Source organism: Pelophylax lessonae (genome assembly GCF_965119305.1).
Source record: "Pelophylax lessonae genome assembly, chromosome: 4".
Classification (NCBI taxonomy): Eukaryota; Metazoa; Chordata; class Amphibia; order Anura; family Ranidae; genus Pelophylax; species Pelophylax lessonae.
The window spans coordinates 522,975,956-523,264,313 of record NC_138771.1 but is presented as its reverse complement, the minus strand read 5'-3'; the positions used below and the strand labels follow the sequence as shown (position 1 = coordinate 523,264,313).

Genomic DNA, 288,358 nt, shown 5'->3' with positions numbered 1-288,358 from the left:
GGGTTAAGGTGGGGAGGCTATGCTAAAACAAAAACTACCATGTTTGCGAACCTGTTCCACAGGTGCACACCTTTACAATTTTTGGGCCTCCTTCAACACCAGCTCTTTGGGGTTAAGGTGGGGAGGCTATGCTAAAACAAAAACGACAATGTTTGCGCACCTGTTCCACAGGTGCACACCTTTACAATTTTTGGGCCTCCTTCAACACCAGCTCTTTGGGGTTAAGGTGGGGAGGCTATGCTAAACAAAAACTACCATGTTTGCGAACCTGTTCCACAGGTGCACACCTTTACAATTTTTGGGCCTCCTTCAACACCAGCTCTTTGGGGTTAAGGTGGGGAGGCTATGCTAAACAAAAACTACCATGTTTGCGAACCTGTTCCACAGGTGCACACCTTTACAATTTTTGGGCCTCCTTCAACACCAGCTCTTTGGGGTTAAGGTGGGGAGGCTATGCTAAACAAAAACTACCATGTTTGCGAACCTGTTCCACAGGTGCACACCTTTACAATTTTTGGGCCTCCTTCAACACCAGCTCTTTGGGGTTAAGGTGGGGAGGCTATGCTAAACAAAAACTACCATGTTTGCGAACCTGTTCCACAGGTGCACACCTTTACAATTTTTGGGCCTCCTTCAACACCAGCTCTTTGGGGTTAAGGTGGGGAGGCTATGCTAAACAAAAACTACCATGTTTGCGAACCTGTTCCACAGGTGCACACCTTTACAATTTTTGGGCCTCCTTCAACACCAGCTCTTTGGGGTTAAGGTGGGGAGGCTATGCTAAACAAAAACTACCATGTTTGCGAACCTGTTCCACAGGTGCACACCTTTACAATTTTTGGGCCTCCTTCAACACCAGCTCTTTGGGGTTAAGGTGGGGAGGCTATGCTAAACAAAAACTACCATGTTTGCGAACCTGTTCCACAGGTGCACACCTTTACAATTTTTGGGCCTCCTTCAAAGCCAGCTCTTTGGGGTTATGGTGGGGAGGCTCCGCCAACACCAAAACTACCATGTTTGCGCACCTGTTCCACAGGTGCACACCTTCATAATTTTTACGCCTTCTTCAACACCAGCTCTTTGGGCTTACAGTGGTATGGCTCCGCCAACACCCAAACAACAATTTTTGCGCACCTGTCACACAGATGCATATCATTGTAATTTTTTTCCTTACAAAGGCAATTATTGCTTTCATTACCAGCACTTTCATAGGGATATGGTGTCAAGGCATCGTCCGCACCACCAAATGCCCAATTTTTAAGCATCCTTTACTTCTATTCAAAGTCAAGAGACAACAGTATTCATCGAAAACATCTCTAATCTTGTTCACTCTGCACTACATTGTGGCCCCTACCCCTAACCCTCAATGTATCCGTGCATATATGTCTGTTTCTTGTGAGATTTCAAGTTAAAGTGCACCAAACACCATTTTACATGAAATAAAGTGCAATTACATACATCTTTGGACTTCTTGAAACATTTGGTAATAAAAGCCCCATTGTGGAAATACACCCGTTAATTATATGCACATTTAAAGAGACAGCACCTTTTTCCAAAAAAACCTCTAATCTTGTTCCCAGTGCACTGCATTATGTCCCCATCATACACATTGGCTGAGCCGTTGATTAGGAGCAAAAGAAAGGTGCGGTTAAGCAAAAAAGTCATTTTTGAAGGTTTGGTATGCTGTAATTCTGGTTCTGGACATGCTACAGAGCTGAAACTTCACAGGTACAACTTTTAGACCCCCCAGACACTAAATCCAAAGAAATCTCTTTTTTTTTTTTTTTTTTTATTTTTTCAATAATTGGCTATCTATCAAAAACGACAATTTTTAAGAACTTTTTTTTGTGTGATTAATAGTCCCTGGGGCATGACCCAGAACCCTAGGCACTTTTTAGGGGCATTTATTGGGTTTTAGGGCTTAAAAATGGTGTTTTTTGATTACAGAAGTTCGGGTCCCATTGATTTCAATGGGGTTCTGAAATCCGAACCGAACTTTCGTGAAGTTCGGGTGTTCTGGTCGAACCGAACTTTTCAAAAGTTCGATCATCCCTAGCAATGAGGAGGGAGATGCAGTAGTCGAGGTGGAGATGACCAGGGAGTGGATTAGAGGCTTTGTGGTGTCATTGGTTAGGAAGGGGCGTTTCTTGGAGATGTTGCGGAGGTTGAGGCGGCAAGCTTTGGACAATGATTGGATGTAGGACCCAAAGTCCAATCAGAGTTTCCAATCCAGTTCAGAGTCCAGGATTTCACCTAAGACCTTGGCAAGGGGGGGAACGGATTGATAGTTGAGCTGTTGATTTTGACAGAGAAATCAGGGGAAGAGGCACATTTGGGAGGAAATATTATGAGCTTGGTTTTGGATAAATTGAATTTGAGGAAGTGTTGTGACATCCAGGATGTCTGTTACTGAATGAAGGGTGCATTCCCTTATGCACCATGAACTGGACACCATGGACTGTCCAGACAACTTTTTATAGGAATGAATAAAAGTTCTATTATTAATACCTATGGTTCATGGTGCGTAAGGGAAGACACCCTTCGTTCAGTGTAGCTACAGTATATTGCCAGTCTGGTATTTTTGCTAAATTTCAGGTATTAGTTTGTGTAGTTGATATATCTGTTAGTAAATTAGTGATGCGTGAGGAGAGTGATGGAGTGAGCTGAGTGGTAGAGAGATAAATATGAGTGTCATCAGCGTAGAAATTATATTGAAAGAGAAAAAGGTGACGGTATACAAAAACACGGTAGTGCCTCATTTATTGAATGCAGCTAAAAGCTTGATTCTGGCATGCTGGTGATTGCTGGTGATTGCGAGAAGCCCCCGAGTATGAGGGATTGGGTCATAAGGGTGGATTGGGGGAGATCCATGGAAGAAACGACATCTGCAGCAGAGGACACAGGTGGGAAATATCGGGATATATGGAGAGACTGGATGAAGTTTAATAAAACGGAGGAGTATATGAAGATGCTGGGTTTTTGAGGCGGATGGGCGATACGGCTTAGGAGTAAAACTACCTGGACCTCAGAGGTCTGGCTCAGTGGTAGGAGATATAAAGCACAACAGAGAGGGACTCTGAGATGGAAGGAGGATAATAGAGAATAGAATAGGAGGGGATTTGGTTTGCAATTAATAATTTTTCATTTTTTTTTCTCCTCTCCTCATTTTAGGGATGGGGGTGGGGGAGGAGGGTGTGGAGGGGAGGGGTCACTAAGATTGTAAAGTTTATAAGCACTGTTTATATATGATCGGTGATTTTTATATGCTTACTGAAAAATCAGTAAAACAAGAATATACAAAAAAAGAAAATTATATTGAAAGCCATGGGAGGCTATCAACTGACCCAGGGAGGAGGTGGTGTAAATTGAGAATAGGAGAGGTCCAAGAACAGAACCTTGGGGGACCCCAAAAGAGAAAGGAAGAGGAGAGGAGGAAGTAGAGTTGTAAGTGACATTGAAGGTGCAGTGGGATAGGTAGGATGAGAACCAGCGGAGAGTACCGTCAAAAAGACCAAAGGAGTTGTAGGTATGGACCATAAGGTGAGTACCTGGATAGAGAACTGGCTCCAGGGGAGGTTGCAAAGGGTGGTGATTAATGGGGAGTACTCAGATTGGGCAAGTGTAAAGTGGGGTCCCCCAGGGTTCTGTCCTGGGGCCAATCCTGTTTAATTTATTCAGAAATGATCTAGAGTAGGGGATATCGAGTAAAATCTCTGTATTTGCGGATGATACTAAACTAAGCAGGCCAATATCTTCTGGGCAGGATGTGGAAACCTTACAAGCGGACCTGAACAAAATTATGGGGTGGGCAACTACATGGCAGATGAGGTTTAATGTTGAAAAATGTAAAGTAATGCACCTGGGTGCCAGAAACCAGAAAGCAAGCTACTCACTAGGGGGGGAACCTCTGGGTGAGTCTAGGATGCAAAAGGACCTGGGGGTACTGGTAGACAACAGGCTTGGCAGTGGCATGCAATGCCAAGCCGCTGCAAGCAAAGCCAACAGAATACTGGGATGTATAAAAAAGGGGATTCACTCCAGAAATAGAGATTATTCTCCCACTCTACAAGACTCTGGTCTGGCCACATCTGGAGTATGCAGAGTATGCAGTCCAGTTCTGGGCACCGGTCCTCAGGAAGGATGTGCTGGAACTGGAGAAAGTCCAGAGAAGGGCAACAAAAATAATTAGGGGAATGGAGTACATTAGCTATGAGGAAAGACTACAAGCACTGAACTTATTCTTTCTGGAGAAAAGACAATTGAGGGGGGATATGATATCAATGTACAAATACTGTACTGGCAACCCTAGCATATGGAAAAACCTATTCAGAGTAAGTGAATACAATAAGACACGTGGCCACTCACTAAAACTAGAGGAAAGGCGGTTTAACGTTAAAATACGCAGGGGGTTCTTCACTGTCAGAGCAGTAAGGATGTGGAATTCTGTTCCACAAGCAGTCGTATCAGCAGGGAGCATCGATAGTTTCAAAAAACTACTAGATGGGCACCTTAAAGACCACAACATACAGGGGTATACAATGTACGGTTAAAAGCAAACACACACGCACATCATAGGTTTAACTGGATGGACTGATGTCTTTTTTCAACCTCACTAACTATGTAACTATGTAACTATGTAACTATATGAGTGGAGTTTTCTGAGGAGGATGGGGTGATCCACTGTGTCAAAGGAAGCAGAGAGGTCCAGGAGGAGTAGTACAGACTAGTGTCCATTGGCTTTAGCCGTTAGTAGGTCATTTGTGAGTTTAAGGAGAACAGTTTTCGTGGAGTGTTGAGGGCAAAATACAGACTAAAGGGGATCAAGAAATGTTTTCTCAGTCAGATTGTTGCTAAGTCGATTGTGGACCAGATGTTCAAGGAGTTTGGAGGAAAAGGGCAGTAAGGAGATGGGGTGAGGTTGTTAAGGTTGGTGAGGTCCAGTGAGGACTTTTTAAGGATCTGTTTGTTTTTCTTTCAAACAGCCCTCTGGTTGATTGGAAAAAACAAAGCATCTATGGCCAGCCTAACAATTGCTGTCCTGTCTACTGCCTGACTTCATGCTGATAACACAATGGTCTTCTAAGGACTCCAGTTAAAATTACACTAAACAAATTTTTTTTTTTCATCAATTGTTTTAAAATTTGCCATTCAAAGTATACCATGGCTCTGATTTTTTCTTGTTTAAAAAGTCTCCTTTAACTTTCAGGCTTTTTTGTTTTCCTGTGCACACACTCCCTGCCCTCCACTGATGCACCTCACATCTACTCTAGTGTAGAGCGAGCAGGGACTTTATTTTTGGTCACATGCACTGCTCTATGTGTACCACAATTCCTATGGAACTGAATGTGTCTGCACAGTGCCATCCATTTTGGGGCAAGTGGAAGAGGGTGGCTACATTCACATACACAAGGGGGGGGGGGGGGGGTCATGGAGAACAAACGTATCCACGCTAAGACAGGAGGTCTGAGAATACCAGAAATATATATTGCATTTGTTTTATTTGTTGTAAAATGTGAGTTTAGTATTCAGTATTATTGTATACCATAAAAGTATGCCTTTAAGTGACCTTTGCCACTTCTCTTGCTTTTCCTTCTCCTAGTACCTGTGCATAGAAGCTCTTTATTGCATGTCTCAGCTTTGTAGCAATTTCTAGATAGCAGCTGTAAAGCCTCTGTGTAAGAATTCTCCTTCCTTTTAAAGTCTGCTTTTGCTGTCTCTGGCTGTGTTTAGTCTGACTAGATACCGTGATATTATGCCTCAACTCCTCATTGGTTGAAATTATTTTTTTAACCTGCAAAATATCTAAAAAAAGATGGCTCTGTCCTTCTGGAGAGAAAGGCAGATGAAGGCATTGTCATGGGGAAGTAATAAATGCCTGGAGGTGTTACGCTGACTACTCTGATGACAGAATGTTAAAAATAAAGAAATTTTTTTAAAAAAATTGATTTAGAAAATATTTCATTTCTTTTTTTTTTTTTTATACTGTCACCAGTCAGTATTCTTGATCACCACCACGCCAGTCATATGATGACACTAAACTGCACTGGTGACAGTATGTAAAAAAAAAAAAAAAACACTTCTCTCTGATTCATATCAGTAGGTTATACTGCCCCATACAGGAGTAGGACACTAGGCAGAAAAAGTTCTGGCTACGGCTATGGCCAGTCCCGGAGGGTACACCCTCTCTCTTCCTGCATAGGATGTCAGTTTTAGTCTGCCTAGTAAGCTTTTTAAGTCGTTTATCCAGTGGTCACCCCAGTCTGGCCAGCGAGTGCGTGCAGCCCTTAGCTCCGCACTGGGTTGGCCGCAACATAGTCCCACTGGATGGGGACTGGCCCCGTGAGTTAAATGTCTCGCCAGGATGCATACAATAGGGTTTAGGCTTATGTCGAAGTGTTCCTATTGGCTGACAGCCCTCCTACTCCGGTGGCGTGGGGTCCTGTCATGAGATGGCGCCCACCTGTGTTCCCGGTATGGTGAGTAAACGTTTCCCCCCCTTCCCTGGCAGATGTTGGGGTGGACGCGTGCCCTCTCCCTGGGCTGCTCGGACCCTCACACTCCAGGGTTTCCCTCTGTCCTGTTGTGATGCATTTTTCGGCGGTTCTGGAAGCATTAAGGCTTGGGTGGAGGTGGGGGGTGCGCTGAAGCTTTTCTCCAATTACCCCTGCCCCATCTGATGTCTCGGATTCTGAGTCTGAATCAGCCGCCGCAGATGTGGGCCTCCCTACCGGGTCTGGTACCCCTCGACCTGTCTCCTCGGATGATGAGGATGACATTTTGCTTCCCCTGCCGTGCATGATTCAGGCGCTGGTGGATGCATGGGTTGTTTTGATGCGTTACACAGCGGCGACTGCACCTGGGGCACAGGTAGCATCTGGCATTCACATGCCATCCGGAGCAGCTTATTTTGCCAGCAGACTCATGTAGGATGTTCCCCTGGGGGTGTCTAAGTGGCTGCTAGACATTACTCTTTTTTTGGAGTCACTGGTACTGTGGACTGCTCCGCCTATGGTGGACGTGCGGTCTCTAGGCTGAATAGGACTACCATTGTTCCGGTGGAGGAATCCCATCTGGCTGAGCCGGCTAACCAGGGAGTCTTGATCTGGAATCCTTCCTCCCCTTTTTTAATTGTCACCACGGATGCAAGCCTGTCCAGGTGGGGAGGAGTCCTTGGCAGGTTCTCTGCTTTGGAAGTATGGTCCCTGGAGGATCCAGGTTAACGATCAATGTTCTGGGGCTGGGAGCCTTCTGGCTTGACTAGTTCACTGGATTGGGCACCTGCAGCTGTCCGGTGCATGTTCAATTGACTACGCCACGCCCGTGGCTTCTGTCATTCACCAAGGGGGCGCCAAGGGTATCTTTGCAGCCTTGGAAGTGACAATTTGTTGGGCAGAGCACCTTGTTCCAGCTCTTTCCACTGTTCCCTTTCCAGGTGTGGAATCTTTGGCAGGCGGATTGCCTCAGTTGACAGGCCTTGGATGCAGGGGCATGGTTCCTTCATCCGGAGGTGTTTCAGCAGTTGTACCTTTGTTGGGGGCACTCCAGATGTGGACCTGTTGGGGTCGCATCTACAGGATAATGCTGAGGTTTGTGGCCCGCTCCCGGGACCCTCTGGTGGGTGCGATGGTGGCACCATGGGTTTGGTCATGGGCAAGAACTTTCGCTGAGTTGAACTTGAACGATGCAGAGGAGTTTAGCATGGTCACCTGCACACGGCTGACGCCGGCATGGTCGTGTGAGAGTGCTCACAGATGGGCCAAGGTCAGTATCGGCTGCAGTCTGCCTTTCCTACTCTCAAGTTTCTGCCAAGCATTCTTCGCAGGATCGAGACGGAAGGGATTCAGGTCTTTCTCGTGGCTCCGGACTGGCCTTGCCGAGTTTGGTACGCTGACCTGGTCAGGCTAGCCGCGGAAATGCCATGGAGAATTCCAGGGCCAATCTCCCCTCTGACTTACGGTCGCTGGCTTTGCCAGCTTGGCTGTTGAAAGCCAGGTGCTGAAGGACAGGGGATTGTCTGCTTCAGTGATTCCCACCCTGCTTAAACTGTGGGAAGTGACTTCTAGGGTGCTTTTTCATCACACAAGGTGGCCTGGATCTTGGCTCCCTTCAATGGGGAGTTGATCAAAGGTTGGCCTTTAGTACGGTCGAGGGTCAGGTTTTGGCTATTTTCTTCGAAAGGCCGTTGGCCACCCATTCCCTGGTGCATAACTTCTTCCAGGGGGTGCGACACTTGGTTCTTCCGGCGCGACCTCTGTCACCAACTGGGGACCTTGATTTGGTGCAGTCGGTTCTTCAAGACCCTCCTTTTGCGATTATTAAGGGTATCCCCTGCCTACCTTATTACAGAAGGTGGCCTTCTTGGTTGCTGTCACTCTGCATGCAGGGTGTAGGCACTGGCGATATTGTTCTGTCGTTCTCCCTATATATTGGTTCTTGGGTCCAGGTGGTACTTCATCAGGATCCGTCCTTCCCTCTGAAGGTGGTTTCTAGTGTTCACTTGCACGAGGACATTGTATTACCATCTTGTGTCCTAAACCCCCTCATCCTACGGAATGTGCGCTGCATACTCTGGATAGAGTTCGGGCACTTGAGGTGTACTTGGCAACTACTGAGTCTTCCCGTAAGTCAGGTTCGCTCTCTGTGCTCACAGATGGCATAAGAACAGGGCTGCCTGCGTCTGCTGCGACTATTTCCAGGTGGATCGGACAGTCAGTGGTGCAGGCTTCTTCAATTAAGGGTCAGGTCATACCTTTCCCTGTTTCGGCGCTTTTTACTTGGGCCCCTAGTGCTTCCTGGGCTTTTCGCCATACAGGCATCTGTGCTTTAGGTTGCAAGTCGACTACCTGGTCGTTTGTTCACACCTTTACCATGTTTTATAAGGTGGATGTGCTAGCATCTGCAGATACCTAATTTTGGCCGCAAGGATTTTTGCTGGCTGCTGTTTGGAGGGCTTTTGGCCTTCCTTGAGGATGTTTACTGTTTGTTTCAGGTGGGCCTCATATTTTTTTTCTGATGAGTCCTATGTTGCCTTGTCGGCTATGTTAAGCTTTGGGGACTTGTTCTTTTCTGCTGTTCCCACCTCTCATTTTATGTCACTGATTTGGGACGTCCCTACTTATATGAATCAGAGAGAACTGCGTCCATCAATGAACGATAGAGAAACTGGAGTTTTGACTTACCATAAAATCCTTTTCTCTTAAGTTCATTGACGGACGCAGTACCCGCCCCTCTATTTTGAGTTGGGTTGGTGTTACTTTCTGACTCTGCTTTGATACAAAACTGACATCCTATGCAGGAAGAGAGAGGGTGTACCCTCCGGGATTGCCCATAGGCGTAGCCAGTACTTTTTTCTGCCTAGTGTCCTACTCCTGTAGGGGGCAGTATAACCTACTGATATGAATCAGAGAGAACTGCGCCCGTCAATGAACTTAAGAGGATTTTATGGTAAGTCAAAAAGCAAGGTTTTTTAGACTCAGTGTCACACTCTAATCAGCTAATTAACTCAAAACACCTGTAAAGATTTCCTGAGCCTTTAAATGGTCTCTCAGTCTGGTTCAGTACGTTACACAATCATGGGAATGACTGCTGACTTGACAGTTTTCCAAAAGACATTAATTGACACCATCCACAAGAAGGGTAAGTCACAAAATGTCATTGCTAAAGAAACTGGCTGTTCACAAAATGCTGTATCCAAACATAATAAGGAAAAGTTGAGTGGAAGGAAAAAATGTGGTAGAAAAAGGTGCACAACAGGGATAACCGCATCTTTGAGAAGATTGTGAAGCAAAGGCCCTTCAAGAATTTGGGAGAGATTCACAAGGAGTGGACTACTGCTGGTGTCAGTGCTTCAAGAGCCACCACAGCCGTATCCAGGACATCGGCTACAACTGTCGCATTCCTTGTCTCAAGCCACTCCTGAACCAAAGACATCAAAAGCATCTTACCTGGGCTGAGAAGAAAAAGGACTGGACTGTTGCTCAGTAGTCCAAAGTCCTTGTTTTGGATGAAAGTAAAGTTTGCATTTCATTTGGAAATCAAGGTCCCAGAATTTGAAGGAAGAGTGGAGAGGCAAAAAATTCAAGTTTCATGAGGTCCAGTGTGAAGTTTCCACAGTCATTGATGATTTGGGGAGCCATGTTATATGCTGGTGTTGGTCCACTGTGTTTTATCAAGTCCAAAGTCAGTGCAGCCCTCTACCAGGAAATTCTAGAGCACTTCATGCTTCCCTCTGCTGACCAGCTTTATGTAGATGCTCATTTCATTTTTCAGCAGTACTTGGTACCTGCCCACACTGCCAAAAGTACTAATATCTGGTTTAATTATCACGGTATCACTGTGATTGATTGGACAGAAAACTAGCCTGACCTAAGCCCCATGGAGAATCTGTGGGGTATTGTCAAAAGGAAGATGAGAGACACCAGACCCAACAATGCAGATGAGCTGAAGACCACTATCAATGCAACCATTCTGGTATTCCATAACAGCTCAGCAGTGCCACAGGCTGACTGCCTTCATGCCGCACTGCATTGATGCAGTAATTCATGCAACGGGAGCCCCGATCAAATTTGAGTGCATACTATACTGTACATGGACATACTTTTCAGTCAGTCAACATTTCTGTTTTAAAAATCCTTTTTTTATTGGTCTTATGTAACGTTCTATTTTTTTTGAGATACTGAATTTTGGGTTTTCACAAGCTGTAAGCCATAATTATCAAAATTAAAAGAAAGAAATGCTTGAAATGTATCACTCTGTGTGTAATGAATCTATATAATATATGAGTTTCACTTTTTAAATTGAATTACTGAAACAAATGAACCTTTTAATGATATTCTAATTTTTTGAGATGCACCTAATTTTTTGGGATGCCATAGTTTTTAGACTCTAACTTTCACACAGGCTAAATAATATACACTGATCTGGGTTATTTTAACCAAAAAAATGTAGCAGACTTCATTGTAGGTGGAATTTATTAAGAACGACTAGTTTTTAACAGAAACTAAGAAAGAAAAGTTTTGGTATTTTTTTCGTTTACATGGCAAAAATCAAAAACCCAGTGATGATTAAATACCACCAAAAGAAAACTCTATTTGTGGAAAAAAAATGATAAAAATGTAATTTGCCTACAGTATTGCAAGACCAAGCAACTGTCAGTTAAAGCAGCACAGTGCTGAATAGCAATAAACTCTCTGGTAATGAAGGGGGTAAAATCTTCCAGTGGTAAAGTGGTTAACAAAGACACCAATGTAGACTGATCTTGGCCTTTTGAGGTCATACAATCCTGCTGCTTTGTGATTCTCCTTTACCACACCGATAGCAGTCAGAGCCCACCTGCATGAGATCTGTCAGCACTTCTACCTGGGAAGAAATCTTACAGAGCCTACATTTCCATCATATGAGTGTGTTTCACTCAGCCTAGAGCAAATCTCCTGATATGATGGGAAAGAGGAACCACAGATCGAACAAAACAGCTTCTTTAATCAGGAATTTGTGGCTGGGGGCTCTGAAAACATAACAATGTGTGCCATGAGTTTCCTTTCTTGGCTCATAGACCGATGAAGATGAACAGATTTATGTAGGTTGCGATAAAGTTGAAGTGTAAGATTCTTTTAAGAGAATTTTCCTAAATTATACATTTTACCAATCTGAATCCCTTGGTAGGAACCCCGTGTCAAGTTAAGCCCCGTACACACGTACCGATCGTCGGCCGAACGATCGGCCGTCTTTTGTCCGAGGGTCTGTTGAAAAGTGCAAAAGACTGCACACGAATTTTGTCGGCCAACAATAGCCGACTGCAGAAGTGATGTCATGTGATGGTTAACTTTCCTTGTCTTTTTTTTTTCTGAGCATGCTCAGTCTTGCAAATCTGCTGTCTGTTGGCCGAAATCTGTACTGACTGGCGAACAATCGGCCGTTCTGGTGTTGGCCAACAAAAATTTTAATGCTTGCACGACAGATTCTGTTCGGCCGAAAATGCGCTGTCGGCTGTCGGAAGCATAATACTAACAAGCCTACAATTGGCCGATCGGTTGTCGGCCGAATCTTTACGGCCGACAATCGGTACGTGTGTACGGGGCTTTACTATTGCTATATATTTTTCCTCTGTACTTGTTCTGATGACATTATTGATGGATGAATTGGGTCATTTGGGTTCCCAACTTTTAAGCACAGAAGCTTTGAAATGTGACATCTTGGCGCTGTATTTTAGGATATTATTTACTTACTGTATTATTTGTTTGTAGACATGTGCAGTTCGTTTCATTCTGAATTTAAATTCTGACACATTTTCTGTTTTCAGATGTATTCGAATTACAATAGTACCTAGTACCAAATTTAAATGAATCCGAAAAATAACAGAAAGAAATTCAGATGAAATTTGAATTTGAAAAGTTTTCGAATTCTAATAAGTTTCAATTGGTTTTCCAATGTTCAAAGAGCATAAAAAATAGAATAGAATAGAATAAAATGGAAAGAATAAAATTCGAATTACGAAATAGAATAAATTCGAATTTAAATACATAAAAAAAGAATAGGATAAAAAAAAGAATAGAATAGACTATAATAGAATACAAAAGTATAGAATTCAAAAACAATAGAATAGAATAGAAAATTGAATAGACAGGATATAACAATTTCCCAAAACTCAAATAGAATCAATTTCGAATTGGAATAGAATAGAATAGATTAGATTGAATTTACCAGAATAGTATAGAAAAAAACAACAGACTAGAATGGAATAGAATAGAACGAATATAACCCATTTTCCAAAATTCTAATTTTAAATAGAATAAATTCCATTTTGAATAGAAAAGCATAAAATAGAATATAAAATAATAGAATAGAATAAACAAACAGAAAAAAGAATACAATTCAAGAATCAATAGAATAGAAAGAATATAACCATTTTCCAAAATTCAAATAGAATCAATTCAAAAATTGAATAGAATAGAAAAGAATACATTATAATATGAAGATGGTTCTTTCTATTCTATTCTGTTGTTTTTTTCTATACTATTCTGTTATGTTATATTCTATTCTAATCTATTATTTTCCATTCTATTCAAATTCATATTGATTCTATTTAAATTTTGGGAAATGGTTATATTCTTCCTGTTCTATTCTATTGTTTTTTGAATTCTATTCTTTTGTATTTTTATCTTTTCTATTGGAATTTTAGAAGATGGTTATATTCTTTTTATTTTATTTTATTCTATTCTTTTTTTCCATTCAATTCTGTTCTTTTATTTTCTATTCTATTTTGTTTTACTCTATTATTTTCTACTCTTTTATTTTCTGTTATACTCTTTTCTATTCTATTATATTTTTTCTATTCTATTCCTTTATCTTCTTTTCTATTTTATTGTTTTTATTGTCTTTGGAAATTGGAAAACAAATCAAAAACTTTTAGAATTCGAAAACTTCTCGAATTCAAAAAATATTCAAATTTAAATTGAAAACTATTTGAATTTGGAAAATTCAAATTGATTTGAATACGAATAAACGAAACAAATTCCAAAAGTTAATTAAATTGATTAAACGAATTTAACTAAATGAATTTATGCATATAACAAATTGAAACAACACAAAACTAAACAATTTTTTTCGTTCTGCACGTCTACAGTATTTTTTTGTGTTAATCATTTTTTTTTAGATCATTATAAGGTTCGGATTTAGGTTTTTGGAGTTAGACTGAATTGAGAGTGAATCTATGACCAGACTATGAGCGATCACATATTTGCTGTACATATTCCTATCGCTGAGAGCTTTAAAAAGTGTATCTAGGGTCAAAATGTAAAAATAATATATTCATTTCCACATTATATTACGTTTATTCCTGGCCTACTCCTGTTATTCTAAAAAAAACCTTTGTATGGGGGCACTCGGAGAAGAGGAGGGGCCAGGAGCGATGGCAGGGGACCCGAGAAGAGGAGGATTGGGGCTGCTCTGTGTAAACTCATTCATTGCACAGAGTAGGTAAGTATAACGTCTTTCTTATTTTTAACTAATAAAAATAATACAATTAAAGTGCTTGTTACCCCAACATTTCATATTCCTGATATGTGCCTGCTGTACCATGTACTTGTATGAAGACGTATCCTGTTCTCTTTGTATTTCTTCCTTTGTGTGAAATCCCTGATGTTCCTGCCAGTCCTTCTGCTTTCTTATTAGAAACAGACACACTAAGCAGAACACACAGTTTTCTGGCTGTGCTGGGAACTCAGTGTGCTCTCCTCCAATGATCAGACTTGTCTTGAACCCCCCCCCCCACCCATACAGCCTTTCACTGAAAAGTTCAGTGTGCTGTTGCTTCTCCTCCCCCAGCTCTTATGCAACTGAGGACAGAGGGAATGTGATCACTTGTAAAAGAATGGAAAAAAGGTATTTATAATGTGTTTTTATATCTATATAATGTCTAAACTGAATGGGTTGTTTTACAATGTGATTGTTTAAAATCACTTTAAAGTGATCGAAAAGTCTCTTTTTTTTTTTTTGAAAATAACTAACATGTTATATCTGCTCTGCCAAGTGGTTTTGCACATCCAGTTGCCTGGATTCTCCTCTACTCGGGTCCCTCTTCGTTGCTCCTGGCCCCTCCCTCCTGTTGAGTGCCCCCACAGCAAGCAGCTTGCTATGGGGGCACCCGAGCTTAGCTGCAGCTCAGTGTATCCATTCAGGCACGGAGCCCCCCTCTCCTGATTGGCTCACTGAATATGATTGACAGCAGTAGGAGCCAATGGCGCCGCACTGCCGCCTCAGCCAATCAGGAGGGAGAGTCTTGCGCAGCTCAGTCTCTTGTGCAACATTGCTGGATCTAAATGGACCTCAAGTAAGTATTAGGGGGGCTGCTGCACACAGAAGGCTTTTTATCTTAATGCATAGAATGCATTAGTATAAAAAAACCTTCTGTGACAGTAGCTCTATAGCTCCAAAAAATTGAAGAAATAAACAAAATGGAGGACCTTATTGTGACAGCCCAGCACAAAAGTGATAAACATGCAGAGAGATGGAGACTTTGGGATTTGTTCATAGTCTCTAGGGAGGGGATTGTCCTGCTTAGTACATAATTTACCCAGAAAATTGATGATTATGTGTCCATCGATATTACCTGGTGTGGAGGCTGTAGACAAGAGACAACAGATCCTTAGTTCCTCACCTTTTCCCCCTCCCCCTTTTTTCCCCCGCCTCTTCCCCTCCCCCTCACATACCTTCTCCTCTCTTCTCATTCTCTCTGACACTTACCCTTCTCTTTATTTCCCCCTTCTACCTATTGCCCTCCTATTCACCCTATATGAAAAAATGGTCCATTATGGCTTTCTCATATTGGTTCTATTTGTTACATTTTTTTTTCAACTAGTTGTATGATGTGTATCGATTTGTGGTAACGCTGAAATGTGGAAAATTTATTTTCTTGTTTTTTCTTTTTCTCTGTAATGATGTGCTTATTCTCTGGACTCTAATAAAGTTTATATTTGCAAAAAAAAAAAAAAAAAAACTTCTGGCTTTACAACCACTTTAATATTACTTCTGGCTTTACAACCACTTTAATATTGGGTTTAAGGCTGAGAATAAAGTTACATTTAATGGCTCATTAATACCATGGCTTTTTTTATGCATCAAGCAGTTAGGACCCATGATAAGGACACTTCTAAAAGTTTAGTACCCATATGGTGACCAGAAGGAAGATGAAGTAAAGAAGCATGGTAGTCACCAATTGTTTTCTGTTGCTTTCCTCTTAGAGAGCCATCCAGCCATGGGCAGAACGTTGGCAATACATTTCATTGGCTGCTCAATTTTCTCTTTTTGGTATTCATTTTAAAATTTAGGGCCAGGGGTGAGGTTGAGACCAAAAGCAGCTTATTTTTTTTCCTATGGCACTTTTCCAATAAAAAATGTGCTTATATAAAAGAGGGCGATAATTTGAATTTACAGATGAAGATTATATTGAAGTTGGAAGTTGGAAACGCATTACTTCAGTGCCCAAAAAATACCATACCATAACACAACATCCAATCCCAGGTCTAGGTGGCATTTACCAACCATTACCTACCTTCGCCTGCCACTTCTCCCTATAATAATACAAGTTTAAGATTTGCTAGTAATGTCTGCAGACAGTATAAGACCAAATTCCTCCCTGATCCCTCCTTTGTAGCAGATGATCACCAATACCAACGTCTTCCTTAAGTGCCCGGCATTAAAAGGTTTAATTTGAAAGTGGTCAAGATTCCAAAGGTATCTAGAAACCGCGTGCCCGAATTAGCACATACTTGCTGTGTTGCCTCTTGCCAATTTGGACTTGGTACAACCAGGAACAGATGCTGTAAATTCTAGGTTTCCGATTACAAAGCTGTCTTATCTGTGCTTTGTGTTTCAACACCATTTGTTCAATTACCTGCAGTTAATATTTTACATCGAATAGCTGTGTGTGTGTTCACGTGAAGCCTTACAAGCGCTGATAATGCACCGACAATTACACTAAGTGCTTGTGAGTGGATGTGTTTCGAATGCCATTCCTTTAGACACACCCAACAGCTGCTATGTGGGCACTGCAATGAAAATAGGATTTGTTTTGGAATAAAAAATATATATACTTAAAGGGGGTGCCCCCAAATACACTTTTTCTTGTTTTATTCTGAAGCATAATGCAAATATTATTGTCCAATACAACATGACAAATACAAATAATCCAATATCGTCCAATACAAACATTGTGTAGGCAGGGCCCACAAGAAAATGCCAATGTTATATTGCCAGGGTTAGTGCACTGATGTTTATCATGATTATAGTTTTATCTTTTTATTGTCACTGTTAAAGTGTATCTCAAGCTAAAACTTGGTTTTGGATATAATGTGGAAGGGTTAGAAACTTTTTTAGGTTTAGGTTTATATTGGTGATTCCCCCTCTCCGGTGACCAGTGTGACCGGGACAGAAAGTAACAGGAGATCCTGAACTAGTAATGCAAGACTTAAAGTGGCTGTAAACCCTTATACTCAGTGAAGTGACTGGCCTCAAGTGATACACAGAAATGAAACACATCCCCCTACATAAGTTGTACCTGTTTATCTGCAGTATTTTCTTCTCTACATCAATTCAAAATCTAGAATTTATACAGCCTGAGCTGTCAGAAAAGGGGGCAGAGAGCTGAAGATACACTTTGCAGGGCTCAGTGAGCTGATTGGAGGGAAGAGACACCCCCCACCCCACACACACACACATAGCCCACAGGAACAGAACTGAGGCTGTCAATAAGCTGGAGCTCTCCCCCCCCCCCCCCATCACCATGTTTTTCTTGCTGTCAGGAAAACTTGTCAGAAGTGATTTATGCTGATTGCAGAAGAGCAAAGCAGGAGACAAATGTGACACTTAGGGGTTGATTTGCTAATACTGGAGAGTGCAAAATCTGCTCTGCATATGTAGCAGATTTTCCAGGCATTGGTCCTGATGTGGGTCTGCTATTGTTACCGGTGATACCTTCAGCCCATTTAAACTTAATACCCAAGTGTGAGATTGGAGACAATGACCATTCTGGCCTCTTTGGTTTGTTTTGTTTACTTGATAATGGGGATGGGAGAAGGGAATGAGTGGGATACTCCTCTAGCTCAACTAGGTACAAATGGGACACTATGCAGAAAAAATGCCTTTCAGCGCTGTCTTGACACCGGCTGGATGCCGACCAACACTTGTTGGCGCTTGAAAAATGCTGACTTGCTTGAACTGTACTTGAACTTGACTTTTGACACACTGGTTAGCTCAACAAGTCCTGGACTATACTGAGAACTGACTCTTGACACTCTGGTTAGCTCAAAAGTTCTGTATACAGCTCCCTCCAGTCCTTTCTGACTGAGGTAGCTTTCTGTAACTGCTTGTGCTGTTGCAACTCTCAACACTGTACACTGCACACTGCAAGCTGTACACTTTAGCTATTCAGGGCCCAACCGCTGGTGCCCCCTCTACACTTTAGGGTCCTCTCACTAGGCACCCCCTCTGAACTTCAGGGTCAACACTGGCACCCCCTTTACCGCTAGCTAGCTAGCTCCTGGATCCCTTGGACCTTCACCGGAGTGGTCCCCTCTCAGCTAGGCAGACCCCCAATGGTAGTTTGCAGTACTCACAAACTGGGAATGCTTTCCTGAAACTGCACCCCCTCTACTCCGCTGATCCTCGGCACACCGGATCCTCTCTGCAGCTCAGCTCAGCTCTCTGTCCCCTCAGGCAAGCCGCCTGGGACACCCAATCCTTCTGACAGGAGGAGAGTGAGCCGTACTCTCTCTCATGGGACTCTGCTTCCCGCCAAAGACGCTGCGTCATGCGCTCCCCTCAAACTTATACCCACTCCCAAAATGCTGTTCTTGCAGAATCTGCCTTTCTGGGGTAGATACAAAAAAAACAAGCAAAAAGTTTGGGGAGCAAACCCTGAACATGTATTTCTAAAGCTGGTGCAGCTATGAACCAAGCGACATGCATATTAAAAAAGAATAGCGCACACATGCAAAAGAAATGACTATCAAATATGAAGACAATCCATAAATAAAAATGGGGATTTGGTCCCACCATATGGCCATATCGTGCTCAAGCCCACCACTACGTCAAAGTACCCCATTGTCAGTGGGTCCTACACTATCCATAAGAAAGGATGAATCCAGCCTCTCTAACCTTGGAGACAACACTCCTTGCTGGGAGAGATGTGCTAATGCACTACAAGGGACTACTCCTATATCTACTTGATAGTGGACACTGATAGAGTACAGGTGTGTGTGTGTGTGTTGGGGGGGGGGTGCTCAACCTCAGAAGTCTGGTCAGACCGAATACATAATAAACAAGCAAAAAGTTGGGGGAGCAAACCCTGAACATGTATTTCTAAAGCTGGTGCAGCTATGAACCAAGCGACATGCATATTAAAAAAGAATAGTGCACACATGCAAAAGAAATGACTATCAAATATGAAGACAATCCATAACTAAAAATGGGGATTTGGTCCCACCATATGGCCATATCGTGCTCAAGCCCACCACTACGTCAAAGTACCCCATTGTCAGTGGGTCCTACACTATCCATAAAAAAGGATGAATCCAGCCTCTCTAACCCTTGGAGACAACACTCTTTGCTGGGAGAGATGTGCTAATGCACTACAAGGGACTCCTCCTATATCCACTTGATAGTAGACACTGATAGAGTACAGGTGTGTGTGTGGGGGGGGGGGGTGGGGTGCTCAACCTCAGAAGTCTGGTCAGACCGAATACATTATAAACAAGCAACATGCATATTAAAAAAGAATAGCGCACACATGCAAAAGAAATGACTATCAAATATGAAGACAATCCATAAATAAAAATGTGGTGTGTAGTAGTGGGCTTGAGCACGATATGGCCATATGGTGGGACCAAATCCCCATTTTTATTTATGGATTGTCTTCATATTTGATAGTCATTTCTTTTGCCTGTGTGCGCTATTCTTTTTTAATATGGGGTAGATACAAGCCTGAGTGTGCCACTGGCCAGGTTTCCTCCACTTCCCAATGAGAGCCCTCTCATAGAGCTAAGTGGGGAGACTCCCCAGTCTCAACAGCCACACCTGGGAACCATGACTACCTGACTGAAAACATGGCCCTGCTGTTAAGCAGACAAGGCCCACTATACTTTTACCTAGCACCTACTTTGTAGGGTGCTACACATAGAAACCAATCAGCTTCCAGGTTTTATTGACAAAGCTTAATAGAACAAGCTGAGGTTAGAAGCTGATTGGCTGCCATGCACAGCAGCACCAGATTTTGCACTCTCCAGTTTTAGTAAATCAACCCCTTAGTGTCTTAGCATTGAGGACACCATTGATGCTGACCAAATCTCCAACTCCATTTATAGCAATGCAGCACCAAACTTGCAAGAAACCTCCACCATGCTTCATTCACTGTTGCCTGCAGACACTCATTATTATACCAATCTCCAGCCCTCCGCGAACAAACTGCCTTCTGCTACAGCCGAATACTTCAATATATTTTGACTCAGTCCTGAGCACCTGCTGCTAATTTTCTGAACCCTAGTTCCTATGTTTTCCTGCATAGTTGATTCGCTGAGCTTTGTTTGCAACTCAAAGGTATGGCTTTTTGGCAACAATTCTACCAATAAGACCACTTCTGCCCCAACTTCTCCAGACAGTGGATAGGTGTACCTGGGTCCCACTGGTTTCAGCCAGCTCTGTGCTGAGGGAACTGCTGGACATCTTCTGATATCGAGAAAAAGCAAGGATAATGTGTCTTTCATCCACTGCATTAAGCTTCCTTGGCTGACCACTGCCTCTACGGTCCTCAGTGTTGTCTGATCAATGGTGTCCCCAATGCTGAACGGGCAGATACTTATCCATCATGCCATATCATCAGGGAGGTATGTGGATGACCCCAAATGTATTCTGTAGCAGAGCAATGACCCCAAACATATGGTCAATGTCATAAGGAACTATCTGCAGCGTAAAGAAGAGCAAAGAGTTCTGGAAGTGAGGGTTTGGCCCCACAAAACCCTGATCTTCACATTATAGAGTCTGTCTGGGATTATATGAAGAGACAGAAGGATTTGAGACAAAAGATCTGCGGTTAGTTTTCCTAGATGTTTAGAACAACCTACCTGCTAAGGTACTTCAAAAACTATGTGCAAGTGTACCTAGCAAAATTGTAAATTGATAAAAATAAACAAATAAAATATATAAATAATATATAAATTTGAAAGCATTATTTTACAGCAGCCTTTCTCAACCTTTTTAACACAGAAGAACCCATGAAATAACTTTCCGGGCTCGGGGAACCCCTGCTAAAAAATTACTACATCTACAACTCATGGTACATCAGTGTGATGGTCACTGGGAAGAATGCTCCTTACACTTGTGGTCATTGGGAAGAATTGCCGACTTACAGATAGCTAAAAAGATCATTGGTGTCAGAGAACACATATCTGAGAGGCAAACATTGCTCAGTGCTCAAGAAACCCCTAGCAACTTCCGGAAGAACCCTAATTGAGAAATCCTGCTTTACAGCATTTCATCACACTTGCCTAAAACATTTGCACAGTAATATATATATATATATATATATATATATATATATATATATATATATATATACAGTGGGTACGGAAAGTATTCAGACCCCCTTAAATTTGTAACTCTTTGTTATATTGCAGCCATTTGCTAAAATCATTTAAGTTCATTCTTCTTCCTCATGAATGTACACATAGCACCCCATACTGACAGAAAAACACAGAATTGTTGACATTGTTGCAGATTTAAAAAAGAAAAACTGAAATATCACATGGTCCTAAGTATTCAGACCCTTTGCTGTGACACTCATATATTTAACTCAGGTGCTTTCCATTTCTTCTGATCATCCTTGAGATGGTTCTACACCTTCATTTGAGTCCAGCTGTGTTTGATTATACTGATTGGACTTGATTAGGAAAGCCACACACCTGTCTATTTAAGACCTTCCAGATCACAATGCATTTCAGAGCAAATGAGAATCATGAGGTCAAAGGAACTGCCTGAAGAGCTCAGAGACAGAATTGTGGCAAGGCACAGATCTGGCCAAGGTTACAAAAAGATTTCTGCTGCTCTTAAGGTTCCTAAGAGCACAGTGGCCTCCATAATCCTCAAATGGAAGATGTTCGGGATGACCAGAACCCTTCCTAGAGCTGGCCGTCTGGCCAAACTGAGCTATCGGGGGAGAAGAGCCTTGGTGAGAGAGGTAAAGAAGAACCCAAAGATCACTGTGGCTGAGCTCCAGAGATGCAGTCAGGAGATGGGAGAAAGTTGTAGAAAGTCAACCATCACTGCAGCCCTCCACCAGTCGGGGCTTTATGGCAGAGTGGCCCGACGGAAGCCTCTCCTCAGTGTAAGACACATGAAAGCCCGCATGGAGTTTGCTAAAAAACATCTGAAGGACTCCAAGATGGTGAGAAATAAGATTCTCTGGTCTGATGAGACCAAAATAGAACTTTTTGGCCTTAATTCTAAGCGGTATGTGTGGAGAAAAGCAGGCACTGCTCATCACCTGTCCAATACAGTCCCAACAGTGAAGCATGGTGGTGGCAGCATCATGCTGTGGGGGTGTTTTTCAGCTGCAGGGACAGGACGACTGGTTGCAATCGAGGGAAAGATGAATGCGGCCAAGTACAGGGATATCCTGGACAAAAACCTTCTCCAGAGTGCTCTGGACCTCAGACTGGGCCGAAGGTTTGCCTTCCAACAAGACAATGACCCTAAGCACACAGCTAAAATAACGAAGGAGTGGCTTCACAACAACTCCGTGACTGTTCTTGAATGGCCCAGCCAGAGCCCTGACTTAAACCCAATTGAGCATCTCTGGAGAGACCTAAAAATGGCTGTCCACCAACGTTTACCATCCAACCTGACAGAACTGGAGAGGATCTGCAAGGAGGAATGGCAGAGGATCCCCAAATCCAGGTGTGAAAGACTAGTTGCATCTTTCCCAAAAAGACTCCTGGCTGTATTAGATAAAAAGGGGGCTTCTACTAAATACTGAGCAAAGGGTCTGAATACTTAGGACCATGTGATATTTCAGTTTTTCTTTTTTAATAAATCTGCAACAATGTCAACAATTCTGTGTTTTTCTGTCAGTATGGGGTGCTATGTGTACATTCATGAGGAAGAAGAATGATTTTAGCAAATGGCTGCAATAAAACAAAGAGTGAAAAATTTAAGGGGGTCTGAATACTTTCCGTAGCCACTGTATAAATATATATATATGCTGTTCTCTAATTCTGCCTACTTTTAGAGGCTTAAAATGAACAGCTCCTAATAATCCTCTAATTATTGACAATAAACATAGATTTTTGCTTAGCTTTAGAGCCGGTTTTGTGGCTCAGATCTGGCTCTCTCAAAGGCAAAACCTCCTGCAGCTTTGTTTGTTGCAGTATCTACACGGGACAAAGAACCAACATGTTTCCTGATCTCAAATTAATATTCTCGCTCCTAATCCGATAATAATATTCTAATGCCTTTCACGGTTCAGTCGCCAGCAGTTCAACCAAACATTTGGCAGACAGCGCTTAAGACAGGAGAAGACGAATATGTGTTACATAACTGACACAATGAATAGACAAATTCATGGCCTCATATTTAAATGTGATACAACACAGGGAAGTGGCAGGGCTTTTCCAAAATAAAATAAAAAGTGAGATAATTCCAACTATTAGGTACTTTTCATAAACATACATTTCATGATTTTTAATGAACACATAGCTGCATCAAATGGTGTTTCCTAACGTTAACATGGTAGCATACATATGATACAGCTTCGCCCCTTTCTCCACCCATAGGACCATTTCAAATCTTTAAAAGAAAGTGAAGAAAGATCTGCCCCATTCTCATTTGTGTCAAGATCTATAGCTGCAAGACCATGATGTTGCGATAAGTCCCTACCTGCCAACTAAGTTTGAGTCTGCCTGGGTTCTGCCTCTTCCAGGCGCAATCCCATATTTTAGGTTGCTAAATGCACTAGCAAGATGGAGAGCCCCTTCTGGTGGTCTTTTGGGGCCAAGGAGATCTCTAACTAGAGATGTCAGAACCTCATGTGGTGAACCTGAGCTTGGGTTTACTCTAGCAACAGAACTCAGTTCAGACCCAGCATTTCAGTTTCCAGTGTTTGCACAACACCTATCCCAGGATAGACTGGAAATTGAGAAGGAAGGGAGGAATTGGGTCATCCTCCAGCAGTAGGTATATCCTGGCAAAGTTCCAGGAAAGACATCAACAAACTCTGTATACTTTGAAGTCTGGAACTGTTTCACAGTCTTCGCAACTGACCAAAATTTTGATCCTCACAACCCGAAGAGTGCCCAGTTGCTATCTTTTCTTTACACAGGTCTGGATTTGGGGCTCAGTCTCAGTTCTGTAAGGGCTTAAATTTGAGCCATTTTACCTTTCACCATGGAAATAAGGGCATGTGAGCTGCCAGTGGAACAATTCAGGAGGTCGAACCCTATGGAGTAACGTTCCCCAGTGGGATCTCATTCTGGTCCTGGATTTCCTTGTGCAGACTTTGTTCGCTTTAACAGAAATCAGTCCTCAGTGAGGCAGTGTCTCTCGATAACTTCAGGGGGCAGGGTATCGGATCTGCAAGTATTTGGGACTACAGAGTCCTAGATCTTATTCCTTACAGACAAGTTGTAATCCATGCCCCTTGAGCACGTTTGTTCCCAAAGTGGCCTCTGTTTTCATCTTACAAAGAAGCGGCGCTTCCATACTTTCCAGCAGAGATAGTACCTAGCCTACACAATCTGGGTGTGTCAGGTGTCCAAAATAGCTACTGTTAAGCTGCCTAATAGTTCAGTTCCTCTGGGAGGTTGGTCGTGTGTCTATTAGACAAATTTAAAGGGGGGAAATTGACAGCAAGAACCTTGTCATTTTGGAGTGTCAAGATTGTCCAGAAGGCATACAGTATGGCTGGGCAAGAGCCTCCAGAAGTGGTAGAGGCTTATTTAGTTAGTTCCATCTCTACGTCTCTATGTTCAGGGCAGTGCATGCAAAATGGTTGCACAGTGCACCTACCTCAGGTGCTACAGGGAAGATCCATATCGTAAGTCAGTGGACTTCAGCAGAATGACAATTCAGGCTTCCATGACCATTATAATAATGTTCGATTATACATTATCGCCCTTCCTGTTTGGCTTGCTATTTTTCACATGTATGCTGCCACATTGGTGTCAGGAAAATGCAAAATTGTATCAAATGCTTACTGCATTTTCCCGTTCCTGATGCCAATCTATGGCAGCAAATGAACCCTCCCATTTGATTTTGTTATTTTTACGGAGAATGGGGTGGTTCTCTCTTTACTTCCCTTTATAGATTTAAATTGGTCCTTTGGGTTGAAATTGGTGGGCAGCTATATCATATGTATGCTGCCATGGATTGGCATCAGGAAAGGAAAATTACAGTAAACTATTGATACAATTTTCCTTTTTTTTTTTTTATCTGCTTGGGGTTCAACATTCTGGGATAGATCAACAAAGAACCGCAGTACCTCCTGTTGCCAGAGAAAATTCTGCTCTATGCTCTCACCAGTGGTGGCCAAAAAATTAAAAGCTTAGATATTTGTTCTGCTGGAGAAGAACATAAACTTTTCTTCAGGAAGGATCACATGGGCAAGTGCCTTCTGGTCATGTAACCGGGGCTGTGTAAAACTTGAAGCAGTGATCTAGGACAGGTAATAATTTTAGCATTTCTTTTAGTTTTTATGTCTCCATCTCAGCAAATATAACTTTAAAGTAGACTTTGCAGAAAAATACAAAGTCTGGAATTTTTTAGATCCCTTGACCCCTATCCAATGTAAGATGTCAATTTTTTTTTAAATGTGTGTGTGTGTGTATATATATATATATATATATATATATATATATATATATATATATAAAATATATATACTGTCTATTTTATATATATATATATATATATATATATATATATATATATATATATATATATATATATATATGTATATATATATATATATATATACTGTGTATTTATATATATATATATATATATATATATATATATATATATATATATATATATATATATTGTCAAAAGTAGTGGGACGTCTGCCTTTACACTCACAAACTTTAATGGCATCCCAGTTTTAGTCTGTAGGGTTCAATATTGAGTTGGCCCACCCTTTGCAGCTATAACAGCTTTAACTCTTCTGGGAAAGCTGTCCACAAGGTTTAGGAGTGTGTCTATGGGAATGGTTGACCATTCTTCCAGAAGCGCATTTGTGAGGTCAGGCACTGATTTTGGATGAGAAGGCCTGGCTCGCAGTCCCTACTCTAACTCATAAAAAGGTGTTTTATAGGGTCGAAGCAAGGACTCTGCAGGCTAGTCAAGTTCTTCCACCCCAAGCTCGCTCATCCATGTCTTTATTGACCCTGCTTAGTGCACTGGTCCAAATAATTTGGTGGAGGTGGGATTATGGTGTGTGGTTACTTTTCAGGGGTTGGACTTGGCCTCTTAGTATCAGTGAAGGGAACTCTTAAGGCGTCTGTATACCAAGACATTTTGTACAATTTCATGCTTCCAACTTTGTAGGAAGAGTGGGGGATGCCTTTTTCCTGTTCCAACATGACTGCACACCAGTGCACAAAGCAAGGTCCAAGAAGACATGGATGAGCAAGTTTAGGGTGGAGGAACTTGACTGGCCTGCACAGAGTCCTAACCTCAACTCAATAGAACACCTTATGGATGAAGTGTGGAGACTGCGAGCCAGAGTAGAGACTGTGGGCCAAGCCTTCTTGTCCAAGATCAGTGCCTTCAGGAAGAATGGTAAAACATTCCCATAGACACACTTCTAAACCTTTTGGACAGCCTTCCCAGAAGAATTGATGCTGTTATAGCTGCAAAGGATGGGCCAACTTAATATTGAACCCATGCGGACTAAGACTGGGATGCCATTAAAGTTCACGTGTGTGCAAAGGCAGGCGTACCAATGCTTTTGACAATATAGTGTATATACAGTATATATATATATATATACATATAATAAAACACATTTTGTTTTGAGTCTATGAAACCTTTGTAAATTCATCAATCTCATATTAGCAAATTATTACCATATGATAATGACTTTTTTTGGATTCACACAGAGGGTGGAGCTTTCTGCCTGGCTGATTTCTTAAACCCCATGCAGCATGTTGTGTGCAGTTTGAATGTGGACAGCCAGCATCACACATACCAAGCCAGTACACAGCAGGGCTTTAATAGGATCAAAGCATCTTTTGGCTGTGAGGTCCTGCTTTGATCATTTACTAGCTATGCTGTTTGACTTCTTTCCCTAAATAACCCAAAGAGAGATTGAAGACCATATGAAAACATTTTAGAAGACTTAAAGTATTAATAGCTAATAATGTCAATCTGGACAAGAAGGTAAAAGGACAACTTCTTCTTACTGAGAAAGTCTGATTTATTAGAAAAGTATTTCTGTGTTTTTCTTTTTTCAGTGTAGTGTTTCCCATGTTTCCGAGAATTCCCTGCTATTAAAAACATGGTGCCTAAACATCAGGCAGCATAAAATTGCTTAAAGTGTATGTTTAACTATGTTTTGGAATAAATAGGAAGGGTTATAACCCCTGCCAGTATTTTTCCGTGTGTGTCACATAGGATAGATTTCCCTTTACTTACTGTCCCAGAAACACATATGGAAGTCAGAGAAAATCTCTCTAAAGTGAAGGAAAGTGAAGCATTCTCTTATTAGAAAGTTGTCATGGGAACTGCTGCCCTCATTGGAAAATGCCCCCCTATTCTAGTCTGGCAACAATCATGGGCAGACATACCATTGTGCAGGCTGTGCAGATAAACAAGGACTTATAGACCCGTTATGATATGTGTGGGCCAGGTAGGTGCTGGAACCCCCTCCTATTGTCACATAGACATTGACACTGCTTGGAGAAATTCTTCACATTTTGCCCTAATCATGCCCCTGGCTGTCCAAGTGGTACAAAACATCAAGCTCCTGTTGGCTCCTGTCTATATTACATCCAGACAAAATATTTCTCACATTTCCTTTTATCACCATTTAAATTTGTGAATTATCTAATTATCTATCTATGTATCTATTTATCTACTCAGGCCCTTTTGTCACTTTGTCCGCCGCTGGTGACATTTTCATTGTAAAGCAAGCACTTGGCCCAAGACAAATCCCATCAATGGCTCTCTCTCTAATATAAAACCATTTAGCAAAGAAAAAAGTACTATCCAGTTTATCTGGTTGGTTTTTTTCTGCAGGACCAGCCCATGTAAGTTACAGACCGCCACCATGGAATAATGTCACATCTCAGAACCTCAGTAAATGACTTGCATGTCATTCCAAAAGCTCTTTCCCCCATATTGCAGTCTGGCTTCTATCTGAAATGCAGACAGGCTGTCCCGCGGAGAATTAGACAGGAGCATTAGCTTGCAGAATATATGCCGCTGAGCTAATGATTTTGACACATCCACAATGGCGGCTTTTGCAAACGGCCGGGTCTGTTTTTCTATCTCCCATTTTTAGTGGACAAATGTTTGCAGGAAACAAAATGGATTTATTATGCTCCATCCTGGGTATAATATCGAGGCTTACCAAGTTCCGGGCCCGGGGACTTCAGACAAATAACAAAACACATTTTACTTCCGCTCCGCTAGTCATCTGCTATGCTTTTCACATGCAGGGATAAAGAGAGCCAGAAAAAGAATAGAGCTGGGAATGGAGCAGTGGACTTCCCCCTCCCCTTCTGATGATAGGGACCAATTTGTTAAAACTACCTTGTGATCACTTTCAAGCAATTAACTGTACATCGCCTTCAATTATCACAGGCCACACAATACAGAGAGGCTTATAAGCTCATAGCTAACTCTTTGCAGTCAAAAAGCAAGTAAGACACTTGGAGAATTAGAGTAGGAATATCGATAACTGTTGTGTAAGATTTTATATAGACACAACAAGAGCTCATTGAACAGCTACTGTTGTTTGCTTAAGAAAAGGCGCCATTGTTTCCACAATTGCCTGCAACAGTCATTCATTTTTATGTCAAAATCATTTTAAAGAACAGCCCTTCTGGCCATCATCTTATGTCTTTGGCTAACTCATAGTGCACTGCAGAAATCCATAGTGACCAATTGGATTGTATGCACAGTGGCTAAGTGGTTAGCACTTTCACCTAGCAGCACTAGGGTTGTTGCTTCGAATCCCCAACTGCACTACCTGCACAGAGTTTGCATAAAGGCAGGGACTGATGTGAACACTATATATGGAAAGTGCTGAGTAAATTTATGGTGCTATGTAAGCACCTGTATTAAATAAATACATTTTCCTGATCTGCCTTAAACTGTAACTCCACTTTTGTTGAGAAAAAAACATTCCCCTCTGGGTGATCTCTGTACATTACAAGGATTGTAACAAACTTTGTTGCAGATTCCTACCTTTTGTTATTCTGAAGAAATCCCTGTGTGTTTGTCTGTGTCCATATGGGAAAGTGAGTCTAAGGCCCCTTTAACACAGGCGGACCGTTCAGATCCGCCTGTCAGTTTTTTTGGCGGATCTGAACGGTCCCCACATATATTCCTATGGGGCATCGGATGTCAGCGGAGACATGTCCGCTGACATCCGATCCGTCAAATCTGGACGGATGGAAACCCCATTTTCCATCCGTCCAGCGGACCGGATTGGATGAGAACGGACCGTTGGTCCTTTCCATCCCATTTCCCCCATAGAGGTGCATGAGGAACTGACAGCGGTGTCTCCACACACAGTGCGGAGACACAGCTGTCATCCTCCTGCTCAGCTGGGGATCGGCAGATTGATCCCCCGCTCAGAAAAACGGACTCCGTCTGACGGACGGAGTGTGTGAAAGGAGCCTTATAGAAGTGGTTTCATAATTATCAATGAGCTGTGCACCTGCAGGGCATTACTGAGGAAAGCTGCTGGGTCTGCATCCTTTTAGACGTGATTTCCTATTAGGAGTATCTCACCAAAAATTTAATTTTTGTTGCAGGGATGCCTGAAATCTGACTTTTATCTTAGTGCAGACTTCTGGGAAATCAGTCAGCCAATTACACAAGTGGGAAATTATGTTTCTGGGGTGTGGTCAGTACACATTCTGTGTACAGAACTACTCCAGGTACCCATATTGCATTGCATTTCAATACGCTATATTATTTTTTCTTTATTTGCTCATTTTTTTCCCCACGAAAAAGGAGTTACACTTTATGTACGCTGCAATATGATTGGTTGATATGGGTTGTTGAAGTGCTAAACTGTTAAAGTACATTGCTAAAACTCTAAACCAGGAATGTCCAACCTGCGGCCCGGGGGCCACATGTGGCCCAGAACCCCAGGCAATGCGGCCCACTGCCCCCTGACATTTTTTTTTTTTTGCTGGGGAGGAAGGGAGTCGGGTCGGGGGCATGGCCACAGCGGCTTCCAACTAACGGTAGGCAGAGGCTGCCTCGGAGGGGTGGGGAGGGGGGGGGGTCGAGGCGAGCATGTGCAGTTCCGCCTGTCAGTTTTTTTGGCGGATCTAAACTCCTACCACCATGACCACTTCAAATCACTAAAGTGATGATGGTGATTAAAGCGCTCCTTTATTATCTCTCAGAAGAAGTAAACCTCTGTATACTGATTCCATTTCATTTGATCATCCTCTAGTTGTGTTAAATTAGTGTGGGGGGTGCGGCGGTGCGGAGGGTGGGAAGGGTGCAGCGGCATTTTATTACTTATATACCTTAACTATAGTATATATTTTATATGCGGCCCAAGAAAATTTCTCTATACTCAATGTGGCCCAGAAAAGCCAAAAGGTTGGACACCCAAGCTCTAAACCAAGCCTGTCAATTATTTTAATCTATTAAAAGTGAAATCTGTACTTGAGAGAAGGTAGCACAAGTTGTCTACCCTATGCAGAAGTCCTTGTGTACCCCTGTGGTCCTGGTTTCATGTACTTAATAATGGATCAACTTTCTCAACTGCAAGGGTAAATGTAACCCCTGAAGCTGAAGCACACCCAACTGATGACTCCACTCCTTTCATTGACCAGGGTGGTGCTCTCACTCCACCAAGAGGAGGATCTTAAACCAGATGTTAGGCAAGCCGAGCCCTTAGTAACAACGTGAACTCATGTTTAGAAGGGTAACAGAAAATACTTTTCTAGCCAACAAATATCTGCAATAGCAGATACCTTGTTCTGTCTAATGTTAGACAGCATCTTTAAAAATGTAAAGTGTTTGTCAGGTTCACTTTTGGAACAACTGATTGCCTTCCCAGCTTAAAAGGTCATTTTTACAAAGCTGGCCTTTATGTCCTGTTATTCTTGGTCACATGGAAACCCAATACTTACTGAAATGACTTAGTACACACCATTACGTGGCAAAGTGATTGGTTTTCTGCATATACCTATAATTGAAGATGTTGGCCAAAGCAACCAGTCGGACTCCAGGTATTATTTAATTAGTGTAGTTTATAGAATTAAAGCAAGCCTTTGATTGCCCCGGGGCAACATCTCTACATTCTGCCATTCTCCACTTTTTATATGTTAGCCCATCGTTACAAGTACTCTGTATAGACTCCTCACATTGGTTTTTCGTGATGTAAAATGCTACTCAGCCAGATTATTGAGAGCTCAGAGAGCCCGGGCTTGCTGTGTTGTGTTTTTACCCCAGTGCTCATTGGTAGAAAAACACAGCTGGAAGACATGCAAGAAAGAAAATTTCCCACGTTTGTGAAAATGCACAGCTGTCAATTAATGTCACCACTGGGGGCAGCGCAAAAATTCCTCAGAGTTGGGTAGCAAAATATAGAAAGATACAAATTTCCTAAGTTATCAACTTTCACACTTTAAATTTATGAGAGCTATAAACTTTCATATCTAAAATGTGTAGCTATCAAGTTTAGTTCCTAAAATATCTAACTACTACATTTCATACCTAAAATATATTACAGATATCAGCCTTCACACCTAAAAAATATGCAAGCTAGCAACTTCAATACTTAAAATATTTGACAGCTATCAGCTTTCACACCTAAAATATGCTGTATGACAGCTAAAAAAATAGATAGATATTTCAGCTTTTGGTAGATTGAGAAGAGTTTACCCCTCCCCCTCACAAACTAATGCCTCATACACACGCAACAATTGTTGGCCGTGAATTTTCGGCCAACGTCCGATCGGCCGATTTTCGGCTTGTTAGTATGATGCTTCCGACAACCGACTCCGACTTTTCGGCCGAACAAAATCTGGTGTGCATGCTATAAAATTTTTGTTGGCCGTCAACAGAACGGCTGATTTTCCGACAGATTTCGGCAGACAAAATTAAGATGAGCAAGACTGGGCATGCTCAGAGAAGAAAAAACACACGGAAAGTTAACCAGAACATGACATCACTTCTGAAGTTGGTTTTTGTTGGCCGAGAAAATTTGTGTGCAGTCTAGAGCACATTTCAACCAACACAACAACACTGGACAAAAGACGGCCGATCGGTCGGCCGATAGGCGTTGCGTGTGTATGAGGCTTAAGTTTCTTTTACTGTACCTATATATTCAATAGAATGGAGCTGGAAAAAATAGGAACAACCCAAATTTTGTGTGTGTGGGTGACGTGTACCCCAAAAAAACCCAGAAACTATAGTTGGGAAATATCTATCTGGATTCTGATGGCTGACAAGCCATCACAATTCTATCTGTAATCGAGGTATCATTACACAAGTTGGATAACCCAAAGTACTCTGTATAAAAATATTGACTTTTCATCTTGAAAGTTAGATCTGTATCACGTCATCTTACTCTATTGGTTGAGAAAGAAAGCATGGCATAGCTACAACCTCTGAGCTAACATCACATAGGGGTTTAGGTTTGAGCACTCTTTTCTGGAAGGTGAAAAGATGTTGCTATGTTTTCTATCACTGGATAATTTTACCCTGGTGAAAGGATTTGCACTAATGAGTAAGAAGGTCACAATGAAGGGTCTTCAAAATACTGGCCTTGCTCTACCGCTATCCAATACTAACATAGGTCAACAACTCCATATGTATGCATTAGGGTTTTTTTTTATGAAAGTACAAGATGAGGTGAAGAGCATCACTATGTAAAAAGAAGAAGCGCCATCTTTTTCGAGTCCCACTGTACATGTTTGAACTGGTCACAGGTACGCTTCACCCTGACTCTCTTATTTTTCTCCTTTGTGACTGCCTGTCATTTTTTGCATTTACCCTTTAAATATCATGGACATTAGAAGCCATAAAAAAGAAAAGATAAGCCCACAGAAAAGATAACCTCTGATTGCACAGCCATAGTTAATCATCCAAGATGATAGATCATGATGTCGATACTTAGCTTCCATTGCATTTTTCATCCTCTTTCTGTTAACCAACCTGTCTGCGCTAAAGCGTGACTTGTGACCTTCCAATGGTGTATGTTGTCAGCACAGTGAGTTGCCACAGAAATGATTTTGATGCCATGAATAAAGTCTTTGTGTGGCTCCCAGTTCCTGGGTCTGGGTGAGTCATCATTGTAACAGCATGAAAAACGATTTCATCAGTTAAACATTATTAGACATTACATTAAACTGCTCAAAATTGGAGAACAAGGTAAGGGAAAGCCGTCTGAGTTGAGAAGTAATCCTTAAAGCCAAACTCTAGAAAGATAAAAAAATACCAATGACTGCAGTTATGTATTCATTAAAAACAAAGAAACAGTAAATGTAATTTAAATGCATCTAATAAGTGCCTGAATATGACTAGGTATCAGCCTCTAGTAAGCCCATGTACCAGTACCTAAATAGGTAGAGAGGGGCAATACTAGGGGCTAGCCACATGTGCTGGCAAGTAAAAGGCTGACAGAAGGAGAGTGATAACCTTATCAATCAAATGCTGCTTCTTCATCAACCAATACAGGCTGAGAAACAGGAGGTGTCCAAGCTGCATTGCCTAACTGAAGAAGAGGAAAGTGAGGTCACCAATCTGGATGTGATACCTACTATGTAAATCTGATGGCTTGCTGAAGAGAATTACCTTTGGGAGGTAAAGTGGCTCCCACATATGTAAATGATCTGTGTAACTGTGTGCTTGATGTTCAGCTTTAAAATGGGCCAGCCAGATCAGTGCTTCGTGAACAAATTTCTGCTTTGAATTCTTACTCCTTTCCATTTTATGGGTGTCAGACTGAACAGTTAGTGTCCCGTAGTGTTGAAACCTCTGCTACCTATGTCCAACCAAGGAGATTTACCCTCACTACCTGTCCAAATCACAGCTGTCAAACAGGACAGGAAATAGGGTGAAATCATTGATAAAGAACAGATAAAGGATTGCATGGCTCAACTGTGTTCATGGCCAATCATTCCAATTACTAATATTTCCAGCGTGTGTCGTATTCCAGATATTTGGCATAGACATACACATACTATTGTCTTCTTAGAAACCAGTTAGCCCACAAGTATATTTTTGAATGTGTAAAGAAACTGAAGATGTCCTGGTGGGTGTTTCTGTGATCACCATTGGCCATAGTTGTTGTCCACATGCATTTAAAAAAAAAAAAAAAATAGAACCCTTTTTTTGTGAATATTCCTCTTGATGATTACATAACAGAGCGGATCTGAAGTTCTAAAGAAAAGCTGTGCAAGAATGAACAAGCAAGAGTTTTTTTTGCTTTGCAGTCTGTGTCCTGAAGTCATAATGTGGGGGCAGGCCTGGAGTGATTCCTTAAAGGAGTTGTACAGTCAGAGGTTTTTTGTTTTTGTAATGCATTCTATGCATTAAGATAAAAAGCCCTCTGTGTGTAGCAGCCTCCCCAGCACCCCCAGTGATGTCCACGAGTCCCTCGGCCATCTGGGACTCTCCCTCCTGATTGGCTGAGACACAGCAGTGGCTCCCGTGGCTGTCAATCAAAGAAAGTCAGCCAATCAGAAAAGAAAGGGGGCGGGCCAAAATGGCTTCCGTGTCTGAATGGACAGACAGAGTTGCAGCTCGGCTCGGGTGCCCCCATAGCAAGCTGCTTGCTGTGGGAGCACTTGATAGGAGGGAGGTCCCAGGAGCTGCAAAGAGGGACCCGAGAGGAGGAGGATCTGGGCTGCTCTGTGCAAAACCAACTGCAACAGCCAGGTGATAGCCAGACCATTATTCTTGATCTTTAAGGATAGTCTACAGACGGGTATGGTGCCAGATGATTGGAAAAAAGCCAACGTGGTACCAATATTTAAAAAAGGGCCCGAGATATATCCTAGGTATCTAAAGACCTGTCAGCCTAACATCTGTAGTATGCAAGATTTTGGAGGGGATGTTAAGAGACTACATACAAGATTTTAGCAATGAAAATGGTATTATTAGTAGTAATCAGCATGGATTCATGAAAAATCGTTCTTGCCAGACCAATCTATTAACCTTCTACAATGAAGTGAGTTGCCATCTAGACAAAGGAAAGCCTGTGGATGTGGTGTATCTGGACTTTGCAAAGGCATTTGACACAGTTCCCCACAAACGCTTACTGTACAAACTAAGGTGCATACAGTAGGTATGGACTAGTGATCAACCGATTATCGGCAACAGCGATATATCGGTGGCCGATATGCACTTTCCCCGATATATCGGAATCCGCCTTTGGATTTACCGATATTGCCGATATTTCGGGAAAGTGCTGTACCGGAGTGATGCCTGCAACTAGAGGCATCACCCCGGTACCGGCGTCCATAGTGTCATAGTGTCTTGTAATGACGACCGATGCGGCTGAGAAGCCGTTTGGCTGTCATTCCATGGCTCGCCCGGGTCTCCTGTCCCACCGGGAGACCCGGGCATCCTACCTGCAGGGCCGACGAAGAGAAGACCTGATCAAAGCCGCATTCTGCTCTGACTGGGTCTCCATTTTTTTAAATTCGGCGCAGAGTACCCGGAAGTGATGTCATGACATGACATAATTTCTGGGTACTGGCGGCGCCGAATTAAAACAACTTACAGCATTCAAAACAGCCAAACTTGGTGTTTTGAATGCTTTAAGTGCAGAGGAGGGGTTTGGGGTCTTTTAGACCCCCAGATCCCTCCACCACAGTACCTGTAGACATTAAAAAAAAAAAATTTAATGTCCAAAAATATCGGCCAATACTGATCACCAAAATATCGGTATCGGCGTTAAAAAACTATATCGGTCGAACAATAGTTTGGACCATAGGGTGAGTACCTGGATAGAGAACTAGCTCCAGGGGAGAGTCTAGAGGGTGGTGATTAATGGGGAGTACTCGGATTGGGCGGGTGTGGAACGTGGGGTCCCCAAGGTTCTGTCCTGGGACCAATCCTGTTTAATTTATTCATAAACGACCTAGGGGATGGGATATTCAGCACAATCTTGGTATTTGCGTATGATACTAAACTAAGCATGCCATTATCTTCTATGCAGGATGTGGAAACCTTACAAGCAGACCTGAACAAAATAATGGGGTGGGCAATTACATGGCAGATGAGGTTTAATGTTGAAAAATGTAAAGTAATGCACTTGGGCGTCAGAAACACGAAAGCAAGCTACTCACTAGGGGGGGAACCTCTGGGAGAATCTAACATGGAAAAGACCTGGGGGTACTAGTGGACAACAAGCTTGGCAGTGGTATGCAATGCCAAGCTGCTGCAAGCAAGGCCAACAGAATACTGGCATATATAAAAAAGGGGATTCACTCCAGAAATAAAAAGATTATTCTCCAACTCTACAAGACTCTGGTCCGGTCACATCTGGAGTATCCTGTCCAATTCTGGGCACCGGTCCTCAGAAGGGATGTGCTGGAGTTGGAGAGAGTCCAGACAAGGGCAACAAAAATAATTAGGGGAATGGAGGACATCAGCTTTGAGGAAAGACTACAAGCATTGAACGTATTCTCTCTGGAGAAGAGACGATTGAGGGGGGATATGATATCAATGTACAAATACTGTACTGGCGACCCTAGCATAGGGAACAAACTATTCAGAGAAAGGGAATACAATAAGACACGTGGCCACTCACTAAAACTAGAGGAAAAACGGTTTAACCTTTAAAATACGTAAAGGGTTCTTTACTGTCAGAGCAGGAAGGATGTGGAATTCTCTTCCACAAGCAGTAGTATCAGCAGGGAGCATCGATAGTTTCAAAAAACTATTAGATGGGCATCTTAAAGCCCATAACATACAGGGGTATACAATGTACGGTTAACAGCAAACACACACACACACACATCATGGGTTGAACTGGATGGACTGATGTCTTTTTTCAACCTCACAAACTATGCAACCATGTAACTATGTAACAGAGCAGGAAAGTATAACATGTTTGTTGTTTTAATAAAAAAAAGAGAGACTTTACAATCACTTTAAAATGTCAGTGCTATTTTAGTTGTAGCCAGCCCTTGGCTTCCCATGGGTCTTGCATATTTACCAACATATTAGTAATCAGTTCCCAGGACCACCCCTAGCTCACACTTGACACATTTATTTTTTTGGTGGTCATGCCAAGACCACGCCCATTTTATGGCATGGGCCTGCCCCTTAATTGATGTGAACTGCCCACTCAGGTCCATAATCCCCCCAGCTAATAACCTTTTTTGAGTTACTGTACATGCTCAGTATGTTCAGTAACTCAAATAAAGGTGATGCTGTACAGACACATTGGGGTAGAGGTCCTTGCTGTCTCAGAAACTTCAGGACAGATGATATCCTTGATCTTGGATATTCCTGCAAAGAGATCTCCCTGCTATAATTCCTGGCTTTGTTTCAGTCCACCTGACAGTGTTCATTATAGAGCTTCCTGTCAGCCAAAAAAAATATTATACATACGTAGTACAATAATTGTATATATACATATAGTGAGTGAGAATTTCTCAAAATAGTCTTGGCAGTTATACGGACCCAGGTACTCAGCCCAGGCATGGTGGGAACCCCTCTTGATGGGCATTGCATTTGGGCACAGCAGCATGGGCGTCCGCAGAACTTTTTTCAGGGGGGGCATAATTTTAAGGTCACCCATGCTCCGCCCCTTTTCAACAATGTCATGAAGGGGAGGGGCTTAGTTATTATACTTATTTTGAGTATATTCCCTTAAAGCATGTTATACGGCACAGTGCTTTGCTGTGTAATTTGGCCCCTTCTATCACCTAAAATACCTGGCTGATCCTGTCTGGCTATGTCCTTCCCTCTGTAAACTGACCACGGTATACCATGGCTGCTGAGCCCTGACACCGTGGTCAGTTTACGTGCCTCCCATCATCCGCAGCCCTCCTGTCCTCCTCTGTCCTCTCTCCCCCCCTCCCTCCCTGTCTGTCTGCTCCTGTGTCAGTGCCCACCCCCCCCTGCTGCTGTAGTTTCATTAAAAGTTTCCTATCCTGTCTACAGTCTGTTTAATAATCCTGTGTGCCCCTGTGTCTGTTTTTTATAAAAATAAGCCATTCTTTACAAGTATAGAGTGCCACTCGCTGCTCACGTGACCCGCCACCTCTCTCCTCCTCTCCTCTTTCCATCCTCCTCCCCTCCCAACTGACATCAGTGAGGAATCCTTGGACCCCACCCGCTGCAGGCAGCTGTCAGCCAGAGAGAGGAGAGAGCCAACGGGTCACGTGAACGGCGCTCGGCCCTCTGAAAACTGGTAAAGAACAGCTTATTTTTTTTAAAACACAGACACACAGGCACACATGATTATTAAACAGAACAGACAGGATGGTATAAAGTGGCTTAACAACCACTTAAAAGGGGAAGTTGAGATTCCAAGGGGGGCATTTTCCCCCCCTTGCCCCTACCTGTGGATGCCCATGCACAGCAGTTTTATAGACCTGAAAAATCAGCACAGAGACTGGGGGGAACCCATCATAATGACCACGGCAGGTGTGCAGACCTGGGAACTCAGTGGAAGAATGGTGGGGACCCCTCATAATGGGCACAGCAGGTGTGCAGACCTGCAAACTCATAGGAAGGGTAGAGGGAACCCCTCATAATGGGCATAGCAGGTGTGCTGACCTAGGAATTCAGAGGATGGATGGAGAGGACCCCTCATAATGGGCATAGAAGGTTTGCAAGCTTGGAAACTCGGTGCAAAGATAAAGGGAACCTTTCATAATGGGCACACCAGTTGGGCAGACATAGGAATTGGTCACAGAGAAATCACCAACATAGTCCCTAGGGGAAATTGTCAGGTGGTTTGATTCTGCAGCATCTATTAAACACTGATATATTTATTTTAGGAGGACTAACTCTTTAATTCAAACCATATTTATCTGTTAGGCAGCAATCAGTCGTTCTGGAGTCTAAACTATGTTAGCACATAAAAGTCATGAACAAGTCATGCCTTCTGCTTTGTTGACAAACTGCTAAGGAAAGTGATGCTTCAGAGGATTTTAAGATGGCAATGATCAACCTGAAACCTGACGCCAATGCTTTACTGCCGATCAGGATGAAAAATGGATAAACTTCCTCATTCTTTCCTGTCAGGAGCAGTCAAGGCCATAGCCTGTCCCATCAGCTCACAGCACGGTACCTCATTCCTGGGCTGGCTCGTCTCAGAAGATATCTTTGGAATAGGCTGGCCGTCTGCTGTAGCAAGGGGGATTATGCTGAGGAAAGCTTTAGGCCACCTGAGATAACTCGCTTGATGTTTTTTCAAAACCTGCTGTTTCCATATGGGATCAGAAAACAAAGCTACATTCCATAAAGGGTTAACAGGTACAAATAAGAGAGCCTGTTGAAGGTTTGGTATTTTTGTAAGCAGCCTGTGATCCGGAGAGATGGAGCCAAGGAGATTGACAGGCAGCAGATAAGGATCGTTTGGCCCACCTAAGTTTGTGGCTAATTTGGCGTATACGTCAAGCATGCGTCCTATACATGTTATTTGGGCTTAGGTACACAAAAGCTTAGTCATTAACCAGTTAACGATTATATTTTTGATAATAGGAAGAGACTGGAATACCCAAAGGAAGAAAACACAACTAGTGTTGAGCGGACACCTGGATGTCCGTGTTCGGCGGGTTCGGCCGAACTTGAAAAAAAGTCCTGGTCCGTGTCCCGGACTTTTTTCGAACTTTACCCGGACACCGAACCCCATTGAAGTCAATGGGGACCCGAACTTTCAGGCACTAAAATGGCTCTAAAAAAACAATGGAAAGGGCTAGAGTGCTGCAAATGGCAGCAAAATGTAGTTAAGAGCATGGCAAGTGCTCAAAAAAAAAAAAAAAAAAATTCCCCTTTAAATTTGTAATTTTTAAATAGCAGATTAGAACAGCATTCTGTAGTAAAATATAGCTGAACGCTGCACACAACAGACTGATAAAAATATTTTTTTTCTCCCTCCTCCTCAGTGGGCTCAAGTGAGGGCAAAAAGATTGTTCACTGCACCACCCCCCACACAGCAAAATCGATGTAGATCGCTAACGGACGATTGTTCTGTCCTGTGTCTCCTAATCTCTCCCTGCCTAATCTCTCCAGCCTGTCCCTAAAATGCTCAAATATCTTTCCCTGCCTACACTCCGACCTGTCCCTGCATTCTTTTCAGGCGCAATGTTGTTTTTCCCTGTCTGTCCCTAATCAGCAGCAGCCAGCACCGTTCTGTGTGCTCTCTCCCTACACTACAGCAGACTGATGCACCGCGCTGTGTCTCTCGAGCTTATAAAGACCTGGGTCACATGCTTCAGCTGGCCAATCACAGCTACTAATACATTAGTAGGCATGGCTGTGATGGCGCACACCAGTTAAACGCTTGTTGATTGGCATTTGAAAGCCCACCATTAAAAGCGCGCCATTACATTGTAGTGTATTAACACAGACAGGCTTGTACAGGTTGCTTCTTTATTCACTGCACATCAGCATGCAACTAACTTCAGCCACACCCAGCTCCCAGACATATACATAATTGTAACATTTTGCAGACAGCAACTTAACCCGTTGCTTACCATACTACATTCCCTCCTCTCTTTGAATAAAACATAACATGCACAACGTATTAATAAGATTAACAAAATGCATGGATGAACAACTAAAAATTTAACCTATAAACTCCTGACTATACACATAGTCCTTAAGGTAGGCCGGTGGATTTGTTGCTCGTTTTTCTCTTGGCCATTCCGATGTGGATGGTTGTGGATTGAAGTCTGGATCACTGGCAGTATCATCACTACTCTTTGCCTGTTCGCCATCTTCCGATACTTGACCTTCTGACTCAATACATTTCTTCACAAATGAGGAATTACGCACTTTTGTGTGTCCATCTAAATCCTCTAAAACCACTTGAGTACCTCTTTTCTCCTTTACAACATAAGGCTCAGGTTCAAAGGATGGAGCCAGTTTGTTAAACCGATCATTTTGAAGCAACACCTTATCACCCTGTTGAAGGCCACTAGGTTGACAATGGCGGCGGTGGTTTGCATACTGTTCAGCCCGGATCTTCCTTCCCTCATCAATATGCCGAAAAGGTTTCTGACTTGTAGGAGGACCCCCAATGTCTGGCAATTTTGTCCTGAATTTGCGACCACAAAGAAGTTCCGCAGGACTAACGCCAGTGACAGTATGCGGAGTTGTGCGATAAGCCAAAAGAAAATGCCACAGTTCCTTTTTCCAGTCTCTTCTCTCTAAATGAGCAATCCGCAAAGCTTTCAGCAAGGTTCGATTCTGGCGTTCCACTTCCCCGTTAGCCTGTGGCCAGTATGGAGTTGTACGATGATGTTCAATAGCATTTGATTTCAGATAATCCTGAAATTCCTGAGAAGTAAATTGGGCACCATTATCACTCACAATCCGTTTAGGCAACCCATGAGATGCAAAAATGCTCTCCAACCCCTCAATTACAGTTGATGATGTAGCTTTAGTGAGAACTACCACCTCTTGCCACCTTGAATAATAGTCCACAACAACTAAAAGATGGTGTCCAGATGGAATGTCGCACAGATCAATGGCTAAATCTTCCCATGGTCCCTCAGGTAGAACAGTGTGAGTTACTGGTTCTGGTTTAGGTTTGCTGCCCACCAACTGACATGCTCGACATGAAGAAACCAAACGTTCCACATCCTTGTCAATTCCTGGCCACCAGACTTTCTCACGTAATCTTTGTTTGGTGCGTACAATGCCTTGATGGCCCTCATGGGCTAAATGTAATGTACGTTTCCGTAAATCTTTAGGCATCACAATACGATTGCCACGTAGAACTAGTTGTCTTGCAATACTCAGCTCTTGTTTGATTCTGTGATAGCTTGGGTCACAATCCACCCAAACCCCTTGTCTTACACATTTTCTCAACCGAGCAATTTCCGGATCCACAGATGACAATTCTTCAACCTCCCGCGGTGTCAATGCCTGAGGCATGGCGTTAGTAGCCACAAAACGAATGTACTCTTCTGCCAGGTTATGAACAGGTGCAGAAGACTGAGGCAATCTGGAAAGTGCATCTGCCGCATTAGTCGGTCCAGGTCTGTACCACACTGTAAAGCGATATGGTAACAATCTGAGAACCCGTCTCTCAATTCTGGCGGATGGTTTTGAGCGTGGCGAATATATCACTTCCAGAGGCTTGTGGTCTGTGATGATTTCAAAATCAAGGCCATAGAGATAGGTGTGAAACCTTTCACATCCCCAAACAACAGCCAAAGCTTCTTTCTCGGTCTGAGAATAACGTCTCTCTACATCAGTGAGGGATCTGCTTGCATACTGAATAGGCCTGTAATCGCCTGTGCATTGTCTCTGAACCAAGATGGCGCCTAACCCCACAGGGCTAGCATCGACAATAACTTGGGTGTGTGCAGTAGGATTGAAATAAGCCAAAGTTGTGGCGCAAGTCAGCCGTCTCTTAAGTTCATCAAATGCACCTTGTTCCAAAAAGCCCCACTTCCACGGGACTGCTTTGCGAGTCAACACTCTCAAAGGTTCACTGACAGTCGCCATATCTGGAATAAACTTGGCACAGTAATTCACTAGCCCAAGAAAACTGCGTACTTCTGCAGGGTTTTCAGGATTTCTGGCATCAGACACAGCTTTAATTTTACAGTCCTCCGGACCAATGCCCCTGTCAGACAGCACATGGCCCATAAAAGTCATTTCATTCATTTGAAATGTGCATTTCTTCTCATTTAATGTTAACCCTTTCTCCTTCAAGTGATTTAGCACTGCACGGAGACGTTCGTCGTGCTCCTGTGTGTTTGTTCCCCACACAATTATATCATCAGAAATGTTATGCGTGCCTTCACAACCATGTAGCCCTTGCTGAATCACATGTTGATAGGCCTCCGGTGCGGACGATACGCCAAACATCAACCTCTTGTATCTAAAAAGACCTTTATGGCTTGCAAATGTAGTCATGACTCTAGATGCTGGGGTCAATTCAATCTGATGATAACCCCATTTCAAATCCAGTTTACTGAAGACACTTGCCCCATTCATTGCATGCAGAACATCTTCAATAGTGGGAATTGGATGTCTCTCTCTCTGCACAGCTTGGTTAGCACATCTCATGTCCACACAAATCCGAATATCTGTGCCCTTTGGTACAACAACTAACGGCGATACCCACGGAGTGGGCCCTTCCACAGGTTCAATAATGTCAAGGTCTAGCAGCTCTGCCAGTTTGTGCTCAACAGGTGATCTCAGGCTATAAGGAAGTCTGCGTACTGGCTGTGCAATAGGCTTTACATGTGGATCAATGTGAAGCTCCAACTGAAAATCCTTTAATTTTCCAAACCCAGAGAAGCAATCTTTAAATTCCTCTTTCAATGCAGAAATAGCAGGAGACACCATATTCACTCTTGCCCTGCCTACATCACGGCCAATCTTTAACACCCCTAGTGCCATTGCGGTTTGACGACCAAGCAGAGGCGACCCTGTGCCATCTACAACATAGAATTCGGTCTGCAATGGAGGACCAGTCTCATGTGTTTGAACAGAGGTATAAAATTTGCCTTTAAGTTGCAGTGGTGTACTGGAGCCATAAGTATAAATCTGTTTAGTGGTGTTACACAATTCAAGGTGATTTTCTCTGCCATTAAGACTGTGCCAAGAAGCCAAGTCCATAACATTGCATGTAGCTCCAGAGTCAATCAGCACTGACACATCTGTATTTCCAATCTTAATGGTTAATGTCCCAGCTTGCAGAGAACACAGGGAGAATATAAATTCACAGTCAGGAGCACTCTCTTTATCCTCAGCTATAACATTTACTTGTGCAGATTGTCCTTTGGTTTTGTTATCTCTGGTTGTACTTCTACACACAGCTGCAAAATGACCTGTCTTTCCACAAGCATAGCACATTTTATTCTGTACCACAGTGCAGTCCTGACTTGTGTGTCCCGCCCTGCCACATTTATTGCAGGTGATATGTAAAGTCCTCTTTGGAAAACTCTCATTCCTACTCCAGATATTCCTATTATTATAGGTAGGTTTGGAGACTGTATTGACAGATGCAGTGTTCTTGGTTTCAATATGCAGAGCCTGGAGCTCAGACAGTTCAATGGCTCTTGCAATCTCCTGCAGACTAGTAAGTGTGAGACTAGGTTCTCTCAATAATCTCCTCCTGAGGTGCACAGATGTGCATTTCTCTATGACCTGATCTCTGATTATCTCCTCAGTTACAGTCCCAAAATCACAAGACTTTGCCAGATATTTCAGCCTAGTCACATAACTGTCTGTGGTTTCTCCCAGTTCTTGCACAGCCTGTCTAAACTTATATCTTTCATAGGGAATATTTTTCTTTGGCTCAAAGTACTCACTCAGTCTATTCATGGCTGTCTCATAGTCTGAATCTTCCCCTGTTGCTCCCAGGGTTTCAAAAATGTCCTGAACTTGAGGTCCAGCTAGATGCAGCAGCATGGCTCTCTTCTGAGCAGGTGCAGTCACTCCTGTGGCTATAACATAGAGCTGAAATCCCTTCTTCCACTTGTCCCAGCGCTGTGAGAGACTAGTGTGGTCTCCAGACACATCAAACGGTCCGATAGCCGGTAAATCCAGAAAGCTAGCCATCCTCGTCGCCAAAATGTAGTGTATTAACACAGACAGGCTTGTACAGGTTGCTTCTTTATTCACTGCACATCAGCATGCAACTAACTTCAGCCACACCCAGCTCCCAGACATATACATAATTGTAACATTTTGCAGACAGCAACTTAACCCGTTGCTTACCATACTACATACATACAAAACAGGAAATAAAATTACCGAACACGGATTTTAAACCCGAACATACAGTAAAGTTTTCGGGTCCGTGTAACAAAAATCCAATTATCCGGTACGGACCCAAATAATACAGTCCGTGTTCGCTCAACACTAAACACAACCACAAGGAGAACATACAAACCCCTTATAGGTAAAGTCTCTGATAAGAAGTGAAGTCAAAGCCCTAGCATTGCAAAGACATGGTGCTAGTCACAAAGCTACCAAAAGTCCAAAGGCTTAAAGCCCAACAGAATTCACCAGAACAAATTTGCAGTTAGGTAGACATGTACTAGCAGACACTGTTTTCATAATCCTATCCACTTTCCTGTTACAGCAGTTGTGAATGTTCAAATATCCCTGTGCAACAATCTAAAAGGGACCAGAAAAGACCTGCTGCTTTCTCTCATTCACACTTACCTGGCCAGGCACACCCCTCTTCTTCTCTGCAGTACAAGTCTGGACACTTGAGTTAATGGGGAGTGGCTAATACTCAGCTTGGCCAACACAGAGCACTGCAGTGTGAGAGCACCTGGACATCTAAGCTTTATGGACATCTCATTCCAAACACCATAGGCAACAATATAGAACTGCCACCCGACCTTTTGACTATTATAGTCTTCCTCTTCTAGGAAGGCTTTTCACGAGACTTTGGAGTGTGTCTGTGGGAGGTTGTACCAAAGAAGTATATGTGAGGTCAGGTATTAATGATGGATTAGGAGACATAACTTGCAGTCAGAATTCCAATTCATCTCAAAGGTGTTCAGTAGGGATGAGATCACTCGAGTTCCTCTACACCAGTGGTCCTCAACTCTGGTCCTCAGGGTACACTAACAGGCCAGGTTTGCAAGAAAACAGAAATACATCACAGGTGAAATCATTTGCCGCTCAGTGATTGCAGTATTCTAGTCTGCATCTCCCCAAGGTAATACTTAAAATCTGGCCAGTTAGTGTGCCCTGAGGTCTGGAGTTGAGAAACACTGTGGTAGAGACCAGAGCACTGAGAACTGACAAGGCATTCTATGGTTTGTAGTTCTTCATTGGTCAGAGGGTGTCAGGTGTCCTTAGGCTGACCGTATGCAGAGATTTATCAGGGCTGACTGCTGTCCAGTGCTCAGCGCACGTCACCAGCGCCTTAAATCTACAGCTCTCAGCACCTTTCACTAAAGATGTCAGTTGTCACCCGCCAAGTTACACAGAGTATGAAATATGTAGCCCCTTCCCCCAGCTTATACAAATACTTCAGCTCTGAGTCCCGTCTCTGCTCACATAACCTGCCCAAAAATGTCAATATTTCAGGTGAGTACGCGTGCTACAACAAGAGCTATGGAGATTATGGAGTAAGAAAAGGCAGTTTTCTTTTTTACTATAAAATAACTCAATACAAATAAAGTGTATATAAAGTAAAACTTTTTTCTTCTGGTTTTAGATAGTGTGGAAAGATTAGACCCATTGTCAACTTTTTATTTCTGTTGGTATCCCCACTGAAGAGTTTAGCACTCTCTATTGACCATTGTCACTGAAATAGAAGGAGGAGGGAATAAAACATTTTGAGTTGTCCCCAATGCATGAGTAGAGGAAAAATCATCCAATCAGGACAACTGTTCCTATGACAACTATCTAAAAGGTGATTTCCCTCGCTATGGAAAGATTTTATCTTATTTACTGTAGTGCCTACAGGACAGTAAATCTTCTCAGCGGGACAGAGACAGCTTACAAAATAAACAAGGGTTTTAATTCTTCCTTATGCTATCCAAAATGTACAAAATTGAGCTTTACTTCACTCTCTCAATCAACATTGACTAGTTTTCATCCTTATGCTGCAAGCATTTGTAAATTACTAGGAAAGTATGATATATTTAGTTGTTTTAAACTTTTAACATTTCTTCAGTTACTTCCTGGTTTCCATCCCTAAAAAGCCTGTGATTTGTTGTAGCTAGGGGGCGGTCCTAGCAACCAATCTGCCTGTTAAATGGAAAGATGGACACTTCCTGCCTTATGCTCGGACATGCTGCATCCTCTATCTGCTGTGTAAGGTAAGGGGGGGGGGGCTGTAAAGGGGACTGTGAGTAATGTGCAAGTAAGGGGGACAACTGTAGAAGAGACTGGGATACAAGGAGGGTGACTGTGGAGGGGATTGGGATACAAGGAGGGGTACTGTGGAGGGGACTGGGATGCAAGGAGGGGGGTTGTGGAGCATGGCAGCTCCCATGGATTTATTGTTTTATACTTCCTTTCAGCTTTAGAGTGAATTTGGAAAAGTTTAATCCACTTACACTGTTTTATGCATATTCTATAGTTTAACTGGAAAAGTTGGGGGGTCGTCTTATACGCCCAGTCGTCTTATACGCCGGAAAATACGGTACACTATATTGTCAAAATATTGGGATGCCTGCCTTTACATGCACATGAACTTTAATGGAATCCCAGTCTTAGTCAGTAGGGTCAATATTGAGTTGGCCCACCCTTTGCAGCTATAACAGCTTCAGCTCTTCTGGAAAGGCCGTCCACAAGGTTTTGGAGTGTGTCCATTGGAATGTTTGCCAACTCTTCCAGAAGTGCATTTGTGAGTGTAGGCACTGATGTTGGACAAAAGGTCTGGCTCGCAGTCTCCGCTTTAGTTCATTCCAAAGGTGTTCTATCGGGTTGAGGACAGGACTCTGTGCAGACCAGTCAAGTTCCTGCACCCAAAACTCGCTCATCCATGTCTTTATGGACCTTGCTTTGTGAACTGGTGCGCAGTCTTGTTAGAACAGAATGGGGCCATCCCCAAACTGTTCCCACCAAGTTGGGAGCATGAAATTGTCCAAAATGTCTTGGTATGCTGACACCTTAATAATTCCCTTCACTTGAACCAAGTCCAACCCCTGAAAAACAACCCCACATCATAATCTCCCCTCCACTGCACAAAGACATGGATGAGCAAGTTTTGGTCTTGTTGTCTAACATCAGTGCCTGACCTCACAAATGAACTTCTGGAAGAATGGTCAAACATTCCCATAGACACACTCCTAAACCTTAGCCTTCCTAGAAGAGTTGAAGCTGTTATAGCTGCAAAGGGTGGGCCAACTCAATATTGAACCCTATGGGCCAAGACTGGGATGCCATTAAAGAACATGTGTGTGTAAAGGCAGGTGTCCCAATACTTTTAACAATATAGAGTATGTCATTCAGTACCATAGGAGCCTTGAAACATGGATTCTTTTGATAAAATAATTCTTTGCAAGCCCCTGTTGGTAGGAGCAGATGTTATCCCACTAATGTCTTCCATCTTTCCCAAATTGCCTGTGAGGTCACCTATCATAATTTTGGGGTTATAGGAAGATGAAGAAAGCAGGAAAAGGTGGATCCAAGCTCTCAACCACAGAAAATTATAAAATGTGCACAACAAGAGTGACTCAGGTTTCATGGCCACAATTATTCCAGGATAAAAGGTTTTCACATTATCTCTCATCCTGACTCAGCCTCCTCCCCTAATCATAATTTGTTTACATTGGTAGTGGGTGGCCATCTTAAAGTCTGCTCATTGTAGACCATTTTCTTTTTCAAAGACTGGCCTTTCACTTAGGATGCATGCACATGGTCATGTGAAATAATGGCAATTATCATGCAGAATCTTGCTGTTAGAAGTTGGCATTTTACGTATGTAATGCGTGAACAAGGTTTAAATACATACAGCATTACAGCATACATGGCCCTGTTGCTAGGATGCAGGCAGCTTTTCAGTGAATGTTACTATACATACAACATTACAACATACATAGCCCTGTTGCTAGGACGCAGGCAGCTTCTCAGTACAGTTGCCCAGCATCCTTCGGTTGCTAGGATGCAGGAGAATTTTTAAGGAAGCTGCCTGGTTTACTTTGATTGGTAGGATGCAGAAGGATTCTCAGAGAAGCTGCCTAGTGTCCTTCGGTTGCTAGGGTGCAGGTGGCTCCTCAATGAAGCTACCCACGTCTGTTGCTAGGACATAGGCAGCTCCAATGGAGTGCACTTGCACTGCATGATATACAGTGCACTTGTATTTATCACAAATGTTTACGTAGGTACACATGTGAATTTTTCTATGTTTTTCTTTGCAGATCTTTTTGCAGTGCAAGTTTATTGATCTTTACACAGCTGTGTGCATGGGTCCTTAGAAAACTATATATCTGTATTCAGATCCATGTAAAAAAAAGGTTAATGGTAAAAACACAATTTTTTGACTGCTGCGTGCATAAGTCCTTGTTTCCCAGAATTTTATCAGCAGTTAAGCAGATGAACAAAAAAACTCCCAAAGACCTCCAGCAACTGAATTTTCCCCTGAACAGCAATATGAAGGTGAAAACAAAACTATTTTAAACATCTTATCACTTTGTTGTCACAGGACCGATAGTCTAAATCTGCTCCTTTAAGAAAAAAAAAAGAATCGAATGCAAAGTTTAAGACCCCTTTTATCGAGAGCTCAGTAGCATGGAAAATAGTTAGAAAAACAACATATACAAGATTTATGGTAAGTCGGACATCTCTAAGCTTAACATTTAGTAGAGAATTAAGACACAAACTACCCGTTAGTGCTCTGAATTTGTTCATACTATTAAAACATAAATTAATAATAATAATTTTCTTTTTTTTTAATGTCCAGTTATTCCAGTGTGACTGGCAGGTGAAACAAATTGTAGTTCTATCCAATAGCTGAGACTATTGAAAATAGTTTTGTTCGATTGGTCCCTCCTTTGTTGTCCTACAACCCTCCTCGTGTACGGATATTTTTTATTCTCCTCTGCTTGACGTACAATTTATAAATAACTACACGAAAACCCTCCAGCATGTAAAGGTGCCATTCTTCCGATGGAACAGCCAACGCTTAACGAAAGAAATGTATCCCCCCTCCCTGCCTGTAAGGGTGTAATTTTCTTAAGAAAAAGAAAATCAAGTGTGCAAAATGGAGCCACAGTGGTCCTGCTATAGGTTTCCTGGTTGTTGCATTACTTGCAGGTGAAAACCTCTGTCCTTTCACTGCATGTGTTGCACTTGACAAAACAGCACCAGTGAAATTTACAGTTGCACTGCCAAACTTTGGTGTACTGGTGGGTGTTATACCCTCTGCCGCAACACATAAGATCACAGCCGTCCACATTTGGAGAGGTGCGGTTACACAGCCGCCCTTGAGTCCCTACGCTACCGGTGGCGCTGTCTTCTTCGCAGTAGTTTGGAGATCGCTCAATATAGACCAGGTCTGTCTCCATGGGCTTTTGGTAGTTTTTGATCTTTTTGATCTTGAGGAAGGTGGGCTGGCGGAGACGGTTGGCCCGAACCACTTCTACGTGCACTGCATCGTTGTACTTTTCTTTTAAAATGAAGCCAATGTCCCGAAATTTGGGCAAAGTGTTCCAGCAGGTCTTTGTGGTGCAGGAGCCCGAAACACCATGGCACTTGCATTCCAGTTTCATCTGTTCTTCGAGTATCTGTTTTTTAAACAAAAAGACATATGTTATAATAAGCAAATGCCAAAAATTACTTGAAGCAAAATCCAACCCTTTTAGTTAGGGAATAGTGATGTCAATCAATTTCAAAAATAACTTAAGGTAGAAAACTCCAAAAAGTGAATGCCCTACAACAAAAGGATAATCTCTGGATGGCCAATATTAATAAAAAAGAAATCAGAAAACAAAACCCAAAATTACATAGCAAAAAAAGAACACCAATACCAAAGTCTCCAAAAATAAAACAAAAGGCAAAAAAACATACTCCATTGGCCAGACACAAAACTCAATAAAACTATTAAAATTAAATTGTTGTTAATGAGTTTTGTGTCTGGCCTTGTTTTTTTTTTTTAAGTTTTTCTTTTCTTTTTGGAGAATTGGTGTCGGTGGCAATTTTTTTCATTTTTGTATTGTATAAGCCTCTGGTCCAATAAACATTTTGTATATAAACGAAATGAAATCTAAACCCATTCACGTATAATAATGCAATACATTCCAAAAGGAATTTTAAATCTGCATTGCCCCCATCTTCCAACTGCTCTCCTGTGTTGTCACCCTGTCATATGGGTCTCCCAGTGGCGACAGCAAATGACCAATATTCTTTGGGCAGACATGTTCAGCCACTGTCTCCATCAGGAAGCTGGTCCTGAGCAGTGACATGCAGGCGCTTATGAAGTACATGTAGACAGAAAGTGGTTGAAAGAGGCTGAAAGAGATCGGCAGCACTGAGATACAAAAAAGGTTAAGTAAAAATAGTATTCTTTTAAAACGGAAAAAAACTGCACTTGTTTATAATACACAGTACTAAATGACCCCCAGTTATGGTTTATAGCTAGTTTATATTGACACTTTTATCCAAATTTAAAAAAATTTACAAAATGTAACATCTACTGTACATAGCCCAAAAATTCCACCTGTTACATTTGCATTTTTATTTCACTGATAATAAAACTAATAATAATAATATTAAAAATAATAATACCACATAGTTATATTTCATTGGGTATATAGAGCTAAACATGTAATAGCCTTTTAGATTTGAGTTTAGCCCTTTTGAAAAAAAAAAAAAAAATATATCCTCACTTCACAGCTGCTAAAAAACAAAAAAAAAAAAAGACTTACTGTTTCCTTACAAAATAGGTGAAGACAAACAGCTAAATATCCAACTAAAATAAAAGTAAACCAAAAAACTGTAATTTGACTTGGACTCTTTGCGAATACAGACACCCCTGTCAGACATAATAGCCAGGTTCTAATCCTTACCTTTTCTCTACTGCTGTCAAACCATTGCAATATGGTAAAGACTGTGATTGGAAAGTAGGAGGGGGCACAGGAAAGGTGAGGGTGCACTGCTGGGGATGGGGGGGGGGGGGGGGTAACCGCAGGGCTTTACTTTAAAGTGGAACTTCACTCTCAGTCTGATTTCACACGGGCGGTCCGATCAGTTACGTCTGTCAGTTTTTTACGTGAACCTGATCGGAACAGCCAGTGTTCACTATTGAGCGGCGGATGTCAGTGGACATGTGTCCGGCAGGTCAGATCGGATGACAGTCGGATGGAAACGGACAGGCGGTCTGTGTAAATCCGACCGTCCCATAGAGAACAACGGGGCTGTGTCCGTGTCCCCTCTGCATAGAGGAGCAGACACGGACCTGTCACCCGCCTGCTCAGTGGGGATTAGCGAAGAGATTCCCTGCTTAGCAGGTGGATGTGCATTACACAGTCCGCCCGTGTGAGAGGGGCCTCAATCAACTTATAATCCTTATGCTGCTAGCATTAGTAAATATATAGGAAAGTATATCATATTTACTTGTTTTAAACTTTTTTTTTTTTTACCTTTCTTTTGTTACTCCCTGGTTTCTTGCCTAGGCAAATTATGTCATACAGTAGGGGAGGAGGGGCTTACTCAGCTAAGCACACCCTATACTGCTTGCATGCTTAAACTAAGAGCAGGTGGATTCCAGAAAGTAAATGCTACATGAATCATCTGGTCTTGCTCAACATGGCCATGGGCAGAATTGCTAGGGGGTGTTTTTCTAAGTGATCTCCCAACAAAACAAAGTATGGAAATATGAATGGATTAGTGGGTTTGCTTTGAATATGAAAAATACATTTAATAGCATTTTTGGTTTGTGGTGCCCAGGTGAAGTATAGTTCCACTTTAAATTATTTTCTTTATAGCATTTGTTTTCTGAGCAAGCTACATGTACAGTTGATGGGTTTAAATGATAGTACAGAGGTTCTGGATACCATTATGTACATGATGCACATGCACCTTCAGGCCAGGAAGATCCCTGAGGCCGGCAGAGAATATTTTTTCTAAATTGTAAGCTAATATTCGCAAAGGTTTGGCAGTGTCTCCATCTGCATTCCTTACAAAATGATGCTCTTTGAGGTACATCAGTACCACACTTGGCTCAGTCTCCACCAGCGTCTGAGGACAGAATCCTTTGTGGAATCCCCAGCTCTGGTCTGGAGCCAAGGGATATATATCTAACCAGCTTTGCAGCGGATGCCAGGGAGCCCCTGATTAAAGATTGAAAAACCATTAGCTCCCGTAACCCCCCCCCCCCTTAAGGCAGAAGAGTCATTAATCACACATCAAGCCCTCACATCTGAGTGCTCCCATACACAAGACAAAAGTCCCATGATGCTTTAGGCTTCTGGAGGGTGCTATGCATGGCCAAAGTAAGCACAGCATAGCTCATGAAAAGCACCAGGTATGATTGAACTTAATCTGCCACAGTTTATAGTGAAAGTCCACCTATTCTCTCCAGAAACTAAAAAAAAAAAAACTACTGACTTTCAAAGTGGTTCTTAAGGCAGCATGTTTTTTACCTAAAAGCATTCTATGCAGCAAAAAACCTTCTGCATGCAGCTTCCCCCGCAGCCCACCCTAAATACATAAATATATAAAGCCCAATCTAGATCCAGTGATGTACACAAAAGCTAAGGCTCTCTTGACTTTCTCCATCTTCATTGGCTCAGATACAGCAGTGGGAACCATTGGCTCCTGCTGCTGTCAATCACTGCCAGTGATGAGGGGGCAGGCCCGAGCCCCGCTTTGTGTGTCTTATGAGCACACAGATACATACATATTCATCAGCACACCAAGGATCTTGTACAACAGTCCAAAGAATATTTTCATTGCAAAAGGATCACATCAGGATAGGTGCAACTTTTCGGAGTCACGCAGGACCCCTTCGTCAGGCATGTGACGAAGGGGTCCTGGCTGACTCCAAAATGTTGCACCTATCCTGATGTGATCCTTTTGCAATAAAAAGTTTCTTTGGACTGCTGTGCAAGATCCTTGGTGTGCTGGTGAATATGTATGTATCTGTGATAAATCCAGTGTCCAACTGATGATCGCTGCAGAACCTACAACTGATGTGCCTATATACAGGAAGGTGTGCGATGTGAATATGAACTATTATGGGCACACAGAGCAGAGATTGGGAGTGAGCATGCACGAGTACGCCCATAGCAAATGGCTTTCTGTGGGGTCACTTGAAAGAGGAGAGCAGCCAGGAGTGCAGGCGGGGGACCTGAGAAGAGGAGGGTCAGGGCTGCTCTGTGCAAAACACCAACTGCACAGAGGAGGTAAGTATAACATGTTTGTTATTTTAATTTTTTTTAAAAATCAAAGCTTTACTATCACTTTAACAGATTGTAAAAATGTATTTTATAAAGCAACAAGCTCATTTTAAACCATATCTACCATATTGTGGCTGCATCCCTTTTCTTTTTTCAAGCTCCCTTTCCCGTTATTTTTCCCCGTGATTCTGCCAGTAACACACTTCCTGTCCTCACTTATACTTCTCTATCAGAGCAACAGAAATAAAAATGATTGAACCCTGTAATGATATACCGTACTAGACACGAAAAGCTGCAGCAAGCGGCCATGTTGACTAGTCATTATAGGACAGCCATGACAGCCTGGCAGAATATTTACACATTGCACAGTAATTACCCCCTCCCTCCTCCTTTAATTCATGGAATAAATAGGTTTTACACTTCAAAAGAGCCATTATCTCAACTCAGAGACATCAGAAACCAGCACTTAGGCCTGTGCAGAGCTGTAAACTGCTAATTGAGTCTTCGCAGGATGTTTGTTTCTGCTGTCCAGGCCAATCGTAAAACTATGACCAAATCCATTAAGGATACCCAGAACTAATGGGGATCGTAAAAGGCAATCAGAGAGCTCTATCAAATTCAAAACTTAACAAATACACACACGGTTCATAAACTCAGACAGAAACATGACCATTAATAATACGTATATATTTGGATGATAAATGTCATACTGAACGAAATAAGGTCATACATGACCACACTAGCACATATAGAAGGGAAGATAGTTGTCAGATATTCCCTGGGTGCCAAGTTTATCTGAGACACTCCGTGTTTAGTATCCCAGGATGCGAGATTCAATGCTGAACAATACTCTATCAGTTTAAAGAATGTAACCGGTACATATTGAAAGATATGAATAGTGGTATAAAACTGTCTATAAGGGAGGGACCTGATATTGTCGTACACTCAGGACAGTCCATGGACACTCCGGTTTATTGGTCAGGGGCATCTGTCAACAACCCTTTGATCCCAGAGAAAAAAGGGAGATACTTAACCAGTGGAGAGTTCTCCTTTACCATCAAAGCAGGGACTTCTGTCAAGTTTGAGAACTGATAACACCTGGCTCATTGACTGAACTCTTCTAACACCCAGGACATTGATTGCAAGTATTCTTCCTCCTCAACTCTACCTTATTTTTCTATTGCTGAATTATGTCTCCATTTCTTTGAAACACCTTTTTTCTGTAAATATTTTATTTGCACCAAGTCTGACCTTTTCATTAATAAAACCTTACTTTGAAAATTGTTAACCTTGTCCCTAACCTCCTAATGCAAGCTAGCAAAGAACCAGTCTCTTGAAGAGTGCTACTGTATAGAATAAATCCTATGAACATACTTGTCTGTGGTGACAGTGTGTGTTATAGACGATTACTCTAAAACCATAATGGGTATTTTTAAGATTACGAGCTTCCTCCTGCTCGGACAAAAACAGGGGGTGGTGGCATTTAAAGGGTTAATTGCCTAAATAGCCCAGTGAGAATCACTCTCAGGCTGCTGGCACCTAGATTGTGGTCCCGCGAGCTGAAAAAATCTTTGTGTAGGGTGCAGCTGAGAGTGGCTTTGTTAGGTAAGTGACAGCGGGGTGTGAGACTGGCCGGTCCTTTGTCACGAGTTAGTGAGAAGGACAGGGTTCTGATACCCGCATCCCTTACAAACCCCACCCCTCTCCTACTTTCTATAACCTAGAGGGAATGGTTCTGTAACAATGTAACTGATATCAGCTAGCAGAAGCAGAAAGCACTCTCACAAGATTTCTGGGCAGGATCAATAATTATTATTATTAAGTATTATTTTGATCTTATCAAACAGATAACACTTCATGTTGACTGAAATTAATTGGTAAAGTGGTTCTAAAGCCTTAATGTTTTTTACCTTAATGCATTCTACTCATTAGGTTGAAAAACCTTATGTGCTGCAGTTCCTCCTCTGACCCCCCTCCTTTTCTTACCTGAGCCAATCAAGTGATGTGCACCAGAGCAGCGACTCCCGCTGCCAACAAATTAAATCCAGTGACACAGGAGCAGGGGGCGTGGCCGAGTCCTGCTGTCTCTGTCAATGGGTGCAATGGGAGCAAGCCTGGGAGGGTGCCCCCAGGGAAATCAGCTTTCCATGGGGGAACCTGATGAGGAGGAGGGCTTGGAGCGCCGGCAGGGGACCCCCGAAGATAAACTATTGCACAGAGCAGGTAAGTATAACATGTTTGGTATTTTTATTAAAAAAAAAAAAAACCCAAAGGTTTACAACCACTTTAAGGTTTAAAATACACTTTAAATGCCTGATTCCTGAGAACCTGCATACAGTATATTTTAATACAAGGAAGTATGCGGCTTGAGATTGCATGCTGCTAATAAATCTATGATCTACAGATCACCCAAATCCTTCTCTATCATTGACTCCCATACTTATACTCCTCCTAGAATGTATGATGGGTACATGTTTTTAGACCCCAAGTGCATAACTTCACATTTGACAAGATTAAACCTAATTTGCCACTTGGTTGCCCAATCAAACAGGCGTTCAGGTCTGCCTGGAAGACAGGCAGGAGACATCCTGTAAATACTTGTTTGAACTACAAAGCATGGTGTCATCTGCAAACACAGAAATAGTATTTTTAATCCCACACTCACACACAGAGGTTATACTGCCAATACAATTGTCGAATGTTGTTCAAAATGTTTTGCTTTATGTGCCTTTGTTTGATTTTCTAATTGTTAGCTGGGTCAAATTGACTTAGTTTTTGACCATAGTGATGAAAAAGTTCAAAGGAGCAGGAAGGGAAATTATTCCCAAATGCAATCAAATGTTTAAAGTGAATGAGTGCCGGTTAACACGTCAGACATCGCATGTGATTTGCATTGCACTGCTGTGCGAATCACATGCAAAGTCTGTGCAATGCAAATTCGGACCAAAGTTGCACAGGACCCTTTTTTTGGTCTGCACCAGAATCAGATCGCATGGGTGTTCAACACCTATGCGATCCGATTCCTGTCCAAACTGACAGTACGCACTGCGATACAGTATGTGAACTGATCTGGGGGTGTTGTTAACTTTGTATTGACACCCCCAGCAGTTCGCATGAACAGCCTGCGAGTCGGGTGCGATGCAGGAACCTGCAGTGGACGCGCATCCCACCAATGTGAACCGGCACTTAAATTATGAAGTACTTTCAAACAACATTCGTCCAGTCTTTGATCGTACAAACAATTTTTGTATAAGTATTTGTTTGAAAATTTAATATATTGTAGCTTACCAATTCTTAGATGCGGTGGCTGGAACCTGCTGTAAAGAAAGGATAGGAAAAGCTGACAAACAAGGGGCCTAGACAGATGTTAGGGGTCAGTTAGTAAACTGTACTTTAAAGCAGTATTAAACACAAAAATAAAAGTTTAATATATTGCAGCTTACCAATTCTTAAATTTGGTGACCGCATTTGTTTTCTTGTTTGGGATTTTTCTTGTATTTTCAGCTGGGGATCCTGCCAGTAAGTCTTTTATTTTTCAACCTCAGTTAACAGACTAAGCTGACCAGCAAAATGCTTTAAAGTACAGTTTCCTAACCGACTCTCAACTCTCCTTATGGAATTTGTCAGCCTTTTCTATTCTTTCTTTTCAGCAGCTTCCAATTCACTGATATTTTGACTGTTCTGTAACCCCCCCCCCCCTCCCCCCAACGGTATAAAAGTGGTTAATCCAAAATCCCCAATGTTGGTCCTTCTAAGCCTGTTAGCCATAGTTTAAAGGCCATGCAGTGCATTGTTTGTATACAATACGGCATCCAGGGGTCATTAATTGGACCTTAATGCATATCAATCAAATTAATAAAATGTGAAGTGCAAAAATACTGTATATAAATCCATTCCTTGTGAACAAATAAATAAATTAAAAAATCTTCATGAATAATCTTATATAAAGCGCAAATAATCAATAAACAAGTAAAATCATGTGAAAGTCCAACAAATGAATCCATAAAAAAATCATAAATTTATAGTAAAAAGCGCCAATGCTCAAAAAATAAATCAAAAAATTAATGTGAAAGTCCAAAACAATTCATGAAGAAGTTCATTAAAGTGCAAACTTAAAGTGTTACTAAACCCACAACAGTAAAATCAGTGTGTATATGCAGTAAATGCTTGTTATACTCACTGTGGAACCTAAGGGGTCAATTTGCCTCATTGTGTATAAAGGCTTCTCTGATCATCTCCTTCTTCCACTGACTCCAATATAAAGCCTGATATTTACAGAGCCAGGGGACAGGCAGCACATGCTCAGTTTGTGTGTATTGCTAGAGAGGTTTTTCTTTCTTGGGAGAGTGCATGTGATCAGCACAGGGCCAATCAGCACTGTCCAGACAGAGGGTCAGGGGGTCCTGCATCCTGATAGGACAATCATGGCAAAATGAAAATTCCTCCTACAAGCTTTAACCTGACACTCATAGAAGTCAAGACTTAACTGCTAATGAAAAAAGGTAATTAGCAGTTTATATTTACTAAAATTATTGCATCCATGTTGTGTGTACTGTGGGAGACCAGATATAGTGAATGCCGGGTCCTGAGTTTGGTAACACTTTAAGGAGTCAATCTTCTCTCATCTAACCCTTAATTACCAAGGAAGTAAGTGCATTTGTGCTTACATTCTGTAGGGCAAAACAAACTTGTGCAAAAATTAGCTTGTGCAAAAAGTAGGGAAATTTGGCACCCAGTGTCCTCCGCCTTCACTGGAAACCAGGGTACTCACCCCAAAAATTGGTATTGAAAAAACTTGACTGCATACATAATCCAAAAAGAGATGAAGGTGTTACATAAAACCATAGATTAGATAGTTTATTGGGAAAACAGTGAAAACACACTTACAATGTTTTTTGTCATACCTGACACTGGGATCAAACACGTACTTGTGTGGGATGATGTCACTCACTGGCTCCATCCTACGTGTTTTGACATCTGTCATTCTTAGTTTACATGTTGTGCATTATGGTTTAAACACATTCTTCCAGCATCTGCAAAAAAATTCACCAGGACCAGTGCTGTATCTTGGCCTAGGCCAACAAGGCCCAGGCCTAGGGCAGCACTTTTTAGGGGGGCAACAAAAAAGAGAAAAAAAACAGCCTTCTCCCGGCTTCCGTGCGAAAAGGGTCCCCGCCAGCTTGCGCTACACTTTTAGTATTGTGCCAGTTTTATGGGGACTGTACTGAAGGCCACTGATAAGGCCGCACTGATATGCTGCACTGATGAGTCGGCACTGATGGGCAGTAATGAGGCTGCACTGATGAGCACTGATAAGGCTGCACTGATGGGCAGTAATGAGGCTGCACTGATGAGCACTGATAAGGCTGCACTGATGGGCACTGAAAGACTGTGGTTGTGGTCTGTGGTTTACAGATGACAGGACGGGCCATAAACAAGAAAGGGTGTGGCCTTTACAGGAAGGGGTGGGTCATATTTAAATTAGGGGGGCCCAAGCTTAGTCAGGCCTAGGGCAGCACAAAACCTAAATACACCACTGACCAGGACCATGGATTCGAAACCCACTGAATTTGCCTTGAACCCATGGTATCGGTGAATCTGAATCTCATCTCATTTCTGGGGAATGCAGAAACCTTGAGGGAAGAACCTCTTCTCATGAGATTATTCCCCAGGAGCTAGCGATGAGGAGTGTAATGTCATCCTGGCCTAGGCAGCATAGACAGAAAAGGGGTCTACTGCAAGGTTTGCTTTAAAGAGACAGGCAGCAGATGTGAGACAAAGCAAAGGAACATGGGACCGCGGGGGTTAGGTGAAACTGGAGGACAGTGCCACACAATGTGAGTTGTGCAGGAAGTGAGGGAGAATCTGCAAAAGGGACATATCTTGATATTAAAGTGATATTAAAGGTTAATTTTTCTTTTTTAAATAGCAAATATGTCATACTTACCTGCTCTGTGTTATGGTTTTCCACACAGCAGCCCCAATCCCCCAATTCTCAGATCCTCGCTGATGCTCCAAGCCCCCCCTTCCTGTCTAGTGCCCCCATAGCAAGCAGCTTGCTATGGGGGCACCTGAGTAGGCTCGCTCCTGAGTTGCTGCTTCATGTGTCCATTTACACACTGTGTGGCTCAGCTTCTCCCTTATTGGTTCACTGGCTGTGATTGACAGTAGCAGGAACAAATGGCTACCGCTGCTGTTTAAGCCAATGAGGAGGGAGAGACCTGGGAGAGCCTAGGCTCTCGTGCACATCACTGAATCGAAATAGGGCCCAGGTATTTTGTATAGGGGGGATGGGGGCACTGCTGCACACAGAAGGTCTTTTACCTTTATGCATAGAATCCATGAAAGTAAAAAACCTTGAGCCTTTACATACACTTTACGCCTTCCTCTACTACAAACACATTTTTATTTCCATTGTATTGCTGTTTGAGAGTTTCCCTCACTTCCTTTCTGGTAAAAAACTATCAGCAGGACAGGAAGTGGGAGCAAGTTCTAGCTAAAGTTCTGAACTTCTAACCCTTTATCATTCTATCCAAAATTAAGAAAAAAAAAATTTTTGGTTGGACATATGCTTTAAAAGTTATGGTATATTATATCTGTAAAGAATAAACTGTTTATACAAACATACTTTGCAGGAAGTTCCATAGAGGCTTAGTAGAGGAGGGATGCATTATATAGAAAGCGTGCCGTTCCTCAGTATGTTACGTTGGCTTACAGTGCTGTCTGTTTGTTTTGGACCGATCATTGTGGGGAAATGCACATTCTTGTAGCAGATGTTGAAAGGAGCAGAATGTACGCTGCCCTTTGTATCTGCATGGTAGACATAAAATAACAGCCTTCTGCTAGCCGTCAATCAACGTTCTTATAAGCTCAGCCCTCGACTAATAAAAAATGACATGTATGCCAGGAATCCTATCTGGAATTTAGCTGGGTGAGCTGCTCATAATAATTATACACTTTGCAAACAAGCAGACACCTTTCACTATAACCGAGCAGACATTATTAAGGCCCCGCGGTGAATTCACGTATCTACTTGTTGGCCCTGGCTGCTTGGGTGAAACTTGGGTCTATAAATCAGGCAACAATTGATAGGAGCCAAGAATGGTGCACTGGCCTTGGGCGCTAACCATAGATAGGCCACCTATAAGCCAAGAACAAAGAAACTAACACTGAATAATGCAGAGGACATCTGCATCAAGGAGTATTCAATGAATTCAGAAACCAACATCTAAAAATGAAAGGCTTACTTCAACAAACTGTGAAACCTGAATTCTGCTTATCCAAAGTAAGGTAAATTACCCAATCAACTCTGTTCAAAAAATAAAAAAAATTGGCCAATTTAAAGAAAAAACAGCTTCTGAGGCAGTATTCACCTTCAGTTCCAAGCTGCCCCCACATTACTTCCTTTCTACCACTAGATGTTCTGATGGTCAGCATCAATCATTCCACTTCCTCTAAGCCAAGGCTGTGATGGATCTGTCCCAGCCTGTGACTGGACAGTGAAGGAGAAGCACAACACAGTAAAAGGTTTGCCTCCCTGTCACTCTGCTTTCTCCTCCTATCAGAAAATTCCTTTTTCAGCACATGAACTGAATGGCTCCTTGTGCTGTTTATTCTTCTCCCAGTCTCTATTCTGCTGCACAGGCGACTGCAAAACTATGCTACGGATTCATATTCAGGCACTTACCCTGCTTGCATTTAAAGAGGAAAGAAATGTAACTATGTATTGTATTTGTATCTTAATTGCTGCCTAGAATTTTACTTTAACAAATATACCTTCAGAGGGAGCAAGAGATGGACATGGGCACTAACCATAGAAGGGCCACCTAAGAGTCAACAATAAACTAACTTTAAACACTTCCAAGGACCTTTGTTTCAATACGATTATTCCATGAATTCAATAACTAACTTCTTATCTTTACTCTTTGCTATAAAAAAATATTTAGCATATGACAATGGATTCCCAGAGCACAATGGGTTAGCTAAAGAAAAAACAGTAGAAAGGTCTGCTTTGTGGCTTTCTCTGGACTTAGCATATTAAAGAGGTTGTAAACTCAATTATTTTTCTTTTTTTTTCTTTTTCACCCTGAAAGAGAAACACATAATGAGCTAGTGTGCATCGCATACTAGCTCATTATGCAATACTTACCTTAGAACGAGCCCCCGCCGTGCCGCCCGCTCACCTCTATGACGGGCGACATGTTCAGTCGCCTGTCTTCCGGGATCACGGCATCCGGCCATCTGATTGGCGCGTGGGAGCCGACGGTCACGGCACGGGACTCTGAAGGAACGGCACCAGCGGCCGTTCCTTTAGAGCGCATGCGCCAGTGACGTCCCTGGCTGCATGTAAGGTAAATATCTCCTAAACGGTACATGTTTAGGAGATATTTACAGTACCTATAGGTAAGCCTTATCATAGGCTTACCTATAGGTACAACTTGCAGAGGAGTGTTTACTTCCTCTTTAAGAGAGAGATTGTTTTAATGAACGTCATTCGTTTGTGTGTAAATTTCAGTTTGAGCTGTTGAGTTCTGTAAACAATTTTTTTTTTAATATCAAAGGGACAGCCTGAGAAACAAAACCTCCTGCTGGCTCTAAAAAAAAATGCAAAATACTATATATATATAAACATACTGTATGTATATATATATATTTTTTTTTTTATCCTGACTATAACAAATAATATAAACAAATTAAGTGCAAAAGCACTATGAATACATTTCCTTTAAACTAAACAAAGAAAATATAAATATGAAATACTTTTATTTATACTATAAGTAAAATAATCTACTTACACTACCCCAGGGGCCAGAACAAGCTATGTCTTCCTGACACGTGGGAGCAGAAGCAGGACCAGTTATCCAATCCCATCATGTGTCCGAGGGCTATGTTGTGTTAGGAAGTACCATTGTATTGGCAGCTGTTTGGTCACCACAGTAATCATTCAACTTGTTGCAGATACACAAGATGATGCTCTAGCAGAAGCGTAGCGTGGGTTGTCAGCACCCGGGGCAAGGCAAGTAATTTGCGCCCCCTAACCCGCGTGATTTTAGCACTCGAGTCTCTTCCACTAGATTAGTTAAAGAAACCCTTACCCCTAAGCACATGTATTGTTTGTTATGAAAATACTGATGTAATTAAAGTAAAATTCATCTAAATGCAAGTTTATTTTCAAACACTTTATTGAGTGAGAACATGCCCCCTTTCAATGCAGAGTGACCAGCGTGCCCCCTTTCAATGCAGAATGACCAGCGTGCCCCCATTCAATGCAGAATGAACAGTGTGCCCCCATTCAATGCAGAATTAACAGCGTGCCCCCATTCAATGCAGAGAGACCAGCGTGCCCCCATTCAATGCAGAGAGACCAGCGTGCCCCCATTCAATGCAGAGAGACCAGCGTGCCCCCATTCAATGCAGAATGAACAGTGAGCCCCCATTCAATGCAGAATGAACAGCGTGCCCCCTTTCAATGCAGAATGAACAGCGTGCCCCCTTTCAATGCAGAATGACCAGCGTGCCCCCTTTCAATGCAGAATGACCAGCGTGCCCCCTTTCAATGCAGAATGACCAGCGTGCCCCCTTTCAATGCAGAATGACCAGCGTGCCCCCTTTCAATGCAGAGAGACCAGCGTGCCCCCTTTCAATGCAGAATGAACAGTGTGCCCCCATTCAATGCAGAATGAACAGCGTGCCCCCTTTCAATGCAGAATGAACAGCGTGCCCCCTTTCAATGCAGAGAGACCAGTGTGCCCCCTTTCAATGCAGAGAGACCAGCTTGCCCCCTTCAATGCAGAGAGACTAGCGTGCCTCCATTCAATGCAGAGTGACCAGCGTGCCGTGCCCCCCTTCAATGCAGAGAGATCATCGTGCCTCCTTTCAATGTAGAGAGACTTACCTGCAGCGGCGGCTTCTCCTCAGTTCCCCGCGTCTCCTCGAGTCCTCCCGCCTCCTCCTGGGCCAATGGCATGCATTCGCCTTTCGGCCAGAAGGAGGATCCGTGTGACAATAGCAAATTTTCATTCGCTAGTGTCACATAATGGGTGGGCTCAGAGCAGTGCACCCCCTGGGTCCACCCTTTTCTGAAGCCTATTAGAGCCTCTGGCTCTAATCAGGTGATAAAAAAAAAAAAACCCCATTGAACTCCATGCGTCCGGCGCCCCGCATGTAGATTAGGGGGCCGGGGGCATGGATGGGGGGGTGCAGCGCCCCTGCGCCCCCAACGCACCAGCCGCCACTGACCAATGGGCAGGTGAGACACAGTCTAGCCCCGCCCCGACCCGCCATTTTCAGCCATAGGGCAGCCGCGCTGGACATATCCCAGCCTAAAGATGGAGGCAGCCGCAGACAGTGTGTGAACTGTGTATGTCAGAGTCAGACAGAGTGATACTGCGGATGCGCCCCCCGAGACGTTGCGCCCGGTGCGGCCGGCCCCCCCTGCACCCCCCACGCTACGCCACTGTGCTCTAGGCAAATGATTGGGATTCTCTGTGGTGTATTTATGACTCTCTTTCACCTTTCACACCCACAGAGCATCGCTGAACATTTTTAGAGGGCTAATTTAGTAATTAACCACTTTCCTGACCGTGTAGCCAGCTCTTGTACTTGTGAGGTGAGAGGTCAATTGGTCAAGCCTCTGTGTGGTCCCTAGTCATGTGCTTCTGTAGAACAGTTGCTTCTCATGCACCTATTACCTCACCTAAAGGGTATAATTATGGATTTAGCATTCCGATAGACTGCTGTGGGCCCCCACAGCATAGGGAGCCAAGAAGGCCTAAAAAAAAAAAAAGATTCAGCCTTCTAACCCAAATCTGGTAACACAATACTTGAGTAGCCATAGTATATAAAAAATGATGATTCAGTTGTTCCTTTAAAGGCTTTCGATGTCGTTGGTCTTTTTTCTACAAAATTAGTCCTCTTTTCAAAGAAAGCTATCACAACCTATGAAATGTCCTAATGCTATAAGTAGCTTAATTATTATTAAAGAAAACTGCACACAGGACCACTACTAAATTTTTAAATAAAAAAAAAAAAATCACTGCAGGACCCAGTGCAGCATGCTGGACAATGGCGCTGCCAGTGGTCCCTGAGTTACTTTAAAAGTATCTAAGACCTACACGGGGTACGTGGTTGAGTACCACTTCTGTAAGATATTAATGTATTTAATTTTGGAGTTAAAGCTATGTTTTTTGCTAACTTGATTGATTAACACTATGTTGTCATAAGTATTGGGACACCTGCCTTTACATGCACATGAACTTTATTGGTATCCCAGTCTTAGTCTGTAGGGTTCAATATTGAGTTGGCCCACCCAAATTACCCCTTTTCGGAAAGTAGACACCCAAGCTATTTGCTGAGAGGCATGTTGAGTCCATGGAATATTTTATACCTCACATGCATGCTGAAATTGCTGTTTACATATGACACCAGACCGATGCTTGCGTTCGCCTTTTCATGCAAACACGGGGGAACAAGAGCCCCATGGACTGAACAAAACAATTTTTTTTATTATTATTTATTTTGCTTTTTTATTTTATTTTGACACCTTCCCTTTCATTTTTTTTTAATTTTTTTTATCATTAATATTGTTATCACAGGGAATTTAAATATCCCCTATGATAGCAATACGTAGTGACAGGTACTCTTTTTTAAAAAAACTCTCTAAAAAAAAGACTCTAGATCTCTCCTTTGCCCTTAAAGCATCTGACCACAACAAGATTGGTGTGATAAGATGCTTTCCCAGTTTCCCAATGGCGCTGTTTATTCCTGGCGAAACCGAAGACATGAAATGCTCATTGCTTCCCGTATCTTAGGCCATAGAAATGATTGGAGCCATTCTGGTCTCCATTCAGCTCTATGGTCAGCTGACGGATCCACCGGCTGCAGTCTCGGCTTACCAGGTGGGACAGGAGAGCCCGAGAAAACTGTGGAAAGCGTCAGGAAGGGGGGTCCTCTCCCACTGCTTGTACAAGCAGTCTAGAGGGTAATTATCCACTAGGATTGCTTTGAAAGGTGACCGCTGGCTGTAAAAAATTATACCAAGATGATGTCTAAATCTGCAGACATCATCCTGGTATGACCACTCAAAAACCAGCGACGTACCTGTACGTTGCTGGTCCTTGTTGAGCATATATTGTAAGGTTCTTTTTTTTCATGCAGCCTGTGTGCTGAACAAAAAAAGACAGATTCCTCTATTCACATTGATCGATGTGGATGAAGAAATCTGCCAGAAAGTGTGTGGTATGCCCAACATTAGACCTCCCACCACTTCTAATGATGAACATACACACAATGTTCTTTTGTTTTGTTCAGCCCATGGGGCTCTTTTTTTACACTTTTTTTGTAACTGTAAAAAAACTTTAAAAGTTCCAGGCTAGGGTCTCTCAAAATGCGATAGCCATCTAACATCTTTCGAGACCCTGTGTGAAAGTGTGCCCTAGACTGTGCCATGCTGTACCCTATACTAATACTCTATTAGTGTGTGGTAGCGATGGAAACAGTCCCCAATGTACAGACCAGGTTGGCCAGGACAGGAGGGGCAAAAAAAAAAAATGGGTGTCACGCCTATATCCGCGTTTTCAACAGACGCGCCATCTTCTTTGGGGTGCTCTTTGGGTAGGGGTACTAGAGAGGACATCCGGAAAATGCCTCTCATGCAGCCGGCTCACTTCATCAGGATTTTGAATTTAGGCCACAGCACCTTCTGGTTACAGAAGGGCTGTGATGGTCTCTTCCTGGAATTTTAGGAAGGATCCACTTCTTCCTGATGCTTTGTATAGCACATAAGCATTTAGCAGAGGCAATTGGAATAAGTATACAGACACTTTTTTGTTCCAGTGTCTGGCCTTACGGGCAATTAAGTACGGCACCATCATCTGGTCGTTGAAGTCCACCCCTCTCATGTTAAGGTTGTATTCGTGGACACAGAGGAGCTTCTCAACTCCAGCCACTGTTGCAATTTGGACTGTCGTGTGAATGGAGGACAGAACAAAAACTTTCAGTGTGTCCCTCCACTTCACTGCAAGCAATTTATTACACTTCAAGCAGGCTCCCTCCCCCCGTCTAGGTTGGGAATCTACAAGCTGTTGTGGGAAGCCCCGGTGATTAGGTCACATGGTGCCACATCTGCCAATTCCAAAACCAAAAAGGTGACTAAAAAGTGGAACGATTGTGTAATAATTGTCCATGTATAAATGGTACCCCTTTCCGAATAAGGGGGACACCAACCCAAACAATCTTGCCGTTGCTCCCCATATAGTCTGGGCAGTTGGGGGGCTCCATATTGCTATCTTTCACCTCCTAAATCCGGAAACTACATGTATAGCATGTGGCCCTATCACAGAGCTTATACATCTAGACCCCATATCTGGCACGCTTGCTGAGGAGAAATTAAAAGAAAGGCGGCCAGAAAATTAAATCAGGGACTCATCAGCGCAGACAGCTTGTTGGGTTGTATACAAGACTGCAAACTTCTGAAGTGATTTACGAGGGGCCGAAATTTGTGGAGCCAGTCATATCCAGGGTCACCCCAAGGTTGACAGAGTTCATTGTCACTGAAGTACATGAACCGCAAGATTTGCTTGTATCTAGTCCTGGCCATGGCAGCAAAAAACATATAATGGATTGGGTCAGTGGACCAATATGACCACAACTCACTGTTAGTAATGTCAATGAGGAGGGATAGGCCCAGAAAGGTTTTAAATTTGGAAACAGTGATACGTTTCCATGCAAATTCTCTGGCAAGGGTCAAATTCGGATTTGCGGCGATGAATTGACCAGCATAAAAATTGCTTTGGTCCACAATAAATCTGTACAGATCTTCCGTGAAAAACAGCTCATAAAAACCAAGGAGAGTAAAATCGGCTGTTTCCACCTGAATTCGGGGTTGGCCAGTGAATGGGAGAATTACGGGCGCTGCAGAAGTGGTGGGCTCCCAATCAGGATTTGCAAGTGCATCAGGAAGGACACTATGGGCTTTACGGGCCTGTCTTCGAATTATTGGTGGCTTTGGGACACTACTTGTGCTAGCCACCGCACCAGCTTGAACTGCACTTATGGGACTCGCCACATCACCAAGTGTTACTGCAGTGCTAGTTTGACTATAACCAGGATGTACTAGGCGGCTGGTGCTTGCCAGTTCACCAGAAGGTTGAGCGGCACTAGTACTGACACTCTGCTGCGTACGAGAATCTTGTGATTGTTGCACCTCAGCAACAGAAGAACGGGGTCGGGTACGCCTGACCTTAAGAGGGACCACTACTCCGTCATCAGAGCTATCTGTCAGGGTGCTATTGCTCTCTACAGGTTCAAATATGAGGCTTCCCCATTGCTCTCATCTGTCATGCTCAGCATCGTGTAGGCCTCTTCACTGGTGTACCTCTGTTTGGACATTTTGGCCAATAATTTTGGCCAATATTTATAGGTACCTAGTGTGACTCACAGATAAAAAAGCACCTGGTTGCCAAGGACTGTTTGAACCGCTACAAAAAAAGTTAACTGCTAGTGCTAGCAGAGGTCAGGCCTGACTCAGCTAACGCTGCGGTTTAGCATGCTGTGTATCGGAAGTGACAGTAATCTGCTGATACTGCACTTCTTGGGGGATGGGCAGAGGGGCTAAATGCAGGCGCTGGCAGGTGTCAGAGCTGATCCTGCTAACACTGCGTTTGCACTTTTCTAAACTATTGGGGACGCTAGTTTAGTTCTGATCAGATCAAAGATATTGATCTGTTCAGACACTATACCAGTAATAGAGGTATTTAGTTTGTGTGTCACTGGCAATCAAAGGGTTAAAATGTATTACTAAATATGCGGTGGACAATCTGATGCTATCCTGTATTGATGCTAACTAACGTTAACGCTAACTGATGTCACCTGTGACACTAATACAGTGATCAGAAAAAAGATCTGTACATTATCATAGTGACACTTGAACAGGGCAAGGAAGGGGTTAACTGGGGGTGATCAGGGGGTTAAATCTTTATTAGGGGATGTATGGCGGGTACCATAAACCTATCTAGGACTGCCTCTAACTACCACTAACTGTCTCTCACACTAACTGAAGTCATAAGTGACACTAATACAGTGATCAGTAAATGACCTGTATAATGTATATAGTGACACTGTTACAGGCAGTGAAAGGGTTAACTGGGGGGTCATCAGGGGGTTAAATGTGTGCATATGTGTACTGGTGTTAGTGTAGTGCTTGTGTACTCACAGTTGATGTTCTCTTCTCTCACGCTGGAACCGAAAAGGGCTCTAGGAGAGAAGACTGCATAATTTCCTGTGCCTGTGTTTACATTACACAGGCACAAGACATTCTGCAATTGGTCAGAACCGATCACCAGGTCCAGGCCAAAAATAATTTGCCTAGACCTGATGATTGATCAGTTCTGAACCGAAACAGAACATCGTAGGGACAGCATGCGTGCGTCCCCTAGCCCCGCACGTGACCGGCGTACAGTTACATCGGTTCACGCAGCTGAGCCACCTTGCCGCAGTAAAAGCGGGTGGTCGGCAACTGGTTAAAGCTGGCCAAAAGAAGGTACCACTTAAATGTAAAGCTTTCTGCTTTTGCACTACTGTTCCAGAGTGTTTGGGCATTTGCTGAACTGCATGTTCTGGAAAGCATTTTTTCCTCTCACGAGACACGAGGCCGTATGGTGCGGTAGAGTTTGGTTATCTGGAAAGATACTTTGCATTATCATACAATCTTTTGGGAGGTGAAACAATTTCTATATGTATGTTTAAACTATATCATATGTCGATATGAGAAGTGTGACCAAATCTACCGGTAAAGAGAGATCCTACCACCAACGTAAAAAAAAAGTACAGGTAAATTTACAGACAAATCAGGTATTTTAAATGCTTACCTTCTGTGTTTTTACTTTCCATTAATTATTTTTTATTCACTTGCAATGTGCCTTTGAATTTTCTAGAATATTTCCCTAGCAGAGCCATCTCCCTCTTTACATATCATAGCCCTCTCCTCTGTGGTGGCCCAGCTTCTTTATTCCTCCCCTCCCTACATAACCTTTAATTTAGCAGCCAGAGTAGGAAAAAGGGGTATACAATGGAGTGACACTTGAGTGATAGCTCTGAGTTTGCTGGGGCATCACATCCAAGATGTCTCAGGGCTTCTGGATGTTTTACGTAAGAGTGGCTTTAACATGTAAATAACATGCTTAAATTAGGGTAAATCCACATGTAATCTTCTGAGAAGTTTTTTAGTTGTAATGAAAGATCTGGCGACAGGGCCTCTTTATGGTTTTATGAGTGGGAGCCAAGCGGAGTCAGCGAAAGCTAACTTTCATCAGACCACAGCCTAATGGCCCCCTACGACCTGGCAGAGATGTCCATGTATTACTGTTTGTAATGATGGAAATATTAAGCAGAAACAAGCTGCTTAAACCATATACAGGATTCTGAGCCAATCGCCACAGCCAACTCATATAAAACATATCAAATATATTTTGTTTTCTTTATTTTATCTTCATGAGGAAACCTTGCTACCATAATTTCACTAATAAAGAGAAATGATTGGGCTGCATTTCCTGCTTGTCTAGGATCATAAATAGACAGAGGGAAAAAGCAGTCACTTAAAGCGGAGTTCCACCCTGGATTTTTTTTTTTTTTTTTTAATACCCCCCGGACAGTCAGGGCTAGTGCATTCCACAATGGCTAGCCTCTGATCTGTCCCGGGTTGCACTTACCTGCAAGACGAAATACTTACCTTGCAAACGTCTTGTCCAGCGCTGCCATCTCAGATGTGGGCAGCTTGAAGCCAGCGCGTCCTCTTCGGCGTCTTCTTCCGCCTTCTGTGGTCCCACGATGCTCTGCGCCGGCCCCGACGTCACTTCCGGGTCGCGCGCGTCACCCCTCCACAGCTTCTGGGCATGCCCAGAAGCTGTTTAGAAGGGGATGACGCGCGCGACCCGGAACTGACGTCGGGGCCGGTGCAGGCGCAATGATTCCTGGGAGCTATGACGTCCAGCTCCCAGGAATCATTGCAGAGCCAGGAAGTGACGACGGGCCGCGGCCGAGGAAGGAGGAAGAAGGAAGTAAGGTAAGTATTTTTTCTTCGCTACGAGGTAAGTAAAAAAAAAAAAAATATGCGATTATCCATTTCTTTTTCAGGTGACCCGGAGCGAGAAGATGGAGGTAAGTATAAAAATAGGGTGGAACTCCACTTTAATAACAAAACTGTTGCAGCCAAAACTGGCAATCAGGAATTTAGGTACACGCATAAGATTAATTACTTACAGGGAGACAGAGAAAGCATTTGCCATTGTGCTAGACAATTGTGCATTCACTGGTTCAGATTAGGGATGAGCTCTCAGTTTGGTCTGAACTTTTCTTGTTCAGGCGATCGTCCAAATGCTGGATTTTAAGCCCGTTCCACAGGAGCCAGCATCATATATTGTAGTGGTTTTTCTTTCGCTACTATATATGACAGTTTCCTTTTTCTACTGTCACTGCTGTTAAGAAAGCGGTGGAGGCTGGCACCCTCTGCGTCCATAGCAACCAGTGGTGTTATTCAGCCCCATTCATTTACTGGGCAGGAATACCTGACCATGTAAACAGAGCAGCCGGTATAGTCATATCCATATTTGGTCAATGTCGTCAACTGGGATACCTTGTCCCTTTATTTATACTTAATTGTCATCTGCCAAGGTACCCCCCCCCATGTGAAGGGCATTTGGTGAGGTAAGGTTTAGTGGGGGAAGATGCCCACGCTCATTCCCCCTTCCTGGCCTGCCAGGCTGCATGCTTGGTAAGAGCCTGGAGTGGAGTGATCTCCACCTCATCCAATCAGAGAACACTTTGCATTCATCCAAAAACAGCAAACATTCTCTAAATGGCACCTATGCCAAGCGTTTGACCTCCTGTTTTTAGAATTCAGCAGAAGCTCGGCTCAACACCCGGAAGCAAGTGGCGATCATTGAAGTAGCCTTGTCTACTTCAGTGATTTCAAGATTCTAGGGGCATCTGCCAGGTATGGTATATGCTTAGTTACATTGGTTCAACTAGGACCAGTGTAACTATATAAAAAATATAAAATTTTTTTTTTTTTTTTACATTTAAAGCATTATTTAGACAAGAAGATCGAGGGTCAGTACTGTAAAACAATGAGTTACTTTAACACCATAGGTGGGCTTACAGGCTAAGGGAAATTTCTGGAGTTGGACCTTAAGAATGAATAGCTGTATTCCACGGTAAATTTGCTGATCTCCACACCACTAGAAACATCACATCATGTCTAGATTCCTGAATTACCTTTCTTCCGGCCTCATTGTTGTGTAAGTTCATGAGCCGCCGGGCATTCTTCCTTATTTCCCGAGCATCCACAAACTTCCTGGAGAACTCAATGCCATATTTGATGTCAGCCGAGCATCCTCCCCACTTCCAGCCTTCTTCCTGGTTGTAGTAGCCCTGCTTTTCCCGGTCACAGCCGCAGTTACTGAAGTTTCCCTGGCTGCAGGCAGAAGTCACTGCATGTGCCACTCCGGCGGCAGTGATTGCGTAGGTGAAAGCAGCTTCCCTGCTACCTGTAGAGAAAGACAGAATAACTATAATGTGCTCTGACCAAGATAGTCTTCATCAAAAATAAAACGTTTTTATTTTTTAAAGGGTCAGCCTACACTGATATTTAGGGTGTTAGTTCACGTTTTCATTTTTTCTTAAAATACATTTAATGATGTATTATGGAATATAGAGCTGCATTAATCTCTTTTTTTCTGCCTGGATTTCAGCTTCAATGATTTTCTGAAATTACATTGGGGTTATGTTTTATAGTCAGTTTAAGTGCAAAATGTGAACTGTTAAAATTGTAATTAACTTAGTTCCACAAGATATTTAAACTGGCTCTGCCGGCCCTGTCGGCACACCATTTATTTCTAAAATAATTTTCCCAAAAGGTTATCGGTGCACTTACTGTATGTTATACATGTTATTTAACTATAAGACAATTATATAGAGTTATATAAGGACAACATCTATGCACTTCTATCCACTGAAGGAGTCACGTGTTTGTGACGAAATGCGTTGGGCGTGAGCCGAGGCATACCCGAAGTGTTGTCAGCAGACATATGAGTTTTTGGATATATGGATATATGGATATTATGCATTGTTCACTATTCTAAATGTGAGTAATACTGCTTTTAGCTTTAAATAAACCCTTTACCAAACGTCACTATGCTATGGGAACAGTGGCGTACCAATAGGGGGGGCGGGGGGGTGGTCCGCCCCGGGTGCCACACATTAGGGGGGTGTCAGTGTGTCAGGGAAGATCAGGGTGACACCCGGGGCCGGCCGCCAGACTGCTTCCGCCGCGGAGGAGGAGGAACTGTTTAAAGCAGAGAGGATGTGAGAGACTCACTGTCACTCCCGTGCCCTGAATACACAGCGATCGGCGCTGCCGCAGTTTACTATGCTGGTTAATGAGAAGGCGATTGGTTGCTAGGACCGCCTATCAACCAATCACCTCACCTGCTCATTAACCAGCATAGTAACTTCTGCAGTTCCCGCCGAGGCGCCGATCGCTGTGTATTCAGGGCTCGGGAGTGACAGTGAGTCTCTCACATCCTCTCTGCTTTAAACAGTTCCTCCTCCTCCGCTCTCCTCCTAAAAAGGTAGGGGGGGCGGGGGGGCTTTGTATTGTAAAGGGGTTATTTTGAGGGGGGGGAGCTTTGTATTGTAAAGGGGTTATTTTGAGGGGGGCGGGGGGGCTTTGTATTGTAAAGGGGTTATTTTGAGGGGGGGGGGCGGGGGGGCTTTGTATTGTAAAGGGGTTATTTTGAGGGGGGGGGCGGGGGGGCTTTGTATTGTGAAGGGGTTATTTTGAGGGGGGGGTGACTTTGTATTGTAAAGGGGTTCTTTTTTTGAGGGGTGGCTTTGTATTGTATAGGGGTTGTATGGGGGGGGCTTTGTATTGTATAGGGGTTGTATGGGGGGGGGCTTTGTATTGTATAGGGGTTCTATGGGGGGGCTTTGTATTGTATAGGGGTTCTATGGGGGGGCTTTGTATTGTATAGGGGTTCTATGGGGGGATTTATTGTAGAGGGGTTCTATTGGTGGGGGCTTTGTATTGTAAAGGGGTTATATTGGGGGGCTGTGTAATGTAAAGGGTTGTATGGGGGATGGGGCTGTGTAATGTAAAGGGTTCCAATGGGGGGCTGTGTAATGTAAAGGGGTCCAGGGGTAAGGGGGCAGTGTAATGTAAAGGGGTCCAGGGGTACGGGGGCTGTGTAATGTAAAGGGGTCCAGGGGTAAGGGGGCTGTGTAATGTAAAGGGGTCCAGGGGTAAGGGGGCTGTGTAATGTAAAGGGGTCCAGGGGTAAGGGGGCAGTGTAATGTAAAGGGGTCCAGGGGTAAGGGGGCTGTGTAATGTAAAGGGGTCCAGGGGTAAGGGGGCTGTGTAATGTAAAGGGGTCCAGGGGTAAGGGGGCAGTGTAATGTAAAGGGGTCCAGGGGTAAGGGGGCTGTGTAATGTAAAGGGGTCCAGGGGTAAGGGGGCAGTGTAATGTAAAGGGGTCCAGGGGTACAGGGGCTGTGTAATGTAAAGGGGTCCAGGGGTAAGGGGGCTGTGTAATGTAAAGGGGTCCAGGGGTAAGGGGGCTGTGTAATGTACAGGGGCTGTGTAATGTAAAGGGGTCCAGAGGTAAGGGGGCTGTGTAATGTAAAGGGGTCCAGGGGTAAGGGGGCTGTGTAATGTAAAGGGGCCCAGGGGTAAGGGGGCTGTGTAATGTAAAGGGGTCCAGGGGTACGGGGGCTCTGTAATGTAAAGGGGTCCAGGGGTAAGGGGGCTGTGTAATGTAAAGGGGTCCAGGGGTACAGGGGCTGTGTAATGTAAAGGGGTCCAGGGGTAAGGGGGCTGTGTAATGTAAAGGGGTCCAGGGGTACAGGGGCTGTGTAATGTAAAGGGGTCCAGGGGTACGGGGGCTGTGTAATGTAAAGGGGTCCAGGGGTAAGGGTTCTGTGTAATGTAAAAGGGGGTCTCCATACATTTTACACATGACACGTCAATGTTCGTTGCCTGGGGGGGGTGCCAGATATAGGATCCGCCCCGGGTGCCAAATGCTCTAGGTACGCCCCTGTATGGGAAGTCTCTTTTACACATATACATAACCTGGGACGTAACCGGAAGCAGAAACCAAGGAATACCATAGAGGCCCCATTCACCCTAGAGACCCACTAGGTGGGAAGGATCACCAGAGGACCCTGGAGGTGGACGCGCATAGCAGGACCACCAAACAGATATGACTATCTATATGCTTTAACTAAATCATCATAAAGGTGAGAGGCTAAAGAACACAGAGGTGTCACAGCGGAGTAAAAAAAAGACACACAAGCCTTCCACCTTCTCAAATATGGTGAAAGCATACATTATACTTCAGAGACTACTATATTCGATTAATACATCTTATCACAATATACTGGACTATTGGTCATCTACTATATTTACTTTTGCACTTTATTCATTTATAGCAATTACCTATTTTTTTATATTCACTAGTGAAAATGATCTGTTAAAAATTCTAATATTGTTTGCATGAAATTGATAATATTGCTTGCATGAAATTAATATATTTTTAAATATTTATTGCAGTGTTGAACAATACTTGTCTGTTCATTATCTACACGGTACACTTTATATTTTCTTTATCTTGATTTATATAATAATTTTAGTGACTTTATACACACTTTAGCGCAGCACTACTTACTATATAATATATCTGTATTAGAGTAGCTACGGGTTAAGCCATTAGGTGCTTCCAGCAGATTATTCAGTTTTTTTTATTTCTTCACTTTATTGATATTTTCACCTATCTCAGTAGCAGTGATAGCACGGGAGTACCCAATACGCATTATTTACCTGTAAAAGCCTCCCTTGTGTAGACATCAAGAAGCCCTGAGACTGCTGCTGGGTGCCGCCATTTTGGATGTAATGTTATCAACCCGAGCAGACACCTAAGTGTAACTGTATAATATTCTCCTTCATTTCTACCCCAGCAGCTACATAAAAGGTTATGTAGGGAAGGGAAGTGAGGGGCATAGGAGATGGGCCAACAAAGAGAGCAGTCAAGCACTCCCAGAAGAGGAGAAGGCTATGAGTTACAAGTAGGAAGGAGGCTGCACTGGAGAATTGGCTCTTCTAAAGTAGTCAAATTCAGAGGCACATTGCAATTTGGAAACTGAGCCTCTATATATAAAAGTATAAATGTTTTCTTTAAAGCCTCGGATGTTACATGGATAATCTAGCATACTGATATCTATTGTTAGCACGAATAAGTCATTGTATAGGCAGGATAGAGAGCACAATGCAAACTAATAAAATATTGTTTTTGGAAAGTAAAAAAAACACTACAAATAAGCATTTAAAAAAACTTGATTTTTCTGTGCTTTTACCTGCAAAACGTAAAATTGGTGACAGGGACTTTTGAAAACATAGCTTTGTATCCTGCCTATACAATGACTCCTTCATGCCAACAATAGATCTCAGTATGCGAGATTATCCATGTAACATCCAAAGCTTCAAAGAAAACATTTATAAATTTATACACAGAGGCTCAGTTTTCTAATCATTTCACAGTGCCAGCCAAAGTCTGACAGCAAGCCTCCTGGTGCCAGGAATCCTGGGTAAAGTCCACGGCTGATGGCATGCATTTTTTTAGCATTTCTAATGCATTAATTTCCACGATTCCTCCTCACCACTCTTCATCAGATGTTAAATATAAAAAGATGACTTTGGTATTACAGAAATGTTAAACACGCCCTGGCAGACTACTAGCATTCTCTCCAAACCCCATTCAGGATTCAATACCGAATGGATTCTGGCTGTAGTAGACTCTAGGAATAAAAGTCAGTAAGGGCTGCTACAAAAACATAAGAAATTTGCGAAGTATTGCCACCTACCTGTATATTTAAAGCATAATTCCACCCAAAAATATTAAATATAACAATAAGAGCCCATTAATAGATAAAATTGAAAAAAAAAAAGGTTTTTCTGCAATACTAACCTTACCTAAAACAGACATCCACAGTGTTTGTTTTTTGCCTGGTAGATGTACCTAGCCTGCCATACTGAATGGCAGCCAACATCAGTCAACCCACTTTTTCTGAGCCCAGGCTGTCATAGACCTGCCATGAGCCTGTGATTGGACACTGAAGGATAAGCAGCAGGCTGATCTTCTCTCCTTCAAAGAAAAAGTTTTATAATGCATATTTTGCTATTTGCCTCTCCCCCCAACTGTTAGCTGCCCACATATCTTGTGCTTGTCTCAGGCGCTTTCCTAAGACAAGCGTTGTCAATAGGTATGCAAGGAATATGGCAGTTCCCCTGTTCAACCCCTTCTGTCTTTTTATTGGACATTAGAGGGCAGGTACCCCTGCTGCATAGAAGCCTTGGCTGCTAGAAAACAGGTGGTCTGTGCATCACACTATTGTTGATTGCTAGGACACAGAGAGCCACCTGCACCAAAGAAACCAAAGATGCTGTACGGTCTGGCCACCTGGGTCCTAGCAACCAAGGACACCGAGTGGCAGTGGCTACCTGCATCCTAGCAACTAAGGATGCTGAGCCTGCATCTTAACAAGAAATAAAAAGACAGAAAGAGTGGAGCAAGGGAACTCCAGCTGACACGCTCCCTCCCTCAGACACGCTCACTGAAGCGACTAGGTTCTGCCTAAGTTTATTCTTACTAATGTTCACAAATTGGGCTGAAAGGGGGCAGAAATGCTGGAAAACAGGGAATAAAAATTGATTTTCTTCACAATTCAGTGTTGTTTTATTGGGGAAGCTAATACAGGTATTTGAACATGAATGTATGAACCTGCATTTTTTATTTTTTTATTCTAATGAGAGTTCTCTTGCTCCTTACAAGCACAAGGACTGAACGCACTGATTGTGCTGCTCCTTCAACTTAAAAAGGCTGAAATCAAATCACAATTCACACTGCTTTTGCATTAAAAAAATATCAATAAATACATATGAGTTGCATTCATATGGAGTCTTTTTTTATTTCTCATTCTCAACTTTAAGGATTTCCTAGACAGACCTAAGATTTTGGAAATAAATTTCAATTCATAATTTAATCTCCAGCAACAAATACTGTCAGAAGGGTGGGCTGTCCAGGACAGCATGGTGACTAGCAACGTGGCAGCATTATAAGATGCTGTTTTTCTAACAAGTTGTGCAGTGGGCAAAAATGAAGCACTGTAAGTTATAGATTTGAGTTGATTGTTTTATTGGTTAAATAATAAACAGGAACATAGCCAGCCCATTTCAGGGGTTTGAGGCAACTCCTTTTATAGGGCTTTGAGAAAGGTATTATTCAGCCAGAGATGTATAGTAACTAAGTAGAACTACTTCACTACTGTACTTAAGTACCGAAAGGCGGTATCTGTACTTTCCTAGAGTAGAATTTTTTTCTCCTACTTCCACTTTTACTTCACTACATTTTTTAAATGATTTCAATACTTCTACTCCGATATTTTTTTTTTTGTGCTGCATAGTTACTCGTTACAATTATAAAAATGACCACTGCCAGAACAGTAGATGGCAGGTTTCATGAAGCTCAAAACATGTGTATTATCAGCGCATACGAAAATAAATGCTACTGTATGTATAAATAAAAGCTGCATTTGAAATAATAAAAAACAATTTGATGTTCAAACTTTTGACTTCTTTCTTTAATAACTACATAACACAGTACTTGTACTTTTACTTTCAGTACTTGAGTAGCAATTTTTTTCTTTCAAAACTACTGGTACTTTTACTTTCAGTACTTGAGTAGAAATTTTTTTAAAAAAAAACTACTTGCAATACTTAAGTACAAAAAATGTTGAATACTTTAGTACTTCTACTCAAGTCACTTTTTGATCGAGCACTTGTACTTTTACTCAAGTATGGATTTCAAGTACTTTATACAACTCTGTATTCAGCAAACTGGTAGAGTTGGACTAAAAACTAGCACCTTGGCTACACGGGGTCTGGTTTAGGAGGGCCTTCAGTGCTCTGGTCCCTGGTTGCATGACACACATTTTTAAATTTTTCCTATGTAACAGTTCTCAAGATGTGTATTTTGGCAGTTTGCTGGGATAAGGGTAAAATAACCAAACTAGTTCAGACGCAGCCCATTAGCTCACCACCTCAGCTGAACATGCTTTTGCATTGGCACCTAAGCTGTGGCTGTATTTTGTGCTTGTAACTGCACTTCTTAAAATGAATACCTGTGGGATTTAAGGGCACAGGGAATATAAGCCAGGTCGGATTGCCCATCTGTGCCTACCTAAAGTCCTTTGTTCTGATTTTTAGTGGAAGGGCTTCCCAGAAGAGTAGAGGGCCAACATCATGGTTGCTGGGCAGGTGTTTGGATATGTTTAGGTATATGGTCCATATCATAGGGGTTACTTTCCCAAATCTGCACATTGATTTGAATTAAAATAGAACTACAGTGCCTTGAAAAAGTATTCATACCCCTTGACATTTTCCACATTTTGTCATGTTACAACCAAAAACGTAAATTTATTTTATTTGAATTGTATGTGATAGCCCAACACGAAGGGGCATATAATTATGAAGTGGAAGGAAAATATAAATGGTTTTCACATTTTTTTACAAATAAATATCTAAAAAGTGTGGCGTGCATTTGTATTCAGCCCCCTTTTCTGATACCCCTAACTAATTTCTAGTTGAACCATTTGCCTTCAGAAGTCACCCAATTAATAAATAGAGTCCACCAGTGTGAAATTGAATCTCAGTATAAATACAGCTGTTCTGTAAAGATCTCAGAGGTTTGTTAGAGAACCTTAATGAACAAACAGCATCATGAAGGCCAAGGAACACACCAGACAGGTCAGGGATAATGTTGTGGAGAAGTTTAAAGCAGGGTTAGGTTATAAAAAAATATCCCAAGCTTTGAACATCTCACAGAGCACTGTTCAATCCATAATCCGAAAATGGAAAGAGTATGGCACAACTGCAAACCTACCAAGACATGGCCGTCCACCTAAACTGACAGAGCAGGCAAGGAGAGCATTAATCAGAGAAGCAGCCAAGAGGCCCATGGTAACTCTGGAGGAGCTGCAGAGATCAAAAGGCTCAGGTGGGAGAATCTGTCCACAGGATAACTATTAGTCGTGCACTCCACAAATCTGGATTTTATGCAAGAGTGGCAAAAAGAAAGCCATTGTTGAAAGAAAGCCATAAGAAGTCCCGTTTGCAGTTTACAAGAAGCCATGTGGGGGACACAGCAAACATGTGGAAGAAGGGGCTCTGGTCAGAGGAGACCAAAATTTAACTTTTTGGCCTAAAAGCAAAATGCTATAGCTGGCGAAAAATTAACACTGCACATCATCCCCACCGTGAAACATGGTAGTGGCAGCATCATGTTGTGGAGATGCTTTTCTTCAGCAGGGACAGGGAACTGGTCAGAGTAGATGGGAAGATGGATGGAATCAAATACAGGGCAATCTTAGAAGAAAACCTGTTAGAGTCTGCAAAAGACTTGAGACTGGGGCAGAGGTTCACCTTCCAGCAGGACAACGACCTTAAACATACAGCCAGAGCTACAATGGAATGGTTTAGATCAAAGCATATGCATGTGTTAGAATGGCCCAGTCAAAGTCCAGACCTAAATTCAATTGGGAATCTGTGGCAAGACTTGAAAATTGCTGTTCACAGACGCTCTCTATTCAGTCTGACAGAGCTTGAGCTATTTTGCAAGGAACAGGCAAAAATTTCACTCTCTTGATGTGCAAAGCTGGTAGAGACATCCCCAAAAAGACTTGCAACTGCAATTGCAAATGCATGCCACACTTTTCAGATATTTATTTTTAAAAAATATTTTGAGAACCATTTATCATTTTCCTTCCACTTCACAATTATGAGCCACTTTGTGTTGGTCTATCACATAAAATCCCAATAAAATACATTTACGTTTTTGGTTGTAACATGACAAAATGTGGAAAATTTCAAGGGGTATAAATACTTTTTCAAGGCGCTGTATGTCTTTCAAATAAAAAGGTGCTTCAGCACTTGATTATAAATATATCTGCACTTACAGTTTTCTCTTAAGGTCTCACAAAGTCCTTATGCATTTAGGGTGCTACCTGTAATGGTGTGACAGCAATGCTGCATTACTCTTGCATTCAGAGCAGAGTTGTGACTCCCATGTATGCTGTATCTGTTTGCAGTACTGTGGGATGAGAATATATAGTAGGGGATGTGGCTATCAGCATTGTCACTACTGATTTAAAAGCCTGTAGCGTGTGGCCACACCAAGTTCTGCCCACTGCTGTTTGGGTTAGGAGCTAACTGGATTTCCAGCAGATCAACAAGTATATCAACAATGTGCATTTATTATTATTTTTCACTGCAGGAGCCTTGAAAGCATTGCACCTGCAATCAGTAGATCAGGGGTGCAATGGGGGCTCCTGCAGACATGTCCTCTGGCTTTCAGCCCTACTTTGGTAAGGCTTTCTGTTTGAAAGCAGGACGTTTGAAGATATGACTTGTTAGTCTGCAGCCCATTGAAACTACAGGTCCATCTGCTGCAGTGAAATGGTACTTGTAGTATATTTATTCACAGGAATCTGTGAATGAATGATGTACCTGTGTGGGTCGAGCCCGTTTTTTTAAAACTGAGAGTGGGTGCAGGGATAAGAACTCCAGCCCGCTTTCATAGGGAGGGGTGGATTGGGGGGAAAAGGGGGCAGGAGTTGAAACATGTTACTTGTTCCACCCTAAATATGGGTTGAATGTGTAACATGTTCCCAAAGTGAACTTAGCCTTTAATACATAGTTTGAATAAATTGCAAAGAAATGTACATTTACGGGCCATTTAGGATGCAAACATTTAAACACATTTTCTAGACTTTCCTCTGAATGCAGTATAAACCTGTGGTTATTGAAATGATAGAAATGACTGTCTAACAGAATTTCAATGAGAAAGAATTGAAGAGAGTATTAGGTGTGAAGAGATCAGGTGGGGATTCAGCTAATCTCTGGATCACACAAGTTGGCCTCGTTATGCAGAGAAGACTATAATCGCCATTAGACTCGGAAAGGTCTTTTCAATCACACGTGACATTTCAACAGCTTGTAAAAGCTACGAAGTCCGTCCATATATCATATGCCAAGCTCTTAGCTCCAAACCATTAAGGCCCATCAACCACTAAGTCCTTTTCTTGCACGCTCTAGACAGCGTATCAGTGGAGAGGGCCTTCAGGGTGTAGCAGGCCCACAATCATGATGTCATGCCAATGAAGGCAATGAGATAATTAAGATAGCAAGCACCAGTGCTTCTGAGAAGAGTTCTTTGAAAGCCACAAATGAGGTGTTGATGGGAGACAACATCCATCACGTCAGGGCTGAATCTGGAGCCCTGAAATATCCAAGTGCCATAAAATCTGTCATGCAGAAACAGCGATTAACTGTTCAGTTTCCAGGGGAAAGCACACTTTCTTCAAAGAGAAAGTATTAACATTCCATCACTTCCATTACAGACCCAAAAAAACAATGGATGTGATCTTTACTTAAGGGTAGTTGGTGAAGCTGTTCACATCGTTCTTGTAGGCCCAACCAACCAGTTCTTCTCCTGGGCTGCCAATTTATACCTTTAAAGCGACCCTGTCACACACTTAAAATTAAATAGATTTTTAGTTTAAAAGAAGAAGTGTTATATTTATACCTCTGGTGGTCCATGTCTCCTACTTTCCATCTGTTCCAGCATTGCAGCCACTGGCAAAGTCTTTAGCATTTGATACTTTTGGCCCACTGTGCACTGTTGTTTCATCCTCCCTCTGACCCTTGCATCACTACAGGACTCAGCAATGTAGGGGGTCAGAGGATGCAACTACATGCTGCCACAGGGAACACATGCACCCGACACTCCCAGCAACTACATGCTGCAACAGGGAACACATGCACCCGACACTCCCAGCAACTACATGCTGCCACAGTGAACACATGCACCCGACACTGCCAGCAACTCCATGCTGCCACAGGGAACAGATGCACCCGACACTCCCAGCAACTACATGCTGCCACAGGGAACACATGCACCCGACACTTCCAGCAACTACATGCTGCCACAGGGAACACATGCACCCGACACTTCCAGCAACTACATGCTGCCACAGGGAACACATGCACCCGACACTCCCAGCAACTACATGATGCCACAGGGAACACATGCACCTGACACTCCCAGCAACTACATGCTGCCACAGGGAACACATGCACCCGACACTCCCAGCAACTACATGCTGCCACAGAGAACACATGCACCCGACACTTCCAGCAACTACATGCTGCCACAGGGAACACATGTACCCGACACTTCCAGCAACTACATGCTGCCACAGGGAACACATGCACCCGACACTCCCAGCAACTACATGCTGCCACAGGGAACACATGCACCCGACACTCCCAGCAACTACATGCTGCCACAGGGAACACATGCACCCGACACTTCCAGCAACTACATGCTGCCACAGGGAACACATGCACCCGACACTTCCAGCAACTACATGCTGCCACAGGGAACACATGCACCTGACACTTCCAGCAACTACATGCTGCCACAGGGAACACATGCACCTGACACTCCCAGCAACTACATGCTGCCACAGGGAACACATGCACCCGACACTCCCAGCAACTACATGATGCCACAGGGAACACATGCACTTGACACTCCCAGCAACTACATGCTGCCACAGGGAACACATGCACCCGACACTCCCAGCAACTACATGCTGCCACAGAGAACACATGCACCCGACACTTCCAGCAACTACATGCTGCCACAGGGAACACATGCACCCGACACTCCCAGAAGTGTAGAATGTTAAAGACTTTGCTGGAAGCTAGAGATACCTGGACAAAACACAGGGCCAACCAATTTTGTTTAGATTGATACCTGGATTAAAAAAAAACTACAAGATTAGATAAATTAGAACCTCTTTTAGGTTTTTTGTGTCGCAAATAGGGGTGATTTCCTTTAACTTCCTTATATGTCAAAAGGACAGGAAATGAGGGAAATATTCACACAGACAGAATTAAAATAACCTAAACTGTTCTACAGTCTCCAATAAAATGGGCTTCAATTCTACAGCCGTGGCCAAAAGTTTTGAGAATGACACAAATATTGATTTTCCCAAAGTCTGCCTGCTTCAGTTTTTATGATGGCAATTTGCATATACTCCAGAATGTTATGAAGAGTGATCGGATGAATTGCAATTAATTACAAAGTCCCTCTTTGCCATGAAAATTAACTTAATCTCATAAAAAACATTTCCACTACATTTGTGAAGAAGGCTTCAGGGCGACCATGAAAAATCCAGCAAGCATCAAGACTGTCTTCTCCTTAAGCTGATTCAGTTGCTACCACCAGTGCAGAGCTTGCTCAGGAATGGCAGCAGGCAGGTATCTGCATGCATAGTGAGGCGAAGACTTTTGGGGGATGGTCTGGTGTCAAGAAGGGCCGCAAAGAAGCCACTTCTTTCCAGGAAAAACATCTGGGACAGGCTGATATTCTGCAAAAGGTACAGGAATTGGACTGCAGAGGACTGAGGTAAAGTAATTTTCCCTGATGAATCGCCTTTTTGATTGTTTAGGGCATTCGGAAAAAACCTTGTCTGGAGAAGAAAAGGTGAGCGCTACCATCAGTCCTGTGTCATGCCAACAGTGACTGAGACCATTCATGTGTAGGGTTGCTTCTCAGCCAAAAGAGCGACTCACTCACAATTTTGCCTAAGAACACAGCCATGAATAAATAATGGTACAAAAACGTCCTCTGAGAGCAACTTCTCCCAACCATCCAGTTTGGTGACGAACAATGGCTTTTCCAGCATGATGGAGCACCTTGTCATAAGGCTAAAGTGATAACCAAGTGGCTTGGGGAACAAAACAATGACATTTTGGGTCCATAGCCAGGAAACCCCCCAGACCTTAGTCCTATTGAGAACTTGTGGTCAATCCTCAAGAGGCGGGTGAACAAAAAAAACCCCACAAATTCTGACAAACTCCAAGCATTGATTATGCCAGAATGGGCTGCCATCAGTCAGGATGTGGCCCAGAAGTTGATTGACAGCATGGCAGGGCAAATTGCAGAGGCCTTGAAAAAGAAGGGTCGACACTGCAAATATTGACTCTTTGCATAAATTTAATGTAATAGTCAATAAACGTCTTTGACACTTTTGAAATGCTTGTACTTATACTTCAGTATACCATAGTAACATCTGACAAAAAGATCTAAAAACACTGAAGCAGCAGACTTTGTAAAAATTTATATTGGTGTTATTCTCAAAATTTGGCCTGCTGTCTGTGCCCCCGTTAGGGATATTGACCCTCTCTATTTGTTCTGTTTACCATTATCATTGAAAGTGAAGGTAAAAATAAAACCCAAATGTTGGGTTGTCCCCAGAAAAGTAATGGAGGGGAAATCCTCCAATAGGGACACAGGTTCTGGTGTCCTGGGGGTCCCCAATGCATTCCCTTAATTTGCAGGGATTTCCTCTCACTTCCGGTCTTAGCTATGAGACAGGAAGCAAAGGGAAATATCCAAAATGGCACACAGAGGGCAAAAAAAAAAAAAAAAATGGCAGGGGTTATGACCCTTCCCTATTCTATCCAAAATGAAAAAAAAAAAGTGTTGCCTATAGTTCTATTTTAAAGCTTAAGACCAGGATTAGCAAATATTGTCTAAATGCAAAGGGCATGTGTATTTACATTTGAATCTTGGTGATTTTTTCCAGATCTGTGCAATAATCCAGTGTGAAACTTTGCCTCTGGCTTCCTGTAATAAGGACCGGTCACTGCTGCTCTATTTCCTTGTGCAGGGTGACTGGTCTTGTCTCCACCCCCTCCCTTAGTTTCTGCAGTCAGCCTGTAGTGGGTGGAGCCTGCTGGGTCCTTCCCATAAATCTGCTCACTGCACAGGCTATGTATAGCGCAGTGATGATGTCACTGCTAATTTTATATGGTAATATCCACACAAAGTGGATTTCTTTCATTTGTGGCTATTAAGAAATGCATTTACATTAATGTTTCTGCACCCAAAACTAAGCTTTAATCAGGACACTGTCAGACACCACAAAAAGCCCATTTATCTAGATAGTGTACTGCTGTATAGCCATATGAATTCTTATAGCTTTGGTTGATTTCAGAGTCTATGATCGTAGTGAAAGCATACTAATGTCTGGAAAGCCTAAACACCATAATATGTCTTGCGGTTATCAACTGAAAAGCCAACCAAGGGAGAGACCCAGAGCAAATACACAGTGATTTCCTATAATCATTGATGTGTAATATAGAAAGGGACGTAGTACAATGACTGCCAACACCAGCAATAGTGATGGAATTCCAGAACTGAAAAAATGCCTCACTATGCATTTTTCAGATAAAATCCCCTTTAACGCTTTCATTGTTGGTCATGCTATTAAATATTCATAGTTTCTCTTTATACCATAGAAGATAAAGTGACAGATTTATTAGTTGCATATACTGTGACAAAATTATGTGAGCATTTTTGCTGACTGCATCTCCGTTGTGACTCATGCAGCTGAAAATATTTGCAGTTTTGACTCTGGCTGATATCCTGCAGAGGCTACTGCATGTGGCCCCTTGGCAATTATTGTGCTGCCCTTGGTCATCAGTAGCCAACAGAGTGCACAATGATTGGAAACGGGGGAATTAATTACATTGATCTCTAGCATTCTTGTATAACATGTCCCCAGTCTCTATATGCTTAAAGTAGTTGTAAACCTCAGATGTGAAATATGAATAAAGCATATCCTTCTATAGTGTGTACTTGTCTTAATTAAGAGCACTAAGTGTAATTTCTGTCTGCTACTTTGTTCCTCTTTTATCAGCATGAATCACTTCTGACAAGTTTTCCTGACACCAAGAGAAAAAAGGGTAACAGAGGAGGGAGCTCCAGCTGAATAACTGCCTCAGACAAGCTTTATAAATTCTGGACTTTGAATGGATGTAGAGTAGAGAAGACTGCAGATAAAAAGGTACAACTTATGCAGAAGGGTTTGTTTCATCTCTGTGTATGACCTGAGGCCAGTCACTTCACTGGGTGTATAGAAGGGTTTACAACCATTTTAAGTTGATAACACACAAACAATTCTAAAGTCTTGTGTCTTTATTGACCATACCCATTAAACATACATGACCCATGCAATTGCATTGAAAGTCAGGCCATAGATTATACGATTTTTTTCCTGCAACCATAGGTTGGCACAGGGAGCCAACACAATGAATATTGTTAGTGGCTATAGCTGCTGCCAATAATCACATGCTAGAAACCCAACATGCTGGTTGTACCCAAGTCAATCGATGGATCGACTTGTGTATACAATCAGCCAGTCCAAAGATGGATCAAATCTGAATTTGAACCATTTAAGTCTGGCTTAAGTCTTTAGACTGGGACAAACATGCAACCAATAAAATTTAGACTTACTTGCAAGTTCCAGAGCACTGACTAAGCTTTATATTTGGCACATATGTCAAAGAAGAAGCAACTTGTAAAAAGGTGGCAACAATGGCCTGCACATATTTCTATCATTGCACATATATTGAACGTAGCATTAGTTGGTCCTAAGAAAAAGTTGTATGACAAAAATCTGAACCCAGCTTCTCAAACTTCCCAGAATGAGCACAAAATAGCGTTTTTTTTTTTTTAAATGTATTCAAAAAAATCTGCCAGATTTCCTTGGATGCTAAGATTCTGAGGAGTGAAAATCATTGTTTAGTTTGGGCATGGAAAGTTTTGGAGATTTGTCTAGACTTTATGATTGCAGAAAGGTTAAAGAGTTTTCTGTGTTCCACAATTAACTGATTTTCAGGACGCCAGGGATTCCTGATCGCTGAGTTACCGATGGCGCGATCCCTGCCAGAGGTAATAGGAAGACAAATAGGGGGGCTTTCCATTTAAGTTTGGAGTTGCGGGAAACCCCCTTTTTTTATTAATTTTACTGGAAGAGAAATTTTAGGCAAGGAGTAAAATCTATGCGTGAATTGCTAAATCAGTACAGGAAACACTAAAACAATGCTAATAAAATCTTATTTTGAAACACCTCCTCAGTGCTAGATATATCAGACTTTTAGAAAGACTGTGGCCCAATGTCACATGGATCTGTCCTGTACAACCTCCCTCTATGTGCTAGTGTGGGTGAACTGCAAGTAAATAGTCAATAAAGCACTAGGTATTTGATTTTTTTTTTTTTGTAATCTAGACTAGTATAAGCACATCAAATATTTATTTTTTTTACAATAGCTTAACATATTCCTTTTAACTACTTCCGGTCCGCGCTATAGCCGAAAGACGGCTGCAGCGCGGACTCTAATTTTCGGGAGGCCGTCTTTAAACGGCCTCCCAGAAACAGGCTCCCCGCGCGCTCCCGCGAGCGCGCATCGGGGAAAATCTGTGTCAGCCGTGTCCCTTGGACACAGCCAATCACAGATCGTGGTAAATGGCCAATCACAGCGGCCATTTACCACGTGATCGGCCCATGCAATGAGAGATGATCTCATATGTAAACATATGAGATCATCTCTCATCGCCAGCGCTCCTTCCTCACACAGAGGCTGCAGTGTGAGGAAGGAGGAGAGCCGATCAGCCGCCGGGGACACAGAAGAATGTAATCAGGGCACTGATCACCAGTGCCCTGATTACACAAGGTAAAAAACATACACAAAGTGCCCACCATTAGTGCCCACAGTGCCCGCCATCAGTGCCCCCCATCAGTGCCCACAATCAGTGCCCATAGTGCTGCCAGTCAGTGCCCATCAGTGCCTGCTCGTCTAGGCACTGATGAGCACTGACTGGCAGCACTATGGGCACTGAGTGTGGGCACTGATGGTGCTGCCCATCAGTGCTCATCAGTGCTGCCCATCAGTGCTCATCAGTGCTGCCCATCAGTGCTCATCAGTGCCACCCGTCAGTGTCCATCAGTGCCATCCGCCAGTGCCCATCAGTGCCGCCCGTCAGTGCCGCCTCTCAGTGCCCAGCAGTGCCACCTCTCAGTGCCCAGCAGTGCCACCTCTCAGTGCCCAGCACTGCCGCCTATCAGTGCTCATCAGTGCCGCCTATCAGTGCTCATCAGTGCGGCATATTAGTACCTCCTCATCAGTGCCCATAAGTGCCACCTCATCAGTGCCCATAAGTGCCACCTCATCCGTGCCCATCAGTGCAGCCTATCAGTGCCCATCAGTGCCGCCTCATCAGCGCACATCAGTGAAGGAGAAAAATTTATTTATTTTCAAAATTTACTCACAGAAAATAAGAAAAACTTTTTTTTTTTCAAAATTTTCTGTCTTTTTTCTTTTTTTTTTGTAAAAAATAAAAAACACAGAGGTGATTAAATACCACCAAAAGAAAGCTCTATTTGTGTGAAAAAAATGATAAAAATTTCATATGGGTGCAGTGTAGCATGATCGCGCAATTGTCATTCAAAGTGTGAGAGCGCTGAAAGCTAAAAATTGGTCTGGATGGGAAGGGGGTTTAAGTGCACAGTAGGCAAGTGGTTAAGATTGTCAGCTGAAAGTAGTACAGTATAAGTACAAATAATTCATACCCCTTAAAGTTTTCCACATTTGGTCTGGTTACAACCAAAAACATAAATGTATTTTATTAGGATTTTATGTGATAGACCAACACAAAGTGGCACATAATTGTGAAGTGAAAGGAAAATGATAAATTATTTTCAAAATGTTTTACAAATAATTATCTGAAAAGTGTGGCGTGCATTTGTTTTCAGCCCCTTTTACTCTGATACCCCTAACTAAAAGCCTTCAGAAGTTTGTTAGAAAACCTTAGTGAACAAACAGCATCATGCAGGCCAAGGAACACACCAAACAGGTCATGGATAAAGTTGTGGAGAAGTTTAAATCAGGGTTAGGTTAAAAAAAAAAATATCCCAAGCTTTGAACATCTCACGGAGCACTGTTCAATCCATCATCCAATAATAGAAAGCGTATGGCACAACTGCAAACCTACCCAGACATGGCCATCCACCTAACACTGACAGGCTGGGCAAGGAGAGCATTAATCAGAGAAGCAGCCAAGAGTCCCATGGTAACTCTGGAGGAGAGGCGAAGATACACAGCTCGGGTGGGAAAATCTGTCCACAAGACAACTATTAGTTGTGCACTCCACAAATCTGGCCATTATGGAAGAGTGGCAAGAAGAAAGCCATTGTTGAAAGAAAGTCATAAGAAATCCCATTTTCAGTTTGCGAGAAGCCATGTGGGGGAAATAGCAAACATGTGGAAGAAGGAGCTCTGGTCAGATGAAACCAAAATTGAACTTTTTGGCCTAAAAGCAAAACGCTATGTGTGGCGGAAAACTAACAAGGCACATCACCCTGAAAACATCACCCCCACTGTGAAACATGGTGGTGGGAACAATATATTGTGGGGATGCTTTTCCTCAGCAGGGACAGGGAAGCTGGTCAGAGTTGATGGAAAGATGGATGGAGCCAAATACAGGGCAATCTTAGAAGAAAAGCTGTTAGAGTTTGCAAAAGACTTATGCCCTGTACACACTATCAGATTATCTGAAGACTTTTGTCTTCAGATTTACCTTTTCTATGTAGTGCAAGGGCCTGCCGGATTGCATACAAATTGAAAGTGTTTAGGTTTGACCTCATATTATATGGTTTTGGTAAGTCTGCAGACAAAAGTCTTCAGATAATCTGATAGTGTGTACAGGGCATTACAGGGGCGTAGGTTCACTTTCCAGCAGGACAAGGACCCTAAACATATAACCAGAGCTACAATGGAACGGTTTACATCAAAGCATAATTATGTGTTAGAATGGCCCAGTCAAAGTCCAGACCTAAATCCAACTGAGAATCTATGGCAAGACTTGAAAATTGCTGTTCACAGATGCTCTCCATCCAATCTGACAGAGCTCAAACTTTTTGAAAAGAAGAATGGGCAAAAATGTCACTCTCTAGATGTGCAAAGCTGGTAGAGACATCCCCAAAAAGACTTGCAGCTGTAATTGCAGTGAAAGGTGGTTCTACAAAGTATTGAATCAGGGGGGCTGAATACAAATGCACGCCACATTTTTCACATATTTATTTGTAAACAGAATAAATATAGTAAATTGAGAACAATTTATCATTTTCTTTCCACTTCACAATTTTGTGTGGAGAGCACACAGGGGAGCTGAGGCAGCAGGGGGAAATGTATAGTGCACAGAGAGGGTGTGGTGGAGGGGGGTTACTTGAACCAATCCTTTGCGCTCTTCTCTCTGCAGCAGCTGAAAGCCAACGGGAGGGAGAGGAGTAGAAGCTGGATTTCAGCTGCTGCAGAGAGAGCCATACAGGATTTCCAGTATTTGCCCCTTTGCCCCACTGATCACCCTCCTTGCCCACATCCAACTCACTCTGCTGCCTGGGCCCCCTGCTGGCCTGGGCCCCATACAGGAGGACTGAGGGTACCCCCTTATCTACGGCTCTGGCTCTTTAATAGATTTATTAGGGGGGCCTGATCCTTCAGGCAGAGCTGAAGCTTGAAGTTTGTGGGCCCTGCCAAATTAGGACATGTGGCTGTGCTTAACCACTTAAGCCCCGGAGGATTTGGCTGCTAAAGGACCAGGGTTTTTTTTGCGATTTTTTACTGCGTGACTTTAACGGACAATTGCGCGGTCGTGCGACGCTGTACCTAAACGAATTTGACGTCCTTTTTTTCCCACAAACAGAGCTTTCTTTTGGTGGTATTTGATCACCTGTGCGATTTTTTGATCACGCGCTATAAACAAAAAAATAGCGTAAATTTTGCAAAAATAACAATATTTTTCACATTTTTTTATATGAAATTCCCCAAAAAAAAAAGTAAAAATCAAAATTTTTTAACATTTTTCGGCCAATTTGTTTTATGCTACCTATGTTTGGTAAAAAAAAATCGCAAAAAGCATATTTTGATTGGTTTGCGCAAAAGTTATCGCGTTTACTAACAAAGGGAAAGATTTTTGTCATTTTTGGTGTTTTTTTTTTTAACGCGTAATGGCGGCGATCTGCGATTTTTTTTCGGTACTGCGACATTGCGGCGGACAGATCGGACCCTTGACTGACATTTTTGACACTTTTGGGGGTACCAGTGACATTACTGCAGTAATCAGTGCTATACGTATGCACTGTTACTGCAAAAATGACACTGGCAGGGAAGGGGTTAACTTTATTGGACAGGGAGGGGTTAAGTGTGTCCTAGGGGCGTGATTCTAACTGTGCAGGGACATTCCTATTGGTGTAAAAGCAAAGATCAACCGTTCTACATAGTAGAACGGACAGATCTTCACTTTTACACAGGGAGAACTGACAGGCAGCTTGTTTACACAAGCCGCTCTGTCTTTCTCCCTTCACAGGAGCGATCGCAGTGTGACTGGCGGACATCGAGTCCGCCGGTCACACGCACTGACTTGTCTGTGAACGAGCCGCGGCGGGCGCGCGCCTCGGCGGGCGCGCGCCCGCCCGCGATAGGCTCGCAAGTCAGTGACAGGCGAGTGACGTACCGATACGTCACTCTGCCTGGCCGGGGCTGACCGCCTCAGTATATATTCGTGCGGCGGTCGGCAACCGGTTAAACAGTCACCGCTGCGTGCCCAAAATGTAACAGGCGGCTACAGCCACACAAATAAACCTCCTATTAACACTGTATGGGCCAGAGAACCTGTGAAAATGAGCCCTTCGTTCATTTTATTATTTGTTGCAATTTTTTAGAATTTTTACTTTTTTTTTTCACAATGCTTTTGGTGGGTGGGGAGGGGGGCGATCTTTGGTGAAATATCAGGGGTCTAAATAGAAAGGGACTGAGATAATAAATTCCCCAGGTTCTTTCTGCAGCATCAGCTGCACAGAATGAAGGAACAGAAGAGCTCTACACTGCCTTCCTGTTCATTCATAAACTGAAGCATTGTAAACACAGTTTACTATGCGTCAAAAAACCGAATGAACACAGTGAGTGATCGGTAAAGATTACTTGCTGTGTTCATTCAGAAAAAGAAAGGAGCCTGAAAATATGACATAGTTACTGGCCCCCTTCCCCCACTCCCTGTCCTAAAAGGATCCACTGCAGCAGCCACCATGAGAGGAGAGGAGGGCAGCCGGCAGTGCTGCCAGTGAAGGGGAGGGGGGGGGGGATTTGGTCAGGCAGCAGACGAAAAAGGATGAAGCACAGGGAGAGTGATCGGTTTGGCTGGGGGATGGGGGGCAATTACAGGAACTGATCTGTGTGGCTCTCTGTGAAGCAGCTGAAAGCAGCGGGAGTGAGAGGAGGAAAAGCTGGCTTGGATCGGATCCTATAATTACTCCCTAGCAAAACCTAATGGGACAGGGAGGCCCCATGGGCACCTGGAGCATGGGCGAGATCGATATTGCGACCCCTGAAGCTCCGCCGGTAGGGTTGCCACCTCATCCCTTTAAACCAGTACACACATTAATTACACAGATTCTGTGGCTGATTAGGGTGGTAATTATACTCACTTGGTGCATTATATCAGCCTCAGAACCTGTTTAATTAATATGTGTCCTGGATTAAAGGGATGAGGTGGCAACCCTATCTGCCGGCGAGATCGCTATTGCGATCCCTTAATCTCCGCCAGTGCCTTCAGGCACTGCTGCATCTTAGGCCTCATGCACACACATTTTTTTCCTCCCTGGGAAGCCTTTATGTGTACATATATACATTATATTGTCAAAAGTATTGGGACACCTGCCTTTACACGCACACAAACTTTAATGATGTCCCAGTTTTAGTCCGTAGGGTTCAATATTGAGTTGGCCCACCCTTTGCAGCTATAACTAGTGAGCAGTTATGTTGGCACAGGAAGGGGCCATCCCCAAACTGTTTCCACAAAGTTGGGAGCATTAAATTGTCCAAAGTGTCTTGGTATGCTGATGCCTATGGGGCCAAGCCCAAACCCTGAAAAACAACCCCACACCATAATCCCCCCCCCCCCCTATCAAATGGTTTGGACCAGTGCACAAAGCAAGGCCCATAAAGGCATAAATGAGTGAGTTTGGGGTGGAGGAACTTAACTGGCCTGCACAGTGTCCTGTCCTCAACCCGATAGAACACCTTTGGGATCAATTAGAGTGGAGACTGAGAGCCAGGCCTTCTCACCAACATCATTTCCTGACCTCAAAAATGCGCTTCTGGAAGAATGGTCAAACTTTCCCATAGACACACTCCTAAACCTTGTGGACAGCCTTCCCAGAAGAGTTGAAGCTGTTATAGCTGCAAAGGGTGGGCCAACTCAATATTGAACCCTATGTACTAAGACTGGGATGCCATTAAATGTCATCTGCGTGTAAAGGCAGGCATCCCAATACTTTAAACAATATATGTATGGGGAGGGGTGATTAGATGTGCTAACCTGTCCGATCAGCTACTGGGTTTTTTCTGAACACACATACACGGGATCAGCTCATAGTCCAGCAGAAATCAGTTTCAATGCCCGAGGCCAGATGAGTGTTGAGCAATTATGCCCGTGTGCCAGCCATTCACAGCCACAGGCAATAAAAAAATGAGCATGTCTGGTAAAATAATTAGCGATAACATATGATCTGATAATGAGTCACTTGTCTGCAGTGCAGTGGAGAGGAGATAATGAAGTGCCTGCTCTCATCCCATCATCAAGAATCCGTCTGTCTCTTTGATGACAGTGCCCGTGTTGAATGGTGATCACACCTGCGGCAGACAATTTAATAGTGCCGCTTGCAGGTATACGAGTCTCCTGCTGATGGCTTCCATCGCGGGAGCCGCTAACAGCCTGTCCGAAGATCTGCCGCTGCATTGTGAAAGTCATCGGCAGGTAATTATAAAGCCACATGGAAAATATGGAGGATGGATGGCCTGTTCACACAAGTTAATGTCCAATCTCAGGCAAGGAGTCAATTCAGTTGGTGAATTGTTAGTGCTATTAGGGAAACATTCCGATTCTGCTTCCAAATGAAATTGTGGATTTAAATATTCCGTCAGATATACTAAGTTCTAGCCCCATTTTCATATTTTCACATCTACAATCCTGTTGCACTGGGCTTTAGTCATTTCTCAGCTATATCAGCACAGGGCAATGGAGTATTTTAAAGATGAAGATTTTACTGTTTATATTTTGGTTCCTCCTTTACCCCTCAATAACATTCTGAATATTTTTTTAAATAAAATATTTATGTTTCCTTGTTATACCTTATTTTGGATCTAGTGACATCATTACTGGATCTCTGTGCTTTTCTATGTATGCAGGCAGATCATGACTGGTGGGAGGGGCCAGCAGAGTGCTGTCCATAACTTCCTAAAACGTCCCAGCACCCTGCCCTTCTCAAGTTCCCCCAGGCTAATGAAAGCAATAGGTTGACTTTAGCAAGGAGTTATTTAAATTAGTGAATGACCGATATTGTTTTTTTATTGCTGATACCGATACCGATATTTTGATCATCGCATATCGGTATCGGCCGATATTGGCCGATATTTTCGTACATTAAAAAAATTTTTTTATTTATTTATTTTTTTACAGGTACTCTTGTGGAGGAATCTGGGGGTCTAAGGCTCCGTTCACATCTAGGCGTTTTGGGGCGTTTTTGGGGAGTTTTTCTGCTCTAGGATCAGCTCTCAAAACGCCCAACAAGACAAATCCTATTCATTTCAATGGCCCCTGTTCACATCTGAGCGTTTTGACGCTGTATACAAAACGCCCAACGCTCAAAAAAGTACATTAGCTTCTTTTTGGGCAAAACGCTACGCGAAAACGCTACGCTCAGGTGTGAATGTAGCCTAAAAGACCCCAAACCCCTCCTCTGCACTTAAAAGCATTCAAACCCCCAAGTTTGGCTGTTTTGAATGCTGCAATTTTTTTGAATTTGAGTCATGACATCACTTCCGGGTTTTTACATGGAGACCCGATCAGAGCCGAATGCGGCTTTGATCGGGTCTTCCCTTTGGCGGCCGTGCAGGCTGGTTGCCCGGGTCTTCCTGTGGGACGGGAGACCCGGCTGAGCCGCGGATGGTAGCGGGAGGGGGGGGGGACGTCCCCTCCCCCGCAGATGGCAGCGGGAGGGGGGGACGTCCCCTCCTGCTCCTTGTAATGACAGTAGAGCGGCTTCTCAGCCGCATAGGTTGTCATTACAAGAAAGCCGACCGTCGGCTATGGATGCCGGTACCGGGGTGATGCCTCTAGCTGTAGGCATCACTCCAGTATAGCATTTTCCCCAAAATACCGGCAATATCGGTCAATCCCTAATTTAAATATTAAAATGCCTTGATTTGGGATGTCAATTTGGATGAGTGGGCATACCTAGGCAGACTGCATTTGCATGGGTAATAACCTTACCTGCAAAAAATACCTGCTGATCCTGCCAGAAACCTTTTGAACTGATAACTTTCTGTTATTTTTGTCTTTCAGGCATTCTTATCAATAAGTTATTTTCTACTATCTTTCAGGACTACAGAGCCTCTCCACTTCATGTTATGGAGAACAGGAAAGGTGGAAGTGTTTGTAGCCCTGCCCCATCATCCATAGATACAGTACAGTGAGTAAGCATAGCCATCCTAGCACAGGAAGGGTGTCACTGGCAGGATCACCAAATGAAAATAAAAGAAAAAAGCCTGAAAAACAATGCAGCCTCCACATCAAATGACTGGTACACCTCAATATGTAACATTTTTATCTTAGGTTTAGATGGACTGTATAATTAATACAGTAAAACCGCGGATTGAGAGCATAATTCCTTCTGGAAACATGCTTGTAATCCAAAGCACTCTTATATCAAAGCTAATTTCCCCATAAGAAATAATGGAAACGCAGATAAATCGTTCCACAATCATTTATTTCCTTCAGTTTATAGTCCATATAAAAAGATTATAGCAATGAGATAGCTTGTGTAACCATAAAATATCCATCCAAAAATGGCGCCTCCACAAGGGGATTGGAAGCAAAATCCAGCAGGAGCGACAGAGTATAAAAGAGAAGAGAGGCGCCTCTAAGTGTAGCAATATGGTTACATTTAATGAAGGTTCAACATTTAGCAACTCACATGGTTGACAATCAAAGCAGGAACGTCTAAGAATGCAGGCATCCGGGGTAAAGCTGTCCACATCCTCCTCACCGCCAGCTCTTAACCGCTGTCAGCCTGCATTTAAGTCTGCATTTGGTTACATTTAATAAAAGTAAAACATTAAGACTCGATTCACACCAGCGCGACTTGTCAGCCTGACAAGTGGTGGTCCCTTGCAGGACCCGTTCTGCTGCAGGACCCGTTCTAATAGGAGTGACACAAGTCGCTCCGACTTAGAAAAAGGGTCCTGTACTACTTCGGGGTGACCTCGGAGCGACTTGCATAGACATTCATTATATAAACGCCAAAGTCACGGTGCACTGGACTTCACAAGTCGCCCCCGAAGTAGTACAGAGTCGTGTCGCCATAGTGTGAACCGACTCTTAGAAACTCACAGGGTTGATGATTAACCACTTCTCGCAAACAGACGTACCTGTAAGTCAGCCTATAGAAGTTGTTGTGCCGGGATCATCCCGACATCTAAGTATGCAGGCATCTGGGGTAAAGCTGTCCACATAGACCACCCCAGCGCCGGCTCTCACCTCAGTCAGTCTGCAGTTGTGACCGGGAAGACTATCCCGCAGTAGAGTGATCTGAAAGCGAGGCTTGAAGCGCTCGTGGAGCGCAGTGTGGAAGGGATGACGTCAATGGCGGGGAGGAGGATGGTCTATGTGGGCAGCTTTGCCCTGGATCCTGCATACTTAGATGTGCCTGTCCTAATCATCAACCATGTGAGTTGCTAAATGTTGAACCTTCATTAACTATAACCATATGGCTACACTTTAGAGGCGCCTCTCTTCTCTTTTATACTCAGTTGTGACATGACGCTACTTGTATATCAAGACATCGCTTGTTTATTAAGTCAACATTTATAAAATAATTTTGCTTGTCTTGCAAAACGCTCTCAAACCAAGTTACTCTCAGTCCAAGGTTTTCCTGTATACAGTTGACATACAGACAATGGTCACTTACCTACTCTTTGAATAAAGCTGATTATGCCTATTCATGTTCAATGAGAAGCCTAAAGCTGGGTATACATTATTAGAATTTCATTTGACATATTTTGTTGGAAGAATATTCTGAGAACATTTGTTCTTTTTTCTAATCATTGGTGTGGTGCTTGTTTTTGACTGCATTGATGAGAAGACGGTGTACGTGTTTTTTCCACAATGAAGTCTTTTAATTTCAAAATCAAATATTTAAAAGCAAGCAAAATTATTCAAAATTCTTCAAATGACAATTTAATGTTCTGAGCATTTTTGTACAAATTTTCCTAAGAATTTTCATACAGATTTTTGTACAAAATTCTACAATTGTACACCCAGCTTTGGAGGTGACAGCTGGTTTAGTTATAACTCATTTAGTTCTATCATGGTCTGTACAGCTACAAATACTTCTATGTGTATATTTCTTAAAGCGGTATTACCCCTAAAAGCAAACATTTATTATAGTGCAGATTACCAATTCTTAGATGTGATGGCTACATTAGTTTTCTTTTTTAAGCTTTTTTCCCTGAGTTTCACCTGGTGATTCTGCCAGTAAGTCTGTTGTTTTTTAAAAGAAGCTGTCCGTCATATGTAACAGTTACAAGGTTGAGACCAACCATTTACTACTGACTGGGGTGCTTAAAATGATCAGCTTCTATTTTTTGTAAAACCTTTATTTCAAGAGGAAAAAAACAGTTTTCTGTAACTGTTTTTTAAAGTGTTAGCTGGAGTTTAGCTTCAATTTGTTAGTTTATCTAAATCTGCTAGTACATTTAACAATCCTATCCCCCCCCCCCCCCCCCAAAATGGCAATTCTGCTATCCAAAGGTGTCCCCTGTGCTCCTTTATTCATAGTAGGGGCAATCTAATACAAGGGGGGGGGGGTTTACTGGCCAGATTACCAGGTGAAAACAGAGGGGGGAAAAGCCAACAAAAAGAGAACCTGATGCAGCCACCGTGTCTAATGATTGGTAAGCTGCAATATATTACATTTTTGGTTTTGGGCTTAACACTGTTTTAATGTTATTATCAGTTTTTCTACAATAAAGTGTTAATAAACCCACAACAGTAAAATCAGTCTGTATATGCAGTAAAGCATGCTTGTTATACTCACTGTGGAACCTAGGAGGTTAATCGAATGTAATCCTCTCCATTGTGTAGAAAGGCTGTTTGATCCTGTCCCCTCTGATCTTCCCCTTCTTCCAGAGTCCCCAATATATCTCCTGATAGTACAGAGGCTAGGAGACAAGCTGCACATTTTGGTGTGTATTGCTAGATAGTTTTTTTGTCTTCTTTGGAGAGTGCATGTGATCAGCACTGGGCCAATCAGCACTGTCCAGACAGAGGGTCAGGGGTCCTGCATCCTCATAGGACAATCAGGAGAGAATGAAAACTCCTACTACAAGCTTTAACCAGACACTGATAGAAGTCACTCAGACTACTTAGACTGCTCTAACTGCTGATAAGAAAAGGTATTTAGCAGTTTATATTTACTAAAATAATTGCCTTTCCATGTTCTGTGTACTGTGGGAGAGCAGATATAATGAATGCAGGGTCCTGGGTTTAGTAAGACTATACATTTTTTTTTATAGTAAAGGTACTGGCCCTTTAATTGTGCATTGAAACCAGCAGGATAAAGGTCCACAGAGCTGCTAGCCAGTACAGTGAAAGGATCTGCTACAACAAGCACTGTGATATTCAGCGATACAAGTGGAATAAAAGGCGACAAACACGGTTCAAGTGTTAGCAAGCTTGTGAAGTCAGAAGAATAAGGCGGCTCATTCACAGTTTGGTGATCTCCATTGTGAAGGAGGAGAGTGCAGACAAAACGCTTCTTGATTTTTTTTTTTTGTTAACAGCTTTCGGTAGGAATGACATAATACCAACTGGCCGAGTTTTGCCTGCCTTGCATTTTTCCAGTGACTCTTTCAGCCAACTAGAGCTTCTCCGACCCACCGAGAGCAGATAAAGGAATAAAATGGACCTTTCAGCTAAAAAAACATCATGCCTCTTTCAATCCTCCCCCCTCCACAACCTTTAAACACCATTATTTTTTTCTTTGCTTCTATATACCTTTTTTTTTCCCTTTTTGCTTATGCCCGTCCCCTTCCTCAATTCCTAGCTAGGTGAATGTGATGTATCAGCCTCCTCCTGCAGCCTCCTGTGTTTCCCATGTCACATGTCCCAGGAGGCAACCAATAAACAAATTTGTACGATATCTCACTCCTGAAACATGTAGAGAGGAGGCTGCGCATTCGCAGGATCCTATGTTGCACCCCCAGCAGAGACAGCTTGCTCCCAATGACAAAAAAAACGGAGGCGCTAAGTAAGAAGTGTACCACAGGAAACACAGCTGAGAAGAAGATAACGCTGGATTAGATGGCCATGTAAGCATGTTTATTTTTCATAACACAGGGGGTAATTTATTATTCAGGATTTTTTGCATGAGAGGTGGAAGGTTCAATTCAAAGGAGAACTGTGGGAATAAAATAAAAAAAATAAACATACATACTCACATCACACATTACTGTGCTACCGCCACTGTCCCCTGCCAGCTTTAAGCTCAAGAACTGAGCAATCACATGACCACTGATTGCTCAGTTCTCATACCACTCTGAGCAGAGAACGATGACTGTCAGTTACTGCTCTTTGCTCTGCCCCTCCAGTGCTCACTGGAGCTCTGGGCTGTGAAAGGGGCGGGAGCAGCTGGCTCAGGCTCTCAGAGGTACACTGAGAGCCTGAGCCAACTGCCAATCAAGCATATGGGTGGATCTCAACTTGAAGCATTTCTGTGACGTCATCTGACAGCAGGCTTTAGTCCACTGTCAACTGATTCCCGGTCCCATTAGAGCAAAAGTAAATGCGCTGCTGTGACCCAGAAGAGAAGTATGGCCAAAAAAGCTTTGGCCACACTTCTCTTTTAATGAACTGCTTCTCAAAATGCTTAAAGTATAATTAAACCCAAAAGGAAAAATGTAATATTTTGCAGCTTACCAGTCCTTAGATGTGATGGTTGCATTAGTTTTCTTTTTCTCAAGATTGTAGGTGAGTGCAGTCTACTTTCTCCACTGTAGGTGGCGCTTGTCCACAGTGGCATTGCAATTGGAGAGGAAGTCAAGAGGAACATGGTTCCTCTATGGTTTCCTCCTGGGTCACTGGGGAAGCTATCTGATTGGATGCTTCAGCCCCATGTGACTCTAGCAGCCATCTTTGGTCCACAAGAGCCTATTTAAGGCCCTGGCTCCCAGGCTTGGTGCGCATTTGTGAGTGGGTAGAGTAGAGAGAGGTTCCCCTGTTTGTTAGGGACAGAACTAGCGGCAGGGAAAGGTTCTTGACAAGGATGGAAAGTGTAGGGTTTGCAACTGCTCTGGACATCTTCCAGCTGGGGAGCGAGACAGCCAGGCTGCATTCTTCCTCTCCTAACAGGCGCTGTCAGTTCGGCTGAATCCTGCTCCATGCTGTTGGGACCCGTAAGTGTTCCAGGTTGGGTTGTCTTCCCACTGGGTTTATTGTGAACTGTCTTTGCATTACTTCAATACAAGGTTTTTACATCGCATTTGGACTGCGTGTGCTATTGCCACGGCATCACGCTGCATCCCACCTACAAGCTTTTCCCTTATATTTTCATTTTTTAATCGTAAAGAGAGTAACTATGAAAGTCTGCACTGGGAGGACAGTCTTCCATGGAGAGTGAGCAGAGAAAGGTGTCCCCGGGACTGCAGAGGTGCAGAGCTTCCTACCAGTGTGTGCTATAAAGAGATGGAGAAAGGATGACACAGACTGCTGCTGGGAGCATAGGCGCATGCACTGGGTGTGCAAGGTGTGCCTAGGCACACCCTAATCACTGCACGCGGCGACAATTCCCCCTACTGCCTGGCCTCCCCTGTGACCACCCTCCGCAGCACTGCCGGCTTCCATCCTCTCCCCCTGACTGCTGTGTTTACTATGCTTCAGTTTGTGAAGAACAGAAAGCTGCTCAGCACAGAGCATTTCCCATGCATTCACGGTCCAGTTCTGCTGAGGCTGCAGAGAAAGGGACTGAGCAATCTCTGTCCTCAGTCCCCCTTTCTCTGTCTCTAAAGTGAGACATCAGGGGTCTGTTTAGAGTGACCCCTGATATTTTGCCAAAGCCCACCCCAACAAGGCTCCTAAAAATAATAATTAAGAAAATACAATTTAAAAAATAATAAATACAATTGTAAAAAATAAAATATAATAAAAATAAAAAACTACTGAGGCTGTCCTCTGTCCTCTGTCCTACTGACAAACTCTATTGCTCTACTGACTGACAGTGTCCACTGCCCTACTGACACTATACAGCGCACAGATGTGTGTGTTTGAGCTCGGGGGGTGCACACCCCAATGCTGTACACCCCTATGGCTGGGAGAGTCAAGCGGGGTGAGAGGTCTGCATTGCTGGAAGAGACACTTTGTGCAGCACTGTATGTATAGCAAGCTAGGCTGACTAGAGCTGCACCTGCTTTTGGAATTTGGGAGTCAGGGCCTAGTAGGTCTGAACTTTGCTTTTGAACCAGGATGTTGGGTACCTTTTATAAGCGATTCTGATTTTATCTCATTTGTAAGTTGTGTTATTGTATGCACAGTTTAATTCCTCTGTTTTTCCACTGTTTATTGGAACTGTGGTGGTGGTCTTATTCTGCTGGGTATGTTGCCTGAATGAACAACTTCCTTCAGCCTTGTGCAGTATTGTCTAGTGGGTTGCTAACACCAGGAACAGGGGAACCCAAATATCAGCGGCTCCATACATACACTTCAAAGTTAATATTTTACGAGAGGAACATAGCAGCTGCCAAGACTGACCTCCTCTTTAAATCAGAACTGCACCTGAGCACTACAAACCAGAAACGCAATTTATTTAATTTTTAATATTCAAAGCAAATTCACCCATCCATCCATATTGTGTAGGTAAGTAATCTAAAAGGCTACCTATAGCGCTTGCTTTAAAATATTGAATTTAAAGTGAATATATAGAACTTCATAAAATAAATATAATATATAACATATTAAATTGATAACTCATATTCCATAAAACATTATTACAAAAAAAGTCCAAAATTTAAAATGTCCGATATAAATATAAGGTCCTTAGTGCAAAAAAATTCCAAATAAAAATTCCAATAAGTGTGCAATATAGTGAGTCCTTTGTGCAAACTTTTTTACAAAAGTGCAAGTGCTCAGCGCGGTGGTAAATCCTGTGACAAAGGTAAGATTCAATCACTTACCAGACGTTGTGGGTCATGTGTGCCTTATAGCACCATGACCTATCAAGCTTGTATAGCCTTCCAGGCTAAACAATCTCTTTAGCTTGCTTCAGAACGGGTAAGGTGATAAGGTCCCCCTCTGTCTCCTCTCCCCTCTCGCCAGACAAAGATATATAAAAAAAATGGAGCTCCAAATAGTGTATTATCCTTTAGGACTTTTATTCCCAATTGGGCAAAAAAGATTTTTACATGCAGATAAAGTCAAACATAAAAAATATAGAAAGTAAGAAGCAGATAAACAAAGTCGGGGTAAAATCCTTCTGAATGCAGCCCTGTTTTGGCCGCCTGTGAGCGTGTGTTATGGCGCAAGCCGATCAGCGTGGACGCTAGTGGGAGAACTTCCGGATTGCGTTCCACCTTTAGCACATGTCACCACGCTGTGCGTTCCAATCTGACGCGTTTCGTCACTTCTGGTGACGTCTTCGGAGATCTTCGGAGATTTTGTAATAATGTTTTATGGAATATGAGTTATCAATTTAATATTTTTTATATTATATTTATTTTATGAAGTTCTATATATTCACTTTAAATTCAATATTTTTAAGCAAGCGCTATAGGTAGCCTTTTAGACTACTTACCTACACACGATTTTTTACTATAGCAGTTGCTAATAATATACACAATTTGAATATATTCACTAAAGTATAATCACTATATTTATTATTTAATTCACTTATTTATAAATACGTGGTGCGGGGTATATACACCAGTATATTCCTTACACATCCATCCATATTGCCATGCTTTTTTTTTTTTTTTTAAGAAATCCCTTTGAAAAAACCCCTAGCATTTCTGCCTATTTTAAGTAAGGGCAGATGATTATTGTAGTAATTACTTCCTGGAGTCCATCTGCCCTTAGCCCAGTCATGCAGGCTGGGGGGTGGTGCCTAGCTGAGAAAGCCCTTCCTCCCCCCTTGCAGACTCCTGGGATGTATGACATAATTTGCCTGGGCCAGAAACCAGGAAGTAAGTGAAGAAATGTAAACTAAAAAAGTTTAAAACAATTATATACTTTCCTATTTATTTACTAGTGATAGCATAAGGATTGAAAATAGTTCATGCTAATTGTGAGAGTGAAGTTCAATTTTAAAATGATAGCTGCCTGGCCAATATGCTGACCATCTTTCTTTAATTCTTAGGATTACTGATCCAGAGAAAGCACACTGGTCAGGGCAAAGTCAATTGTCCTCATCTCAATATTTATTGCAGATTAGTGACTCACAGAACTGAAGCCAGATGTTTAGCATTACCAACTCGGAAACCAGCATTTCCAGAAGGAGAGTACAGCAATGGCAACTTCCTGCTTCTCTCCATGTAAGACTTTTTTAAACCTGGACTCCAAACAAACAGCTAAATACTCACCTGAAATACATACTGTACATAGGAGCTGTTTTACCTATCAAAGGATTTGTACAGTATATCCATTCATCCAGTTTTGAGATTTCCACAGCTCTGCATCGCATCACAGCCCTGCCTGGCAGGAGACCTGATTTTTCTCTGCTGCAGCTAAAGTGGAACTAAACTTAAGTAGTAAAAAACTGCATGCAGGCAGCTCTTTATTTCAGAAGTTACATGTTATGTCTCTTTTGCAATAACAAACGCTTATCTACCTTCTTACAGTCTTCCTTTGAATGAACACTAAGCTGCGCATGCTGAGCCAGAATGACTGTCTCCAGTCATGGCGGAATCATGCCATTCCCCCACCAGCCAATCAAGAAGCCGAAAACTGGCTCTCAGAAGGGGCCAGGGAGAAGATGACAGCAGCTGGCGAGGGATCTAAACATTACATCGAAGTTGGAGGTAAGTATTTCTGGGGGTTGAGTGCTGCTTGATGTAAAGGTCTTGCCCCTCCTCCAGCCTGTGATTGCACAGTGAAAGGAGAAACAGCATATTTATGAGCTCATCGCTCTGTCACTCTGCTCTCTCCTCCTATCTGCATGGCCTCCGATGACGTCTATTGATGACGAAACGCGCAAGGGGGTTACGAGATGACGCAAGCACGCTATGCCATGGCCATTACTGTTTACAGATAGATATGCCTTTATCCTTCTATACATATGTGAGTGTACATTGTTGTTTTATCTAAATACTTTGTTTAGAACTACTACACCATATCACTATTTTCACATTTCTGAGGTGTGTCTGTTTACCTACTGGCTGTGAGTCTAACAGGGATTTGGAGAGGAGGTGAACTGTTGCTTCAACCCAGATGACACGGTGGAGATCTGGTTTTCTACATACTTGTGTTGACTTCTCTATAATTTGAGGGTCAACACAATCTGGTAAGCAGGACCCTGTCCCCCCTCACAGTAGTGACCTGTGCTTCTAGGATTCACGGCATTTGGTGTGGGGACTCTTCCAGATACAACAGTTTTTTACATATGGACATTACTTTATTGGACTGATTATTGTTATTAGTGGTGCTGCCCCCTGCTATTGATTCAAGGTCTACAACTGCAGCAATAATTCGCTCCTTGTGCTACTTCTCCCTCCCCCATTCTGAGCTCTGCTGTACATGAACTGCAATAGGCTGATACCAGGTCAACTTAGGTACTTTACACTGCTTATATTGAAAAAAATCAAAATGATGTATTAATGTACACAGAGCTGCATCAATGTGTGTCTTTTATAGCTGCCTGGAGTTAAGCTTTAAGTGCTGATTCACACTATAGCGATTTCAGACATCGCATGTGAAATCACATGCGATGTCTGTGCGATGCAAATTCAGCCATACAGATTGTATGGCTGAATTTGCATCACATTCGGACCAAACTCGTGCAGGACCCAACTCGTGCAGGATCCTTGTCTTGGTCCGCAGCAGAATTGGATTGCATGGGTGTTCACACCTATGCGATCCAAATCCTGTCTGAATTGACAGTTCGCACGGCGATATGCAAACTAATCTGAGGGTGACATTAACTTCGCATTGACACTCCCAGCAGTTTGAATTTGTCAGTGTGAACTGCCTGCAAGTCGGGTGCGATGCAGGAACCCACAGTGGATTGGCAGGATTCCCGCATCACACCAATGTGAATCATCACTCAGTCTTTATTGAAATATATACTAATTTCCCATGACAGGTCCACTTTTAACGTTCCCCGAGGATCAGTTTGAGAATGTCGGCTCTATGGTGACAAAGAATTCATGGATAAATATTAGTGTTTACACAGTTCCTGGCATAGCTGGCAAACACATCACTTACAAAACAATATCCCGGGCAGCACAATGGTGCACTGCAAGCTGGGAAAAGAAATGAGTTTGTCTTCTCAACTGCTCACAGGCCGTTTGGTAGCCACGGATTGTTGTGTAATTCCATGGATGAGCTGCTGCTGTATATGACCCTATTCAAGTGGGCAGCACATACTGATTAATGTACCGTGTACCTAAAGAGACCCTGTCACCAGTCCATTCATTCCAACAGCAATCTTCCTATAAGATTTTTGGTGCGCTTAATGAATTTTATACCCATACTTTACCTGTAAAGGCCGCCCTTGTGTAGATATCCTTAACCACTTGCCGACTGCATGCAGAACATATACTGCGGCAGGTCGGCTCTGTCCCACAAAACTAAGTAACTGGGACCACTATTGGGGCTCGAGCATGCCCATTCGCCACAGGGGGAGCCAATCAGCGGGTCCGGTGGCCGCGATTGCTGCCGGGCACCTTCGATCGCTCCCCATGGAGACAGAACGGTGGTCTGCCATTGTAACAACTGCAGACTGCTGTTCAGTAATGAACACAGGGATCCCGTGTTCCTCTTATTTAGGAACAAAAGTCTCTGTGTTTATTCCGTAAATACAACCCCCCCCCCCACAGTAAGTAAGTAAGCACCCCCTAGGGACACATTTAACCCTTTAATTGCCCCTGGTGTAAGCCCCTTCCCTGCCAGTGTCATTAGTACAGTAACAGTGCATATTTTTTGCACTGATTACTGTAGTAATGTCACTGGTCCCCTCAAAAGTGTCAAAAATGTCAGTTAGGGGTCTGTCTGCCACAATGTCACAGTCCCGCTAAAAATCGCTGATCGCCACCATTACTAGTAAAAAATAAAAAAAATGACATAAACCTTTCCCCTAGTTTGTAGACGCGATAACTTTTGCGCAAGCCAATCAATATACTCTTATTGGGATTTTTTTTTTACCAAAAATATGTAGCAGAATACAAATTGGTCAAAAATGATGAAAAAAATTTGATTTTTACTTTTTTTTGGGAATGTTATACTGTATACTGCAGAAAGTAAAAAATATATATATATATTTTTTTTTAGAATTGTCGCAGAGGTGATCAAATACCATCAAAGGAAAGCTCTATTTGTGGGGGGGGGGGGGGGGGGAAGGACATCAATTTTATTAGGATACAGCATTGCACGACCGCGCATTTGTCAGTTAAAGTAACGCAGTACCGTATCACAAAAAATGGCCTGGTCATTAGGGGGGAAAACCTTCCGCTTCAGAAGTGGTTAAATGATACCTTGTTTTTTTCAATAGAGATAAATGGTAATGGCTATCTTCTGATTTTTTTCCTATCATCAAAATAAAACTACCCCAACATAGGTAAAAAATCTATTTTCCTACTCCTGACATGCATGAGGATACCGCACACACATGCGTTATATTATGTTGTCTGTACCCGTATAAGGGTCCAGAAACAATAGTGTGCATTTTGCTTTTTTACCCAAAGACACCGACACTAATACTAAATATTAAACCTTTTTTTTCTACCTACTGTACAACACACTGACAATAAGGCTGACACTTAAAGCTGAACACCAGCGATGATATATATTGGATCCTTACATTGACCCATTGTAAGTATGCTTATGTGATACCTGATCAGCCTCTGTGGAAGTTGTAAATCATTGTAGTAGTCTAAGCTACTACAGGGATTGCAGCAATCTTCCAGATGTCGCGATGAGCAGCTGACCTTCTGCGTAGTAGCTACGAGGTTTGCATGCTTGCCATTCAGAAGCTGGCCCAATGTAAGTATGCAAAATACATAATTGCTGGAGTTCAGCTTTTAGGTGATACTAAAGTCTCCTTTTTTTTATAGGTTAAAATTAACAAATGTGATACTTACCTCCTATGTGCAGTGGTTTTTCTCACAGCAGCCCTGATCCTCCTCTTCTCAGGTCCCTCTTCGGCTCTACTGGCCCCTCCCTCCTGTTGAGTGCCCCCACAGCAAGCAGCTTGCTATGGGGGCACCTGAGCCAAGCCACAGCTTCCTGTGTCCATTCAGACACAGAGCCATGGCCCGGCTCCACCCTCTTTCTCTCCTCATTAGCTGACTTTGAATGACAGCAGCAGGAGCCAATGGCGCCAGGCTGCTGTCTCAGCCAATGAGGATGATATTACCAGACAGCTGAGGCATTCCTGCAACATTGCTGGATCTAGATGGTTCAGGGGTGAAGAGGGCTGTGCACAGGAGATGCCCTCACAATCTGACAGATTTGGAGTGTCTTTGCATAGAAAATTGGGCAAATATAGCCAAGTGTCATGCTGATAGATTCATACCCAAAAGGACCGAGTGCTGTAATAAAGTCTATAGGTGCTTCCGCAAAGTATTCGTTTAAGGGTGTGCACACTTATGCAACCATATTATTTTAGTTTTTTATACTTACTTCCCTCCACCTACAAGATTTCAATTTGTTGTTCAACTGAGCTGTACAGTTTATTGGTCACATTAAGGCCCAGTTCACACCTGAGCGTATTTCAGCTCGTAAAACGCTCATCTCTGAAGTCTCAAAATGCCCAAAAAGAAAAATCCTATTCATTTCAATGGCCCCTGTTCACATCTGAGCATTCTGTCGCCTGAACCTCAAAAAGGAACATGAGCTTCTTGATTGGCAGATTACAAGCGTTTTTTGTTAGATGTCAATTCCTTCATCCAAACACCTGCAAAAAACGCCTAAAAAAATGCCGAAAAAAAGCACAAAAAACCCACCTGAAAACGATACGCTCAGGTGTGAATGGAGCCTTAAGGTGGAAAAAGTTCAGAAATGATATACCTTTGTCTCAGAAAAATCTACATCACAGAAATATGACATTTTAACACGGGTGTATAGACTTTTTATATCCACTGTATCTATATACAGTATATATATTTATATATTAAATGTTATACATGTTCATTGTGTTTCTGTGCAGCCTGTCAGACAGCCAATCAGCACAGTGACCTCACTTTTTCTCTATGGAAATTAGACAAAACAGTTTGGTCAGCGACCCGACTCCATATTGCTGATTACACAATGCTGCAGCACAGCAATCAATCAGATGTCTCTCATTCTCTGCCCTCCTGTAAGTATGGTACAGTATTAGACTGACAACACTGTGAAATATAAGGGAGCCATGATTGGCTTAAAGTTCTGACACTGCCTGCTGCTGTGCCTAAGCTAATGAAAATACATGTTTAGGTACTCATATCAGTGTTATTTATGCACAGGGATATCAAGAATTTGTGAAGTGTAAGCAAACAGCTAAATACATAGATGACACGTGTGTACATATTTGTGAGCCTTCTTCCCTGCCAAAATAGTTGTACTTCTATTCAGCTAGTTATGCAACCCACACACCCCTGCCAGATGTCATGGTCAAGTGATGTCGAATGATCTTTCTTCACTGGGGTCAAAGCGATACAGCTTCCTGAAGAATGTGATTGGATAGAGAGGGAGCAGAATACTGATGAGGTCAGTTCTGCATTCTCTCCTCCAATCAGCAGGCTGTATTTTGTTTTAGAACAACATCACTGTGCAAGTGCAACGCAGTAAATAATGATTGGCTCACAACACTGCCCCTCCCTTTCCGAGTCTGACCGCCAATATGCATTAGACTAGTACAGGGACAGACTGAGATAATGTTATACAGTATAACTAAAGGTAAAACCTTTTTTTTTTAGTTTTGGGTAGAGGAAAGGGATTAACAAGCTTGTCAGTTTTTATTGCTGTCTGTGCTCCCGTTAAGGATATTCACTCTCTGTTTGTCCTGTTTACCATTATCATTGAAAGTGAAAGGAAAAGGAAATCCACATTTTTTGGGTTGCCCCCAGAAAAGTAATTGAAGGGAAATCTTCCACTGGGGACACTAGTTCTGGTGACCTCGGGGTCCCCAAGGAATTTCCTTTAAAGTGTAGTTCCACCCAAAAGTGGAACTTCCGCTTATAAGCTTCCTCCCCCTCTCTGGTGCCACATTTGGCACCTTTCAGGGGGGAGGGGGTAACAGGTACCTGTTTTTGACAGGTACCCTTCCCCACTTCCGGGAGATAGTGCAGCGGAGCTGTCCCTCAGAAGTTCGGCCCTCCTCCTTCTTCCTCCGCCGCCGGGCCAATTAGAAAGCGCAGCGCGCTTCACGCATACGCAGTAGGGAACCAGCTGTGAAGCCAAAAGGCTTCACTGCCAGGTTCCCTTACCCTGAATGGCGGCAGCAGCACCCGAAAGCTGATACGGAAATCGGCTTCGGGTGCTGACATCGCAAGAATCCAGGACAGGTAAGTTCTGATATTTAAAAGTCAGCAGCTACAGTATTTGTAGGGGGGTGTGAGATTACCAGCGCTATGGAGTTTCAAAACATGGAAATCAAAAGTCAAAAATAAAAATTCAAAGAGTGGTGCAAGCTGCTGCCAACCTACCTCTGAGGTAGTATGTGAATAATAAAGTGCAAGTGTTGTTGGTGTGTCGGCGCTACCACAGTATACAGAAAATTGACATGATTGTCATAAAGATGAAAGAAAGTACACTGTGCGTTCAAGTGAATGGCATAAATTAGCATAAAAATGGCAAAAAAATGCAAATACAAGATTCCATGGAAAGTGCACTGTGTGTTTATTATCGTGTGGACCTATAGGGGCTGAGGTGCCACAACATAAAAGACATAAAGTGCTATGTGCTGAGAATTACAGTACAATAGGATTGTGCCAGTGCACTGAGTGCTCACACCATATATCGTGCAAATGTATAAGGTGCTGTTACCCATGGCCCCCCACTAGGCAAAAGCACTTACCACACACTTGGTGTAAGGATAAAGCTGCACGTGTGATCTGGTTCCCACTCAGAATCAACATAGGCACACACAAATGTTATGGAGGTGAAAGCTGCGCGTGTAGCCTGGCTCCCACTCAGAATCACCTTAGGCACTGCAATTAAAAGATAGCTTCCATTGCGTAGTATAGCTGTAGATACAAGGAATAAGCTATATCCACTCACAGTTAGGAAGTTCACCATCAGAGTGCAGGGTCCGCCAACCCCGAGCGCTTCCACGTTCCACAGCACCGAAAACCACCGCCACTGGAAGTGACGTATGACGCAATAAGCCACGCCCTACGTGTTTCGTCACTACGACGTCATCTGGAGAGTGCCATCTAGCGCTACTCCCAGTGTTTAAATAGGCTGTAATGTCGCCATGTTTGTTCACCTACAGAGGCCGGGCGAGCGGCCATGTTTGTGCACCTTACAATGTGCTTTGCCAATTAGAGCATAGTGGGTGCAGCCTGAGAAAAAAGTCATCATGTGAACTTCCTTAATGTGTGTTCCGTATAGCTCAATAGATACAATATTTTATTACAATCAGAGTTATACGAATTTAAAACCAAAGATAAACCAAAAACAATTAAAAAGGAACTTGTGAGTGTTTATAAAAGTTTAATTAGAATGAATATACATACATAGTGAGGGATTTCACAGTGCAGTATAGTGCTGTGTGTCCGTGTGGGGGGGGGGGGGGCGAAATTTAAAAAGGTGCCAGTGCTAGTGTGATATTACACATAGACCATAGTGAATAAATAAATATATTGAAAATCGCATGTAAAAATTTTTTTTAAATTGCATATAAAATCGCTTGTGGGTTACATATACCCCATATATGGATCGATTAAAAAAACATGCGATGTTTAGTGAAAAAATAGAATAAAAATGAATAAAATTAATAAAAATAGACAAAAATAGACCGATAGAAGTGGGTGATGTTGATACATTGTGATTGATAAAATCCAATAAGAACTACGGTGGGGTAGGGATAAACCACTTGAAGCCACCTAAAAACGCATAGACTACGTGGAGGTTTTTTGGACAATATAAATAAGGTTTATATAATGCTCAGTATTTTTTCAGTATTTTTTTTTTTCAGTATTTTTTTCCCACCCTCTTTTTTGAGGGCAATGCTCCAATGTCTTGGGAGGAGGAGGGGGGAGAAAAAAAGGGGAACCCTTAAAATCCTTAAAAAAGGGGGGGTTAACTGAGAAAAAATTCCACGGAATGTATGCCATAAGGATAATAAAAATATTTGGGTTAAGACTTTGCCTGAATGGATAAAAAAGTTTTAAAATTAAAAATGGAAAAGGTAAAAAAGGGCTATTAGTAGTCTGTGATGAAGCAGTTCAAATCTATATCAATGTTCAAGCCTTTTGGTTGGAGGGTCTGCATCATATATATCCATTTGGTTTCATTCCGGGACATACTTATCTTTTTATTGCTGCCTCTCCAGTCACTAGAAAACCATACATGAGGGGTCTTGAGAGTGGTAATGTTTGAAATGACATTAGAGGCTGTGTTTATCGAAGCCCTTTCGGATGTTCTTGATGTGCTCCCTAATGCGAACGAATAGAGGCCTAGTGGTTCAACCTACGTATTGTAATTTGCATGGGCACTCTACCACATAGGTCACTTGCGTGCTTGTGCAGGTTATAGTATCCTTAAGTTTAAAATCTTTAATATCCTTAGTATTTGTAGCTGCTGACTTTTAATTTTTTCCTGGGGGGGGGGGGGGGGCGGAACTCCTCTCCTTCCTGATTTCCTAAAATATTACCTACCCTCGTCACTTCCTGTGCACATACGTCATGGAACAGCTGAGCAGCTTACTACTGCGCATGCTCATAGCTGCGGAGGGTGGGGAATTTTAACGGGGTAGTGTTTTGTAACCTTACACCGCATCAGCTGTTGCCGCAGGTACATTAAATCATCTCCGCTGCAACATTAAATCATCTCCGCTCCTACCCCTCACACTTGCCTGATCTCGGCTACTAAATGTAAAAGCAGCGGGTGTATGAAAATATAAATGACGGAGATCTCGGCTCCATGAGTTAGATTTTCATAGACCCGCCGCCGCTTTTACATTTAGTAGCCGAGATCAGGGAAGTGACAGGGGTAGGAGCGGAGATGATTTAATGTTGCAGCGGAGATGATTTCATGTACCCCCGGCAACAGCTGATGCAGTGTAACGTTAAAAAACCCTACCCCGTGAAAATTCCCTACCCTCCGGAGCTGTGAGCCTGCGCACTGGTAAGCTGCTCAGCTGTTCCATGACGTATGTGCACCGGAAGTGACGAGGGTAGGGAATTTTCACGGAACACCGGCACTGTATTATTTTAACTGACAATTGCGCGGTCATACAGCACTGTACCCAAATACAATTAATGTCTTTTTGCCACCAAAAAATAGAGCTTTCTTTTGGTGATATTTGATCACTTCTGCATTTTTTTTTTTTTGTGCTATAAATAAAAATGTTGACAGTTTTCTTTTTTGCTATAAAACATCCAATAAAATAATTAAAAATATCTCCTCATAAATTGAGTTCAATATCTATTTTGCTACATATATATTTTTGGTAATAAATAAATCTCAATAAGCGTATATTGTTTGGTTTGCCCAAAAGGTATAGCGTCTACAAACTATGGGATATATACTGGAATTTCTAGCGGGACTGCGATATTGTGATGGACAATCAGGCACTAATTGACAATTTGTGTGAAATAGTGACACTAATATAGTGAGCAATGCTAAAAATATGCACTGTCACTGTACAGTACTAATGACACTGACTGGAAGGGGGTTAAACATCTAGGGCGGTCAAAGGATTAACTGTGTGTCCAGGCAGTGTTTATTTATATATATACTGTGTTTGGTGCTTTTACCACGGGAAGTGATGTTTTTTTTTCCCTACTTTGCAGGGACAAGAAATCCATCACCCCCCCCCCCCCGATCAAAAAGGAGATCTGCCTTGTTTCTTCGTTCTGTGTCTCTGCCCGACAGTCAGCAGGTGCCGACAGACATCCAGTGCCCGAAAAACACGCAGATCGGCTTCTGCTGTGAGTAATCACATGCACTCCCCCTAAGCTGCATAGCAGAATCCCGTATATATACAAGATTCTGTGCAGGAGGGCCTCCCTGTAGCAGTATATATATAATTTACTGTTTTATTGTGTGAACATTTTTAACTTCTATAGTGAATTAGTCAAAAAGTGTTAAAGGCTTTAATATATATATATATATATATATATATATATATATATATATATATATATATATTTATACTATAATATAATACAAATACTGCATATTGTAATAGTATTGTTTCGATTACACGTTAGATAGATACATAAAAATGAATACCCCTAATATTGTCCATGGGCAGCTTGGAAGTGGTACGAACCCCCCCCACTCCCGAATGTGGCACCATAAGGAGACAATACTTGACTAGTCTGTCCGTCAAATCTCTGTAACAACAACCTTCTGTTCTGGAGAGCGCTAAAAAGAGAAATATCATTTCTGATGCAGAGAATATTATCTCTCGTTCTCTCTTATCAGCAGAGTCTGATTCCCCATTAAAGGTTCGAATTCTCTCTCCTCCCTGTCCACCCCTTGTGTATAATCTACAGCCAGATAATTGGTTTATTGAAAAGATAATAGCGTAATAAATAAATCATGGTTTATCTGTATCGGTTACCCGATATCATTATCTCTACAGGCCGGAGAAGGTCTCCCCACTTCTGGCACCAGCAAATGGACCTTGAATTATCATTTTTGGCACCTGTAACAAAAGAGGCTACTATGGGAAGCTTCGCTAAGCTCAGCATACCTGACGTGCTTTATTTTATTACTTATTTTTAGAGGTTTTTTTTTTTTTTACAGTAATGTCTTCAGAGCCACAAAAAATTATCCTTAGCAAGAAAGATGAAAGGAATAAGGGATAGTTCCAAGCTGGGGCTTTAAGCAGAACTATGAGATCTAAGAACTGTGTAATTTCAGCTCGGGCCCTGGAAAGGCTCCTGGTACAGAATAGGGCAAATGTTCAGAGGATTAGGGGTTAGAGGGATCCCACAGCACCACTTTATACATTAGTGGTTGTCAACTTATAAGCTAAAGGGGGCTTCAAATGCAGCCCCTGACAAGGGCCGCACATAATTGGTAATAGTTGGGAGGACTGTCAGAGACTGCAGACCTAATGAAGTAAATGAGGGTCAGAGAGGGTGGACATGCTGCAGAAGAAAATACAAAACTGGGAACATGAGGCTAGTAGAGACCAATGCTATTACCCTAATCAATGTTCCCACTACAGACTGCTGAGGTTAGGCACCAGGGTTATACACTGTCAGTTGTATATCTTCCATTAGCTTTGTGACTTTGCAGGAACAGTATGAGCAGTTAAGTATAGGGGGCGAGTGTCTCTTTTTAACATTTAAGCTTTGCCCAATCAGGGCGCAGTGTAAGCTCGTTGTTAAGGATCGTGGCTGCGGCGTCCCTAGCATCCGATGAGTCATCCGCTGTTGATGAATAAATAAAAAATGCAAATAAAGAAACAAATGACGTGGAGGGGGTTTTGAATTTGGAAGGGAACCCCTCGCAAAATAAAAAAATAGCATGGGGTCCCCCCAAAAATCAATACGAGACCCTTATCCAGGCATGAAGCCTGGTAGGTCAGGCGAGCGCCCCCCCCCCCCGGGTGCTTTGGGACAAGGGCCTCTTCCCGACAACCCTGGGCTGTGATTGTAGGGGTCTGCAGGCGAGGGGCTTATCGGAATCTGGAAACCCCCTTTAACAAGGGGGCCCCCAGAACCCGCCCCCCCATGTGAATGGGTATCTGTACATAGTACCCCTACCCATTCACCAAAAACTTGTACAAAAGTAATAACCACACGAGACAAATCCTTTATTAACAAAATAAAAATATAGTGTCCCTCGATGTAAATCCATCATCAATCACGCCGCCCTTCGACCCGAAAAATAGTAAAAAATAAAAATGTTCTCGCCTCCTGGGAGGCCTTCCCCCTTCTGATGTCACAGTAGCACCGCCCGCTTCTGACGCCATTTTTTTCTCTATTTTTTCAATAGCTGGATGTCAGCAATTGTAACCGTGAATCATTTTAATTGAGATTTGACTTGTTTTTTTTTTTTATTTTTGCTGTAGCATGTTTTATGTTTTACTTTTTTTTTTTGCACTTTAACCCCCCTGGCGGTAATCCCGAGCGTGACTGGGGGTGGATTTTTTAGTGCAGGATCGGTATCCCCGAGTCACGCTCGGGGTGAATGTGCAGAGAGCGCAGCGGTGTCTCTTACCTTCTCCTGGCGATCCAGCGATGATCTCTCATTGCTGTGACCGCCAGCCGAGAGTCCTGTCGCTCGTCCGTCCTCCGTCGGTGTGATGACTTCCTAGTTCCGTTCCCTGCAGCAGCAATGCTGCATGGGAGCGGAAATAGGGAGGGAAATTCAAAAAACGTTGCACAAAACACAAACACATAACACATTTTATATTATATATATATATATATATATATATATATATATATGCACACACATATATATATATATATACATATACCTATATACACACGTATATATATATATATATATATATATATAAAATTATATTATTGATTCGATTTTAATTATATATTTTATATATATATATATACATATGTGTGTGTGTGTGTGTGTGTATATATATATATATATACACACACACACACACACATATATATATATAATATATAACGCATGAATTATAATCTAATCAATAATATAATTTTATTATATATATTATATATTATATAATAAAATTATATTATTGATTCGATTATAATTTATGCGTTTGTGTTTCAAATTTATCACATCTGGGATGTCTACTAGACTCTTGTTTTGGTCAGGTTTAAGTCAGTAATTACTAAGAATTGTAGGCCTATAATACATAACGCCAAATTTCCATGAAAAAAATTGTACCGCTTTTGGTACAGAATTCCTGACATAATCATACCGCCAGGGAGGTTAAGCATCATGAAAATCCCTGTTCCTGACAAAAACAATTGTTTTTTTTTTTTTTTTATTAATACATGTCCCTCAGGGCAGTGCCTAGACCCAATACCCCATTTATTGCCAATTACTTGCATATAAGCTTTCAAAAATGGCACATTAGCTATTCGGCTCCCTTAGAGTTGGAACTGATTCATACTGGCTTACATATATCTGTTGCAAGTTCAGCCATTTGTCGCAGAATTGGAGACAAATTTCAGAGTAATATCCATAGGTGTGCACAGCCTATTGCATTAGGGTGTTCACTCCAAAGGGTGATAACCCCCCACAAGTACAAATCCTTTCCCCCCTCCAAGAACAAATCCTCCTTCCTCCTAGTACCCCTCTCAGAACAAATCCTCCCCCCCCCCCCCAAATCCTCTGTCCCAGCACAATCCCCCATTTTAGTACAAATCCTCTCCCACCCAATTCCCCCTCTTTAAATGCTCCAGCACAAATCTTATTTCCCCCCACCAATCCCCCTTCCCAGCAGAACAAATCCCCTCAAATGTATTTGCCCAGCAAACACCCCCCCCCACCCCTATTTTAGCGCAGATCCTTCTCCTCCCAGCTTAAATCCTTTCTCCTTTTCTAGCAAAAATATTTCCCCCAAATCCCCTTTCCCAGCACAGATCTTCTTCCACCCCCCAAATCCCTCTGCCAAGCACAACTCCTCATCGTTGCACAAATATCCCACCCCCAAATCCCCTCCCAGCCCAAATCCTCTACTCGCTTCCAGCAAAAAGCCACCCTACCCCTTCATCCCAGCACAACAATACCTTCTTCCCCTTCTTCAAAACCCTCCAGGACAAATCCTGTCCAAAAGTTATAGCATCTACAAACTATGGGATAGATTTATGGAATCCTTATTTATTTTTATTGTTTTTACTAGTAATGGCGGCGATCAGCGATTTTTAGAAGGGCTTCAACTAAGTGACATTTTTTGGGCACCAGTGACACCAATACAGTGGTCAGTGTTAAAAAAAACGCACTGTCCCTGTACTAATGACACTGGCAGGGAAGGGGTTATCATCAGGGGGCGATCAAATGGTTATCCTAGGGGGTGCTTTCTAACTGTGTGGGGGATGCTTTGACTGGGGGAACACAGAGATCTGTGTTTCTGCTAGCGGAAACACTAGATCTCCATCTTCCCCTCTCACAGAACTGTGGTCTGCCTTGTTTACATGCGGTTCTGCCTCTCCTAAGATTGATTGTCGGACACTAGTGAACACCGGCTCCGCCAGGCCTGCTGATTGGCTCCTGCTGTGTCCAATCACAGCAGGAGGGGGTCACCGGTGGCGCGCGAGCGCGTCCCAGACCCAGTGCACTAAATCACGTACAGGTACGTGATTTTGCGCAGGAAGGCTGATCTGCCGCAGTATATCTACGTGGGGAAGTTCCGGATGGGGTAAGAGAATCTCTAGGGGACCCCCAGGTCACCAGAAGTAGTATCCTTATTGGAAAAATTACCCTCTATTACTTTTCTGGGGACAACCCAAAATTTGTGATTTTCTTTTACTTTCAATGATAATGGTAACCAGGACAGATAGAGAGGGTAAATCTCCCTAATCAATGGGGACATAGACAGCAATAAAAATTGACAAGTGTTCTAATCCATCTCAACTCCATCCAAAACTAGAAAATAAAGTTTTGTGTTTAGTTATACTTAAAGGATAGTCTGCAAGGCTGTGTCAGGACACTTGGAAGATAAAAGTGTTTTGATGTTTGGCTCGCAGGATTCCGAGCTCCACAACTACTTCTACCATATCAGACTTAACACTGAGGGAGGGCGACAGATGCATTGTCACCTGATGGGCTAGTGACAGATAATTGTGGGAAACACATCAAAGAGGCCTCGTACTCTGAAATGATATATAAGCTCTGACCAAGAGAGAAGACATTTGTGTCTATCTGGACTGTTAGTGGTTGTCAGTCTGGCCACTTACAAATTATTTTGTCCTTCACCACTCTACAACGTAGGTGCAAAATGACAAGTACTTTCCATTTTAAAAGGGATTTATCATATCTCCAAGTACTCAAACCAAATCATTTTAAAGTCAAACAGAAAAAAAAGGTTTAACCCGTTAAAGAGAAAGTCAATAAACTCAACAAACATTTTGAATTACTATAGAGTTTTCCTTAAAGTCATTTTTCACTTCTATTTTTTAATTCATTTTCTTATTTTATTAGATATAGAAATTAGTTGATTAACTACTAGAGGGACCTTCTAATTCTCAGGTTCAGCCAACAACGCAGTGCATCTGCAGCACTGAATTCACAATCATTGTTGTCAGCCCTGCCCAGTTCCCCCATGCCGGACTATTGAACACCTCCGCTTACAGTATGTTTTGGAGATGAGGAGGTTCCGAAGTCCAGCAGAAGAGAACTGGACAGGACTGACAACACTGCCTGGGATATCAGTACATCAGAGGCGCTATGTTGTCAGCTCAAACAGGAAGTTAGGAGAGCACTGAGGGGTTGATTTACTAAAAACAAATTGACTGTGCAAAGTGCACTTGCAAGCTGCAAGAGCAGTTGCTCTAGAGCTTAGTAAATGAGCAGAAGCGCTGTTGACTTTCATCATCCAACCATGTATAAGCAAAAAATGCTGTTTTTTTTTTTTTTTTTTTTTTATATTTTCCTTGCATATTATTGGGTATTCTTTGTAAAGTGAAGCATTACCTTATTTACTAAGCTCTGGAGCAATTGCACTTGCAGAGTGTACAGTCTAGTTAGTAAATCAACCCTTGAGTCTCTAAGAAATCAGTAAACGTTCTTGTACACTTGGAGCATGTTTAAAAGCACAGAGCATGAGGAAATGTGCGTGTATTACAGCGATGTACTGCATACTTTTTTTTTTTTTTATTTGCTAAGACATCAACTCAAAGTGGTTGTAAAGGAAGAGGTTTTTTTTTACCTTAATGCATTCGTAAGGTAAAAAAATCTTCTAATAGATGTATAGATCTAATAGGTGATGGTTGAAATAATCATTTGTTAAATGTTTTACAACGTGGATTGGACTTGAAATGATGTAATGGAATATCTTCAGTGTTTCTTTTGAATAAATAAATAAAAAAAAAAAAAATCTTCTGGGTGCAGCTTCCAACCCCCCAGAGCCCCCTTATACTTACCTGAGCCCTATCTTGATCCAGCAATGTGCATGTCTCCTGGGTCTCTCTTTCCTCATTGACTCACACAGCAGTCAATTACAGCCAGAGAGCCAATGTGAAGAGAGTGGGGGGTGGAGCCCTGCCGCACTCTGTGTGTGAGTGTCTATTCACAGGAATGCAGCTTGGGAGCAAGCCTGCTCGAGTGCCCCCATACCAAGAGGCTTGCTATCGGGGGCACTGAGCAGGGGGACAGAGCCCGGACCACCAGCGGGGGACCCAAAAAGAAGAGGATCAGAGCTGCTCTGTGCAAATCTATTGCACAGAGCAGGTAAGTAGAACATGCTTGTTTTTTCTGTTTTTTATTACAACCTTTACAGCCCATTCAGACTGGCACTTCGAGGGGCGACCTGTGAAGTCGCGGAGCACAGCGTGCACCGCGACTTCGGCGCGACTTGCAGGGACTTCACATAATGGAAGTCTATGCAAGTCGCTCCCAGGTCGCCCCAAAGTAGTACAGGACCCTTTTTCTATGTCGGAGCAACTTGTGTCGCTCCTATTAGAACAGGCCCTGTGCTAATCAATGGCGAGCGACCGAGCGCGACTTGTCAGGCTGACAAGTCGCGCTAGTCTGAATGGGGTCTTAGAATCACTTTAACTCAGCATCAAGAATGAAATGCTGGAGAATACCTATATGTACATTCTCCAGCACCCCAGGGTGCTCTGTTATGAAATATTTAAGAACTATGCTATTCATCACTGAAGCTGCCAATCATATCCATGAATCAGTAGTGAGTTGCAGGAGGGATAGCTGTGAGAACCAGCTTTTGACTTTCCTTCTTGAAGTTTTAGTGCTGTTGGGGAACACAGGAGGACGTGTGAAGAACCCTGCAGGCACCTAAGGGAGCTTCTGTGCAATTCTTTATGACGGTGTTCTACTATATTGTGAGTAATTGTGCACTTTTAGGTCCATCAGTCAAAGCCTCTACCTAGCCCTGTACCTTGTACAATGTATTTCTATTCAACATATACCTATTTATGGGGCTGCCACAAAGTTGACCGTTTAAACCCGAAGGTTCATGAACTTCACTTCTTTCCAACTGCACTTCTTGACATCTGTGTTGGAAAATGTTACATAAACTTCCAAATGGATACATTCTTTTGCCGATGGCATCATTTCTGCTTGTACAGATAAGTGACTACTCTTCATATATCCTAAGGCCAACATTGTCAAGAGGACACATTCCCCTGCTCCATAAAAGGAGAAAAGTTCCTAGAGCATTCATCTAAAGCCTTTGATGGGGCTTTTGAACCCAGGGAAGGTCCACAGGCTATTTTTTTAAAGTTCCATCTTAGGTACATAGATTCTGACATTGTTTTTCTATGCCTCTTCCTGAGGCTTATTTAAGGCCTGACACACGGTTAGGAAAGTTTTTATTACTGTAATAATAATTCAGCCCCTTAGGTCAACACGCTCCCTAAATACAGGGTCTACATTTTTTATCCCGGATGACCTGTCAAAAACATTCATCCAAACAATTAAAATACTGCGGTTATATCGTAAGGCATAATATCACTATTAAACAAATGTTGGTTATAGAGCATTTTATTTGATTACTTACAATTTCTCCCAAAAGTGAGTGCACCCCTCACATTTTTGTAAATATTTTATTATACCTCTTCATGTGACAACCATGAAGAAATTACACTGCTACAATGTATTTTGGAAAAAAAAAGAAATTATTCTGCTACAATGTAAAGTAGTGAGTGTACAGCTTGTATAACAGTGTAAATTTGCTGTCCCCTAAAAATAACTCAACACACAGTCATTAATGTCTAAACCGCTGGCAACAAAACTGAGTACACCCCTAAGTGAAAATGTCAAAATTGGGCCCATTTAGAAATTTTTCCTCCCCGGTGTCATGTGACTCATTAGTGTTACAAGGTCCCAGGTATGAATAGGGAGCAGGTGTGTTAAATGTGGTGTTATCTCTCTCACTCTCTCATATTGATAACTTGAAGTTCAACATGGTACCTCATGGCAAAGAACTCTCTGAGGATCTAAAAAAAAGCTATAAGAAGATTGCCAAGACCCTGAAACTAAGCTGCAGCACGGTGGCCAAGACCATATAGTGGTTTAACAGGACAGGTTCCACTCAGAACAGGCCTTGCCATGGCCGACCAAAGAAGTTGAGTGCACATGCTCAGCATCATATCCAGAGGGTGTCTTTGGGAAATAGACGTATGAGTGCTGCCAGCATTGCTGCAGAGGTTGAATTGGTGGAAGGAAGCCTCTTCTAAAGATGATTCACAAGAAAGCCCATATACAGTTTGCTGAAGACAAGCAGACTAAGGACATGGATTACTGGAACCATGTCCTGTGATCTGATGAGACCAAGATAAACGTATTTGTTTCAAATGGTGTCAAGCGTGTGTAGCGGCAACAAGGTGAAGAGTACAAAGACAAGTGTGTCTTACCTACAGTCAAGCTTGGTGGTGGGAGTGTCATGGTCTGGGGCTGCATGAGTGCTGCCGGCACTGGGGAGCTACAGTTCATTGAGGGAACCATGAATGCCAACATGTACTGTGACATACTGAAGCAGAGCATGATCCCCTCCCTTCAGAGACTGGGCCGCAGGGCAGTATTCCAACATTATAATGATCCCAAACACACCTCCAAGACAACCACTGCCTTGCTAAAGAAGCGGAGGGTAAAGGTGATGGACTGGCCAAGCATGTCTCCAGACCTAAACCCTATTAAGCATCTGTGGAGCATCCTCAAACGGAAGGTGGGGGAGCGCAAGATCTCAATATCCACCAGCTCCGCGATGTCGTCATGGAGGAGTGGAAGAGGACTCCAGTGGCAACCTGTGAAGCTGTGTTGAACTCCATGCCCAAGAGGGTTAAAGCAGTGCTGGAAAATAATGGTGGCCACACAAAATATTGACACTTTGGGCCCAATTTGGACATTTTTACTTAGAGGTGTACTCATTTTTGTTGCCAGTGGTTTAGACATTAATGGCTGTGTGCTGAGTTATTTTGAGGGGGACAGCAAATTTACACTGTTATACAAGCTGTACACTCACTACTTTACATTGTAGCAAAGTGTCATTACTTCAGTGTTGTCACTTGAAAAGATATAATAAAATATTTACAAAAATGTGAAAAGTGAGATACTGTATATCAAGTCACTTCAATCAACAAACGAGCTTCTGTAGCGTTTGGCTTCATATTTTGTTTGGCACAGAAGTTTTGGTACCAATCTTTTTGGCACAAACAACTTTTATTACATTGTTATACAGTATCACCGCAGTATAGTTAATCCAGGGATAGTTCAATTTTACATATTGAGGGAATGATAATGTAAATATAAAACCAAACTTACTCACTTTCTTTTCACAAGTTGTGCCTCCCAGTGGCGGCCTGTGCATATGGGGCGCAGGGGCGCCGCCCCCCCCCCCCCCCTATCCATGCGTCCAGCCCCCTAATCTACATGTGGGGCACCGGACGCATGGCGTTCAATGGGGCCTTTTTTTTAATCATGTGACTAGAGCCAGAGGCTCTCACAGGCTAAAAAAAAGGGTGGGCTCGGGGCGCAGAGCACTGCGCCCCGAGCCCACCCAGTTGTGTGACAATAGCGAATGAAAATTCGCTATTGTCACATGGATCCTCCTCCTGACCAATCAGGAAGTGGGTCTTGAGACCCGTTTCCCGATTGGCCGAAATGAGAAGCAATGCCATTGGGCATGGAGGAGGAGGGAGGAGATGCAGAAGACAGGGGGAAGGAGCCGAAGCCCCCGCCGCCTGCTGCTGAAGATATCGAGGCAGGATGAGTGAGCGGGGGGGGTGGTCCTATGTCAACACTACCCTCTGATGCTGCTGGCGTAGCCTCACATGATCCTGAATGACAGTGTAGAGGTTGTATATAGTACGCTTATTGGCCCTGTGCTGATCACATGCCCCCCCCCCCCTTCTAGCAATTCACACCAAACTGAGCATGTGCAGAGTGCCTGCATGGCTCTGTTCTATCAGCAGATGGATTGGGGACAGTAAAAAAAAAAAAAGGAGGGTCAGAGAAGACAGGATCAAACAGCCTTTTTACACAATGCAGAGGATTAACCCCTTAGGTTCCACAGTGAGTATAACAAGCATGCTTTATTGCATTTACAGACTGATTTTACTGTTGTGGGTTTAGTAACACTTTAATGGAATATAATCTCCACCTCCCATCCAAGGCACGATCGTGCGCTGATTGGACACAGGAGATGCCATTCAGCGGGTCCGGCGGACCATTCTCCAGAGAGGCAGAACGGCGATCTGCCTATGTAAGCAAGGGAAGAAGAGGAACTAAGCAGGAACACGGATCTCTGTCTTCATCCAGTCAGAGCAACCCCCACACAGTTAGCAAGCACCCCCTAAGGACACACTTAATCCTTTGATTGCCCCTGATGTTAACCCCTTCCCTTCATTAGCACAGTAACAGTGCATATTTTTAGCACTGATCACTGTATTGGTGTCACTGGTCCCCAAAAAAGTGTCAGTTAGGTGTCACTGATTGCCGCCATTACTAGTAAAGCAGAGGTGATCAAATACCATCAAAAGAAAGCTCTATGTGGGAAAAAATAGACATTCATTTTATTTGGGTATAGTGTCGCACGACCGCGGAATTGTCAGTTAAAGTAACGCAGTGCCGTATCACAAAAAATGGTCTGGTCATTAAGGGGGTAAAACCTTTCGGGACTGAAGTGGTTAAAGTTTAGCTAAAGCCTAACTTTTTTTTTTTCAATTTGGATAGAGTAAGAAACTTTCCAAACCCCGGCCATTTGTTTTGTGCTCCCTTGGGAAGATTTTCTCTCACTTTTTATCATGAGACACAACAGGAAGTGAGAATAGATCTCTCCAAAGTAGAGGAACTTCTCCCTTAGACAGTTGTCACTGACACAGTTGTCCTTGAATAATAATGTCCCCACTATTCCCCACTATTCTTGACTCATCTGTAACTCACAATTTCAGATTTTACTTCATTTTCAATAGAAAAAGACACAAAGAGAGACATAGACAGCAATAAACAAAAACAAAAAAAAGTTTGGGCTATAGATACACTTTAAACAGATGTACTGTGGCAGGCAGCCTCTCCCAGGCAAATGGCCGTACATGTACAGCGCTCGCTCTCGGGAGGCTAGGGGGCGAGCGCTCTGCCGGCGGTGTGCTCCCACCAGAGGCGTACCTAGGGTCTCCAGCACCCCTGGCGAGGAACTGTATCGGCGCCCCCCCTCGAAAGAGAGAGGGGGGTTTACATAGAGTGGAGGGGGGTGACAGAGAGAGAGAGGGGGTGAGTGACAGAGAGAGAGAGAGAGGGGGGGTGAGTGACAGTGAGAGAGAGGGGGGGTGAGTGACAGTGAGAGAGAGGGGGGGTGAGTGACAGAGAGAGAGGGGGAGGGGGAGTGACAGAGAGAGAGGGGGTGTGATTGACAGAGAGAGAGAGGGGGGTGAGTGACAGAGAGAGAGGGGGGTGAGTAACAGAGTGAGAGAGAGAGAGGGAGGGTGGGTGACAGGGAGAGAGAGGGGGTGTGACAGGGAGAGAGTGAGAGAGAGAGAGTGGGGGGGGGTGAGTGACAGAGAGAGAGGGTGGGGGGCGGATAGAGAGAGAGAGGGTGGTGGGCGGAGAGAGAGAGAGAGAGGGTGGTGGACGGAGAGAGAAAGAGAGAGAGGGTGGGGGATGGAGAGAGAGAGAGGGTGGGGGACGGAGAGAGAGAGAGAGGGGGTGACAAAGAGAGAGAGTGGGGGTGGCGGAGAGAGAGACGGGGGTGACGGGGGGGGACAGAGAGAGAGGGGGGTCCCCCAGTCAGCTTTGCCTGGGAGTGGAGGTTGAAGGAGTATGAGCTCCTCTAACAGCCCCAGCGCAGTCCCCATCCCCAGCCTGCCACCGAGCTGGAGCCAATTGATGTCACAGTCATGTGACTGCTGACTGGCCACATGTGTGGGTGGACAGAGCTCCGGAGAGCCCGTACTGCCGCCTGGAGTGGACACAGGGCTCCATGATTGGAGTCGCATGCTGCCTGGCGGCGCCAGGGGTGCAGGCTGAGCGGAGAGTGCAAAAATCACTGCTAACACTGCCAATTTTTTTGCGCCCCCCCCCCCCGCTCAGCCTGCGCCCCCCGCGGGCGCCAATCTAGCCAACCCCCTGGTACGCCCCTAGCTCCCACTCCCGCTCGTAAGCAGGGAAGCCGATGCTTCGATTGCCGCCTGATACCCGCGATCATTCCCCGCTGAGAGAGGACGGTCAGCTGTTGTAAACACAGCTGACCGTTCTTCTCCCTGAAATGATCACAGAGCCCCTGTGATCCTTCTATATAGGATCACAGGTTTCTGTAGTAATTTCATAAGCCATGCCCCTAGGCTCACATTTAACCCCTTGAGCACCCATAATGTTAATCCCTTCCCTGCCAATGTCATTATTACAGTAACAGTGCATATTTTTAGCATCGCAAAAAAGGGCCTGGTCAGGAAGGGGGCAAATCCTTCCGATTCTGATTCTGTGATAATAAACATAGGAAATAAAGCACAGTTTGAAAACAATGGTTTGTTCTACTCCGAGACCCCAAACCTCCATCTGACATTTTGTGCAAATACCATATGTAGTAGCATAAACAGTCACACAATGTCTGGCAAATTCTTGTGGTCATACATTTTGCATCATTTGAGTCATCCGAACAGCAAAAAGCACAAATTCTCACCATTCTATGCTTTGTTTTTATTTATAGAGCAAAGGGTAAAACAATTGTATGCCTATTTCTAAAAGTCATATTGGGAATAGGTGTAAACTCTGAGAACACCGCAGTATCACCCAAAAACTATAGAGTCTGTACCTCTCAAAGGCACATTGTTATCCAAACTGGAACAAAATGTAAAATAGATGATGTGCATAAGGCCCCTTTCACACTTTTGCGACCGAAAAGTTGCGCGATTTTGCTGCAATTTTATCTCAATTTTTTTTAGGCGATTTTGACTAAACTTGAAGCAATGCCTATGTCTATGGACCTCAAAACGCATTAAAATCAGCCCAAAGTAGTGCAGGGACTACTTTAAAGTCGTTACGACTTGAAGTCGTACAGATATGAACGGTACTCATTGGAAATCATGGAGTACGAATTGTCATGCGACTTTGCAGTCCCAAATCGCAGGACAAGTCACACAAGTGTGAAAGGGGCATAACAAAAAAGTCCTCTATCCTAGCTACATTATTATTTTAATGCCATAAAATATACTTACTGGAACATTTATCTTTCACATCCCAGCTGGTTACACCATGCTTTTACCTTAAAACATAATCTTACTTCATGGCTGACATAAAACAATTGTACACAAAATAATATCATGTTTGCTTCTTTGTGGATAGTCAAAACTGCTTCAAAATGGATTTGGGTACACTTACTGCACATGTGTATGTTTACAAACCAGAAGTCTACACTTACCGCAAGCCAACGGCTTGAAGAAGTGGTTGTACCGGGGTGATGCCTGCAGCTGCAGGCATCAAACCGGCACCATTTGTTAGTCACCGGTCAGCTTTCAGAAGATAACAGCTAATGCAGCTCAGTAGCTGTTCGGTCATTATCCCAGCGAGCGGAAAGGGGGACCCCCCTCCCACTGCCTTCTGCGGCTCTGCCCGGGTCTCCCGTCCCACCGGGAGACCTGAGCAACCTGCCGGCACATCCGCTTGCTGGTTGGAGTCCCGATCAAAGCCGGATTCGGCTTCAATCGGGTCTCCGATCATGTAACCCGGAAGCGACGTTACAACTTCCGGTTTACTCGTGTGCAATGGCACCGATTTAAAAATACTGTCAGTATTCAAAAATGCCAATTTCGGTGTTTTGAATACTTTGCAGTGCATACTTTGCAAGTGCAGTGGAGGGGTCTGGGGTCTTTTAGGCCCCTGATCCCTCCATAAAGAGTACCTTTCACTGCCTATTACTGTCACAAGGGATGTTTACATTACTTGTGACAGCAATAAAAGTGATCAGATTTATTTTATTTTTTTTTTAAAAAAACACTGTTAAAAATAAAAAATTAAATAAAATAAAATAACTAGTATAAAAAAAATGTTAAAGGACCTCCCATTGCCGTGAGTTCGCACACGATAGAAAACGCATATGTAATTCGCACCCGCAAATGAAAACGGAGTTCAAATAACACATGTGCAGTATTGCCGCGATCGTCAGAGCGAGAGCAAAAATTCTAGAAAAAAAAACTAAAATTCTAAACTGGTAACCATTAAAAATTATTTAAAGTGTCGCTTATGGAGATTTTTAGGTACTATATTTTGTTGCAATTCCACGAGTGTGCAAAATTCTAAACCGTAACATGTTAGGTATCTATTTACTTGGCGTGACATCATCTTTCACAATATACAAAAAAATTGGGCTAACATTTCTGTTTATTTTTTTTTTAATTCAGTGAAATGTATTGTTTCCCAAAAAATCGCATTTGAAAGACTGCTACACAAATACCGTGTGACAAAAAAATATTGGCTGGCTCTGCGTGCCCATTTACACACAGGACTAGGCTCAACAGCAAATAAAAAAAAAACCTTCAGCCTTTAGACCCCCAATTAATATTGGGCCAATTTGACATGCGATTTGACATGTCAAATTGCATGCCAAATCGGAGCCTATTGCCGGCAACGGCACCGGCTGAATTGACTTTGTGGCGCCGCACCGATTCCCAAAAGTAGTTCCTGCACTACTTTTGGCGATTTCAATAGCCTGCACAGATGTCTGTCAAATCACCCCTGAACTTGCACTGAAATGCGGGTTTGAAATTGTACGAGTTTAACTGAACTTGCACAATTTCAAACCCGCCCTCAGTGTGAACTAGGGCTTAGAACCGCTTTACATTACTTTAGCATGAGAGGTTGAAGTTAAAGTGCATGTAAACTGTAACAATGAACTTCTCCTATTTACTCATCTTTGATCTGTTAATTATATTATTGAAACTGTTTTGTTATATCTGTTCCATAAGTGCACAAAATACCTTTTGATCCTATCAGAAATCCAGGGAGCTTCTAACTTACTGTAATGAGCTAACAACACAGTGCCTGTGCTGCACTAAAATCCCAAGAAGTGCTATTAGTTTTGCCCAGTTTACCTATGTGAACTACAGAACACCTCCAACCCCCTATGTAAGATGAGGTGAGGGGGTGTTTTGTATTTTTTAGTACACTTACTGTCCTAGGGTGACAACACTGCTCCTTCATAGATACAGTACAAGCATGGTCGACCTTGGACAAGGAGTTTGGCACATCTAGGGACTGGCAAGCTGCAATATTTGACACTTTAATTGCAGCAGAGGAAAATCAGATATCCCGCCATGCCAGGCAGGACAGTGCTGTATTGCAGGGATGTGTAAATCTCAGTACTGGATGGGAAGAAATGTTAACCCCCTTGTCAGGTAAAAAAAAGCTCCTTTAAATGCAGGGATTTTTTCTCATAGAATATGTGCAGGTACTCCCTACTTCCCAGAGTCACCCCTTGTCTCTGCCCCTACCCACCTCCGAGCACCATCACTTATCTCTGCCCTCTACCCACCTCCAAGTACTGCCCACTTTATAGAATACAGAACCAAGTATCATTTTGTGGTGCTAAGTATTCTGTATTTCATTTTTTTATTGAGACCAAGAAAAGTAATTCAATGGATACCCTGCAGGCAGCAACAATAGTCCCCCCTCAGTAACATCAGACCCCACCAGCAACTGTAGACCCCATACCCCCACAGCAACAATAGATCCTCCCCAGCAGCACTAGACCCCCCCCCCACCAAGGAACAGAATGCCAACCCATCCAACAAAAATAGATCTCCCAGCAGCAACAATAGATCTGTTAGCAACCAACATCACTAGATTCTCTGGCAGTCAACAACAATAGATGGAATGGAAAATTGCAATGGTGTTTATTTAAAGCTTATGTGTAAAAGTAAACATCTCATATTCAATAAAACTAACAGGCTAGTTCATAAAACCAGGCATCACAAGGCACCTACTAGACAGCCCTCAGCTCGTGCCATCCTAGCATCCTGCTATTCAATGGGGGCACTAAAGCAACCAACAGTGTCATGCCCACACAAATGAGGCATGAGGATTTGTTTCCCTACGAAAGCTGGATTCACACCACTTTCATTGTATAGTGTGTGTTGAGGTGTGATTTAATGCAGTGTTACGCTGCTGTGCACACATTTTTTTTCACAGCAGGAGCTAAAATACTTTATTGTAATGCTTACCATGCGTTGCAGCACATTGTGACTTGTAGTAACACCTTGTACTATGTTTAAATGCAGCATGCTCCACTCTTACCCAGTGCACACCACATTGACGTGAATTGGGCATATTGGAAACAATGGATTTGACTTGTCATTGCATTGGGCCTGCACTGAGTAATGCAGACCGAGGCATGTAGTGTGAATGGGCCTGTAAGGTACCAGCAGACATCTTCTGAAACCTTTCCCTCTGGAAAATGATCAGTTCTAGCCCAAATGACAGGTTCACATCAGCAATCAGCCCGTTTAGTGAACTCCATTTAGTCAACGTTTGTTTTACAGCTTACACTTGTTCTGCAATCATTTAGTAAGCAGTGTAACTATACACCAAGGCAAAAAATGGAACAAGCTTGACTGATGCCAGTTTTGATTTAAAAAAAAAAATATGAATAAATGTATTGCTATTCCTTCCACATAGGTAATAAACTGCTTACCTACTCGTAGCTCTTGTCCGAATACTGTCCTCTCTCCGAGTGCTGAGCAGTTCCACCGGGAGTAGCGGAACTGATACTGGCATTCATTGATCCCCATCTGTGCCCCTTCTCCAATAACTATAATAGCATCCGGGCGGCTCTCGCAGATGGCTCTTTGCCGAGGTGCCAACCCTGGAATCTTGTTGCAGATGATGTTTGCTCCCAAAGCCACCACGGATGACAAAGCTCTAGAAAGAAATAAAAATATATAACAGAAACAAAGGCAAATTCTGTCCAAAGGGCAAAAAACATGTAAATATGAAAAATAAAAAAAATTGTACACAATTATTAAAGTTACAAAAAATCTTTTAATTAGTATTTTCAAGTTACCTCTACTTATGTATCTTTTTATCCTATGCTATGTTTGAGTTGACCAAGTTCATGGCTAGTTTGTTTAAGTTATAAATATTAGAGGAAATCAATGCTATAAACACAATTATGTAATATTTATTACATAAACTAAAACAATTGTAAAATGTGGCTATGTTGTAAAATCTCTTTACATGGTATTTGGATACATTTTCCTAAAGATATGTTTTTGTATTATTAAATCTATCTATCTATCTATCTATCTATCTATCTATCTATCTATCTATCTATCTATCTATCTATCTATCTATCTATCTATCTATCTATCTATCTATCTATCTATCTATCTATCTATCTATCTATCTATCTATCTATCTATCTACAGTCAGGTCCATAAACATTGGGACATCAACACAATTCTAATCTTTTTAGCTCTATACACCACCACAATGGATTTGAAATGAAACAAACAAGATGTGCTTTAACTGTAGACTTTCAGCTTTAATTTGAGGGTATTTACATCCAAATCAGGAGAAAGGTGTAGGAATTACAACAGTTTGTATATGTGCCTCCCACTTTTTAAGGGACCAAAAGTAATGGGACAATTGGCTGCTCAGCTGTTCCATGGCCAGGTGTGTGTTATTCCCTCATTATCCCATTTACAAGGAGCAGATAAAAGGTCCAGAGTTCATTTCAAGTGTGCTATTTGCATTTGGAACCTGTTGCTGTCAACTCTCAATATGAGATCCAAAGAGCTGTCACTATCAGTGAAGCAAGCCATCATTAGGCTGAAAAAACAAAACAAACCCATCAGAGAGATAGCAAAAACAATAGGTGTGGCCATATCAACTGTTTGGAACATCCTTAAAAAGCATACTGCAAAAGCAACCAAAGAGTTTTTTAAGGGAAAGAAGTGGAATGTTATGCAATGGCCAAGTCAATCACCTGACCTTAATCCGATTGAGCATACATTTCACTTTCTGAAGACAAAACTGAAGGGAAAATGTCCCAAGAACAAGCAGGAACTGAAGACAGTTGCAGTAGAGGCCTGGTAGAGCATCACCAAGGATGAAACCCAGCATCTGGTGATGTCTATGTGTTCCAGACTTCAGGATGTAATTGACTGCAAAGGATTTGCAACCAAGTATTAAAAAGTGAAAGTTTGATTTATGATTGTTAATCTGTACCATTACTTTTGGTCCCTTAAAAAGTGGGAGGCACATATACAAACTGTTGTAATTCCTACACCGTGCACCTGATTTGGATGTAAATACCCTCAAATTAAATTAAACGGAAGTCTGCAGTTAAAGCACACCTTGTTTGTGTCATTTCAAATCCATTGTGGTGGTGTATCTATCTATCTATCTATCTATCTATCTATCTATCTATCTATCTATCTATCTATCTATCTATCTATCTATCTATCTATCTATCTATCTATCTATCTATCTATCTATCTATCTATCTATCTATCTATCTATCTATCTATCTATCTATCTATTGTAGATTTTCAATCTCCTGCAACACCTGTAGCATGTATTAGGTGTCTGGCCATCCCCTCTAGTATACAGTATATGCAGTCTTTAACAGTCTTTTATGCTTTTAGGGCCATAACTGGTTAAGAAGAACCTCTGTTCCAAGCCATAATAAATAAAATATTAACATTAAAAAAAAAACATGAAGTGGTCCCTGTCTCAATAATCTCTATCTGAAATGCAGTTCTTCTAATAATACAAAATCCTGATTGTTTTGAGAGCTATTCTGTAGAGAGTCTCAAACAGTATATACATTAATATTATCCAAATTTATTGGACATATTTTTCTAACTGCACAAAATGACAGGGCCTGAATCCAGCAGGCTGGTTGTAAGCAAGTTGATTGATCGATCAACTTGGTACATTCAGCCTGCCCATTAATAGTTTGAATCTCAAACCAAGTATGGCTGGCCTTATAACTACTGGTGGTGGGTAACTCCGCGGGGTATCCTTTACACACCAAACAGTAGCTGTCACCATGTGTTTTGATGTACTATAGGGCTGTTTGGTATCTAACTGAACGATTTCTCTTATACCTTCAGAGATACACTCGTTATGAATGTAACTTTATCATAACTAGGATTATGGATTATGTGTAGGATTTGACAGCTGCAGATATATGAAAAGGGCAGTTTCGGGGCAATTAGAGCCAGACTTAACATACATATTGCTTCTACATGGTTTTGCAATGACAAATTATGACCAGGATACATTATAGTGTTTTGAGGGCCTTCTAAATGTTTTATGACATGATAATTGTACGTCGGGCATAATCATACATTTGTTTGAGGATTTGAAGACCCTGCAAAGTACTTTATATGCATTCCAACCTGATCTGTCTTGAGCTGGTTATTTTAGTGGTGGGTGATAAGAAATGTGTTACCCCCTACCTCCCAAAGTTCTGTTACCATCTTTATTGGCAGTAGACAAGATTAATGTTTGTTAAAATGTCAACACCTGTTGTTTGTACTGGCTGTGTCTCAATAAAATTTATTAAAAAAAAAAAAAGAAGAAATGTGTTAACTCCTGCTCGTGTTATTGCTGGTTTGCGTATTTTGGAGAAGTGAGGGTAACATCAAGTACAATGCAACTTCCCCATAATCCCCACTCAGTTTGGGGTGGTCAGACCTAATTTTCATCACAAAAAGGATCTAAATTGTGAACACTGTATGTACGATTGAGTAAACCCTTTTGTCAACAATGTCCCCCTTGGACAGGACTACAGAACACTTCCCTTCTTGTCTTCTCCATAGTATAGGGAGATGTGTTCTGTTGTTCACAGAGAAGACTGTGAATAATGATTACTGATAAGAGTGCAGCACAGGCAGGGAGAACAGAAAGCACATGATGTTTTGAGATGTTAAATCTACATAAAAACAGAATGCAGATATTAGCAAATCTCATAAACCCATACTTTATTCACAATAGAAAATAGAAAACATGTCAAATGTTTAAATGTTAGACCTCTTATTTAGGGAAGGCCTTGCATATTGGGAGTGGGACAATGCTAAACCGCATACTGCATCTATGACACCAGGATGACTTCATAACAGAAGAGTTCAGGTGCTTAACTGACCTGTCTGCAATCCAGACCTTTCACCAACTGAAAATATTTGGCACATGAAACAACCAATTTGATAAAGAAGACCCAGGACTGTTGAGCAGTAAGAATACTATATCAGGCAAAAACGGGACAACTTTCCTTTCCCAAAACTCCAGCAACGGTCTCCTCAGATCCCAGGTGTTTAGAGAGTGTTATTTAAAGAAGAGAGGATGCTACTACACTGTAGTAAACATGGCTCTGTCCCAAATAGAAATTATGTATGCTTTCCTACAGAACAGACAGCGCACAGTCCACATTTGCAGCTTAACTGCAGACAGGAAACAGAAATGTTATTTAGGGAAAAAACATAGAGCATACCATAGATGCAGCTACAAACCTATAAATGCTGCCACCTACTGGTTGAAGAATATATCTCTACTAAATACTTATAGAGATGTAGTTGTTGCATAAAATACATGGACAATGTATTCCAACACAAATTTATTGAGACATGTTGCTGCTTGCATTTTCAAAATGACCTTATTTTTTTTTTCTTCAAATGGTCAATTTTCTCAGTTTAAACATTTAATATGTTTTCTATTTTTTTTTTTTATTTTTTTTTATTGGTAATAAAAGAGGGGTTTATGAGATTTCCAAATAATTGCATTCTGTTTTTATATAGATTTTACACAGTGTCCCATCTTTTTTGTAATTGAGGTTATATATTTATTGAGAGATAAAACAAAACTCTACCAATGGTATATTTAAAAGACCAAAATAGAGCAAATAAGAGAAGTTCATTGTTAGGGTTTGCAAATACTTTAGGGGATGTATTGTAGGGATGTATTGTAGATTTTTATATATTTTCTTACTCTCTTTGTTATAGTCCTAGTAGGGGTAAAAATTATTACTTTTTGTTTTCTCTTTAAATTTTTATTGAAAAGATTGACAGTACAAAGAAGAAATCATATGACAAAGAAATACAACAAAAAGGAGAAAACCTCTAGTGATAAAGAACAGTGTCTAATTAAAATTTACAAATGATACCAGCACAGTGCAGATTAGGGTATTCTAGGCAACAACAATTCCATCCTATACCATTCTACCCGTATTTGCCATGAAGTAGTGAATTTAACAATGGTAGTGGAGCGTAATAAGAGCAACCGTTCAAGAATGTAGTCCTGCGGTAACAAAGCCACCACCTCCAATGGGTTTGGGGCCAAGCTGGCTTTCCAATGCCTTGATATGATGACACGTCCTGCCAATAGGATATGTGAGACTACAGATCTATGACTGGGGGGGAATCTATCAATTCCTAAACTCAAGATTGCCAAGGCTGGATTAAGGGTGACAATTCCCATCACCTTGGCTATCACACAGAAGTTTTTACGCCAGAAGCTTGTGAGATTGGGGCATGACCACAATATGTCCAATAGGTTCCCTAATTGCCTGCAATCCCACCAACATAATAGAGAATTGGAGGGAGAGAATTTAGCAGTCTTATGAGGGGTAAGATACCATCTGCTAATAAATTTAAATGCTAATTCCCAATGATTGACGCAATGAGTAGATTTTTGAACAGAACAAAAAGCTACAAAAGATTACATTTTGGTCAGATAAATATTTAAAGTTAAACCCAAAAGAAAACATTTAATATATTGCAGCTTGCCAATTCTTAGATGTGGTGGCTGCATTTCTTTTCTTTTTTAGGCTTTCTTTCTTTTTTTTTCATCTGGTGATCCTGCCAGTAAATCTGTTGTTTTTCAAAAGAACAAGCTGTCCTGCAGATATAGTTAGAGGGTTGAGACCAACCATTTTCCACTGACAAGGGCACTTAAAATAAATTACTTTTATTTATGCAAAACATGTATTCCGAAAGGAAAAAAAAACTGTTTGCTGTAACTGCTTAGAAAGTGTTAGCTGGAGTTTGGGTACAATTTGTTAGTGTATCTAAAACAATTACATTTTTGTCTTGGAGTTTAAATTGTCAGGGCTGTAAAAATGCCTGTAATAAATAAGTAAAATATACTGAAGGTCATTAAAGTGGTTGTAAACACTTACATATACCCAGTAAAGTGACTGGCCTCAGGTGATACTCAGAGAAAAAACAAATCCTCCCACATAAGTTGTATCTGTCTATCTGCAGTCATCTCAACATCCGATCAAAGTGCTGAATTTTAAAGCTTGTCTGAGAGTTTAAAAAAAAGGGACAGAGAGCCGAGGTTACACTCTGCCAAGCTCAGTGAGGAAAGCTCTGAGAGCTGATTGGAGGGAAGGGACACACCCCCTTCACACTGCACAATCAATCAGCTAGAAGTCCCTCTCCTGTCACCTTTTTTCTCTTGGTGTCAGGAAAATTGTCAGAAATTATGCATGGCAATAGCAGAGGAATGAAGAAGACAGAAATTACACTTAGTGCTCTGGATTAAGACAAGTATACATTATAGAGGGATATGCTTTGTTCATATTTCATGTCTGAGGTTTAAAACCACTTTAAACATTACCTTTAGCAAGCCATCTATATGTGCCCTTTACTATGGGCTTTACTGTAGCTGCTGACTAATATTAGGACACTTACCTGTCCAGGAATCCAGTGATGTCGGCACCGCAGCCAATGTTTCCATCCTGTGTCGGGTGTCGGGTGTCGGTGGCAGCTGTCGGGTGCTGCCACCGTCATTGCTGGTGAGAGAACCCGGCCTTGAAGCCTTGCGGCTTCATGGCCGGGTCCCTACTGCACTCAGTAATTGGCCTGAAAGCAGAGGGAGGAGTAGGGGGCCGAACCTCTGACGTACCTCGCCGTGGCAAGGTTTGAAGGAAGTAGGGACAGGGTAGCTGTCAAAAACAGGTACCTGCTCCCCCAAATGTGGCACCGGAGGGGGGTGGAGACAGATAAGTGGAAGTTCAACTTTAGAGTGGAACTCCGCTTTAAGCACGCCATAGATGGGTCTGTTTTTTTTTTTTTTCAAACAGCGAGTCGAATTTCAGCTGGTCCATGCCGAATAAGCCAGATTTCAATCCATGTATTTCCGGCTTTATTCTTTTATTGGCCCATAAGCTCATTTAACCAATCCTGCACCTATTCTGTTGCCAAAAATGCCCCCTCTTTATTTTACACTTCTTTCAGCAAGAATCAAAAAAAGACAGTGAAAAAAGTGAAATAATAAAAGTAAAGCAACAGTTTTTTATCCATCGGACGGATTCTGTTTTTCTTAGCTGAGCTGAGGATGACAGCTGTGTCTCCGCGCTGTGTGCGGAGACACAGCTGTCAGTACCCCATGCATCTCTATGGGGAAAATCGGATGGGAACGGACCGTTGGTCCATTCTCATCCGATCCCATCCGATCCACTGGATGGATGGAAATAGGGTTTCCATCCGTCCAGATTTGACGGAACGGATGCCAGCGGACATGTCTCCGCTGACATCTGATCCCCCATAGAGATGCATGGGGGGACTGTTCAGATCCGCCAAAAAAAACGGACAGGTGGATATGAACGGTCCTCCTGTGTGAAAGGGGCGTAATTTTTCTAACAAATTTCACCTAAGCAGCTCAGTGAGCAAAATGATTCTGTTCATCCCTACTCTTAATAGGCTGCCAATGATTAGGCACCTGCAGGGGGGGGGGGGGGGAATCAACAGCTCTTTCTAAACAAAGGGCCAGTTTACTGTCCTTTTTACAATAGGGGGTCAAACTGTGGATATTGGGAGAAGTAAATGCCCCTGAGTCATTGTAAGCAATGCCTCAAGCTTGGTGGTCAGTGGGAGTAAAACATGTACATAGCGCCTGTGGTCAGTAGGAGGAGAAAAAGTGCCCTATAATTGGTACTGAATGAGAATAATGGTGCCCCATCATTGATATCGGTGGAAGGAATAGTACCCTATTATTGGTATTAGTGGGAGGAATCACGCCCCACTGTCGGTGTCAGAGGAAGGAAAGGTGCCTCATTGTTGGTGTCCATGGGATGAATAGTACCTTGTATCAGTGAGAGGCATACTGCCCTAAGGGTTGGATAAAGGCTAGCAAAGGGCCGCAGTGTGCAGACCACTGATAAATAGGATAACGTCAAATGAACTGCACAGGTGACAATTCAAAAGGGAGATGCATATCAGGCTGCTACACGATAACAGGATACGTGTGCTGGTGTAAAACAAAATTGAATTAACGATAATTAAAAAAAAAAAAACAGTTGAAGGGTAAACCACAAGTACATCAAATGTCAATAAACAAAACGTAGTTACCTAGGTGGATCAGCTCCTACACTAAATATCCAACAGATGCCAACAAGAAATAATTTCATTTTGTTTTGTTTCGGATTATTTATTAAGTTCATTCTCAGGGGCCTGGTATGCATTTGGGGGGGACCCTACATTGTTTTTTGTAAAAAAAGAAATCGAATGCCGGTTCTTCTTTTGTTTACATTCTGCTGTCATCGGGGAACCCTGCTGACAGCAGATGAGTCATAGCTGTAAGGCTCCGTTCACATCTAGGCGTTTTGGGGCATTTTTGGGGAGTTTTTCTGCTCTAGGATCAGCTCTCAAAACGCCCAACAAGACAAATCCTATTCATTTCAATGGCCCCTGTTCACATCTGAGCGTTTTGACGCTGTAAGCAAAACGCCCAACGCTCAAAAAAGTACATGAGCTTCTTTTTGGGCAGATTACAGGCGTTTTCCATTGGTTTCTATTCAATCTAAAAACGCCTGCACAAAAAACGCCTGTAAAAACGCCCGTAAATCGCGGTAAAAATCGCAGTAAAAATCGCGGTAAAAAACACGCGAAAACGCTACGCTCAGGTGTGAATGTAGCCTTAAGGACACTGCGGCCGACTGCTCCCTGACAACAAGCTGTTCAAATCAGATAGTTCTTCGCTTCGGATGCTTCAAACATCCAAATAAAACACGTTGTTTTCATTATATTAATATTTTGGGTTTGGTTGGAATTCTTTACTATTGGTATTCGAAGATTCGGATACATCCAAATCTCCAAATAACTTAAATTTAGTACGGATTTTGTTTCGTAAGGAAACGAACCGCACATGTCTATCCAAGTGTAGAAAGGATTTCCTAACTTGTAATACGAATTAAAAATACTAAGTGTCATTTTACTAGCATAATGGCCTATTATCTTAAAGTATACCTGAAAACTTTTATCATTTTGAGTATAGCAGGTAGTAAAAACTCCCTTAAAATCAGGTATGTCCGCCATGTCTTCCTAGCTAAAATAAAGAACACCCGTCTAATGTTACAACACTGTTTGCACAGACATATACTTTAGACGAGCCTTTTTCAGCCAGGTTGCCTAGGCACCCTGGGGTGCCTCGAGGTTTCTTTAGGGGTGCCTTGGCAAAATGTCTAAAAATTGATCAAAAAATGTGTACAAGCCAGCAGGTGGATGAAGCCTGCCTTTTAGTTACAAAAAGTCACAGATTTTCATTACACACCATTACGACTTTCTAGACACTGACCTCCTAACAACCAATGACATCATCAGTTAGTAAAGGGGATGTTTTTGGTAAAAAAAAATCGCAATAAGAGTATTTTGATTGGTTTACGCAAAAGTTATTGCGTTTACTAACTAAGGGAAAGATTTATGTAATTTTTATTGTTTTTTTTTTTTAACTAGTAATGGCGGCGATCTGCGATTTTTTTTGCGGCGGACAGATTGGACCCCTTACTGACATTTTTGACACTTTTGGGGGTACCAGTGACATTACTACAGTAATCAGTGCTATACATATGCACTGTTACTGTAAAAATGGCACTGGCAGGGAAGGGGTTAATTTTATTAGAGATCCAGGGGTTAAGTGTGTGCTAGGGGCGTGCTTCTAACTGTCAAGGGGCGTGGCTTTTGATGTAACCACAGAGACATACGATCCTACATAGCAGGATCGTATGATCTCTGCAGTTACACCAGGGAGAATGACAGACGGCTTTGTTTACATCAGTGGTCCTCAACTCCGGTCCTCAGGGCCCACTAACAGGCCAGATTTTAAGTATTACCTTGGGGAGATGCAGACTAGAGTACTGCAATCACTGAGCAGCAAATGATATCACCTGGCATGTATTTCAGTTATCTTGCAAATTTGGCCTGTTAGTGGGCCCTGTAGGCCAGGGTTGAGGACCACTGGTTTACATCAGCCGCCTGCCTTTCTCCCTCTCCAACGGGAGATCGCGAGTGGCCAGCGGACATCAGAGCCGCCGGTCACTTGCGCGGGGAGGTGGCCGTGAACGAGCGGGGGCGGGAGCGCTTTGCCCAGGAGGGGCTGACTGCCACAGTAAATGTACTTGCGGCGGTCGGCAAGCGGTTAAAGAGTAACTTGATTAAAAAAAAAGAAGGAAAGGTTGAGAAATACTGCTTTAGAGTGTACAGTATATAAACCCAATTATTGTAAAAGGTAACTGATGCTAAAAAACGTCAACCACCCGCCCGGCGCTAAAATATATATATAAATCAGTGTAAGGTATAAAGAAATAAATATATCTACTCAAATCATGAATAAATAGTAAATAAAATCATGTAGATAAAATCATGTAAAACATGTCACTCTGTGCATCCTTTTAATGCACTAGCTGCCACTGTAAACGTAAAACTTGCAAAATCAAATGTATAATAATAGCCCAATCTGTGCGTCTCAGTTCGTTATATCATACATTCAGCGGCGCTTCAGCACACACAATGTATGTGTGCAAGTATATTAGTCAGTTCCTGCAGTGCTTCAGAGCCTGCAATTGCAAACTAGTCCCAACTCCACAGGATGTGCAGTCACAGCCAGCAAAAAGATTTCTCCTCTGATGTTCAGCACCAGTGATTGTACACACAGTATCACTAATCCTTCACCACACCGACTGTGCACCCCTATGAAGTGGCCACTCACCGAATTGCCCTTGAAATATCGCCTTTATGCATAAGCTGCATGAGCCCTTGCTTCTAGTCGGTCTGTCGTCGCTTAGGCACGTCCAGATCCTATCCGTCCACCAGGGGTCACTATCAGGCTGTATATCTCCTCAGTGCAATTTGTAAGCAAACGACATGAAGCAAGAGAGTAGTGTAATACTGTTTCGACTTTATTAATTAAATAAAACGTCCCTCCCCTTCAGCGTATATGCTTACATTTCAATCACCCTTTGCACGCATATCATAAACACAGAGGCTTTGAAAGGTACCGCCGCTCGCCGACCGCGAGCTAGTCCCTGCTGTGGATTACAGCGCTCCTGCGGCTAACAGGCGAGATCCAGAACAACAGCGGTATCCTCCCTTCGTCTCCTCAGCAGCAGCGTACGTGCATCCTGACCGGTTTCGTCTGGTAGACTTCAACAGAGGACTAACGTGCGCTGCTGCAATCAAGATTAATGTATGCAGCCGGAGGACCTCCCTCCCATCATGATTGGTTTACACCACTGATGGGTTCAAACACCTCTTCATTGCCATTACCTGGCCTGAAGGAAATTCAATATGGACATACCATAGAATCATTTTCTAAATACCGGAAAAACAAGATTAATCGATACAAAACAAAGTTTAATACCGCTATCAACTCTCTTATTACTGCAACCAGTATCTGAATGGGTATTCCCCGGGTTTGAATCACACAGAACCCCAGTTTTTTTCAGATTGGCCATCTTTGCCCGATCTGAGCATGTATGTTCAAAATTTCCAAACCTATCGATTTGTAAAAATTGGTCATGGAGTTCTTTCTACCCCTAATTCTACATGCCATCTTGCCCTATCCGGATGCATACATCTTAAGTACTACTAATATTTAAAACGGTTATGCTAAAATCGATATAACCAAAATTTGACACAAAAATAAACCTACAGCACCTGGTATTCCCAGGTGGTCTCCCATACAGGTACTAACCAGGCCCGACCCTGCTTAGCTTCTGAGATCAGATGAGATCGGGCATGTTCAGGGTGATGTGGCCATAGGTAAAATGTAAAGTGCATTCTAATGGTGAAACCATCATGTATGACCACTATCCTCAAGATGTCATACTTATTACATAATTAGCACATGTCATGTAATTTCTGATATGTTTTAAAACCAGTAAATGTCAAATCTTAAATAAATCATTTCATAAATAGTAGATACATAATAAATAAATACATTAACTTCATAAATAATAGGTACAATTCATATGTTGAGATTACAAGAAAATGTTGTTCATAGAGGCCAAATCGCAAATATAATATATAAAATTCGCTCTAAAATATCTTAGTCCATAACCAATGGTACTAAAGGTTAAAATATATAAAAAATAAAGGCGTGTTGCCATAAGGAATCAATGGTCGAGGCATAATCGTAAATTCGAGTAAAATTGGAGAAGGATAAAAGTATATATAAAATGGAATCCATAAAACGTCCTGTCTAAAAAATATACTTAATAGTTGCTTAAAAAACAGTTCAGGTCAAGTTCTATATTTAACCCGTTGGGCGCCAAGGAGTTTGTCTTGTAAATCCATTCAGTTTCCTTTTTGGACAGTTCTCTTACTCTATTGCACCCTCTCCAGTTGCTTGGCATCTTTTCTATACCCCAAAATTTCAGTGCTGAGGGGTCTTTATCATGCTTTTCCCTGAAATGTAGTGGGACACTGTGTTCCTTGAAGCCTGTTGTTATTTTATAAATGTGCTCAGAAATCCTGATGCCCAATTTTCTCTTTGTTCTTCCTATATACAACATACCGCAAGGGCACTCCATTCCGTATACCACGTGGGTCGTGATACACGTGATACACTCCTTTATTTCAAAGGTCTTCCCATTTGCTCCTGAAGTGAACTCCGTTAGACCCCGAAAGTGTGTATTCACTTGTCTGCAAGCCTTACACCTTCTGCATGCGTGAAATCCAGACAAGTCCCAGAACATCTTTGGTGGTCTGGGAGGGTCCAAAACTTTCCTCACCACTCTGTCTCCAATAGTGGGAGCCTTTTTGTATATAAATATTGGGTTATCCGGAATCACGGGGCCCAGAACCTTATCAAGCTTCAATATTCCCCAGTGCTTTTTCATGATAGATTCAAATTCCCTGAACTGGACATTATAATTTGTTATGAAGCCCCATTGGTGCGATTCATTTGGAATCTTATTAGTTGGAGCCAGGCAGGACTCATGTGAAACCGCCAGTACTTCTTTCACTGTCTCCTCCAGTACCTCCGGTCTGTATCCCTTATCGGTAAATTTGTCTGTTATCACGCGTGATTGTTCCAAAAAATCCTCCTCCAAGGTGCAATTCCTCCTTATCCTCAGCAATTGCCCCTTGGGGATGTTCCTTAGCCAGCACGGGTGATGGCCACTGTATACTGGAAGATAGCCGTTTCTATCTGTAGGCTTAAAATATGCCTTAGTGATGATCCGTCTGTTTTCGATCCGCACAGATACATCTAGATAGTTAACTAGAAGCAAGGGCTCATGCAGCTTATGCATAAAGGCGATATTTCAAGGGCAATTCGGTGAGTGGCCACTTCATAGGGGTGCACAGTCGGTGTGGTGAAGGATTAGTGATACTGTGTGTACAATCACTGGTGCTGAACATCAGAGGAGAAATCTTTTTGCTGGCTGTGACTGCACATCCTGTGGAGTTGGGACTAGTTTGCAATTGCAGGCTCTGAAGCACTGCAGGAACTGACTAATATACTTGCACACATACATTGTGTGTGCTGAAGCGCCGCTGAATGTATGATATAACGAACTGAGACGCACAGATTGGGCTATTATTATACATTTGATTTTGCAAGTTTTACGTTTACAGTGGCAGCTAGTGCATTAAAAGGATGCACAGAGTGACATGTTTTACATGATTTTATCTACATGATTTTATTTACTATTTATTCATGATTTGAGTAGATATATTTATTTCTTTATACCTTACACTGATTTATATATATATTTTAGCGCCGGGCGGGTGGTTGACGTTTTTTAGCATCAGTTACCTTTTACAATATTTTTCTAGTTTTCACCTGGCAGCTATGGATGCAGTGCAATATCTGAAAAACAGGCAATTGGACCTGAAAATAGTGTTTGGTGGACAAGAAACCACTCAGATTGACAATGATATTTCAAGTACCCTTAATGCCCTATCCAATGTCCTTGAAAAACAAATTAGGACCTGGTGGGACATTAGCACTTTTGAGCAATATAGTAAGGACAAAATCATCATGAGGAGCCTCAGGTGGGAGGTGGCCCCTCAAGACGGGCTTGATGATATTGATTCTATGACTGAATGGTTGGATTTTTTCAACCAATCGGGTCTTAAATTACAAGAGTTAGTACTGAAGAGAAAACATAAGAAAATGTTGTATCTAGAGGCAAAAATTGCAGATTTACAGAAGAAATTAGAGGCACATAAAGACACACCATTAGTGACAAAATTCAATACAGATATTAAAAAACGATTGGAGAAATTGGACAATGATACCCAGAAGAAGAAAGTTAAGAAATATCAGAGGGATATTAACGATTTCAGGAACAAGCAGATATATTTATGGCAAATTCCAATGCAGGAAGGGGTGAATGATACTGAAGTCAGATGGACTATGGATGATGAGGGACCATCAACTAGTGCAGGTCAGATGAAAGAAATGGCCAAAGTAAGTACCCCCAGGAAAAATAATTGGCAGCAGGCCAAAAACGCATGGAAGAAGCCCAAACCAGCGAACACTGTGAACACCATCAGGCCAGGTGGCCCTACATCACTGCAGATAAACAAGGAGGGCACCAGAAATGGAAAAGAGGGATTCCAGCATCATACCCCGCAGAGGGTACCAACTATGAATAGATTTGAACCCCTCTGGAGGCAAAACGAACAACAAGGCAATGGTTTCCGTCCTTTTTTATGGAGAGGTGGGAGGGGGAGGGGTCGGGGACGAGGAGGGAGACCATGGAGGGGTCGACCCTGGAACAGGGAAGCGCCCAGAGACATGAGGGACTATGGCCCACAACCAACAAACCAGTATATGCCAACAAACAATCAACAAGTAGGGGCTGCCGAGCTGGACGAAAAATCCAAAAAAAGAAGGCTGGGACAGGATTAAAAGGGATTTATAATTTGGCTGAAATAGAGCTGAACCAAAAAGAAATCAACGTATTAAATGCGGGACTCAAATGCGGTATTAAAAAGTCGCTAAACAAATTTGATGTCTACATGGATATTCAAAAATACACACGAAAATTGAATATGAAGAAGTATTTCTTGAATATAAACCCAGGTAAAAATCGGGAGAATATTGTCCCATCGGCAACAACAAGTGTTAATAGTGGACTCAAAAACAATTCGCTTTTTAATCCTCCACAGACGTCCAACCACAACATCGAGGTTTTTAAACAATTAATAACGACAGACTTGGAGAAAATAAAACCAATAAGGAATGCCAATCCTAAATACATACAAGAGGGCATTGAGGCCCTAGAAAACAGAAAAGAGGTCGTGATCAGACCAGCAGATAAAGGAGGGGGAGTGGTTATTTTAAAGAAAGAATTCTATCACGAGCAACTGATAGGCATGCTTAATGATGTCACCACGTACAGGATTTTACCTAAGGACCCCACATTGATGTATAGAAGGGATTTGTGCAATTTGGTTGAATTTGGTTTTAATGAACGCATTTTAACTATGAAGGAGAAAAAATATTTATTCCCTAGTTTTAATCGCGTACCTACCATATATACGCTCCCGAAGATCCACAAAAATCAGTCTTGCCCTCCAGCAAGACCGATAGTAAACAGTATCGGATCAGTGACCTCAAGAATTGGGGAATACTTGGATGTATTCCTTCAAAAAAGTGTGGTTGAATTAAAAGCGTATTTGAAAGATACGAAGGAATTTTTAACCTTGTTGGACAATCTAACTCTGCCTGATGCCCCTGAGATATATCTTGTAACAGCTGATGTAGCATCTCTCTACACGATTATCCAGCACGAGGATGCATTACTAGCCCTCAATTGGGCAATGAGTAAGAGAGAGGACATACCACATACCCAGAAAAAATTCTTGGGGATAGTTATGGACTTTTGCTTAACCCACAACTATTTCTGGTATGGGGGACAATTCTTCACGCAGCAGAAAGGTGTGGCGATGGGTGCAAAATATGCACCCAGCCTCGCCAACCTATTTATGGGCGAGTGGGAAGATAGGAGTATATATGCCCACAGAAAAGAGCAGCTGGTCTTCTACAAAAGATACATCGACGACCTATTTTTTATTTGGGCTGGTACAGAGACATCGCTAGCAGAGTTCACTGAGCATTTAAATATAAATAAACACAACATCAAATTAGAATGTACATGGGACAAAAAAGAAATTAACTATCTAGATGTATCTGTGCGGATCGAAAACAGACGGATCATCACTAAGGCATATTTTAAGCCTACAGATAGAAACGGCTATCTTCCAGTATACAGTGGCCATCACCCGTGCTGGCTAAGGAACATCCCCAAGGGGCAATTGCTGAGGATAAGGAGGAATTGCACCTTGGAGGAGGATTTTTTGGAACAATCACGCGTGATAACAGACAAATTTACCGATAAGGGATACAGACCGGAGGTACTGGAGGAGACAGTGAAAGAAGTACTGGCGGTTTCACATGAGTCCTGCCTGGCTCCAACTAATAAGATTCCAAATGAATCGCACCAATGGGGCTTCATAACAAATTATAATGTCCAGTTCAGGGAATTTGAATCTATCATGAAAAAGCACTGGGGAATATTGAAGCTTGATAAGGTTCTGGGCCCCGTGATTCCGGATAACCCAATATTTATATACAAAAAGGCTCCCACTATTGGAGACAGAGTGGTGAGGAAAGTTTTGGACCCTCCCAGACCACCAAAGATGTTCTGGGACTTGTCTGGATTTCACGCATGCAGAAGGTGTAAGGCTTGCAGACAAGTGAATACACACTTTCGGGGTCTAACGGAGTTCACTTCAGGAGCAAATGGGAAGACCTTTGAAATAAAGGAGTGTATCACGTGTATCACGACCCACGTGGTATACGGAATGGAGTGCCCTTGCGGTATGTTGTATATAGGAAGAACAAAGAGAAAATTGGGCATCAGGATTTCTGAGCACATTTATAAAATAACAACAGGCTTCAAGGAACACAGTGTCCCACTACATTTCAGGGAAAAGCATGATAAAGACCCCTCAGCACTGAAATTTTGGGGTATAGAAAAGATGCCAAGCAACTGGAGAGGGTGCAATAGAGTAAGAGAACTGTCCAAAAAGGAAACTGAATGGATTTACAAGACAAACTCCTTGGCGCCCAACGGGTTAAATATAGAACTTGACCTGAACTGTTTTTTAAGCAACTATTAAGTATATTTTTTAGACAGGACGTTTTATGGATTCCATTTTATATATACTTTTATCCTTCTCCAATTTTACTCGAATTTACGATTATGCCTCGACCATTGATTCCTTATGGCAACACGCCTTTATTTTTTATATATTTTAACCTTTAGTACCATTGGTTATGGACTAAGATATTTTAGAGCGAATTTTATATATTATATTTGCGATTTGGCCTCTATGAACAACATTTTCTTGTAATCTCAACATATGAATTGTACCTATTATTTATGAAGTTAATGTATTTATTTATTATGTATCTACTATTTATGAAATGATTTATTTAAGATTTGACATTTACTGGTTTTAAAACATATCAGAAATTACATGACATGTGCTAATTATGTAATAAGTATGACATCTTGAGGATAGTGGTCATACATGATGGTTTCACCATTAGAATGCACTTTACATTTTACCTATGGCCACATCACCCTGAACATGCCCGATCTCATCTGGTCTCAGAAGCTAAGCAGGGTCGGGCCTGGTTAGTACCTGTATGGGAGACCACCTGGGAATACCAGGTGCTGTAGGTTTATTTTTGTGTCAAATTTTGGTTATATCGATTTTAGCATAACCGTTTTAAATATTAGTAGTACTTAAGATGTATGCATCCGGATAGGGCAAGATGGCATGTAGAATTAGGGGTAGAAAGAACTCCATGACCAATTTTTACAAATCGATAGGTTTGGAAATTTTGAACATACATGCTCAGATCGGGCAAAGATGGCCAATCTGAAAAAAACTGGGGTTCTGTGTGATTCAAACCCGGGGAATACCCATTCAGATACTGGTTGCAGTAATAAGAGAGTTGATAGCGGTATTAAACTTTGTTTTGTATCGATTAATCTTGTTTTTCCGGTATTTAGAAAATGATTCTATGGTATGTCCATATTGAATTTCCTTCAGGCCAGGTAATGGCAATGAAGAGGTGTTTGAACCCATCAGTGGTGTAAACCAATCATGATGGGAGGGAGGTCCTCCGGCTGCATACATTAATCTTGATTGCAGCAGCGCACGTTAGTCCTCTGTTGAAGTCTACCAGACGAAACCGGTCAGGATGCACGTACGCTGCTGCTGAGGAGACGAAGGGAGGATACCGCTGTTGTTCTGGATCTCGCCTGTTAGCCGCAGGAGCGCTGTAATCCACAGCAGGGACTAGCTCGCGGTCGGCGAGCGGCGGTACCTTTCAAAGCCTCTGTGTTTATGATATGCGTGCAAAGGGTGATTGAAATGTAAGCATATACGCTGAAGGGGAGGGACGTTTTATTTAATTAATAAAGTCGAAACAGTATTACACTACTCTCTTGCTTCATGTCGTTTGCTTACAAATTGCACTGAGGAGATATACAGCCTGATAGTGACCCCTGGTGGACGGATAGGATCTGGACGTGCCTAAGCGACGACAGACCGACTAGAAGCAAGGGCTCATGCAGCTTATGCATAAAGGCGATATTTCAAGGGCAATTCGGTGAGTGGCCACTTCATAGGGGTGCACAGTCGGTGTGGTGAAGGATTAGTGATACTGTGTGTACAATCACTGGTGCTGAACATCAGAGGAGAAATCTTTTTGCTGGCTGTGACTGCACATCCTGTGGAGTTGGGACTAGTTTGCAATTGCAGGCTCTGAAGCACTGCAGGAACTGACTAATATACTTGCACACATACATTGTGTGTGCTGAAGCGCCGCTGAGTATATAAACCCAAATGAGAAATGTAACATATACTGTATCAGCATATTAGTCCTCGGTCTGGTGACTGCATTTGTTTTTTTTTCTGGTGATCTTGTGAATATCACTCTTCCTATTCTTGGCTGGTTACGTCACTCCTTTCCACTGTATCTATGGAGGGAGTCATGATTGTTATCCTAGGCTGCTGTCCCGATATGGACTACAAACATGCCAATGTCTCTTCATCTCCATTTCATGGTAGGAAGGGCAATTGGTAGTTTATCAAAGAAACCTAGGAAGGAAGATATTCTTTGGTGTAGCTCACAGGAGGTGACAAGGACACTGCGTTTCTAGCAAGATCAATGGGTATTTGCTGAAAATGTTTGTAGCCTGATAAAAGGGAAACTAACGCAGGCACAGCATGTAAAGACTGTAAGCTACAACACACTTTTCTTTTTTTTTTTTGGGGGGGGGGGGGGGGATTTAGTTATCCTTTAACTAAAACTGATAAAGCACAATTGTGGTGTTTTCGTTTATTATTTTTTATTGTTTTAATGCAAGAGAGAAAGTTACATCAACAACATTACTTTGTGCTATGAGAAGTTGCAAGAACACAATTCTTAATTGTGGAAATAACATATCAGTTGAGTCGCATTGTATCATTAGAAGGATGATTAAATAACTTGAGAAATTGGATAACATAATAGGATATAGAATTAATGGAAAGGCAGTTCATAAAGTCACATAAACCTTCTTTTCCATGTAACAGTATGCAAGAAGAGTAGATAAAGGATCCACTACACTCCTAGGGGCATGTGTCTCAGGTGTCCCCGGGGGGGTCGGAGGGGAAACTGCGAACAAGCATAAAAAGAAAGGCAGAATTAGAAGACTGGAGAAGGGGAGAAAAAAAGCCAAGCTTTCCTGCACAGAACTGGGGGGAACTAGCCTTGAGACCCAAGTTATTAGAAGCGATGGCAAGCTGTCCTGGATCTCGTGTCTACTCCATAGATTTTCCCGTTAAACTCCCACATTGCTAGTTTGAATAGTTTACCAACTCCCCATCCCAAGTCTATTCTGACACTTCACTCCTACATGTAAAAATCGACTTTTTTTACTAGGAACCCCCAAACATTATATATATATATATATATATATATATATATATATATATATATATATATTTTTTTTTTTAGCAGAGACCCTATAAAATAAAATGGTGTGTGTTGCAATTTTTTATGTCACAGGGTATTTGCGCAGCGGTTTTTTAAACACATTCTTGATAAAAAAAACAAAAAACTTTTTTTAATATAATGTAAAAGATGATGTTATGTCGAGTAAATAGATACCTAACATGTCACGCTTTAACCACTCTACTACCGCTCACGGTAATACTACTGCGGCAGAGTGGCTCGTTCCCGTCCAGTCACGTAGTATTAACGTGACTGGACTCCTCCTCTTCTGGGCGGCGCTTGCGCGCCGCCGGAGGCTCGCTCCCGCTGTTTTCATTCACAGCGGGAGTCGGGCCAGGGGAGGAGCAGCGGCGATCGCCGCTGCTCTTACCCGATCGTCGGGGATCGAGTCTGGAGATCCGCCCGCTGTGTGTAAACACAGCGGGCGGATCTCCATAGTGACAGGGAGTGACAGATCGGACTGTTCAGCATAGCTGGACATCCGATCTGTCCATGAATCACACAGTCACCTCCCCCCCTACACGTCAGTAAGCACCAGGCATACATTAACCCCTCCCTCTCCAATAAAATTAACCCCTTCCCTGCCAGTGTCATTTTTACAGTAACAGTGCATATATATAGCACTGATTACTGCAGTAATGTCACTGGTACCCCCAAAAGTGTCAAAAATGTCAGTCAGGGGTCCGGTCTGTCCGCCGCAATGTCGCAGTCCCGCAAAAAAAATCGCAGATCGCCGCCATTACGCGTTAAAAAAAAAACACCAAAAATGACAGAAATCTTTCCCTTTGTTAGTAAACGCAATAACTTTTGCGCAAACCAATCAAAATACGCTTATTGCGATTTTTTTTACCAAACATATGTAGCATAAAACAAATTGGCCAAAAACTTTTAAAAAAATTGGTTTTTACATCTTTTTTGGGGGGAATTTCATATAAAAAAATGTGAAAAATATTGTTATTTTTTCAAAATAAACGCTCTTTTTTTGTTTATAGCGCAAAAAGTAAAAATCGCACAGGTGATCAAATACCACCAAAAGAAAGCTCTGTTTGTGGGAGAAAAAGGACGTAAATTTCGTTTGGGTACGGCGTCGCACGACCGCGCAATTGTCAGTTGAAGTCGCACAGCGCCGAATCGCAAAAAGTGGCCTGGACGGAAGACAGCAAAATCCTCCGGTTGTAAAGTGGTTAAAATTGCATCTGCCCGTGGAACGGCGGAAAACTCCAGTGCTTAAAATTCTCCATAGGGGACGCTTTAAACGCCTTTACAGGTTTCCAGTTTAGCGTGGCACAGGAGGTCTGGTGGTAGAATTATTGCTCTCCCTCTGACATTCGCGACAATACCTCACATGCGATGTGATCACTGTTTATTTGTGAGTAACGTATGTATTTGCGTGTAAGCATGGTGGGACAGTGGCGCTCTTAATTTTTTTTTTTATTATTTATTTTATCCAAAAAATGTATTTATTTTTTTAACTTTTTTTAAATATATTTTTTTTTTGTACAACATCCCTTATGATAGCATGGGCCGTGACAGGTCCTCTTTATGGAGAGATTTGGAGTCTAATAGACCCCAAAACTCTCCTCTGGCCCCCCATGCAGCCGATTGGACCGAGATGGGTCCAATCAGCTACTTCTTTGCCCGCCAGTTGCCAGGTAAACAATGGAGTGGAAACGGAAGTGACGAATACTTGTGGGTTTCCAGGGTAACAGAGAGAGGGGAACGATTTCAGATCCTCTCTCCCTGTCCCAGGCAGCCATCGCCACCAGCCGCATCGCTCCCGGCTTCCACGATAGAACCGGAGAGCCCGGGAGAGGCGGCGGTTGGAGGCGAGTGGGGACCTCCTTCCGCCACCCGCAGAAGTATTCGAGTGGCTATGTAGCCACTCAGATCACTTCTGCCTGAAAAGGGGTTGACAGCTGAAAATAATGGTACCAGGATGATGTCTGGAGGTGCAGGCATCATCTCAGTATAACCACTGAAACCCAAGGATGTACGGGCACGTCCTTGGGTGGGAATTGGTTAAAACAATTTGCAGTAATGGGGACACTCCACCCATTCTGATGCATTTCAACTCCTGATGGGGCCTAATAAACTCTATGTTTAAGCCCCAGCAGGGGGGGGATGCATAAGAGAGAAGTGTGGGTGGAGTGTTCTCATTTCTGCCGTAGCAATAAGGTTGTTTTTAAAAGAGATGTATGGGGTTTTTTGTTTTTTTTTAATTCATACTTACCTAGGTGGATGCAGCATAAGTCCTATGCTGCACCTGTCCCCCGGCGCCTCTGCGCTGAGAACTGAGTGATCAAACACTGCCAATCGCTCGGCTCTCACAGCTCCAGGACTATCAGTCAGCAGCTCTGTGCTCTGCCCCTCCTTGCTCCCTGGAGCGCTGGGCTGTGGAGGGGTTGGGAACGGCTCACTTAGAGGCTAAGCCGGGTGTCGGTCTGGGGATCTAGGTGAATCCTGACTCCGTGGTCGTGATGACGCAGAGCCTGGACTGACTCAGCAGAGAGCGGACTTCAGCCTGCTGTCTGCTGAAAACGGGTTACAGGGGTGCAAAATGAATTGCACTCCTGTGATCCATAGGAGAAGTACAGACAAACGAGCTTTGGCTGTACTTCTCCTTTAGGCTTTTGGGACTAGCAGCTTGCAGCTTCACATTTGTACTATGCATGTGTTTTTAGGGAGTGAAGAATGCTGGACGTGGATGTTGCTGGACCTGGCAGGTGAGGTGAATAGAGCGAAGGACCTAAAAGTGGTACCAAGACTGGGGTGACATTCCACTTGAGCTTTTATTTTCTGATTCACAGTTTACAAAGCCAGTGAGTCCATGTGAAAAGTGAAGGATATAAAGGAGTTGATTTACTAAAGGCAGACTATTAATTGTAATTGCAGTTGCTCCAAAGTTTAGTAAATTAGGTAAAGCTTCACTTTGCAAAGAATATCCAATCGCATGCAAGGAAATAAAAAAAAAAAAAAAAAAACAGCATTTTTTCTTGCATATGATTGGAAGATGGAAGTCAGCAGAGCTTCTCCTCATTTACTAAGCTCTGGAGCAACTGCACTTTGCAAAGTGCATAGTTTATTTTCCTTTAGTAAATCAACCCCATAGTGTTCAGTCCAGGGGATCCACGAGTTTTAGGTGCTTCTTGCTGTTTTATTATTTTCTTTTTGTATTTGAGGGCTCCAAAAATAGCAGATTTGAATATATTCCTGCGTGGGTTTCCTCCGGGTACTCTGGTTTCCTCTCACATTCCAAAGACATACTGGTAGGTTAATTGGTTCCTGTCCAAATTGGCCCTAGTATGTGTATATATGAATGTTAGTTAGGGACCTTAGATTGTGCGCTCCTTGAGGACATGGACTGATATGAATGTACAATGTATATGTAAAGCGCTACTTAAATTGACAGCGCTATATAAGTACCTGAAATAAATAAATAAAATAAATAAATATCTTCCTTTCAGCCATAATGCAGAGAAAATTTGCCAAAATTCTCATCTCCGTCCTCTAGAAGTTAGATCACTGCTTTTCCTTCCTATCTGCACAGAGCTTGAGCTCAATCTACAGACCTCCCTGTATCAAGAATTTTAACTTTAGTGACATATTTACATTGGCTGTTGTCCCTAGGTCTACCAGGGACTGAAAGACCTAGGGACAAGTGAGACTGATCATGTGTTATTATACAGGCCCTGCCACTTAAAGAGGTTGTAAACCCTCTCTTATAACTTGTACCTAGAGGTAAGCCTTTAATAAGGCTTACCTCTAGGTACTATAAATATCTCCTAAACTTGCACCGTTTAGGAGATATTTAATTTTAATACAGCCGATGACGTGATCGGTGCATGCTCTCTGAAGGAACAACCACCCATGCTGTTCCTTTAGAGCCCTGTGCCGTGAATGCGCATGCGCGGGAGTGATGTCATCGCGCCTCCGACTAATCAGATGGCAGGAGGACGCGAACCAGGAAGCAGGACGGTCGAACATGTCGGCTGTGTCACTGCTGAGCGGGCGGCACGGCGGGGGCTTCGTTCTAAGGTAAGTATTTCATAATGAGCTAGTATGCGATGAATACCAGCTTATTATGCCTTTGTCTAACAGGATTTTTCTTTTTTTTTTTTTCCTTGGGGGTTTACAACCTCTTTAACAATTATTTTCATGAAATAGTCTAGCCTTACTTTAAGTATTTACAAAAGAGAAGCAAGCTAGTATCTGCTAAAATCTTTTTGTTACTTAGGGTTGATCTGGAGAGGTTTTATTTTCTTAAAAACAGTTCCACTTCTAAGGTTTACGTGCGGCACACTTGAATTGGGATGAAAAATTGTATAGGACACTTAACGATTGTCATTTAGTAATTGCTAAAGAAATGGGGGGGGGGGGCGCTACGTGCAAAACACAGCTGCACTTCAGGACAATCCTCACGTGTACCTGAGCGGTCGGGAATTTCCACAGACGAGGGAAAAAAAAAAAAAAAGCTTTAGACATTAAAAACACATGGTTAAAGAGGATTGTGTGATTGACTGTAGGAATTACGCTGTAAAAACAGTGATGCCTATTGAAATGACTCATCTATGACAAGCAGATTCAGTGCCACAACCACCAAGGTATACAACGAGGTCGCAGACAATGCAACCTAAGATTAACGCGGAGTACCTCCTCTATTAGCACTTGACTGATGAGAATGGATGACCCTGCTGTAACAGCCAAATGAAAACCCTCTGGATGTCTAGAATCTAATCCTATGGAATCGAATGGCTTATTGAAGCTATGTTATATAAAGAGACCCTGTTGCTAGACCAATTATCTCAACACAAATCTTCCCATAAGATTTCATGTGCGTTTATTGTATTTTATGCCATTCATATGTCTTGGATGTTCTGTCAGCAAACACTCAAGTGACCCTTTATAGCAGGGGTCTCCAAACTATGGCTCTCCAGTTGTTCAGGAACTACAATTCCCATCATGCCTAGCCATGTCTGTGAATGTGAGTGAGTTTTACAATGCCTTATTGGGCATGTAGTTCCGCCACAGCCAGAGGGCCGTAGTTTTGAGATCCCTGCTCTGTAGTATTGCCCTTCTCTCCTTCCCCTAAGAGCTACATACAATTTTATGAAGGGAGGTGAAGAGAACGGTGAAGGAGCTGGGCCAGCACAGTCATTAATCAGACACTCCCAAAAGAAGAAGTTCCATTCCATTTCATGACTGTTTTGATTACTTTTATCATCCTGTGATAGGCACACAGCTATCACATGGTACCTGGGCCAATCACAGCACCCTTTACCATTTGAGTAGCTGTAGTCAATCACAGATCACAATAGTAATGAAGCTGCAGTCATGACAGCTAAAACTTTTTCTTATAACAGTGATTATCCCAGTTAAAGGCAATAATATTGTAAATAAAAAATCCACTATGGTGAGAGTAAAACATACTGTCACCAGGCAGTATCCCTGATCACCACCACACAAGTCATATAATGACACTGTACTGCACTGGTGACAGTGAAAATTGTTATAAAATAAATAAAAATGTAACTCCTTCATTTTCTAAAAAACTGTAAAATAACAAATTAATAAAACTTGCAACGCCTCTTACTAAATACTTAATGGACTGTTTTCTTTCCAAAAAGGGGTTTAGGGGTATTTATACTGTCCTGGCATTCTAGGGCCTCAAGAGATGAGATAGGCAGTCAGTCCATCAGAACTGATCAATTTTCAAATATACTGTATATACCATAGTTTGTAGACACAATAACACACACTAAATAATAGACACTTATTTGGGTTATTTTTACCAAAGAAATGTAGCAGAATACATTTTGGCTTAAATGTATGAAGAAAGATTGTATGCAAAATGTTATAACAGGAATTAAGAAAAAATTGTTTTTTTTTTTCAACATTTTTTGGTAAAAAAACTATTGGTGATTTAAAGAAGATGCTCATTTGGCGGTACATCTCCTATGGATCACAGGAGTGCAATTTGTTCTGCACTCTTGTCACCTGTTTTCAGCAGAGAGCTGGCTGAAGTCCGCTCTCTGCTGACGTCACAGAAGTCAGTCCAGGCACCGCGTCATCACCGGCACTGGCACCGAGCTCAGCCCCTCAGCGAACCGTTGGGAGCGACCCCCCCCCCACAGCCCAGCGCTCCAATGAGCAAAGAGGGGGCAGAGCAGAGAGCTGTGACTGACAGTTGCTGCTCGGGGAGCTGTGAGAACCAAGCGATCAGCAATGTTCGATTGCTCGGTTCTCAGTGCAGAGACACCGGGGGACAGATGCAGCATCCACCTAGGTGAGTATAAATGGGGGGGGTGGGAAGCCGTACATCTCTTTTAACCACTTCTGGACCGGGAGGTTTTACCCCCTTAATGACCAGACCATTTTTTTTCCATTCGGCACATTACTTTAACTGACAATCTGACAATTGCGCAGTCATGCGACACTGTACACAAATAGAGCTTTCTTTTGATGTTATTTGATCACCTGTGCGATTTTTATTTTTTGCGCTATACACAAAAAAAGAGCGACAATTCTGAAAAAAAAAAAAAAACAATATTTTTCACTTTCTGCTTTATAACATTCCCAATAAAAAAAAATAAAAAAATCTAATTTTTTCATAATTTTAGGCCAATTTGTATTCTGCTACAAATTTTTGGTAAAAAAAAATCCCATTAAGCAAATTTTGATTGGTTTGCGCAAAAGTCATTGATTCTACAAACTAGGGGAAAGATTTGTCATTTTTATTAATTTTTTTTTTTTTTTTTTACTAGTAATGGCGGCGATCAGCAATTTTTAGCAGGACTGCAACATTGCGGCAGACAGATCGGATCCCTAACTGACATTTCTGACACTTTTGGGGGGACCAGTGACATTACTACAGTAATCAGTGCTACAAATTTGCACTGTTACTGTAATAATGACACTGGCAGGGAAAGGGTTAACCCAGGGGTGATCAAAGGGTTAAATGTGAGCCCAGGGGGTGTTTTCTAACTGTGAGGGGGGGGTGGGCTTATGCAATCAACACAGAGACCTGTGTACATAAATAGGAGGAACACAGGAGTCCTGTGATGATTACTGAGAAAACAACGGTCTGCCGTGTTTACAACAGCAAAGTGCCGTTCTGACTTCCCGGGGAGTGATCGCGGGCGCCCAGTGGTAATCGTGGTCGCTGGCCCCACAGATCAGCTTCCACTTTCTCGAAGCAGCGCACGCGCACGCCCCATGCTTGCTCCCGAGGAGTGACATATGGGTATGGCCATAGGTGTGCGCACTCTCCATCCTGCAGCGTAGTGATTAGGGTGTGCCCAGGCACACCTGGCACACCCCCTGCGCACGCCTATGGGTACGGCGATTTGTGCAGCCGAGCCAGCCTGCTGCGCAGTATATATGTGGCGGACAGCCGGCAAGTGCTAATACCACCAAAACAAAGCTTTATTTGTGTGAAAATATATATATATATAAATTTAATTGGGGTACAGTGTTGCATGACCGAGCAATTTCCAGTTAAAGTAGCACAGTCCTGCATAGCAAAAAAAAGCCCTGGTCGTGAAGGGGGTAAAACTTTCCGATGGCCAAATGGTTAACACAGTGGCTTTCCCTGTGCTTCTAGCTGCAATTTTTAGGTCTTCTATAATAGTCATAGCAATGTAGACCACATTATACAGAGACTATGTACACAAAGGCTGTGATACGCCTCGTAGATGTTCAGTAGTGAATTGCTCATCCAGACTAGACATCACCATCACAAGGAAGTGCCAGCTGTTCGGTTCTACTGTTTACAAACAATTTCGTGTGACTCACTAAGATCTAGTGGCGTCATTCACTTATGATAAGAATTTGCTGAATGTCAACGTGATTGTGTCATTCCATACACCCAGAGTAGAATTTGATGAATATGTTTGTAATCATTACACTAGAATTTGACGCGGTCTCCGCTAGTATGCAATGCTGCCTGAAAATATACAATCAATAATTTGTCAGATAATCTCTAACACGTTCATGTCATTTCAAAGTTCTCAACAAAATTCTGTCTGTCGTACGTCTGTCCTCATTGACATAAAACACAAGAAGCCTAGACTCCAAAGCCAGCCATACATGGATCCAAATTTGGCCGGTTCAGCATTGACCAGCCGGGATTTGATCCATGTATGGGCAGATTCATTATAGCCCAGTTGATCCATTGATCGACTTAGGTATAACCAGCCTGTTGAAATTTTGACATGTGATTGCTGCTGTTGGCTATAACTGCTAGCAGTACTCATAGTGTCCTGCCAGCCAGTAAGACTCTCCTGCCGATAGAACACAATAGCACTGCAGGAGGCATTCCCCCATCAACACTGACTGTGTTGATGGGGAAAGCAAGCGATTTTCTTTCCTTCCACCTGTTGTGGAAGGGAAAAAAAAAATCAAATCATCCAGGGACTGCTTAAACCCTTAGGGCTCATGCACACAGGACGTTTTTACAGCTGCTTTTAGGGGCGTCTGACGTTTTTTTACTGCCTCTAAACGTCCCTCCATGTTAGTCTATGTGTCCATGCACACATAAACTTTCAGAGGCGTTTAGGGGCAGTAGAAAAAAACGACAGCCTGTGCGTCCAGTTGCAGAGGCTGTTGAGCTGTAAAAACGCACAACTCCAAAAAACGCTGCTTAACGCAGCTAAATGCGATAAATGCTGTAACAAGCTGTTAGCCCCATTTAACTGCTTTTGGTGTTCTTAGACATTTTTATATTATAGGGAGTGTTTTTTCTGTAAAAATGCCCACAAGCGACAATGTTAAAAAATTTGCATAAACGCCCATAAGCGCTAGTCAAAAACACAGCCAAAAGCACGTTTTTACAGCTGCTTTTTCCTGGCAGCAGCGCTGGCGTTTTTTTAAATGTCCTGTGTGCGTGTCCTAAAGTGGCTAGTGCTCAATTTTTTTCCATCCCACAAAGGGTCAGGGATCCTGAGGTTTGAGATGCCTGCTTATACATGCGGCCTGGAGGTCCTCACCTGCCTCCTGTGGGGGGATGCTACATGCACCGATCAGCCATAACATTATGACCACTGACAGGTAACGTGAATAACATTGATTATCTCGTTACAATGGCTCATGAATGTGGGTGGGATATATTAGGCAGCAAGTGAACATGTTGTCCCTAAAGTTGATGTATTTAAGGCCCCTTTTACACCTGTGCGACCTAAAAGATGCGTGATTTTGCCGTGATTTTTTGCCGCGATTTTGGCTGGACTTGAAGCAATGCCTGTGTAATATTGAGGTCCCTGGGCCTCAAAACACATCAAAGTTGGACCAGAGTAGTGCAGGGACTACTTTGAAATCACTGCGACTTGAAGTCGCATAGATATGAACGGTACTCATTGGAAATCATGGAGTACGTCAGGTGACTTTGCAGTCCCAAGTCGCAGGACAAGTCACACAAGTGTGTAAGGGGCCTTAAGCAGAAAAAAATGAGCAAGCGTAAAGATTTAAATGTAAGAAATTGTAATGGCTAGACAGCTGGGTCAACTCCAAAAATACAGCTCTTCAGGACCTACTAAAAGTGGTCTTAGGAAAGAAAACCGGGTAACAAGCGACAGAGTCATGGGTGGCCAAGGCTCATTGATGCACATGGGGAGTATGGCCTGTGTAGTCCTTTCCAATAAAAGAGCTACCTGTAGCTTAAAGCGGAGTTCCGGGCACAGATGTCATTTTTTAATGAACATACCCCCGGGACAGTCAGGGCTAGCACATTCCACAATGGCTAGCCTCTGATCTGTCCCGGTTCGCACTTACCTTTTAGAAGAAATACTTACTTATAAAATTTCTTCCACAGCGTTTCCATCTCTGTTGTGGGCAGCTGAAGCCGGCGCGGTCCTCTTCTGTGTCTTCTTCCGCGTCTTCTTGTCCCAGAATGCGCCTGCACCGGCCCCTCTCGTCACTTCCGGCGCGACGCCGCATTCCTCCACAGCTTCTGGGCATGCCCAGAAGCTGTTTAGCAGGGGAATGCGGCGTCGCCCGGAAATGACGAGCGGGGCCGGTGCCGTCGCATTGATTCCTGGGAGCGATGACGTTCAGCTCCCAGGAATCATAGCGAGGCAGGAAGTGACGGGGTGAGCCGCGGCTCCGAGGGAGGAAGTACTCTGAAGTGAGTATCTTCGATCTTCAATTGCAAGGTAAGTAAACAAAAAAAAATAACTACCCAATTCCTTTTCAGGTGAGGCATACCTAGCGGAGGGGCACAAAAAAAAAATCTCGTTTTTGTGCCCGGAACTCCGCTTTAAATTGCTGTAAAAAGTTAATGCTGGTTCTAATAGAGATGTGTTGGAACACAACGTGCATCGTAGTTTGTTGTGTATGGGGCTGCGTAGCTGCGGACCGGTTGGGGTGCCGATGCTGACCCGTGTCCACAGTCAAAACCACCTACAACTGGCACGTGAGCATCAGAACTGGACCATGGAGCAATAAGAGAAGGTGGCCTAATTTGATAAATTCAAGAATGGTTTGAGGAACACAACAATGAGTTTTAGGGGTTGACTTGGCCTCCAAATTCTCCAGATCTCAATCCAATCAGGCATTTGTGGGATGTGCTGGAAAAACAAATTCATGGAGGCCCCACCTGCCAACTTACAAGACTTAAAGGGTGACTCCACTTTTGTTGAGAAAAAAACACCCCCCTCTGGCTGATCTGTGTACATTGCAAGGATTTTAACAAACTTTGTTGCAGATTCCTACCTTTTGTTATTCTGAAGAAATCCCTTTTTGTTTCTCTGTGCCTCTGTGCTGAGTGGGTCTAATGGGAGTGGTTTCATAATTATCTATCAGCTATGGCAGCTGCAGAGTTTTAATGAGGTAACCTGCTGGGTCTGTATCCCTTTAGACGTGTTTCTATTGGGAGTATCTCACCAAAAATGATATTTTTGTTGCAGGGGATGCCTGAAATCTGACTTGTATCTTAGCCAATCACACAAGCAGGAACTGATGTTTCTGGGGTGTGGTCAGTACATATTCTGTGTACAGAACAGCTCCAGGTGGCCATATTGCATTGCATTTTCAGAAAATTATAACAGCTGAAGATTGAAAAGGAAAAGTAATTTTTAACTGCTTGCCGACCTCCCACCGCAGATATACTGGGGCAGGGCAGCTCGGCTGCGCAAAATCAGCGGCGCACGCGCACCGCCGGAGCTACGCTCCCGCTGTGTTTAGACACAGCGGGAGGCAGGCCGCGGGAGGAGTGGCAGCAATCACCGCTGGCCTCCCACAGTCGTCAGAGAAACTGACAGAAGACCGCCTGTTTATGTAAACAAAGCAGGCGAGTCTTCTGTCACACAGGCAGAGAGAGATTAGGAGTTTCAGCTAAGCTACAACCCCGATCTCTCAGTGCCTGTCACAAAGCCATTCCCCCACACAGTCAGTAAGCATCGTTAGGTACACATTAACCCCTTTGATCACCCCCAGTGTTAACTCCTTCCCTGCCAGTGTCATTTATACAGTAACAGTGCATATTATTTAGCACCGATTACTGTATTAATGTCACTGGTCCCCAAAAAGTGTCAAAAATGTCAGTTAGGGGTCCGATCTGTCCACCCCAATGTCGCAGTCCCCTAAAAATTGCTAATCGCTGCCATTACTAATAAAGACACAAAAAAAAAAGTCCAAAAATCTATCCTGTAGTTTGTAAACGCTATAACTTTTGCGCAAACCAATTCAAATACGCTTTTTGGGATTTTTTTTTTACCAAAAATATGTAGCAGAATACAAATTGGACTAAACTGATAAAAAAAAAAAAATGTATTTTTTAAAAAACAAAAATTATTGGGAATGTTTTATAGCAAAAAGTAAAAAAATATGGCGTTTTTTTTTTTTTCAAAATTGTCGCTCTTTTTTGGTTTATAGCGCAAAATCGAATAATCACAGAGGTGACCACCAAAAAAAAAAGCTCTATTTGAGAGGAAAAAAACGGACATCGATTGTATTTGGATACAGCATCGCACGGCCGTACAATTTTTCATTAAAGTAACGCAGTGCCGAATTGCAAAAAATGGCCTGGTCATTAAGGGGGGTAAAACCTTCCGAAACATTCAACTATAATATGATTTGTGTCGTAATTGCATACGCTATATTATTTATTTATTTATTTTTTATTTGCTGATTTTTTTTCCCTACAAAAGTGGAGTTACTCTTTAAGGGATCTATTTTAGACGACTTAGGGCCTGGAACCACAGCGGACCTTCAGAGGTCTAGTGGAGTCCGTGTCTGAGATTTAGTTAGGGCTCACATCTTCTTAAAGGAAAATCTACATTTACATATCTAAATATGCTCTACAGCCAAAACAATGGCTGAGCAGCAGGTATGTAAAAATGTAAGAGTCATGTCAGAAATGATTCACTGAGAAGTCATCACAGAGGAGTGAATAGTCACTGATCACCCCTATATAATTCCTGAATTACATGGGACAAAGAGTCTGAACATTCTGTATTCCAGTTCCTGCTACTCATCCAGACATCTTGCATCATTGTTATCAACTGCTGAAAACCAATTTATTGTAGTATTTTATGCAATATTGACATAGCTTGAACACATTTCATAAATAACAATACAGACTGAAATCTTCAGACACTCATTCCTTTTAAGTGACTATTCGCCATCATCACAGCCAGGATGGTAAAGGGTATGTAAACTCTAACAATGGACTTTTCTTATTTGGTCCATTCAGGTCTGTTACATATAACTTTGCAAGCAGATTGTTATATCTGTTTGATCAATGCAAACCAATAACTCAAACAAAAAGATTCAAGGTAACAAAAAGTCCCCCGACCCCAGGTCCAAGGAAGCACAGGATTCCCAAATAGCACGAATACCTGGTGCTGCCACTATAATCACATAACATAGAACAATAAAACATTTAACTTAGTAAAAAACAATTAAAATGTTTAGCAGCGCTCCCCTAAATGATCTAAATAACACCACCTTGCAGACAAATAACTAATGATCCTGCCAGAAATCTTAACTGATAACTCTCTGTTATCAGTTACATTGTTCTCAGCTCGTTCTGTGTACTACAGAACCCCTCCCCACTATGGTATGGAAATTAGGAGAGGAGTGGTGTTCTGTAGTCCTGTCTTAAGTTGACTGTACGGTTCCTCAATAGATACAGTACAGTAAGGCTTCATTCACACCTAGACGATTTAAATCATGGGCGGAAACCCCGATGTTGTGATGCCATTACTTCTTAATGACACCCCACTTGTGGAGTGATTTTGCTGCAATTTTCATGGCAAAATCGAGTGGCAATCGTGGCAAAATCTCAACTCGTGACACTGTTGCCCAAAATAAGGTCTTGATCCTTTTTGAGCGACAAGCTTCATGCCTTGCGATTTTGCCGCAATTGCAGTGCAATGGTGCCCCAACAATCATGCCAAAATCGCACCGTGATTGGGGTGCCATTAAGAAGTAATGGCATCACAAACGCGCCCCGCGTTTTGTCGCAATTTGGAATAGGTAGTGTGTTACTGGCAGCTTTACCAGGTAAAAATGAAGGGCAAATATAGCCTACAAAAATGAATGCCGACACTACACCTAAGGACTATACAGCAATATATTATATTTTTGTTTTGGAGTCTAAATACACCTTAAATTAGAACTATGGCCTCCCACGGAAAATATTTGCTGTAGTACTTACTTATACTGTAAGTACATCTGTGCTTACAGTTTTCTCTTAGGCTACATTCACATTGGCAAATTGCAGCGTTAGGAATCTTCTGTTTCCTGCTGAGACTTTCAGCAGCCAGGTATGGCTTGCCGGCCCCACTTACCATAATGACAGGTCACCAGTGGCCACAGGTATGTACACACCTACCTGCAGTGATCCACTGGATGCACTCAAGGTGTCATTTTGTATTTTTTTTTTTTCTAAATGCCACTTTTGGAGAGGTGCATCCTACAGGTGCACTATTTCACATGCAGGTTTAAAACATCCCCAAGCATGTTATTTAAACAGTTCCAGTCTGGGAAAATTCTGATATTCCACTCGTATTTGTAAAAATTAGCAATTATTTTTTGCTAGAAGAATACTTAGAACCTCCAAACAATATAAACATATTATATATAATATATATTATTATATATACTGTATATAGCGCTAAAGAATAAAATGGTGGGTGTTGCATGTTTTTATGCCACACAATATTTGTGCAGCAGTTTTTCAAAAGCACATTTTTGGGGAAAAATACACTTGAACATGATACATGAATTTTAATGCACAAAAATAAAATATAATACCCAATTGTGGTCAAATATAAAAAAAATGATGTTACACCAAGTTAACAGATACCAAATGTGTCACACTTTAAAATTGCATATGCCTGTGGAATGGTGACAAACGACGGTACCTAAAAGTCTCCATAGGCAACGCTTTAAAAGCCTTTAGGCTGGGTTCACATACGGGAGAATTGGATGCGGGCTTGAATGACATGCGATTGTGCCCCGGCTCGCAATGGAGCGGGTGCAAACGGAGCGACCCGTGATCCGCATTCCAAAAGGGTCCTGTGGGTCTTTGGACCCAGTTCAGATGCGAGTTCAGGTAAAAATTCGGACCTAATTCGCACCTGACCCGGTGAACGGTGACCCGCGGCCGCACATATGGGAACCCAGCCTTACTGGGTACCAGTTTAGAGTTACACAGGAGCTCTGGAGCTGGAGTTATCAATCCCACACTGTCGTTCGCAGCAATAGTTCACATGTGTGGTGCGATTGCGTATTACATATGCCTGTGGGACAGGCGCACGTGTGCGCTGTTTCGCGTGAGCACGGGAGGATGGAGGCGCTTTAAAAAATGTTTTACATTGTATTATTTATTTTATTTACATTTTTTTAACACTTTACTTTAACTTTTTTTTTTTATCAACTTTATTGCTATTATCATTAGGAATGAACAACATTCCTTGTTATAGCATAGGCCATGAAGAGATCTGAGGTTTACTAGATCCTATATCTCTCCTCTACCCTTCAGAGCATCAGAACAAACCTTTCACAAGCTTGTTTACTAGAGACCATAACCGGTAGTCCTCAAATCCTTGTCACTTTCAGTTTCTGACATCACATAGTGGGAGAAAAATCGTTGGCTGAAAAAAACGATACAAGGATCATGACTGTAGCTGCAATCATGATCCCAGTATAACCACTTAAACCTTATAAACGTCCTACGGGATGGGAAGTGGTTCAAGAAATTGTGTATTTTTTCATTTTGCACATTAAAACACCGGCTCCTCCCTGAACAATATTGTTTAAAACATTTGTTTGCATTGGTAACTGTCCCCCATGGCAGTGCTCAGCTGCTGATGTTCTTTTTTCAACAAAACGTGTAAATTGGCCTTGAAAGGCCACAAAAAATTTAACAAGATTTGGCTCCCATAGACTTCAACAGGGTTTATTTTTGTGGTTTGCTGCAGATGAGGGTAATTGTTTGGGGGATATCCCGTGAATCAAAATGTAGAAGTCCTAAACATTATAAACCAGGAAAAGAAAGAATGTAAATACCGGCATATTCTAAACTTCCAATCAATTTAGTCCAAAATAAGTTAGCACTTAATTCAACCCCTTCCTGCCAACGTAACGCAAGTATGCAGCCTCGGCTTCAAGGGGTTGAACCGGTGTAATGCACTGCAACTAGAGGGATCATCCCGGTACTGTTTTTTAGAGCCGACGGTTGGCTTTCTTAATGATAACCGATGCAGCTAATCAGCCACTTGGCTATTATTACAAGCAGCGGGAAGGGATGTCCCCTCCTCCTGCCGCCTTACCCGGGCTTCCAGTCCCACAAGGATGCCCAAATGACCAGCTGGCACGCTCGCTGGCTGGCCGAAGACCCGAACAAAGCTGGATTCGGCTTTGATTTGGTCTCTGATGTAGAAACCCAGAAGCGATGTCATGTCATCACTTCTGGTTTCTGGATCCTTAAAGGTGCCAGATTTAAAAAAAAAAAATGACAGTATTCAAAACAGCCAAACTTGCCATTTTGAATGCAGTTAAGTGCAAAGGAATGAAAAATTAGACCCCAAATCCCTCCATGAAGAGTACCTGTCAATGCCTATTATTGTCACAAGGGATGTTTACAGTCCTTGTGACAGCAATAAAAGTGATTGAAAAAAAAAAAAATAAATTAAAGGAAGAGTGTAAAAATAAAATTAATAAATAATAAAAAAAAATGTAAGCGCCCCATACCTCTGTGCTCGCGTGCAGAAGCGAACGCATACGTAAGTCGCGTATGCAAACCGTGTTTAAACCACACATGTGAGGTATCACCGTGCTCATTCGAGTGGGAGCAATAATTCTAGCACAGGATCTCCTTTGTCTAAACAGGTAATTGTTAAAATTTTTAAAGTAATGCCTATGGAGATTTTTAGGTACCGTAGTTTGTCACCGAATGTGCACAATTTTAAAGCATGACATGTTAGGTATCTATTTACTCGGCATAACATCATGTTTTACATTATACAAAGAAATTGAGCTAACATTACTGTTTTTTTTTTTTTTTTTATCATTAAAGTGTATTTATTCCAAAAAAAATTGCATTTGATAGACCGTTGCGCAAATACCGCGTGACAAAAAATATTGCAACGATCGCCATTTGTTTTCTCTAGGATCTCTGCTAGAAAATATATTGATATATGTATAATGTTTTGGGGTTCTAAGTAATTTTCTAGCAACAAATGTCAGAAAAAGGCTTAGGCATGAAAGGGTTAATGTATAGTAGTATTAGCACCCAAAAATTATTCAACTACATTGACAACATTGTACTTCACCGAAATGGTCTTGTTTGGTTAAAATCTAAATTCCGTTAGGCACAACTGAGCAAAAAAAAAAGTTTAAGCTGGTCATTGGTTTCTATGGAGTCACATGAGACTTCCACAACTATTCAACTGTTTACTTGTCTGGGAAAAATATAACTCTTGAGTCAACAAGTCTTTTGTCTCTTTCTATGGAAGATGGAGGCACAAATTGATGCCAATAACAGGATAACGTTATTCAACGCATACAGACAATAAATCTCCTTAGGGGGGTAAATAAAAACTATGTCAGCCAACAGCGCTTGGCTAAAAGGACAAAGATGACTTTGGTCATTACTGAAACAACATGAAAAATACAAATGAATGCAACTCTGTAATCTTTAAGACATTATTAAATGTATTTTGTAGGTGCAAGCAGTGTGAGTATCTGAATGTGACCAGCTTCTTGCAGTCTCTGTGCAGCAGAGCTCAGGAGAGGGAGAAGCAACAAAAAGAGCCAACCAATTATTGTGCTGAAAAAACACATTCTGATAGGAGGAAAGAGCAGAGTGACAGAGAGATGAGCCCATTATCTGCTTCCTTTCACTGTCCAATCACTGGCTGGCGGGAGGAGGAACAGGGTTGAAGATGCTGACCATCAGACTAAGGACATTTGGCAGCAGAAAATAATTATTTGGCAGAAATTTTTGGATTGAAGCAGAATATTGCAAAAAAAAAAACAGTTTTAGTATTTTTTCTTTTAATCGGTTATTTATTTTTATCTTGCCTTTTTTGACTGGAGTTGATAGAGAAATTCTAAATTTAAAGTATACCAGAATCAAAGAACAAAGGGTAAAATATATTGCAGCTTACCAGTCCTTAGATGTGATGGCTGCATTCATTTTTCCCCCTGGGCTTGTTTAACATTTAATTTTACCTTTGGGGACACGCATTAAATAGGAAACGCATTGACGCACTTTCCCGGCAAATGGCAACCACACGACGTCACTTCCTGTATCCCATGGAACGCACGCCCGCTGCGTTCCCGAAAGGGGCTTGTGATAGGCTTCTGATGGGGATTTTTATGTCTTCTACATGCTTGTGTCCTTTAAAGGTTTGTGAGTATTTTTACCCCATATTTAATAAAGATATTTTGCGGGCTTCACTATATTAGTCCATTCCTTCCTTTTGAGTGACACCGGAGGGATTTACATTATTGGAGATCCATTGGTCCATCCATCCCTGAGGTTCATCTGTCCTTTGGTTAACTCCAACAGGGGATATATTGTGTTGAAGAATCATTGGTCCAATCACTTCTACAGGCCCATTAACCTTTTGGTTCTGGTGAGTGGATCCCCATAAGGGTTTTTTGAGGCACCTTCCACTGTGTGGAGCACCATAGCACCTTTTGGCTTCACACTTTGCCGAGTACGGCTGTACCTGGCATGAGACTGTTTACATAATTGGAATTGCTATATTTGGGGGGGGAGGGTTCTATATTTCCCCAAGAGTGCTAGGAACAATGATAACTGTTAACATTTAGCAGAGACAGAGAGCCAGGAAGTCAGCTCCCAAGACTTCTGCCAATACAGGAAAATACCTGTGGAACAAATGCAATAAGATCCAAAGGACAGCACACTTGAAAACTGCATCTACTTTGCCGATAATGTTTCCAACGCCATATACAGCAACACTAGACACCGTAGGAGCAAACACAGTCAACGAGTTTCGTGCTGCTAGCGCCTTTTCAAGTCATGAACATTCAGGTTTTTCAGAATGTTCTATACTTTTTATATTGGGAGACACAAATCTAGTTTATAACAGAGTGAAGTTGCGCTATATGAACATATATTTAGCACAAATGTATATTGTGCAATTCCTTGTGCAATATATCAAAGGTAAAGTTGTGCTATATATACATGAAGTTAGCACAAGATGTGTGCATTTACTTGAAAATCAAACTAAAAAAATTTAATAAATAAATTAACTATATCTCAAACCCTATAAACTGAACACATTATTGAATTCAGCACTCTAATCGAAGTGAATATTCCACGGGACGATCAACACTTTACAGCAGTGCTTCATTGGAATTAAGGTAAATACATCAAATGTCCAACGCACTCCTTGAATCTGATCTTCCCCGTGATGGTAAAAAAGTCCCACCACCAAGTGTAGATCCTCCATCAGGACAAGGTTGTCTCCTTACCATAGAGTTAGATCTCAACAGGTCAGCGGCACTATTGGCTTACACCCAGCCAGGGACTTTATCACCTGAGGAGTTAGTTAGTGGTACAGTACGGTTCGGTTCAGTACGGTACGGTTCGGAACAGTACACCTTGCGTTTCCACTGCTAATAGTACCCTTACATGATAGGGGTGGTGTAGCAGGAAAGCTGTGATAGACGATTCTCTGTCAACCAATCAAAGTTCTGCAGAGTGTAGCTCCACCCTGTTGGTACGGTACTAATGTGCTTGGTACCCCAACGAAAGGGTCCCAAAAAAGTGGTACGGTACGGAATTAGGGTACCATTCACAATGGAAACGGCAAAAATAGCGTACCATACCGAACCAAACCGTACCGTACCGCTCAGTGGAAACGAGTTGAGTATCCTCAGCCTTGACCAGGCCGATGGTTCCACTTCTAAGCCTTATGGAGGCAACATTCCACATGAAAATAAAAAAGATTTGCCGTACTGTAAAACTTAATAACTTATAATAATATACAAAGAGTCGCTGCTTTGACTCTCAAGAGCCTACACATGTGCCTTATGTAGGGAAAAGGTTGTTGGGAGATGTAGTTCTGGGGGGGGGGGGGGTGTGAGTACATTAGTAGGAACTGACCTCCCAGCAGCTGGCCTGCAAGAACTGTACAAGCCTGGTAATGATGCCACAGGGAGTAATAAAAGCTGTTTCTTCTCTAAAGGAAAAAGCAAAAAAAATTCAAATAAAATAATGCGGGGACATACTCTAGAGAAGGAGAGGGAGCTTTGAATGTAGATTTGGGTAATGTCAGGGTATAGTGACCTAAAATGAGCAACAGAAGTCTTCAAGTGCTGCTCATATAGATTTTATAGTCCTTACTGAAAATGTGGAGAACAAAGAAAATAGTTCTGTAAAAATCTAAATTTGATCAAAGTTGGTGCCAGTTGCCCCCAGTGGTGTTGCGCTGACCTTTAGGCCACCATAATGTGATCCGCATGTGAGGGCTTGAATTGAAAATGAGCGCATTATCTGTCCCAGACTGATTGGGATTCCACAGAAATTGCAGCAATCTCACCCAAGTAAAAGGAAATGGGCCCAAGCAGGCCTAATGACAAGCTGCACCCATCATCCCAAGGGAGGATCGGGACAAAGGACATAACTTGTAACTGTGGTTGCTAGGACCATTATTCCCAGGGAGGTCACAGGCATTCATCGAAGCTGCTCACCCATTTGTAATGGACATTTTACAACCCGGGAGACCTTACACATGTTATCGGATTATGAGGTCAAGAGTTCAATCCCAAATAAAGACCTAGTTAGCCCCTGTGTCACAAATCTTGGCAATAGCTGGATCAGTTTGGGGGCAATGACATACCCACAAGCCCCAGAATTATGCCACCTTCCCAATCACCAACCAGTCTGACTGATTGCAGCCCACCCCTTTCAATTAGTCTTCTTTTCAATTGAAAGCCTTTAGTGCAATTTACATGTGTTAGACCGCAGCCTAATTAATGGCAAGTTTAACTCTTTACAAGGCAAACAACGTTTCCTACAAAATGTAGTAACATTCCTTCAATTCAGAAGTCCTAGATACAACATGATCACAAACTTCACATTCTTGGAACTTTTCTTGAAGTGTGTCTAAACCCAAGAACACAAATGCAATATAAGGCAGCTTAACAGCCCTTAGGTGTATTGCCTGCATTAGTTTTATTTTTTCATATTCTTTTCTTTATTTGAACCTGGTAAACTTGGGAATAAAACACTTCCAGCCCTATGCTGACAACTCTCACGCCAATACCTCAATGGATGGGCAATGGCTGTCAACTTAGGATGCGCTCCTGATTTAAGCTATAAACTCTTTTCATCTCTATTACATTTTCATTCCTAAATTGGTATAAAGTTCCAAAAAATCATTTACCAAAGCATTTGATGATGCCATGATTGAGTTAGCTAATTTCATTTGAAAGCCTTTATAAGATTTGCCTAGACCTGCTACTTCCCAGACAGGTTTCTTTTATCTTTTATTGCTTATGAAAGCAACGGAAGAAGAATTCAAAGCAAGGTATATATCTATATACACACAATATATCATATTCTGTAGGGTGAGATGCACACTGGTTATTAATGTCATTGCAAAGCAATCAGGGCTTCCCAGGGGCCATATATAGAAAAAGCAGAAAGCGATTGCTGCACAAAAATTTAATGAAAAGTTAAAACAATACAGAAAATTCCATAGTGTTCAAAGTTAACAGATTTGGGCTGTATTGATAATGCCCTTCTTCAATACCGAACACATCCAGATGTATTCAGTTTTGAGAAAGGACATTATCAGGAAGATAGCAATAGCATATTGAATTTTCTGTGTTGTTGTAACTTTTTCATTATATTTTTGTGCAGCGATCCCTTTCTGCTTTTTTTGTATATATATATATATATATATGTATATTTATACATATATTTATATATATATATATACACACATACACACACACTATATTATATTGTATATTACATATTTAGAAGAAATTTTAGACATACAGGGGTTGATTTACTGAAACTGGGGAGTGTAAAATTTGGTGCAATTCTGCATAAAAACCAATCAGCTTTCAGTTGTTTTGTCAAAGCTTAAGGCCCCTTTCACACTATCCGTCCGTCGGAGCAGGAGGATGACAGCTGTGCCTCCGTGCTGTGTGCGGAGACACAGCTGTCAGTTCCCCATGCATTTCTATGGGGGAAATCGGATGGGAGCGGTCGATCCGCTGGACGGATGGAAAATAGGGTTTCCATCCGTCCAGATTTGACGGATCGGATGTCAGCGGACATGTCTCCACTGACATCCGATCCCCCCTAGAGATGCATGGGGGGACCGTTCAGATCCGCCAACAAAAACGGACAGGCAGATCTGAACGGTCCGCCTGTGTGAAAGGGGCATAACTGAATAAGCTGAAGTTAGAAGCTGATTGGCTACCATGCACAGCTGCACCAGATTTTGCACTCTTCAGTTTTAGTAAGTCAACCCCAGAGGGTATGATATATGTTCATCAGCCCATGGGTTTGTAATATACTGTATATACAGTATAATCTACTATAGTATATACACTAGAATCTACAAATAACTTCAATTTTGCATACATTATACAGAAACCTGTGTTCAAATTGTTCTTTTATTCATTCCTATACTATACATATTAATTTAAAGAAGAAAGGAAGAAAGGTTTGTGATCACTTATTCAGATGCCAGCTTTGCTAGTACATGCTCATTACAATAAGTATGATTCCTAATGACTAAGGTCAGTATTACCAGTTAGAATTTCACTCATTCAGATCAAAAACTGGAAAAAAATTATTTGTCTTGTTAGCACGGTCTAAAATGATTGGCGACTTTTGCCCCCATTAACCATTAAAGTGTTACTAAACCTGCAACTGTAAAATCAGCCTGTATATGCAGTAAAGCATGCTTGTTATACCCACTGTGGAACCTAAGAGCTTAATCCTCTGCATTAAGTAGAAAGGCTCTTTGATCCTGCCTTCTCTGACCCTCCCCTTTCTCCAGAGTCCCCAGTATACCTCCTGATATTACAGAGGCTAGGGGACAAGCTGCACATGCTCATTTGGTGTGTATTGCTAGAGAGTATTGCTAGAGAGTTATTTTTCTTTCTTGGGACAGTGCATGTGATAAGCACAGGGCCAATCAGCACTGTCCAGACAGAGGGTCAGGGGTCCTGCATCCTCATAGTACAATCGGGGAGAATAAAAACCCCCTCCTACAAGCTTTAACCAGACACTGATAGAAGTCACAAGACTGCTCTAACTGCTGATATGAAAAGGTATATAGCAGTTTATATTTACTAAAATAATTATATTTCCTTGTTCTGTGTACTGCGGGAGACCAGATATAATGAATGCAGGCTCCTGGGCCTAACACCTTATGCCTAGTACACACTAAGAAAATCGGACGACAAAATTCCAGAAAAGTGCGTATCATGAAGTAACCGGAATGGTACTGACTTGTAAGGCCCCTTTCACATGGGCTTTCCGATCAGGTCCGCTGAAAATTGACAGGCGGATCTGATCGGATGCTCTATGCACCTCCACGGAGCAGCGGATGTCAGCAGTGACATGTCTGCTGACACCTGTGGCTATCCGATCCAATGTGGTCCATGAAATACAGACGAAACCCTATTTTCCATCCGTCTAGAGAATTGAATCGGATAGGATACTGCCTGTCCGTTTTCACCTGATCTCCCATAGAGCAGAGCGGAGATCTGACAGCTCTGTCTCTGCACAGTGACCGGAGACGGACCTGTCATCCATCTGCTCAGCTGGGATCGGCTGAGCAAAACAGAGTCTGCTGGACGGAAAGCCTGTGTGAAAGGACCCTATGAAAATTCTCGACTGACAAAGGCAAATATAGCTACATATTAGCGTAGTAGAAGAGGAAGTGTAGGGTTGTTCTTTGCTTCTCGTCATGCACATTTATTTTATATCCGATTATTTCCATACGATTACTGTACACATTAACCCCCTTAGCGGTAACCCCGAGTGTGACTTGGGGTGGTTTTTTCATGCTAGGATCGGTATCCCCGAGTCACGCTCGGGGTAGATGTGCAGAGCCTGCAGCGGGGTTCCTTACCTTCTCCTGGGGATCCAGCGATGATCTCCCATTGCTGTGATCGCCGCCGAGATCCCCGCTGCTCGTCCTTCGGTCTGATGACTTCCTGGTTCCGTTCCCTGCAGCAGCAATGGTGCATGAGAGCGGAACTAGAAGGGAAATTCAAATGTTTCACAAAACACAAACACATAAAAAGGAGGCGATACAATGTAATCTGAGAGGATTACACTGTATCACCTTAGTATCAGACACAGTGCCCTTTCAGTGCCATTGTCATTTGTGACAAATAAAAACCCTTTGAAAATGTCATAAAAAAGCGCTGTCCTACAAATGCGCTTTTGGATCAGCTGAGCGACTGCAACAGTGGCAGCGACACGGAGCTGCTCGCAGAACAGAGCGACAGTAAATCGTGGGGAGATTTGTCATCTGACACTGAAAGTGAAAACGCCGATGATCCCGCACCTGACCTAAGCGATGTGCGCACTTGGTGCCCTCTAAACAGCGATGCAGACCAGGCTGGGATGAAGGTTGATGTGGAGAGTGACACCCCTCTGGCGTACCTGAAATTATTTCGTACTGAGGAGGTAATTTTAAAAATAGTCACTGAAACCAACCGCTACCATGAGCAGCAATCCGCTACGCTGCGTGCCATATTTTCCAGATCCAGAAAATGGGAACCGGTCACTAAAGAGGACATCTGGCATTTTCTGGGACTCATCATCCTTCAGGGGGTGGTAGGGGAACCGCTCCAGAAATGGTATTGGACCACCAATAAGATGCTTTCCACTCCATTTTTTGGCACAGTGATGTCCGAATATCGTTTTTCACTCTCATGAAGAATTTACACTTCGCCAACCACAAAGAGTTTGATGAGGCCACGCATTCTGCGCCAAAACTCAAAAAAATCTGGGAGGTGTGCCAAATGATTGTCACCAACTTTCAGCGGACCTATGTGCCAGAAAGGGATGTCAGTGTGGACGAAAGTCTGATGGCCTACAAGGGATGCCTGAGGTGGATACAATTTATTGCATCCAAAAGAGCGCGGTTTTGGCATCAAATTTTATATGCTCTGTGAATCATATCTGAATCATATCTGGAATGCGGTCATTTACACCGGTAAAGGTACCAAGTTCAATCCCAGGTACAGGGGCTATGGGATGGCCACATCCTCTGTCCTTTCACTGCTGGACCCATTGCTGAACCAGGGATATTGCATGACAAACAAATTTTTACACCTTTCCAGAACTTTATGAAGTTTTGCTCCTAAACAAAACAGATGGGTATGGTACTGTTAGGCCAAACCGGCGTGACATGCCATCAATGTTTAGCAGGAAAAAACTAAAAAAAGGAGAGATGGTTGCCTTTCAAAAGGGAAAAATGATGGCAATGCGGTGGCGAGACAAAAAGGACGTGTGTCTCATGAGCACCGTGCACAGCACCTCCACTGCCATGGTCCGCACAAAACACGGAACAGATGTGCTGAAGCCGCAAGTCGTGATCGACTATAGTCACACAATGGGAGGTGTCGACCGAGCCGATCAGGCAATGACATTTTACCCGGCGATGCGGAAGCAACAGAAGAAGTATTACAAAAAGATTTTCAGGCATCTCCTTGAACAGTGCCTTTGGAACGCCTATATCCTTTATAAAGCAAACACTAACATACCTCTTGTTCATTCTGACTTTATCTGGAAGGTGGCTGAGCAGATTTTTGTCAACCACCCGACACCATCATCAGTATCTGCTAACAGACCCGGATGACACGCTGTTGAAGTTGGCAATCCAGAACGCCTGACAGGTTGTCATTTTGTAGACTTCGTACCGCCAACCGCAAGAAAGTTAGCGCCTACCAGGATGTGCGTCGTTTGCTGTTCCAAGAGAGATGGCAATGGAAAAAAAGTCAAAAAAGAAACAAGGTACTATTGTCCTGATTGCAACGTCGGACTTTCTAGTTCCATGCTTCAAACTGTTTCACACTCAGGATGTGTATTGAATTTCTTTGTTTGACAAATTTCATTATTTTTCATTGCATTATTGAATAAAATTATATTATTGATTGGATTATAATTCATGTGTTTGTGTTTCAAATTTATCACATCTGGGATGTCTACTAGAGTTTTGTTTTGGTCAGGTTTAAGTAAGTAATTACTAAGAATTGTAGGCCTATAATACATAACTCCAAATTTCCATGCAAAAAATTGTACCGCTTTTGGTACAGAATTCCTGACATAATCATACCGCCAAGGAGGTTAAAGGAAAATCAGACGATGTCATCACATACGATAAATATATTTTAGCTTGCACCCTTAGTCTTTGTTGTCCGAAAATGTCAGAATGGGCTGTTGAAGGACTATGCTAACAATCAGATAATCGGCCGATCTTTGCTCGTACAGAAATATTCTTAAAATGTTCTTATTGTGTGTATGGGCCTTTAGAAAGCAGATTGAACACTTCAAACACAAACATTTTTAAACAAATTTCTGGCTGTGTACGGCTTTACATTGGGAGCGGGGGAATTTGTAGTTTACAGGAGATAGCTCAGAAGGAAGATATCGTTTTTTTTTATTTCAGTTCAGTTCACAACAAATGACAGTGCATTTCTGAGAGGGCAAAAGGTATTTTCTGTACTTGCTGAAAATGTTGCAATGTAATACATTTTTGTTCTTGGTTTTAGATATCCCTCAATTATATGGTGGTAATATTACCAACCATCTACTGGACATGGCTGGATGCAAACACAGATTCCCTCAGCTAGTAGTGACTACAACTCTTATTAGCTGTAGATCCCTTTGCTGTGTCCCACTGGGGAGATTTCTCTTATATACATTACATATTTAATTCTAAATAAAGATGTATGTCTATCACATTCAAATTAAAAAAAAAAAAGTACCCTTTTACTCCTGACTATCAATTACTGAATTCCACATCATCTCATTAAACTGTTAGGGCTCCTTCTCAGCAGGGGATCGATCCGCCCATCCCCCGCTGAGCAGGCGGATGACAGCTGTGTCTCACAGCTGTCAGGTCTCCATTCATCTCTATGGAGGAATCGGATGGGAATGGACCATCTGTCCGTTTTCATCCGATCCGATCCACCAGACGGATGGAAAATAGGGTTTCCATCCGTCCGGTTTTGACGGATCGGATGTCAGCGGACATGTCTCCGCTGGCATCCGATGCCCCATAGGGATGCATGGGGCGTCCGTTCAGATCCGCCAAAAAAAATGATACTGGAGTTAAGCACCAGGAATTCCTCCATTAGCGTCCAGGAACCAATCATAGAAGTTTTGTTAATAAACAAACATATGAGGGGTCTTCAAAAAGTGTCCACACTTTTTTATATTTAATAGAGTTAAAAAAAAGTGCAGAAACTTTTTGAAGAACCCTCGTATATTGCTCCAGCTGCTAGTGTATTTTTTTTCTCAATGTATTTGCCTTTTTTTTTTAACCTCTTCCCGCCGCCCGCACGCATATATGCGGCTTCTCAGTGGGTGGGCTTTAATGCCGATAAGCTGCATGTATGCATCCCTATATAAAACACAAAACTGTGCGTCCTGCGCACTCACAGCGCAGTCACCGGCGGGGACCGAAAAAGCTCCCGATGCATACTTGCCATCGGGAGCTTTCCAGTCATGTGACCGCTGACCAATCACGGCGGTCACATGACCCGAATACCTGCCTCCGCCTTCAGGCATCTAGATGTTCTTAAAGGCCGGTAGGCGGCCGCGGGAAGGGGTTAAGATAAATTAAAAGTTCCTTTAAAAAATGGAAGCAAACTAATCTTTAACCAAAAAAAAGTCGTATACTACATCCTTATAAAAATGTACGTTTATCAAGAAGTTAAAGCAGTAATAACCACAAAAACAAGCATTTATTATATTGCAGCTTAGCAGTTCCTAAATGTGGTGGCTGCATTAGATTCCTATTTCCTTTATCTTCACCTGGTGATCCTGCCAGTAAGTCTGTTATTTTTTTAACTTTCTTTAACCGCCTACTGCATCTACACTTTGGCAGGGCAGCCCGGCATGTACGTGATTTCACGTGCAAGGTATGGGGTGCGCGTGTGCCCTGATGGCAACCCACTACCACTGTGATTGGACACAGCAGGAGCCAATCAGTGGGTCCAGCAGCCGTGATGGCCGCTGGGACCCGCCATTCGTTCAGAGGAGAGGCAGAACAAGACAGATCAATGTGAGAGAGAAAAAGGGAGATCTTATGTATCTGCTGAAACACTGATCTCTATTTTCCTCCAGTCACATCATCCCCCCCCCACAGTTAGAAAGCACACTCTAGGAGCACACTTAACCCTTTGATCGCCACTGATGTTAACCCCTTCCCTGCCAGTGTCATTTATACAGTGACAGTGCCTTTTCTTTTAGCACTGATCACTGTATTGATGTCACTGGTCCCCAAAAAGTGTCACTTAGTGTTAGATTTGTCTGCCGCAATGTTACAGTCCCACTAAATATCGCTGATCGCCGCCATTACTAGAAAAAAAAAATTAAATTCCATAAATCTATCCCATAGTTTGTAGATGCAATATACGCTTATTGGGATTTTTTTTTTTTTTCACAAAAAAAATGTAGCAGAATACATATTGGCCTAAATTGATTGGATGTGTTTTTGTTAGCAGAAAGTAAAACATATATTGGTTTGTTTTTTGTTTTTTTCAAAATGGTTGGTCTTTTTTTGTTTATAGTGCAAAAAAATAAAAACCGCAGGTGAGAAAAAAAAAAGGACATCAACTTTATTTGGGTACAGTGTCGCGCGGCTGCCAGGGCCGGTGCTCGACTATTTTACGCCCTAGGCAAGACCAGCTACTTGCGCCCCCCCCCCCCTCCAAAAAAAAAAAAAAAGGGAAGGGGTTAAAAACTCTTCTATGTCATACCCAGTGTCCCTGATCTGATGCTTCCTCCATGTTATGCTCTCATACCTAGTGACCCCCATATTCCTCCATGTCACACCCTGGGATCCTGATGTCCCTCCATGTCACACCCAGGGACCCCGTATACCTCCATGTCATGCTGTCATACCCAGTGACCCCAATTTTCCTCTATGTCAGACCCTGATGTTCCTCCATGTCACACCTGGGGCCCCCAATGTTTCTCTGTGTCACATCTGGGGACCCCATTCCCCCATGGCACACCCAGGGACCCCAATTCCTCATGGCTCACCTGGTGCCCCCGAACCCATTACACCCAGTGACCCCTATCCCCCATGTCACACCTGGTGACTCCGATTCCCCATGGCACACCTGATGACCCCGATTCCCTTTCATACCAGGGATGCTCCATGTAACACCCAGGGACCCTGATCCCCTGTTCTGGGCACACTCACTGGGCAGTATGAAGAGAGTGGCCCGCACTCTGCCCTCCTTCACTGTGATCCTGCTGATTCCTTCTCTCCTGGACCACAGTGCTCACCACAGCTCCAACTGGCTCCTGGTGGAGGGAAAAGCAGCAGTCAGAGAGCTCCACACTTATTTCATCGCCAACCTCCTCAGACCCTTCCAGTGCCTCGTCGCTTCTGCTCCAGTAAAGGTACGGCTGCCCGTCAGCTCAGTGCAGAGAGTCACTTCCTGGCCGGGGTTAAGGCCGCTCAGCTACAGGCGAAGAGGATCACCATTCAGGCAGCACGCTGGTGGACTCACTTCCTGCCTCTTGGGGCCCCCCAACAGTGGTGGAAGGCCAGGGCCTGGTAGTTCCGCATTGCCCAAGACACCTGGCATCTTCCACTGCCCCTTCTTCCTCCCCAACGGCCGCCCCTCCCCTCAGCTCTCAAGGATCATTCATGATGGAGAGAGAGTGCCAACTCATGGCTGCGCCCCTAGGTGGCAATGCGCCCTAGGCGGCTGCCTAGTTTGCCTAGTGGAAGCACCGGCCCTGACGACTGCGCAATTGTCAGTAAAGGCAACGCAGTGCAGTATTGCAAAAAATGGCCTGGTCAGGAAGGGGGTAAAAGGGGGCTCAGGTGGGTAACAGACCAAGCTGTCCAGCCAAATTGGCAGTTGGAGGGTTGGGACAACTATTTACCAGTTCATCTTTACAAAAACTGCCTATGCAGATAAAGGGCTCTGTAGATAGAAACCTGTGCAGCTCTGAGTAAAGTTGAATAATGCCCTTAATATAGGTGTAGGCCATTTACATTGCCTCCCAAAGTCTGACTGGAATACTCCCAGGACATTGCTAAGACATGGCCAGCTGTTGCTGCTCATCTCTCCATCAAAGGAGTGAGGTATGAAACGCTAAGCTCAGAGATACTGCATCAGGGAGAGAGAGAGTGGGCGAGGAGGGTCTGAATCAGAGAAAGAGCGATCTCCTGTGATGGAGGCGAGCAGTAATAAGGCCTCATTGAGCAACATCTTAGCTACGTCCCAGGAGTATTCCAGACAGGCTTCAGAAGGTATGTATATAGAATACACCTATAGCAAGGACATGGTTCAACTTTAGTCAGAGCTGCAGTTTGTTTTATCTACAAACACTATTTTGCAGTATAGGCAGTTTTTTGTAAAGGGGAACTAACCCTTTAACACTGAAAGATGTGCTTACAATGATCAGATTTTTATTTCAGGTTTTATGTAAAACCTTTGTTCCAAAAAGAAAAAAAAAACAGTTTGCTGTAGCGGCTTAAAAAGTGTTAGCTGGAGTTCAGCAGTAATTTGTTAGTCAAGTTCATCTAAATCTGCTAGTGCATCTATCACCACCCGCTCCCCAGACTGACAATACTGCCACATAGAACTGCGCGATTAATCCTCGCGATTTCTATTCACCCCCTCTCTCGATCTTAAAACAGCATGTCCTCGATTCATACAGAGCTGTTCTCTGCTCACTCACAGCTGTCAAAAAAAAAAAAGAGCCTCCAGCAAATGTTTATCAATATTGTTAAGGCTGCTAGATAACTATAAACACAATATTTTACAATGTATCATTACATTCTTTCAGATCAAAGGATTTCCCTCTGTAAGGCCCCGTTCACATCGGGGCGACGCTACTTCGCACCGTGACCTCGGAGGTCGCGGTGCGAGCAGCGCGCCGCGACCTCGGAGCGGCCGCCACGGACTTCATAACATTGAAGTCTATGGCGGTCGCCTCCTGGTCGCCCCAAAGACGATCCGGACCCTTTTTCTAAGTCGGAGCGACTTGTGTCGCTCCTATTAGAACGGGTCCGCAGCTTCCCTATGGGAGGCGACCTACAGCGACCTGTGAGGCGACCAGGTCGCCTCACAGGTCGCCTCAGTGTGAACCGGGGCTTAGTGAGGGCAGTTTTTACTACTAAGCCTTTTTCTGACACTTGTTGCTTACAAGTTAAAATCAGTATTTTTTGCTAGAAAATTATTTAGAACCCCCAAACGTTATATATATATATATATTTTGTTTTTTTTTAGCAGAGACCCTACAGAATAAAATGGCGATCATTGCAATTCTTTATGTTACACTGTATTTGCGCAGTGATCTTTCAAATGCAGTTTTTTTGGGAAAGAATACACTTTAATGAATTTAAAAAAACGAAATAGTAAAGTTACCCCAATTTTTGTTTGTATAATGTGAAAGATGATGTTACGCTGAGAATGGTGATCTTTGTTCTAAGCCAAAAAATTGTGATTCTCATTTTATCCAGAATCCTGCAGCTCTACTGCCACCCAAGGGTGCCTCTGTTAGCCCCGGTTCACATTAGTGCGATCGCGGAGATCGCATGTAATTCGGAGCGGACTGCTCCTAAATGACATGCGATCTCATGTGCGGTGCAAATCTCAGCCATACACTTTGTATGGCTGAATTTGCACCACATCCTCACTAAACTCGCACATGAGGCTTTTTTTATCCGCAGCAGAATCGGATCGAATAGTGGTTCACACTAGTGCGATCCAATTCTGTGTGAACTTGCAGATCGCACTGCGATATGCGATCGCAACTGGGGGTGTCGTTAACTTTTAATTGACACCCCCTGCTTATCGCATATGGCAGTGTGAACTGCCAGAGGTGCGGATGCGATGTGGGATCACGCTGCATATTCGTAGCGTTCCCGCAACGCACAAATGTGAACCGGCACTTACTCCTTTATCCAGAGTCGAGACACCTTAGGACAGGAAGTGTGTTACTGGCTGGATCACCAGGTGAAAATAAAGAAAAATAAAATGCCTTAAAAAACAAAAACAAATGCAACCACCATATTTAACGCTTGGCAAGCTGCAATATGGTTTTTGGGTTTTTGTTTTTTTTTTTTTCTTTTTTTTTTGTTGTTTAATACTGCTTTTATAGATGAATACTGACACTGCTAAATATGGTAAGTGGATCCACGCATCACTGATCTCTGGTCATTAAAAAGGGTCAGGAATTCAGAACGCGTGTACCGACAGGGGACACTGACAGGTCCCAGAAGACTGCATCCACCAATCCAGGATGCGCATCGTGACTTGCGCATGCGCATTGGGCACCAGGCTGTGAAAGCGTAAGCTGTCACAGCCGGGTGCCCATACTGAAGATGCTGGCGCCTCTTTAAACACTTGCCACCCAGGCCAATTCTGACACTTCTCTCCTAGATGTATAAATGTCATCTTTGCTGGTAATATTGTTTCCAGCATCAACAAAAAGGGTGACTGAAAAACATCCTGAAGGGACAGCGTTTGTAAATATTTTTGTTAAATGAGTATAACTAGTGGAACTGCAATCCCCTACATAATGAGAATCGAAAATGTAACTTGTGTATCTCTGATACTAGCCAGTGCCTCACCAGCCACTGACCTCACCGCATGGCCTGGGCACACCCTAATCACCCCATGTAAAGCAGATTCTCCCTTCCATTCTCTGCCCGCTCTGACATCACAACTGTGCTACTGACTGACCCCTGTCCCACTGACACTAACTTCTGCCCTACTGACTGACACCTGTCCCACTGACACCAACCTCTGCCCTACTGACTGATACCTGTCCTACTGACACCAACCTCTGCCCTACTGACTGACACCTGTCCCAATGACACCAACCTCTGCCCTACTGACTGATACCTGTCCTACTGACACTAACCTCTGCCCTACTGACTGACCCCTGTCCCACTGACACTAACTTCTGCCCTACTGACTGACACCTGTCCCACTGACACCAACCTCTGCCCTACTGACTGATACCTGTCCTACTGACACCAACCTCTGCCCTACTGACTGACACCTGTCCCAATGACACCAACCTCTGCCCTACTGACTGATACCTGTCCTACTGACACCAACCTCTGCCCTACTGACTGACACCTGTCCCAATGACACCAACCTCTGCCCTACTGACTGACCCCTGTCCCACTGACACTAACTTCTGCCCTACTGACTGACACCTGTCCCACTGACACTAACTTCTGCCCTACTGACTGACACCTGTCCCACTGACACCAACCTCTGCCCTACTGACTGATACCTGTCCTACTGACACCAACCTCTGCCCTACTGACTGACACCTGTCCCAATGACACCAACCTCTGCCCTACTGACTGATACCTGTCCTACTGACACCAACCTCTGCCCTACTGACTGACACCTGTCCCAATGACACCAACCTCTGCCCTACTGACTGACCCCTGTCCCACTGACACTAACTTCTGCCCTACTGACTGACACCTGTCCCACTGACACCAACCTCTGCCCTACTGACTGATACCTGTCCTACTGACACCAACCTCTGCCCTACTGACTGATACCTGTCCTACTGACACCAACCTCTGCCCTACTGACTGACACCTGTCCCAATGACACCAACCTCTGCCCTACTGACTGACACCTGTCCCACTGACACCAACCTCTGCCCTACTGACTGATACCTGCCCTACTGACACCAACCTCTTCCCTACTGACTGACACCTGTCCTACTGACACCAACCTCTGCCCTACTGACTGTCACCTGTCCTACTGACACCAACCTCTACCCTACTGACTGACACTTGTCCCAATGACACCAACCTCTGCCCTACTGACTGACACCTGTCCTACTGACACCAAACTCTGCCCTACTGACTGATACCTGCCCTACTGACACCAACTTCTGCCCTACTGACTGACACCTGTCCCAATGACACCAACTTCTGCCCCACTGACTGACACCTGTCCCACTGACACCAACCTCTGCCCTACTGACTAACACCTGTCCTACTGACACCAACCTCTGCCCTACTGACTGACAACACCCACTGCCCTACTGACACTTCCACTGCCCTTTTGACACTATCTATGTTTTATTACATTTAAAAATTTTTGTTTACATAAATTTATAAGTGCCGGTTCACACTGCCACAACCACTAAAGTCGCCTCATAAGGGGCGACTTCTACCGCGACTTTTAGCGTGACTTCAGCGCGACTTGTGAATTATTTTACGTGAGACGACTTTGTAGGACTTTGTATTTGGCCAATCAGAATATGATGTGTTGTGACCTAATTTCCCTTTCCTTTTTTTTTTTTGCTGGCATTTATCGGGCATTTTTTGGGCGTCTTTGGAGGCAGGCATGTCTTTAGTGTCTGGGGGGTCTAAAAAGTGTACCTGTGAAGTTTCATCTCTGTAGCATGTCCAGAACCAGAAAAAAAATATTATTTTTCTTATAATTATTAATACAACAGTGTGGCGGCTTCTGTACACCTTGCATTTTTTCTTGCAGCCATTTATCGGGCATTTTTGGAGGCAGGCATGACTTTTTTTGGATTTAGTGTCTGTGGGGTCTACAAAGTTTACCTGTGAAGTTTCAGCTCTGTAGCATGTCCAGAACCCCAAAAAAATATAATTGTTCTTATAATTATTAATATAGCAGTGTGGCGGCTTCTCTACACCTTGCATTTTTTCTTGCAGCCATTTATCGGGCATTTTTGGAGGCAGGCATGACTTTTTTTGGATTTAGTGTCTGGGGGGTCTAAAAAGTGTACCTGAGAAGTTTCATCTCTGTAGCATGTCCAGAACCAGAAAAAAAAGATAATTTTTCTTATAATTTTTAGTAGCACAGGCATATGGCTTCTCTCCACCTGGGCGTTTTTCTTGCAGGCATTTATCGGGCATTTTTTGAGGCAGGCATGACTTTCTTTGGATTTAGAGTTTCTGGGGGGTCCAAAAAGTGTACCTGTGAAGTTTCATCTCTATAGCATGTCCAGAACCAGAAAAAAAAAGCATTTTTCTTATAATTATTAATACAGCAGTGTGGGTTCAGTGGGTTCAGTGTGGGTTCTGGACATGCTACAGAGCTGAAACTTCACAGGTACACTTTTTTGACACCCCAGTCACTAAATCCAAAAAAGTCATGCCTGCCTCCAGAGACGCAAAAAAAAAAATGCCCGATAAATGACAGCAATAAAAAATGCAAGGTGTAGAGAAGCCTCCTCACTGCTGTATTAATAATTATAAGAAAAATGCTTTTTTTTTTCTGGTTCTGGACATGCTACAGAGATGAAACTTCACAGGGACACTTTTTGGACCCCCCAGACACAAAATCCAAAAAAAGTCATGCCTGCCTCCAAAAAATGCCCGATAAATGCCTGCAAGAAAAACGGCCAGGTGGAGAGAAGACATATTCCTGTTGCTTTTAAGAGGTTTGGCTGGGCCCCTTAGTTACAATGAAGGGAACTCTTAAGGCGTCAGCATACCAAGACATTTTGGACAAATTAATGCAACCAGCTTAGTGGGAACAGTTTGGGGATGGCCTCTCCCTGTTCCAACATGCATGTGCCCCAGTGCATGAATCAAGGTTCATAAAGACATGGATGAGCGAATTTGGGGTGGTGGAACTTGACTGGCCTGCACAGAGTCCTGACCTCAACCCTATAGAACACCTTTGGGATGAATTTAACCGCCTTAGCGGTAAACCCGAGCGTGACTCGGGGTAGGAATTTTCTGCTATTAGCGGTATCCCCGAGTCACACTCGGGGTCAATGGGCAGAGCTTTGCAGACAGCGCAGCGGAGCGTCTCTTACCTTATCCTGGCGATCCAGCGATGAGCTCTCATTGCTGTGACCGCCAGCGAGATCTCCGCCGCTCGTCTGTCGGTAGGAGGACTTCCTAGTTCCGTTCCCTGCAGCAGCAATGCTGCATGGGAGCGGAACTAGGGAGGGAAATTAAAAAAAAAAAAAAAAAAAAAACGTTGCACAAAACACATAACACATTTCATATTATATATATGCATATATATATATATGTATATATATATATATATATATATATATATATATATGCATATATATATATGCATATATATATATATATATATATATATATATGCAAATATATATATATATATATATACATATATATATATGTATATATATATATATATATATATATATATATATATATATATATATATATATATATATATATATATATATATATATACCTATATACACACACACACACATATATATATATATATATATATATATAGAAAATTATATTATTGATTCGATTATAATTCATGCGTTATATATATATATATATATATATATATATATATATATATACACACACACGTATATATATATATATATATATATATATATCTATATACACACATATATATATAATATATAGCGCATGAATTATAATCTAATCAATAATACAATTTTATTATGTATATTATATATTAAATAATAAAATAATATTATTGATTCAATTATAATTCACTTGTTTGTGTTTCAAATTTATCACATCTGGGATGTCTACTAGAGTCTTGTTTTGGTCAGGTTTAAGTCAGTAATTACTAAGAATTGTAGGCCTATAATACATAACGCCAAATTTCCATGAAAAGAATTGTACCGCTTTTGGAACAGAATTCCTGACAGAATCATACCGCCAGGGAGGTTAAGGGACTGGGCCAAGGCTTCTAGTCCAACATCAGTGCCTGACCTCACAAATGCACTTTTGGAAGATCGGTTAAACATTCCCATAGACACACGCCTAAACCTTGTGGACAGCCTTCCTAGAAGAGTGGATATAGCTGCAAAGGGTGGGCCAACTCAATATTGAACCCTACGGATTAAGACGTGTGTATAAGCTTTAGGGTGCACACGTTAAGGCAATAGGCTGTGTACACCTATGGTTCCAGCTGATCCACAGGGAGACAGGGATCAATCTGAAGAATAACACAGGTACTGGCCAATACCAAATGGACCAGCAAAGAAACCAACAGCGTTACCTTTCCTTACTAACGAGGTTTTACATCCTGAAAAGTACAGTAACTACAATTTACACAGAATCTGAAGTTTGGCTCTAGTTTAAATAAAATAAATAGTGATCGGGTTATTCCCTTTCATACCTATGGGAGAGACAAATCCAATCTCATTTATGTTTTGACAGTAATATTCCTGGATGTTTCTTACTCTATGTTCAATGTATTGCCTGAGTCTCCCATTCTTAGAAATAATCTGTCACTATGCTCAAACTCTGCAAGTAAATTACCACCAAAAAAGCATAAAACGTCATAGAAAAAGGAAATGCTGATATACATTTGTAAATATTGATATATGAATTTTGGTAAAATCTGTAAAACTCAATATCAAACTCTACTATCAGCATATTTCTTCAACAACTGTCATGGGAAATACAATTACTTAAAGTGTTACTTAGGCCCCTTTCACACTTGTGCGACTCGTGCGTCCTGCGATTTGGGACTGCAAAGTCGCATAACAAGTCCTTCTCTATGATTTCCAATGAGTACCATTCATATCTGTACGACTTCAAGTCGCAACGACTTTACAGTAGTCCCTGCACTACATTGGGGCAATTTTAATGTGTTTTGAGGTCCAAAGACATAGGCATTGCTATAAGTCCACTCAAAATGGTGGTAGAATTGCGTGACCTTTAGGTTGCATAAGTGTGAAAGGGGCCTAAACCCACAATAGTAAAATTGGTCTTTATATGCAGTCAAGCATGCTTGTTATATTCACTGTGGGGTTGATCCTCTGGATTGTGTAAAAAGGCTGTTTGATCCTGTATGCACAGATCCTCCACTCCAGAACAGGATCGGATAAGACAAAGCTTTTGAGGTCAGGCTGCTTTTTCTTGGGAGAGTGCATGTGATCAGCACAGGACCATCATTTTGTCCAGACAGAGGGGGTCAGGGATCCTGATAGGACAGCTCAGTGCAGTATGAAAACTCCCCCTACAAGCTTTAAGCAGAAACTGCTAGAAGTCACAAGACTGCTATATACTGCTGATGAGGAAAGGTGTTTAGCAGTTTATATTTACTAAAATAATTGCATTTCCATGTTGTGTGTACTGTGGGAGATCAGATATAGTGAATGCAGCTTCTGGGTTTAGTAACACTGTAATTTCTGTTCACACCTGTGTGATTTGTGCATGACAAGAGGAAGCCAGTTATTGTCTATGAGATTATTCACACCTACGCAGCATACATCAGTGCGACCTGGAAAAAGGTGCATGCACTTCTTTTGACGCAACATTATACATTTTTGGCCCTGTAAACTTCAATGGGAGCACCTAAAAATTCATTAAAAATTCAGAAAAAAACATATTAAAAGAAACACATAAAGAAAGCATGAAAATAAATCAGGTCAATCAGACAGGCAGCCCAAACGCCAACTGACATTGCAAGGAAATTACTTAGTGTTGTCGGCCTGCAACAGGAAGTGTAACTACTAGCAGGATCTCCTAGTCAGGGAGTTTGCAATAGATTTACACAAAAGTATTCTCTAAGGCCCCATTCACACCTGAGCTTTTTGTAGCTTGAGAAAAAAATGAATGATTCTCCATAGAGATGGTTCACATCTCCACTCCAAGTCCTCTGAAGCCGAATGCCTCAAGCTCAAAAAAGTTCTGGAGCTTTTTTTGTAGCTTAAATCGGGCAGATTTGGGCGTTTTTGGCGCATTTTTATTCCCATAAAAGTACATGGAAACTCGTGATTTGCGTTTTTTGACCCAGGAAATGGATGAATAACATAGCAACAAATGATGAAACAGATGATCTCTTATCTATTGGCTAATAAAAAAAACGCCCAAGAGCAAAAACACAGCATTGACACACACATGCATGAAAACGTGCCAAAGTTGCTCATAAAAACACGCTAAAATTGCTCATAGAAACACGCAAAGACGCTGCATTCACACCTGAGTGTATAATTTTCAGGTGTTTTTTTTGGGCATTTTTAGGCTTTTTTTTTTGGGCATTTTTTGCAAGTGTTTGGAGGTAGGCATTGACTTCTAACAAAAACGCGTGTAATCTGTCAAAAAAGAAGCTCATGTACTTTTTTGAGCTTCAGCTGTTTTGCTTCAGGTGACAAAATTCTCAGCTGTGAACAGGGGCCATTGAAATGAATAGGATTTTTCTTGTTGGGCGTTTTGAGACTTCAGAGATGAGCGTTTTGCGCAGGTGTGAACAGGGCCTTAAGAAAACTGTATACATTGAGGCATGATACTAAACACATTGAAAATTTGATTTAGATTTTACATACACATTAACAAAAATATTGACTGTGAAGGTAATCATTTTGGAAGTGAAACTTTAAAAGTGATTTTTATGTCACTGCTTTGCCCCAGAGCAATGACAGAGGAGGACTTTGAGTCCTTGCTAAATATTTGGAAAGGTGGCTCAGGTTCCCAGAGATCACAAGGACCATCTGTTCTAATCGTAGTGATAAGAGGGGAGATTGCGCATGGCGAATACTTTAAATTCACACCATACCAGCGCTGCATCTAGATTGGAATCTTGGCAGGCAGTACCTAATTCTGCAATTTTCTGCAGTGATAATGATAAGAGAATCTGAGACTAAGGCAAGTCATTACATAAGAAAGTTCCTTCAAGGATTCAGGTTCAAGTAAAGATCACAGCATCAATTGAAAACAATATTAACTGAAGACCAAGGATCAGATTAACAGCCAGGGAAACAGCATTTCCACAAGTAGGTCAGCAATGGCAATGACATACTTCCCACCTTCTAGGTTCCATTTAAGGGTTCAATTGCTGCAGTTAGAGTGTATCTATATCCAAAATGATTGCTTTGGATAGAGTAGGGAAAAGTTTATCCTCCTGCCAGGTTATTTTCTTTGCTGTCTTTGTACCACCTGGGAAATTTTCCTTCACTTCCTGTCCTGGGAAGTGAGAGGAAGTCCATTCTTCGATTGTTGTCCCCATTGAAACATTTCCCTTCACCTCTTGTTCTGGGACCTCTCTAAAATTTTGAATCCTCATTTCTTTCTCTCTGACAATGGTTACTAGTACAAATAGATGGGTGAATATTTCCTACTGGGGATAAAATAAAAAAAAAACAATAAACTTGATATAAGGGCTTAAATTTCCCAACTCCATCCAGATATTTTAAAAAAAGGTTTTGCCTAGAGATACACTTTACGTAACATTTACAGACCTTGCCTCTCCCAGCTTGTGACTAGACAGTAACAAAAGAAGAAGCAAACTGATGAGCTCATCTCTCCTGAGGAGTAACTACAGGGGTTGCAGGGGTTGCAATTGCAACCAAGCCCCATGCTCCAGGGGCCTGTGCACCTGGATAGGAGGGTCGGCGGGGGCAGCATGTACAGAAATCACTGTCCTCCTTTTTCTTCCTGTAGCTGCAGGAGGAAAATGGAGGAGATTGGTTTATCTGAATGCTGCCCCCACCACTCATCCCATCCAGTTCACTTGTGTTCTGCTGTCTCTGGGCCCCTCTGTGCTCCCTTGGCCCCCCCCCCCCCCACTGTGCTCCCTCCCCTCTCCTGCCGGTTGCTGCAGGGGATGTGTCACAATAGAGAACCAGGAAGGGGTTGGAGTCACAGTGACATTGTAAAAAAATAAAATGATAAAAAGTAATACAATTGAAATACCAAAAACTACTGACACCAGTGCAGTGGGTGAACTTCCAGGATCGCAAAGGTCACACTTGCAACCAGGCCCTGGCATTCCACCACCCTGGGGAGGCCCCAAGATGGCAGGAAGGGGGCCCACTGCAGAACTTGTGAAAGGGTCCGGCTGCAGGACCGTAATAAAGGGCCTCGCAACGACAGTAAAGGGCCCCAGGATCAGTGGGAAGAGCCCCAGGCTTGAAGGGAAGGGCCCCAGCCAGGGTTCCGGGGGGGGCCCTTCATGGGTTCTTGCATCGGGGCCCTGAAGGTTCTAGTTACGCCTCTGCATCTCTCTATCACTCTGGTCTCTCCTCCTATTAGCATGCTCCTTGTTAGCACATTACATACCTCCCAACTTTTTGAGATGGGAACAAGGGACACCTTTTTGCAAAAGTATGTAGGTACAGGACACACCCCCTGCCACACCCACTTAAAAGAGAATTATAAAAAAAAAAAGATTAGTTAAAACCCAAAATCATTTTTTCTTTTACCACTACTATTCCTTTATACCGGCTTTTGAGGTTTTTTAGAATTTGGATGAAAGGTTTAGCACTGGAAAACACTTTTTGATAGATAAGAAGTGCATTTTATATACAACTTTATAGATCATACCAAAATGAGGGACAAATGGGGAGGAAAGAGGGAGAGAGGGACTTTGTTCCAAATCAGGGACAGTCTCTCAAAATCAGGGACAGTTGGGAGCTATGACATTAGCGCTGCAGCACAATCATTTAGCTCGTTGTGTTGCTTCTCCCTCTCCCAGTCTGAGCCCTGATGTACATTGGGCTGCAAGAGACTGAAGCCAGGTCAAGTTTAGGTACATACACTGCCGACCTTTTGAAAATACATTTAATGATGTATTAATGAATAGAGAGCTGCATTTTATATAGTTCAGCTTTAATGACAAAGCAGAACATTAAAAACTGCAGCCGGATGCATGCCATAACAATATGGGCTGCAGAGTATGAAGGAGTAAAAGAGTGCTAGAGAATGAGGATATCATTGAGGAAGGTATTTTACCTCAATGACTCATGTCTAAAAACTTTAATTTTGGAGTTTAGCAGCCTTTTCATTGAAGCCACAATTGAGCAATTGCTAGAGGCTTAGAATGCAGTATTTTAATTTAGATTTGAAGACAGATGATGACATGGGCCAAGCTAGGAAAAAATCCAGAGGTTAGGTAGAGCTTTGTGGTGCGCTGTAAACACAAAGCTGCTTGCATACTGTATTAACCATTACTTGGCAAATTTAATAAAGCAATGCAAAGCATAGGTTATGCAAAGCTCATGGAATCAGAAAATTAAACTATAATATTATCAAACCCGCGCTATGGATACTAGGAAAAAAAGTCAAAAAGCAGCTGCTGTTCCCCCAAATGGAAAGTAAATGAATAAATCAATATTACAGCGCTTGCTAATAAAAGCATACATAAATATAAAGTGACCAAAGCGCTAGAAGTAAAGTGCCAGGTGAATATAGTTCACATATAAAAAAATCTAAAGAATGTGCAAAGATGCAAAAAGTGTATCAAGAATTCCTCAATAATTATGAAAAATCAATAAAAAATTAATTAAAAAACTCCTCAAAGAAGTCCGTAAGTAGTGCAATAACCATTGCAGTAGTGCTCAAAACTGTGTCAGTGCTCCTTCGATTTCTTGGTAAATAAGGTGCTAATCGGTGCCAAGGTGCCACACTCCCCTCATGTACCCCTGTATCCATGTCCATTGAGGATGCTCGGGGAGGCGGTAGAAACGCGTAGACGTATATTCCGTTGTACCCTAACCACTTACGTCACTTCCTGTTCTTCGATGGAGCGCACGAGAGTTGGCATTCCAGGAAGTACTTTATATACTCACTTGTGAGTATATTTGATTGCGGTTTTATTAATAAAATATCCATACAGTATTATGCTATGATTTCTTCATTTTAATTGGGCCGAGCCCACCAAGGAAGCAGAAGCAAGCATTTTGTTCGGAGGATTCCCTCATCAGTATTCCAGGACCCTATACTCAACTCTAATTAGTCACATCTGACGCAACTGAGGGTCTTTATTTCTTGTGAGTAGGGGTACATGAGGGGAGTGTGGCACCTTGGCACTGATTAGCACCTTATTTACCAAGAAAATTAAACTACAAAGAAGCAGACTTCACCTGAATCTGGTGGAGAGTAACAGTCCAGTGATATCTGAGGTTTATGGAGCCTGGAGGGCTGAGTCAACCCCTGGCTTCCTAAAGCTTATCCAAAGGCTTAAAGTGTCATTAAATCCAAATCATTATAAACTGTCAATACATGCTATATTACATGCTCACTTTGCCACTAGAACATTCATTTTCTGTAAATTGCAAAAAAAAAGCTGGTTAATCCTGCTGTTCACTGTCCTTCCCTCCTTGTCTGTGTTCCCGCTGCAGCCTGAGATTGTGTAGACCAGCCGTTGTCACATCTACTGAACATGCTCCATTTTCAGTTCCTTTCTGAGCTGTTCATTTCCTCCTTTTTCTTTTCTGTGCAGTCCAGGTGACTTTAAAGTCACCAATGTGGGCATATACACATATGACATTCCCCTTTCTCTCACCCCCTATGTCCTTGTATTGCTAAACACAATGGGGTTGGGATATAAGAGGGTGCTTGATGGAGGCTTCCCCTTCGTGTTAGTTTCAGCACATACACAGCTTACACGCCATAGACACAGGCTGGAGGGGTGTGACAGCCTGTGATTGCCAGAACTTTCTTCGGAATTTTGTAATAAGTTTTAAAACAGTTTGATGCTTTTAATTATTTATTTTGATTCTCTATTCTGAAAGCCTTTTTTTAATGTCATGTGACCGGCACATCACCAATCAGTGCTGTGCAGACTGATTCATAGTCTAGATCAGGGCTTCCCAAACTTTTTTGGGCCGAGACCCACTTCTGAATACAGTTATTTTTCGGGACCCACTTGCTTGTAATTTAATATTGTAAAGAGCTACAGAATTTGTTGGTGCTATATAAATACAAATAATAATAATAATAATGCATATTTAAAGGGAGGGGGATGTTAAATAAAACATATCAATTTACTACTTTTCAATTTATTATTGAATACACTTGCCAGATGTTCTAAGTGAGGGGTCAGAAACCTGTGGCATGTGTGGCTTATAAGCGGAGTTATAAGTAATCAGCACCCTCATAGACAGTATAAGGCAGGCAGAGGACAGAAATCAACCACCCCTGGACAGTGATCAGCAGGCTATATGGCACTCACCCTCCTTCCTCTCCCAGCGGTCCACAGTGAAGGTGAAGCCCCTGTTTGCCCTCTCCAGGACCCAGCACACCTCACCCAGAGTCTCCATGATGAGGAGCTCTATGCTGGTCTTGGTGTCCTGGCTCTTCTCCTTCAGACTCTCTACTGGGGTCACAGAAGCTGCCATGAACTCCTGACACCGCCGGGCCACCTGGTCCTCCTTTGACACCGAGGCTGCCATCTCTGCCCGCTATAGCTGAGAGAATCCGCCAGTCTAGCCACCACTGCTGCCGCCAGCAGGACTGAGGAGCTGGCTCTGCACCCCATGAACATATCCTACATAACAGCCCACATACGTACTCACTGATGCAAGTATCCTCCTCGCAGGAAATGCAGACCAGCCTCCGTAAACTGTGTGAGCGGGTTCCTGAATCCATGGCGATTTATCTGCTCTGGCTCTCTGTAATTTGCGTGGGCAGCACATTTTAAACGGGCCCACTCTCTGTGATTTCCGGCTCAGCGCGACCCACTCAAACGCAGCACGGGACCCACCAGTGGGTCCCGACCCACAGTTTGGGAACTCCTGGTCTAGATGTTCTGCTGCTACAGAGTATACATTAGCAGAGAACTAGAAACTCCTACCTCAGATTTTTCCCTAGGCAATGATTAAAAAATGTACTCACATTTTTTTTTTTATATTAAATTAAATACAATGGCATGATTTTAAATAAAAACGAATTGTATGTTTATTATCACTTTACCTACTTCCCTTCCAGCGACGTAACGGTACGTCACTGAATAGGATGGTGATATCTCAGTCATCACTGCAGCTGCAGCGATGACCGAGGAATCAGTGTTACCACTGCAGCTGATAGAAGCTGGTAAAAGCAATCCGAACGGCTAAAGAGCCGCTGGATTACTTTTACAGTGGCAAAAGGGGGTTGTTGTTTATCCCTTGTCATAGTAATAAAGTTAATAAAAATAAATTAAAGAGACAGTGTAAATTAAAATAAATAAATATTAATTTAAAAACATTCAAAGAGTGCCCCCGTTAGCCCATGCTTTGTGCTCGCGCACGCTCCGGTGCTACACATACATGTACAGTGGGTACGGAAAGTATTCAGACCCCCTTAAATTTTTCACTCTTTGTTATATTGCAGGCATTTGCTAAAATCATTTAGGTTCCTTCTTCTTCCTCATGAATGTACACATAGAACCCCATACTGACAGAAAAACACAGAATTGTTGACATTGTTGCAGATATATTAAAAAAGAAAAACTGAAATATAACATGGTCCTAAGTATTCAGACCCTTTGCTGTGACACTCATATATTTAAATCAGGTGCTTTCCATTTCTTCTGATCATCCTTGAGATGGTTCTACACCTTCATTTGAGTCCAGCTGTGTTTGATTATACTGATTGGACTTGATTAGGAAAGCCACACACCTGTCTATATAAGACCTTTCAGATCACAATGCATGTCAGAGCAAATGAGAATCATGAGGTCAAAGGAACTGCCTGAAGAGCTCAGAGACAGAATCGTGGCAAGGCACAGATCTGGCCAAGGTTACAAAAAGATTTCTGCTGCACTTAAGGTTCCTAAGAGCACAGTGGCCTCCATAATCCTCAAATAGAAGACGTTTGGGATGACCAGAACCCTTCCTAGAGCTGGCCGTCCGGCCAAACTGAGCTATCGGGGGAGAAGAGCCTTGGTGAGAGAGGTAAAGAAGAACCCAAAGATCACTGTGGCTGAGCTCCAGAGATGCAGTCAGGAGATGGGAGAAAGTTGTAGAAAGTCAACCATCACTGCAGCCCTCCACCAGTCGGGGCTTTATGGCAGAGTGGCCCGACGGAAGCCTCTCCTCAGTGTAAGACACATAAAAGCCCGCATGGAGTTTGCTAAAAAAACACCTGAAGGACTCCAAGATGGTGAGAAATAAGATTCTCTGGTCTGATGAGACCAAAATAGAACTTTTTGGCCTTAATTCTAAGCGGTATGTGTGGAGAAACCCAGGCACTGCTCATCACCTGTCCAATACAGTCCCAACAGTGAAGCATGGTGGTGGCAGCATCATGCTGTGGGGGTGTTTTTCAGCTGCAGGGACAGGATGACTGGTTGCAATCGAGGGAAAGATGAATGCGGCAGGGATATCCTGGACAAAAACCTTCTCCAGAGTGCTCTGGACCTCAGACTGGGCCGAAGGTTAACCTTCCAACAAGACAATGACCCTAAGCACACAGCTAAAATAACGAAGGAGTGGCTTCACAACAACTCCGTGACTGTTCTTGAATAGCCCAGCCAGAGCCCTGACTTAAACCCAATTGAGCATCTCTGGAGAGACCTAAAAATGGCTGTCCACCAACGTTTACCATCCAACCTGACAGAACTGGAGAGGATCTGCAAGGAGGAATGGCAGAGGATCCCCAAATCCAGGTGTGAAAGACTTGTTGCATCTTTCCCAAAAAGACTCCTGGCTGTATTAGATCAAAAGGGGGCTTCTACTAAATACTGAGCAAAGGGTCTGAATACTTAGGACCATGTGATATTTCAGTTTTTCTTTTTTAATAAATCTGCAACAATGTCAACAATTCTGTGTTTTTCTGTCAGTATGGGGTGCTATGTGTACATTTATGAGGAAGAAGAATGAACCTAAATGATTTTAGCAAATGGCTGCAATATAACAAAGAGTGAAATATTTAAGGGGGTCTGAATACTTTCCGTACCCACTGTAAGTGGTGATCACACTACTCATGTGATGTATTGCCGTGAATGTCAGAGTGAGAGCAATAATTCTAGCTCTAGACCTCTTTTGTAACCCTAAACTGATAACTTGTAAAGCCTTTTAAAGCGTTGTTTATGGGGATTTTTAGGTACCGTAGTTTGGCGCCATTCCATAGGCAGACACAATTATAAAGCATGACATGTTTGGTACCTATTTACTCAGCGTAACTTCCTTTTTTATATTTTACCAAAACCTGATATTTATTACCAAATAATTGGGCATTATATTGTGTTTTTGTGCATTAAATTAATTAAAGTGTATTTTTTCCAAAAAAATTGCATTTAAAAAACCACTGCGCAAATACTGTGTGACATAAACATATGAAACACCCACCATTTTATTTTCTACAGTGTTTGCTTAAACATATATAATGTTTGGGGGTTCTAAGTAGTTTTCTAGAAAAAAAAAATATGTTTTATACATGTAGGAGAGGAATGTCAGAATTAGCCTGGACCGGAAGTGGTTAAGTTAACAGTTCGAAAGGAATCCTTGTAGGTGAAATAATTCCAAAGAATCCCATTAGAACTCAAAAATGGCAAAATGTTATGGTACCTTCAATTTCTTCAGTTATTCTTACACGTTTAGTCCACCCAACATTGATATTTAGGTTATAAGTGATGTATTCTGGTTGAGTCAGCTCCAGGCTACTTATGTACTTAGGATACCCCAACAGTGACCTGCCATAAAAACTCTCTTTCTGTTCGCTTGGAAGTTTTGGGTGTTCCTGTCTACCTTTGTGTATTTCAGTTCCTCCTGTTATGTTTTCTGTAATATAAATAATACATTTAGCAGGGATAGTGGGAATCCCAGAGAATAGGCGAGGCTCTAGAGAAATCTTGTAGGTAAGCATGGGAGGAGGTGATGATGGAGTTAAAGACCAGGGGGTCTTGGGAGGTACGAAGAAGGTGGTTTGGGTGATATTTTCAGATGAGGTTTCATGCTGTAGCTTAGGGCAGAGTTGTGGATGGCTTTGTAAGTTATTAAGAATCTGAATTTTATTTGTGGGATGAGCAAAAGCCAGTAAAGAGATTGGCAGAGTGGGCCGGTGAGTACTGAATGGTTGGTGAGGTGGATGAGTCTGATAGCAGCATTCATGGTAGACATTAGGGGGATAGTCCGTGTAATGAAATGCCAATGAAGAGGGAGTTGCAGTAGTCGAGGCTAGAGATAACAAATGGATGAATTAGTGGCTTTTGGCAAATGTAGCAGTATACCTCACATTCATGCTTGTTTGCTGGCCCATTTTTTTTATAAAGACTGTCTTTTCGCCAAAAGAATTTCTAGTTATTACATTTCCTCCTATAAGGTGGCTATGCTGCCTTAGAGGGCCTCTCTGGAGGCCCAACGTTGCCACCCTGGCAAATCAGGGACTACATCTATATGAGAAGACAAGTGCAGGATCTAATAGAATAAAAATATATTACCTACCTAGACAGCAGCACATACTCCGAAATCCTGCTGAATGCTCCAAAATTACCTGCCAGAGCTTACACAAGGCTGTATACTCCTTTTCCACCCCATGTGACAGTGCTGGACCAATTAACCCAGGGTGGAGGGGTAGCGAGTTATACCCTGATTTATCAGATATTTCACTTTGCTGCAGGTGACTGAATTGAGAGTGGAAAGATGTTTACATGCTGTTGGGGAAGTGGGAGCCAAGTGCCTACATGGGTATAGAAGAGGGCCACATTAAAACCGACACTTCCAAAATACACTAAAACCTTTACCGAGCCCATAGGGCAGTGCCTATCGTCTCCTATTTTTTCTTTCTGTACAGCAATACATGTATTTTTTATTATTATTTATTTGTTTTTATTATTATTTTTTATTTTTATTTCCAGGTGCGCTTTAAACTGCTCCTAAGATACAGCCATACGTCTTAGCCGTAGGATCTCCTCTGCCAGAAGAGGCGTGTCTACACCATAATTGTTCCAAATGAGATCCCAATAACCGCCAGCTTCACTTTGATGTTATTAGCCTCTTTGTTGAATCCATATATGCTAGACACACAATAAACACAAAGGACTTACCCACATGAAAGGCAGCGTAAAGAAAAATCACAGACACTACGCGAAAATTACTGGCAAACCACTTAACTTATTACTCTTGCAAAGCAGGGATTAAGTCAGCTTTTCACGACGAAAAAACATACACAAATTACATCAATACATTTTGTCTTGTAAATGACTTTTATTCAACAATGACATCATCATTTTTTTCCATTCAGACTTGCCTTGCTAACCTAAGTAAGGTAACGCATTCCTGAGAGCTGATAAGACACAGGAAACAGGAAGTACGATCTTACTGCATCCCACAGAAATTCCTCTTACAGCCTTCTTCAAGCTGGTTGAGCGATCACAACCATCTAGGGCAGGGATCCTCAAACTACGGCCCTCCAGGTGTTGTGGAACTACACATCCCATGAGGCATTGTTAAACTCTGACATTCACAGACATGACTAGGCATGATGGGAATTGTAGTTCCTGAACAACTGGAGGGCCATAGTTTGAAGACCCCTGATCTAGGGGATTGAACATCACATACCGGGTGCCTGAATTACTTGGTAGGACTGTTTCAAGTATCATTGGGTATCATGTACATTGTGGCAAAGAAAGAGATTCACTGGGTGGCAGGTATGGTAAGGAGCCTTTACCAACCTTAACAAGCTGCCCGACACCCTGTTCAACTGCAGAAGCCCCTGCTGTATAGGTTCATTCATCAATCATGGTCATAGAACCATTCCCACTCCATTGTGACAGGACTTGGCCCTAGATACTGACCACTTAGGCATCAAGCACTGCCTTGTGGGGGGTAGCGGGGGATGTCGCATGCACAAATAGATGTTTTTTCTGGGGCAGGTTGAAAAACACAGGGGAGATAAGTAGAAAATTCACAAGTTTAATTGGCATTAACCATATATAATTAGCAAGCAATGAGATATTCATAAATGATTTGATCTTCCTCAAATCAGCAAATCACCAAAGTGATAAACCTGCATGGTCAGCTCTGCCAAACCTACAAATGCTTCTAAACACCAAAGGTTTCTAGTCTGTCCTGGTACACGCTCATGAGGGCTGGGTACTTTTGACCTGGGGGAAACACAACCAACTATCCCTTTATCACAGGCACAGATTTCTGTGGATTAAGGAAAGTGCAACACCATGGTGCCATAGTGATTGGTGAGCATAGGTGAAGGTTTGTTCTCCTAAAGACATGGTTTATTATGAAATTGTGATGATGGAGCTGTGGACTCAAAGCCTGGTGCAAGTACTGACTAAATCAATTGATTTTTATAGCATGGCAGCTCTTTTTTGCTTGGTGGAGCCACACTACGGTTCCTGGGGGAATAAGGATAAGAGTGTCAAGCTTAAGTGTTGGTCCAGATATCATTTTGTATTTGTCACAAAAAAAAATTTATTAAGAGTTGACAGACTACATGTTTCCAGGGTTGTATACAAATCCACCTTCTCCAGGGCTTCAGTTTATTCAGCATGAGCAATCTGGACAGTTTTAGCAACTGCATACCATACAATCCCAGCTTGTATTAGGTGATGGCAGCCTTGGCCACACTCCTTTACATGTTTCACCCCACTCATGGGACATGGTCATGAACTCCATGACTAAGCTCCGTGGGTGGGGCGAAACATGTCAGCGGCGTGGCCTGGATGGAGTTACTGAGGCTGCTATCACCTTTTCCACACTGGGCTTGTATAGCATGCGGTGGCTGAGATTTTTCTCTACTTCTGTGGATTACATGGAGTCAGGGCAGACTCCTAGCCTGACCTGCACCCTTATTGGAACGCACCAAATGTGGAACATAGGTGCCGGAGCGGAGACCCTAAAGTTGGTCTTCCTTTACTCTATCAGTCCCCTGCTGGAGATCTTTTATGGTGGGTTCAATGCAATGCTTATATTTATTCCATACTTGGATTGTGGTCTACATCCACTTATTTTCCCCACATGGTCTCCATTTCTTTTCATCCGTTCAATAGTCATAGGTTTTATTATTCATGCACACAGCACCACCTACTATATTCATTCACAATTCTTTATAGAAATTATCTCGAGCTGTCCCTCTGTCTATAACTACTATGGCACAGAGACCCATATCCCTCTGGGGGTTTGCATGTGTGTGCCTTGGGTTTCCACGGGCCACTGCCACAGCTCCTGGGACAGACACATCCCTGGCAGCCCTCAATTTGCAACACAGCATGCTGAATCTGGAGCTGACTTGTAAGTAACTTAAGGATGGATAGTTTTTCTACCCCCTTTTCCTTTTTTGGGTGAACCATCAAACTACATTGGTATTTATATGTTTTTTGCAAATACGCACCTTGCATCCTCTCCTGAAGAAGTGGAGTGAATTCCACGAAACGCACGCGTCAAGCTTTTTTGGATGCATTATAATCATGCGTATACAGTGTAGATTATTATGAACTTTCTACAATCATTAATGATTTTAATATATATTTTATGATATGGATCACAAGCCAGCTCCCAACTATTATACTTTATACTGCAATGAATAACTATTCATGACATCTGTGTATATATATGAATTCTAATGATAATATGACATCATGATATCTGTATATATATGAAAGAATAAATGCGCTATCATGCATTTGACCATTTTACCAGCTGTGTCACATGCTTCATTCAAAACCTTTTCCTTTTTAAATTCAGTTTAGGATCACAATTTAAAGATTGTAATTTAAAGCTCGCTTAGTAAAGTTGTCTGGTTTATTGTGACACACCTTTACATCTTCCAATATCAGCTTACTTTTTACATCGGAATTTGTTCACATGACATCTCTGAGACACAAAGGAAACTGGTGATGAAAGACTGCGCCCTGCCAGATACTGTGACCTCATGTATGAACAGGGAGAAGGTAAGTGCAATATGCACTCATCAGTGACCTTGGGTACCACTCCATATCTGAATGGTAAAATATCTTCACTCAGCCCAACATATTTTATTAGTACTGAACTAGGGGGGAAATATCTCCTGCCTCCAGTTCTCCTTGGCCTCCTCACCTAACCGCAGGCCATTATTGGTTACTACTTCTGCTGCCTACATTGGTTTGCCACTGACCGGATCCTAGAAAATGAATTTTTTCTGGAACAATGGCTTAGGTACCAAAATAGCCACCGATATGCAAGAGCCGCTGTTGTAGCTTACACACACTTCCCAACTTTTTGAAATGAGAAAGAGGGACAACTTTTAGCTCAAAGTATTTAGGAAAAGAACACACCCATACTACACCCTCAGTTACTCCGATTATGAAGAATGAATACACAAAAACAATTGTTTGTTGAACCCACGAGTTATTATGATTATTATTATTATAAAGAAATTGTGACAATGATGCCAATAGTTATGCAGCACTTTACAAAACGGAGGGTGTACAATAAATAGAGTACAGTTACAGGAATCAGCAGGCCAAACTCATTAGTGCTTACAATCTAAATGGAAGGCTCTGGTGATACAAAATGTAATAACTGTGGTAGATGATGGAGAATGTAAAAGTACATTTTATTAGTCAGAGGTAGGATAGCCTCTGTGAAGAGATGGGTTTCAGGGATTTCCAAAAAGTGGATAGAGAAGGAGATAGTCAGACAGATTGGGGTTATGATTTCTAGAGCAGTGTTTCTCAACTCCGGTCCTCAGGGCACACTAACAGGCCAGGCTTGCAAGAAGCCTTAAATACATCACAGGTGATATCATTTGCTGCTCAGTGATTGCAGTATTCTAGTCTGCATCTCCATAAGGTAATACTTAAAATCTGGCCTGTTAGTGTGCCCTGAGGACCGGAGTTGAGAAACACTGTTCTAGAGGATGTGAGAAGCTCTGGACAAGTCTTGGAAGCGATTGTGGGAGGAGGTAGTAAGGAAGCTGGAGAGCAGGGGCAAAGAAAATAGTTTGGTTGGTATTTTAAGACAAAGTTAGTGATGTAGCTGGAGGCAGAGTTTTGAATGACTGTAGGCTGTTGTTAGTATTTTTAATTTTATTTTGTGAGCAGAAGCCAATGGATTGTCAGGGAGGGGTAGCAGACACTAAAGGTCTGATGAGGTGGATAAGTGTGGTAGCACCATTCATGATGGACTGGTCAGATGCCTATGCAAAGGTAGGCCAATGAGAAAGGTGCTACAATAGTAGAGGCAAGAGATAACCAGGTAGTGAATTAGTAACTTTGATGTGTAATTGGTTAAGTGTGGCCATATTTTGGAGAAAATACAGGGGTTAAGTCGGCAAGATTTGGGCAATGGTTGGATGTGGGGCCAAATGAGAGTCCAGGATTACACCTAGCACCCTGGCATACGGGGGGACTGATAGTTGCACCATTGATCTCAATGGAAAAGTCAGGGGAGGGGGAACAGTTGGGCAGATGGGGGGGGGGGGGTAAATATTACAAACTTAGTTTTGCAACTATTGAGTTTGAGGAAACTCTGTGACATCCATACTGAGGAGTGCTTTTTTAACCGCTAAATACTTTTCAATAAAAAAAATGCAATCATTTTGTGGGATGAAAGGTTTAATGAGGTCTAACTGTTCCAAAAGAGGAACAGTCCCTTCAAATAAGGGACGGCGGGGAGCTATGACTTATAGTTCACACAGCAAGGCTGAACAAGCCAAGCAGTATAACGTATGACTAATTTAGTAACCTGCCGGATCATTGTCAGAGATTTGTTTTCATTTCTAAATCTCCTTATATCCTTCCTAGCAAATTCTAATCTCATTAAGCAGTTTACCACACAGGAAACCAGATATATATTCTAACACTTGAGAGTAATTTCAAATCTAATTTGATTGGTTGTGGAACAACTTGTAGACCTTTAATACACCTTTATTTTACTCTATGAACCTAAATGTTGTCCTTGTAGGGGGCTACTTCCCTCCAGCATGTCATAGCGGAGTCGGCCTGAAACAGGAAAAATGGTTTAAGCAATCATGAAAAATGCCAGCTTGAAATATTGTGCTGCAGTATTCAACCTGATGTAGTAGAGTGGGTGTACATTACAGAAAGAAAATGGGGGTTAAATTGATAAAAGTGTTAAATGGTTATGTTTGTTGACTTAGGTTGACCATAGATGGGTACAGGGGCATACCTACAGGAGTCGCAATTGCGACCTGGCCCCATGCTGCCGGGGGCACCTGCATATAGAGGAACCGATCTCTCTTGAATGTCTGTGGGAGGGAGAGGAGGAGAAACAGGCATTCAGCTGCTCCCCCTATACAGTTTACTTCTGCTGCCCCCCTGTGCGCTCTCCAGCCCCCCCTATTCTCTTTTTTGGCCCCCCTGTGCTCTCTTTTGGCTCCCCCCTTTGTCCCCCCGCTGCTCTGCCTGCCGGGTTTCACCCTCCCTTCTCCCACCAGCTGATGCTGGGGATCTGTCGAATGTGTCAAGATGGAGAGCAGGGAAGGGGCCGGTAATCGTGTAATTTACTGGCCCCATCATTTTCTGAATGGAGAGTTAGTGATCGGTACAGATCACCGACTCTGTCCATTCATATCTGAAACATAGTGAACTGTGTAAAGTATGCTTCAGTTTGTGAATGAAAGGGAAGCTACTGTATGTACAGAGCTATTCCTGTCCATTCCTCCTGTGCAGCTGAGGCTAAAGAGACGTAAATTGAGGGCTGTGTCCTCAATCTCCTTTCTTTGTCTCAAAGTTAAAACATCCATTTAGACCCCTGATATTTCACTACAGTCCCCCAACAGTGCTCCTAAAAAATTGTAAAAAATAAAATAAAATAATAAAGAAAAATTGTAAAATAAAAAAAGAAAATGGAAAAAAATCCCCAAAAAAACCACTGACACCAGTGACGGAACTATCAGTATCATAAAGGTTGCACCTGCATTCCACCACTGGGCTCGGAGGGAAGGGGGCCAGGGGGGCCCTTCATAGTTTCTTGCATGAAGGTTCTAGTTTTGCCACTGGATGGTTAGATGTCGCTTCCAAAGGGACAGAACACTTTTTTTTTCTGCCCTTAAGCTGGTGCTTTTATCCACTCATATCATATCTGCATCAGATTTCTTTTTCTTTAGGTTCAATCAAAATTTCTGAGAGGAGTTCTTTGGTCTGCACACCTGCTGTGACCGCTTTAAGGAACCACTTTAGAACCACTTTAAATATAAAGTAAATGAGCAACTATATAACCACTTTATAGAGGAACTTCACCCTTATCATAAAAATTACAAAGGCGCCTTTGGAAATAATTAGTAATGACAATCTACAAACAGATATTTCTAGATAATTGCAGGCTTTTTTTTTTTTCTTTGCATACCTTATTAGTAGACATTTTCACTAAGAGCAGATGCATCCATCTCCCTTTACTTCCTGGAACTCTAGGTCTGCCTCCTGGAACATCTGACAGGAACTTCCCAGGATGCATCTGTAAAGCCCTGGTTACATCACCAGGGCCTCACTCAACCAGGAAGTGGAAAATCAGTACACTAATTGTAAGTAAAGCAAAATATGTATGACTTATACATTTAAAATGAAGTCCTATCTTCAATTAGAGCTGTCTGTTAAAGGGATTTTTGGCAAAAGGGGGGAAAGGTCCACCTTAAAAACATCTCTACAAAAAAAAAGGCTGTTTTTCTTCCCCATACAAGTCAAAATGAAGACAAAAGCAACAGATTCCCATCAAAGCATCACAAGCATATTAAATTTGGTATTAAACCCAAAAAACAAAAATGTAACATATTGCAGATTAGCGATGCTTAAGTGTAATAGCTGCACAAATTTTCCTGTTTTTATTTTTTTTCTTTATTTTTACCTGCCAGTAACACACTTACTGTCTTAGGGTGGATGGTGGAGTAACATAGCCACCGTTAAACCGCAGTACTATCACTATGCGGAGAGGGTAGTGGTAAGACAGCCATAGATGGTTTGAATCTTGGTCAACTCAGCAGGTACCAGCCGAGATATTATCTAAGTATGCGCAGCATGATTGTACCTACATCAATCCATCGATGGATTTGGGCACCACCAGGATATTGGATTTCTAGCATGCTATTATTGCCAGGGTCCCGCGTCGGGAGAATGCAACAGCTCCATGGGGGGATTCCATCATCAACACTGACTGTGTTGAAGGGGGGATCGAGCAATTTTCTGTGGTTGTAGGAAAGAAAATTGCATAATCTATAGCAGGGGCGTAACTACAGGGGTTGCAGGGGTTGCAATCGCAACCGGGCCCCATGCTCCAGGGGGCCCATGCAGCTCCCCTGTACACCTGGATAGGAGGGGCGGCAGGGGCAGCATGTAGAGGAATCACTGTCCTTTTTCCTCCTGTAGCTGCAGGAGGAAAATGGAGGAGATTGGTTACTCTGTATGCTGCCCCCGCCACTCCTCCTATCCACTTCACTTGTGTTCTGCTGTCTTTGGGCCCCTGTGTGCTCCCCTGGTCCCTCCCTACTGTGCTCCCCCCCCCAACCATTGTGCTCCCTTCCCTCTCCTGCTGGCTGCTGAAGGGGATGGTTCACAATAGAGAACCAGGAAGGGGTCGGTAAATATGTAATTTACCAGCTCCTTCCTTTTCTGAATGGACAGAGTCACAGTCAGTCACATTGTAAAAAAATAAAATAAAATGATAAAAAAATAATACAATTATAATACCAAAAAAATAAAAACTACTGACACCAGTGGGTGAACTTCCAGGATCGCAAAGGTCAAATCTGCGACCGGGGCCCTGGCATTCCACCACCATTGGGAGGCCCCAAGATGGCAGGAAGGGGGCCCAGTGCAGAACTTGTGAAAGGGCCCCGAAATGAGAGTAAAGGGCCCCAGGATCAGTGGGAAGAGCCCCAGGCTTGAAGGGAAGGGCCCCGGCCAGGGGTCCGGGGGGCCCTTCATGATTTCTTGCACCAGGGCCCTGAAGGTTCTAGTTACGCCTCTGATCTATAGCCTGCCTTAGATGTAATAGCAGATTTAGATGAACTTAACTAGCAAGTTAAAGTTGAATGAATTAAACTCCAGCTAACAATTTTCAAGCAGTTACCACAAGAGTTTTTTTTTTCTCTATTGGCATAAAGGTTTTACATAAATGACCAAAAGCTGACCATTATAAGCACCCCTGTCAGTTTTGAATGGTTGGTGTCAACCCTCTAACTGACACTTTTCCTGCACCGCTTGGTCTGTTTAAGTTAGTTGAAAAAAAAAACACATTTATTGCAGCAAAGACTTGCAGTGTGCCTTCTGCAATAAAATACTCCTACCTGCTTTTTTCGCAGTCCCCTCTAGAATGTACACTGAGCTGCTCATGGTCAGCAGCAGTTGGGATGACTTGCACAGGAGTGACTTCATCTCATACCATCCAATCAAGACAGTTGAAGACGGGCACCCTGAAGAAGCCGGGGAGAAGAAGGTGAGTATTTGTGCCTTTGGTACTGCTTTAACTACCTTCCTACCAATGTACATTTATGAATGATGAAGTGGCGGACGCCTAATTCTGCTCTGCCATTTCTAAATGGCACTGCAGAAATCACCCTTGGAAAGCCAGTGCACCCAATCATGGCTGTAAAGTGAACTGACCTCTGAGGTCATACATTACAGATACACTGTACAGAGCTGATCTGAGCGGCTGTGTACCTTATGATCACTGTAAAGACCAATCACAAAAGTGTAAACTTGGTACTATTTACATTGCAGAGTCCACCCCTTCCTTTTATAATGCATAATCAGTTATTCATTTGTTCTAAATCAGTCTATCTGTCCCAAAAGAATATATAAAATTAATTTGGGTACAATGTAACTACCACAACACAAAGCTGAATAATGGCCTGGTAATGAAGGGAGTCTAACATGCTTGTATGAAGGTGGTTTATCATAAATTCAGGAAAAGACCGGCCCCAATAACCAAGTGAACCTAAATCAGAGAAGGGAACAAAAGAGTTAGTTTTGGCTAATAAAGATCTACGAAAAAATCGAATCCTTACAGGCCAGTTACATGCAGGTTACTTGTGTTGATGCATTGCCATGCCATTCATTTTGATTTGCGGCCCAACGCACTAATTCAATCTGCATGCATTGTAGTGTGCTGTAATGCATGTTAACACAACATAGTACTTGAGGTAGTTGCAGCAGACGTTTGTGATTATTGATTATTAGGATGTTTTGGTGCACTCTGACCCTATTAACTTCAATGGGCTGTCATAAACAATGCACATTATTATAACATGCTTTAACACATGTCCATTAAAGTGATTGTAAAGTCTGTTTTTGTTTCTATTAAAATGTTATACTTACCTGCTCTGTGCAGTTGTTTTGCACAGGGCAGCCTGGCTCCTCCTCTTCTCGGGTTCCTGGTTGGAGCTCCTGGCCCCTCCCTCCTGTTGAGTTCCCCCACAGCAAGCAGCTTGCTATGGCGGCACCTGAGCCGAGCTGCAGCTCCCTGTGTCCATTCAGACCGTGCCCTCCTCTCTCTTCTGATTGGTTAACTGAGTTTGATTGACAGCAGTGGAATCCAATGGTGCCACTGCTGTGTCTCAGCCAATCAGGAGAGAGAGTCTCGGATGGATGAGGCACTCGTGGACATCGCTGGATAGAGAGGGGGCTCGGGTAAGTGTTTGGGGGGTTGAGGGGGGCTGCTGCACACCGAAGGCTTTTTTTTCTTAATGCATAGAATGCATTAAGATAAAAAAAACCTTCTGACTTTACAACCGCTTTAACGCAACACACAAATGTAAATGGGGCTTAAAGTGTTTTTAAACCCACAACAGTAAAATCAGTCTGTATATGTAGTCTGTATATGCAGTACAACATACTTGTAATACTCACTGTGGAACCTAAGGGGTTAATCCTCTGCATTGTGTAAAAAAAGGCTGTTTGATCCTGTCATCTCTGACCCTCCCTTTCTATTGCTGTAATGCTCCCTTTCTATTGCTGCAATCCATCTGCTGGAAGGGTGCATATGATCAGCACAGGGCTAATCAGCACTGTCCAGATACGCAGCCTCATAGGACAGTCAGAGGAGAATGAAAGCTCCTCCTACAAACTTTAACCAGTGCTCGGCCGGATACCGATAAAAGTCACAAGACTGTAATATACTGCTGATGAGAAGGTACTTAGCAGTTTATATTTACTAAAACTATTGCCTTTCCATGTTCTGTGTACTGTGGGAGAGCAGATATAGTGAATGCTGGGTCCTGGGTTCTGTAAAACTTTAACAGTAAATCAATTCGGTAAATCATACCAATAAGGAAGAAAGGGTTAACGGGAGTTTTTTGGGGGAAAAAATTTTTTTCTTTGTAAAGCAAAATATTTTTGGCTCAGGAAAATAATAGGATAGTTCAGCAAACAGTTAAAAAACAAAAAACATGGCTGCAAAAGTAGACGTCACAGAAGGTTCCAGAATGGAAGCATCCTTCAATGCCAGATTTCACAATGATAATTAAAGTTGATTTATGGCTCTTCCAGTGTAGCAGTGGGCTACAGCACAACATTCTGTCTTGTGTAATTAAGTAGTATGAAAAGTGGGAATCCGTGGCCCCCACGAAAGGCTTTCCGTTGCTTACCAGTTCCTTAGCAACAACAAGACTCTATAATTACAGATTCACTTATCGCTGACTGCGCACTTCTTACACGCTCTAATACTGGGAGGAAGACGGCTAAAACTTCATACACCAGAAAATTCAAATGAACTTTATCACACAAAAAGTCTGAAAGTATATGTCCAGGAGAAACCTTTCTCTAGTTTTGGATGGAGTGGGGAAGTATTAGAACCCCTGTCTAGTTTTAACTGCATTACAGGACTCCATAAGGGCTTGATTACACTTGTGGTTTGGGGGGGGGGGGCAGTAAAACATGCATTTGAGCTGTGTTTTACCTCCCTCTAACCGTTAAGCTGCAATGGTTGCAAAGCCATGCTTCAATTCAAAGACCATGGAAAGAATTAAACCCCCTGTTGGTTTCAGTGGGCACTACCGCAGTACTGAATGCAAACCATTCAAATAAATGGAGCTGTGCAATTGTTTTCAGACTTCTAGTGTCCAAAAAGTATAGAGAATATATCTCTAGAGAGTAGGGGACTTTAGAGGGAGTGATGATGTCATTGGAGGTAAGCTTATGCAACAAAGGTATTTAAAATTGTATCAAAATGTATTCATATTTCAAATAATTTAAAAGATAAAACCAATATCACCAATACAATTAAATCACATTCGCAGCTAGGACTGTACAATTCAGTGTATAGACAGTGATGTTCATAGATGTGGTCCAACACGAGCTGCACTGACACAGTTCCAATTTGGTAGCTGTACGGGTGCGAGTCCCCAAATGCCTACAGTAAATGTTTGGGGACCCATACCCACTCTACTGTCAAATTGGGGGGAGGGGGGGGGGGCAGTGGCTGTGTCTGTGACTGCCTGCACAGGGATGCACACAACGCCTGTACATCTCTATGAAGGCAAACACAACCCTCACACTTAAAGAGGTTGTAAACCCATTAAAATTTTTATTTATTTTTTCAACCTGAAAGAGAAACACATAATGAGCTAGTATGCATCGCATACTAGCTCATTATGAAATACTTACCTTAGAACAAGCCCCCGCCGTGCCGCCCGCTTACCTGTATGACGGGCGACATGTTCATCTGATTGGCCAGGAGCCGACGGTCACGGCACGGGGCTTTGAAGGAATGGCACTAGAGCGCATGCGCCAGTGATGTCACTGGCTGCATGTAAGGTAAATATCTCCTAAACGGTGCATGTTTAGGAGATATTTACAGTACCTATAGGTAAGACTTATCATAGGCTTACCTATAGGTAAAAGTTGCAGAGGAGGGTTTACTTCCTCTTTAAACCAGAAATAAACCCATCAATTTCAGAACTGTGTCGGGAATGTAACTGTCACATTGGTTGAGATCTCAGCTAAATTGTCAAACCATCTCATGGCTGGTGTCATAACTGATCACAAGTGCGGCACCATGGCAGTTGAAGATCAAACAGAGGCCAAGGTGGCAGCTTCCTTGCCTGAAAATGATAGGAGGGTTTACTTCCACTTTAAGTAGGTCCGTGTGAATTAGGGATCGACCGATTATCGGCAATGCCGATATATCGGGGGCCCATATGCACTTTCCCTGATATATTGGAATCGGCCACTGATGTTACCTATATTGCCGATATTTCGGGAAAGTGCTTGTACCAGAGTGATGCCTGCAGCTAGAGGCATCACCCTGGTACCGGCGTCCATAGCCGAGAGTCGACTGTCTTGTAATGACAATCGATGCAGCTGAGAAGCCTCTCGGCTGTCATTACAAGGAGCAGGAGGGGACATCCCCTCCCTCCCGCCGCCTTCTGCGGCTCGCCCGGGTCTCCCGTCCCACCGGGACACCCGGGCATCCTACCTGCAGGGCCACCGAAGAGAAGACCCGATCAAAGCCGCATTCGGCTCTGATTGGATCTCCATGTAAAAAACCTGGAAGTGATGTCATGACATCACTTCCGGGTACTCAGTGGCAAATTCAAAAAAATGCGAGCATTCAAAACAGCCAAACTTGGTGTTTTGAATGCTTTTAAGTGCAGAGGAGGGGTTTGGGGTCTTTTAGACCCCCATATCCCTCCACAATAGTACCTTTGAAAAAGAAAAAATATATTTTTTTTTTAAATGTCCGAAAATATTGGCCAATATCGGCCGATACCGATGACCAAAATATCGGTATCGGCACTAAAAACTATATTGGCCGATCACTAGTGGGAATAAGACCTCAGACAGTCATCACAGGAACAGGTGTCCCCACTGGATGATTTCCCTTCGATTCCTCTTCTGATGGCAACTCCAATTTGGGATTAGCCTTGACTTTCAATTCTTGTGACACCATTAATCAGAACAATTAGACACCAAATCCCTGCAAATCAAGGGAATTCCCTGGGGCCTCCCAAGTCCCCACTGGAAGATTTCCCCTCTGTTACTTTTTTGGGGACAGCCCAAAATTTGGGATTTTCTTTTACATTCTCTTTTAATGATAATGGTAAACAGCCACAGGACAAAAAGAAAGGGGGAATCTCCCTAATGTGGACACAGACAGCAAAACAACTGACAGGGTTTCCATCTTTTAACTTTAGTTAAAGTATAACTAAAGATAAACCTTTTTTATTCGTTTTGGATGGTGTGGAGAGAGATTAGAACCCCTGACAGTTTTTATTGCTGCCTGTCAATCAATCTTTTAATAAAAGTGAATGTAAAAGAAAATCCCAAATTTTGGGTTGTCCCCAGAAAAGTAAAAGGGGAAATCTTCCAATGGGGACACTAGTTCTGGTTACTTGGAGGGTCACAGGGGATTCCCTTGATCTGCAGGGATTTCCTCACACTTCCTGGTTCTGCTATTACACAGGAAGTGAAGGTAAATCTTCCCTATGTAACACAGATAGCAAAAGAAAGATCTGACAGGGGTTATAACCCTTCCTTACTGTATCCCAAATGAAAAAGAAGTTCAACTTTGTGACAGGTTTTATTTTATGGGTTGGGTTGAGTAATCTCAATTTCTGCCCTAGTATCACACACCGACACATAGAATATCTCCAGAAGAGGGGGTAAGGAAAGATCTCCCCAAATGAGGAAACAAATGCTCTACCCAAAGCTAACAAAAAAAAAAGTTTCTGTTGTTCCGAATATATGATATGCATCAATTATTTTACTAAATCATGTATTGCATTGTTTCCTGTCATTGTGCTGCCAGAGCGTAAAATATTTTGTAAAGAAAATGTAATAGCAACTTTGTCTATAACTGTGATATAAGCAGAACAACACAAACTGACAACTGCTGGAAGTGAAAGCTCCACATTCCCCAGTGACGGGACCAGAATTGTTATTACTACTGTAAAATAAGCTAAACCATGCGCTGAACGCCGGATGAGTCTGTAGTAGTCTGCTGTGCTGACACTTCTTTTCTTTTTTTTAAAGGGTAACTTTTTAAAACTTTTTTTCCCAAACAAAGACAAAAGAAAAAAAAATGTGCCCACCAAGGCACAGCACCAAAACGCAGCTCTGAACAATATAGAACAGAACAAAAATATCAGATTATCCATACATGACAATACCAGATGGAGTTATAGAGACCAAAAAAGGAAGGTCATAACATAGCAAACATAATATCACATGAAATGAAAAATGCACAAAATACCTCACAGCCAATGACAGAAAAGGGTTATGAACATAGAGATACATTAGATACATTACCCTGGAGCAACTGTATCTTGGGAATCCAGCCAGGGAGACCACATTTTAGTAAATTTCTTGTGGCAGCGTCCCCTATTGAAGGTTATGCATAGGTATAGCTTGATTAACAAGATTTAGGCTGGATTCACATCTAATACCGATGTGGCTCACAGCAGGGGTCCGATGCGTCCCTGTTCTCCGTTTTAGGAATGAATCAGGCCTGAATTTGTGCCTAAATTCGGGCCTGAAACTGAGCTAAAGACGCACAGGACCCCAATGCGCTCTCCGCTGCCGTCCCAGAGATGTGTAAACTGGCTTCATTGAGGGCCAGTCACAATCTCCTGGCATGTGAATTAGATGCGGGGAAACCCGCAATCCAATTTGTATAAGTGTAAACCCAGCCTAAGCCATAGGGGTAAGGAGGGTGGGCGGCGGGCCTGAGCCTTTCAGTGCACGAGTATCAGTTTTTTGGCATTGAAAAACAGTAAATGTATTAGGCTCGGTTTCCACTAGTGCGACTTGCTGTGCGACTTGACACATGTCAAGTCGAACAGCAAGTCAAAACCCATTGTTTTCAATTCGGCCTGTTTCCACTGCCGCGACTTGAGTTGCGGCGACTTCAAAAGTAGTTCATGCACTACTTTTGAGCCGGCTTCAGTGCGACTTCCCTCTATAATGAGGGACAAGTCTCACTGAAAGCCGCAAATAACTTAAGCTACGAAGTCGTGCTAGAAGTAGCACGACTTCATAGACGCACTAGTGGAAACCGAGCCTTAGTATTTTTGTCCCAGTAAGGAAAGTATCCTCCTCCACATAACCCAGTAAACATCGTAGTGGATTACAGGTACAGTAAACCCCCGCTCCATCGCGGTTCAGTTTTTGCAGTCCCGGTATATTGCGGTTTTTCCTGTAATGTTATTTTACTAATTAAATCATTGAAAATTAAATATTTTTGTGTTTTCCATAGCTCTTGCTATGTCTCTCAGTATCTTTTATGTGTTTAAATGAGTTTCTATTGTTTTAAAAGTGTGTTTAAAGACCTTAAAATGCTTTATAAAGTACAGTGACAGTAAAAAAAACATGCCTACAGTGTATTTTAATAGGGTTTTTCTATTTTGCGGATTTTCACTTTTCGCAGGTGGGTCCGGAACGTAACCCCCGCAATGGAGGGGGGTTTACTGTATTGGGAATCTGAAGCATTGTACTAGAAAAATCCATAACCTCAGATCAGTAAGCTTGGATAAGAGGGCACTCCCAGACCATATGGTAAAATGAACCTGTAGTTCCAGAGCATTTAGTACAAGTGGGAGAGGGAAGCCTTCCCAACTTGCAAAGAATATAAGGTGTATAATAAGAGGGAGGGAGGATCTTGTCTTGGGCAGAAATAACCATAGGGGATTGTATAGATTAAGCCTTGTACACACTAGTAGGTTTTTTCTGACTAACAGCTCAGGAGGAGCCACTGTACTAACTATCTGAGGTTCTCCCCTGCTGTTCTATTGTTTTCTGACAGGGGAGACAGCCCCCTTGTCAAAACACTCCAGTCAGGCTTTTTCGGTCATGTCCCTTCAACAGAAGCTGGCCGAACGGAGTCGGACTGACTCCAGTACACACAGGCCGAATGGCGGCTGGTTTCTATTGAACTGCCAAAGTTCAGCCCCTGCCTCACTTCCTCTGTAAGATCAGGTACCCCCTGTCTCCAGTTAGATTTGGTCTGTCAAGCCATTACTGCCATATCTTGCCCAAAACAACCCATCCTCTCGGTAATAAAATTCACAGAACTGTGGATTATGCCACAAGTGAGCATTGGGGAAGAATTTACCAACATCTCCAGTTGCTAACGGATGGGAGGCTTTAAAAACCAGGAACCTTATATTGAGAACTTTCGTACCCTCCCTCCTCTGAGTAGTGAACAAAATTTTGTAAGGACAATGTAAGGATTGCCGCCTCTAAAGTGCTTGCAACGTTATTTGTATTCGGGTGAAACCACCAATGACCATGAGCCAGTTGGAAAGCAAAACTAGTACGTTTATAAGTTGGGCATAGCTAGACCCCTTTCCAACTATGGTAACTGTAATATGTCTTTAGCAATTCTTAGCAGGTTTACCTGCATGCTGACATCTCTGAAATAGACATAAGTACTCGGAATTCTCATCTCATGCTTATAATAAACATGGAATGAGTTCACCCAGATCCAGGGCAGGATTCACTCTTAGGGTTCATGTACACCTTCTGTGTGATTGCAATGCTGTGGTTTGCAGCATGTCGCATAAAAGTCTATGGGGCCATGTTGCAACGACCCCTCAACCACGTACAATGCGCATACAGTGGTGCAGTACAGTGGTGTGGCATTTACAGGGTTAAAATCAGGAGGCAACATATTACCTCCTCACCACCTGTCAAACACCCCCAAGAACTATTCCCCAAACCCATAAGCCTAGTACAGATCATAAGTAGGTTGAACAAAAAAAATCTGACAGCTCCGGTCAGAGGCACTGTACTAACAACCCGATGTTAGTACGTCGATCTCCCCTACTGAGCTGTTGTGTTCTGACAGGGGGATGATCCCCCCCCATCAGAACACTCTCAGCGCTGTGAGAGTGAGAGTGCTCAGCGGGAGACGGTTGGCTACTCATTTTCCAGCATGCTCGTCCGACCGGCATTTGGATGACAGAGAACAACAGATGGCTTTTCCAGGTAAAGTCATCAGATGTACATTTTTCCACCATCATCCTTAGAAATAAAATATTTTCATGTAAATTAATTTATACACTGTATGGCCAAATGTTTGTGAGCACCTGACCATCTCACATATCCAGTATCTCACAAAAGTGAGTACACCCCTCACATTTTTGTAAATATTTTATTATATCTTTTCATGTGACACCACTGAAGAAATGACACTTTCCTACAATGTAAAGTAGTGAGTGTACAGCTTGTACAACAGTGTAAATTTGCTGTCCCCTCAAAACCACTTAACACACAGCCATTAATGTTTAAACCGCTGGCAATAAAAGTAAGTACACTCCTAAGTGAAAATGTCCAAATGGGCCCAATTAGCCGTTTTCCCTCCCCGATGTCATGTGACTCGATAGTGTTACAAGGTCTCAGGTGTGAATGGGGAACAGGTATGTTAAATTTGGTGTTATCGCTATCACTCTCTCATCCTGGTCACTGGAAGTTCAACATGAAGCCTCATGGCAAAGAACTCTCTGAGGATTTGAAAAAAGAATTGTTTCTCTACATAAAGATGGCCTAGGCTATAAGAAGATTGCCAAGGCCTTGAAACTGAGCTGCAGCACGGTGGCCAGGACCATACAGCAGTTTAACAGGACAGGTTCCACTCAGAACAGGCCTCGCCATGTTAGACCAAAGAGGTTGAGTGCATGTGCTCAGCGTCATATCCAGATGTTGTCTATGGGAAATAGACAGATGAGTGCTGCCAGCATTGCTGCAGAGGTTGAAGGGGTGGGTCGTCAGACTGTCACTGCTCAGACCATATGCCGCACACTGCATCAAATTGGTCTGCATGGCTGTCGTCCCAGAAGGAAGCCTCTTCTGAAAACCAAGATAAACTTATTTGGTTCAGATGGTGTCAATCGTGTATGGCGGCAACCAGGTGAGAAGTACAAAGACAAGTGTGTCTTGCCTATAGTCAACCATGGGGGTGGGAGTGTCATGGTCTGGGGCTGCATAAGAGCTGCCAGCACTGGGGAGCTACAGTTCATTGAGGGAACCATGAATGCCAATATGTACTGTGACATACTGAAGCAGAGCATAATCCCCTCCCTTCGGAGACTGGGCCGCAGGGCAGTATTCCAACATGATAACTACCACAAACACACCTCCAAGACGACCACTGCCTTGCTAAAGAAGCTGAGGGTAAAGGTGATGGACTGGCCAAGCATGTCAACAGACCTAAACCCTGTTGAGCATCTGTGGGGCATCCTCAATCGGAAGGTGGAGGAGCCCAAGGTCTTTAACATCCATCAGCTTCGTGATTTCGTCATGGAGGAGTGGAAGAGGACTCCAGTGGCAACCTGTGAAGCTCTGGTGAACTCCATGCCCAAGAGGGTTAAGGCAGTGCTGGAAAATAAAGGTGGCCACGCAAAATATTGACACTTTGGGCCCAATTTGGACATTTTAACTCAGGGGTGTACTCACTTTTGTTGCCAGTGGTTTAGACATTATTGGCTGTGTGTTGAGGTATTTTGAAGGGACAGCAAATTTACACTGTTATACAAGCTGTACACTCACTACTTTACATTGTAGCAAAGTGTCATTTCTTCAGAGTTGTCACATGAGAAGATATAATAAAATATTTACAAAAATGTGAGATGTGTACTCACTTTTGTGAGATACCGTATATCCTTTTTTGGACATCCTATTCCAAAATTATGGAGTTGGTCCCTTCATTCTGGTTTTCACTCATTGCGATGCTTTCCACAAGGTTTTGAAGTGTGGCTGTGGGAATGTGTGCTTATTCAGCCTTTGTGAGGTCAGGTACTGATGTTGGATGAGATGACGTGGCTCATAATTAGCATTCCAGTTAATCTCAGAGGTGTTTAGTAGGGTTGAAATCAGGCTTCTGTGCAGGTCATTTTAGATCTAGATCCTTCACATAACATTCATCCACCCATGTATTTTTGGAGCTGGCTTGTACAAAGCAGAACAGTCATGCTGGAACTGAAAAGGACCTTCCCAAACTTTTACTACAAGGTTGTAAGTACACAATTGTCTAAAAGGTCTTTGTGTGCTGTAGCTTTCAACAGTACCCTAACGCCTTAACTCCTGGAGGGGGGTTCACATACTTTTTGGTCCTATGCAGTAGGTAGTTGTGATGATCAGGTATCCACAAACTGATAGCCATATAGTGTTAATTGTCAAAATATAATAGCCTAGGGTAGTGGAAGAAAGAAAATTAAAACCTTTAAAAGAGGTGATTTAAGCACAGGGGTGTTACTTAGGGCGCCAAGGTTGTGTGCCACAGTCTCCAGCAATGGAAATCTGACCCTGCCCGAATCTCACATCACATCCTAAAGGCCCGTACACACGTAGCGATTGTCGGCCGTAAATATTCGGCCAACGTCCGATCGGCCGATTGTCGGCTTGTTAGTATGATGCTTCCGACAACCGACTGCGACTTTTCGGCCGAACAGAATCTGGCATGCAGACTTTAAAATTTTTGTTGGCCAACACCAGAACGGCCGATTGTTCCTCAGTCAGTACAGATTTCGGCCGACAAACAGCAGATGAGCAAGACTGGGCACGCTCAGAGAAGAAAAAACACACGGAAAGTTAACCATCACATGACATCACTTCTGCAGTCGGCTGTTGTTGGCCGACAAAATTCGTGTGCAGTCTTTAGCACTTTTCAACCGACAGGACAGCACCGGACAAAAGACGGCCGATCGTTCGGCCGACAATCGCTACGTGTGTACGGGGCTTAAGTCACCAGTTACATGGGAAATTCTGATCTTCCTGTTAAATGTTAGAAACCCAACTCTAGCCACATCATTATCTGTTATTAAGACAGCAAGAAATACCTCAAATAGATTCTAAGCACCACGACAGGACATAAGAGGGAACTCTACAATGAATAATAAAAGTTCACATCCTTTTCCACTCAAATACAAAAAAAATAAAAATTTGCCAGGAGTCAGGCTTTAATGTGCTTTAAAATATGAAGCATAAGAGAAGACCCCAAGGATGGCAGGGACATCCAACCCAAGGACGAAACAATGCTGGGAACGATGGCAGGCTAGATCTTGCTGCTGCAGTCCTCTGGAAATCAAAGAACCCCACAGGTGATTGATCCTTCTGGATCCCATCTTAAAGTAGTTGTCCAATGAGAACATTCTTCAAGGGTGAGGTGATTGATCCTTCTGGATCCCATCTTAAAGTAGTTGTCCAATGAGAACATTCTTCAAGGGTGCATCCTGAGGAGACAGCACAAGACAAATGTGGTTCACAGAACCAGCTGCTAGAAGACTGATTACCGTACTTATACCACAGATTGTCTTTGAAATCTTAGATTAGGGAGCTGCTAACAGAATCAAGGATTTGTAGAACTCTATGCCATGCACAGCTGTGTCTTTCTGTAGAGGTATGATATGAGTGTCTAGAAAATTAGTAGACATTGTGCTGCCTTGCTGAGGATGTGTGACTGCTATAGATACAACATTCATCCAAAGGGCATGTTCACAAACTGCTGGATCACAGAGAGGAACTGAGGGCAAAGGATTGGGTAAGCACATCCAGTGGGTTCTGGCATATATCGTGCACTTGTGCTAAGGGATTATGGTATTGAATAGGCCTTGCATAGTAAAGAACATAACCCAGGACTTTTAAACATATATTCTAAAAATAATAATAATAATACTATTTTTAGGTCTTCTATGATCTGTTATTGCTATTTCTGGTATACAGAGGTATTGGGTGTCTTTTTTCTGAAATAAGGGACCCTGAGAGGTTACTGGAAGCCACAGAAAGCCACGGCTAAATGGGAAGTGTAGGCCCTTTAAGAGCCCATTCACATTTTCAAAGCCCTAGAATAGCTCAGTTCATGGTGCATTGCTGTGCCACTCATTTTAAATTGCTATTGCACTGTTATAGCAGTGGGCAAGCCAACTGAACTGCAGCACATCACTGCGGAATGTTTTTGAATGTTGCATAAAAAAAAAGATGCAGGTCCAATTTTTAATGCATTAAGCTGCATTGCCAGCCCATTCAAAAGATGGTTGCCTTAGTGCAGCATATCCTAACAAATGACAATGGGGTGGATTTACTTAGGACAAATAGACTGTGCACTTTGCACATGCAGTTGCACTCATTTATCTTAGAATGTGTAATGTGGCAAAGCTTTACTTTGCAAAGAATAAATAATCAGGTGAAAGGGAAATAAAAAAACAGTTTTGTTTGCACATGATTGGATGATTGAAATCAGCAAAGCTTTACCACATTTACTAAGCTGCGGGGAAAATGTGTGCAATTGCACTTGCAAAGTGCACAGTCCATTTGCCTTTAGTTAAAAAATCCCAATGTGTTGTGTTAACCTCCCTGGCGGTAGGATTCTTTCGGATTTTAGGTGCTGAAAGCGGTACCATTATTTTGCATGTAATTCTTGTGAATGAGCAGCCCAAACTGTATACATTATATATATATATATATGTATATATGTATACACATATTATATATATATATATATACGTGTATATATGTATATATATATATACACACATAAAAAGTACAGTAAAACTGCAGGAAAGGGCACTGGGGGCAAACTGTGATTTTTTTATTTATTTTGAACTGTATCAGTGTGTTTTACATTTGAATTTGCAGCCGGTTCTACCCCCCTGCGAACGTCACGTCGCAGGAGACGGAAGCCGGGCATGGAGAAGATCGGGAGGAAGAACCGCCGCTAGACACCGCCGGGACACATTGCTGGATCCCGGTGAAAAGGTAAGTAACCCTGCTTACAGGATCCAGCGATGCTTCTGGCGGTACCCAGAGTGTGGCTCGGGGTTACCGCTTTTGGCTCTGAAATTTAACCCCGAGCCACACTCGGGAATACCGCTAAGAAGGTTAATGCACATGCCTTAACGCAACTCAGAGGGGTGAATTTACTAAAGGCAAATAGACAGTGCACTTTGCAAGTTCAGTTGCACTCTTCGAGTGCAGTTGCTCCAGAGCTTACTGAATGAGCTGAAGCTTCACTTTGCAAAGAGTAGCCAATCAGGTGCAAGGAAAATAAAAAAAAGCTGCATTTTTGCTTGCACATGATTGGATGATGGAAATCAGTAGAGCTTCTGCTCATATTCTAAGCTCTGGAGCAACTGAATTTGCACAGTACACAATCTGTTTGCCTTTAGGAAATCAACCCCATAGTTTGCATGTTTTTTTTTTTTTTTTTATATGTACATATAAAAGGTGTCAGCTTGGTATATAACCAATATATTGATATCTGTTTTCCTATGTATAGGATAATGCATATACACCCTAGCAGAGCAGCAATTCCCAGGCTTCGTCAACCTCTCAACCCTTTCTCTTTGGGCCTTAACCACTTAAGCCCCGGAGGATTTTCCTGCTAAAAGACCAGGGGGTATTTTGCGATTTGGCACTGCGTGACTTTAACGGACAATTGCGCGGTCGTGCGACGCTGTACCTAAACGAATTTGACGTCCTTTTTTTCCCACACACAGAGCTTTCTTTTGGTGGTATTTGATCACCTGTGTGATTTTTTGATCACGCGCTATAAACAAAAAAAGAGCGACAATTTTGCAAAAATAGCAATATTTTTCACATTTTTTTATATGAAATTCCCCCCCAAAAAAATGTAAAAATCAAAATTTTTTAACATTTTCGGCCAATTTGTTTTATCCTACCTATGTTTGGTAAAAAAAATCGCAAAAAGCGTATTTTTATTGGTTTGTGCAAAAGTTATCGCGTTTACTAACAAAGGGAAAGATTTTTGTCATTTTTGTTGTTTTTTTTTTTTAACGCGTAATGGCGGCGATCTGCGATTTCTTTTGCGGTACTGCGACATTGCGGCGGACAGATCGGACCCTTGACTGACATTTCTGACACTTTTGGGGTTACCAGTGACATTTCTACAGTAATCAGTGCTATACATATGCACTGTTACTGTAAAAATACACTGGTAGTGAAGGGGTTAACTTTATTTGGGAGGGAGGGGCTGTGTGTGTCCCTAGGGGCGTGCTTTCTACTGTGATTGGCTGTGGCTTGAGCTGTAAGGACACTGATCAACGGATCTACATAGTAGATCCGTGTGATCAGTGTCTTTACACCGAGGAGAATGACAGGTGGCTTGTTTACACAAGCTGCCTGACATTCTCCCTCTCCCCCGACGATCGCCGAGCGACCGGCGGACATCGGGTCCGCTGGTCACACGCGCGGGGGGGTCCGTGACCGCGCGGGAGCGGGAGCGCGCCTCCGCGGGCGTGCGCTCGCTCCCCAGACCCTCCCAGGCTAGTGACGTTAATTAACGTCACTCTGCCTGGCAGGGGCTGACCGCCGCAGTAAATCTACTTGCGGCGGTCGGCAAGCGGTTAAAGAGGAAGTAAACCCTCCTCTACAACTTGCACCTATAGGTAAGTCTATATTAAGGCTTACCTATAGGTACTGTAAATATCTCCTAAACATGTACCGTTTAGGAGATATTTACCTTACATGCAGCCAGTGACGTCACTGGCGCATGCGCTCTGAAGGAACGGCCGCTGGTACCGTTTCTTCAGAGCCCCGTGCCGTGACCGTCGGCTCCCGCGCGTGTGCACGGGAGTGACGTCACCGCGGCTCCGGCCTATCAGATGGTCGGATGCCACGATCCCGGAAGACGGGCGACTGGACATGTCGCCCGTCATACAGGTAAGCGGGCAGCACGGCGGGGGCTCGTTCTTAGGTAAGTATTTCATAATGAGCTAGTATGCGATGCATACTAGCTCATTATGTGTTTGTCGTTCAGGTTGCAAAAAAAAAAAAAGTTTAATGGGTTTACAACCTCTTTAAATTCTCAGACAGAATAATTATAAGTGCATCTAAAGCTAACTTTTTTGTTTATATAAGATTATATAGCACCAACAGTGCAGCGTTTTACAAAATAAAGGAGACAGTACAGTTACAATATGATTTAATCCAAGAGGGTTAACAGGGCCCTGCTTGTGGGAGTTTACAATCTAAAAGAAGTATGAAATGATAAAAACCCCTGGCATTTTTTTTTTTAAACTAAATGAAATGTTTTGGCTTTAGATATTTTAAGCTAATTAAGAAGACAAATATACATTTTATAGGTAAGCCTACATTTCTATGATTAAAGTGACATTAAATTCTGTTAACAAAAAAAAAAAATATTTTCGAGTATGTATTCTTAATTCAAGAAAGTACCGTTTATTGCTATCAGCCTCCTCCAAGTCTCCAAATTACTTTTTTTTTTGCTGCTGTGATTTGACTTCCTGTTAGAGGGTGGCTACGTTCATTCTCCATGGTCTCTGTATGTAGGAATGTAGCCACCCTCTCTTGCTCTCTCCCAAGATGTTCTAAAGTCTATGGATTATGGGGTTTGTAGTGTGCATAGAGCAGTGCACATGACCACAACCAATGTGTATTTCTCGTTCCAAACAAATGGAGGTGAGTGGACAAGGAATGGCTCAGGAGCTCACAAATGATGTTACAAGGAGGCAGTAAGAAACAATTAGCCATTAGATGCTGGATGTGTATGGAATATTTTGAGGAATATGTATATCGTTTAGTGTCACTTTAAGACTATATTCAAATTCCTGCATAAGCCCAGAAGTCCCCCAGGTCCACTCTAAAAACCACATGAGGCTTCCATGCTACTGCAATAGATGAGTTCATCGACTCTCTTTCCAAGGCTGTAGATGAAAGAAAAACATTATAATACAATCCGCACTGACACTAGCGATAAGCCATTACGCCCTGAAGTGTGGATTTTTTTACACCAATTGGCATCAGTCAGACTTGGATGAATAACCTCAGCAGATCATCAAAGGCTGGACAGATTTGTTTTAGCGATGCGGAGAACAATTGTATCCCCGTCCTAAGAATGCATGGGAATCCTAAGGAGAGATGTCTGTAATTACACTGCCTGGGCACAGCCGCACTCAAAGTATCAATGAGATTCAAACCCGCAGAAGTCTCTTCTTCATCTGCCCAAAAAGAAAAGGAGACTGGTGTGGTTTCTGAACCCTACACAAAGTAAGCAAAATAACCAGCATTCCCTTCCAACTGTATCTTGTTCCTTCACTTCTGGCTTAACCGTTTCAGTGTCTACCAACAGCTGTGACACCAGCTGCTGCTTAAAGAGACCCTGTCTCGTAATGAAAAACTCTCTAGCAAGCATGCACCTGTAAGGCCCCTTTCACACAGGCGAACCGTTCAGATCTGAACAGTCCCCCCATGCATCCCTATGGGGCATCGGATGTCAGCGGAGACATGTCTGCTGACATCCGATCCGATCCGTCAAATCTGGACGGAGGGAAACCCTATTTTCCATCCGTCCAGCGGATCGGATGGGATCGGATGAAAACGGACCGACGGTCCATTCCCATCCGATTCCCCCATAGAGATGTATGGGGCTCTGACAGTTGTGTCTCCGCACACAGCGCGGAGACACAGCTGTCATTCTCCTGCTCAGCGGGGGATCGGCGGATCGATCCCCCGCTGAGAAAAACGGAGTCCATCCGACGGACATACTGTGTGAAAGAGCCCTAAAGAAGAAATGGCAAAATTACATCTCCTGTTGCCTGCACTGCTGAACGCTGCTCCGATCCTAAGTGATTGAAGTCTGCAGGTAAAGTAACGTTTCCAGGATGAACAATACCCTGGAACCCCCTCAGCTCTAACTTGTTCTTCCTGTTGCCCTCTCCATCATTAATGTCGCCTGCAGTGGGTGAAGGTCAGCAGGAAGAACCAGTGAGAGTTGCAGGAGATCCAAGAGATTGACCTTCCTGGAACTGTCAGTTTCCTGGTGGATTTCAGTGGACAACTCCTCAGGATTGGAGCAACATAGCACGCAGTAGAGGTAAGTATTCTGTTTCTTCATTACAGGTACATGTGTGGGTAGGTGCAGTGTGTTGCCATGGCAGAAAACACTCAGAGTCCAGATGCAAAAAACAGAACTGTATTGAAATTGAAGTTCAGCAATGCACAACAAGCCCAACAGTAAGGCAATCCAATTGGGCAGACGCACAGGATGTAACAGTTATGAGTAGTAGCAGCAGGTATCAGGTGTGCCGACAGCATCTGTCTCAAGGGGCGTAATGCGGCCTGGTTGGTCTGTACTTAAGTGGGGAGGCTTCCAGGAAGGATGGCGTGTCCCTGCACTTTCTCTACTCCTCTGGAACCTCTCCCTGATGCTAAGCACTGTCCCTGACAGACCGGTGACCTATCCCAGCTCTAGCAACATGCAAAATATGCTGTAAACCCAGGAGTCCTAAATAGACTCTGACTGACCCAAGATGGCCACTAAAGTCACATGGGATGCCAGCATCCAATCGAATGCTACCTCTCTGTGACCGAGGAGACCATACAGGAATTAGGTTCCTCTTGACTTTCTAAAGCTGAAGTGTTAGTATGGCAATTTTTACATAGTTACATTGGTCCAGAATGTGGGATCCCTATGGAAGCTGGAAATCATTGTAGTCAATACTGCTACTACAGAGATCTCCCCTAAGTACCAGTGCTCACTCGGCACGGGCTCTATTCAAAGAACACTTCACATTTTCTCTATAAATGCAAAGTTTTCTCTAATTGGACAAGGTGGAGATTGTGATATGACCACCCATGTAGGCAGGGGCATGTTTTCCACTGTCCAATAAGTTGCGCTGTGCCATCATACAGATGGAGTGGAGATTGTAAGGAGTAATTGTCTCCTCGTGGACTCCATCAGAGTCTCAGAAGAAGCAGCTGTCTTATTGTACGCTACAACCTCTGGTGACCTTTGGTGGACATCTTGGATGAGGCAACCTTTTAAATATGGGACCCCACGTCATTTTGGCATTTTTCTGGCAAGTGAATGGTAGGGAGAGTAACACTCTTCTGAGGGAGGGTGATTAGCTCAGGGTCAGGTTCCTGGCAGAGGGGGGCACAGCTCAGGGAAGGCTCCTTCCATACTCCGGTGAGTAGTGTGGAGACATGAAGTTGGTGCAGACTGCAGGAATGTTCTTGCCTAAGCCCAGAAAGGACACTACCTGATAACAGAAGGTTATTAAATACTATAAATGTCTTTATATTTCCTGGACTGTTGATGTCAGATCAGTTTATCTGTTGTTGCAAACCAATTGTGCAAGAGTTATATAAAAGACTTTAGTGTTATATACATTGTGTGCGAGTATTTCCTCCCAATACAAGGTACCCAATTTATGCCCTGCCTATACCCAGGCTCTCCAAACATTCTCTGAATGGTTCTTATGCCTAGACAGCAACCTCCTGTGTTTACATTGCAGCAGGACAGCCAACCTCCAAGGAAACCCGAAGCTAGTGGAGATCACTGGAGAAGCGACTGATCCTGTGATTTCCAGCTTCTAGAGGGATCCCACAGGTATGACACATACTTACATTGGTCCAATCTAAAATTTGCAGTACCTAAACTTCAGCCTTAAAGGACAGCTTCAAGAAAATATTGTATATGTCCCACTTCAAAAGTGACAAAATAAGGTTAATGCAAATCTAGCTGGATGACATTTAGTTTGCTTTTTGAACATCATCATGAAGTGACACCCTTCAAACTCATTTAAGTTCCTCTTTCACCCATTGGCTTACAAAGTGGAGTCAACCATTAAAAACCTTGTAGCAACACTTCAGGGTCTTTTTCTAAAAAAATGTGTTTAGCTGTTCCTCCGCTGCCTGTACATTCCTGTGCGAGTTATGAGACAGGGAAAGGTCAAATATTCGTAGAGTGAGGAGGAGTGATCTCTTTTTATGATTCAAACCCCTCACATGTGCTTTCTCTCTCTCCTGATGCAGTAGATCTAAGCTGTGAGCTCACTCCTGTGATGGTCTAGGGCAGGGATCTTCAAACTACGACCCTCCAGATGTTGTGGAACTACACATCCCATGAGGCATTGTAAAACTCTGATATTCACAGACATGACTAAGCATGATGGGAATTGTAGTTCCTGAACAACTGGAGGGCAATAGTTTGAAGACCCCTAGTCTAGAGGAACGGTAATAGCTGGGCCTTGCTTAGCAAAGTGCTTGCAATATCCTGAGAGTTTTCAGGTCATACTTCATAAGGTATATAAATGGCAGACATGGGAGTAAGTCACACATGTGCAAGTCACAAGCAAGTCTCAAGTCTTAACCTTCAAGTCTCAAGCAAGTCCCAAGTTACTGTGGCGAAAAGCAAGCAAGTCGAGTCCCTGCTAGAAGTCAAGCAAGTCAAGTCGTCATTTATTTTGGTCAAATCACAAATCAAATCAAAATACCGATCTACCCCAATTTTCTCCTTTAAATCAGTTAAAAGTCAGTGGTCAGGAAAGGTTTTGTTTTATTTTCAACATTAACAAAACTGCTTAGTGCTTTTTTCTTGGCATATTAAAGAAACACTTTGAATGCCCAAACAGCTCAAAATCCTTGTCTGGTCATATTTCAACACCACAGTCACTAAAAACATGTTAAGTATTTCCATTGTTAAACAGCCAGTGTCCTAAAAATCAGAACACACTGAGGTGTTTTAAGTGACTGTGGTGTCAGAAACATAACAGGCACATTCATTTTGCTTTAACACATCTTGAGAAAATGCAAATATTTAATAACTTAAAAAAGTAAAGTCATTTCGAGTCATATGTCTCAAGTCAAAGTCAAGTCTCAAGTCATGAATACCAAGTCAAAGTCAAGTCGAGTCTTTTATTAATTTTAGTCACGCAAGTCTCAAGTCTTTAAACTAGTGACTTAAGTCTGACTTAAGTCAAGTCATATGACTCAAGTCCCCCACCTCTGATAAATGGCCTACACCTATAGCAAGGGCATTATTCAATTTTAGTCAAAGCTTTTTTGGAAAAGGTGAGCTAGCCCTTTAGGTTAGGAGTGCTAATATCCTATTCCTTTCGAGACGGTTCTCCATAACCTATACAGCCACATCACTTGCCAAGGGTTGGTGGTTCACAAAATGACTTGGCCCATAAACCAAGTCCCTGGTAATATTTGAGTTATAGGAGGAGTCCCCTGCAGTGCATTAGCACACCTTCCCAGCAAGGAGCGTTGTCTCCAAGGGTAAGAGAGGCTGGATTCACCCCTTTTTTATGGATAGTGTAGGACCCACCGATAATGGGGTACTTTGACGCAGTGGTGGGCTTGAGCACGATATGGCCATATGGTGGAACTAAATCCCCATTTTTATTTATGGATGGTCTCCATATTTGATAGTCATTTCTTTTGCATGGTTGCGCTATTCTTTTTTAATATACATGTTGCTTGGTCCATAGCTGCACCGGCTTTAGATATACATGTTCAGGGTTTGCTCCCCCAATTTTTTGCTTGTTTATTATGTATTCGGTCTGACCAGACTTATGAGGTTGAGCATCCCATCCCCCACACACACCTGTACTCTATTGGTGCCCTCTATCAAGTAGATATAGGAGGAGTCCCCTGCAGTGCATTAGCACACCTTCCCAGCAAGGAGCGTTGTCTCCAAGGGTAAGAGAGGCTGGATTCACCCCTTTTTTATGGATAGTGTAGGACCCACCGATAATGGGGTACTTTGACGCAGTGGTGGGCTTGAGCACGATATGGCCATATGGTGGAACTAAATCCCCATTTTTATTTATGGATGGTCTCCATATTTGATAGTCATTTCTTTTGCATGGTTGCGCTATTCTTTTTTAATATTTGAGTTATATATTTTACTTTGTGGCTGGAGTTATACTTTTTAAAAAAAAAAAAATGTAGATTTCAAAATTCATTGGTCATGCTGTGTTTGGTAAACTTGTCCATTTAAAGTAGTATTCCAGGTTTACTTTGACTTTTAAGTGGAACTAAACCCATCAGTTTAAAGAATATGTCAACCAAGAACTTCATATTCCTGATATGTGCCTGCTGTACCATGTACTTGTGTGGAAAAGTCTCCTGTTCTCTTTGTATTGCTTCCTTTGTGTGAAATCCTTGGTGTTCCTGACAGTCCCTCTGTTCTCCTATTTCAAATGGACCACACTAGGCATAAAAGCACATTGTGGTCAGTTTTCTGGCTGTGCTGGGAACTAAGCCTGCTCTCCTCCAATATTCAGACTTCTGCTGACATCTCACCCCCCCCCCCTCCTGCACAGCCATTCACTGGGAAGATTGGCGTACTGCTGTCCCCCCCCCCCCCCCCCAGCTCTCTGGGGCCTTTTGCAGAACAGAGGGAATGTGATCACTTATAAAAAAAGAGGAAAATAAGTATTTATAATGTTTTTTTTAATATGTATACACAAATGTTTTGCTTTAATTTCTATTTTAAAGAGTTTGTAAGCCTTGTAAAAATAAAAAAAAACCTGTAAGACAAAGGTATAATGAGCTAGCTCATTATGAAACGAAGCTTAGAACGAAGCTGTCTCATCGGAGCCCGCACACCACTGAGATGAGGTTTGCGGGCTCCGTCGCTGTGAGTGGCTGGAGCTGCGATGATGCCACTCCTGCGCATGCTCGCCGGAGCCGCCATCTGCGGCTTGGGCTCTGAAGGTCCCGGCATGGTAAGATCATAGATATTTGACCCTGTCTGTCATTAACTTAACAAAATTGCAGGTAAAACTACAAACAAATCCAGCATCTTAAATTCTTACTTTTCTTTTCCATAAATCTATTTTATTCACTTGTAATGTACCGCAGACCCTGCTAAAAAAATGGAACTGCTCCAGAAAGAGTTATTTCCCTAGCACAGCCCCCTCCTTCCTCGCACGTCATACCCCTCTCCTCCTCTGGGAGTGTCTAATTAATGTCTGTGCTGGCCCAACTCTTCTCCCACTCCCCTCATTTCCCTACATAACCTTTTATGTAGATGCAGGAATACTACAGTGTCATTTAAAGCAGTATTAAATCGCTGGAAAAAAAAAAACAAATAAAAAAACCCTGCAAGACAATAGCATAATGTGCTAGTTTGCATCCCATACTAGCACATTATGAAATACTAACCTTAGAACCTCAGCGGTGATCAGGCACCGCTGCGGGAGCTGACATGTGGCCCCTGTTTCTTCCGGGCTTGCGGGCTCCGGAGCTGTGAGTGGCCTGAGCCACGATGACGTCACTCCCGCACGTGCGCGTGGGAGCCCTCATTTCCCGCAAGAAGCTCTGAAGTTCCAGCGTGATACGCTGGACCTTCAGAGCACATGCGGTGCTGATGTCAGCGGCTGCATGCAGAGAGAATATCTCCTAAATCATGCAGGTTTAGGAGATATTCATTTTACCTACAGATATTAAAGGCTTACCTGTGGGTAAACATTACCAAGCGGGGTATAAACGGCTTTAAGTGGCATCTCTGTGTCTGCTGGGACTGCTAACATCACAACATGGTGGCACCTAGCAGCAGTCTCAGGGCTCTTGGATGTCTACACAAGGAAGACTATACAGGTAATTGACGTACATAAAATATGGTAAATGCATGTATAATATTATGGGAAGATTTTTGTAGAAATGAGTGGTCTGGCAGTAGAGTCCAAGCCAAATATTGCATCCTGTTTGAATAGCGGGAGCATATGGGGCAAATCGAGCAATTGGTATAGAAGAAAACCTCCTGTGTACAATAACAAGTATTTCCAACTTCTCTCATTTGTTCCCTTATGGTCTATTAAGTATACCACTGGAATTGTTCTGTACTGATTGGCAGGGCCGTCTTTAACACAGGGCAAAAGGGGCAGCTGCCCCGGGCCCAGTCATTGTTATGGGGCCCAAGGCAGCTTCTCCTTGAGCCCACACTGCTCGCAAATAGTTGATAAGTGGATTCGTAGAACCACCCCCTTTTATGTCATGGACAATAGGAGAGGAGCGGAGTCCATAGTTCTTTCTTGTTTCTGTTTTCCTGATACTGAAGGGTGATTGAGTATTGTCCCCTAGGACTGAAAGTGTAACTGGGGGGAAATGCTTGAAAAAAAAGAAACCTAATGCATCCATCAAATCTAAGGACTGGTAAGCCACAAAATATAAGGCTCCGTTCACATCTAGGCGTTTTGGGGCGTTTTTGGGGCGTTTTTCTGCTCTAGGATCAGCTCTCAAAACGCCCAACAAGACAAATCCTATTCATTTCAATGGCCCCTGTTCACATCTGAGCGTTTTGACGCTGTATACAAAACGCCCAACGCTCAAAAAAGTACATGAGCTTCTTTTTGGGCAGATTACAGGCGTTTTCCATTGATCTCTATTCAATCTAAAAACGCCTGCACAAAAATCGCGGTAAAAATCGCGGTAAAATCGCGGTAAAAAACGCCGCAAAAATCGCGGTAAAATCGCGGTAAAAAAACGCACGAAAAACGCTACGCTCAGGTGTGAATGTAGCCTTACAGTTTGGGTTTAGATACAATTTAATGTGTCCCTCCCTAGCAGCACATACAATAATTAATTTCCATATCCTTCACCGTACCTCTATTCTGAGGCCGGAAATGAAAGGCAAGACCATTGTGATGCCAAAGCCTCAGGGTCATGGACTCTGTGACAGCGCTGATTGGCCAGTGCTGTCACATGGAGTGAATCACATGTTTCTTCATACGCAGAAGTACTGGTAGTATGGAGTGGCAGGGGAGTTACAGAAAGGTAAGTATATGCTGCTGGGGTCGGATGGGATAAAACAGCCCTGTTACTTTGTCCTCGATGGCTAAACCACGGGCTTTCAACGCTACAGGATTGCTGCTGAACCCTCTAGGGTGGTAATGGGCCAGGGGCCTTTTCTGGGACTACATCTCCCAGATGAATTGTCACCCGCCCTTGCCCACACAGGAGGCTTCTTATTATATGCCTCCCTCCAATTGGCTAAAAGCATGTAAGAAAAAAACCCCTGCCAATACCTTTTGTTTTTAGACACGTTACTTCTCAATGTGCTTTTACATGCAAATTAACCCATTACACTGAGAATTCAGCGTGCATATTAATGTAGAGAACGGTTCAAGCTGCGATCTGTCACAATGGCATTCTGCGGCATAGAATTCACAGTGTATGCCAATTGTCAGTTACAGTGAAATTAGGAAGTTTTTTTTTTTTTTTTTTTACAGAAGTCTGAAAAAGTTTTCCAGCGGAAAGAGATACAAGCAGAAAACAGAATTTAAAAAAACAAAGTGGATTTTTTATTGGAGGAAAACAATATTGGCATTTTGTTCTGATCTGACTGATGAAAATATGAGCATTTCATACAACGACCTCTGTGTATGTAGGGAATTAATTGTTATATGAGGGTGTATGAGCTACATATATCATTCCAGAAGTTTGCCACCTTGCTGGAAATGTAGGCCATGATCACACCGCTGTTCTGGTGGGGACGCCTCTCCTTTTCCGTCATGCCCACGTGACGCTTGGTGGGACTCGTTGGACACGTCGAGTGTAGATAACACCCCCACTTGGTGTCCCACTTGGTGTCCTTATGGTAATACTCACCGTGCACACAACACACTTGATTTTGGACTATGGCTTACTGTAGCAACACAAGATAATCATCTACATTTTCATTACTTTGAGATCATCTCTTCTTTGGACACACATGTTCATCTATATATATTGTGTGCACTTATCGTTCATTTTGGTGATGGGTTCTACTTATTGTTTACCACCACACATTAGTACATACTTAGTTGTATTCAACCTCCATTTACAGAATTGGAGCCCATACTGTTATAACCTATACCTTCCTCTTTCCTCCTTTGGGGCTTCAATAAATGCCCCTGGATTCCATGCGGGTCCCTGGTACTACAGTTCCTGGAGTGGACATTTTGAGCAGCCCTCAGTTGTCAGTCTCACAGTTTCCAGACTCAATTGATATGTGAGTATACTGGGGGGATGGGCTTTTCTCTTTTCTCCCCCCCCCCCCATGTTCTACTTTGTCAACTATGGGTAAAAAATTAGACCATATTGGTTTATTTATGTTGTTTTGCAGACTTGGATGCATTTGCCCCTAAGGAGTGGTCGTTTACCACGAAACGCGTTGGGATTTTTGCATGCACTCTAATCCTATTGACGGCTCTATGCACTTCATCCATCTTGATTTTACTATACTATTCTGATTTTTATGTGATCCTATGACATGAAGGATATACGTCCTTTACCACATAATGTTATGTTGCTATGTTTGTTTTTTATGCATATGATCTATATAGGTAGCAATGCGATTATGCTATGCCATTTACTGTTCAATACAATCAATATATACATTATTTACATTGCCTCATTTTTTAGCCATGCTGTACATGCCTCACTCAGAGTCCCAATTCTCTCCTTTTTGTACATTGATCCAGGGATGGAGACGTATATACCTCTATATATTTCATACAAAGTCCCACAAACCCTCCTTTAGCCCTTGTTCACACTGGTTACCAGCACAGCAAAGGTGCTTGCAAAGGCCTGCTTGCTGCATATTTAGTGCTCTGTTTGAAAAATGCACATAAAGTTCACCATCCATTATAGTAAATGGAAATGCACCACAAACGCACCTCATTTTGAGTCACATGTCAATTTTTTCCCAGGCGACCAAGGATGAAAGCACCTGCAAAATGCATGTAAAAAGCATTAGGGCTCTTTGACACTTGTAGTCCGTCAAACGGACTCTGCTTTTCTCAGCGGGGGATCGATCCGCCGATCCCCCGCTGAGCAGGAGGATGACAGCTGTGTCTCCACGCTGTGTGCGGAGACACAGCTGTCAGTTCCCCATGCATCTCTATGAAGGGAAATCAGATGGGAACGGACCGTCGGTCCGTTCTCATGCGATCCCATCTGATCTGCTGGACGGATGGAAAATAGGGTTTCCATCCGTCCAGATTTGACGGATCGGGTAGGATGTCAGCGGACATGTCTCCGCTGACATCCGATGCCTCATAGGAATGCTTAGGGGGACCGTTCAGATCAGCAAAAAAAACGAACAGGCGATCTGAACGGTCCGCCTGTGTGAAAGGGGCCTAATGCATTACGGTAAATTTTTTAACACAACCTAATTAAAAAGTGCTAAAAATGCAATATGCATTACAAAAACATAACAACGACCCCTTAATGCCCCATACACACGTGCAGATTATCTGCAGACTTTTGTCTGCAGACTTACCTTTTCTATGTAGTGCAAGGGCCTGCCGGATTGCATACAAATTGAAAGTGTTTAGGTTTGACCTCATATTGTATGGTTTTGGTAAGTCTGCAGACAAAAGTCTGCAGATAATCTGCACGTGTGTATGGGGCATTAAGACATTGAAAAGCCCAGGGCAGGAGAACAATGCTTGGGACAGCAGAACAGTGCATTCTGGGGAAACGTAGAGATGGAAAGTAGAGGAAGACCAGAGGTGTGTGGGGCTGTAACCTCCCTACATAGTTACATAGTTACATAGTAGGTGAGGTTGAATAAAGACAACAGTCCATCCAGTTCAACCTGTGTAGGTGTGTGTGGCTGTAATCATCTCGCATACCCCTGAATGTTCTGATCCTTGAGATGTACGTCTAGAAGTCTTTTGAAAGCCACCATATTACCTGCAGAAACCACCTCTTGTGGTAGAGAATTCCACAATCTTGTAGCCCTAACAGTAAAGAACCCCCCACGTTGCCTGAGGTTAAAACGCTTCTCCTCCAATCGCATTGTATGCCCCCGAGTCCTCATGCAATCCCTGCGACTGAATAGCTTTTCTTCTAAGCCTAGATCCCCATTGAGATATTTAAAAATTGCTATCATGTCCCTCCTCAGGCGTCTCTTCTCCAGGGAGAATAAATCAAGCGATTGCAGACGCTCCTCATAATCAAGGTCCTCCAATCACCTAATTAGTTTAGTTGCCCTTCTCTGGACCCTCTCCAGCTCCAACACATCCCTTCTGAGGACTGGTGACCAGAACTGGACAGCATACTCCAGATGCGGTCGGACCAGAGTTTTATAAAGTGGAAGGATTATAGTCTTATCTCTGGAATACATCCCTTTCTTAATGCATGCTAATATTCTGCTGGCTTTGGCAGCTGCCGCTTGACATTGCATTCTGTTGCCTAGTCTATCATCCACCAATACTCCCAGATCCTTCTCCATTTTTGATTCTCCCAGGGGTTCCCCTCCTAATGTGTATTGTGCTTTTATGTTGCTAGTCCCCAAGTGCAAAACCTTACACTTCTCCACGTTAAACCTCATTTGCCAAGTTGTTGCCCACTCCGTTATTTTGTCCAGGTCATTCTGTAGGATATCTGCTTCATGCTGTGCTGTTATTGCCCTGCCTAATTTTGTGTCATCTGCAAAAACTGATATTGAACTACAGATCCCGTCCTCAATGCTGTTTATGAATAAATTGAACAAGGTTGGTCCCAGGACTGAGCCTTGGGGGACCCCGCTTACTACCTCAGACCAGTCTGAGTATGCGCTGTTTATTACCACCCTTTGGACACGCCCTTTTAGCCAGTTCCGTATCCAAGAGCAAACCCTGCTGTCGATACCTGCAGACCTTATTTTATAAATTAAGCACTTATGGGGAACTGTATCGAACGCCTTAGCGAAATCCAAGTACACCACATCCACTGGTCTGCCCCTATCTAGCTCACAGCTCACCTCCTCGTAGAATGTTAAGAGATTGGTTTGACAAGAACGCCCATTTGTAAACCCGTGCTGGTTACCACTAATGATGCTGTTGCCCTTAGCAAACTACGATATAGTCCCTTATCATCCCCTCCAGAAGTTTACATACTACTGATGTCAGACTAACATGCCTATAATTTCCCGGGATATGCCTCTGACCCTTTTTGAATATCGGAATCACGTTAGCTTTCCTCCACTCCCCTGGTACATCTCCTGTTCTAATACTGTCCGCAAAGATCAGGAACAGTGGTCTGGATATAACCTTACTGAGTTCCTTGAGTACTCTCGGATGTACGCCATCCGGGCCTGGTGATTTGTTTGTGTTAAGTTTATCCAGCCTTTCCCTGATTTCACCCTCTGTTAGCCATAGTGGCAGGATTCATTTACACTTGTGGTTTGGGACTGTGTGTTCTTACCACCTCCAACCTCTCCCCCCTTAAGTGGTAGTAAACTTAAAGTAGAACTATAGGTAAAACTTTTCTTCTTTTTTTTTTATTGGCTAGAGTAAAGGAGGGTTATAACCCGATAAGGTTTATTTTTGGCATTTTCACCCCATTGGGGAGATTTTCCTTCACTTGCTGTCCCATAGCCAAACAGGAATGGACAGGAAAGCCCTGCAAATTAAGGTAATTTCTTGGGGACCCCCAAATCACCAAAACTAGTGTCCCTTCTGAAATATTTTTCCTCTATTAGTTTTCTGGGGAATGGGGACAACCCAAAATTTGGGATTTCCTTTTACTTTCACTTAAAATGATAATGGTAAACAGGAAAATAGAGGGGGTGAATCTCCCTAATGGGGAAAGAGACAGCAATACAAACCTGATAGGTGTTCTAGACTCTCTCCACGCTATCAAAAACTAAAAAAAAAAGTTTGCCTTTAGTTATACTTTAAGAAACAAAAAATCCGCTGACAGGCAGGCCATAGAGGTATTTTCTGTCAAAAATCTCCCCCTTGCCTGTCAGCGGTTACTGTGATCTAAGCCGCACATGCGCAGCTCGGACCACATTTACGGCCCACTCTGCACGCCGTGGCAGTGTGACTCCCATGCGCATGTATGGGAATGACGTCACCACTGCCTGGCCATTCAAACGGCTGAAGATTCCAAACCCGGGAGGAAGACCGGATGAAAGTGGAAGCGCCGTTGCATACTAGCTAATTATGCCTTTGTCTTTACAAGTTTTTTTTTTTTTTTTTGCACACCAGTTTTAGTAAATCAACCCCTATGACTTAAACCTGCCGGGGTATTCATTGCTTAGCTTAAAAAAAGTGTACACATATTGTGGGCGCGATACTTTGCATTAGCAGAAATTCCCTGCTAGTACCTGTAACACTGCCCCCCCGCTCACACTGACAATGCTGCTGTCCAAAGTGATTGTGGTTGGAAGCTTCCAATCGCAATATGCATCAAGAGCTGCTTGTGACAGCTTAGTTACGCAAAGTGAACACGCTCTCAGCAAAGAAAACCTATTCCCCATGGATGCATGTGTTTGGTGGCTCGGCATTAGCCCTTGTTCACATTGGGCTGATTTAACATGCGATTTAATATGTCAAATCACATGCCAAATTGGAGCCTATTGCCGGCAATGGCACCGTCTGAATCGGTGCGACACTTAAAAGTAGTTCCTGCACTACTTTTGGTGACGTCGGGGGTGATTTCAATAGACATCTGCGCATTAACCCGCACAGATGTCTGTCAAATCGCCCCCCAAACTCGAGTTCAGCTGAAGTGTGAACAAGGGCTTAAAGACCACCTGCCCAGGTTAACCCCTTCATGATGAACGGTAAAACAAATCCTAAAACCTGAACACGGTTTTGCAACTTTGACATGTATTAGTAAAACTGTACATATCATTGCAACTACTTAGTGTATCCAGGTGAATTATACCTTGTTTTCATGCCAAATGGCCTTTCATTTGGTAGTAAATGGTAATGGATATCTACAGATTTTCTAATTATCAAAGGAAACCTGGCAGGAAATTGTAAAAAATAAAATTTAGCTGTATATTTCTTGCAATTACCATAACCTAATGCCAAAGAACAACCGAAAATAAATTCTCCTCTGCTCCTAACAATCACAGCAATACCTCATCTGTGTATATTATTCGTTGTTTGTACCCGCAGTAGAGCTTAGAAAGAATAGTCCGCATTTTACTTTTTTTTTATCTTATCTAAACTCACCGACACTCATTTTAAAAATGCTGTTTTTAATCCTACCTAAAATACACTGACCCTAAACTTTGACTCTGACCATGACCTTTGACCCTAACATTGATCCTAAAGCAGCTCATACATGAGTAATTTTTTTCCGTCCAACCAGTAAAAAAGACTTGATTCCCCCATCTATATACTCAATGTGGATGGGAGAATCTTCCTGCTGAGCTATTGTATTCCCACAGTTGGGAGACTTCCCCGCTGTCAGAATATCAAGCGGGGAAAATCTGACAGGGCAGTAGCTCAGAAGTTGATTGGCAGATCAGCTTCTGTACAACCTCCTTGCCTATACTTGAATTGAAATTCGACCGGTCCCTGCTGACCAGGCCCAATTTCAATCCAGGTTTACCAACCAAGAGCCAGGTTTACCCTAACCCAGTCCTGACCTATATCAATCCCTGATCTAGCTATTGTTTCTTTATTTTTTGTTATTAATATATATATTTTAAGCACATTTCATTGTTTACTTTACACCTTTCTCCTCAAGCAAGGAGATAAAGATACATTGTAAGTTTTTCTCCATTCACGAGGAGAAAAAAACACAGGGGTGGGCTGTTTAGTGACTGACCACTGTGATAGCCAATCAGAGGCTATCACAGCTGTTAGGTGAAGGGGAACCTGGGCCTCCCAGTTCCCAAAAATTAGTACTGGTCCCAGGGCTCTTGCCAAACACAGGTATGCATTCATACATACCCACTTCCACGAGGCTGCATATACAGTATGTGTACAGTTAGTAGGACGGGGTTAAAAATAGACCTAACAAAAATTAAAAAAATTAAAAAATGATAAGTAAAATGTATCCAAAAATGAATGTGTATAACTCCAGCCATAAACTGGGCAATACAATTGTACTATACCAGCCATATGACAGCATCTCAGAAGTGGGGTTCAGGACCACTGTCTTGTGGTGAAATAGAGATAACAGAGACGTTGTCATCTTGCCTATTCAGGGCAAAGCGGCAGTGCATTTGTAACTTTGACCAATTTGTACTCATCTAACCAATTCTTCCTCACCACTCTCTCTTCCATTGCGGTTTCCAACAAAACACCCGGTGTCAGTCAGTGTCAGAGCTTAGAGAGCGAAGTGACCCCCTCCTTCATTGGACATTATAAGAGGGCACCACATGTTCCCAACTTATCTCCTTCCCAGAATTATGTGTGTTACAAAGGTACAATGGCTTTTTTTATGCAACCGTGTTCCTCTGAAAAAAACTTGAAGGCCGTTCTCAGATCTATGCTGCCCATTGAAGTACATTAACACATGCACATTATTGTGAGTTATATTAATGCATCCTATTCATTTCAATAGCTGCCAATGCACCAACAACTACTGAAAATAAGACATGCGCTATTTTTGCCTGAAACAGCTCACCATAACGGTCAGTTGTGTTACCATGCTTTGTGGTGATCTGCAATGCCTGCACATTGAAAGTGCATTGTCCTAATGGGTTGGGTACCATTAAGAAAGAATGGCATAGCAATGCACTTTGGGTGGATTGTGTATTTATGTGCGTTACATAAACACACCGCAAAAGGGCCACATGGGCTTTAAGGAAAAGCATCCCATGAAAGAAGCAACGTAATACTTACTGTTCCAGTGGCCATTGTGTTGTAAAGTGTTTCCCGCTGGCCACTCTGGTTGCAACCACTGACCCTACATCACTACATGACACAATAGGGCCATAGGGGTCAGCGGGAGGAACCACAACAATAGCAAAGGACATCTATCTGAAACACCTGGAAGCGAGCAGAAGCAACAACAAAGTTTCAGCACAAAGCCTGCTGGACAGGTAAGTATACAACGTATCCTTGTACTGGTGGCTGCCTGAGATTTTGGATATTAGCGACAGGGTCACTTTAAAAGAGGACAGAGCAGCCGGCTGCCTATGCCTGACATGCATTGGCCTTGTAACGAAAAGACCTTGAATAATAACGCAATTTCATCCGTGGGTTTATGCAGTCATTCACTTGTAATTCCTTCAGCAACAGCCTTCTGGTATCCCTGCTTCCCGTTCCAGCCTTCTAAACATATAATTATATCACACGGCCAGGGTAACCACGAGCATCGCAGCATCTGGTGTGCGGTTGAAAACTTTTGTTTCAAATCTGAACTATTTATAGGGAGCAAAATTTTTCAGGATAGTAATTTCCTATACGGTTTTTTGAAAATAGGGCTGCATTTATATAAAAGAGAAAAAAAATATTCCAATTATTATAAATGTTGTTTTTCAGGAGCCAAGCCCAGGTCCTCTTATGCAGATGGTGACCCAAAAAGCGCTGTCTGTTGGGCTCATTGAAACTTCCCCATAAAATGACTAAACCTAACATAACCTTGGTCTGTAAAGTGGAGTCAATTTTTAAAATGTGTACAGACAAAGCTATATGCGCGCCATTGGGACAAGCATCGGAAAGAGACTACTTCAAATGATTATTCAACTTTCCACTTATCAAATCCCCATTACATGTGAGTACAAGTTTAAAGGCTAATTCCACCTTTCTGACCTTTCACTTTTCATGTTACACCCATATTTAAACCTCATGCACACGACCGCTTAGCAGCTTCTGGATGTTGAAGCGTAAAATCCCCTATGCTGTCTGGCACCTAGGAAGCTGCACCTGCCGCATACAGCCGCCAATACAAGCGAATGGATGTGTGTGCCCGTGCTTGGGTAAACGCCAACGTCTTCTTAGGATTTTACTGGAAAAATGGCGTGTTCGGGGTGATGCGCCAAACATGCCTATACAGGTAAACACCAGTGTAGAAGCCATACCCGAGCACAGCTGCATACAGCCTATTACTTGTATTGGGGCTATCTTCGCACGTGCGGCCAGGGCCATCTTACCGAATGGGCATGCCGGCCTGCCCCACCTGCCCAGCGACCCAGCCAAGCATTTGTCCAGATTCCTGAACTTAGCAGGTGGCAAGCGCCTGTCGGCCCTGCGCTGATGTCAGGCCACTTGGGCCGTGGAGGGGAAGCCCACAACTGCAGGAATGCCTGTGCGCCTCCACAGGAACAGGCACACACAGGACATTCGAGTCTGACTCTCGTCCATGTGTGTGTTCACCGGACCCAGACGCCCAGCTTGGAAGCTGTCATTAGCCTGGCACTGCTGTACCAATAAATATCGCCCTATTGACAATTTGTATTTTTATTCTCGTGGATGATTGTGTAGGCAGGGCCCCAGTGCACTGCATTCTCCGGGCCCTTTAATGCTCTTAAGATGGCACTGCGCGTGGTTCTACATGTGCCTGGGATTTTACACCTCATTACGCAAAAGCTGCTAAGCGTCCATGTGCATGAGGCCTTAGTTTTTGAAACATGGTGCCATCCCGCAGCTCTCACCTTTAACCTGCCCCCTCTTACCTGAATTGCAGGGTTCTTCTTCCCTGCCCCCCCCCCCCCATGCAGGGGCTGTGTTCTGCAGCCCTGTTTGTACTTCTCTTTATATTTCACCATCAAATTCCACAGATCATCATAGGACTACGCTATGTTCCCAAAAAAAATAAAACAAAGGCAGTGCCTTGAAGACTGTGGCCTGTGTGCAAAGAATTAATAAGTGTTTCCGACCTATTGCTGAACTGTACTTACACAGCCTGAACACAACCAGCCGATGTACGCAGTCTTCAGTGTCCCCGTCCAGTAAAGTGATTGTAAATGAACACCTTGTAAATTGTCAGGAGTATGGTGCAGAGCTATGACTTGCAGCCAATGCTGGAGCAAGTCCATGAAGACAGGAAGAATATGAAAAAGGCTGAAGGAGATTAGCAGTACTGAGATGGGAAAAGGGATAGAAAAAGGTGAAAACACTATGCAGTATAAAAAAAAAAAATGACAATTGTTTATGCTTTTGCAAACTAAATTTTATCCCATTTGGGTTGATATCTACTTTTTAAACCTTGCCAATCACTATACTCATGCTGTGCCACAAAAATAAATTATAAACTATAAATTCACTTCTAAAAGGGAAACTAAGTAAATCTCTAAGATAAGGCCAACTCCAGATGCTGTTCAAAAGAGTTGAAAAAAAGAAAAAAAAAAGAATGCATTTATTGTATTGTAATATATATATATATATATATATATATATATATATATATATATATATATATATATATACACACAGTGCCTTACCAAAGTATTCGGCCCCCTTGAACTTTGCGACCTTTTGCCACATTTCAGGCTTCAAACATAAAGATATAAAACTGTAATTTTTTGTGAAGAATCAACAACAAGTGGGACACAATCATGAAGTGGAACGAAATTTATTGGATATTTCAAACTTTTTTAACAAATAAAAAACTGAAAAATTGGGCGTGCAAAATTATTCAGCCCCCTTAAATTAATACTTTGTAGCGCCACCTTTTGCTGCGATTACAGCTGTAAGTCGCTTGGGGTATGTCTCTATCAGTTTTGCACATCGAGAGACTGACATTTTTGCCCATTCCTCCTTGCAAAACAGCTTGAGCTCAGTGAGGTTGGATGGAGAGAGTTTGTGAACAGCAGTTTTCAGTTCTTTCCACAGATTCTCGATTGGATTCAGGTCTGGAATTTGACTTGGCTATTCTAACACCTGGATATGTTTATTTGTGAACCATTCCATTGTAGATTTTGCTTTATGTTTTGAATCATTGTCTTGTTGGAAGACAAATCTCCGTCCCAGTCTCAGGTCTTTTGCAGACTCCATCAGGTTTTCTTCCAGAATGGTCCTGTATTTGGCTCCATCCATCTTCCCATTAATTTTAACCATCTTCCCTGTCCCTGCTGAAGAAAAGCAGGCCCAAACCATGATGCTGCCACCACCATGTTTGACAGTGGGGATGGTGTGTTCAGGGTGATGAGCTGTGTTGCTTTTACGCCAAACATAACGTTTTGCATTGTTGCAAAAAAGTTCGATTTTGGTTTCATCTGACCAGAGCACCTTCTTCCACATGTTTGGTGTGTCTCCCAGGTGGCTTGTGGCAAACTTTAAACAACACTTTTTATGAATATCTTTAAGAAATGGCTTTCTTCTTGACACTCTTCCATAAAGGCCAGATTTGTGCAGTATACGACTGATTGTTGTCCTATGGACAGAGTTTCCCACCTCAGCTGTAGATCTCTGCAGTTCATCCAGAGTGATCATGGACCTCTTGGCTGCATCTCTGAGCAGTCTTCTCCTTGTATGAGCTGAAAGTTTAGAGGGACAGCCAGGTCTTCGTAGATTTGCAGTGGTCTGATACTCCTTTCATTTCAATATTATCGCTTGCACAGTGCTCCTTGGGATGTTTAAAGCTTGGGAAATCTTTTTGTATCCAAATCCGGCTTTAAACTTCTCCACAACAGTATCTCAGGACCTGCCTGGTGTGTTCCTTGTTCTTCATGATGTTCTCTGCGCTTTAAACGGACCTCTGAGACTATCACAGTGCAGGTGCATTTATACGGAGACTTGATTACACACAGGTGGATTCTATTTATCATCATTAGTCATTTAGGTCAACATTGGATCATTCAGAGATCCTCACTGAACTTCTGGAGAGAGTCTGCTGCACTGAAAGTAAAGGGGCTGAATCATTTTGCACACCCAATTTTTCAGTTTTTTATTTGTTAACAAAGTTTGAAATATCCAATAAATTTCATTCCACTTCATGATTGTGTCCCACTTGTTGATTCTTCACAAAAAATTACAGTTTTATATCTTTATGTTTGAAGCCTGAAATGTGGCAAAAGGTCGCAAAGTTCAAGGGGGCCGAATACTTTCGCAAGGCACTGTATATATATATATATATATATATATATGTATGTATATATATATGCACACACATACATATAATGTATACAAAATATATATGTATATATATTAAACACTTAATAACCATCAAAAGTCAAGAAAGCATATTAAGTGACCCATTAGATAATTGTGTAACTTTAATCAACCTAACTGGATGACATTTAATTTACTAAAGCTCTGTGTATTGAAAACAATTGCAATGACTTTCTTTTAGTAATTTCTGTTTTCTCCGTTTTTATTCCTTTTTAAATCACAGTGTTTCTAATCTCCTACAGCTTCCTTGCAGCCAATTCATGTCTACACGCATTTTCCTGCTGGAAGCAACAGTGCACTATGCCTACGCAATGAGGGTCAGCCCAGCCGCTTGTACTCTCAACTGGATGAGATGGGGTGACAATGCAGATTGGTATTTGGGAGACATGGCGAGAGTGTTGTCACCCCATAACAGAAGTAATTAAATGAGGATTTTCATGGCAGGAGCACCCGGAATTATTTTATTGAAGATTATTATTTACAGATTTGAAAAAAAATTAAAAAAAGAAGGAAAATAACTCAGTGCTACAATGCAAATATTCCTAAAGCACACTCATCATGAGAGGGCTACCATTGCTGACGTCCTTTTGAAAATGCTATTTGCCTGGTTGCTGTGCTAACCTACTTGCTTTTGTGTTGCCACTCCTCCACAGGCCAAAGCTGAAAAAATGTGAACAAACGTAAAAATTGCAAAGTTCCCACAATGCTGTGCAGGCTTTTCTTATTTTCTAGGCTATGCTATTATCATGAGATTTAAATGAGGAGCATTTACAGACAGAAGAACATTTTCAAAGGATATCAGGACATGGGGTAAATATAGGCTGCACTCCTGTTGCCAGGAAAGAAGGGAAAAGTGTTATATGCCCACAACCAACCAATTTTAATAGTTAAGCTGGATACACACTATACAATTCTCTTTAGATTTTTTCCTTTAGATTTACCAAAACCATATAATATGAGGTCAAATATAAACACTTTCAATTTGTATGCAATCAGGCAGCCCTTGCACTACATAGTTGAAGGTAAATCTAAAGGAAATCTAACAACAAAAGTTGTATAGTGTGTATCCAGACTTAAAGTGACATTTGTATTCCTATGGTATGATTACAACACTAAGGCCCCATGCACACTGGTCGTTCAAAACAACACTTTTAGGAGCATTTGACCTTTTTTTTCTGCCTCTGAATGCCCCTCAATGTTAGTCCATGAACACATAGGTTTTTACAAGTATTTAAAGGCAGGGGCATTTAGAGACAGCAGAGAAAAATCCACTGCCAGCGCTTTCAAGATCAGCAGCGTTTTGGCAGAAAAAAAAAATGTTTGACGCGCCTAAATGCATTTAAACACGTTTGAACATGTCTAAATGTGTGTTGACACTAGGGGCTTTAGCGCTTGAGTGTTATTTAATTTTAATGGCCAGAATAAATTATCATTCGAGCCAATGAAATGAATTCACACTCAGGTGCTTTACAAAAACGCAGGTTTAGGCGCGTTTTTGACGCTGCTTTTCTCCAGCCAGAGGAAAGCCATTTAGGAGAGCTGGGCAAACGCCTAGGGTGCATGAGGCCTTACCCTTATTATGAAAGTGTTGAGTCTTCTGACCTGGACAAATAACCCAAAGTGCTTCTACAGAAACCAAATGCCTGATTTGCCTCTTATCCTACACTTTACACTTAACCAAATGAGGCCCTCTGTTTTTGGATGCTGGAGGTAATTATTCAGTAATCACGTACATCATGCACACTTGAATATATTAATATATTGAATCTATGCAAGATAAGCTGTGCATCTTATACAATGATCATAATGCTAGCTTCAACAACTTTATATATAAACATTTTAATACTTGAGCAAATCTTGGCTTAATTTTAATGAGACTTGGATAAAATAAATATTTTGTTTATTTTGAATATTATTATATAATAATGTTAAAAGTCCCAAACTTAGAACCAATAGGTATTTTGATTACATAAAATCTTTCTAATTTGTAACAGGTGTCCATGTTGGAAGGTTTTTTCTTACCTCCTGTTCTAGTAAGGACAGCAGAATGTTAAAATTTCCCTAATTTTATATCCTGGTGACAGCCGCAAGCAAGACAAATAGGAAGAGGAATCTCCCCAGCAATTACCAATTTTCGAGCCAGGCAAACCCAACAGGCCCCCTCACAGCTCACAATTCAAGCTCTATATGGACTGTATTCGAGCTGTATATGGCCAGCATATGAGCGCATTTAGATGTATGTATGTGTTATTTTTAAACCATTAGGTAGGTGCGTTTTCATGTGTTAGTGTATTTCCTTTGTGTATTGACATTCATTTTGATGCTTGTTGGATTTGGAGTTGAAGCTGCCCATATATTAGTCAGTTTTTTCATCCAACCAACAGGTTGAACAAAAAAACTGATCAATTTTCCCCATCCACACATATGAGGTGGATGAGGGAATCCTCCATAATGAGCTATTGTATTCTGACAACGGGGAGACTTCCCCACCATTAGAAAACACTGATGAGTGCTGCAGGCTATAGCTGGTTGAGTGGCTAAAATTCATTAGGGCAGTTGTGCAGAAGTCAGTCAGTAGAATGACTTCTGTTCAACCACAGTGGCCATACATGGACCGCAATATGGCCAGTCCCTTCTAAACTGGCCGAATTTCAATGTATGGCCATCTTAAAGTGGTTGTGAAGGCATGAAGGTAAAAAATCTTCAGTGTGACGCTCCACCCTCATCTCCCCCTAATACTTACCTGAGTCCAATCTTGATCCACTAATGTGCACAAGAGCAGCAGCTCTCCCGGGTCTCTCCTTCCTCATTGGCTGAGGCACAGCATTAGCTCTCAATGCTGTCAGTCACAGCCAGTGACTATGGAACAGCCAGCTACGGACACACAGGGGCAGCTTGCGAGCGAGCATGTATGAGTGCCCCCATAGCAAGCAGCTTGCTTTGGGGGGTAATCAGCCGGGGGGGGGGGGGGGAGCCAAGAGTGCTGGCGGGGGACCCGAGAAGAGAAGGATCGGGGCTACTCTGTGCAAAACCATTACACAGAGCAGGTAAGTATGACATGTTTGTTTTTGTTTTGTTTTTTTAACAGCTATTGACCAGCTTGTTATTAACAGTTATTGCCTGTTATATGTGTTTTGATGTTCTGCTGTTGATTTCTGTGGGCCTCCCAACTCTCTAAATCACTGAAAAAATGCAGTGCTGAAATGGGAACAGGCACTATTTTTGGGGGGGAAGTTAGATACAGACATTTTGGCATGTTACAACACGTAAATTACATCGTGGCAGTGCAAATGGTCAACGTTTTTAGAGTTCTGCATTGGCTAAAAAAACAATCACTCAAAAATACCGAACATTAGCTCCAGAAGCCTAATTCAGCATTGGCCATGTGACAGAAGAAGGAGACAGGTCACGCCATATATATTCTCCTGAAGGTTAGATGCTACTTGGCAATTGACTAGGTTTTTGGCAAGTTATTTGACTCTGAGCCACATTTGAAGTCAACGTCAACACTGAGCAATAAGAATGAAGAAACTGCCAAAGTTTTTTTTTTTTGCCTTCAACTAATACACAACAGACACTACTAAATATGACAATGTTCTACCCAGTTTTATGCTAACACTGACAGATTTAATCCCTATCAAAACCCTGTAGCATTCACAAAAATAATGCTTTGGTATGGTGGAAAATAAATGAAGGGGTCCGATAGAACATAAGTGGTATCCAAACTCAGATGTTGAAGTAAAGCTATTTTAACAGTCTCACTATAGAAGGGATAATAAATTAATTAAATGACTCAAGTCAATTTTCACATCACATGACCAAAAATTTAGGCTTTTCATTACATGGCATGGCCTCTGTTAAAAGGACAAGATGAATACATCTCAACTCTGATCCACCCTTCAGCGGAGATCACATGACCAAATGCTTTGGCTGTTGTTACTGTGGGCAGCACTGAAGGCAAATTTAACTAAAGCTGCATTTTCGCCACAGAAATTACTCCATTAACAAAAAAAATGACTTGATTCCCCATTCGATGTGGATGTGGAAACTCTCCCCCTGTGCCTTTTATTCTGACAGTGGGAAGACTTCCTTGCCATCAGAATACACTAATCAGCACTGCCGGGTATAGCTGGCAGGGCAGATTGAGCAGCAAAAGTCCAACAGGGCAGTTTTACAGAAGTCGATCATTAGATCAACTTCTGTACAACCACCCTGCCCATACAGGGATCCAAATTTGGCCAGTACCTGCTGAAGCGGCCAAATTTAGATCCATCTATAGCAATAGCAGGCTTAAGTCTAGTTCAAAGATGATTAACCTTTATGTATTTAGAAACCAGTGCCACCAGGTCTTTAAGCCTTTCCCATTGGCTACTCCTTTTTATAGAGAGAGCAGGAAAGGATTAAAATCTCTGACGTGAGAAGAAATATTTCCAAAGAAAGGAACATTCCATCTTAGTGAGTTGTAACCCAAACAGGTGTGTTCTAATCAAAAGATGTCTCCTCATTCCCCTTTTGGGGACAACTCAAAAATTTTAATTTTCCATCACTTTCTGTTCTAGCGGCAATGGCCCCCAGGATAAATAAAGAGGCTGAATAACACCAACAAGGATACAGACAGAAAAAAAAAATTACAAGGGTTCTAAACTTCACTACTATAACCTAATCCAAAGAAGAAAAAAGTGCTTTAGATACACTTGAGCAAATGAGCTGGGCCCTTAAATTTGAAAATTTGAGAATGCTGTGAAATCAAATTTGTACCAATGGCTTATTTGACAGCCTAGGAATTGTATTCCCCCAGCAGAGCTACAGGCCAGTAAATTTTGAGAAATTTACAACAGCAGAATTTCTAATATTATATCAAATGTATATGGCAGACCAATCAGCTATTCCCTACATTAAGTGAAAACACTGGGGTTAAGCTACCAAAACAGTACATAATGGTCACTTACTGTAGCTTAGTAAACAAGGTGTATCCATGTATGCTTCAATTATCCAATCAAGGCATGCAATCAATTTGCTGATTGATTCACTAAGTTGGTCTACTTTAGTAAATTGACCACTTGCTGTCTAAAGTTGCACTATAGTCGGCAGCCACCAGCATAGACACACCGATACTTGCCATACTACTTCTCATAGATAGATACTTGTCATTTTCTGATACAATGTGTCATGTTAAGTAATTTGTCCCCATTGTGTACTATATATAAGTACTGTCAATAATAACAATATGACATAATAGTAAAATCAACAGCAAAATTACTATAAAAAAATCAGACAAACTTGCAAAAAGAAATAAACAAAGTTCAAATGCATCAATTAGCAACAGAAATTATGATGTCATCATTTTCAAAATCAACATATTTGCCTTTTTGTATGCGTAGAACATTACATTCACAATTTAGGAAGAGATATGTATGAATTATATAATTAAGAAAATGATGAAGAATACAGGTTGAGACCAGAACCAGGTGCCAGGCAATGTGGAATAAACATTTATTAATCCAGGTACTGGCATTTGCCTTCAGCATATTTCTTGTAACATGTGACCACAATGCAGGGTAACATGCTTTACTGTGTTGCCATGCCATTCATTTTTTTTAAGGCAGTCCATTGCACCAAGGCACTGCATTTGCATTGGATTACAAAAAGGGGTCACATTTTATTCTCAGCATATAAAGGTGCATTTGCAGTCCATTCATTTCCATTTCCATTCATTTCTGTGGAACATATGGCAAATATCTAAAAAGCCCCTTAAAATAAAGTTTCTTATGTTCTAATTTGATATTTAAATTGTATCTACCAAAAAAAACTAAAATATAATACACTGTAGCTTACCAGTCATTAGATGTGGTGGCTGTAATAATTTTATTTTTGCCCCCCCTTTTCTTTCCCTGGTCAATCTTGCAAATAACACACTTCCAGTCCCTAGGTGGCTACACCCACTTACTCCATTATATCTATGGTGGGAGCCATGGTTGTTGTCACCCAGACTGAACTTAAAACAGGTTCGTCATCTCCATTACATGGGGCGGGAGATTAGCAGTTTACAGAAGGAAGATAACTTTGTTTGTGCTTTCAGTTCAGCTCATAGGAAGTGACAAGGGCAATGCATTTTGGTAGGATCAACAGATATGTATTTGATGAAAATGTACTTAGCCTTAAAAAATGCAGACACCACATCTAAGGACTCGTAAGCTAAAATATATTATATTTTTGATCTTGGTTTTGGATACACTTTAAATTAGCACCAGTTTGGGGTCTGCAGTCAAATAAAGTTTGGCCATACAAATGGGTTCCAGTTTGACATGCCAACCACCTATTTTCTCCATGCTGTGTGATCCGCCATCATTACATCGGCAGTAGAGCAATAACTGCAGCAGCAGACGTCAAAGGCGGTTGGTTAAAGTTTTCTGGCTCACTGGTCATCTGTAACAATGACACTGCTGGCCTTTTACAGAGATCTGCAACTCATTGTGCCAACATTACCTTATGTATGTAATCACTCCCAGTAAATCAAAGTACCAAAAAACCATACAGTTTCTGCAAAGCCAAAAATAAATAACTGCAAATATACAGCATTGATTATATCTTGGCATAAAAACAGTAGAAATAGCATCTCTGTAATATCCAACAAAAACATGATTGACCCAACCACAAGACAACTTCCGTAACCAACCACGAGTGACTCAACATTAACACATCAGCTTCATCTGGCATCTAAGTAGGTGCAAAAATGTAAAAGAAAATTGCAGGAACACTTTGCTGCTGAGCCAATGTAAGTGTGTCATGGTGACTAAATCACTTTCTCTATTTAATTTGACGCATCTCGCCTTTTACAGCCAATCACATTTTTCATTGGCCTGACTTTGCATGTAAATTTCTCCAGACTGTAAAGAATAATACATTTCATAACTCCTTGTTGTCTGAAATCAGGAACTGTACGATCCTATCCATTTCAAAATTTGTAAACTTGCAAAAAATGTGCATTTGTAAACTACTGACGCTATAATAATGTTATATATTAATTTATGGTGCTATATGAATTCTATATAATAATTCACGGCACTATATAAATCCTATAAAATAATTAAAAGCGCTATATAAATCCTATATAATAATTCATGCCATTATTACCTATATAAAAATTAATGGCGCTTTATCAATCCTATATAAAAATGAATTGCACTATATAAATGTAAATCCTAGATAATAACACATGGCGCTATATAAATCCTGTATAATAATATTAACAATAATTAATTGGATTGGTAATGCTTTATTCTCCACTCATTTCGCTTATCTCTTATAACCAAGTTTTTTAGCTGCTTTGTAACGAGTCATTAAAAGTCAATCAACATCAATATTTCATAACATAACCATCTAGTGCAAAATAACAAAGGTTTTAGAGAATAGGTAAATGGTGCCATAACTCGTAGACATTTCCAGAAAAAAAAAAAAAAAATAAATTCCAAGGACTCGTTTCCCATTCATCCAAAATGACTCTAGCCCACTAAGAATAGATTCTTACATAACATAATTAAAAAAAAAAATTCCAAGGACAAGTCTACAAGATTTGGGACTGTCCCTGGAGCACGTTGGCAATCAGAAACAAGGATTCACTCCCTCCCCTCAGCATCTAGACTCTTTTCCCATTCATTCAAAATGACTCTAGCCCACTAAGAATAGATTCTTACATAACACAATTAAAAAAAAAAACAAATACAAGTGCGATCGCCCTGCAGACGCCACTTTGCACCGCAAACTTTCCAAACTTCAAAGACTCGTTACAGCACTGGAAAACGCCCCCACCACCAATAGCCAAACCCTCAACTACACCTGCTAAAAGAAACAAAGTAAAAAGAAAAGGACTTACAGGTAACTGCCACTGGTAAGGATGAGGAATATCTGGGGGTAATACACTGACAGTAATACACTTCTTGATGAGAGCAGAATCATGACTGGAGGTCTCTCCCAGAAAAAAAAAAACTTTAAGTCCTGTTAAGGGCCCCCCCAAAAATCCTTCTCCCCTCCCCAGATGTGTGAGGGTGCTTGGGGTTCAAGTCTCCTGGCTTGGGTTCTCCTTAATGCACAAAAGTCTGAAAAAAAAAAAAAAGTTTTCCAAACTTCTAAAAAGTTTTTTTTTTTCTTTTTTTTTTTTTTGGTTAAAGCCCCCAGTAAGCTGCGTGAGCTTTTGCCTCGGGCTGAGAATGTGAGCCTGTCATGTCTCAGTGGTTTCAAGTCTACAGGCTCTGATCTGTGATGATGGTTTAAAGGATTTGGATGGCAGTGTGCAGCCCATCTCATGTCCCTCTCTCTCTCCCTCTCTCTCCCTTCTGTCTTTCTGCCTTTCAGGAGCCTGTGAGCTGCCATTGGGTAGAATGGGGCTGCAGTCCGCCTACTTGTTTTTTAGAAAGAGGATAAAAAAAGAGGGGGGGGTGACAATAGAGGGGGGGGGGGTGGCAGAGATGCGGCTTCTGTATTCAGTAGTGGTGGCTGGGATCCTGCCATCCCATGTGAATGTCCCAGCAGCTGTCCTCAGCTCAATGGTTGGATTGGGCACAACAATATAACAAGGACACCTTCCAGGCTTCTATCCTATTGCATTAACCCCCCAGCAGCTGTCAGAGGTCACAAGTTGTCGGGATTGTCCCTGGAAAAGGTTGTGCCTATTAGAATCCCCGGTGTTATTTATTTATTACAGGCATTTATATGGTGCTATTTACACAGTGCTTTACATACTGTACATTCACAGCAGTCCCTGCTCTCATGGAGCTTACAATCTAATCTCATATACCTTCATACACATAATAGGGCCAATTTAGACAGGAGCCAATTAACCTTCCAGCATGTCTTAGGAGAGTGGGAGGAAACCGGAGTACCCGGAGGACACCCACACAATCACAGGGAGAACATGCAAACTCTATGGACACGACACTGGTCAGTAGCACAATAAAGGCTCATTTATACTTGTGGTTGGGGGCGCTACAAATAGGTGGCTGAGCTGCAATTTTGGCACCCCTAACCACCCCCTTATACTGCAAAGGCAGCCAGATGGGGCTTTACAAATGCCATAGCAAAAATCTTACCCCCTGTCATGTTTGCCAAGGGGTCAAATATGACCCATACAAATAATTGTTGCAACTGCCCTGCAGCCATGTGCAATGTATGCTCTTGCATTGCAGTGGTGCAGCATTTACACTTATCACCACCTCACTGCCTGTCAAATGCCTCTGAAAAGTGATTCAGTGGGGATTGCTTTTCAGAGTGGCAACAAGTACTTCCTCGCTTTTAAATCTAGCCTAAAAAAAAACCTTGCCTAAAAGGCTTTCTTTTTATATTAAGCAATCTTGTTCATTTTATGTTGGCATTTATGCCTGCTTCACATAAAAGTGCAATTACATTATTGTAATGTAGATAAAAAACAAAGTAGAAACTGATTTTATCTTTTTTTTATAAAGTTGCAGAACAACTAGCAGTGGAAAATCAGCTTTGGATGAGAGAATTGCACAGGCTGTCACTATTATTCGCATGTTGAGCTTGATGCTAGCACATGCCATTATTTATCTCATGCTTCTTGGTGCTTGGCTGGCATGGTGTGCCACTGACCCAATACAAGCATGCAGCAACTGAACAAACAAATCCAAAGAAGTGGGAGTCACACTGATTTATATCTGTCTTCAAGTAGTTTTATTGTTTTTACTGTTTTCAGAATAGTTGTCAAATCAATACCTTTTGGTACCAGGCAGCTGGCTTTATTTGATTTCAGAATTCAGATATTTTCAGGACCAATCCCATGGGTTAAAGGAGTTTGGGACAAGGAGGGTTTTTTAGCCCAGTACGATAGAAAATATAAGTGGTGGGACTTTAATTGGTGTTTTGGGCAGGAAGGGGTGGAGCTACATGGAGAGGTCAAGCTAGGGGCCTCAGGAAGTTTTCAGTCGGAGGAAATCGGCATTGGAGAATCTTATACTTGGTATGGACCCGGGCTAGGGACCCGTCTGAAGTATGGTAGGGCTAGGGACCTGTCTGAAGTATGGCTCCCAGATGGTGCAAACTTATACTTGGTAGGGACCCGTCTGAAGTACGGCTCCCAGATGGTGCAAATGTATACTTGGTAGGGACCCATCTGAAGTATGGCTCCCAGATGGTGCAAACTTATACTTGGTAGGGACCCGTCTGAGGTACGGCTCCCAGATGGTGCAAACTTATACTTAGTAGGGACCCGTCTGAAGTACGGCTCCCAGATGGTGCAAACTTATACTTGGTAGGGACCTGTCTGAGATACGGCTCCCTGATGGTGCAAACGTATACTTGGTAGGGACCCGTCTAAGGTACGGCTCCCAGATGGTGCAAACTTATACTTGGTAGGGACTCGTCTGAGGTACGGCTCCCAGATGGTGCAAACTTATACTTGGCAGGGACCCGTCTAAAGTACGGCTCCCTGATGGTGCAAACTTATACTTGGTAGGGACCCATCTAAAGTACGGCTCCCAGATGGTTCAAACTTATACTTGGTAGGGACCCGTCTGAAGTACGGCTCCCTGATGGTGCAAACTTATACTTGGTAGGGACCCGTCTGAAGTACGGCTCCCTGATGGTGCAAACTTATACTTGGTAGGGACCCGTCTGAAGTACGGCTCCCTGATGGTACAAACTTATACTTGGTAGGGACCCGTCTGAGGTACGGCTCCCTGATGGTGCAAACTTATACTTGGTAGGGACCCGTCTGAAGTACGGCTCCCTGATGGTAGAAACTTATACTTGGTAGGGACCTGTCTGAGGTACGGCTCCCTGATGGTGCAAACGTATACTTGGTAGGGACCCGTCTGAAGTACGGCTCCCTGATGGTGCAAACGTATACTTGGTAGGGACCCGTCTGAGGTACAGCTCCCAGTAATTGGTATGTTGGTACCTGTGACTGGTTGTCTCCAAGTCGGGGCTGTGGCGGCTGGAGGTCTAATTAAGTCGGACGCAGGTACCTCCTCCTTTGATGCCTACCGGGACCTTGAGGCTCCAGTAAAAAACTGGGTTTAACATGTTATTTACCTGTTATGTATACAGTTTGTTAATAAAAGGCTGCTATGGCCATTTAACTCCAATCTGTGGTCATGTGGTTATTTATAATGGAGGAGGAGAGTTATGGTCAGAGCAGAATGGAGACAAATCATCTTTAATCCAATAGTCAAGTATTCCTTCATTTTCTTTTTACAAAGAAAAGATGAGTATGAATCTCCAGGGGTTACCAAATTAATTAATTCAGGGCTTCACTCACACGGCAAAAAGTGGCAAAACAACAAAAATGCATGTACATTGTTTTTTCATTGTTTTCAATAGAGCCATTCATAGAGGTGCGCAAAACATGAGCTGCTTTAAGATCGGTAACGCAGAATCCAAAAATCTGCACCCAAGAATGTGCACTTTACACACTTGAGTGCGTAAACACGAGTATAGGCATTTGTAAGCAAGTAAATGAAGTCTAAACAAAGGGAAAAATACATTATAATAAAAACATGTTATGCACGCATATGCGTCCTTATATGTTTAAACGCATCTATACCCAAGCATTTTATTGATCATTATGCAGAAACTTTTCTCCTAGAAAATACATGTGTAATATCATCAGTACAATTTGTATGGCTGTGTAAATGAATCCTTAGGGTCTGCTCATGATATTAGAAAATCCATAATGCGTGCTTACTGAATACGTAATGCAAAACAAGACATGTTTTCTGTGTATTTTGTATGTGTGTGAATGTGTTCATCATTTCCAACCTCTGTTTTGTGGGATGTTTATATTTGTTGAAAATATGAATATGTGACATTAAAAACTGCACTAATAAAGTGCATATTGCTTTTTAGTGCATTTACAATGCGGTCTCCTTGTGCTGCCGTTAGCTATTATGTAATGCATGTTTTTACCAAACGCACAAATGATGCGTCAGGCAGGTTTTTTAAAAAACGGAACACACTAACATATACCGATAAAATCTTATATAAGGAATTTCTTAGATTATAATGGTAATTTGTTTTTATATATTTTTAGCACTCTATGAGCCTGCGTAGCCTTTGCAGATATTCTCCTATTCTCTTATTTGCTCCATTTTGGTGTTATGTTAAATTGACCATTGAAAATGTTTTGTTATCTCTGTTCTGTGCTCTCTGTCCTTGCTGCATTTGTATCAGTTACATAGTACCCAGCAAGCTCTGTGAACTACAGAACACCCCAATTCTTCTCCATAACAAAAGGCGAAGGTGTTCCATAGTCCAGTGACAGAGCTGGGTACAATGAAATTGGTAAGAGTGCATTATAGACAGACAGCACAGGACAGATATTGAAAAACAATTTCAACAGTCTATTTAACAAAAGCTAGTCCTGACCTAGGGTGGCAGCGCTGCTCCTCTATAGAGAAAAGTACAGTGAGTATGGGTTGCCCCTCTAGGACTGGGAATGTGCTGTTGGCAGGATCACTGGATAGGTATAACATGTTTGTTGTTTTTATTTAAAAAAAAAAAAAAATATTTACAACCACTTCAAAGCGGAGTTCCGGCCACGGGGGTAAAATTTAGCTAAAAATACCCCCCGGACAGTCAGGGCTAGTACATTCCACAATGGATAGCCTCTATACTGTCCCAGGTCGCACTTGTCTTTTAGAAGAATTACTTACCTTGAAAACTTCTTCTCCAGCGCTGCCATCTCGGATGTGGGCAGCTGAAGCCAGCGTGTCCTCTTCTGCGTCCTCTTCTCCCAGAATGCGCCTGCACCGGCCCCGCTCGTCACTTCCGGTGCGGGCGTGTCATCCCTCCACAGCTTCTGGGCATGCCCAGAAGCTGTTTAGCAGGGAATGAGGCACCTGCACCGGAAGTGACGAGCGGGGCCGTTGCAGTCGCATTGAATCCTGGGAGCGATGACGTTCAGCTCCCAGGAATCATTGCAAAGAGGAAGTGACGGCGCGGGTCGCGGCCGCAGAGGGAGGAAGTGGAAGAAAGGTGAGTATATTTTCTTCAATAACAAGGTAAGTAAACAAAAAAAAAAATCGTAACTATCCATTTGTTTTTCAGGTGACCAAGAGCAAGCGGATGGCCCAAAATCGATTTTGTCGATTTTGTGGCCGGAGCTCCGCTTTAAGTTTTTACAAAAAAACCCGATTGGTTTCTATGTAGAACTGCACCAATCTCAAATTTTATTAAATCAACCCCACTATGTGCTAAAAGGTGTCTCTCTCTTTATCATTCTTTTAGACAAAATATAAAACAACTAATGCTGACATATTTCAAATGGTGCAAAGTCAACCTGATCCTGCACTCTTTACCTAATGAGTCACTACCATGGAACAAGCATGCAGCCAGTGAACCGGGAAAGTCTAAATTACCTTCCTGTGTGCTTGGTTCAGATTAGTGTTTCGTTATGAAGCAAGAATGAGGATAATAGCCCTGGTGCTTGGACCTTTTTTAACAAGTCAGTAATGGCAGCCACCCATATATCTCCAAAAACAGGTTGATGTTAAGGATATGAGACATGTAGGGTGCTCTTTAGAGTTGCTTTCAGTGCCTGAACTGCCTGGCCCTGGGTTGTCAGTGCCAAAATCCAACATACCGAAGAGGATTTACTAAAACCAGTGCATGCAGAATCTGGTGCAGCTTTGCATTGTAACCAATTAGCTTCTAGGTTTAAGCTCCCGTTCACATCGGCACGATTTGACATGTCAAACTGAAGGCAAATTGTAGCCTATTGCCGGCAACGGCACCGACCCAATCGGTGCGATGCCGACTTTGCGGCGCCGCACCCATTTCCAAAAGTAGTTCCTGCACTACTATTGGCGACTTCGGGGGCGATTTCAATAGACATCTGTGCATGAAGCTACACAGATGTCTTTCAAATCTCCCCCAAAGTCGCACTGAAATGCGGGCTTGAAATCCCACAAGTTCAGCTGAACTCGCACAATTACAAACTCGCGTTCAATGTGAACGAGGGCTTATGGTCAAATCTTATTTGAACAAACTTAAGTTAGAAGCTGATTAGTTACTGATTGGTAAATTATTATTATACAAGATTTATACTGTATAATGCCAACAGTTTAAACAGCACTTTACAATATAAATGCAGTTCAATACAGAAAGAATAGGAGAAAATTCCCCCCCCCCCCCGCTGAGTTTTTCTGTCCATTGAGGGCCCTTCAACCTGAGAGTACACCTAGCTTAAGCCCCCATTCACACAGGTCCAAATCTCAAAGTCGCACCCTATTGTTGGCAATGGAACCGTTCAAATCAGTGCAATCGCTGGCTTTGTGACGCACCAACCGATTTGAAAAAGTAGTTCCTGTACTATTTTTGCCAATTTCAGATGCGACTCATAAAGACATCTTTGCATGAAGCACTGACCTGCGACTTTAAAATTGCGCAATTGTAAGTGAGTTGCACAATTTCAAAGCCGCATTCAGTGTGAACCAGGGCTAAAGCCTAACCCCACGTTTATTATGACTCTAAAAAGTTTGCTTGGGCCAAGTTGGTCCAAATTCTCTATTAGGGCCCTTTCACACGGGGGATCCGATCAGATCCGCCTGTCAGTTTTTTAGGCGGATCTGATCGGATCCTCCATGCAGCTCTATGGGGCAGCGGGTGTCAGCAGAGACACCTCCGCTGACACCCGCTGCCATCCGTATCCGATCCTGTCCGTGAAATCTGGATGGATGGAAACCCTATTTTTCCATCCGTTCAGTGATCGGATCGGATCGGATGAGAGCGGACAGGTGGTCCACTCTCATCCGATCCCCCATAGAGGGCAGCGGGGGCTGAGACACCTCCCTCTCCACTCTGCAAGCGGAGACGGAGCTGTCATCCGCCGGCTCAGCGGGGATCGTGGATCGATCCCCGCTGAGCAACACGGATCCGCCTACGGAGGCAGACCGTGTGAAAGAGGCCTTACAGATGTGCCCGATGTATAAACACCATGTATATAGCACTGTGTTCCACCAGCAGTAAGGGGAGTTCCTGTACAAACTATTTCAAGTAAAAGTGAACCTAGAATCCACCTTTGCAGTCAAATAAAGATAACACTTGCTTTTATTTTGTTACATTTTGTTTCCATTTACATAGCATAGGCAAAATAAAAAAAAAATAAAAAATATATATACAGTGCTTTACGAAAGTATTCGGCCTCCTTGAACTTTGCGACCTTTTGCCACATTTCAGGCTTCAAACATAAAGATATAAAACTGTAATTTTTTGTTAAGAATCAACAAGTGGGACACAATCATGAAGTGGAACAAAATTTATTGGATATTTCAAACTTTTTTAACAAATAAAAAACTGAAAAATTGGGCGTGCAAAATTATTCAGCCCCCTTAAGTTAATACTTTGTAGCGCCACCTTTTGCTGCGATTACAGATTCTCGATTGGATTCAGGTCTGGACTTTGACTTGGCCATTCTAACACCTGGATATGTTTATTTGTGAACCATTCCATTGTAGATTTTTCTTTATGTTTTGGATCATCGTCTTGTTGAAAGACAAATCTCCGTCCCAGTCTCAGGTCTTTTGCAGACTCCATCAGGTTTTCTTCCAGAATGGTCCTGTATTTGGCTCCATCCATCTTCCCATCAATTTTAACCATCTTCCCTGTCCCTGCTGAAGAAAAGCAGGCCCAAACCATGATGCTGCCACCACCATGTTTGACAGTGGGGATGGTGTGTTCAGGGTGATGAGCTGTGTTGCTTTTACGCCAAACATAATGTTTTGCATTGTTGCCAAAAAGTTTGATTTTGGTTTCATCTGACCAGAGCACCTTCTTCCACATGTTTGGTGTGTCTCCCAGGTGGCTTGTGGCAAACTTTAAACAACACTTTTTATGGATATCTTTAACCACTTGCCCCTCACGTCGGCGGTCAGCCCCTCACAGGCAAAGTGACGTAGGGCTACGTCACTAGCTTGTGAGCTGCCGGAGGCGCGCTCCCGCGTGGTCACGGACCCCCCCCGCGCACGTGACCGGCGGACCCGATGTCCGCCGGTCACTCTGCGATCGGCGGGAGAAAGGGAGAAAGTCAGGCGGCTTGTGTAAACAAGCTGCCTGTCATTCTCCCCTGTGTATGAAGGATGATCACACGGTTCTACTATGTAGAACCGTTGATCACTCTTCAAACATCTGAAGCCACAGCCAATCACAGTAGAAAGCACGCCCCTAGGGACACACATAGCCCCTCCCTTTCAAAAAAGTTAACCCCTTCACTGCCAGTGTATTTTTACAGTAACAGTGCATATGTATAGCACTGATTACTATAGAAATGTCACTGGTAACCCCAAAAGTGGCAAAAATGTCAGTCAAGGGTCCGATCTGTCCGCCGCAATGTCGCAGTACCGCAAAAAAAATCGCAGATCGCCGCCATTACGCGTTAAAAAAAAACCAACAAAAATGACAAAAATCTTTCCCTTTGTTAGTAAACGCGCAAACCAATCAAAATACGCTTTTTGCGATTTTTTTTTACCAAACATAGGTAGCATAAAACAAATTGGCCAAAAATGTTAAAAAATTTTGATTTTTACATTTTTTTGGGGGGAATTTCATATTAAAAAATGTGAAAAATATTGCTATTTTTGCAAAATTGACGCTCTTTTTTTGTTTATAGCGCGTGATCAAAAAATCGCACAGGTGATCAAATACCACCAAAAGAAAGCTCTGTTTGTGGAAAAAAAAGGACGCCAAATTCGTTTAGATACAGCATCGCACGACCGCGCAATTGTCCGTTAAAGTCACGCAGTGCCGAATCGCAAAATACCCCCTGGTCAGGAAGGGGGTAAAATCTTCCGGGGCTTAAGTGGTTAAGAAATGGCTTTCTTCTTGTTACTCTTCCATAAAGGCCAGATTTGTACAGTATACGACTGATTGTTGTCCTATGGACAGAGTCTCCCACCTCAGCTGTAGATCTCTGCAGTTCATCCAGAGTGATCATGGGCCTCTTGGCTGCCTCTCTGATCAGTCTTCTCCTTGTATGAGCTGAAAGTTTAGAGGGACAGCCAGGTCTTCGTAGATTTGCAGTGGTCTGATACTCCTTCCATTTCAATATTATCACTTGCACAGTGCTCCTTGGGATGTTTAAAGCTTGGGAAATCTTTTTGTATCCAAATCCGGCTTTAAACCTCTCCACAACAGTATCTCGGACCTGCCTGGTGTGTTCCTTGTTCTTCATGATGCTCTCTGCGCTTTAAACGGACCTCTGAGACTATCACAGTGCAGGTGCATTTATACGGAGACTTGATTACACACAGGTGGATTCTATTTATCATCATTAGTCATTTGGGTCAACATTGGATCATTGAGGCTTCGTTCACATCTAGGCGTTTTGGGGCGTTTTTGGGGCGTTTTTCTGCTCTAGGATCAGCTCTCAAAACGCCCAACAAGACAAATCCTATTCATTTCAATGGCCCCTGTTCACATCTGAGCGTTTTGACGCTGTATACAAAACGCCCAACGCTCAAAAAAGTACATGAGCTTCTTTTTGGGCAGATTACAGGCGTTTTCCATTGATCTCTATTTAATCTAAAAACGCCTGCACAAAAATCGCAGTAAAAATCGCGGTAAAATCGCGGTAAAAAACGCCGCAAAAATCGCGGTAAAATCGCGGTAAAAAACGCGCGAAAAACGCTACGCTCAGGTGTGAATGTAGCCTCAGAGATCCTCACTGAACTTCTGGAGAGAGTTTGCTGCACTGAAAGTAAAGGGGCTGAATAATTTTGCACGCCCAATTTTTCAGTTTTTTATTTGTTAACAAAGTTTGAAATATCCAATAAATTTCATTGCACTTCATGATTGTGTCCCACTTGTTGTTGATTCTTCACAAAAAATTACAGTTTTATATCTTTATGTTTGAAGCCTGAAATGTGGCAAAAGGTCGCAAAGTTCAAGGGAGCCGAATACTTTCGCAAGGCACTGTATATATATATATATATATATATAAAATGTTGGTTACCTTTTTACATGCCTAAAAATGCTTCTTAGCTTTTCCCTGTCTATGTAATATTAGGAGTATATGGAGTTATTTTTGCCATCATTAAAGCGGAGCTAAGCCCATCTATTTTACAATAAAAAATACATCAAGACTGCGCAGAGAAAAAAAAACTATACTTTATACTCAGCAGCTGAATAAGTATAATTAGGGGCTGACTGGCAACTTTTGGTCCAGGAGGCAACTACAAAACAGAGGCTCATGGTACAGCGACTCGGCCCCCTCCCACTCTCTCTCTTCCCGGACTTCTCCTGACCCCCATTCCAGGCTGAAGCTCCGCTCCAGGTACTCTCTCTTCACAGGCCGAATCCGGATTCTCGATCTGGCCAGCAGGGGGCGGTTGGGGGAGCTGAGACAGCTCGGTTAGGGCTCCAGTGGGGCCTGGAACCCGGCCTTTGCTCAGACACAGTTTACACCATCCATGCTGGGGGGGGAGGCCTGCACTCTGTCCTTGTCTTCATCCCGCACTCAGTAGGTCAGCGGCAGGGACTTTTTACTTCTCTTCACCAGGAATCCTTTAGGCATGTCTGTGGCAGAAGCAGTGCAGCCTTTTTACTGGGCATCAGAGCGGCCCAGGGGGTAATTGTCCCCCTGCCTCCTGGCCCAGTCCTCCCCTGGTATAGATCTATTGAGATTTACAAATCATTACATTCTGTATTTATGTAGGTTTTTACCACTTAGCGATCGCCCACCGCAGTTTTACTGCGGCAGGCAGCCGCTCCTGGGTAAAGCGACGTAGTATACGCTCAGGAGATTCTAGGGGGCGAGCGCGTGCCGCCGGCAGGGCTCTCCCACCTCCACTCGTCAGCTGGGGAGCCAGTGCCTGTGACCGGCAGCTCCGATGGCCGCCGGCCACTCGTGATCTCCCCCTGCTGACAGAGAAGGACAGACGGCTGATGTAAACTAAGCCGTCTGTCATTCTCCCTTAGATGACCACAGAGGCTATGTGATCCTGCTATATAGGATCGCATGTCTCTGTGATCATCTCACAAGCCACGCCCCTCTACAGTTAGAATCATGCCCCTAGGGTCACATTTAACCCCTTCCCTGCCAGTGTCATTTTTTACAGTAACAGTGCATATTTTTAGCACTGATTACTGTAGTAATGTCACTTGTACCCCCAAAAGTGCCAAAAATGTCAGTTAGGGGTCCGATCTGTCCGCCGCAATGTCGCAGACCCGCAAAACATTGCAGATCGCCGCCATTACTAGTAAAAAAAAAAAAAAAACAATAAAAATTACATAAATCTTTCCCGTAGTTCGTAAACGCAATAACTTTTGCGCAAAACCAATCAAATTACGCCTTTTGCGATTTTTATTACCAAAAATGTGTAGCAGAAGACAAATTGGCCTAAAATGTTAAAAAAATTTTGATTTTTACATTTTTTTTGGAGAATTTCATATAAAAGAATGTGAAAAATATTGTTATTTTTTCAAAATTGCCGCTTTTCTTTTGTTTATAGCGCAAAAAATAAAAATCGCACAGATGATCAAATACCACCAAAAGAAAGCTCTATTTGTGGGAAAAAAAAGGACGTCAATTTTGTTTGGGTATAGCATCGCACGACTGTGCAATTGTCCGTTAAAGTAACGCAGTGCCGAATTGCAAAATAGGACCTGGTCATTGAGCAGCCAAATCCTCCGGGGCTAAAGTGGTTAAACAACATTCCAACTTTTTTGGAAGTGGGATTGTACATCTCCCTGTAGCTAGACTGGTGCCCACAGCTATTGCACCCCTGCGCTTTAGCGGTCTACTGTCCTGACATCATCAAGAACAGAGCAGGGTCCATAGCCCTGGTCTGGCTGTGAGGATGCTGAGGGACAGTCCACTGCCGGATCATGGGGAGCACTGACTGCCAGGGAAGCGGAGGATCAAGTAAGTAAAACTGTTGCTCCCTTCCCCTAACAATTAACCCTTGCAGTGTGGGCACAGCCCCACTGCAAAGGATCAGGTTTTTTAAAAATGTTATCTGCCTGGACTTGGGCTTTTAGCTCCACAGTTCATTGCAGGCGATAACACGTTAACAGCGCTCCATAACAAGCACTGCCCATAAAAAAGGGAACTTAGACTTCAGCCTAGGGTGGCCACTAGCTGTAAAGCTACACCAGTAAATAGTGGCACGAATGTCTTGGCAGTACAGAGTGTCTGAGGTCTGCAAATCACATGGCTGGCCAAACAGAATCATTTGACAAGTAAAACAGTTTTTACGTATGTCATTCTGCTGTGGATTTATCTTTTTTTCTGGAATCCTGATTTAATAAATGCTTAAGTCTAACACAACGCATGAGACTACTGTTAGTTCAATTCTTCTTTTTTTTTATTCCAATTTTAGGGTGTGTAAAGTTGGAGTTTCACTTTAAGAGCCCTAGATGAGCCAAGAAGGATTGGAGTGGTTAATCCACTTGTGCAAGAGAGTAAACAATGCAAGGAATGACAAATATTAAAGCACTCGAAACACCTTGCGAGGGATGGGTGACATGACTTCATGTGTTCTCAGCTTTCTGACGTTAAGTAATATCCATGCAGCTGGGACATTAACCCCACAGTTATTAACTTAAAGGTATACACCTATCAGGACTTTGGAAAACGTGGTACCCCTTTGATTTAAAGGAGAACTCGGTCTATATTCACTGAGCAAAACATTTTGAGTTATACTATATTGTCAAAAGTATTGGGACGCCTGCATGAACTTTAATGGCATCCCAGTCTTAGTCCGTAGGGTTCAATAATAAGTTGGCCCACCCTTTGCACCTATAGCAGCTTCAACTCTTCTGGGAAGGCTGCCCACAAGGTTTAGGAGTGTGTCTATGGGAATGTTTGACCATTTTTCTAGAAGCGCATTTGTGAGGTAAGGGCGCTGATGTTGGACGAGAAAACCTGGCTTGCAGGCTGCCCTTTAATTCATCTCAAAGGTTGAGGTCAGGACTTAATGGACCTTGCTTTGTGCACTGGTCCAAATCATTTGGTGGAGGGGGATTATTGTGTGGGGTTGTTTTTCAGGGGCCCCTTAGTTTCAGTGAAGCGAACTCTTAAGGCATCAGCATGCCAAGACATTTTGGACAATTTCATGCACCCAGCTTTGTGGGAACAGTTTGGGGATGGCCCCTTCCTGTTCCAACATGACTGTACAGCAGTGCACAAAGCAAGGTCCATAAAGACATGGATGAGTGAGTCCTGACCTCAAACTGATAGAACACCCTTGGGGTGAATTAGAGAGGAGACTGTGAGCCAAGCCGTCTCATCCAACATCAGTGCCTGACCTCACAAATGTGCTTCTGGGTCAAACATTCCCATAGACACACTCCTAAACCTTGTGGACAGCCTTCCCAGAAGAGTTGAAGCTGTTATAACTGCAAAGGGTGGGCCAACTCAATATTGAACCCTACGGGCTAAGACTGGGATGCCATTAAAGTTAATGTGCGTGTTAAGGCAGGAGTCTCAATACTTCTGACAATATTGTGTGTATCATGACGTTTCTAAATGTAATTTTTGATGGGACTTTCACATTTTTACCTTTACTACTGGTCTTTGTTTCGAACTATATTATGAAGTGTGTATTGTGCCTTGTCATTTTTTTAGGAAGTCACATGTGGAAAAAATATTGCCCATCCCATATACCTAAAGTATAATTAAAGAGTAGAGTCGATAGAATGGAGATGGATCATAACACTTGCCAGATTTATTGCTGTCTGTGTCCCCATTAGGAAGATTTACCCTCTCTATTTGTCCTATTTACTTGTTATTCACCCGCTGGCCAAGGGATTCGAACCCACAACTGCGCAATTGCTGGCCTTGTATTCTACCAGCTATGCCACTCGTATTCTACCAGCTATGCCACCATTAAAGAGGTTGTAAACCGAGAAAAATTTTTTTTCTCTTCTTTACATCCTGAAAGAGAAACCCATAATGAGCTAGTATGCATCGCATAGTAGCTCATTATGAAATACTTACCTTAGAACGAGCCCCCGCCGTGCCGTCCGCTTACCTGTATGACGGGCGACATGTATAGTCGCCCGTCTTCCGGGATCGCGGCATCCGGCCATCTGATTGGCCGGAGCCGCGGTGACGTCACTCCCACGCACGCGCGCGGGAGCCGACGGGCACGGCACGGGGCTCTGAAGGAACGGCACGATCTGCCGTTCCTTCAGAGCGCATGCGCCAGTGACGTCACTGGCTGCATTAAAGGTAAATATCTCCTAAACGGTGCATGTTTAGGAGATATTTACAGTACCTATAGGTAAGCCTTAATATAGGCTTACCTATAGGTACAACTTCCTGAGGAGGGTTTACTTCCTCTTTAAGTACTCTATTTGTCCTGTTTACTGTTATGATTGAAAGTGAAGGTAAAAGAAATCCCACATTTTGGGTTGTCCACAGAAAAGTAATGGAGGGAAAATGTTCCAATGGGGACACTATTTATGGTGACCTGGGGGGCCCCAGAGGATTCCCTCAATTTATAGGGATCTCCTCTCACTTCCTGTGTTATCTATGAGATAGGAAGTTAAGAGAAATCTCAACTATGGGACACACATGGCTAAAAAAAATCTGACGGAGTAATAATCCTCTCTTGCTCTATCCAAAAACTTTGCTTATAGTTCTACTTTAATTTTAAATTTAAAGTTTTCAGTGGTCAACTATGGATCAGATAAAGCAGTGTCTTGTTTTCCACATTGGCACTATTGAGGCCCGATCTCATGAAGACCACTTCATGAAGACCACTGTGGTCCTTAGTGTTTGGTAGACCAGTGAGTAAAGGCTTTTTGCCCTGTCCCTGGTTGTCCACTGCCTATAGGATTAAGCCAAAGCTTGGGTCTACAATGAAAATAAACTATTGTGAAAATATCTAATCCTATTCCCAAGAAGTCCAATAGTCCCAGAAGTCCAGTGTAAGAGTGGCAATCCATGGTAAACCAATTTGAAAATAAAAACCGAAAATCCTGCTGGTGTGGAAGCAAAAGTCCTGTTAGTCCATATTGGATACAGAGGGGTTAATTTACAAAAACTGGTGAACACAAAATCTGGTGCAGCTCTGCATGATACCGAATCAGCTTCTAACATCACCTTGTTCAATTAAGCTTTGACAAGCCCTGGTTGATACCAGTGCGATTTGTCATGCGATTTGACAATACAAAATTGCATGACAAGTCGCACCCCATTGCCGGCAATGGAACCGTTCACATAGTTGCGAAAAAAGGTTCCTGCACTACATTTTTGCGATTTCATAGCATACTAAAATGGCACTGATCCGGTGGCTTAGAAATTGCGCCAAAGTTGCGCGATTTCAAAACCGCACTGGTGTGAACCAGGACTGAAATCTAGAAGCTGATTGGTTACAACAGCTGCATCAGATTCTGTTTGCTCCCAGTTTTAGTAAATCTCCCCCACTAATTGCCAAAACTTGGCTCTCTATTGTGTAGTTCAGCCGGCAAAAAGCAATGCCCGACTTCTGGCACCCTATTGCAGAATTAACAAAGTACAGTCCCTGGTAACCCACTGTGGAAACAACAGCAAATCTTTGGCAGTCCTATGTGCTATTACTATTGTATAGCCCTGCATGTCTACTATAAAAGAATGGATGCCCACCACTGAGGGTCCCACTCCGTGGACACTTACCTGCCTTAGCTTATTCCACCCTGCTGCCTCTTCTCTCTGTCACTTTTGTAAATACCAACCAGGCAAGCGTATGCAGGATGGTCAGAAATGTATTTTATTAATAATTATTGGGATCCATCCCAGATCAAACACGCAACATGCACACTGTCACACACAAACACAATCGAATCCAATGTTACAATTACCAATCAATAAGTCTTTGACTCCTCTAATTAGCATACAATAGACAAAAGTAAACTGTATAAAACGGCTCAAATTCTTATATTCCCTTGGAAAATACTCTGTCACCAACTTAAAAACTTGCAGTTGAAGCACAGATAAAATATAATATTTGGAATGTTTACTTACTGGGTTGTTTCCATCCCGCCAGTGATGTCTTATTCACTTGCAATGTCACTACGAACTTGCAAACAAATTTAAAAATGTCAATTCTCCAGGATAGCCTCCTCCCTACTTACATGTCATAGCTTTCCTTTCTGGGAGTTTCTACAGTCTGTGCTGGCCCAGCTCCTCCACCCCTTCCCTTACTTATTTATGTTTGTGTACATGTTGCTGGTTTTCTTTTATGTAGCTGTGGGGGAGAGGGGAAGGGTTATAGAGCGTCACTTGAATGACAGCTCTGAGTCTGCTGGAGCTGCTGATATTACATTCAAGATGGCGGTGCCAGGCAGCAGTCTCAGGGCTTTTTGAAGTATGCAAAAGGGAGACTTCTACAGATAGGAAACATGCACAAATGCATTGACTGCACAAATAATCTCATGAGAAGAATGGAAAGGGGGCACAGAATTAGGGCCCACGCACATGGGACAGTGGATGCCAATTTTTAAATTCAGTTTAAAAAAAAATGTATATACAGTAACTAGGTCGCTACCCCTTTAAGAAAGGTAACGTGTATTATGGCGGGAAGGCTCAGGTTACACGTGCCTTTCTAGAATTTTCTGGGCTCCCCTAAAAAGGGGGAGTTCAGTCAGGGGGTCTTCACATCTGACTGTAACCGTTGGCGAGCTACCCTCCTTCCCACCCTGTCGTAGGCACGTTTATGTGGTTTGTCACCCTTGATTCAAGGGGGGACTTTGTTTATAATTACTTTGAATTATATTTTGCTTGAGTCCTTTGACTAAGTGATATACGCTATTAATTCATTAATTTATTTATTTGATGTTTTTTGGATATTAAAGAATTTATTTATTTGTATTAAACCAATAAAGTGCCGCGGCCATTTCTATGCCATGAATATTTGTGTCTGAGTCTTTTATTTGTAGATTTGCATAGACTTTATTGTTGAATAGGAAGAGTGCATCCTTCTGTCCCATGAAGGAAATGGTCTGACAACAGGGTCAGCTTTAACTTGAAGGCACATTTCCTCCAGGAACGTTTCATTTTAAATGTACATCTTAGGTTCAGATCAGAACTGCAATCGCAATAACTATAAAAATATGAATTTTATATAAGTTTGCTAGAGATGTGAGGTTATTCTTAAATGCACCCAATTCCCAAATCCAATAAACATTTTTTTTCTTGAAAAAGCACATGACTGGATTTTTTTAGGTGCTCATAGACATACATTTGTGCATTATGTCTAAAACCATTTTTTATTTCAAATATTCAAAGTTAAAAAAACACATAATAATAAAATCAATAAGTCAAATTCATAGGTCACTGTACAGAGGTTTCCGCTCAACATGTTTCACCAAAGCTGTGGCTTCTTCAGGAGTTTTATAAAGCCTTGTACATAGTGTCACATATCTAGGCGGCTGATCCCAGAGATATAAAGTCTAGTGGGATCCCATAATCACCTTTTAGCTGTTTAGGACACCAAAATTCCAAAATCAATGCTTTGATTAATAGGAGTTGCCTCAATCTAAACTGGCCATCAATAAACAGGAGGAAAGAGAAAAACTTTATACTTTTGGTTTGAACAGCTTAATTCAAATAAGCAAATCAGACCATGCACATCTGCAATGCCTTTAAGCTGGGACAATCCCGCAGATCTTACACATCACTTCTTGCAGGTATCCACCAGGGTGAGCGGCTGTTGCCCTGGTGGATATATACAAGCAGTGATGTGTAAGATCTGCGGGATTATCCCAGTTTAAAGACATTGCAGATGTGTATGGTTGTGATTTGCTTATTTGAATTGAACTGATCAAACCAAAAGTGGAATTGGAAGGTTTTTCTCTTTTCCCTGTTTATTGAGGGTCAATTTAGATTGAGGCAACTCCTATCAATCAAAGCATTGGTTTTAGAATCCTGGTGTCCTAAACAGTTAAAAGGTGGTTATGGGATCCCAATAGACTTTATATCTCCGGGATCAGCCGCCTGGATATGTGATACTATGTATAAGGCTTTATAAGTTTCCTGAAGAAGCCACAGCTTTGGTGAAACATGTTATAAGTCTTGCTTTATAACTTTTGCGCAAACCAATCAATATACACTTATTGGGATTTTTTTTTTTTTTTTTACCAAAAATATTTAGCAGAATAAATATTGGCCTAAAATGATGAAAAAATTTGATTTTTATATTCTTTTTATTGGGAATGTTTTATAGCAGAAAGTAAAAAATATAGTTTTTTTTCAGTATTGTCGCTCTTTTTTGTTTATAGCGCAAAAGATAAAAATCGCAGAGGTGATCAAATACCACCAAAAGAAAGCTCTATTTGTGGGAAAAAAATACATCAATTTGATTTAGGTACAGCATTGCACGACCACGCAGTTGTCAGTTAAAATTACGCAGTGCCATATCGCAAAAAATGGCCTGGTCATTAAGCTGTTAACGACCACCCGCTGCAGTTTTAATGTGGCAGGCAGCCCCTCCTGTCCGAACCTACGTAGGTATACGGCGGTCGCGCACCTGCAGCTAGGGGGCGAGTGCGAGCCGCCAGCAGTGTGCTCCCACCCCCATTAGGCAGCAGGGAGTCCGATGCATGGGACCGGTGGCTCCGATTGCCGCCGGACACCCGCGATCGCTCCCCGCTGTGAGAGAAGGACAGTCAGCTGTTGTAAACACAACTGACCATTCTTCTCTCTGGAATGATCACAGAGTGCCTGTAATCCTTCTATATAGGATCATAGGTCTCTGTGATAATTTCAAAAGCCCAACCCCATACAGTTAGAAACACTCCCCTAGGCTTATATTTAACCCCTTGATTACCCACTGTTTTAACCCCTTTCCTGCCAGTGTCATTACACAGTAGCAGTGCATATTTTTAGCACTGATTACTGTAGTAATGTCACTGGTCCCCCCGAAAGTGTTAAAAATGTCAGTTAGGGGTCCGATCTGTCCACCCAGGGGCGTAACTACAGGGGTTGCAGGGGCTGCAATTGCAACCGGGCCCCATGATCCAGGGGGCCCATGTGGCTCCCCTGTACAACTGGATGGGGGTGGGGGGGGGGCGGCGGGCGCAGCATATAGAGAAATCACTGTCCTCCTTTTATCTCCTGTAGCTGCATGAGGAAAATGGAGGAGATTGGTTCCTCTGCATGCTGCCCCCGCCATTCCTCCGATCCAGTTCACTTGTGTTCTGCTGTCTCTGGTCCCCCCCACACTGTGTTCCCTCCCCTTTCCTGCCGGCTGCTGCAGGGGATGTGTGACATTAGAGAACCAGGAAGGGTCGGTAAATATGTAATTTACCAGCTCCTTCCTTTTCTGAATGGACAGAGTCATAGTCAGTGACATTGTAAGAAAATAAAATAAAATTATAAAAAATAATACAATTAAAATACCAAAAAATAAAAACTACTGACACCAGTGGGTGAATTTCCAGGATCGCAAAGGTCACACTTGCAACCGGGCCCTGGCATTCCACCACCGTGGGGAGGCCCCAAGCTGGCAGGAAGGGGGCCCACTACAGAACTTGTGAAAGGGTCCCACTGCAGGACCATAATAAAGGGCCCCACAACGAGAGTAAAGGGCCCCAGGATCAGGGGGAAGAGCCCCAGGCTTGAAGGGAAGAGCCCCAGCCAGGGGACCGGGGGGCCCTTCATGGTTTCTTGCACCGGGCCCTGAAGGTTCTAGGTACGCCTCTGTGTCCATTGCAATGTCAGTCCTGCTAAAAATCGCAGACAGCCGCCATTACTAGTAAAAAAAAAAACAATAAAAATGACATAAAACTTTCCCGTAGTTAGTAGATGCGATAACTTTTGCACAAACCAATCAAAATACGTTTATTGAGATTTATTTTTACCAAAAATATGTAGCAGAAAACAAATTGGCCTAAAATGTTAAAACATTTTGATTTTTAATTTTTTTGGGGGGGGGGGGAATGTTATATAGCAGAATGTGAAAAATATTGTTTTTTTTCCCAGAATTTTTGCTCTTTTTTAGTTTATAGCGGGAAAAATAAAAATCGCACAGGTGATCAAATACCTCCAAAAGAAATCTCTATTTGTGGGAAAACAAGGACATCAATTTTATTTAGGTACAGCGTCGCACGACCGCGCTACTGTCCGTTAAAATAGCGCAGTGCCAAATAGCAAAATATGGCCTGGTCATTAAGGGGGCAAATCCTTCCGGGCCAGAAGTGTTGAGAAGGAAAATCTTCCAGTCCAGAAGTAGTTAGGATAATAAAAATAATCAAGGACACATAATAAACAGTACTACCTCGTACATAATGTACAAATGTTCCTGTTACCGCATTGTAACATACAGTATCCTCATATATACAGTCATCCTAGACACAGCGGAGATGATATACTAACAAACTAAAGACTACATGATAGTAAGTGAAATCTTTTTGAATTTTAAATACACAATGCTTGGGAAACTTAAATGTATGTCTAGCCAAAGTGTTTAGTCTTAGTTTAGCATAAAGTGTGAAAGGGTTAGAACCCCTGTTCGGTTTTTCTTTCTAACCAGGGCTCCATTCCAGGGATTTCCCCTCGCTTTCTGTCTTGCTAACAATGTTTTACCAGACAAGAAGTAAAGTGAACACCCCAACAGCAACAAAGATAGAGATAAAATTGTTTTTTTAAAGTAGGAAGCACAGAACCTCTGTTAGATTGTTATTTCTGTTTGTGTCCCTGTTGCAGATTTTTCCTTACTTCCTGTTTAGTAAGACTGATGAAACTGGTATAAAAGCCCTGGATAGCAGTAAAAACCTGTCCGAAGATCTGACCTAGCTCCACTAAATCCAAAATGAATAAAAAAGGTTCTTGGCATTACATACAGTACGCTTAAACAAAATGTTTTTTTTTTTCCTAGCACATGATTGGATTATTGAAGTGAGCAGATTTTATTTACCAAATTAATCAACCCCCTTGTCTTCCAAACCTATACTAAAGTATACTCTAACCTTTCTCCTAATTACTAAAATGTATCCTGTCTTTTATACATTACCCTAGTGTCTACATTCATAGGTGTGCGCAGCCTATTAAATTAGGGTGTGCACCCCAAAGCTCAAACACACGTGTTTGTGTGTGTCTACATATATATGACCCCAGCACATTTATCTTCCTGCCGGTACATTGAAAGGCAAGTGACTAAAGACTTCTCTTACGGCAGAGCCAGTAAGAGAGAGATTTTTCCCATCTTCCTACCAGCACAAAAAGTGATAATGTTAATGTACATGGGGTGATTAGGGTGTGCCCAGGCACACCTGGCACACCCTGTGTGCACACCTATGTCTACATTCCCTATATGTCAGTCTAATATTTACTATGCGAACACATTATTTAAAGTGGAAATAAACCCAAAACATAAAATGTAATATATTGCAGCTTACCAATCATTAGATGCGGTGGCTGCTTTCGCTTTTTTTTTTTCTAGGCTTTTGTTCCCTGTTTTTTCACCTGTGATCTGGCCAGTAACACACCTCCTGTATTAGAGTGCCCCCACTCTGGATGAAGGAGCACAGGGGTACCTTTGGACAGCAGCATTATCAGTTTTGGGGATGGGAGTGTTAAATTTACTAGCTGATTTAGATACAATAACCAACTGAAGCAAAACTCCATCTTATACTTTATAAGCAGTGACAGCAAACCATTTTTTCCATTTGGGATAAAGGTTTTACATGTAAGCACCCCTGTCAGTAGTAAATGGTTTGTCTCAACAAATCTTTGCAGGAGAGCTTGTTCTGTTGAAAATCAACAGACTTACTGGCCAGATATGTTAGTTTGTTTCACACTAACTAAACTATCACTCTGATACACACAATCTTCTAATATGATACTCTGATATACTTTATTCTATACTCTGTATTAACATGTAATACCTTAATATGTATCCCCTTCTAATACATTACTTTCCTACTGTTTAATCTATCTATACTCAATATAATATTTCTCTGATACTCTGACCTTAGTACCTTGCCATGTATCATTTTCCAATGCAATACTCTGTCTTACATGGTAAAAATAATAGATACTAACCTTTCATACCTTACAGTGTATCATCCTTAAATACCTTGCCTTCTTATCCAGTACAATACCCTGCTATACATAAAACTCTATTAAGTCACTTTGAAACATCCTCTGGTACTTTATACATTGCTGTGGGTGGTAGGTATATGAACTAACTCTCAATTATATATGTGTGTATATATATATATACATATATATATGTATATATATATATATTATTATACAGGATTTATATAGCGCCAACAGTTTGTGCAGCGCTTTACAATTTGAGGGAAGACAATACAGTTACAATACAGTTCAGAACAGGAGGAACTATATATATATTTACACAGTATGTATATATATATATATATATATATATATATATATATATATATATATATATATATATTTACACTGTATGTATATATACACACATATATATATATATATATATATATATATATATATATTTACACTGTATGTATATATATATATATATATATATATATATATATATATATATATATATATATATATATATATATATATATTTAGATATATATATATATATATATATATATATATATATATATATATATATATATATATATATATTTATTAATGATGTTATTTATATTATATTGTTAAATAACTTGTAAAGTAATTTGGTAAATATTGATATGATTTTAATCACAGTCACAAAGTCCCATCCAGCTGAGCAGAAAGCAATATATTTCAGTACAATCATACACATTCTTTGCATACACGTGCACAAAATTCCTAAACGTTTATTTAGATAGAAGGAAACAGTTTGACCAATTCCCCACTACTGGTTTAACGAGACATAAATGCTGCCATTCCTCATAGTTTAAAATCCACTGAGATAATTCAAGAGCAGTTTTATCACTTTTAGTTTTGTTGGTGCAAACAATCAAACATGTCATTATCAAGTGAGACTTGGCTCCAGCTAGGAAAATGGGTCACAGTGATGCAAGGAACATTTGTGGATAGAAAACCAAAAAACAAAACACACACAGTGTGAATTCTATTCTGTGTTAGCAAACCTCAGAAAACACAGCAGATATACATGCCAAATTCTAGTAAGATTTCAGGGCAATACAGTGTATATTACATTCTCCAAATATTTATCTTCTTTTTGGGTAAATAAGGGATCCTACTTCCAATGAATTGACAAACAAGTATAAATGACAGTAAAAAATAATACACTCACACAACCATGTAACTGATTACACATCTCTCTGAAATAATTTAAATTGTATTCAATTTTAAACATTTGCAAACACAAATAATATCTTGTTTTCTTTTCTTTTCTTTGTAATCACAAATTTGGCAGACTGATCCCTGAGTTTAGATAATATTGACCACAAGGCAAGGTAGGAAAATGATTTTATATTGTAGGTTCTAGAAACCTCTTAAAAAGCTATGTAAAACGTTTTCACCTAAATCTGTGCAATATAATCACCATGCTTCTGATTTCCAAGCAGCTGCAATATACACATTTATCAGTGTGCAAAAATATGACCAAATCGTCAGATCAGCAATTTTTGGTGAAAGTATTTTTATGTATTTATATATGAGGTTTAGTGATTTGGGTATGGGTTTAGTGGTAGGTTCTCTGTCTCCCTCTCATTGAAATAAGGAAAGCAAGAGCAATAATTGATAGCATTACTCATTTTCCTTCTTTTCCTTTCTTATTTTCTTTCTCTCTCAATGTTTCTTTCTTTCTTTTTTTCTTTCTTTCTTTCGTATTTTTTCTCTCTCATTTTCTTATTTTCTTTCTTTCTTTCTTTCTTTCTTTCTTTCTTTCTTTCTTTCTTCTTTTTTTCTTTCTTTCTTTCTTATTTTTTCTCTCTCTCATTTTCTTTCTTTCTTTCTTCTCTTTTTCTTTCTTTCTTTCTTTCTTTCTTTCTTTCTTTCTTTCTTTCTTTCTTTCTTTCTTTCTTTCTTTCTTTCTCTTTCTTTCTTTTCTTTCTTTCTTTTCTTTCTTTCTTTCTTTCTTCTCTTTCTTCTCTTTTTTTCTTATTCTCCCTTGTTTTCTCTTTCTAGTTCAGGACATTCACAATATATATATATGCACAAAAATATTTTATTTCTCCCCTTCTTTTCAATTCCTCCCCCTTTCTTTTCTCATTTTTTCTTTTTTTTTTTTCTCTTCCCCTCTCATTCTTTTTTTTTCTCTCTCATCTTTCCCTCTCGCTCTCTGTATAGTTCAGGACAGTAACCAAATGTATCTATGTGCAAAAACAATTCTTTCTTCCTTTTTTCTCTCTCTCTCTCCCTTTTTTTCTCTCTTACAGTATAGTTCAGCACATTGGCCATGTGCAGAAAGAGTTCTTTATTTCTCTGTGTATAGTTCTGGACACTGCCAATGTGTCTGTGTGCAAAAATATGTTTTTCTTTATTTCGTATATATACACATAATGTGATTCTAGTCATATAATGCCACCGTATTCTTCAAAGTTTTTTTTTTTTTACATTCATACAGATAGCAAAGCATATCAAGATTAACATGCTGTATATGTATGTATGTATCTATCCGTTATATATATATATATATATATATATATATATATATATATATATATATATATATATATATATATATATATATATAATACAGGCAGTGAAAGGCATTCATCTTCCCCTGTAATTGTGAGCGTCTCACACCTGAGGCTGAGTCTATTGTCCTTGGCTTTGTGTGACACCCAATCTGGAATCAGTCCTTCTCCAGCTCAGCGCCCGCAGCTCCTGGCAGCGCCGGGAGGTGGCGCCAGTGAGTGTCCAGGTGACAGGCGGCGCGGACTCTGCCGTCTATCTGCTGTCTGCATCTCCAATGACCACCTGACACAAACGCGAAGCTACACGGCTCAGCTTCAATTTTAATCATAAAAATAGCCACGAGGCAGATTTCTGTCGTTCTTCTGTAGTTTTTTTTCCTTGTCGCGTTCGCATGAGAACAGGTAAGAACTCAGCTACAACTCAGGAATGTGGAAAATCAACTCAGCCAAACAACGCATATTAATGAGGGCAAGCAGGTAGGAAGGGAATGCGGACTTGGCACCAGAGAGGAGCACAAATAAATCTAACGATTGTAAGCTTTGTGATCAAGTGTCTGAGCGAAGGTGGGCTGACATCTAGGGATCTGCCCGGGAAAGAGGGGGGGGGGGGGGCTGCAGGGGTGGGGGTCTCCCTGGTTGTTGGGGAGAAATACAAGGGGAGCACTCTGGTTGTAGGGGGGGGGGGGATCTGCAGGGGTGGCGGTCTCCCTGGTTGTTGGGGAGAAATACAAGGGGAGCACTCTGGTTGTTGGGGGGATCTGCAGGGGTGGGGGGGGCACTCTGGTTGTTGGGAGATATACAAGGGGGGCACTATGGTTTTTGGGGGATCTACAGGAGTGGGGAACTCTGGTTGTTGGGGGGACCTGCAGGGGGGATCTGCAGGAGTGGGGGGCACTCTGGTTGTTGGGAGATATACAAGGGGGGCACTATGGTTGTTGGGAGATCTGCAGGAGTGGGGGCACTCTGGTTGTTGGGGGGACCTGCAGGGGGGATCTGCAGAAGTGGGGGGCACTCTGGTTGTTGGAGGGACCTGCAGAGAGGGGTCTGCAGAAGTGGGGGGCACTCTGGTTGTAGGAGGGACCTGCAGAGAGGGGTCTGCAGGAGTGGGGGGCACTCTGGTTGTTGAAGGGACCGGCGGGGAGGGGGGGGGGGTCTGCAGGTGGAGAGCTCTCTGGTTGTTGGGGAGATCTGGGTGGGGGGGCTCTCTGATTGTTGGGGAGATCTGAAGGAGGGGGGGGGGCTCTGGCTGTTGGGGAGATCTGAAGGAGCGGGGCTCTCTGGTTGTTGGGAAGATATACAGGTGGGGGGGGGGGCTCTCTGGTTGTTGGGGGACTCTCTGGTTGTTGGGGAGATATACAAATGGGGGGGGCTCTCTGGTTGTTGGAGGGAACAGGGGATCTGCATGTGGAGGGCTCTCTGGTTGTTGGGGGATCTGCAGGGGTGGATGGCTCTCTGGTTGTTGGGGAGATATACAGGTGGAGGGCTCTCTGGTTGTTGGGGAGATATACAGGTGGAGGGCTCTCTGGTTGTTGGAGAGATCTGCAGGTCGGGGGCTCTCTAGTTGTTGGGGAGATCTGCAGGTGGGGGCCGTCTGGTTGTTGGGAAGATCTGCAGGTGGGGGGCTCTCCCCTTTTTGGGGAGATATACAGGTAGGGGGCTCTCTGGTTGTTTGGGGGATCTGCAGGTTGAGGGCTGCCAGGTTGTTGAGGGGATCTGCAGTGGTGTTGGTTGTTGGGGGATCTGCAGATGGAGCATTCTCTGAGGGTGTTAGGGGAATGTGCAGGGGTGGGGGCTCTCTGGTTGTTGGGGGGGATCTGCAGATCCTTGGGGTGGTAAGACTCGCTGAAGGTTGTAGTTGCAGAAGTGGCTGGTCAGCATTAAAGGACAGTCCTGTGAACTGTAATGTCGGGCAGGAAAAGTAAACTTCAGCGGCCACGAAATGTGTAAAACTAATAGGGTAGGCTTGGACTAGTAGTTCTTCCTTGAAGGCAACTGATTAATAATTTGTCCTTTATACAGCAATCACGGCAAGATTCCCAAATATATGTACACTTGAAAGGCAATCAAACAGGATATAGGTCAGTAGGCTGGTGGGACTAGTAGTTCTTCAAGGCTTGGACCTCCCCTTTAAACAGCCAAGAAGGCAATGTTACCACCCTTTTTTGGGTTGCAAATGTCCTTTGCTAGTAGGTTATGGGTTAGACGTTCTACAAAAACTGCAAGAAAAAAAGGCCCTTATTGTCAAAATTTGCCTTTTCCAGCTAAAAAAATCGGAAACATTTTAAGGCTAACCAGGCAGGAGAAGAGATAAGTGGGTAGTGTTAAAAGCTGGCAAGATAGGCTGGGGCTAGCAGTCCCACAACACTGATGTTGCCTTTTACAGCAAATTTTTAAGGGCAATCAAACAGAAGTCAGAGACTGGACAGTCAGAGACTGGCCTTTTGGCTGAGCATTTGCAGTTCCAAAACCCCTGAGGAGCCATTGATAGCAAGATCTAGTCCAGGTAGGCAACCCTTCCTCACCACACAGATCTTTCTGCGACTTATGGGCAATACACAAAAGTCGGGATCTGGCCAACTCCTTTGGTCGGTGAGGCATGCTAACAGGTACGATTCCACGACCCCTGCGGAGCTATTGATAGCAGGACCCCAACACACACATAGAACGTTCTGTGACTTTTCACTAATTATTCAGGGGCTGACCAACCCCTGCGGAGTTACCAATTTTAAGATCTGATCCAGGTAGCCTTATCCCCCCAACACACACACACACACATAGACTATATGTGGCTTTATACTGCAAGCACAATAGCAGTAAGTCAGAGGCTGTGCAATTATATTACCCAGTAAAGCATGCTGAGGATTGTAGTTCTACAACCCCTGCAGAGTCACACATTAGGAACTGCTCCAGAAAGCAAAGAACATTATGTGATCCCAAATAATTAGGGGGCTGTACACACCTATTGACTAAAGAGGCATGCTGACAATTGCAGTTCTACAACCCCTGCGGAGTCACCCCCTTGCAAGACCTGGTCCAGGTAGACACCCCCTCCTCCCCCCACACAGAACTTTCTTGCGATTTTTTAAGGCCCATTAAACAGAGCAGATGTCAGAATTGACTGTCAACACCTCCAGTTGACGTGCAGATCGTCTAACAGCTCAACAGAGAAAGAATGAGGGCAATATTTGACAATCCACACAGCTAACCACAATTTCACCTGAGCTCCTAAATATTATTGTAAGCCAGTCAAGCTAAGCTGTAAGAGGGGGGAGGTTTGAAATGCCTCACTTGTCATTACAAGCAGCTTAACAACACTAAAGCATAATAAGCCCACCAGCACCCAACCACGTGGTGCCAAGAAAGTTTTACAGAAAAAGTCATGACTTTTTTTTTTTTAATTTGTTCTCCCCTCCAGAGGTGGACAACAGCTTCTCCAGAGGGGTCTACTCACCCCAGTTTCATGTAGATGATACCAAAGCATAGAAACACATAAAAGAGCCACCTCCGAGAGTGTCTGTGCATGGTCTAGACAAAAGGTTCATCCATCAACAGTTAGGAAAAATAATGAGAGAGCAGTTTTTAGAGCAGATCCCGACAATGGCATGTTTCCTTTAACCCAGGAGGAGACGCTGGCTTGCTGGTAGAGTCACAGGAGGGTTCAGGCATGGTGCTGTGCCCGGCTCCATGGGCAGAGGGGGTCTGAGGAGGATGAGAGGAGGGCAGGGAGAAGAAGATTATCACTTGACTCCCAAGGAGAGAGCTGCAGCGCAGAGCTTGTGTGCAGTCATCGTCCTCTCTGCAGTTCAATGTGCCCATACATGTTGTGTAGAGCAGGTAACAGGGAGCAGGTAGGAGGAGGATCTGACTGAGACTCTGCCTGTCACTCTCTCTGTCTCTCTCTCTCTTTTCTGTTGCACTCTCCTCTTCTCTTGTTGCATGTCTGTTACCCTGCTGTCTCTTTCACCTCAGTCTGCTCATTCTCATTTTTCACTGTACAAACACACCTTGCATTGTCCCTTTCTGCCTGTCACAATACACCTTGTCTCAATGGCAGTCTGTCACTCTAAACAATCATCCCATAAAATGTTGTCTTTAATTTATTTTTCACTTTTACTTTATAGTTTTTTTTTTTTCTTTACTTTATTGTAGAGTCGTAGAGATGTCTCACAGTTGCTTGAGGCTTTTGATAGTTTGGGAAGGGTCTGCCTGGGAAGATCTGTCACTTGGCACTGGACATGAGGCAAGCAGTGGTGTCACTTGTCTGCTGTGGATGTGCAGGGGCTACCAGTCCCTTTAAGACACTATTGTACAGTATAGGGTTTATGTGACTAATGTACAATATAGAGTTTATGTGATGTCTCCTGAGCATAGTGAGATATGTCACTCACACCAGCTTTCCTATTTCTCTCTCTGTCTGTCTCTCTCTCTCTCTCTCTCTCTGTCAGTCTCTCTGTCTGTCTCTGTCTCTCCGTGTCTGTCTCTGTGTCTGTCTCTCTCTCTGTCAGTCTCTCTGTGTCTGTCTCTCTGTCTGTCTCTGTCTCTCTGTGTGTCTGTCTCTCTGTCTGTCTCTCTCTCTCTGTCTGTCTTTCTCTCTCTCTCTGTCTGTCTTTCTCTCTGTCTTTCTCTGTGTCTGTCTCTCTCTTAGTATGTCTTTCTCTGTCTCTGCCTGTCTGTCTCTCTGTGTGTCTGTCTCTCTCTCTGTCTGTTTCACTCTGTCTGTCTCTCTCTCTCTCTCTCTGTCTGTCTCTCTCTCTCTGTCTGTCTGTCTGTCTCTCTGTCTCACTCTATAAATATAATAATTCCTCTTTCTCCTTTATCACACTATTCCCCTCCCTCCCTCCCTCTCTCTCCCTCTCTCTCTCTCTCTCTCTCTCTCTCTCTCTCTCTCTCTCTCTGTCCACCTCTCCATCTTTCTCTATATCACTATCTTACTTCCCTTCTATCATTTTCTTTTCTTTTTCTTTTTTTTTTTTACACTATCTCCTTTATCTTTTCCCTCTCTCTATCCCTCTCTACTATTCTCTATATGTATTATTTTCCTTCACTCCCTCTTGTGCAAAATTGTATATGGCTGCAATGGAACTACAAGTCCAGGCATTCTATGTATCTGCCTTGTATACATGAATCTACAGGTCTTCTAATCTGTACATATCATTCTCATTTTGTCTCTGTCCCCTGTCCACCCCCACTCTTTTCTCTCTCTCTATCATTATTTCTCTCTCTCTCTCTCCCTCTTTTCCTTCAACCTCTTCTGCTACAATAGAACTACAAGTCCCAGCATTCTATTTTTCTGTCTTTTCATACATTGAACTATAAGTCTCAACATTCTAGTGTATCTGCCTTGTATACAAGAAGCTGAAAGCCTTCTACTCAGTACATACCACTCTCATTTTGTATCGGTGCCCTGTCCACCCCCACCCTTTTCTCTCTCTATTATCATTTTTCTTCCTTTCTATTCCTCTCTCTCTCCCCCCTCTCTCCCCCCCCCCCCTCTCTCATTTCATTCACACTCTTTTGCAAATTTGGCTACAATGGAGCTACAAGTCCCAGCATTCTATGTATCTGTCTTTTTATACATGGAACTACAAGTCTCAGTATTCTAGTCTATCTGTCTTGTATACATGAGGTAAGGATTCCAGGCCTGTGGCCTGATGTGGGTCTGCCATTGTTACCGGTTATCTCTCCAACCCATGTGCGCTGCGACCCTGGGTGTGAGAACTGAGACATGGACAACTCCAGCATCTTTGTTTTGTGGTTTTATTGTAGATAAGGGGATGGGAAAAGGGAATGAGTGGGATACTCCTTAGACTCAACTAAATACACTTGGGACTTTATCCAGGAAAAATGTCTGTTAACGCTGCCTTGACACCAGCCGACGCTAGCCAACGCTCACTGACTCTCAGAACACATTGTAACTTGATAGAGTGCTAAATCCTCGACTTTAAGTCCAGAAGATCCAGGACTGTGCATTATAGAACTACTGACACTGCGGTACTGCAAAGTCACTGGCTATTTCCCCCTGCCTTGCACTGGCTTGAGGTAGTTTGTTGTAAGTTCCTGTATGGCTGCAACTCTCTACTGACACTCTGTACACTTCAGGGCCAAAACCACCTGTGCCCCCTTTAACCTTGAACTCTTCGGGGTTCACTGACTATGTACCCCCTCAGTAACTTCAGGGTCCTCAACCTAGGTACCCCTTTCCTCTGGATCCTAGAACCTCTTCCGGAGTGGTCCCCTCTGACTCTAGGCAGACCCCCAGGGGCAGTCCTCAGTACTCACGACCTGTGTAGGCTTTCCTGGGACTGGACCTCTTTCGCTCTCTGCAAGTTCTCGGCACACCGGATCCCCTCAGCTCAACTCAGCACTCTCTGGATTCCCAGGCGACACCCCCAAGACAGCCGCTTCCTCAGACAGGAGGGGAGACAGCCATACTCTCCTTCCTGGGACTCTGCTCCCGCCAAAGACACTGTGTCACGCACTTCCCCCAAACTTATATCCACTCCCAGAATGCTTTGCAGCATAATCTGCCTCCTGGGGTAGCTACAAGCTTGAATGTGTCCCCTGAGTGGGCTTCCTCCACTACCCTATGAGAAGCCTCTCACAGGAGCCAGTGGGGAGACTTCACCTTCAGCAAACACATCTGGAACCCATGACACCCTAACTAACAGAAATCATGGCCCTGCTGTTAGGCAGACAAGGCCCACTATACATTTACCTAGCACCTACCTGCAGGGTGCTACATACATAAAACTAAAGGTCCCAGCATTGTATGTATCAATTTGTATACACGGAACTACAAGTCCCAGCATTCTATATTACCAATCTTGTATACATAAAAGTACAAGTCCCAGAATTCTATTTATCACCTTGTATATAAGGAGCTAAAAGTCCCAACAGGTTTAAGTGCAAATTTCAGTATTTAAGCTACAATCAAGTACAATATGCAATTAGCAATGTGATTTAACGTAGATATTAAGGCAAAAACCATACTTCTTATTTTATTTCCGATACACTAGTAAGTGAATAGCTCAGGGACAATACTCAGAAGGGCAAGACATTAGAATGGGAAGGCACACACACTCCCACAGTGACACTGACAGCAGTGTGCAGCAGCACAGATGATGATGACACCTCACCGACACGACACGTCCTCTCACAGTGACAAAACAGGGCAGCCATCAGAAATTTTGGGGCCCACTTACACAGCTTTAGTCCTGACCACCAACAATTCCTAGGGTCTGCCCACTCGCCGTCCCAACGAATCTGCCCACTGGCCATCCCACTGAGTCTTTCAGTGCACCCACTTTTATTTTAACACTTACAACCTAATAAATGTACAGTCAGGTCCATAAATATTGGGACATCGACACAATTCTAATCTTTTTGGCTCTATACACCACCACAATGGATTTGAAATGAAACAAACAAGATGTGCTTTAACTGCAGACTTTCAGATTTATTTTGGGGGATTAATCAGGTGAAAGGTGTAGGAATTACAACAGTTTGTATATGTGCCTCCCACTTTTTAAGGGACCAAAAGTAATGGGACAATTGGCTGCTAGGCTGTTCCATGGCCAGTTGTGTGTTATTCTCTCATTATCCCATTTACAAGGAGCAGATAAAAGGTCCAGAGTTCATTTCAATTGTGCTATTTGCAATTTGAATCTGTTGCTGTCCACTCTCAATATGAGATCCAAAGAGCTGTCACTATCAGTGAAGCAAGCCATCATTAGGCTGAAAAAACAAAACAAACCCATCAGACTGATTGCAAAAACATTAAGTGTGGGCAAATTAACTGTTTGGAACATCCTTAAAAAGAAAGAACGCACCGGTGAGCTCAGCAACACCAAAAGACCCGGAAGACCACGGAAAACAACTGTGGTGGATGACCGAAGAATTATTTCCCTGGTGAAGAAAACACCCTTGGCAACAATTGGCCAGATCAAGAACATTCTCCAGGAGGTAGGTGTATGTGTGTCAAAGTCAACAATCAAGAGAAGACTTTACCGGAGTGAATACAGAGGGTTCACCACAAGATGTAAACCATTGGTGAGCCTCAAAAACAGGAAAACCAGATTAGAGTTTGCCAAACAACGTCTGAAAAAGCCTTCACAGTTTTGGAACAACATCCTATGGACAGATGAGACCAATATCAACTTGTACCAGAGTGATGGGAAGAGAACAGTATGGAGAAGGAAAGGAACTGCTCATGATCCAAAGCATACCACCTCATCAGTGAAGCATGTTGGTGGCAGTGTCATGGCGTGAGCATGTATTGCTGCCTATGGAACTGGTTCTCTTGTATTTATTGATGATGCGACTGCTGACAAAAGCAGCAGGATGAATTCTGAAGTGTTCCGGGCAATATTATCTGCTCATATTCAGCCAAATGCTTCAGAACTCATTGGACGGCGCTTCACAGTGCAGATGGACACTGACCCAAAGCATACCGCGAAAGCAACCAAAGAGTTTTTTAAGGGAAAGAAGTGGAATGTTATGCAATGGCCAAGTCAATCACCTGACCTGAATCTATATGTGCCTCCCACTTTTTAAGGGACCAAAAGTAATGGGACAATTGGCTGCTAGGCTGTTCCTTGGCATGCATTTCACTTGCTGAAGACAAAACTAAAGGGAAAATGCCCCAAGAACAAGCAGGAACTGAAGACAGTTGCAGTAGAGGCCTGGCAGAGCATCACCAGGAATGAAATCCAGCGTCTGTGGTGATATCTATGAGTTCCAGACTTTAGGCTGTAATTGACTGCAAAGGATTAAAAAGTGAAAGTTTGATTTATGTTTGTTAATCTGTCCCATTACTTTTGGTCCCTTAAAAAGTGAAAGGCACATATACAAACTGTTGTAATTCCTACACTGTTCACCTGATTTGGATGTAAATACCCTCAAATAAAAGCTGAAAGTCTGCAGTTAAAGCACATCTTGTTTCATTTCAAATCCATTGTGGTGGTGTATAGAGTCAAAAAGATTAGAATTGTGTCGATGTCCCAATATTTATGGACCTGACTGTAATTAGATTTAACAGTAAAAAAAAAATTATATTTTGGCAAAAAAACATGAAGCCTCCCAGCATGACAAGGTAAACTCTTTTGAGAAAGACCCTACACTAATACTAACTACAATGCCTTTTCATAGACATCCCTGTCTAGCAAAGAGACATCCACATCCAACAAAGAGATATCCCAATCCAGTAAAGCAACATCCCAATCCAGCAAGGAGACAACCCTTTATAGCAAAGAGATGGCCCAATCCAACAAAGAGACAATCCTATCCAGCAATAAAAAAAACAGCCCAATTCGGCAAAGAGACAGCCCAATCCAGCAAATAGACATCCCCATCCAGCAAAGAAACATTGCCCTATATCATAGAGACAGTCCAATCCAGCAAAGAGGCATTCCCATCCAGCTAAGGGACATCCCCATCCAGCAAAGAGATAGCCCAATCCAGCAAAGAGATGGCCCAATCCAGTAAAGATACATTCCCATTCAGCAGAGAGACATCCCCATCCAGCAAAGAGAAATCCACATATAGCAAAGAGACATCACAATCCAGCAAAACGATATCCTCATATAGCAAAGAGACGGTTCAATCCAGGAATGAGAAATCCCCATCCAGCAAAGAGACGGCTCAATCCAATAAAGAGACATTCCCATTTAGCAAAGAGACATCCCCAGCCAGCAAATAGACATCCCCATATAGTAAAGAGACAGCCTAGCCAGCAAAGAGACATCCACATTCAGCAAAGAGACATCCACATCCAGCAAAGAGACAGCCAATCCAGCAAAGGGACAGTCACAGCACACCTCCAAATCCTGCTCAGCCCTCACAGCTGTTCCCATTTCAGCAATGTCTGCTTCTCCTCTCCCAAGTGGATCTCTCTTCCGAGGCCCCTCTTATCTCCTGCACTAGGTCAACGCTCCAAGGGTCCCCCTCACCAGAGTTCCAGTTCTGTTTTCAGCAGCAGGACAGAAGGTGGAAGCCAGGACCTGGAGCACTAGCATGTTGTGGAGCAGGGAGTTTATCAATGCATATAATTAGCTGCTAGGAAGCCAGGCGGTCCTAGCAACCAATAATTTTGACATCGGCGGCCAGCCAGAAGCTGGGAGTCAGGAGCCGGTGCAGCAGTTGGCACCAGCGTGAGTCTGGAATAGTTGTCAGTGTAGGGGAGGAAAGGAACAAAAGGGAGGTGCCAACTTGGGGCCCGGGCATCCCGAGGGACTGGGGATCTCAGGATGCCCAGGCTCCTACATTCTTATGGGGTTGTACCCCCCTGATGGCGGCCACAGTGACAGTCTCTCCCAACGTCAGGTGGTCCCTTCAGTTCACTCCAGTCCAAACAGAACTGACAGTCCCGCTCCTGTCTTTCCTTACTCCTGTCCCGCAGACTCACACATGGGGCTCTGGCCGCTCTGCTTGGCTCTAGCTGCTCCGCTCGGCTCCCTTGCGACATTACATCATACGACACATTCAGGCACCGCCGGCGCCTCCCAAACACACTGTAGTAGGCACTCAGATGGTCTTGGCCAGCTTCAAGCGTCACAGTTTTATTTTTAACTGGCATCCTTTTCCTGTCACTGGTATTTACTGTCAGGAGAAAAGTGCCTGTTTTTTACTGGCTGCCAGTAAACATACTGACGGTTGGCAACACTGTTCCTCAGTGTGAACAGCAATTAGGTTCTGAAAGTGCAGTGACCTATTGTAGTCACTACAAGATTATGTCTGATGGGTTACTGCATTGTAGGCCTAGAACTGCTCTGCTCACTGCCTGTTCATGTCATCTTTAAGAATTAGGAATGTACACATCACTAAAGCACTCTACATTTACCATTGTTGTTGTTGTTCAGTCGTTTAGTCGTGTCTGACTCTTCGTTACTTCATGGACCATAGAGTGCCACAATCCTCCACTGCCTAGTGGAGTTTGCCGAACTTCATGTTCATTGTTTCAATGATGCTATCTATCCATCTTGTTTTCTGTCATCCTCTTCTCCTTTTTCCTTCCATGTTTCACAGCATCAGGGTCTTTTACAGTGAGTCCTCTCTTCGCTTTATGTGGCCATAATATTTGAGTTTCAGCTTCAGGATCTGTCCTTCCAGTGAATATTCAGGGTTGATTTGCTTCAGGATTGACTGGTTTGATCTTCTTGCTGTCCAAGGGACTTTCAAGAGCCTTCTCCAACACCATAATTCAAAAGCATCAATTCTTCAGCGTTCAGCCTTCCTTCTAGACCAACTTTCACAACCATAGGTAACTATTAGGAATACCATAGCTTTGACTATATGGTACTTTGTCGGTAGGGTGTTGTATCTGCTTTTTATAATGTTGTCTAGGTTTGCCATTGCCTTCCCCCCATGAAGCAAGTGTCTCTTAATTTCCTGGCTACAGTCACCACCTGCCGTGATCTTGGAGACTAAGAAGATAAAATCTGTCACTGTTTTCATTTCTTCTCCTTCTATTTGCCAAGGAGTGGTGGGACCGGTTGCCTTGATTTTAGTTTTCTTAATGTTCAATTTCAGGCCAGCTTTTGTGCTCTTTCTTTCACCTTCATTAAGATACTCTTAGTTCTTCTTCACTTTCTGCCATTAGTGTAGTATTGTCTGCATATCTTAGGTTGTTGATATTTCTCCCCTCGATCTTAATTCCAGCTTGTGATTTGTGGATCCTGGCATTTCGCATGATGTACTCTGCATATAATGTAAATAATTAGGGTGGCAATATACACTCCTTTCTCAATTTTAAACCAGTCAGTTGTTCCATGTACTGTTCTAACTGTTGCTTCTTGACTTGCATACAGGTTTTTCAGTAGACAGGTAAAGTGGTCTGGTATTCCAATTTCTTTCAGTATTTGTCACATCTTGTTGTGATCCACGCAATCAAAGGCTTTATTGTAGTCAATAAAGCAGAAGTAGACATTTTTCTGCAACTCCCTTGCTTTCTCCATGATCCAGTGAATGTTGGCAATTTGAACTCTAGGTTCCTCTGCCTCTTCGAAATCCACCTCGTACTTGTGGTAGCTCTCTAATCATATGCTGAAGTCTAGCTTGTAGAATTTTCAGCATAACCTTGCTAGTGTGTGAGATGAGTGCGATCTGAAGGTGGTTTTAACATTCTTTGACGCTGCCCTTCTTTGGTATCAGAATGTAAAGGAACCTCTTCCAGTCCTGTGGCCATTGTTGATTTTTCCAAATTTGTTGGCATATTGAGTGCAGCACTTTAACAGCATCATATTTTAGGATTTTAAATAACTCAGCTGGGATACCATCACTCCTGTTAGCTTTGTTATTAGCAATGCTTTCTTAGGCCCACTTGAATACACTCTTCAGGATATCTGGTTCAAGGTCAGTGATTGCATTATCGTGGTTATATAGGACATTCAGATCTTTCTTGTACAGTTCTTCTGTGTAATCTCTTCTGCTTCTTTTACTATAGGACATCTTAAAGAAGAAGTATTGTAAAAGCTCTTTTGGTCATACTTCTCTTTTGAGTAACAGGATTGTC

At 42.6% G+C, this 288,358-nt stretch overlaps 1 protein-coding gene across 2 annotated transcripts; it reads right to left on the bottom strand.

Moving 5' to 3' along the window:
* Positions 1-49,541: 49,541 nt before the first annotated feature.
* On the bottom strand, positions 49,542-279,644 carry WNT7B (Wnt family member 7B). Of its 2 annotated transcripts, none has more exons than XM_082255766.1 (4): positions 279,302-279,644; positions 130,929-131,155; positions 71,967-72,238; positions 49,542-50,084 (listed from the first exon to the last, which is right to left on the bottom strand). In XM_082255766.1, exons 1-4 carry the CDS (start codon positions 279,370-279,372, stop codon positions 49,605-49,607), a joined length of 1,050 nt encoding a protein of 349 aa, XP_082111892.1. In that variant the 5' UTR covers positions 279,373-279,644; the 3' UTR covers positions 49,542-49,604. The 2 variants fall into 2 exon arrangements, with proteins under 2 accessions (XP_082111892.1, XP_082111891.1); XM_082255765.1 differs by lacking the exon at positions 279,302-279,644 and adding an exon at positions 251,198-251,637.
* Positions 279,645-288,358: the final 8,714 nt, after the last annotated feature.

Bases quoted from the DNA above. Each gene is read 5' to 3' on its own strand.
- WNT7B (XM_082255765.1), bottom strand. From the start codon at position 251,280: ATGATTCTGCTCTCATCAAGAAGTGTATTACTGTCAGTGTATTACCCC. The intron at 131,156-251,197 runs GTAAGTCCTTTT...ATTTCTTTCTAG, and splicing joins CTTACCAGTGGCAGTTACCT to AGCTTTGTCATCCGTGGTGG. The intron at 50,085-71,966 runs GTAATTCAGGAA...TTTAAAAAACAG, and splicing joins ACAATGAGGCCGGAAGAAAG to ATACTCGAAGAACAGATGAA.